This window comes from Pristiophorus japonicus, chromosome 1, assembly GCF_044704955.1.
Source record: "Pristiophorus japonicus isolate sPriJap1 chromosome 1, sPriJap1.hap1, whole genome shotgun sequence".
Taxonomy (NCBI): domain Eukaryota; kingdom Metazoa; phylum Chordata; class Chondrichthyes; family Pristiophoridae; genus Pristiophorus; species Pristiophorus japonicus.
Window position 1 is genome coordinate 63,480,039 of NC_091977.1, and position 288,358 is coordinate 63,768,396.

General features: G+C 45.9%; 1 protein-coding gene across 6 annotated transcripts; it reads left to right on the forward strand.

Moving 5' to 3' along the window:
- Positions 1-76,297: 76,297 nt before the first annotated feature.
- Positions 76,298-198,679, forward strand: slc20a2 (solute carrier family 20 member 2). Of its 6 annotated transcripts, none has more exons than XM_070880314.1 (11): positions 76,298-76,593; positions 141,334-141,906; positions 146,665-146,805; positions 149,412-149,497; positions 149,606-149,702; positions 151,393-151,512; positions 151,601-151,798; positions 156,979-157,567; positions 189,865-190,050; positions 193,040-193,124; positions 195,274-198,679. In XM_070880314.1, the coding sequence occupies exons 2-11, from the start codon at positions 141,618-141,620 to the stop codon at positions 195,436-195,438; spliced, it is 1,956 nt and encodes a 651-aa protein (XP_070736415.1). In that variant the 5' UTR covers positions 76,298-76,593; positions 141,334-141,617; the 3' UTR covers positions 195,439-198,679. The 6 variants fall into 6 exon arrangements, with proteins under 6 accessions (XP_070736415.1, XP_070736423.1, XP_070736379.1 ...); XM_070880278.1 differs by lacking the exon at positions 193,040-193,124 and adding an exon at positions 192,093-192,177 and having other exon boundaries at positions 76,300-76,593; XM_070880296.1 differs by lacking the exons at positions 76,298-76,593; positions 193,040-193,124 and adding exons at positions 77,249-77,419; positions 192,093-192,177.
- Positions 198,680-288,358: the final 89,679 nt, after the last annotated feature.

Consider the following 288,358-nt stretch of genomic DNA (forward strand, 5'->3'; position numbering starts at 1 on the left):
CTCAGTACCCCTTGATCCCCTTAGCCATAAGGGCCATATCTAACTCCCTCTTGAATATATCCAATGAACTGGCATCAACAACTCTCTGCGGCAGGGAATTCCACAGGTTAGCAACTCTCTGAGTGAAGAAGTTTCTCCTCATCTCAGTCCTAAATGGCCTATCCCTTATCCTAAGACTGTGTCCCCTGATTCTGAACTTCCCCAACATCGGGAGCATTCTAACCGCATCTAACCTGTCCCGTCCTGTCAGAATCTTGTAAGTTTATATGAGATCCCCTCTCATCCTTCTAAACTCCAATATATAAAGGCCCAGTTGATCCAGTCTCTCCTCATATGTCAGTCCAGCCATCCCAGGAATCAGTCTGGTGAATCTTCGCTGCACTCCCTCAATAGCAAGAACATCCTTCCTCAGATTAGGAGACCAAAACAGAACACAATATTCCAGGTGAGGCCTCACCAAGGCCCTGTACAACTGCAATAAGACATCCCTGCTCCTATACTCAAATCCCCTCCCTATCAAGACCAACATACCATTTGCCTTCTCCACCGCATGCTGTACCTGTATGCCAACTTTCAATGACTGATGAACCATGACACCCAGGTCTCGTTACACCTCCCCTTTTCCTAATCTGCCACCATTCAGATAATATTCTGTCTCCGCGTTTTTGCCCCCAAAGTGGATAACCTCACATTTATCCACATTATACTGCATCTGCCATGCATTTGCCCATTCACCTAACCTGTCCAAGTCACCCTGCAGCCTCTTAGCGTCCTCCTCACAGCTCACACCGCCACCCAGCTTAGTGTCATCTGCAAACTTGGAGATATTACACTCAATTCCTTCATCTAAATCATTGATGTATAGTGTAAAGAGCTGGGGTCCCAGCACTGAGCCCTGTGGCACTCCACTAGTCACTGCCTACCATTCTGAAAAGGACCCGTTTATCCTGACTCTCTGCTTCCTGTCTGCCAACCAGTTCTCTATCCACGTCAGTATATTACCCCCAATACCATGTGCTTTGATTTTGCACACCAATCTCTTGTGTGAAAACTTGTCAAAAGTCTTTTGAAAGTCCAAATACACTACATCCACTGGTTCTCCCTTGTCCACTCTACTAGTTACATCCTCAAAAAATTCCAGAAGATTTGTCAAGCATGATTTCCCCTTCATAAATCCATGCTGACTTGGACTGATCCTGTCACTGCTTTCCAAATGCATTGCTATTTTATCCTTAATAATTGATTCCAACATTTTCCCCACTACTGATGTCAGGCTAACCGGCTATAATTACCCGCTTTCTCTTTCCCTCCCTTTTTAAAAAGTAGTGTTACATTAGCTATCCTCCAGTCCACAGGAACTGATCCAGAGTCGATAGACTGGTGGAAAATGATCACCAATGCATCCACTATTTCTAGGGCCACTTCCTTAAGTACTCTGGGATGCAGACTATCAGGCCCCGGGGATTTATCGGCCTTCAATCCCATCAATTTCCCTAACACAATTTCTCACCTAATAAGGATATCCTTCAGTTCCTCCTTCTCACTAGACCCTCGGTCCCCCAGTACTTCCAGAAGGTTATTTGTGTCTTCCTTCCTGAAGACAGAACCAAAGTATTTGTTCAATTGGTCTGTCATTTCTTTGTTCCCTATTATAAATTCACCTGAATCCGACTGCAAGGGACCTATGTTTGTCTTCACTAATCTTTTTCTCTTCACATATCTATAGACGCTTTTGCAGTCAGTTTTTTTGTTCCTGGCAAGCATCTTCTCATACTTTATTTTCCCCCTCTTAATTAAAACCTTTGTCTTCCTCTGCTGAATTCTAAATTTCTCCCAGTCCTCAGGTTTGCTGCTTTTTCTGGCCAATTTATATGCTTCTTCCTTGGATCTAACACTATCCTTAATTTCCCTTGTTAGCCACAGTTGAGCCACCTTCCCCATTTTATTTTTACTCCAGACAGGGATGCACAATTGCTGAAGTTCATCCATGTGATTTTTAAATGTTTGCCATTGCCTATCCACCGTCAACCCTTTAAGTATCATTTGCCAGTCTATTCTAGCCTCAAACCATCAAAGTTACCTTTCCCCAAGTTCAGGACCCATTTTCTGAATTAACTATGTCACTCTCCATCTTAATAAAGAATTCTACCATATTATGGTCACTCTTCCCTAAGGGACCTCACACAACAAGATTGCTAATTAGTCCTTTCTCATTACACATCACCCAGTCTAGGATGGCCAGCTCCCAAGTTGGTTCCTCGACATATTGGTCTAAAAAACCATCCCTAATACACTCCAGGAAATCCTCCTCCACCGCATTGCTACCAGTTAGGTTAGCCCAATCAATATGTAGATTAAAGTCGCCCATGATAACTGCTGTACCTTTATTGCACACATCCCTAATTTCTTAGTTGATGCTGTTCCCAACCTCACTACTACTGTTTGCTGGTCTGTACACAACTCCCACCAGTGTTTTCTGCCCTTTGGTATTCCGTAGCTCCACCTATACCAATCCTACATCATCCAAGCTAATGCCCTTTCTTACTATTGCATTAATTTCCGCTTTAACCAGCAATGCCACCCCGCCTCCTTTTCCTTTCTGTCTATCCTTCCTAAATGTTGAATACCCCTGGATGTTGAGTTCCCAGCCTTGGTCACCCTGGAGCCATGTCTCCGTGATGCCAATTACATCATAACCATTAACTGCTATCTGCGCAGTTAATTCGTCCACCGTATTCCAAATACTCCTCGCATTGAGGCACAGAGCCTTCAGGTTTGTCTTTCGAACACACTTACTTTTATTTTTCTTCTTTATAACTTTTGCTTCTGCCCCCATTCTACTTCCCTCTGTCTCCCTGCATAGGTTCCCATCCCCCTGCCATATTAGTTTAAATCCTCTCCAACAGCACTAGCAAACACTCCCCCTAGTACATTGGTTCCGGTCCTGCCCAGGTGCAGACCGTCCGGTTTGTACTGGTCCCACCTCCCCCAGAACCGGTTCCAATGTCCCAGTAATTTGAATCCCTCCCTTCTGCACTTCGCCTCAAGCCACATATTCATCTGAGCTATCCTGCGATTCCTACTCTGACTAGCATGTGGCACTGGTAGCAATCCTGAGATTACTACTTTTGAGGTCCTACTTTTTAATTTGCTCCTAGCTCCCTAAATTCATCTCGTAGGACCTCATCCCATTTTTTACCTATATCGTTGGCACCTATATGCACCACGACAACTGGCTGTTCACCCTCCCTTTTCAGAATGCCCTGCACCCACTCCGAGACATCCTTGACCCTTGCACAAGGGAGGCAACATACTATCCTGGAGTCTTGGTTGTGGCCGCAGAAATGCCTATCTATTCCCCTTACAATTGAATCCCCTATCACTATTGCTCTCCTACTTTTTTTCCTGCCCTCCTGTGCAGTAAAGCCACCCACGGTACCATGAACTTGGCTGCTGCTGCCCTCCCCTGATGAGTCATCCCCCCAACAGTACTCAAAACGGTGTATCTGTTTTGCAGGGGCTGACGGCAGGGGACCCCTGCACTACCTTCCATGCATTGCTCCTTCTGTTGGTCACCCAATCCCTATCTGGCTGTGTACCCTTTACCTGCGGTAAGACCAACTCACTAAACGTGCTATTCACTTCAACCTCAGCATCGTGGATGCTCCAGAGTGAATCCACCCGCAGCTCCAGTGCCACAATGCGGTCCATCAGGAGCTGCAGGTGGATGCACTACCCGCACACATAGTCGTCATTGACACCGAAAGCGTCCCTGACTTCCCACATGGTACAGGAGGAGCATAACACGTGTTAGAGCTGTCCTGCCATGACTTAACTCTTAGATAAACTTAATTTGGCAACAACAATGCTAAAAGGATACTTACTGATAAAGAAAAGAAAAAGAAAAAAGAAAAACTACTTTCCAATCACCAGCCAATCACTTACCTCCTTGGCTGTGACGTCACCTTTCGATTTCTTTCTACTTCTTTTTTACCTTTTCTCCCCGCTGCAGCTGCACCGGCTGGGCCTCTCCTCCGAACTCCCGAGCCTCTCCTCGACGTTGCCGCTCCCCGACTGACTGATGGGCTTTTTATAGGCTTCTCCTCCTATAAAGTCCTTACTCTACAGCATGAAACCACATGAGGCACATTCCAGGGACAAGGCCACTCTGTGACCTTAGCTCTTTATTACAGGACTCCAGAAGTGATGACCCTGCGTGGGACCTCCCTTTATATACCTGTGTGGTCAGGTAATGAGTGTCTCCCACAAGTTCACCCCCTGTGGTCAAGGTGTGCATCTAGGTTGCGTGTATACAGTAATACAGTGGTGTTACATTGTAGTTACAAACATGACATCACCTTCCCCACCCCCCCCCCCCCCCCAAAGTCTTACTGGGATCATAGGTTTCGTTTTTCAGGTGGTCTACGCTCCCTCGTGGAGCGCCGCAGTTGGGGCTCTGGTTGTTGGACACTGATGTGAGTGTCTGTCACCTGTGGTGATTCCGGCCTGTCCGGACTAACTGCAGTGACTGTGTATTCTTCTGATTGCTCTTATTGCACGTTCGCTGGTGGTAGTGTGAGCTCCATCTTATGGTCTTCTTTAGGTTCATCCGTGTCCATGCTGAACCTTTTTTTTACTTGGTCCAGATGCTTACGGCATATCTGGCCATTGTTGAGTTTTACCACGATGACCCTATTCCCCTCTTTGTCAATTACAGTACCCTCAAGCCATTTGGGCCCCATGGCATGATTGAGGACGAATACAGGATTATTTATTTCTATACACCTCCCCCTTGAATTACGGTCATGGTACTCGTTTTGTGACTTGCGTTTGCCCTCAACTATGTCGGTCAGGACTGCGTGGATGAGGGACAACCGAGTTTTGAGTGTCTGTTTCATGAGTAGCTCTGCGGGCGGGACCCCCATGAGCGAGTGCGGGCGGGATCTATAGGCCAGCAGGAGGCGCGATAGGCGGCATTGTAGGGAGGGTCCTTGAATTCTGAGCATACCTTGCTTAATGATTTGGACTGCCCGTTCCATCTGGCCATTGGAAGCCGGCTTGAACGGCGCAGTCCTGACGTGGTTGATGCCATTGCCCGACATAAACTCCTGGAATTCATAGCTCGTGAAACATGGGTCATTATCACTAACCAGGATGTCCAGCAAGGCATGGGTTGCAAAGATCGCATGTAGGCTTTCCACGGTGGTGGATGACGTGCATGAATTCAGGATGATGTACTCGATTCATTTCGAGTACGCATCTACTATAATGAGGAACATCTTCTCCACGATGTCAATGTGAATGCGTGACCATGGCTTGGTGGGCCAGGGCCACAGGCTGAGAGGGGCCTCCCTGGGGTCATTGCCCAGCTGGGCACAGGTCGTGCACTTGCGAACACAGTGTTCCAGGTCTGACTCAAGTCCAGGCCACCAAACGTGTGACCAGAAAATGGCCTTCATCATCACAATGCCTGGGTGCTCGCTGTGGAGTTAAAATAAAAATGCAATTCTTTTGTTGCACAAAAGTATGAAGAATGCCTCCCTACCCTTCTGGGGCATGACTACCCGGCTGCCCCATAGTAGGCACTCGGCTTGGATGGAGAGCTCATCCATCTGCCTGTGGAATGGTCTGACCTCCTTAGGGCATGCTCCGTGTGCGGGCGCCCAATCCCCAGTCAGGACACATTTCTTAATCAGGGATAGGAGGGGATCTCTGTTGGTCCAGATTTTGATCTGGCAGGCTGCGATGGGGGAGCCTGCACTGTCAAAGGCATCGACAGCCATGACCATCTCAGCGCTTTGCTCAGCTGCCCCCTCGGTGGTGGCCAGTGGGAGCCTGCTGAGCACGTCAGCGCAGTTTTCAGTGCTGGGCTGGTGCCGGATGGAGTAGTCATAAGCAGCTAGCGTGAGAGCCCACCGCTGTATGCGAGCTGATGCGATGGCATTGACAGCCTTGCTGTATGACAACAGGGATGTGAGTGGCTTGTAGTCCGTCTCTAATTCAAACTTCCTACCGAAGAGATACTGATGCATTTTTTTTACACCATAGACACATGCAAGCGCTTCCTTCTCGACCATCCCATATCCCCGTTTTGCTTGAGAGAGCGACCTGGAGGCATAAGCCACAGGTTGTAGCTGACCCTCAACATTACCCTGCTGCAACACGCACCCAACCCCATAGGACGATGCATCACATGTCAGAACTAAATGTTTACAGGGGTCGTACAGGGTCAACAACTTGTTTGAACAAAGTAGGTTTCGCGCCCGATCAAAAGCCCGTTTCTGATATTCCCCCCAAAACCAATCGCAACCCTTACGCAGGAGCACGTGTAGCAGCTCCAACAACGTGCTCAAGTTCGGCAGAAAGTTCCCAAAATAGTTCAACAGTCCCAGGAATGAACGCAGCTCCGATGTGTTGCAGGGCCTGGGCGCCCGTCGAATCGCCTCTGTTTTGGATTCGTTGGGCCAAATCCCATCTGCAGTAACCCTCCTGCCCAGAAACTCAACTTCTGGAGCTAAAAACATGCATTTAGACTTCTTGAATCGCAGCTCTACCCAGTCCAGTTGGCGTAGCACCTCCTCCAGGTTGTGGAGGTGTTCCTCGGTGTCTTGCTCCGTGATGAGGATGTCGTCCTGGAATACGATCGTTCCCGGAATGGATTTAAGCAGGCTTTCCATGTTACGTTGAAAAATCGCGGCCGCTGATCGAATGCCAAACGGGCACCTGTTATACGCAAACAATCCCTTGTGCGTGGTGATGGTGGTCAGCAGTTTGGATTCGTTGCCCAGTTCCTGGGTCATATAGGCTGAAGTGAGGTCCAACTTGGTGAACAGCTTGCCGCCTGCCAGTGTGGCGAAGAGATCCTCCGCTCTTGGGAGTGGGTATTGGTCTTGTAGGGACACCCGATTGATGGTGGCCTTGTAGTCGCCACAGATCCTGACAGAGCCATCCGCTTTTAGAATGGGAACGATGGGGCTCGCCCAGTCGCTGAATTCAACAGGCGAGATGATACCCTCTCGCAACAGCCGGTCCAATTCACTCTCGATTTTTTCCTTCATCACATACGGCACCGCTTTGGCTTTGTGGTGCACTGGCCTGGCGTCCGGGGTGATGTGTATCACTACTTTAGTGCCTTTGAAAGTCCCAACGCCCGGTTGGAATAGTGGCTCGAATTGTTGTAGGACTTGTGAGCACGAACTTCACTCCACCGAGGACATTGCGTGAACATCCCCCCATTTCCAGTTCATCTCGGCTAACCAGCTCCTCTCCAACAGTGCGGGACCATTGCCCGGGACAATCCAGAGTGGCAGCCGGTTCACTAATCCATTGTGTGTGACAGCCATCATTGCACTGCCTAGCACCGGAATGATTTCTTTGGTGTAAGTCCGTAATTGTATCTCAATACTTTCTTATTTGGGTCTACTGGCTTTGAGTGGTCATAGCTTCTCAAATTGCTGAACACCCATGAGTGATTGGCTGCCCCCAGTGTCCAGCTCCATGCGTACTGGGATGTCGTTCAACAAAACCCTCCTCAACATTGGTGCTGTTTTGGTGTATGAACTGTGAATATTCGCCGCATGGACCCGCTGAACCTCGGCGTCCATCGATTTGCCCCAAAGGTCATCCTGCCTCACAGAACCCTCTTCTGGTCCCTCTGTCTCATATATCAGTCTGGTTGCAGGTTTTCTGCACATTCGAGCTAAATGGCCACTGAGATTGCAGTTTCTGCAGACAAACTGTTGGAATCTGCAGGATCTGGCTGAGTGTTTTCCTCCACACCTCCAGCATGAATTAAAGTTTCCATTGTTGGGGACAAAGGGACTATGGCCAGGAATTCTGCGCTAACTGTCCCTTTGACTGCTCTTAAGTACCCTATTAGTGGGTGTCAATGGCCCCATCCCGGGCCGCATTGTCCACTGTGATGGCGTGAACATCCGTTCAGCCTGCCACTGTCTCTGTTGAGGTCCTGCTCTGGGGTCTATTGCTGCCTGGTAAATGTCGGACTGCCCCTGCCTGCCTGCGGGGCTCTGAGCAGCATTGATGATGTTGATTCCCTGATCCATCACTGCGTTAGAGGCAGAATTGCGTGCGTAAATCATTTTCGTCTCTTCCTCCACCGCCATGAAAGTTTGAGCTGACAACGCTGCCGCTTCCAAGGTCAAATCCTTGGTCTCAATTAACTTGTGAAAAATTCCCGCATGACCGATACCCTCGATAAAGAAGTTCCTTAGCATCTCCCCCCTGCAGGCATCTGTGAACTTACAGAGGCTGGCCAAACGCTGGAGGTCCGCTACAAAGTCCGGTATGCTCTGTCCTTCACGACGTCGGTGGGTGTCGAATCTGTGTCGAGCCATGTGTATGCTGCTCGCCGGTTTGAGGTGCTCCCCGATTAATTTGCTGAGCTCTTCAAAGGTTTTGTCCGACGGCTTTTCGGGTGCCAGTAAGTCCTTCATGAGCGCATAAGTCTTTGGCCCGCAGCTGGTCAGGAGATGAGCCCTTCGCTTGTCGCCCGCTGCATCCCCTAGCCAGTCTCGTAACAAAGCTTTGCTGAAGCCTCTCAACAAAATCGTCTTAGTCTTCCCCAACACAGTACCGTTCCTCTGTGCTACCGGTGGCCATTCTCGTGGGTCGTAAATTCCCGTTTCTCGTCACCAATGTAAAGTCCTTACTCTACAATATGAAACCACACGAGGCACATTCCAGGGACAAGGCCACTCTGTGACCTTAACTCTTTATTACAGGACTCCAGAAGTGATGACCCTGCGTGGGACCGCCCTTTATATACCTGTGTGGTCAGGTAAGGAGTGTCTCCCACAAGTTCACCCCCTGTGGTCAAGGTGTGCATCTAAATTGAGTGTATACAGTAATACAGTAGTGTTACATTGTAGTTACCACATGACACCTCCCAACTCCTGAACCTCTCCTCGATGCTGCCGCTCCCCGACTGACTGATGGGCCTTTTATAGGCCTCTCCTCCGAACTCCCGAGCTTCTCCTCGGTCGCCCATTTAACACTGAGATGAGAAGGAATTTCTTCTCACAGAGGGTTGTAAATCTGTGGAATAGACAGATTTTTGAGCGACAAGGGATTGAAGGATTATGGGGAGCAGGCAGGGAAATGGAGCTGAGCCCAAGAACAGATCAGCCATGATCTTATTGAATGGCAGAACAGGCTCGAGGGACCAAATGGCTTACTCCTGCTCCTATTTGTTATGTTCTTATGATCTTATTGTTGAGTAATATAGAACCATAGATATTTATGGCACAGAAGCAGGTCATTCGGCCCATCGTGTCTGCATCGGTCAAGAAAGAGCAATCCTGCCTAATTGCACTTTCCAGCTCTTGGTCCATAGCCTTGCAGATTACGGCACTTCAAGTGTCTATCCAAGTACCTTTTAAATGTGATGAGGGTTTCTGCCTCTATCACTGTTTTAGGCAGTGCATGCCAGACCCTCAGTGCCCTCGGGGTGATAATATTTCTCCTCAACTCCCCTCTAATCCTTCTACCAATTACTTTAAATCTATGTCCCTTAATTATTGCCCTCTTTGTTAAGGGAAATAGGTGCTTCCTATCCACCCTATCTAGGCCCCTCATAATTTTATACACCACAATTAAGTCTCCCCTCAGCCTCCTCTGCTCCAAGGAAAACAACCCCAGCATATCCAATCTTTCCTCATAGATAAAATTCTCCAATCCAGGCAACATCCTCATAAATCTCCTCTATATCCTCTCTCGTGCAATCACGTCTTTACGTGTAACGTGGTGACCAGAACTGTATGCAGTACTCTAGCTGTGGCCTAACTAGTGTTTTATACAATTCAAGCATAACGTCCCTGCTCTTGTTTTCAATGCCTTGGCTAGTAAAGGAAAGTATCCCATATGCTTTTTATCCACCTGTCCTGGTACCTTCAGGGATCTGTGGACATGCACTTCAAGGTCCCTCTGTTCCTCTACATTTCTCAGTATCTTACCTATCATGTATTCCCTTGCCTTGTTAGCCCTCCCCAAATGCATTACATCACACCTCTCTGGATTGAATTCCATTTGGCACTTTTCTGCCCACCTGACCAGTCTTCCTGCAATCTACAGCTATCTTCCGCACTATCAACCACAAGGCCAATTTTTGTGTCAGCTGCAAACTTCAAATCATTTCCACTACATTTAAATCTAAATCATTGATATATACCATAAAAAGCAGGAGACCTAGTACTGAGCCCTGTGGAACCCCACGGGAAACAGCTTTCCAATCACAAAAACACCCATCAACTATTAACCTTTGCTTCCTGCCGCTGAGCCAATTTTGGATCCAACTTGCCACTTTTCCTTGAATTTCATGGCTTTTTACTTTTTTATGAACTGACCATGCAGGACCTTGTCGAAGGCCTTGTTAAAATCCAAGTAGACTACACCAAATGCACTACCCTCATTGACCCTCCTCGTTACCTCCTCAAAAAATTAAATCAAGTTAGTCAGACACAAACTTCCCTTAACAAACCCATGCTGACTGTCCTTGATTAATCCGTGACCTTCGAAATGATAATTTATCCTGTCGCTGAGAATTTTTTCCCAATAATTTTCCCACCACTGAGGTTAAGCTGATTGGCCTGTAATTACCCAGTCTATCTCTTTCTCTCTTTTTAAACAATGGCATGTTAGCAGTCCCCTCGCGCCATACCTGTAGCCAGAGAGGATTGGAAAATGATGGTCAGAGCCTCTGCTATTTCCATCCTTGCCTCTCATAACAGCCTGGGATACATTTCATCTGGGCCTGGCGATTTATTTATTTTCAAAGATGCTAAACCTCTTAATACTTCCTCTATCTCTAAGTTTAACCCATCGAATATTTCTCATTCCTCCTCATTAACTGCATTGTCCCTCTCTTTTGTAAAGACAGACAACAACAACTTTTATTTATATAGTGCCTTTAACGTAGTAAAGTGTTCTAAGGCACTTCACAGCTCTGTTATAAGACAACATAAATAAATTTGACACCGAGCCACATAAGAAGAAATTAGGGCAGATTTCCAAAAACTTGGTCAAAGAGGTAGGTTTTAAGGAGCATCTTAAAGGAGGAAAGAGAGGTAGAGAGACGGAGAGGTTTGGGGAGGGAGTTCCAGAGCTTAGGGCCCGGCAGTTGAAGGCATGGCTGAGCAATTATAATGGGCAGAATTTGAGGAGCACAGACATCTCGTGGGGTTGTGAGGCTGAAAGCGATTACAGAGATAGGGAAGGGTGAGGCCATGGAGGAATTATTCATTAAAATATTCATTAAGAACCATACCCACGTCTTCGGCCTCCACACACAGGTTACCTTTTTGGTTTATAATAGGTCTTACTCTTTCCTTGGTTATTCACTTGGGGGCCAAATTTGGTGCAGGCTGCGCCCGTAGCCACCGAGGATCAACTGGAAATGTATGTTTTCTGGTCGATTCCTCTGGAACCGCCCATCTGCCGTCCAGGTGCCGCCCGGCGGGAGATTGGTGGCGGAGGGTTCCGCCGGCGTGATGTCATGCCGCCCGCCCATGCCGGATGCTGCAAATCGCCCATTTTGATGAGGGATGCTTGCCTCAGATCGACCTGCTGCCCGCCAGAAGGACCGCTGGCTAAAAGCAGGTCTGGCCTGGCCGTGAGTCGGGCGGCAGGGAGAAGGGCTCCGAGTGCTGCAGTGCTGCACATCGCGGCTATGGTGCAGATACTGGACCATCATCAGTGGGACCGCTGGAAAAAAGTTATGTGGATGTTGCTTTACTTTATTGTTGATGGTCATGTTTAATTTGGATGTGATAAAAGCCACTGAACTGTGTCTAGGCTGATGGAAACTTCTTTCTTTGACCTTGCTGAAAGACTTTCATTGAGAAGCCCAATGTCGAAGGCAAAATAATTATGAATAAGTGAAAAGTCACATTTTTGCAGCCAAGCTGATTAATTAATTCTGTGACAGAGTCCTTCAAGAAGTTCTCAGGGAAGCACTACATATCACATAGAGGGTGAGAGGGTTAGGGTTAGAACGATCTATGGTAAGCCTGAGACAGCTGCAGACCCTGACAACATTTATATGAGAGGAAAAGGGTATAAAGTTACAGCTTTTCGACTTTAGGGACAGCACGATTACAGAGCAAACTGAGGAAGGACTACAGTCAATAGAGCACAGCAAGAGACAAGTGCCATGGTGACTCAGTGGCCTAGCGTTGAGGTTTCAATGACTAGACTGTCACTATCGCCTTGTTAATGTGTTTTTCTTTGTACTGCAAGGAAACTACTTCATAAAATCTGTTCTGATTCAGCACAAAAGACCTGTACCCAGCATGCCTTGTTGTGGTGACGGACATATTCTGAGAGATGTAATAAATCTGCCAGGTCGAATAACCTTCACAGCACATAAAGCATGTTGCGATGGCCTGATGACCGTACCCATTATATAGTGCAGTCATATATGGATGGAAGATATTCCTGATAAAGCAGATGACCTGAGGGACAGATGTGTGTTTCTCACAAGGCACCACATATGACGTTAAAATCAGACATTCACCAAGAGAGGGTCAACAATGTGCGTGTATTTACAAGTGCACAATAACAAAGGTTACCTAATATTATTACATTTACACCACCAACACCCACCCCTCTACCCGGCACCACCACCTCACTTCACCCCCTTGAAGCAATACCCAAACTCCTCTTTCTCGCCCCACCTACACCACGGCGGTCCCACTCCCCTACCCTTCTCTGCCTCTGGTTGACGAGTGTAATGTCTGTAAGCTTGTAATGTTTGTAGCGCTACACTGTGGATGTGGACGTATTGTGTACTGCAACTACAGAGTTAATCATAAACAGAAGCAGGAGGTTCTGGAGACTTCCGAGAGCTGCCTGCCATGTTAGAAAGCTGTGTGTGCTGTGCTCTGTGAATATATCACATTTGGCAGCAAGATGTGATTTTTCAGATGATTTAAAGCTGAAATTTTGTTGGTGAAGGATTCAGCCAGCTGACAGAGAGACTTTGGAAGTTTCTCTGTCTTTGGAAAAAGCTACAAAATCTGAGGTAAAAAAACAAGCACACTAGTTACTGCAGTGTTTAAAATGGTTGGCATCCGTAGCAGTAATGGGACACTTAGATGAATATAAATGTGACCAGGAAAGGTTTAAAGCATATGTGGATTGGCTTGAAATGTATTTCACTGAAAATAACATAATTGGAGTTCCAGAGAATGCAGATCAGAACCGGGTTGTGTTGGAATGGAAGCGAGCTGTCTTCTTATCGGAAGCGGGTCCTGAATTGTATGAAACCCTGGTAAATATGCTTGTGCCTGACGAGCCAAAGGACACAATGCTTAAAGAGATTTTTACGAAGCTGAAGCAGCATTATAACCCCAAAATGTTAGAAATTGCTGAAAGCTATCATTTTGGTATACAAAATCAAAACACTGATGGAAGTATCAGTGATTACATTGTTGCATTAAAAAATCTATCTTTTCACTGTAATTTCAGAAACTTTCAAAACTGAGTATTGTGGGACCGTTTTGTTTGTGGGGTGAAAAATGATGCGATCAGAAGAAAGTTATTGATGACGGATGACTTGACTTTTGAGATTGCTTGTCAGACAGCAAGTTCGATGGGCATGGCCAATCAATATTCCCGAGAATTTCATAATAAATACGGTCGTCAGGCAACCGAGGTGAATCACCTGTAGGTTCAAAGTAAAAGGCGTTGGGGGCCCAAAGTCTCAGAAACTGAAAATCCTAACAGAGCGTCGAAGTCATGCTATAGGTGCCTGGGACAACACATTGCTCAAAGTTGTCCATATGTGAAGGCAGAATGTTTCTTCTGCAGAAAGACTGGGCATCTTGCGAAGGCATGCCGACTGAAGTGCAAACCAGCTTTCAAAGCTATGAGTAGAAATCCCCAGAGACTACATAGCATGGAAGAACAACAGCAGGACGAGGAGATGTTAGAGTTACACATCATCAGGAGCACGAGGTTAATGGACAGCGATTCAAAAAGTATAAAAATCCACATAGATGTTGCGGGATTCAAGATACCAATGGAAATTGACACTGGTACATCCATGAGTATAGTACCAGAGTCGCTATACCTCGACAAATTGCGTGAAATCCAAGATGGAGCTGCGAGGCTACTCAGGAGAGAAATTTCCTGTGATAGGATCAATTTCAGAACTTGCCTCTAATAGTAGTGAAAGGAAACAAGCCTGCCTTACTAGGAAGAAATTGGTTGAGATTACTGAAGCTGGATTGGAGTGAGATTTTTCATGTTGAAACAAGATTTGCATCAACGGATGATGTCATCAAGAGTTATATGCAAAACGGGCAGTCCGATCCAAGGCATCAAGGCGAGTGTCAGGGTACAGAAGGACACTAGATCGGTTTACTGCAAGCCATGTTCCGTACCATATGCACTCAAGGAGAAAGTTGAGCAAGAATTCAAAAGACTAGAGACTGAGAACATTATTTCTAAGATAGATCGATGTAATTAGGCTACAGCCATTATTGTTGTACCTAAGTCCGATGGTAAGGTAAGATTGTGTGGTGATTATAAAGTAACCGTAAACCAGGTTCTATAGGGTAATGTCCCCAATACATTGCCAAATATAGAAGATTTGTTTACAACACTGACAGGTGGTCAGATTTTCTCAAAACGGGATCTTACGAATACCTACTTACAGCTTGAACTAAATGCGGAGTCCAAGTCATGTTTGACTATACATACTCATCTAGGCCTGTATCAATTTAATAGGCTACCATTTGGCGTGTCTTCCGCCCCTGCCAAATTCCAGGGGGTGATGAACCAGATTTTGCAAGGTATTGAAAGGGTAGTATGTTATTTGGATGACATACTAATTTCAGCACCAAATAGGCAAATTCATAATAACATATTGAACAAAGTCCTCAAACAGCTAGAGAAGCACAGAGTACGAGTGTCTGCTCGTGTGAGTTATTTCAAAACTCAGTGGAGTACTTAGGGTACAGAGTAGACAAAGATGGTTTACATCCAACCATGGAAAAATTGGATGCAATCAGAAATGCACCCACTCCCAGGAATGTCACTGAACTTCGTTCATTCTTGGGTCTTTTGAACTATTATGGGAAGTTCCTACCAAATTTGGCTACAGTATTACATCCACTGAATGAACTTTTGAAAAAACAGGTCCATTGGAAGTGGTCAAAAGAATGCGATACAGCATAAAAGCAAATTGGTCCAGAGCACCATGTTAGTTCACTATGACGTATCTAAGGAGATTAAACTAGCATGTGATGCCTCTCCATATGGAGTTGGGGCAGTAATCTCTCATGTATTACATAGCGGGGAGGAGAGACCAATTGTTTTTGTTTCACGCACTCTCAGTGCCAGTGAGAGTAATTATGCGCAAATCGAAAGCTTTGGCATTAATTTTTGGGGTCAAGAAGTTTCACAAATACTTGTATAGTCGTAAGTTTACCATCGGTATGGTCCATAAGCCCCTAACAGCAATACTCCATCCAAAGTCCCCAGTTCCAACATTAGCTGCAGCCTGAATGTAGAGATGGGGAATTGATTTTGTCAGCATATACATATGATATTGAATGCAGATGATCAGCTGATCACAGTAATGCTGATGCTATGTCTTGATTGCCTTCCCCATCACAAGTTGCACCCAATACATTAATGAACTGCCAGTCACAGCTGAAGAGATTGGTAGAGCAACCAAATGTAACCCAGTGATGTCAAAGTTGTATGATTATATTGCAAATGGATGGCCAAACCAGGTAATAGACAAAGATATTCATCCATTCTTCATTCGTAGGAATGAATTATCAGTCAATAAAGATTGTATCATGTGGGGTGCAAGAGTGGTTATACCAAATAAATTCAGGTCCAAATTATTAGGAGTCCTCCATGACCAGCACTTGGGAATGTGCTTGACCAAGAGTTTTGCATGCAGTTATTTACGGTGGCCAGGTCTTAAAGATATAGAGTACATCGTGAATCAGTGTACGACATGTCAATCGGTAAGCAAGCCACCACCACCTGTACCATTACAGCCATGGAAATGACCTCCCAGGGTGTGGCAAAGGCTACATATTGATTTTGCTGAGCTAGAAGGACAACAATTGTTCATTTTGATTGATAGCCATTCGAAGTGGGGTTGAGGTGTTTCCTGTTATGTATGAAGAAAGAGTCAGACTGAATACTGTGAGCTCAAAGTAAAGTGTGACCTTAGTCTTTTATTGCAGATCTCCAGAGTGCCACTCCAACCTGTGAGGCCTCCTTAAATACCTGTGCTCCCAAGGGATTATGGGATCCCTTGGGACTCCAGGGGATGAGACTTCTGGTGGCTGTACAGAGTAAATACAAGTTCACATATATAACAACACTCCCCCCCCCCAATGTCAATAGTGCAACTATTTACAAGGTGAGTCGATCTGGGGCCCTTCTTGCCCTGGTGGATCGTCTCAGGGCAAATGCTGCTATTGGTGAATTGTCTGTTGGGCCCTCGCTGGGCTGCTGTGCAGCTGGGCTGCCTGGTGTGGTGAGTCCTGCTGTGCTGCTGTGGATGATTGGTTCTGCTTCGTGGCCAATCGCGGTGTCAGTTGCCACTGGTATGTATGTTGGGGGGTCAAAGAAGGTAGGGTCCAAAGTGGGTTGCTCAGGACAGTCCGTGAATCTGAGTTTGATTTGGTCCAAGTGTTTCCGGTGAATGAGTCCATTTGAAAGTTTGATCTGAAACACCCTGCTTCCCTCTTTGGCCACAACATAACCAGGAAGCCACTTGGGACCTTGTCCATAATTCAATACAAATATAGGATCATTGATTTCAATCTCGCGTGACACATTTGCGCTATCATGATATTGACTTTGTTGTAGCCGCCTGCTCTCTACCTGTTTATGTTGATCAGGGTGAACTAACTAGAGCCTTGTCTTAAGTGCTCTTTTCATGAGCAGTTCAGCAGGTGGGATCCCAGTGAACGAATGGGGTCTCGTGCGGTAGCTAAGCAGGACTCAGGATAGGTGAGTCTGCAGTGAGCCTTCAGTTACCCTCTTCAAGCCCTGCTTGATGGTTTGCACTGCTCTCTCTGCCTGACCATTGGATGCTGGTTTAAATGGGGCAGATGTGACATGTTTGATCCCGTTACGGGTCATGAATTCCTTGAACTCAGCACTGGTAAAGCATGGCCCGTTGTCGCTCACCAGGACATTGGGCAGGCCGTGCGTGGCAAACATGGCCCGCAGGCTTTCAGTGATGGCAGCAGAAGTGCTTGCCGATATTATCTCACATTCAATCCATTTGGAGTACGCGTCTACAACCACAAGGAACATTTTACCCAAGAAAGGGCCTGCATAGTCGACACGGACCCTAGATCACGGTTTGGAGGGCCAAGACCATAAGCTTAGTGGCGCCTCCCTGGGTGTATTGCTTAGCTGCGAGCTTATGTTACATCTGTGCACACAGGACTCTAAGTCCGCATCGCTACCGGGACACCACACATGGGATCTGGCGACAGCTTTCATCATTACGATGCTTGGGTGGGTACTATGGAGGTCATTGATGAAGGTGTCTCTGCCCTTCTTGGGGACCACTACTCGATTGCCCCACAGAAGATATATATATATAGACATTTCACCTTTGCGCCGCTGGAACGGCTTTATCTCTTCCTGCATTTCCACTGGGACACTGGACCAGCTCCCGTGAAGCACACAGTTTTTGACTAGGGACAATAAGGGGTCCTGGCTCATCCAGGTTTTAATCTGCCGGGCAGTGATGGGTGATTGCTCACTCTCAAATACTTCCATAACCATGGCTAGATCTGCAGGCTGCGCCATTTCCACCCCTATGGTGAGCAATGGCAGCCTACTGAGAGCATCGGCGCAGTTTTCTGTGCCTGGCCTGTAGCGGATGGCATAGTTGTGTGCGGACAACATGAGTGCCATCTCTGGATGCGGGCTGATGCATTAGTATTTATCCCCTTACTATCGGAAAACAAGGCTATAAGTGCCGTATGGTCAGTTTCCAATTCGAATTTTAGCACAAACAGATATTGATGCATTTTCTTTACCCCATAGACACACGCTAACGCTTCTTTTTCAATCATGCTGTAGGATCTCTCAGTCTTAGACAGACTCCTGGATGCATAAGCAACCGGTCGCAATTTCCCAAAATCATTAGCTTGTTGCAATACACACCCGACGGCATATGACAACGCATCGCATGCTAGTACCAAACGCTTACATGGATCATGCAACACAAGCATTTTGTTTGAGCATAACAATTTTCTAGCTTTTACAAAGACATTTTCTTGGTTTTTTTCCCCATACCCATTCATCCTCTTTATGCAGTAAGGTGTGCAGTGGTTCCAACAGTGTGCTGAGACCCGGTAAGAAGGTACCAAAGTAGTTCAGGAGTCCTAGAAACGACCGCAACTCCGTCACGTTCTGTGGCCTCGGTGCGTTCTCGATTGCCTCAGTCTTTGAATAAGTGGGCCTAATGCCATCCGCCTTGATCCTCCTCCGCAGGAACTCCACTTCAGGTGCCAGGAAAACGCACTTTAAGCATTTTAACCTGAGCCCCACACGGTTGAGTCGAGTAAGAACCTCCTCCAGGTTCTGCAGATGCTCGACTGTGTCCCGACCTGTAATCACGATGTCGTCCTGGAAGACCACGGTGTGCGGGACCGACTTCAGTAAGCTTTCCACGATTCTCGGGAATATCGCTGCCGCTGATCGAATTCCAAACGGGCATCTGTTATAAATGAAGAGACCTTTGTGCTTGTTGATGCAGGTGAGGCCCTTCGATGATTCCTCCAACTCTTGCGTCATGTAGGCTGAGGTCAAATCCAGCTTCGTGAATGTCTTTCCTCCCGCCAGCATTGCAAAGAGGTCATCGGCCTTTGGTAGTGGATATTGGTCCTGCAGGGAGAAACGATTGATAGTTACGTTTGTAATCGCCACAGATTCTTACGGTGCCGTCTCCCTTGAAGACAGGGACAATTGGACTGGCCCACTCGTTGAATTCGATCGGTGAAATGATACCCTCTCTTTGCAGCCGGTCTAGCTCGATCTCTACCCTTTCTCTCATCATGTATGGTACTGCTCTCGCCTTGTGGTGGATGGGTTGCGCCCCCGGAATTAGGTGGATCTGCACTTTTGCTCCTTGGAATTTCCCGATGCCCGAACAGTGAAGGGAACTTGTTTAAGACCTCGGCACATGAAGTGTCGTCAGCGGGCGATAGCTCTCGGACGTTGTCCCAGTTCCAGCGTATCTTTCCCAGCCAGCTCCTGCCGAGCAGCGTGGGACCATCGCCCGGTACCACCCAGAGTGGTAGCTGCTGTAAAGGTCTCCATCATAGGAGACCTTTACAGCAGCACTGCCGATTACAGGAATCAGTTCCTTAGTATAAGTTCTTAGTTTCATGCGAATTGGAGTTAAGACTGGCCTTGAGGACTTGCTGCACCACAACCTTTCGAAAGTCTTTTTGCTCATGATGGACTAGCTCGCGCCTGTGTCCAGCTCCGTTGACACCAGGAGTCCATTTAGCTCAACGTTCAGCATTATTGGGAGACACTTTGTGATAAATGCGTGCACCCCATGTACCTCTGCCTCCTCGGTCTGAGGCTCTGGTTCGTCGTGATCCACTGTGGATTTGTCTTCCTCTGCAACGTGGTGGTTTGCAGGATTAACAAGATTTGCAGCTCGCCTGCACATACGTTGGAGCTGTCCCATTGTTCCACAGCCCTTGCAAACGTACCCTTTGAAGCGGCATGAATGGAAGCAATGATCACCTCCGCAGTGCCAACAAGGTTTTAATGGCCTTGCATTCATCACCCTTGATGGTGGACGCTGAGACATCTGTGGACGTGCAGCTGCAGGCATGTACAACTGCTTTGTATGTTGTGATTTGAAAACAACATCACTTTATTCACCGTACTTGTGGCAGCACTTGTGTGCTGAGAGATTTGCTTAGTATTGTCACTGGTGGCAATGAATGCCTGGGCTATCACTATGGCCTTACACAAGGTTGGGGTCTCTACAGTCAAAAGTTTGCAAAGTATAGTTTTGTGGCCAATAGCAAGTATGAAAAGTCTCTGAGCATGTGCTCCAAATGTCCTTCAAATTCGCAATGTCCTGCAAGGTGTCTTAGCTCGGCAACATAACTCGTTACTCCTGGCCTTCAGATCTTTTGTTGGTGTAGAACCGGTACCTCACCATCAGAACGCTTTCCTTCGGGTTCAAATGCTCCCAGACCAATGTGCACAGATCATTGTACGATTTCTCCGTGGGTTTCGCAGGAGCAAGCAGATTTTTCATGAGGCCATACGTTGGTGCCCCGCAGATGGTGAGGAGAATTGGCAACGTTCTCTTCTCCATCCAGCTCATTGTCTATGAAGTATTGGTCGAGTCGCTCCACAAATGTTTCCCAATCATCTCCCTCCAAGAATTTCTCCAGGATGCCCACTGTTCTCTGCATCTTTTGGTTTGCTATCTGTATCTCGTCACCAGTTGTTAAGTATGAAGAAAGAGTCAGACTGAATACTGTGAGCTCAAAGTAAAGTGTGACCTTTGTCTTTTATTGCAGGTCTCCAGAGTGCCTCTCCAACCTGTGAGGCCTCCTTAAATACCTGTGCTCCCAAGGGATTATGGGATCGCTTGGGACTCCAGGGGATGAGCCCTCTGGTGGCTGTACAGAGTATATACAAGTTTATATATATAACAGTTCCAATGTGGAAAATAACAACAAGTAAAACATTGGACATTTTGCAAAGGTTATTTTCTTCATTTGGTCTCCCAGAAGAAATTGTTTTGGGTAATGGATCACAATTTTGTTCAGAAGAATTTGCACAGTTCATGAGCAAAAATGATGTGAAACATACCAAGGTGCACCATACCACCCTGCTTCGAATGGTGCAGCAGAGCGCACTGTGCAAATTGTAAAACGTACCCTCATAAAACAAATGTTAGATCCAAATCCAAAGAAACAACATTTGTCATTGGATCACAAATTGGCTAATTTTCTAATTACATATTATAATACTCCTCACACAACTACTAGTAGAACACCAGCAGAGTTGTTTCTCAAATGACAGCCACGAACCAGATTCTCGTTGTTAAAACCAAATTTGGCACAGTCCTTAGAAGAGACACAATTAAGACAGAAAGAGAATCATGATAGAGGTAGAGTAAAAGAGAGAAGTGTGAAATTAAACCAGAAGGTGAGAGTGAAGAACCTTCTCCATAAATGGATAAAGTGGTTACTAGGAAGAGTGGTGAAGATATGTGGTCCTCGCACATATTTGGTCAAGATGTTTGATAATGGACAGGTTAGATTTGTTCATATTGATCATATTTTACCTACAGACATAGAAGGAGTTGAAGGTGGGAATGATTCAATTATTTCTGACTCATTAGATAGTTTTGATATACCAGTAGCACATCCTATATCCAATGTACTGGAAACAAGTCCAAGAAAAAATCAGAATGTAAGTCTGAGTCCGAGTGAGGAAAACAAACAGCCTGAAGTTAGAGTGAGTTCAAATGAAAATCAAGGAAATTCCATGGAGGAAAATGTTCCTTAGGATGAGCCTCGAATGAGTGTGAATTCGACACCATGTTTGGAAGGTTCTGTTCGAGAGCGAAGGTATCCTCTTTGAAACAGAAAACATGGTTAAGTTAAATTTGTGAATATGGAAAAAATAAGTCTATATCCTGTGTTATGTATAAACATGCAAGTTATGTATGATCTTGTTATAATAACTTCTTCATTAAGGAGGGAGAAATGTAATGTCTGTAAGCTTGTAATGTTTGTAGCTCCACACTGTGGATGTGGACGTATTGTGTACTGCAACTACAGAGTTAATCATAAACAGAAGCGGGAGGTTCCGGAGACTTCCGAGAGCGGCCTGCCATGTTAGAAAGCTGTGTGTGCTGTGTTCTGTGAATATATCACAACGAGGTTGTGCAGGAGGGCAGCAGGACCTCTGCAGATGTAAGCATCTTGGTGAGAAGGCAGGGGGCGCGGCCAATGGCACCGGGAACTCCTGTTCCTCCGGACCTGTCTGCCCTGAGGGTGTGGGGTCAGGGGCTTCAACTGCACGTCCAGAAGCCATCTCTTGCCATATCACCTCAACGGTCTCGGTTGTGCGCTCCAACAGTGATGAGCCGGTCCATCTTGTCATCATGCTGCTGGGTGAAGGTGGCCATGCTGGCAGTTATCCCAGTCATGGTCTGGAGCATATTGTGACCTATCTGCATGCTTGTCCGTAATAGCCGGACCATCTCCAGAATTGCAGAGAGCCATGGTGAATCCTCAGGTGGATGCTCGCTCCTGGTGGGTTCTAGCGCCTTGCTTGCCTTAGCGCCACGGCCTCTGTGCTTGTTTGAGCTTGCCAGTGTGGAGTTCTTTCCAAACCCCAGGCACTCAAAGGCCGATGCTGAAGTTCTGCTGACACCTGGCTCACATGGCAGGAAGCTGCTGTCATCCTGTTCCTGCTCATAGAGCTCAAGGGGCTCAAAGACAGGCCCTTCTCTCTCCCCTTCTTCATGGCTCAGGGTGGTGGAGGCTTGCCACGACCATCCCGGGTGAGGTCTTTGTACCTGCGCTCCACCTCCATCATGAGCTCCTCCAATTCTTGCTCATTAAACCATTGAGCTCTGGGCCTGGTTTTGCCAGTCTTCATTGCTGATTTCTGGCCACTCATCGTCAATGATGAAACGAATGGCTGCTCAACAGTTTGTGGGTCTCAATTTCTCTGACTGCGTGCTCTGCAACTCAGACTTCCCCTTTTGCAACTTCCAACTCTGTCCTCTCCAACCTCCAACTCTGTCCTCTCCAACCTCCAACTCTGTCCTCTCAAATACTAACTCTCTCCTCTCCCCTCTCACACTCACAGGTGGAATAAAGTGGTGTGCCTTTATGCATATGCAGGGTACAGCAATCAGCCTCAAACGGCCCCGAAATTACGACATATCAGAAGCCAAAAACTACACAAAAAAAATCACAGTCTCGCACATGTGCATTGGAGGCCCTCCGAAGATCCCCAGTGACGAGGCCTCCAACTGCTGCACACTGGTGATACCGGCCTCTCACTCCCGCTCCTGCCCGCTCACTCCCGCTGCTGCCCGCTCACTCCCGCTCCTGCCCGCTCACTCCCGCTGCCTGCCGCTGCCTGCCTCTGCCGCTGCCGCCCACACAACGGAGCTTAAAGTAGCTCCCGATGGGACCTGGCGGCAGCGGGTAGCAAAAAGATAGGAGCCGCCCGGGGGCCGCCAAGAAATGGGCGGTGACCAAATTCGGCCCCTTCTTCTTTATGAATTTGTAAAACATCTTTGGGTTTTCTTTGATTTTACTTGCCAATATTTTTTCTTGCCATCTCTTTGTTTTCCTAATTTCCTTTTTAAATTCACCCTGCACTTTTTATACTTAGGCTTTCTGTAGTATTGAGCTCTCGGATCTGACAAAAACTTCCCTTTTTTTCCTAATCCTATCCTTGACATCCAGCAGGCTCTAGATTTGGGAGTCCAACGTTTTTCTGTGTGGGCATAATCTATAGACCCCCTAACAGTAGCAACTCTGTTGGTCGGAGCATAAACCAGGAAATAGTGGGGGCTTGTAAAAAGGGAACAGCAATAATCATGGGTGATTTTAACCTCCATATTGATTGGACAAATCAAATTGGTCAGGATAGCCTTGAGGAGGAGTTCATAGAGTGCATAAGGGACGGGTTCCTTGAGCAGTATGTAACAGAACCAACCAGGGGGCAGGCTATCTTAGATCTGGTCCTGTGTAATGAGACAGGATTAATAAACAATCTCCCAGTAAAGGATCTCCTACTAAAGGATCCCCTCGGAATGAGTGATCAAAGCAGGATTGAATTTCAAATTCAGATGGAGGTGAGAAAATAAGATCTCTAACCAGTGTACTAAGTTTAAATAAAGGAGACTATGAAGGTATGAAGGCAGAGTTGGCTAAAGTGGACTGGGAAAATAGATTAAAGTTTAGGACGGTTGATGAACAGTGGTGTACTTTTAAGGAGATATTTCACAACTCTCAAGAAAAATATATTCCAGTGAAGAGGAAAAGGTGTAAGAGAAAAGATAGCCATCCGTGGTTAATTAAGGAAATTAAGGACGGTATCCAATTAAAAACAAGGGCATACAAAGTGGCCAAATCTAATGGGAGGACAGAAGATTGGGAAGCTTTTAAAAGCCAGCAAAGAATGACTAAAAAAATGATTAAGAAAGGGAAGATAGACTATGAAAGTAAACTAGCATGAAATATAAAAACAAATAGCAAGAGTTTCGATTGGTATATAAAAAGGAAAAGAGTGGCTAAAGTAAATGTTAGTCCCTTAGAGGACGAGACCAGGGAATTAGTAATGGGGAACATGGAGCTGGCAGAAACTCTGAACAGATAATTTGTATCAGTCTGTACGGTAGAGGATACTAACAATATTCCAACAGTGGATAGCCAAGGGGCTATAGCGGGAGGGGGAGGAACTTAACACAATCACAATCACTAAGGAGGTGATACTCAATAAGATAATGGGACTAAAGGCAGATAAATCCCTTGGACCTGATGGCTTGCATCCTAGGGCCTTAAGAGAAGTAGTGGCCGGGATAGTGGATGCATTGGTTGTAATTTACCAAAATTCCCTGGATTCTGCGGAGAACCCAGCAGATTGGAAAACTGCAAATGTAACACCCCTATTTAAAAAAGGAGGCAGACAAAAAGCAGGAAACTATAGACCAGTTAGCCTAACATCTGTGATTGGGAAAATGTTGGAGTCCATTATTAAAGAAGCAGGAACAGGACATTTGGAAAAGCAAAATTCGGTCAGGAAGAGTCAGCCTAGATTTATGAAGGGGAAGTCATGCTTAACAAATTTGCTGGAGTTCTTTGAGGATGTAACGAACAGGGTGGATAAAGGGGAACCAGTGGATGTGGTGTATTTGGACTTGACAAGATGCCACATAAAAGGTTACTGCACAAAATAAAAGGTCACAGGGTTGGGGGTAATATATTAGCATGGATAGAGGATTGGCTAACTAACAGAAAGCACAGAGTCGGGATAAATGGTTCATTCTCTGGTGGGCAACCAGTAACTAATGGGGTGCCGCAGGGATCAGTGCTGGGACCCCAACTACTTACAATCAATGACTTGGAAGAAGGGACTGAGTGTAACGTAGCCAAGTTTGCTGATGATACAAAGATGGGAGGCAAAGCAATGTGTGAGGAGGACAAGAAAAATCTGCAAAAGAACATAGACAGGCTGAGTGAGTGGGCAAAAATTTGGCAGATGGAGTACAATGTTGGAAAGTGTGAGGTCATGCACCTTGGCAGGAAAAAATCAAAGAGCAAATTATTATTTAAATGGAGAAAGATTGCAAAGTGCCGCAGTACAGCGGGACCTGGGTACTTGTGCATGAAACACAAAAGGATAGTATGCAGGTATAGCAAATGATCAGGAAGGCAAATGTTATCTTGGCCTCTATTGCAAAGGGGATGGAGTATAAAAGCAGGGAAGTCTTGCTACAGCTATATAAGGTACTGGTGAGGCCACACCTGGAATACTACATGCAGTTTTGGTTTCCATATTTACAAAAGGATATACTTGCTTTGGAGGCAGTTCAGAGAAGGTTCACTAGGTTGATTCCGGAGATGAGGGGGTTGACTTATGAGGAAAGGTTGAGTAGGTTGGGCCTCTACTCATTAGAATTCAGAAAAATGAGAGGTGATCTTATCGAAACGTATAAGATTATGAGGGAGCTTGACAAGGTGGATGCAGAGAGGATGTTTCCACTGATGGGGGAGTCTAGAACTAGAGGGCGTGATCTTAGAATAAGTGGCCGCCCATTTAAAACAGAGATGAGGAGAAATTTCTTCTCCCAGTGGGTTGTAAATCTGTGGATTTCACTGCCTCAGAGAGCTGTGGAAACTGGGATATTGAATAAATTTAAGACAGAAATAGACAGTTTCTTAAACGATGTGGGGATAAGGGGTTATGGGGAGCGGGCGGGGAAGTGGAGCTGAGTCCATGATCAGATCAGCCATGATCTTATTGAATGGTGGAGCAGGCTCGAAGGGCCGTATGGCCTACTCATGTTCCTATTTCTTATATTCTTATGTTCTTATATTTGCTCTGGATCCTCACAATAAACTCCTTGAATGTCTCCCACTGCTCTGACACTGATTTACCTCAAAGTAGCTGTTTCCTGTCCACTTTTGCTAAATCACATCTCAGCTTAGTACAATTGGCCTTTCCCCAATCGAGTACTTTTACACTTGGTCTATCTTTGTCTTTTTCCATAACAATGCTAAATCTAACTGAATTATGATCACTACTACCAAAATGCTCTCCCATTGATACCCCTTCCACCTGCCCAGCTTCATTCTCAAAAATTAAGTCCAGAACTACCATAAGCTTCCATAAATATTGGTGAGGACACCAAGAGGAACGCCTCTGCTCTTCCTCAAATAGTGCCATGCAATCTTTTACACCCACCTGAGCTATCTCTGACAGTGCAGCACTCCCCCAGCACTTCACTGAAGTGTCAGCCTAGATTTTGTGCTTGAGTCTCTGGAGTGGGGTTTGAACCCTTGACCTTTATACTCAGAGGCGAGAGTGCTACCACAGAACATGGCTGACATTGATGGCTAGTTGCCATTAGAAGGAGTTGGTGGGTCTTCTTGAAGCACTGCAGTCCTTGTGGTGATGGTACTCACAAAGTGGTGTTAAGTTGGGAGTTCCAGGATTTTGATCCAGGATGGTGTGTGACCTGGAGGGGAATTTGAAGGTGATGGTGTTCCCATTACTTTGCTGCTCTTGTTCTTGTTGATGTTGCTGCTGCTGTTGCTGCTGCTACTGTTCTTTGAGGATGAATGGCCCCATCTTGGAATTTCCAATTTCTTGACGGCTTTGTTCAGATTTCTTGAGAAGAAGTTGCAGTTAACCCCATAGAAATAGGTGTCTGTTCTTTATAATTAACAATATTCAGAGTTTAGGAGTCATTTTACAAACTTGTGCTCCCAGCTTGGAGCTTCGCCTGCTGGGAGCATGTATCAAGAATTCAGGTGTGGAGGTCAGGAGGTCCTGCCAGGTTTGCCGTCCATTAATTTTATCCTACTGGAAATTGTAATTGAATTTCTGATATGTGCTTCCAGTTAGGCAAAGCTCCACTCTGGGAACCCAGACTTGTAAAATCTCACCTAATGTGAAGTAAGGTGGGAGAATATTGTGAGAGGTAGCATAATGCTGAGAGACTTAATTCTCCTACTGTATTCACATATAATATAATCTTGATAGTGATCCAGACAGTGATTTTAATGTTCATTTACCTTATTGCATGTTCTAGTTTTATTGTATCATGGATAGAATCATGTTCCCTTTGCAGTGCAATGGTATACAGTGAGCTTCACAAAAGCTGTTTCATTGGCCTGCTAATAGAAACAATCTTCTATTCACTTCGATCAATGCTAGTTCAGAATGTATCTGTTCGGCAAAACTCTGGAGGGGATGGGGACACACAATCCCTCTTTGACACAGTGACAAAGAGATTCGAGTAGTATTTTTTTAAATTCACATTGTTACATGCTCCATAATTTATCAGCAACAAGAAGGTAGATTGGCCTTCTATTTCATTACTTAACATTAAAACAGGACACCAGCACAATAAAGGCAGTGACAAGCTTGTCAGATAAGTATTTAAATTACAAATGAAATATTAATCTAACCCAGCAAAAAAGAAACTTAGGAACAGAGAAACATTAGGTACAGGAGTAGACCATTCAGCCTCTCGAGTCTGCTCCACTATTCAATCAGATCATGGCTGTGTACCCCAACTCTATTTATCCATCATTGCTCCATTTCCCTTGATACCGTGACACAATAAAAATTGATTTATCTCAATCTTGAAAGCTCCAATTAGAAACATAGGGCTAAATTTTCCAAGTTTTTTTGAATGCTTAACACCCACTTAACGTCCATCTTATTGCTGAAATGATGTATAACGCCCAGATATCACCCATTTAGCCACAAAATGGAAATTGACGGTCATTTTTCGGAAACTTATCGCCAAGCATTACTTTCCCCATGTGCGTATCGCCGGGGAAAAATAATACCGCCCACCCACTTTTTTGGGGCGGAATCATCAGAATGGGCGAAATCAACACCCATAATATCGTCCAGCGTTACTTTCTGCATGGAATTAATGCCGAGATTCAATAATACCGCCTGCCCATTTTATTTTGTCGTAAAGAGCACATTTGGCAAAACTAACACCCAGGAGATCGCCCATCGTTACTTTCACCGCCTCGCAAATATATCGGCCACAATAGCGCTCGCCCAAAAAACTGCCTGGAAAAAGTGGAACTGTTCTGAACTAAAGCCAGCGGTGTGGCTGCCATTTTTAAAATCGCAGGTCGCTTCATTCAAAAGGCTGCTTCAACTTTGGGGGAGTTTGGATTAACTCTGGAGTTCTTCTCAGGTGAAGTGACCATCTCAACAGACTTATTTTCAGACTCTGGACTATTGGGGGTTTACTCTTGGTGTATTTTAGTGAGAAAATTATTGCTTCTGATCAATCGCTATTATACTTTCATTGCAATGGGGCCAGCCATTTCCCAGCCTGCATCGATTAATACACAGATGCTGCAGAATGCAGATGGCTCAATGTGTGATGCACATCATTATGTCCCCAATTTAAGACGTGCAAGAATGAGGAGGAGGGCCAGACCATACACACCCCGCACGTACAGGGAAAAGAGGTCTTACCTCGACATGTCCGACCACACCTGGTTTCGGAGACTGCGCTTCCACAAGGTGGTGATCAAAGAAATATGTGAGCTCATCAGGCCACATATGCGGCCTGCCATCAGGACATCAGTGTCGGTCGAGGTCTAGGTCACTGCGGCACTGACTTTCTACGCGTCCGGTTCCTTTCGGGCCTCCATGGTCGAGATTTTCCCTCTGTCTCACCATGCCATCCATCGCTGCATTAGACAGGTCACGAAGGCCCTGTACGCGCGAAGGATGGACTTTATCAGCTTCCCCATGACCACGGAGGTTCAGACTGACAGGGCTGGAGCATTCTACCGCATCGCTAAGTTCCCTAGGATGCAGGGAGCAATACAGTGCACTCACATCGCCATGAGGCCACCTTCTCAGGACACGGAGCTTTTTCGTAACAGAAAAGGATTTCATTCCCTGAAGGTCCAACTAGTTGTCGACCACAGCCAGATCATAATGGCAGTGATGAGGCTCACATCCTGCGTGAGAGTGTTGTCACTGACATCTTTAAGATTTAGCCACAAGGAAGATGCTGGATGCTTGGTGATAACCGATATGGCCTAGCCACCTGGCTGATCACCTCCCTGCATTACACCCATACCGAGGCTGAGAAGCGATACAACCAGAGCCACAGAGACATATGCAATGTGGTCCAGAAAACAATAACTGTGCTTAAGCAGCACTTCAGATGTCTGGACAACTCAGGAGGGGAGCTACAATACAACCCTGAGCAAGTAAGTAAATTTGTGGTCGTGTGCTCCATGCTGCACAACCTGGTTATCAGGAGTGGCCAAGAATTGCCAGAAGGGACTGATGGTCCACCTCAGGAGAGAGAGGAAGAGGACAACGAGGGGCTGGACGCTGACCTAGGGCCAGACAATCAGGCTGGCTATGCAACCATGCCCATGACCCCCTCCAGACCACAGGAAGGGCCTGTGGTGGCTACATAGCTGCAAGACTCTTACGTGAGGAGCTGATATCTGAACGATTTGCCTGAAAGAACGTTGCCGTGAGTGATAACCCTGACACACTGTTGTGTGTGTGCAGCTCAGGCATCAATGGTGCCCATCACCTTGGTGCCAGTTAAAGTTTACATTGATTGGAAGTTAAGTTTTATTTAACCCTTTCATGTTATGGAATCACCAGTGTGTAACGGTCCAGCTATCTGAGACAATGCGTATTAAGGTTATGTTCAATAAAAAAAAATTTAGACCAACATTGGCCTGAAATCATAAGTATCACAGGCAAAAACACCCAACCCCTGCCCACACCCCACTTTTTCCACCATTGACATCAATCAAATGTTCAACATGTCCAGCAGCACAGAATAAAAATGCAAAGCAAGAGGGTGGTCCCCTCCCCTCAAACACTACAACAAATTGCATACACCCAGATGGAGATATAACACAGCTATCATCTGCGGTCATGCACCTCACTTTCCTTCCTCCCTTCCCTTCTTCTCCCCACCTCTATCCCTTCCCCTCCTTGCTCCATGGCGGCTGGCCGAGGAGCTCCTCAGGCGGTGCCTCATTGGGGGGGGGATGAAGGCAGGGCCGGTGGTTGCACAGGTACGGGAGCGGGGGATGCCGATGGGGGCAACATTCTCTGATGCGGAAGCAGGATCTTGGTCCTTCGTCTCATCTGTCGTTCGCAGTGGTGGTGCGGAACCTAGGGATGGAGTGCCGCGCTCTGGGACCACTGGGAGGCCTGTGCCAGCAGTGTTCCTGGCTATCGCATCCAGGGCCTCCGCCATCCACGGAACGTGCTCAGTTATGGTGGCCAGCTGTCGGGATATGCTCCTCAATGCTTCGATGAGCTGGTCACCAATGTCTACAGTCCTCCTGGACAACTGTACCATCTATCCGCTCTCATGTGATGCTCGTGGACCAGACCTGCCATGTCATCGAGGCCTCCGTGGGGTCAGCGCCGTCCTGGGGACAAATGGGGTGCCCTGTGATGAGGTGCTTGGGGCCGGTACCTCCAGAGCGGAGGCGGGAATGACCAGAGGACCACTAGATGGCCTTGGGGTGGAATGGCTTCTGGAGTGTGGCAATGCAGGTTCCTCGAAGTCCGCGCTCTTATCCGTAGAGAACAGACCCAGCGGATTGACGGGCGAGAATCGGAACTCCTCAGCACCAGATGTAGGATCGTCCGGAGAGTCGGGCCCCGCATCCCCAACTTCTGGCCTCTGTGGTCTTGCCTGGGGCCGCACTGCTGGCTGAGCTGCAAAACACAAATGAGGTGATTAGAGGAGAAGTGGGTGCTAGGGTCACAAGGTGAGTACACACAGCAAATGCACGACAAAAGCACCACCGCTATCAAAATCATCACAGACATCACATTTCATGACCATCAACACATCTGCATTGCAATGATTTTCATTAGGCCAGCATTATTTCTAGGACAATTTTAGAAATCATCTAACATATATGATTGTTCGGATATGAGTGGGTGTGGCATCCATTGACTTTACATCACGCAATGGTGTAAGCTTTACTCACGTGGCATCACTTCAGGGTCTGCAGATGCTTCCGTGGCTGTCCGGGGGTGCTTCCCCATGAGTGCGAGCACCCGCTCCTCCATCTCAGTGATGTCGCTGGGGACTGGTGGCACCCCACCCGTTCGCCTCTGCGCGGACCTCATCGTCGAGAGCTACTTCTGTAAAAGGCGACAGGACGACATGGCATGAGATCATTGCGTGATATCCTTGCTAGGTACTGTCACAGAGACTGATACAACACATATTACACCGACAGATGTAATCATGATTATTATGATAATTATAATTCTTTACCTAAAGACATGCACCGTGACCGCAGGCTTTGAGTAAAACATTCCCGGTAAAAGTGAAAGACCTCACATCTGCTGATAGTCACTCATGACTGTTACAAATCAAATTATATAAATACATATGTGCACGTAAATAAATATAATACTTACGTTTACGGATCCCACAAGGTCGTTCCATCGGTTACGGCATTGGTGGCCCTCACGCATCTCGTTGGTCGCCGACGAGACCACCTCTGCTATCTCGATCCATATCTTCTGGTAGGCCTTTGGGGTAGGCTTCCCATGCCCTCCCTGTGTCAAGTCACCCCGGCTTAACTCGACCTCCTGCAGGAGGGAGGTATTTGCCTCATCCGAGAACCTCCTCGCTCTTTTGCGCCCTCCAATGTGCTTTTCTCCCACCTCACTGCTCTCTCCAGTGTCAGTCTCCACAGCGTGCTGTTGCGCCGAATTCACTAGATGTTCAAAAGATCGAACAAATAGGTTCACAATGTTCCCACAGTAAGTTTAACCTGAACAAAAGATTATAACACTAGATTCACAAGCCAACTTATCTTTAATAACTGCTTTAACAAACACTGCTCATTAGTTACTGCAGAATATAGAACTCACAACCTATATGGATTACAGAATATAGGACTCACAACCTATATGGATATTACCCGATTCAGTCCGAGGTGATCAATCTCCGTCCGACTTCAGCTTCGGGATTCTATCCCAGGTTCCTGCTGTCGAGTGTTGCTCCTCGGTTCTCGCTAACTTCCTCCAAATTTTGTGCCTAGTTATATCCTTTCTTCTCTCAGTTAAACACGTGTCAGTTTCGACAGATTCTGCTGACATTTCAGCTTTGTACATATACATTCTTCTGTTATCATAACCCTGTCTTGCCTCCATGAGTTATTACTAATGTCGTGCCTTCGTTCCGGGTGTGTGTCCCATATCTTGATCAGGTCTTTTTCATCCCTTCCCACCCTCTGCTGTTCCTACAGGGTGTTTCTGCTAAGGTAAACTTCCCCTCCCATTTGGCCACATCAGTTATTCCTGCAGCTGACCTTTTGTCCATTCACTAGCGTTTATAGGGATCCTGTTAACTGACATCCATTATTCACACGCTATCTTTTACACATGGTGACTCCTTTGAATTTGGCTTCACTATTCTGCAGCTTTTATCCTTATCTCCTTCACCCCGCAGTCAGTGCCTGCTGTTCTCAATGCAAGAGACACTGAGTCTACTGGTTTAACCTCAAGCATGAGCTAAATTCTTATTAATCATGAATTCTTTCTGATATTTCCACAGTGATGCCTCCTCCTCTCGCTTCATTATAGGCCAAATTCGGGCAAATATGTGGCTGGTAACAGCTAATTTTTGTTTCCCTATTTGCTCTAAACTCTAAACTCTCCCTCCTTCCTCCCAAAGCAGTTACACCACACCCACACACGCCTTCAGTCCCTCTCAGTTCCCTCTCTGTTTCCTCGTCTGCGCATTTCATGATGACCCTTCACCTCCTGAATCACGGGAATCGAGCGTTGCCATGCCATTGCGAAGGACGGAGACACTTTACGGCAGAAGGTCAGCGAGATTTAACGCTACCGCCCATTTCATATCGCTCACGGTAACGCCCAATTTCAAAAATAGAGACTAGGTGCTTTGAGAATGGGTGAGAAGCCGGCGATCTGAAAACCCATTTTTACCGCCCATGCCGGAAATAACGCCCATTTCTGGGCGATATGCACAAAAGTATAAAATCTAGCCCATAGAAACATAGAAATTTACAGTACAGAAAGAGGCCATTTCGGCCCATCATGTCCGCGCCGGCCAACAAAGAGCCACGCGGCCCTCGGCCAGCAGCCCTGCAGGTTGCATATAAACCTATGAACAATTAACAATGGTGGAAAGGTAAAGAGCACCTGGCCCAACCAGTCCGCCCCACACAACTGTGATACCCCATGTATCGCAACATTTTACACTCCACCCCACCCGGAGCTATGCGATCTCCTGGGAAAGGCAAAAAAACAGATAAAAACCCAGGCCAATTGGGGGAAAAAATCTGGGAAAATTCCTCTCCAACTCCAGCCGATCGAAACTAGTCCAGGAGATCACTATGGCCATATTAGATTCCATGATGTATTTACCATTGTGTCTGTGCCAGCCAAAAAGAGGTTATCCAGTCTAATCCCACTTACCAGCTCTAGGTCCGTAACCCTGCAGGTTATGGCTCTTTAAATGCCCATCCAAGCACCTTTTAAATGTGGTTTCTGCCTCCACCACCCTTCCAGGCAGTGAGTTCCAGACTCCCAAGACCCTCTGCGTGAAGAAGGTCCCCCCCCCCTCAAGTCCCCTCTAAACCTTCCACCAACCACCTTTAACCTATGCCCCCTCTTAATTGACCCTTCCACCAAGGGAAATAGGCCCTCGGTATCCACTATATCCAGGCCCCTCAAAATTTTATACACCTCAATGAGGTCTTCCCTCAGCCTCCTCTATTCCAAGGAAAACAAACCCAGCCTATACAATCTGTCCTCATAGCTAAGATTCTCCATTCCAGGCAGCATCCTAGTAAATCTCCTCTGCACCCTCTCCAGTGCAATCATGTCCTTCCTATAATACGGCGACCAGAACTGCACGCAGTATTCCAGCTGTGGCCTAACCAGTGTATTATACAATTAAAGCATAATCTCCCTGCTCTTGTATTCTACACCTTGGCCAATAAATGCAAGCATTCCGTATGCTTTCTTAACCACCTTATCCACCTGGCCTGCTACTTTCAGAGATCTGTGGACAAGCACTCCAACGTGTTCATCTACATTTCTAAGTGGCTGACCATTTAATGTGTATACCCTTTCCTATTAGCCCTCCCTAAGTGTATTACCTCACACTTCTCCAAATTAAATTCCATTTGCCACTGTTCTGCCCACCTGACCAGTAGATTGATATCCTCCTGCAGTCCATGACTTGCCTCTTCATTATTAACCACACAGCCAATTTTAGTGTCATCTGCAAATGCTTTAATCATACTCCCTATATTCAAATCTAGATCATTGATGTATACCACAGAAAATAAGGGATTCAGTACTGAGCCCTGTGGAACCCTGCTGAAAACATCCTTCCAGTCACAAAAACATCCATCAACCATTACCCTTTGCTTCCTACCTCGAAGCCAATTTTGGATCCAACTTGCCACTTTGGCCTGGATCCCATGGGCTTTAACCTTTGTGACCAGTCTACTATGTGGGACATTATCAAAAGCTTTGCTAAAGTCCATATACACTACATCGAATGCATTACCCTCATTGACCCTTCTGGTTACCTCCTCGAAAAATTCAATCAGGTTAGTCAAACACGATCTTCCTTTAACAAATCCATGCTGCCTGTCCCTGATTAATCCTTGCCTTTCTAAATGTAGATTTATCCTGTCCTTCAAGATTTTTTCAAATAATTTTTCCACCACTGAGGTTAGGCTGACAGGCCTGTAATTTCTCGGCTTATCCCTTTCTCCCTTCTTAAACAAGGGTACCACATTAGCAGTCCTCCAGTCCTCCAGCACCATGCCTGAATCCAAAGAGGACTGGAAAATGATTGTCAAAGCCTCTGCTATTTCCTCTCTTGCTTTGCTCAACAGTCTGGGATGCATTTCATCTGGGCTTGGGGACTTATTCACTTTCAAAGCTGCCAAACCCCCCAATACCTCCTTCTCACTATGTTTATTTCGTCCAGAATTCCACACTCCTCCTCATTAGCAGTATCAACATTGCCCCTTTCCTTTGTGAAAACAGATACAAAAGTATTCATTAAGAAGCATACCCACATCTTCCGCCTCCACACACAGATTACCCTCATGGCCTCTAATAGGTCCTACCCTTTCTTTAGTTATCCTCTTGCTCTTAATATATTTATAGAACATCTTTGGATTTTCCTTGATTTTACTTCCCAAGAATTTTTCATGCTGTCTTTTAGCATTCCTAATATCCTTTTTAATTTCACCTCTGAACTTCCTATATTCCTCCAGAGATTCTACAGTATTTAGCCATCAGTATATGACATAAGCTTTCCTTTTTTTCTTTATCCTCCCCTGTAAGTTCCTAGACATCCAGCGGGCTCTAGAATTGTTATTACCACCCTTTTTCTTTAAGGGCACATGTTTGGCCTGAGCCCTCCGGATCTCCTCCTTGAATGCCTCCCACTGTTGCGACGCTGATTTACCTACAAGTAGCTGTTTCCAGCCCATTGTGGCCAAATCACTTCTCAACTTAGCAAAGTTAGCTTTTCTCCAATTTGAGACTTTTATTCCAGGTCTATCCTTGTCCTTATCCATAACTAACTTGAATCTGACTTAATTATGGTCACTGGCACCCAAGTGCTCCCCCACTGATACCCCTTCCACCTGCCCAGCTTCATTCCCCAAAACTAAATCCAGAACCGCCCCCTCTCGTGTTGGGCTTGCTACATACTGACTAAAAAAGTCCTCTTGAATGCATTTTAGGAATTCCGCACCTTCTATACCCTTTGCACTATATTTGGCCCAATCAATATTAGGATAGTTATCCCAGAATTCACAGCCTTTTAGGGGAAAGAGCTCCAAATGTCAACTATCCTTTGTGTGAAAAAATGGTTTCGCTCCTGAATAGCCCAGCTTTAATTTTAAGAATTGTCCCCTTGTTCTTGATTTCCCCCACCAGTGGAAATAGATATTTCTGTATCTACCCTGTCGAACATTTTAACATTTTAAACATCTCGCCCTGACCATCCCTCAAACTCCAATACTCAAGGCAATACAAGCCAAGTTTATACAACCCATCCTCATATTTAACTCACACTGAAGTCGTGATTTTGCCACCCGGCGAGTCTGGTGCGACTGGCATAGACAGCCTTAAAATCCGCCCCTGTCTTCATCCCACCTCCTCCCGTGAGTGGGCTTGTTAAGCCCAGCCTATGAGTGTCATCAGCTGGTTTCCTTAAAGGGACCATGCCCACATTGATTTTGACAGTTATGCTCTCAGTGTCCTGCAACAGTGTCCTGCAGCATTGAGGTGCTACAAACATTGATAAGCACTGCACAAATGTGCACGAATGCACCTAGGCTCTCCCATTATTCCCTCCCTACATAAAAAGGAAAAGAGTGGCTAAAATAAATGTTGGTCCCCTAGAGAATGAGACTGGGGAATTAATAATGGAGAACAGGGAACGACGTTGAACAAATATTTTGCATTGATCTTCACGGTAGAAGACACTAAAAATATCCCAATAGTGGATAATCAAGGAGCTATAGGAAGGAATACAATCACTATCACTGATGAAGTAGTACTCAGTAAAATAATGGGACTAAAGGCAGACAAGTCCCCTGGACCTGATGCATTACATGCTAGGGTCTTAAAAGAATTGGCTGCAGAGATAGTGGATGCATTGGTTGTAATCTACCAAAATTCCCTGAATTCTGGGACAGTCCCAGCGGATTGCAAAAGTGCAAATGTAATGCCCCTATTTAAAAAAGGAGGCAGACCAAAAGCAGGAAGCTATAGACCAGTTAGCCTAACATGTCGTTGGGAAAATGCTGCAGTCCATTATTAAGGAAGCAGTAGCGGGACATTTGGAAAAGCATGATTCAATCAAGCAGAGTCAGCATAGTGTTATGAAAGGGAAATCATGTTTGACAAATTTACTGGAGTTCTTTGATGATGTAACGATCAGGGTGCATAAGGGGGAACCAGTGGATGTGGTGTATTTGGATTTCCAGAAGGTATGTGATAAGGTGCACATAACAGGTTACTGCACAAGATAAAAGGTCATGTAGTTGGGGGTAATATATTAGCGTGGATACAGGATTGGCTAACTGACAGAAAACAGAGAGTTGGGGCAAATATGTCATTTTCCGGTTGGCAAACAGTGACTAATGGGGTGCCGCAGGGATCGATGCTGGGTCCTCAACTATTTACAATCTATATTAATGAATTGGATGAAGGGACTGAAAGTAAGGTAGCCAAGTTTGCTGATGATACAAAGATGGGTGGGAAAGCAAATTGTGAGGAGGACACAAAAAATCTGCAAAGGGATAAAGATAGGCTAAGTGAATGGGCAAAAATTTGGCAGGTAGAGTATAATGTGGGAAAGTGTGAGGTTATTCATTTTGGCAGAAATAATAGAAAAGCAAATTATAATTTAAATGGATAAAAATTGCAAAGTGCTGCAGTACAAAGGGACCTGGGGGTCCTTGTGCATGAAACACCAAAAAGTTAGTATGCAGGTACTGCAAGTAATCAGGAAGGCAAATGGAATGTTGGCCTTTATTGCAAGGGGGATAGAGTATAAAAGCAGAGAAGTCCTGCTACAATGGTACAGAGTATTGGTGAGGCCACACCTGGAGTACTGCGTACAGTTTTGGTCTCTGTATTTAAGGAAGGATATACTTGCATCGGAGGCTGTTCAGAGAAGGTTCACTAGGTTGATTCCTGAGATGAGGGAGTTGACTTATGAAGAACAGATGAACAGGTTGGGCCTATACTCATTGTAATTTTGAAGAATGAGAGGGGATCTTATTGAAACATATAAGATACTGAGGGGGCTCGACAAGGTAGATGCAGAGAGGATGTTCCACTCGTGGGGGAATCTAGAACGGGGGGCATAGTTTAAGAATAAGGGGTGGTCCATTTTGAACTGAGGTGAGGAATAATTTCTTCTCTCAGAGAGTTGTAAATCTGTGGAATTGTCTGCCCCAGAGAGCAGTGGAGGCTGGGTCATTGAATATATTTAAGGCAGAGATAGACAGATTTCTGGGCAATAAGCAAGTGAAGGGTTATGGGGAGCAGGCAGGGAAGTGGAGCTGAGCTCAAGATCAGATCAGCCATGATCTTATTAAATGGCGGAGCAGGCTCGAGGGGCCGAATGACCTACTCCTGCTCCTATTTCTTATGTTCTTATGTAAACCCGCACTCGCAGCGCTAGTAAGATTCCGGCCTGACTCGGTACTGTATCCACTCCAGTGTCGTTATATCCTTCCTGAGGTTTGGTGCCCAGAACTGAACACAGTACTCCAGATGGGGTCTGACCAAGGTGCTATACAACTGAAACATAACCTCCACCCTTTGGTATTCCACCTACCTTGAGAAAAAGCCACACATTCTGTAGTGTATGGAGAAAGAGTCAGACTGAACACTGAGCTCAAAGTAATGTGTGACCTTAGTCTTTTATTGCAGGTCTCTAGAATGCCTCTCCAACCTGTGAAGCACTCTTAAATACCTGTGCTCCCAAGGGATTATGAGATCCCTTGGGACTCTGGGGAATGAGCCCTCTGGTGGCTGTACAGAGTATATACAAGTCCAGATACATAACAACATTCCCCCCTAAAGTCAATAGTGTAACTATTTACAATGTGAGTCGATCTGGGGCCCTTCTTGCCCTGGTTGATCGTCTCGGTGTGAAGGCTAGTGTTGTTGAATCATTTGTTGGGTCCGCGCTGGGCTGCTATGCAGCTGACCTTGCTGGGCTTCCTGGTGTATTGGACCCCGCAAGGCTGCTGTGGATGATGGGTTCTGTTTCGTGGTCAACCGTGGTGTCGGTTGCCACTGGTGTGTGTGCTGGGGGATCAAAAAAGGTAGGGTCCAAGGTAGGTTGCTCAGGGTAGTCCGTGAATCTGAGTTTGATTTGGTCCAAGTGTTTCTGGTGGATGAGTCCATTTGAAAGTTTGACCCGAAACACCCTGCTCCCCTCTATGGCCATGACAGTGCCGGGAAGCCACTTGGTACCTTGCCCATAATTTAATACAAATACAGGATCATTGACTTCAATCTCGGGTGACACATCAGAACCCAGGAGAGGGCTCTGAGCTAGTTAGAGTGGGTGAGAGCGCAGATGAACAGGACACCAAGAAGGAATGCAAAAGGCAGGAGGCAACAGAGCAGAGTAACACTGGGGTAAGTGTAAACTACAAGGTGATAGGAAGGGACAATATGTATGAATAGAAAGGGGCTGCAGGAGGGGTCAAAACTAAAAATCATGGTTTAAAAACTAGGATTAAAACACTCTACCTAAACGCACGCAGCATTCGAAATGAAGTAAATGAGTTGACGGCACAAATCATTACAAATGGGTATGATTTCGTGGCCATTGCAGAAATGTGGTTGCAGGGTGGCTGCGACATACAGGGGTATCTGACAATTTGGAAAGATAGACAAGAAGGGAAAGGAGGTGGGGTAGCTCTGTTAATAAAGGATGATATCAGGGCAGTTGTGAGAGATGATATTGGCTCTAATGAACAAAATGTTGAATCATTGTGGATGGAGATTAGAGATAGTAAGGGGAAGAAGTCACTGGTGGGCATAGTTTATAGGCCCCCACATAATAGCTTCACGGTGGGGCGGGCAATAATCAAGGGAATAAATGAGGTATGTGAAAAAGGAACGGCAGTAATCATGGGGGATTTTAACCTACATATCGATTGGTCAAATCAAATCGCACGGGGTAGCCTGGAGGAGGAATTCATAGAATGCATACGGGATTGTTTCTTAGAACAGTATATTACAGAACCTACAAGGGAGCAAGCTATCTTAGATCTGGTCCTGTGTAATGAGACAGGAATAATAAACGATCTCCAAGTAAAAGATCCTCTCAGAATGAGTGATCACAGTATGGTTGAATTTGTAATACAGATTGAGGGTGAGGAAGTAGTGTCTCAAACGAGCGTACTATGCTTAAACAAAGGGGACTACAGTGGGATGAGGGCAGAGTTAGCTAAAGTAGACTGGAAACACAGACTAAACGGTGGCACAATTGAGGAACAGGGAAGGACTTTTAAGGAGCTCTTTCATAGTGCTCAACAAAAATATATTCCAGTGAAAAAGTAGGGCGGTAAGAGAAGGGATAACCAGCCGTAGATAACCAAGGAAATAAAGGAGAGTATCAAATTAAAAACCAATGCGTATAAGGTGGCAAAGGTTAGTGGGAAACTAGAAAATTGGGAAAATTTTAAACGACAGCAAAGAATGACTAAGAAAGCAATAAAGAAAGGAAAGATAGATTACGAAAGTAAACTTGCGCAAAACATAAAAACAGATAGTAAAAGCTTTTACCGATATATAAAACGGAAGAGAGTGACTAAAGTAAATGTTGGTCCCTTAGAAGATGAGAAGGGGGATTTAATAATGGGAAATGTGGAAATGGCTGAGACCTTAAGCAATTATTTTGCTTCGGTTTTCACAGTGGAAGACACAAAAACCATGCCAAAGATTGCTGGTCACGGGAATGTGGGAAGAGAGGACCTTGAGACAATCACTATCACTAGGGAGGTAGTGCTGGACAGGCTAATGGGACTCAAGGTACACAAGTCCCCTGATCCTGATGAAATGCATCCAGGGTATTAAAAGAGATGGCGGAAGTTATAGTAGATGCATTTGTTATAATCTTCCAAAATTCTCTGGACTCTGGGGAGGTATCAGCGGATTGGAAAGCAGCTAATGTAACGCCTCTGTTTAAAAAAGGGGGCAGACAAAAGGCAGGTAATTAGAGGCATCTGTAATGGGGAAAATGCTTGAAACTATCATTAAGAAAGAAATAGCGGGACATCTAGATAGGAATAGTGCAATCAAGCAGACGCAACATGGATTCATGAAGGGGAAATCATGTTTAACTAATTTACTGGAATTCTTTGAGGATATAACGAGCATGGTGGATAGAGGTGTACTGATGGATGTGATGTATTTAGATTTCCAAAAGGCATTCGATAAGGTGCCACACAAAAGGTTACTGCAGAAGATAAAGGTACGCGGAGTCAGAGGAAATGTATTAGCATGGATCGAGAATTGGCTGGCTAACAGAAAGCAGAGAGTCAGGATAAATGGGTCCTTTTCGGGGTGGAAATCGGTGGTTAGTGGTGTGCCACAGGGATCAGTGCTGGGACCACAACTGTTTACAATATAAGTGTAGTGTAACAAAATTTGCAGATGACACAAAGATTAATGGGAAAGCGGGTTGTGTAGAGGACACAGAGAGGCTGCAAAGAGATTTAGATAGGTTAAGCGAATGGGCTAAGGTTTGGCAAATGGAATACAATGTCGGAAAATGTGAGGTCATCCACCTTGGGGGAAAAGAAACAGTAAAAGGGAATATTATTTGAATGGGGAGAAATTACAACATGCTGCGGTGCAGAGGGACCTTGTGCATGAAACTCTTTTAGAGTCTACCTGCAAAAACATAAAACATTAAATCGTGCCACCCGACCTGGGTGACACACCAGACATTTACAAGGCCCTTTTTTTCCTTTTTTTTGTTTTTTTTTTGAGTTTTTCTTTTTTCTTTGGGCACTAAAATCACAATTTTCCAGTGCCCCCTATAAAAGGGAAGGAGACACTAAAAGCACCGGCATTTAAAACAAATTAAACTTTAAAACGAAAAATCAAATTAAAATTTGGTTGCCGGGCGTGATGATGCACTCCAGTCCCTCCGGTGCCCACCTCTCGCGGAAGGCCGCGAGCGTACCGGTGGACACCGCGTGCTCCATCTCCAAGGACACCCTGGACCGGATGTAAGAGCGGAAGAGAGGCAGGCAGTCAGGTTGAACGACCCCCTCGACCGCCCGCTGCCTGGACCGGCTGATGGCACCCTTGGCCAGGAGTGCCGTGCCCAGGAGCAGTCCTACGAGGAGGCCTTCGGACCTACCCGCTCCCCTCCGCACAGGGTGCCCAAAGATCAGGAGAGTGGGACTGAAGTGCAGCCAGAATTTCAGGAGCAGCCCCTTCAAATAATAAAACAGGGGCTGCAACCTTGTACATTCCATAAAAACATGGAACACGGACTCTTCCAGACCGCAGAAATTGCAGGCGGCCTGGGAGTCCGTGAACCGGCTTAAAAATTTGTTGCACGGCACTGCTCCGTGCACCACCCTCCAGGCCAAGTCCCCGATGAATAGTGGAAGGACCCCTGCGTAGAGTGCCCTCCATCGGGGACCCCCGCCTCCTCCGGACGGCAAGATGGTAACCTTGTGCATGAATCCCAAAAAAGTTAATTTGCAGGTGCAGTAGGTAATCAGGAAGGCGAATGGAATGTTGGCCTTCATTGCGAGAGGGATGGAGTACAAAAGCAGGGAGGTCCTGCTGCAACTGTACAGGGTATTGGTAAGGCCGCATCTGGAGTACTGCATGCAGTTTTGGTCACCTTACTTAAGGAAGGATATACTAGCCTTGGAGGGGGTAAGAGACGATTCACTCGGCTGATTCCGGAGATGAGGGGTTTACCTTATGATGATAGATTGAGCAGACTGGGACTTTACTCGTTGGAATTCAGAAGGATGAGGGGTGATCTTATAGAAACATTTAAAATAATGAAAGGGATAGACAAGATAGAGGCAGAGAGGTTGTTTCCACTGGTCGGGGAGACTAGAACTAGGGGGCACAGCCTCAAAATACGGGGGAGCCAATTTAAAACTGAGTTGAGAAGGAATTTCTTCTCCCAGAGGGTTGTGAATCTGTAGGAATTCTCTGCCCAAGGAAGCAGTTGAGGCTAGCTCATTGAATGTATTCAAATCACAGATAGTTAGATTTTTAACCAATAAGGGAATTAAGGGTTATGGGGAGTGGGCGGGTAAGTGGAGCTGAGTCCACGGCCAGATCAACCATGATCTTTTTGAATGGCAGAGCAGGCTCGAGGGGCTAGATGGCCTACTTCTGTTCCTAATTTTTATGTTCCTATTATGTTCTTATGTATCATGGTATGCACTTTGCTGAAACCGCCTGCTCTCTACCTGTTCATGTAGATCAGGGTGAACTAACGAGAGCCTTGTCTTTAGTGCTCTTTTCATGAGCAGTTCAGCAGGTGGGATCCCAATGAGTGAGTCTGGTCTCATGCGGTAGCTAAGCAGGACTCGGGATAAGCGAGTCTGCAGTGAGCCTTCAGTTACCCTCTTCAAGCCTTGCTTGATGGTTTGCACTGCTCTCTCTGCCTGACAATTGGATGCTGGTTTAAACAGGGCAGATGTGACATGTTACGGGTCATAATTTCTTTGATCTCAGCACTGGTAAAACATGGCCCGTTGTCGCTCACCAGTACATCAGGTAAGCCATGTGTGGCAAACATGGCCCGCAGGCTTTCAGGGAGCGGACGTGCTGGCCTACATAATCTCACATTCAATCCACTTGGAGTACGCGTCTACAACCACAAGGAACATTTTACCCAAGAACGGGCCTGCATAGTCGATGTGTACCCTAGACTATGGATTGGAGGGCCAAGACCATATACTTAGCGGCTCCTTCCTGGGTACATTGCTCAACTGCGAGCATGTATTACATCTGTGAACGCAGGACTCTAAGTCCGCATCGATGCCGGGCCACCACACATGGGATCTGGCTATCGCTTTCATCATTACGATGCCTGGGTGGGTACTGTGGAGGTCATTGATGAAGGTGTCTCTGCCCTTCTTGGGGACCACTACTTGATTGACCCACAGAAGGCAGTCTGCCTGCATAGACATTTCATCTTTGCGCCGTTGGAACGGCTTTATCTCTTCCTGCATTTCCACTGGGACACTGGAACAGCTCCCGTGAAGCACACAGCTTTTGACTAGAGATAATAAGAGGTCCTGGCTTGTCCAGGTTTTGATCTGCCGGGCAGTGACTGGTGATTGCTCACTCTCAAATGCTTCCATAACCATGGCTAGATCTGCGGGCTGCGCTATTTCCACCCCCGTGGTGGGCAATGGCAGCCTACTGGGAACATCGGTGCAGTTTGCTGTGCCTGTCCTATGGCGGATGGCGTAGTTGTATGCGGACAATGTGAGCGCCCATCTTTGGATGCGGTTGATGCATTGGTATTTATCCCGTTGCTCTCGGAAAACAGGGATATTTATGGCTTATGGTCAGTTTCCAATTCGAATTTTAGCCCAAACAGGTATTGATGCATTTTCTTTACCTCATAGACATACTCTAATGCTTCTTTTTCAATCATGCTGAAGGCTCTCTCGGCCTTAGACAGACTCCTGAATGCATAAGCAACCGGTTGCAGTTTCCCGAAATCATTGGCTTGTTGCAATACACACCCGACGCCATATGACGACACATCACATGCTAGTACCAAACGCTTACATGGATCATACAACACAAGCAATTTGTTTGAGCATAACAACTTTCTCGCTTTTACAAAGGCATTTTCTTGGCTTTTGCCCCAAATCCATTCGCCCCTTTTTCGTAGTAAGATATGTAGTGGTTCTAGCAGGGTGCTGAGACCCGGTAAGAAGTTACCAAAGTTGTTCAAGAGTCCCAGGAACGACCGCAGCTCCGTCTCGTTCTGTGGCCTTGGTGCGTTCTCCATTTCCTCCGTCTTCACATTGGTGGGCCTGATGCCGTCCGCCGCAATACTCCTTCCCAAGAAATCCACTTCAGGCACCAAGAAAACGCACTACGAATGTTTTAACTTGAGCCCCAAGCGGTTGAGCCGACTAAGAATCTCCTCCAGGTTCTGCAGATGCTCGACTGTGTTCCGACCTGTGACCAAGACGTCATCCTGGAAGACCACAGTGTGCGGGACCGACTTCAGTAAACTTTCCATGTTTCTCTGGAATATTGCTGCCACTGATCGAATTCCAAACAGGCATCTGTTCTGAACAAAAAGATCTTTGTGCGTATTGATGCAGGCGAGGGCCTTCGATGATTCATCCAGTTCCTGCGTCATGCAGGCTGAAGTCAGATCCAGCTTCGTAAACATCTTTCCTCCCGCCAGCGTTGCAAAGAGGTCGTCGGCTTTTGGTAGTGGGTATTGGTCCTGCAGGGAGAAACGATTGATAGTTACTTTGTAATTGCCACAGATTCTGACAGTACCGTCTCCCTTGAGGACTGGGGCAATAGGACTGGCCCACTCGCTGAACTCGATCGGTGGGATGATGTCCTCTCTTTGTAGCCGGTCGAGCTCAATTTCTACCCTTTCTCTCATCATGTATGGTATTGCTCTCGCCTTCTGATGGATGGGTCGCACCCCAGAATTCGGTGGATCTGCACTTTTGATCCTTGGAATTTCCCGATGCCTGGTTCGAATAGCGAAGGAAATTTGTTTGAGACCTGTGCACACGAATTGTCGTCAGCGGGCGATAGCGCTCGGACGTCATCCCAGTTGCAGCGTATGTTTCCCAGCCAGCTCCTGCGGAGCAGCGTGGGACCATCGCCCGGTACCACCCAGAGTCGTACCTTGTGCATCGCTCCATCGTAGGAGACCTTTACGGCAGCACTGCCGATTACAGGAATCAGTTCTTTCATGTAAGTTCTATGTTTCTTGCGAATTGGAGTTAAGACTGGCCTTGAGGCCTTGTTGAACCACAACCTTTCGAAAGTCTTTTTGCCCATGATGGACTGGCTCGCGCCTGTGTTCAGCTCCATTGACACCGGGAGTCCATTTAGTTCAACCTTCAGCATTATCGGGGGACAATTCGTGGTGAATGTGTGCACCCCATGTACCTCTGCCGCGTCTATCAGAGGTTCTGTTTCATCATGATCTTCTGTGGATCTGTCCTCCTCTGCAACGTGGTGGTTTGCAGGTTTAGCAGGCCTAGCAGCTCGCCTGCACACTCGTTGGAGGTGTCCCATTGTTCCACAGCCCTTGCAAATTTATTCTTTCAATCGGCATGAATGGAAACGATGGGCTTGGAAGGTGCATTGGAGAGGCCTATAAAAAGGCCCAACGCGTCACTGAGGCTCGGGAGTTTGTGGTGAGTCGGGGAGGCTCGGGAGGTGCGTCAGAGAGGCCTATAAAAAGGTCCAACGCGTCGCTGAGGCTCGGGAGTTCATGGTGAGTCGGAGAGGCTCGGGTGGTGCGTCGGAGAGGCCTATAAAAAGGCCCAATGCGTCGCTGAGGCTCAGGAGTTCATGGTGAGTCGGAGAGGCGTGCTTGTGCAGCTACAGGGAGAAGGCAAAAAAGAAGTAGAAAGAAATTGAAATCGAAATCATAAAATAATGAAAGGGACAGACAAGATAGAGGCAGAGAGGTTGTTTCCACTGGTCGGGGAGACTAGAACTAGGGGGCACAGCCTCAAAATACGGAGCCAATTTAAAACCGAGTTGAGAAGGAATTTCTTCTCCCAGAGGGTTGTGAATTTGTGGAATTCTCTGCCCAAGGAAGCAGTTGAGGCTAGCTCATTGAATGTATTCAAGTCACAGATAGATAGATTTTTAACCAATAAGGGAATTAAGGGTTTTGGGGAGTGGGCGGGTAAGTGGAGCTGAGTCCATGGCCAGATCAGCCATGATCTTATTGAATGGCGGAGCAGGCTCGAGGGGCTAGATGGCCTACTCCTGTTCCTAATTCTTATTTTCTTATGTTCTTATGTGACGTCACAGCCAAGGAGGTAAGTGTTTGGCTGGTGATTGGTAAGTAGTTTTTCTTCTTCTTTCATTATCAGTAAGTAATCTTTTAACATTGTTGTTGCCCAATTAAGTTAATGCAAGGGTTAAGTCATGGCAGTAGAGCTCGGACACGTGTTATCGAAACATAGAAACATAGAAAATAGGTGCAGGAGCAGGCCATTCAGCCCTTCTAGCCTGCACCACCATTCAATGAGTTCATGGCTGAACATGAAACTTCAGTACCCCCTTCCTGCTTTCTCGCCATACCCCTTGATCCCCCGAGTAGTAAGGACTTCATCTAACTCCCTTTTGAATATATTTAGTGAATTGGCCTCAACAACTTTCTGTGGTAGAGAATTCCACAGGTTCACCACTCTCTGGGTGAAGAAGTTTCTCCTCATCTCAGTCCTAAATGGCTTACCCCTTATCCTTAGACTGTGACCCCTGGTTCTGGACTTCCCCAACATTGGGAATATTCTTCCTGCATCCAACCTGTCCAAACCCGTCAGAATTTTAAACGTTTCTATGAGGTCCCCTCTCATTCTTCTGAACTCCAGTGAATACAAGCCCAGTTGATCCAGTCTTTCTTGATAGGTCAGTCCCACCATCCCGGGAATCAGTCTGGTGAATCTTCGCTGCACTCCCTCAATAGCAAGAATGTCCTTCCTCAAGTTAGGAGACCAAAACTGTACACAATACTCCAGGTGTGGCCTCACCAAGGCCCTGTACAACTGTAGCAACACCTCCCTGCCCCTGTACTCAAATCCCCTCGCTATGAAGGCCAACATGCCATTTGCTTTCTTAACCGCCTGCTGTACCTGCATGCCAACCTTCAGTGACTGATGTACCATGACACCCAGGTCTCGTTGCACCTCCCCTTTTCCTAATCTGTCACCATTCAGATAATAGTCTGTCTCTCTGTTTTTACCACCAAAGTGGATAACCTCACATTTATCCACATTATACTTCATCTGCCACGCATTTGCCCACTCACCTAACCTATCCAAGTCACTCTGCAACCTCATAGCATCCTCCTCGCAGCTCACACTGCCACCCAACTTAGTGTCATCCGCAAATTTGGAGATACTACATTTAATCCCCTCGTCTAAATCATTAATGTACAATGTAAACAGCTGGGGCCCCAGCACAGAACCCTGCGGTACCCCACTAGTCACTGCCTGCCATTCTGAAAAGTACCCATTTACTCCTACTCTTTGCTTCCTGTCTGACAACCAGTTCTCAATCCACGTCAGCACACTACCCCCAATCCCATGTGCTCTAACTTTGCACATTAATCTCCTGTGTGGGACCTTGTCGAAAGCCTTCTGAAAGTCCAAATGTACCACATCAACTGGTTCTCCTTTGTCCACTTTACTGGAAACATCCTCAAAAAATTCCAGAAGATTTGTCAAGCATGATTTCCCTTTCACAAATCCATGCTGACTTGGAACTATCATGTCACCATTTTCCAAATGCGCTGCTATGACATCCTTAATAATTGATTCCATCATTTTACCCACTACTGAGGTCAGGCTGACCGGTCTATAATTCCCTGCTTTCTCTCTCCCTCCTTTTTTAAAAAGTGGGGTTACATTGGCTACCCTCCACTCGATAGGAACTGATCCAGAGTCAATGGAATGTTGGAAAATGACTGTCAATGCATCCGCTATTTCCAAGGCCACCTCCTTAAGTACTCTGGGATGCAGTCCATCAGGCCCTGGGGATTTATCGGCCTTCAATCCCATCAATTTCCCCAACACAATTTCCCGACTAATAAAGATTTCCCTCAGTTCCTCCTCCTTACCAGACCCTCTGACCCCTTTTATATCCGGAAGGTTGTTTGTGTCCTCCTTCGTGAATACCGAACCAAAGTACTTGTTCAATTGGTCTGCCATTTCTTTGTTCCCCGTTATGACTTCCCCTGATTCTGACTGCAGGGGACCTACGTTTGTCTTTACTAACCTTTTTCTCTTTACATACCAATAGAAACTTTTGCAATCCGCCTTAATGTTCCCTGCAAGCTTCTTCTCGTACTCCATTTTCCCTGCCCTAATCAAACCCTTTGTCCTCCTCTGCTGAGTTCTAAATTTCTCCCAGTCCCCAGGTTCGCTGCTATTTCTGGCCAATTTGTATGCCACTTCCTTGGCTTTAATACTATCCCTGATTTCCCTAGATAGCCACGGTTGAGCCACCTTCCCTTTTTTATTTTTACGCCAGACAGGAATGTACAATTGTTGTAATTCATCCATGCGGTCTCTAAATGTCTGCCATTGCCCATCCACAGTCAACCCCTTAAGTATCATTCGCCAATCTATCTTAGCCAATTCATGCCTCATACCTTCAAAGTTACCCTTCTTTAAGTTCTGGACCATGGTCTCTAAATTAACTGTTTCATTCTCCATCCTAATGCAGAATTCCACCATATTATGGTCACTCTTCCCCAAGGGGCCTCGCACAATGAGATTGCTAATTAATCCTCTCTGATTACACAACACCCAGTCTAAGATGGCCTCCCCCCTAGTTGGTTCCTCGACATATCCTCAACCATCCCTTATGCACTCCAGGAAATCCTCCTCCACCATATTGCTTCCAGTTTGGCTAGCCCAATCTATGTGCATATTAAAGTCACCCATTATAACTGCTGCATCTTTATTGCATGCACTCCTAATTTCCTGTTTGATGCCCTCCCCAACATCACTACTACTGTTTGGAAGTCTGTACACAACTCCCACTAACGTTTTTTGCCCTTTAGTGTTCTGCAGCTCTACCCATATAGATTCCACATCATCCAAGCTAATGTCTTTCCTAACTATTGCATTAATCTCCTCTTTAACCAGCAATGCTGCCCCACCTCCTTTTCCTTTTATTCTATCCTTCCTGAATGTTGAATACCCCTGGATGTTGAGTTCCCAGCCCTGATCATCCTGGAGCCACGTCTCCGTAATCCCAATCACATCATATTTGTTAACATCTATTTGCACAGTTAATTCATCCACCTTATTGCGGATACTCCTTGCATTAAGACACAAAGCCTTCAGGCTTGTTTTTTTAACACCCTTTGTCCTTTTATGCTCCTCCTGTACTATGTGGGAACTCAGGGTGACGACTACGTGTGCGGGAAGTGCATCCGCCTGCAGATCCTGACAGACCGCATTGCAGCACTGGAGCTGCGGGTGGATGAACTCTGGAGTATCCACGATGCTGAGAATGGTGCGAATAGCATGTTTAGCGAGTTGATCACACTGCAGGTAAAGGGTACACAGCCAGATAGGGAACGGGTGACCAACAGGAAGAGCAGTGCAAGGAAGGAAGTGCAGGGGTCCCCTGCGGTCATCACCCTGCAAAATAGATTCACCGCTTTGGGTACTGTTGAGGGGGATGACTCATCAGGGGAAGGTAGCAGCAGCCAAGTTCATGGCACCGTGGTGGCTCTGCTGCACAGGAGGGCAGGAAAAAGAGTGGGAGAGCGATAGTGATAGGGGATTCAATTGTAAGGGGAATAGATAAGCATTTCTGCAGCCGCAACTGAGACTCCAGGATGGTATGTTGCCTCCCTGGTGCAAGGGTCAAGGATCTCTCGGAGCGGGTGCAGGACATTCTGAAAAGGGAGGGTGAACAGCCAGTTGTCGTGGTGCATATAGGTACCAACGATATAGGCAAAAAACGGATGAGGTTCTACGAGATGAATGTAGGGAGCTAGGAGCTAAATTAAAAAGTAGGACCTCAAAAGTAGTAATCTCAGGATTGCTACCAGTGCCACGTGCTAGTCAGAGTAGGAATCGCAGGATAGCTCAGATAATTACGTGGCTTGAGGAGTGGTGCAGAAGGGAGGGATTCAAATTCCTGGGGCATTGGAACCGGTTCTGGGGGAGGTGGGACCAGTACAAACCGGATGGTCTGCACCTGGGCAGGGCCGGAACCAATGCCCTAGGGGGAGTGTTTACTAGTGCTGTTGGGGAGGAGTTAAACTAATATGGCAGGGAGATGGGAACCTATGCAGGGAGACTGAGGGAAATAAAAGGGAGATTGAGGTAAAAGATAGAAAGGAGAATAGTAAAAGTGGAGGGCAGAGAAACCCAAGGCAAAAAACAAAAAGGGCCACATTACAGCAAAATTCTAAAGAGGCAAAGTGTGTTAAAAAGACAAGCCTGAAGGCTCTGTGCCTCAATGCGAGGAGTATTCGGAATAAGATGGACGAATTAACTGCGCAGATAGCAGTTAATGATATGATGTCATTGGCATCACAGAGACATGGCTCCAGAGTGACCAAGGCTGGGAACTCAACATCCAGGGGTATTCAACATTTAGGAAGGATAGACAGAAAGGAAAAGGAGGTGGGGTGGCGGTGCTGGTTAAAGAGGAAATTAATGCAACAGTAAGGAAGGACATTGGCTTGGATGATGTGGAATCGGTATGGGTGGAGCTACGGAATACCAATGCTGGTGGGAGTTGTGTACAGACCACCATACAGTAGTAGTGAGGTTGGGGACAGCATCAAACAAGAAATAAGGGATGTGTGCAATAAAGGTACAGCTGTTATCATGGGCGACTTTAATTTACATATAGATTGGGCTAACCAAACTGGTAGCAATGCAGTGGAGGAGGATTTCCTGGAATGTATTGGGGATTGTTTTCTCGACCAATATGTCGAGGAACCTACTGGAGAGCTGGCCATCCTAGACTGGGTGATGTGTAATGAGAAAGGACTACTTAGCAATCTTGTTGTGTGAGGCCCCTTGGGGAAGAGTGACCATAATATGGTAGAATTCTTTGTTAAGATGGAGAGTGACACAGTTAATTCAGAAACTAGGGTCATGAACTTAAGGAAAGATAACTTCGACAGGATGAAGCGTGAATTGGCTAGAATAGACTGGCAAATGATACTTAAAGGGTTGACGGTGGATAGGCAATGGCAAACATTTAAAGATCACATGATGAACTTCAACAATTGTACATCCCTGTCTGGAGTAAAAATAAAACAGGGAAGGTGGCTCAACCGTGGCTAACAAGGGAAATTCAGGATAGTGTTAGATCCAAGAAAGAGGCATATTCATTGGCCAGAAAAAGCAGCAAACCTGAGGACTGGGAGAAATTTAGAATTCAGCAGAGGAGGACAAAGAGTTTAATTAGGAGAGGGAAAATAGAGCACGAGAGGAAGCTTGCCGGGAACATAAAAACTGACTGCAAAAGCTTCTATCGATATGTGAAGAGAAAAGGATTAGTGAAGACAAAGGTAGGTCCCTTGCAGTCAGACTCAGGTGAATTTATAATGGGGAACAAAGAAACGGCAGACCAACTGAACAAATACTTTGGTTTTGTCTTCACGAAGGAAGGCACAAATAACCTTCCGGATGTACTAGGGGACCAAAGATCTAATGAGAAGGAGGAACTGAAGGGTATCCTTATTAGGCGGGAAATTGTGTTGGGGAAATTGATGGGATTGAAGGCCGATAAATCCCTGGGGCCTGATTGTCTGCATCCTAGAGTACTTAAGGAGGTGGCCCTAGAAATAGTGGATGCATTAGTGATCATTTTCCAACAGTCTATCGACTCTGGATCAGTTCCTATGGACTGGAGGGTAGCTAATGTAACACCACTTTTTAGAAAAGGAGGGAGAGAGAAAACGGGTAATTATAGACCGGTTGGCCTGACATCAGTAGTGAGGAAAATGTTGGAATCAATTATTAAGGATGAAATAGCAGCGCATTTGGAAAGCAGTGACAGGATCGGTCCAAGTCAGCATGGATTTATGAAAGGGAAATCATGCTTGACAAATCTTCTGGAATTTTTTGAGGATGTAACTAGTAGAGTAGACAAGGGAGAACCAGTGGATGTGGTGTATTTGGACTGGAGGGTAGCTAATGTATTTGGACTTTCAAAAGGCCATTGACAAGGTCCCACATAAGAGATTGGTGTGCAAAATCAAAGCACATGGTATTGGGGGTAATGTATTGGCGTGGATAGAATTGGTTGGCAGACAGGAAGCAGAGAGTGGGGATAAATGGGTCCTTTTCGGAATCGGAGGCAGTGACTAGTGGAGTGCCTCAGGGCTCAGTGCTGGGACCCCAGCTCTTTACAATATACATTAATGATTTGGATGAAGAAACTGAGTGTAATATTTCAAAGTTTGCAGATGACACTGGCGGTGGCGGTGTGAGCTGTGAGGAGGATGCTAGAGGCTGCAAGGTGATTTGGATAGTTCGGTGAGTGGGCAAATGCATAGCAGATGCAGTATAATGTGGATAAATGTGAGGGTATCCACTTTGGTGGCAAAAACACGAAAGCAGATTATCTGAATGGCGGCAGATTAGGAAAAGGGGAGTTGCAACGAGACCTGGGTATCATGGTTCATCAGTCATTGAAAGTTGGCATACAGGTACAGCAGGCGGTGAAGATGGCAAATGGCATGTTGGCCTTCATAGCTAGGGGATTTGAGTATAGGAGCAGGGAAGTCTTACTGCAATTGTACAGGGCCTTGGTGAGGCCTCACCTGGAATATTGTGTTCGGTTTTGGTCTCCTAATCTGAGGAAGGACGTTCTTGCTATTGAGGGAGTGCAGCGAAGGTTCACCAGGCTGATTCCAGGGATGGCTGGACTGACATATGAGGAGAGACTGGATCAACTGGGCCTTTATACGCTGGAGTTTAGAAGGATGAGAGGGGATCTCATAGAAACGTATAAGATTCTGACGGCACGGGACAGGTTAGATGTGGGAAGAATATTCCCGATGTTGGGGAAGTCCAGAACCAGGGGACACAGTCTTCGGATAAGGGGTAGGCCATTTAGGACTGAGATGAGGAGAAACTTCTTCACTCAGAGAGTTGCTACCTGTGGAATTCCTTGCCGCAGAGAGTTGTTGATGCCAGTTCATTGGATATATTCAAGAGGGAGTTAGATATGGCCCTTACAGCTAAAGGGATCAAGGGGTATGGAGAGAAAGCAGGAAAGGGGTACTGAGGTGAATAATCACCATGATCTTATTGAATGGTGGTGCAGGCTCGAAGGGCTGAATGGCCTACTCCTGCACCTATTTTCTATGTTTCTATGACCCCTACAGCATCAACAAGGTGTTAATGGTTTTGCATTCATCACCCTTGATGGTGTAGCTGCAGGTATGTGTGACCCGCCCTGTATGTTACGATTCGAAAACAACATCACTTTGTTCACAGTACTTGTAGCAGCACTTGTGTGCTGAGAGATTTGCTTCGTATTGTCACTGGTGGCAATTAACGCTTGGGCTGTCGCTATGGCCTTACTTAAGGTTGGGGTCTCTACAGTCAAAAGTTTGCGAAGTATGGTTTCGTGGCCAATGCCAAGAACGAAAAAGTCTCTGAGCATGTGCTCCAAATGGCTTTCAAATTCGCAATGTCCTGCAAGGCGACTTAGCTCGGCGACATAACTCGCCACATCCTGGTCTTCAGATTTTTTGTAGGTGTAGAACCGGTACCTCGCCATCAGAACGCTTTCCTTCGGGTTCAAATGCTCTCGGAACCAGTATACACAAATCGTCGTACGATTTCTCTGTGGGTTCCGCTGGAGTGAGCAGATTCTTCATGAGGCCATAGGTTGGTGCCCGACAGACAGTGAGGAGGATCGCTCTATGTTTGGCAGCGCTCTCTTCCCCATCTAGCTCATTGGCCACGAAGTAATGGTTGAGTCGCTCCACAAAAGTTTCCCAATCATCTCCCTCCAGAATTTCTCCAGGATGCCCACTGTTCTCTGCATCTTTGGGTTCGCTATCTGTATCTCATCGCCAGTTGTAGTATATGGAGAAAGAGTCAGACTGAACACTGTGAGCTCAAAGTAATGTGTGACCTTAGTCTTTCATTGCAGGTCTCCAGAGTGCCTCTCCAACCTGTGAAGCACTCTTAAATACCTGTGCTCTCAGGGGATTATGAGATCCCTTGGGACTCTGGAGAATGAGCCCTCTGGTGGCTGTACAGAGTATATACAAGTCCAGATACATAACACATTCCATTTGCCTGTCTGATTTATTTTCTGTATCGGTCTACAACAACAACAACTTTTATTTATATAGCGCCTTTAACGTAATAAAACGTCACAAGGTGCTTCACAGCAGTGTTATAAGACAAAACAGATAAATTTGACACTGAGCCACATAAGAAATTATGGCAGATGACCAAAAGCTTGGTCAAAAAGGTAGGTTTTAAGAGGGAAAGAGAGGTAGAGAGGCATAGAGGTTAGCAAGGGAGTTCCAGAGCTTAGGGCCCAGGCAGCTGATGGTTGAGCAGTTATAATCAGTGATGCTCAATGGAGCAGAATTCGAGGAGTGCAGACATCTCGTGGGGTTGTAAGGTTGAAAACGATTATAGAGATAGGGAGGGACGTGTCCATGAAGGGATTTGTAAACAAGGATGAGAATTTTGAAATCGAGATGTTGCTTAACCGGGTGCCAATGTAGGTCAGCGAGCACAGGGGTGATAGGTGATTGGGACTTGGTGCGAGTTAGGACACGGGCTACTGAGTTTTGGATGACCTCAGATTTACGTAGGGTAGAATGTGGGAGGCTAGCCAGGAGTGCATTGGAGTAGTCAAGCCTAGAGGTAACAAAGGCATGGATGAGGGCTTCAGCAGCAGAAGAGCTGAGGCAGGGGCAGAGGCGGGCAAAGTTACAGAGGTGGAAATAGGCGGTTTTAGTTAAGCCGCAGATATGTGGTCGGAAGCTGGTTTCAGAGTCAAATATGATGCCTGAGGCTAAACCACAGGCTAAACAGTGTGGTTTAGCCTCAGACAGATGCTAGGGAGACTGATGGAGTCAGTGGCTAGGGAATGCAGTTTGTGGCATGGTTGAAAGACAATGGCTTCCCAATATTTAATTGGAGACAATTTCTGCTCACCCAGTACTGGATGTCAGACAAGCAGTCTGACAATTTAGAGACCATGGAGGGGTCGAGAGAAGTGGTGGAGAGGTAGAGCTGGATGTCATCAGCGTACATGTGGAAACTGATGCTGTGTTTTCAGATGATGTCACAGCATATAGATGAGAAATAGGAGGGGCCAAGGATAGATCCTTGGGGGACAACCAGAGGTAAAGATATGGGAGTGAGAAGAGAAGCCAGTGCAGGAGATTTTCTGGCTACGATTAAATAGTTGAGAATGGAACAGTCAAGTGCAGTCCCACCCAGCTGGACGATGGTAGAGAGGCGTTGGAGGAGGATGGAGTGTTCAACTGTGTCAAAGGCTGCAGACAGGTCCAGGAGGACGAGGAGGGATAGTTTACCTTTGTCACAGTCACAGAGGATGTCATTTATGACTTTGATGAGAGCCAGTTCGGTACTGTGGCAGGGGCAGAAACCAGATTGAAGGGATTCAAACATGGAGTTCCGGTAAAGATGGACGCAGATTTGGAAGGCGACAGCATGTTCAAGAACTTTGGAGAGGAAAGGGAGGTTGGAGATGGGGCGGTAGCTAGCAAGCACAGTGGGGTCAATGTTTGGTTTTTTCAGGAGAGGGGTGATGACACAGATTTCAAAGAGAGGAGGACAGTACCTGAGGAGAGAGAACCGTTAACAATGTTGGCTAACATGGGAGCCAAAAAAGGAAGTTGGATGGTCAGCAGTTTAGTGATCAAGGGAGCAGTAAGTGGGTCTCATTGACAAGATGAGTGTATTATTACTAACTTTTAATAATTTGTGCACTAGGATTCCCAAATCTCTTTACTACCCTACAATTCCTAGTTTCTCTCCATTTAGAAAATAATCTTGAGTTATCTTGCTTGGGTCCAAAGTCGATGATCGAAGTAATGCAGCAGCCATTTTGTGCATAAATGTCAAAGAGATAAATGAGCAGATATGACTCAGATATGAGATTAGAGTGTTACCCACTGAGCCAAAGATTACACATCATTGATTCCAATACTAACTTGTCACCATCGCTGGAAGAATTGGCATAAATGTAAAGATCAATGCCAAACATGAAAATATATTTTTACCCGGTATAAACTCAGTATATGTGGTTCTAAATCTACCCACTATTTAAGAAGCCTGTTGACAAAATTAGACAATGCACATTTTGGAGCAATTTCCTTTGTAGGAAATGGAATTTGAATTGTTTATTGACTGGAATCCCTCCCCGCAATACTGTAAATTATGGGATGTACAGGTTTGTCGAAGTCTGGTAAAGAAAGAACTTGCATTTATATCGCGCCTCTTGTTTTCAGACTGTCCCAAAATGCCTGGAGTGTAGAATCTCTTGTGCAACGTGCTCTTTCCAGCACTAACCTCAGCAGGAGGCTGAAGGTCAGGTCTAAAGGATCGGTTTAGCGCTCTCGGGTAATGTGCTGCTTGGGATAATTTGGTGACGGCCCCTGTGTTTTGCTGGGTCAGGAGGTATCGAGTCCACTGATGGTCCTTGTAGGGTTGGAGCATTGTGTGTTGTGGCACATTAGGAGCCATTTGTTTGTCCACGGATCTTACTTTCTCAGACATTTGTCTGGGTCTTGTGCGGTGTCCACAAATGGGCACCAGACTGCCTAGTACTCCCACCTTCGCTGGCTGCCAGATGTTTGCTGTGCGACGGTTTGTGCTCCACCATGGTGCTGGTGAAGGAGGGGTTTGGGGATGCACCATCGTGCAGTTATCACATACGGGATCCACTTCCTAGTGAGTGGTTCTGAAAGCACAGTCTCAGAGCTGGAGCGACTGTGACTTGAAACACCACATAAAGACTGTGGCATAGATGTCATTAAACTATTGCATGAGAAATCAATTCAAAATTTTTTTTAAAGGGAAACATAAACTCTTGGTCAGGAGTTTACTGGTGTAAATCTTGCAGAAGAGCGTTTTTAACAACAGCAGACTTTTCAAGAACTCTTAGTGAGAATATGGTGTTAAGCCTTTTAAAGACAGACTTTAAAGCTTTGCATATTATTTTATCAGTTCCTAAACTAGAAAACCCAATGTATAAAATTTAAGGAAATGCAACTTTGATTTTTTTTCCCCTGAGATTCTTACAACTATACCTCTATAGGATAGTTTATTTTGAAAGTATTTACTTCCTCTAATGTTTGACTGACCAGTGGGGAGATTTGATGCATCTCATTGGAAGCAGTTTTCACGCCAATTACATTGTCTGAGCTCTCTACAATTAGCAGTTATCTCAGCAGCTGTTTACTGTACGGTTTATAAATCACTGCCACTTTCCCCCTGCTCTCCGCGCTGTCAACAGCTGCACGTACAGACCTGCTTTGGAGAGGGCGGTAAGAGGAGTAGCCATGTCCAAAATCAATCAGTGAGCATCAATTCGGCATTGCACGCTGATTGGCGTAATGCTCTTGGTAAATAAAATACTTGCAGAGAGCGCAGGCAATGGCAGCGCTGCCGACCTGTCCAATATGGTGATCCTGCAAACCGGCCTTAATGGTCGTGCATCAGCATTGAATTTCTTGGCCAGGATTTTTTATACCAGCCTGAAGCAGTAAACGAGGCCTCAGTTTAATGAAATCGGGGCCTCAGTTTAACGAAAACGGGCTCAGGTTACTTTCTACCCCAATGAATTACACGGCAGTTTGTTGTATCAGATGTGTCTGAAAACACCATTAACTTGCAGATGGTTCGCACAGTTCATAACTCACAACAAAAATATATCCCAATGAGAAGCAAAGACTGTAAGAGAAGGGATAACCATCCGTGGCTAACTAAGGAAATAAGGAAGGGTATTAAATTGAAAACAAAGGCATACAATGTGGCCAAGACTAGTGGGAGGCCAGAGGATTGGGAAAAAAATTTAAGTCAGCAGAGAACGACTAAAAAAATGATTAACAGAGGGAAGATGGAATAGAATGTTGGAAGGTGGCAAAAAAAATCAAAGAGCAAGTTATTATTTAAATGGAGAAAGATTACAAAGTGCTGCAGTACAGTGGGACCTGGGGGTACTTGTGCATGAAACACAAAAGGATAGTATGCAGGTACAGCAAGTGATCAGGAAGGCCAATGGAATCTTGGCCTTTATTGCAAAGGGAATGGAGTATAAAAGCAGGGAAGTTATGCTACAGCTATACAGGGTATTGGTGAGGCCACACCTGGAATACTGCGTGCAGTTTTGGTTTCCATATTGCCGAAAGGATATACTTGCTCTGGAGGCAGTTCAGAGAAGGTTCACTAGGTTGATTCCAGAGATGAGGGGGTTGACTTATGAGGAAAGGTTGAGTAGGTTGGGCCTCTATTCAGAAGAATGAGAGGAGATCTAATCGAAACGTATAAGATTATGAGGGGGCTTGACAAGGTGGATGCAGAGAGGATGTTTCCATTGATGGGTGAGACTAGAACCAGGGGGCATAATCTTAGAATAAGGGGCTGACCATTTAAAACTGAGATGAGGAGGAATTTCTTCTCTCAGAGCGTTGTAAATCTGTGGAATTTTCTGCCTCAGAGAGCTGTTGAAGCTGGGACATTGAATAAATTTAAGACAGAAATAGACAGTTTCTTAAACGATAAAGGGATAAGGGATTATGGGGAGCGAGCAGGGAGGTGGAGCTGAGTCCATGATCTGATCAGCCACGATCTTATTGAATGGCGGAGCAGGCTCGAGGGGCCATATGGCCTACTCCTCTTCCTATTTCTTATGTTCTTATTAAGATAGATTATGAAAGTAAACTAACACGAAATATAAAAACAGATAGTAAGAGTTTCTACAGGTACATAAAAAGGAGAAGAGTGGCTAAAGTAAATACTGGTCCCTTGGAGGATGAGACTGGGGAATTAATAATGGGGAACAGGGAAATGGCAGAGACATTGAACAAATATTTTGTATCGGTCTTCACGGTAGAAGACACTAAAAACATCCCAATAGTGGATAATCAAGGGGCTATAAATAGGGAGGAACTTAATACAATCACTATCACTAATAAGAACATAAGAACATAAGAATTAGGAACAGGAGTTGGCCATCTAGCCCCTCCAGCCTGCTCTGCCATTCAATAAGATCATGGCTGATCTGGTCGTGGACTCAGCTCCACTTACCCGCCCTCTCCCCGTAACCCTTAATTCCCTTATTGCTTAAAAATCTATCTATCTTTGACTTGAAAACATTCAATGAGCCAGCCTCAACTGCTTCCTTGGGCAGAGAATTCCACAGATTCACAACCCTCTGGGAGAAGAAATTCGTTCTCAACTCGGTTTTAAATTGGCTCCTCCATATTTTGAGGCTGTGCCCCCTAGTTCTAGTCTCCCCCACCAATGGAAACAACCTCTCTGCCTCTATCTTGTCTATCCCTTTCATGATTTTAAATGTTTCTATAAGATCACCCCTCATCCTTCTGAACTCCAAGGAGTAAAGGCCCAGTCTACTCAATCTATCATCATAAGGTAACCCCCTCATTTCTCGAATCAGCCTAGTGAATCGTCTCTGTACCCCTTCCAAAGCTAGTATATCCTTCCTTAAGTAAGGTGACCAAAACTGCACGCAGTACTCCAGGTGCGGCCTTACCAATACCTTATACAGTTGCAGCAAGACCTCCCTGCTTTTGTACTCCATCCCTTTCGCAATGAAGGCCAACATTCCATTTGCCTTCCTGATTAACTGCTGCACCTGCAAACTAACCTTTTGGGATTCATGCACAAGGACCCCCAGGTCCCTCTGCACCACAGCATGTTGTAATTTCTCCCCATTCAAATAATATTCCCTTTTACTGTTTTTTTTCCCAAGGTGGATGACCTCACACTTTCCGACATTGTATGCCATCTGCCAAACCTTAGCCCATTCGCTTAACCTATCCAAATCTCCTTGCAGCCTCTCTGAGTCCTCTACACAACCCGCTTTCCCACTAATCTTAGTGTCATCTGCAAATTTTGTTGCACTACACTCTGTCCCCTCTTCTAGGTCATCTATGTATATTGTAAACAGTTGTGGTCCCAGTACTGATCCCTGTGGCACACCACTAACCATTGATTTCCAACCGGAAAAGGACCCATTTATCCCGACTCTCTGCTTTCTGTTCGCCAGCCAATTCTCTATCCATGCTAATACATTTCCTCTGACTCCGCGTACCTTTATCTTCTGCAGTAACCTTTTGTGTGGCACCTTATCTAATGCCTTTTGGAAATTTAAATACACCACATCCATCGGTACACCTCTATCCACCATGCTCGTTATAGCTTCAAAGAATTCCAGTAAGTTAGTTAAACAGATTTCCCTTTCATGAATCCATGCTGCGTCTGCTTGATTGCACTATTCCTATCCAGATGTCGCGCTATTTCTTCCTTAATGATATTTCAAGCATTTTCCCCACTACAGATGTTAAACTAACTGGCCTATAGTTACCTGCTTTTTGCCTGCCACCTTTTTTAAACAGAGGCGTTACATTAGCTGCTCTCCAATCCGCTGGTACCTCCCCAGAGTCCAGAGAATTTTAGTAGATTATAACAAATGCATCTGCTATAACTTCCGCCATCTCTTTTAATACCCTGGGATGCATTTCATCAGGGCGAGGGGACTTGTCTACCTTCAGTCCCATTAGTCTGTCCAGCACTACCTCCCTAGTGATAGTGATCATCTCAAGGTCATCCCTTCCCACATTCCTTTGAGCAGCAAATTTTGGCATGGTTTTTGTGTCTTCCACTGTGAAGACGGAAGCAAAATAATTGTTTAATGTCTCAGCCATTTCCACATTTCCCATTATTAAATCCCCCTTTTCATCTTCGAAGGGACCAACATTTACTTTAGTCACTCTTTTCCGTTTTATATATCTGTAAAAGCTTTTACTATCTGTTTTTATGTTTTGCGCAAGTTTACCTTGGTAATCTATCTTCCCTTTCTTTATTGCTTTTTTAGTCATTCTTTGCTGTTGCTTAAAATTTTCCCAATCCTTTAGTTTCCCACTAACCTTGGCCACCTTATATGCATTGGTCTTTGATTTGATACTTTCCTTTATTTCCTTGGTTATCCACGGCTGGTTATCTCTTCTCTTGCCGCCCTTCTTTTTCACTGGAATATATTTTTGTTGCGCATTATGAAAGAGCTCCTTAAAAGTCCTCCACTGTTCCTCAATTGTGCCACCGTTTAGTCCTTGTTTCCAGTCTACTTTAGCCAACTCTGCCCTCATCCCACTGTAGTCCCCTTTGTTTAAGCATAGTACGCTCGTTTCTGACATAACTTCCTCATCCTCAATCTGTATTACAAATTCAACCATATTGTGATCACTCATTCCGAGAGGATCTTTTACGAGGAGATCGTTTATTTTTCCTGTCTCGTTACACAGGACCAGATCCAAAATGACTTGCTCCCTTGTAGGCTCTGTTACATACTGTTCTAAGAAACAATCCCGTATGCATTCTATGAATTCCTCCTCCAAGCTACCCCCTGCGATTTGATTTGACCAATCGATATGTAGGTTAAAATCCCCCATAACTACTGCCGTTCCTTTTTCACATGCCTCTATTATTCCCTTGATTATTGCCCACCCCACCATGAAGTTATTATTAATGAAGTAGTACTAGGTAAAATAATGGGATTAAAGGCGGACAAGTCCCCTGGACCTGATGGCTTACATCCTAGGGTCTTAAGAGAAGTGGCTGCAGAGATAGTGGATGCATTGATTGTAATCTACCAAAGTTCCCTGGATTCTGGGGCGGTCCCAGCAGATTGGAAAACCGCAAATGTAACGCCCCTATTTAAAAAAGGAGGCAGACAAAAAGCAGGAAACTATAGACTAGTTAACCTAACATCTGTCATTGGGAAAATGCTGGAGTCTATTATTAAGGAAGCAGAAGCAAGACATTTGCAAAAGCATAATACAATCAAGCAGAGTTAGCATGGTTTTATGAAAGGGAAATCATGTTTGACAAATTTGCTGGAGTTCTTCAAGGATGTAATGATCAGGGTGGATAAGGGGGCATCAGTGGATGTGTATTTGAATTTCCAGAAGGCATTCGATAAGGTGCCATATAAGAGATTATTGCACAAGTTAAAAGTTCACGGGGTTGGCGGTAATATATTAGCATGGATAGAGGATTGGTTAACTAACAGAAAACAGAGAGTAGGAATAAATGGGTCATTTTCCAGTTGGCAAACAGTGACTAGTGGGGTGCCGCAGGGATCAGTGCTGGGTCCTCAACTATTTACAATCTATATTAATGACTTGGATGAAGGGACCGAGTATAATGTAGCCAAGTTTGCTGATGATACAAAGATTGGTGGGAAAGCAAATTGTGAGGCTGATACAAAAAATCTGCAAAGGGATATAGACAGGCTAAGTGGGTGGGCAAAAATTTGGCAGATGGAGTACAATGTGGGAAAATGTGAGGTTATCCACTTTGGCAGAAATAATAGAAAAGCAAATTATAATTTAAATGGAGAAAAATTGCAGTGCTGTAGTACAGAGAGACCTGGAGGTCATTGTGCATGAAACACAAAACATTAGTATGCAGGTATAGCAAGTAATCAGGAAGGCAAATGGAATTTTGGCCTTTATTGCAAGGGGGATAGAGTAAAGAGCAGAGAAGTCCTGCTACAACTGTACTGGATATTGGTGAGGCCACACCTGGAGTATTGCGCACAGTTTTGGTCTTCGTATTTAAGGAAGGATATACTTGCGTTGGAGGCTGTTCAGAGAAGGTTCACTAGGTTGATTCCTGAGATGAGGGGGTTGATTTATGAGGATAGGTTGGCCCTGTACACATTGGGGTTCAGAAGAATGAGACGTGATCTTATTGAAACTTATAAGATAATGAGGGGGCTCGACAAAGTGGATGCAAAGAAGATATTTCCACTCATAGGGGACATTTAAACTAGGGGACATAGAATAAGAGGCCGCCCATTTAAAACTGAGATGAGGAGACATTTCTTCTCTCAGAGGATTGTAAATCTATGGAATTCTCTGCCCCAGAGAGCTGTGGTGGCTGGTTCATTGAATATATTTAAGGCGGAGATAGACATATTTTTGAGCGATAAGGGAATAAAGGGTTATGGGGAGCGGACAGGGAAGTGGAGCTGAGTCCATGATCAGATTAGCCATGATCTTATTTGTGGTGTATCTAGCACACAAATCACTGACTCCACACGGTCTAGTGTAAGTCTAACTGCTGTGACCTTCGTCCTTTATTGTTCAGCTCCAGAGTGCCTCTCAGGTGTGGTGGTCAGCCTTTTATAGTGCCTGTTGCAGGCACTTCCAGGTTTCCCACCACAGCACCCTCTGTGTTGTAGCACTGTGCTTACATTACATTTAAGGTACCAGGACGATACACACATCAATACATAACATCACACTTCCCCCCCCCACCAGGACGCAGGACGACGATACACACATCAATACATAACATCACACTTGTCCAACGGAAGGCAGGTAGGCATAGACAGTGCGTTAGTATGGTACATGTTATCTGGTACATTAACTGGTACATTGACTGGTAACGGATCCCTGATTTCCTTGTTAGCCCTTATCATTAATTGTACTTCATATCCATTATTTTACACAAATACAGTGTCCATTCAGCATTAAAAAAATTAATTCTTGTTATAAATTCGCCATCTCACATTAACATAGCTCATTTTAGACTCGCTCTGCCTTACAGAAGTCCTTTGTGGGTCCACCTCATGGTAAGGCCCTTTTAAGACTCCCGGGTGCATTTCCTTTTTAAGGCGCCATCTTTGATGCAGGAGGATTCCATGAGGCTTCTCCTTGGGCGCCGCCATCTTTGAAGCTCTGCTGCTCTGAACACGATGCCGCCGACATCTTGCTCTCCGCCGCTCCGGATGCCCTCCGCCGTCGCAGCCTCCGCTCCCCTCCGCTGCCACCTGACTTGCTGCCTCCACCGCGGCCTCCACCGCGGCCTCCATAGCGGCCTCCCATGCGGCCGCCGACCTCCAGCTGCTGCCGCCGCCCGACGCTAACAGCTCCTCGGTGGGGCCCGCCCAACGGCACCTTCCTCTGTAGGGCCCGCCCGACGGCAACTTCCTCGGCGGGGCCCGCCCGACGGCTACTTCCTCGAGGGGGCTCTTCCGATCCGCCGGCCACCCTGGATCCCTCGCACCCCGCCCGCAGCGCCCCGCCGGCTCACCCCTCCCCCATTAGGCCCCTCTCTGCAGGGCTGCTTGCCTGCGGGGGCTGAGGCTGCAGGACCTCTGTGTGAGGTCCAGGCCTGGGTCTTGCCTGTGGGGGCTGAGGCTGCAGGGTCTCTGTGTGAGGTCCGGGCCTGGGGCTTGCCTGTGGGTGGATTGAGGCTGCTCTCTGGGGACCCGGGGCATGGCAGCACCCCGGGGAGCAGCAGCCTGTGGAGTGATGAAGTCTTCCCAGCTCCCATGGACCGTCCCCATCCACCTCCGGCCGAGGAGTGTCGGCCCATCGCCTGCAATGACCCACAAAGGTAAACCGTGCGTCTCGTCCCCGTGGGATACCTGCACCATCGCTCTGCCAAGAACAGGTATCAGTTCCCTGGTGTAGGTACGCAGCTTCGCCGTGACCGGGACCAGCTTAGGCCGTGCAGCTGGGTTAATCCACAGTTTATTAAAAGTTCTCCGACTCATTAATGACGGACCCGAGCCCATGTCCACTTCCATACTCACAGGGAGTCCGTTGATTTTTACTTCCCTTATCACTGGGGGCGAATCGTTGGTACACGTGTACAGTCCAAACACCTCATCATCTTCTGTCTGCTCCTCGCTGGATGATGGATCATCCCCCATCTCCTCAGCCACGTGGTGAGTCCGATTTCTTTTACACATACGCTGAAGGTGGCCTTTAACGTGGTAGGTATTGCACGTATACTCCGCAAACCTGCACCGGTGAGCCTCATGGCTTCCTCCACAACACCAGCATGATGCTGCTTGATTGGCCCGCACAGCGGACTCTGAGTTCCAGGACCCCGAGGTCCGTGCTCTCTGCCCCGGGCAGAGCCATGGTCTGCAGTTTTGTCCATGGTGGGCACTATCCTGTGGACAGTGCCTGCCGGGTTCGAGACTATTTGGATTATTTGCTTGGTGCTGCACGTCGAGGTCATATATGCTCGGCTGATGGCGATGGCCTTTGTCAGAGTGACTGTGGGTTCCGTGGCTAACAGCTTGTGAAGGAGACCCTCGTGGCCAATCCCCATAACGAAAACGTCCCACAAAGCCTCGTCAAGGTGTGCGCCAAAATCACACGGCGCCGCGAGTCTCCTGAGGTCCGCAGCATATTTGGTGATATCCTGGCCCTCGGGTCTGCAGTGATGGTAAAATTTGTATCTGGCCGTGAGGATGCTCTCCTTCGGTTTCAACTGGTCACGAATGAGTTCAGTCAGCTCCTCGTATGACTTGTCCCTGGCGCTCCCGGATGCCAGCAAATCCCTGATGAGACAGTAAACCTCATCTCCACAACTGGAGAGCAATATCGCCTTACGCTTATCTCTCAGTGCGTCCGTGTCCTCCGTCAGGTCGTTTGCTGTGAAGTAGTACTCAAACCTTTCCGTAAAGGCCTCCCAATCATTGCCCACGGTAAAATCCTTTAGCGAGCCCAGAGTAGCCATGGTTGCGTGGAGTTCGTCCGCTTCCTAGTCGCCAATGTGGTGTATGTAGTACACAAATCACTGACTCCACACGGTCTGGTGTTAATCTAACTGCTGTGACCTTCGTCCTTTATTGTTCAGCTCAAGAGTGCCTCTCAGCCTTTTATACTGCCTCATGCAGGCACTTCCAGGTTTCCCACCACAGCGCCCTCTGTGGTGTAGCATTGTGCTTACATTACTTTTAAGGTACCAGGATGATACACACATCAATACATAACATTATTGAATGACAGAGCAGGCTTGAAGGGCCAGGTGGCCTACTCATGCTCCTATTTCTTATGTTCTTACATGGAGATGAGCAGAATTACAGCCGTTTAAGTGAAAATTGTTGTGAAATACTGTGATTGGGAACTCTTGTGTTCATACTGACAGAGTTGAGTATTTTTCACACTAAAATATTTCTCATTGCTCTCAGCGGTTGTCCTGTGTATTCTATATTACAGTACAAACTAGAACTACAGATACAAGATACATGTTGAAGGATACAAAACCTAAAGTACGTTTTCAAAGTTACATTAAACCACAGAATGTCAGTCACAAATCTTTGATTTAATGTTTAATTTATGCAAAGTATATAGTTAGTGTACGCTGTTTAATTAACTGAGTTCACGGGGAAATATAATCACACTGGATGGTTAAAATTACTGTTGGTGATAATAGCAGATGAACACACGACACATTTATATGACATTCTTCGAACATAGTTAACCAATTTATTTTAAACCGCTTAACATTTCCATTAAAAGAGTAAAGGACTGTCGTACAATCACATTAGGAGTTTATCCTGCTATTTTTGGATACAGTAATTTCTAGCCTTAAATGTGATCATACAAGCAAAAACATGTTCTGCTGAAAATGCTGGTGAGTTACTCTCGCCTCGAGATCACAAGGCTATGAGCTCCATGACTTGGGCACATAATCCTGGCTGACGTTTCAGTGCAGTACTAAGGGAACACTGTTGGAGGTGCCATCTTTCAAATGAGACGTTAAACCAAGGCCCCTTCTGCCTACTCAGAGGGACACAACGGATCTCATGGGCTATTTGAGAAAGAGGAAGGAGGTTCTCCCAGTGTCCCGGCCAACATTTAATCCTACACCAACCTCACTAAAAACAGATTATCTGGTCATTTACCTCATTTGTTGTTTGTGGGACCTTGTTGTGTGAAAATTGGCTGTTGTGTTTGCCTACATAACAATAGTGATTGCACTTGGAAAGTAATTCATTGGCTGTGAAGTGCTTTGTGATGTTTGGGGGACCCAATGAGGTGCTGTATATGCACTCCCCACCTGTGTCATTTGGTCTCCCTGGCCTTGACAACAACATATTCCTCAGCCATGCCTTCACCCAGCCTTGACCTCAGCTTCCTCCCTCAAACCAGACACCCATCCCCCTCTTCTTTAGCCAGTTCCTTGTATTAAGCTTAAAATGGAACATTTGGTTGTAAAGCATTTATGGTGCTATTTATAATGCGGCAATTGCTTTAAGAATTGCTGGCTCCCAACTTGATGCTCAGAGCTAGTTTTGTAGTTAAGGTACTGTGAGGGGATGGGTGGATGAGGTTCAAAGATAAGCAGGTAAATGAGTTGACAAGCTATTGTGGCATCTCACAGTCCCTGCTGACTTCACTGATCATCACTCATCTGCTCCTGATCCTGCTAACTGCTCTATCTACTCTTGTGCTAACAATGTTCTCTACCTTCTTTGTGATCACCACCAGTGTTATCTCATAGCTTCAATCCTCCCGCTCCCACCTCCGGCTACCAGGTACCACCTGCAACTATAATCTTGGCCTCCAGCTGCAGCCCAAGCCCCAACCCTGTGCTTAATCTCTGCTGCATTTTCTCTTGCTTTCTCCTCCCATTTGACATTGTAATCTATCTCTGCCTGACCCCAACCCGTATCTATGGCACTCTCTCTTACTGCACCACCTCGTTAACTTCTATTTCATCGTCATCTCCAAGACACACTGGATTCTTCTTGCTAGTTCTCAACATGGAAATAGGAAATGGCAAATTCTTATGTCATGCCAAGTCAAGGCTAGCCAAACCAAGCCATGACACACCATTCACATCCCCATTCCAGTAATAATGAAAGGAAAGCAAAAAAATAGAGAAGTAGAGGAAAACAGAAACAACATTTAAAAAGAATGGGAGACAAAAGCAGAAGGTCAAAAGAAAGAATACCATCTAAGCAAAATAGGGTGAACACTGAAAGGACTGGCAACAAGACAACACAAACAGGTAACAGACTATTCGGCTCACTATCCATGAGCAATGCCAAGGGAAGGTCTACTGTACTATTTGGCACGGTCTATTCCATTACAAAAAAAAATTCAATTTTCTCTTCACCCTGCCTCACCCTCCATGAAGGCACTGAGTCACACTGGTTTCATGGATGTTAGCAACCCTCTGCTGCCTTATCCAAGTGACTGCACTCCATATGTGAGACCAAACATAGTGATTCTGAGTTGAACCTAATCAGCTGAAGTGGGTTTGGGTCGGATGCCCTTTTACACTCTGATTTCAATGGAGCGTAATATCGGACGGGGTGCAAACTGGGTGACCAATCCGAACCCGCCCTGCATTTTAGGTTAAAATCAGGGCTAGAATGTTAAGAGTAATCCTGGCCTCAACCAATGCATATGCATGTACACACACACACGCATGTACAGAGGCACACACATGCAGGCGCATACTCACACACTCGTACATGCACACAGGCAAACACACATGCACCCATGCACACAGACGCACATATGCACACACGTGCACTCATACACAAACCCTTCCAAGTCAGTGGACAGTGATCAGGAACATTGGCGATTCCTCTCCCTGACTTCCACCAGCTCAGGGACTCTTTGGCCAATTGTAGAATCCCCGGTACATTCCTGAGCTAAGTCGACCAACTCAGCACACAGTAGGGATCAGTCTTTCCCAGTCTTCATGACTCAGACCCACATCAAATGGTGCACTTAATTATATAGATTAGTGCAGCACTCTCATTATTTTGTCCCTCTCCAGATGCCCTATTTAGCAATTGGAGGATCGTTGTAACTAATTGCTTTCTAGATCTCTATTTTTTAAAATAAGTTCAATTCATTTTATTTGGTAGAATAAGTTAACATTCACTGTCAGGATATGGTTTGATACAAAACTTTGTGATAATTGCAGGTAACTGCAGCAAGGGTCATACATACTTATACATTTCTCTGATTAGGATGTGGGGTGCTCCGTGATAGTGCTGGAGTTTTCCCTTGGTCAGGGGTGCTAGGGATACAGTATCCTGGTACTCAACTGCCCAGCCAAAGCTAGTATAGTATTAGGGAGTCCCTCGTATCAAGGATGACCTGCTTCCACACCAAAAAGGATGAGTTCACAGGTGTTTCAATGAGGGACCTGACATTCTCGGTCCCGAACTACATATTGAAGGGTGGAAGTTGCCTGTGCGTGGATTCTTTTAACGTGGGGTGGCCATTGCACACCAGCCACCACACGGGCTTGGTCCTGAGGCGAGGCGTCTCAAGCTAGCGGGTTGCTAATTCGCATATTCAAATCAGAGTCCGATGACATCGTCGGGTCTTGATGGCTCCAAGTTCAGCCGAGCAGGGAAGCCAATATGGTGGATCAGGAAGCTGAAGAGGCCTCCAGCAAAGCTTTTCACTTCTCCTTCGGACACCATAAGGAATGCTTAGGTCTCTTCGGCACCTTTAATACCTTAATGGATTAAAACGTCCTGAGGTGCTTCACAGGAGCATAAGCAGTCAAAAATTGACACTTTGTGTGATCCAGTAACTGAAGCTGCTTTTACATTGTGCTGAGGCCTGTGCCGTTAACTTGCACTCACCATGCATGGATCTCGTGAAATTGGCTGCAATCTGAAGGTAAACGTTCCCAATTGTGCCAAGGAGTGTTGGTCTAGCTAGTTGGGGGACGGTGTTGGGGACATCCAATACATGGCCTGTGGGCTGAATCAGACCTGCAAGCTCCTTTTGTATAGCTGTGGTTCATTTTTGCATTTTGCTTGCTTGTGTGTAACACTGACTTTCATTTGTAGCCCTTTCAACTTCCCAGGTCCACTAGATTACAAAAGTTGGCTTTAGACGAATGAAGGAACAGCCTTTTTGCATCAGTAAGACAGCAGCCTGCACAAATTCTCCAAGCCCGGGCAGTTAAAAGAGCTGAGCTGAAGCTTCTAAATTTTTAAATATCAGGCAGCAGTGGATATGGAAAAAAGGAGATCACAGCAGGGATCAAACAGCAGACAGAGGAGCAGCAGACCGAGTCAAGCAGAAGATGATGACAGTGGGTGGCAGTGAAACAAAAGAAACACAGCCAAGAAATGAACAGGAAAAAGGTAGAGGTAGCTACACATACCTCGCAGGGAGGTCTGGGTTCTCTGTACATGGAGAATCACATTTTTGTATATGGGGGGAGGGAGTGGGGTTGCATTTTCTTGTATGGGGGTTCTCAGTCATATGTGGTCCAAATGCTGGTTGTGGCATATGTACCCACCTCCCACTTCAAAAAGTTCGAACCCCCTGGTCTGGCTCATTGAGTACTGTACATCCATCAGAAGGATTATACAAAAAAGGACAGTGAGTCTGAGAGAGTTTACAAGAGCATTGTGTGCGAGAGTGTAGTGAGTGTGAGAGGGAGAGGATGGTGAGTGTGAGAGAGGATTGTGAGTGTGAGAGGATTGTGAGTGTGAGAGGATTGTGAGTGTGAGTGTGAGAGAGGATTGTGAGTGTGAAAGAGTATCTGAGAGGATTGTGAGAGGATGGCGAATGTGAGTGAGCAGATTGTGAGCGTGTGAGAGGATTGCGAGTGTAAGAGAATGAGAGAATTATGAGAGAATATGTGAGAAGATTGTAAGTGTGAGAGCATATGTGAGAGGATTGTGAGCAGTCAAGAAAGTATGTGAGATAATTTTGTATGTGAGAGAAAGATAGGGCAGGGGCAGAGACCTTGCTGAATATGGGCAGGAGGGAGAGACAGACCCTGCTGAATTAAGGCAGGGGAGTGAGAAACCCTGCAGAGTGGAAACACAGAGAGAGATCCTGCTGAGTGAAGACATAGAGAGAGAGAGAGACCCTGTTGAGTGGGGGCAGGGGGAGAGAGACCCTGCTGTGGGGGCAGAGGGAGAGAGACCCTGTTGTGGGGGCAGGGGGAGAGCGACCCTGTTGTGGGGGCAGAGGGAGAGAGACCCTGTTGTGGGGGCAGGGGAGAGAGACCCTGTTGTGGGGGCAGAGGGAGAGAGACCCTGTTGTGGGGGCAGGGGGAGAGAGACCCTGTTGTGGGGGCAGGGGGAGAGAGACCCTGTTGTGGGGGCAGAGGGAGAGAGACCCTGTTGTGAGGGCAGAGGGAGAGAGACCCTGTTGAGTGGGGGCAGGGGGAGAGAGACCCTGTTGAGTGGGGCAGGGGAGAGAGACCCTGTTGAGTGGGGGCAGGGGAAGAGACGTGTTGAGAGGGGGCAGGGGGAGAGAAACCCTGTTGAGTGGGGGCAGGGGAGAGAGACCCTGTTGAGTGGGGGCAGGGGAGAGAGACCCTGTTGAGAGTGGGCAGGGGGAGAGAGACCCTGTTGAGTGTGGGCAGGGGGAGAGAGACCCTGTTTAGGGGTAGGGGGAGAGAGACCCTGTTGAGTGGGGGCAGGGGAGAGAGACCCTGTTGAGAGGGGGCAGGGGGAGAGAGACCCTGTTGAGTGGGGGCAGGGGGAGAGAGACCCTGTTGAGTAGGGGTAGGGGGAGAGAGACCCTGTTGAGTGGGGGCAGGGGGAGAGAGACCCTGTTGTGTGGGGGCAGGGGGAGAGAGACCCTGTTGAGTGGGGGCAGGGGGAGAGAGACCCTGTTGAGTGGAGGCAGGGGAGAGAGACCCTGTTGAGTAGGGGTAGGGGGAGAGAGACTCTGTTGAGGACAGGGGGAGAGAGACCCTGTTGAGTGTGGGCAGGGGGAGAGAGACCCTGTTGAGTAGGGGTAGGGGGAGAGAGACCCTGTTGAGTAGGGGTAGGGGGAGAGAGACCCTGTTGAGTGGGGGCAGGGGGAGAGAGACCCTGTTGAGTGGGGGCAGGGGGAGAGAGACCCTGTTGAGTGGAGGCAGGGGAGAGAGACCCTGTTGAGTAGGGGTAGGGGGAGAGAGACCCCGTTGAGTGGGGGCAGGGGGAGAGAGACCCTGTTGAGTGGAGGCAGGGGAGAGAGACCCTGTTGAGTAGGGGTAGGGGGAGAGAGACCCTTTGGAATGGGGGCAGGGGGAGAGAGACCATGTTGAGTGGGGGCAGGGGGAGAGAGACCCTGTTGAGGACAGGGGGAGAGAGATCCTGTTGAGCGGGGGCAGGGGGAGAGAGACCCTATTTAGGAAACTGGGTGAGACCTGTTGCAGTGAAGGGTGTGAACAGAGAATGAGAGACCCTTGGTACTGGGAAAGCGTCACTGGGTATTGACCCCCTAACAATGGTATCTTACAAGTTTGCAAGCAGCAAAAGTCTATTGAGAAAATTGCATGTTACAGCCAGATGGGAGATACCTTGGAAGAGGTGAGGAAAGACCTCATCAACAATGAGGTAAGTTGCTGATGCACTATCTCCCTCCCCCTCTTATTTTCACAAGGTCCTAACTTTGACCCCCACCAATGACTGACCATCTCAGGAAGAGTCAAATTTCTCAGCAGGACCACAGAATGTGAGGTAGTTGCAATCATGAGAATTAAAACCAAAATAGCAAAAGATCCTCAATGATATTATTGTCATACCTCAAAACAGAGGTTAAGTCTTGGGTCAAACGATAGGCTACTGGAGGCAGTGACGCACAATTTATTTCATTTAATTCTGAAGTAATTCTTGAAATAGCACAGACTTGAAAAAATCCAATTCTATTGAATTATCAAACTGTTGTCGTCGGACATTGATGTACTTGTTTAGCTGTGGAGTTGTTGGTCACCCTTGTGGGCATCAGAAGGATAGCAGGGTACCATCATACTTGGAGCTCATGGTGTTAGTCATGCCCATAAAGCTGCCTGATCAATCCATGGGTAAACAACAAAAACATCAGCTTTCCATGTTTGTAGCTCAGTAATTAAATACAATTAGAGGCTGGATTTTTTTAAAGTTTGGGCTATTTTGGAAAAGACTGCAGAATTAAATAAAGAAAGCTGTGGGGTTATGCAGCTTCCCATTTTAAACTTGAATCAGATGCTTAGCAAAGCTCCCAAAAAAAACCAGCAGACAGCAGTCCATAACATCAGGCTGAGAAGATGCAAACCACTGTCGTCACAAATGTATTTTAGACCAGTCACGGTCTTTGTGGAAAGTTGGTGAGCAAAAGTAGAATTAAGATAACACTCTCCTCACCAGCAACCTTCTTCTCAGAATATGTAACGGGACCATAAACTACACAGATGATAACACTGCTTCAAAAAACTTTGGAGTAAATTCTCACCTTTACAGTTCCCGGTGCATTGTCTCACATTTTAGAATCTCACCTTGTGAATATGGCCGTATACTGGAATTGGGATATGTGTATGAAAAATTGTAAAGGGGACAGAGGGTGTGTCGAATTCTGCATTTCCACAAGGACCTGACTATGATTTGAGCTCTGATGAAGACGCTCAGGGCTGATTATTCTCCACTTCATACCCAGTATACACTTATCCTCAGTTCTTTTTTGCTGGGCATTTGCTTCTGGTGGTTTCCCAAAGTGTAGACCTAGCATCTTTTATATCCTTAAGACGTCCCAAAGCACTTTACAGCCAATGCAGTACTTTTGAAGTGTAGTCACTGTTGTAATGTAGGCACACACAGCAGCCAATTTGCGCACAGAAAGGTCGCATAAACAGCAATGAGATAAATGACTAGTTAATCTGTTTTAGTGATGTTGGTTGCGGAATAACTATTAACAAAGGCACCAGGAGAACTCTTCGAATAGTGCTGTGAGGGCAGATGGGGGTCTTAGTTTTACACCTCACCCGAAGACAGCGCTTCCAACATTCCCTTAGTACTGCACTGAAGTGTCCACCTACATTATATGCTCAAGTCTCTGGAATGGAGCTTGAATACACAACCTTCTGACTTAGAGGCATTAGTGATGTCACCACACCTTTCACCTCATTTTCCTAGGTCTCTGCTTGCCAAATGCAACAGCACTGACAGCAATTGGGCCTCGGTGCTTGTTCCCAGCAGTCTTTGATTGGCGGATCTGAGGAAGTGCAGGTGGTGAGCACATAAGAGCTATTCTTGTCAGGTGCAGCGACTCAGGAGCTTTGGAGCTGTTTTTGGACAGCTGCCAGAAGACTCTGAAGCTGGCTTGGTCTTGTAAGAGCAATAGATTTCCCCACCACACACTTTTGGCTGGAAGCCCCTGCCAATGCAACAGACCTGAATCTGGAAACTTATGAGTACGTTCAGCTCAGCTCGGGGGGGAGAAGTAGAAGTGTGGCCCACTCATCTTGTGCTCAGACAAGAAAGTGGGGATAGAAAATTAGTCCTAGGAATTTTTTGTGATAGGCTTTTAGGTTAAAGATGTCTTGATCAGAGTTATGAGTGCATAGATGTGGAAAATTATTAATGGTATGTGCGATTTCATTTTTTTGCTATGGGGATATGGGGTTCAACGTTGACTGCCATTGAGAGGGAGATATTGGCAAGAAAAGACTGAGGGTATCGGTGATATAGAGGCAAGGGTAGATGTAAAGGAATACTGTAGACAATGCTGAATCCGAGACCTTTTAACAATGAGGATTAGCTGCTTTTCTAGTTACATAATGCAGTATAATGAAGGGATAGGTGATTTAAAAATGAATTTAAATGCAACGATTATGGGGAGAATCTCTTTAGAAGATTGAAGATTATAAATCTAAGCACAGACATAGATGATCAAATATTCAATGGAACAGAATAGTTCCTGTGTTGCTGGGGCCACAGAAATGCCATCTGTGAATCCAAACAGAGTTAAATAATGAAGACTGCAAGGTTAGACTGACATGAAATATTGGGTCGGTTTTTGTTAGAACAGAGGAGATTACGAGATGATTTGACAGAAATATTTAAGATTATGAAGAGATGGGACAGAGTAGATAGAGACAGGCTATATCCAGTAGTTGAAGGGTCTACAACAAGGGAACATAGATTTCAGATTGATAGATTTAGGACCAAGAGCAAGAGAAAGTTTTTTGTAGATGGTTATAAGGTTGTGTAATGCTCTACCAGAGTTAGTGATTGAAGCAGAGACTAGGTCAATACGTAAGAATTGGTTAGATAGTGGATTTAAGGAATGGGAATAAAGGCATATGGGAACAGAGCATGCAGATGAGATTAAGACTACTGCTCATGTAAAGGATAGATACCAACGTGGACTGGTTATACCAAATGGCCAGTACCTGTTTTGCAAATTCTGTGTAATTTTATGTAATCAGAAAATTCACAGCTTTATCTTTTTAGAACTGTTCTCATTATTTATTCACTTTATCATGAGGCTAATTAAATTGAGTGGAGTCCATGAAAGGGGTAAAATATTGACCATAGTTTATAGAAGGGAACTGGTTGAATGGCCTTTTATGGGCTCATAGGTTCTGTTTGTACCTTAAGTTTGAACTTTGATACACTTGGGGGAATGATCAATAAATGTTTCAGATGCAAACCCTTCACCAAAGTACAATTCACATTTATATAGCGCCTTTAACATAGTAAACTGTCCAAAGGCGCTGTTGGAGCTCGTGTTTATGGTATGATTGCTGGTATTAATGGTTCGGCTGGAACAGGTGGTGGAAGTGCTGGTGTTTATTGCATAGTTGGTGCTGGTATTTATGGTACTGTTGTTTTTTAAGGCACAGGTGGTGCTGGTATTTATGGTACCACTGGCGTTTATAGTCGGGGTAGTTGGTTCATTTCGGCGAGTAATGCGTGTGTGGGAGGTATCTGATTTCCCTTTTTCTCAGTAATAAGCAGTGTGTGACCCGGTGTCTCCCTCGTTTCCACCCACAGGGGACCCAGTGGCCGCTCCGCCTCCTCGCTCTCCCTCTCGCTGGTATAAAGAGACAGAGAGCCGCTCCCTCCGCTCACACTCGGGTTAACATGGCGGTTTAGACCCTCCCGGAGTCCGGTATCGTGAGTGCAAATTTGCCGAAAAGCAACTGCTCCCCCGGGACTCCAGTCAGCCTCCTTCCACGGGCCAGGGAACCGACACGTTTCTGACGGCTCGCTCGGCGCCGGCTTCTGACTGGGAAAGAGTGACTGGAGCGGCACATCCTGGTGAGTGACCCAGGCCCCGGCACTCCGGCACCGTGAAGTTGGTTAATGTAACTTATGTTTTCCGCTTGGTGTTAGGGTTAAATTCGCCCCGATTTAGGGATCCCCTTCATGGCGGCGGCATCCCGATGTCAGGCCCGCTGCGTCCCTCCTCTCTGCTTCACCTTCTCCTCACTTTTTTTTTGTGTAAAAGTGAGGTTCGGGACGGGGGTGGCCGAGACCCTTCTGGTTCCCTCCACGCCTCCCTTTTTTTAAGGCACGGGATTGGGGTGTATTCGTGTGGCGGCCGTTCGGTGTCGCACCGCCGCAGTAACCACATGGTAGGGGGGCGGCAGACTGTGGAGAGAGTCACCTGCGTGTGTGTTTGTGTATATATGCGCTGAGCCCACGCTGCGAAACCCGGTAGTGGCAACTCGGAACCACGCCACACGGGCCGGAGAACTCTGCGTGCAGGCTCGCGACACCAATGGAACCTCGGGCCACTGTTGTGGAACCCTGCGTGCAGGCTCGCGACACCAATAGAACCTCGGGCCACTGTTGTGGAACCCTGCGTGCAGGCTCGCGACACCAATGGAACCTCGGGCCACTGTTGTGGAACCCTGCGTGCAGGCTCGCGACACCAATGGAACCTCGGGCCACTGTGTGGAACCCTGCGTGCAGGCTCGCGACACCAATGGAACCTCGGGCCACTGTTGTGGAACCCTGCGTGCAGGCTCGCGACACCAATGGAACCTCGGGCCACTGTGTGGAAGCTCGCGACAGGCTGCTGACCGCGCGGCGCGGAGATTCTCCAGCAGACCGGTCACTGAGAGAAAGTGCGGGCAACCCGGTTAGCGCCCATTACTGGGAGTTTGACATTCATTCACAGCCCTCTCTCTCGCGCCTTCCCTCAAATCCAACCGGAGACCGTCTCTTTTTACCGCTCCCCTCTCCCCTTTGATGTGGCACCGGTTTCAGTGAGCCGGGCTCTTTATCCAGCTCACTGAAGGAGCGGGCCCGGCTGCTGTCGCAGATTTTGGGGTTTTTTTTGGGGGGGGGGGGGAAAGTCGGCAGACCCAGGAAAAGTTGGAGCTCAGTCAGGGAACCGAGGGGTGAGTAGTAAGACACGGCTCCAGCCGCACCTCTCCTCCCTCCCCGTGCTCTCTTTACATCCTGTCGCTCCTAACCTGCTGTATATCGACCCTCCACTATTCTGTATTGTGCCGAAGTGTAACATTCTCGGGAAACATGGTCGCTGATTCAGAAGACCTTAGTTTTGCTAGAATGATGAGTGTGAGGCAATGGGATCGTGCTGTGTACCTGCAGGTAGTCTGGTACCTGCTCACTGGGCACCTGCTGAGATTTGCATGGTCACCTTTAAGACCTTCTACCCATGAGGTACACCCGAGATGCCATCAATGAGAACTCAACGCAAACTTGTGTAGACTACAATTGTCATTTGGAGTTCTCTGGACTGAGTGTAAAGTGAAGACTTGCTGGTGTGTTCTATGCTTGTGAGCAGATCTGTAGCTTAGCTGTGGTAGAATTCTATCAATCAGATTAGTTGTCGACTCTTGTGCTGTGATCAAGTGCTTCTTTGAATACTTCCCACTGTACATTTGCCCATTAACTGCTCAGTCCATTTGACTGAAGTCAGTTTAGCTCTCATCCTGTCGCAGTTTCCCGTACTCGAATTTAAAAACCCTTGTTTTGATTCTCCCTCGTTCTCAAAACTGATATAAATCATATTATGGTCGCTGTTTGCAAGATCCATTACTGTCAGATTAACTAATTATAGTTTGGCACAGGTACTCACTAAATCCAGTATGGCCAGTTCCTTTGTCAGTTCTCAAACATATGGTTCCAGTATGCTGCCTGAATGTATTCTTGAAATTCATTTGCCTTTTACTATTTGAACAGTTCTCCTTCTCCTACTCTGAAAATGTAAATTCTCCCATTATAACCACTTTATTTCTGCTGTACAGGCTTTTTATCTGCCCTAATATCTCCTTCTGTAACTGTCAAATTTTGTTTGATGATGCTCCTTTTAGGGTGTTTTACTGTTAAAGATGCTATATAAATGAAAGTTGTCTGCCATTGGTACATCACTGATCTGTGTTTATACACCTCACCTGTTTCCACTACAGTACTACTATCAGAAGGTCTGTTGAGAATTCCTACCAGAGACTTACAACCTTTGCTGTTACTTCATTCTACTCATGCTGTTTCCACTGCCCAATCACCCTTGCTGAAATTCCATCTTTCCACAGTGGGGACTTGTGCCTTTTATCAATATTGCTGCTACTTTCCCAATTTCCCTGCCTTTTCTAAAAAAATATATATGCCATGAAATATTTAGCTCCCAATAACAAGAACAGCTTGTATTTATATAGCGCCTTTAACATAGTGCAACATCCCAAGGCACTTCACAGGAGTGAGATAAAAATTTTGAAATTAGCGCAGGAAGAGGTATGTTTTAAGGAGTGTCTTCAAGGAGGTCAGAGAGGTTTAGGCAAGTAGTTCCAGAGTTTGGGGCCTAGGCAACAGAACGCACGACCAACAATGGTTGAGCGATTTTTATAATCCGGGATGTTCGAGTGCAGAATTAGAGGAGGGGAGTGGGGCTTTGTGGGGCTGGAGGAGATTAGAGCTAGGGAGGGGCGAGGTAACAAAGGCATGGATGAGGGCTTTAACAGTGGATGAGCTGAGGCAAGGGCAGAGGATATTCCATAGGTGGAACTAGATGTCTTTTTTAGTTATGCTGATAACGCCCAATTTGTAGCCAGGTCTTTAAGCTGAATTTATGATTTCTTGTGCTTCATTTATTTATGCAGAACTCTTGTCTAGATATCTGCTCCCATATGTCCTGTTAGTCTTCACTACCTTTTTTGATTCTTTATCTAGAATTTAGCTCAATGTCCATTTGCAAACCTGCTCTGTTCTGTCTTTGGTTCCCACATGAATCAAGACCTCTCTTGCCCTCTGATTCCAGCATGTCTTTTATTTACTCCGTGATGTCCTGAGCCCTGGCATCTGGGAAGCAACATACCATTCAGGACTCTGGATGATATCTACAAGAGAAACTATCAATCTCCCACAATCATCACCTGCCTATTCTTACTATGTGTACTGTTTCCCATACAGATAACCACACTCTCCCCGGTGCCTTGTAGTTGCTCAGTGTCACTTTTTTGACTATCACTGGATCCTAAACAGATATACCTATTGGACAAAACCAGTTCCAAAGAAACCTCATCTGTTACTTCCTACTGTCAGCTGATAGTTACCTAGTCTCCCGTATGAATTTCTGTACAAGCTGTGGGGTGAGCACCCGCTGGAAGGCCTGCTCCAGAAAACTCCAGCACCCGAATGTTGCGGAGTGATGTCCGGTTGATTCTTGAGCTGGGCAACTTTTAATTGGTGTGCAACTGCTCACTTCATTCCTGGTACGTGAATCTAGGCAGGGCCGCATTGTGCATGCTCCACAATTACTCCAGACTCTGATCCTGCTAAACCAAGTTATTAAATTATTTCTATTTACTCCAATTTATTATTTTCACTTATATTTTGAAAGTCTTTATTCTACTCCCTGAAACTATAGTATAGTTTAAAAACTATAAATTAGAGTTCAGATGAACAATTTCTGAAATAAATGCTTGGCTCTTTCTTGCCACAATGTGCCTCGCTAGTAAGTTTTTTTTTGTGGATTGAAGGGAAGTGGGTGGGAAAAATAATGCAGTAATGAATTGTTGGAGCTTGTATAAGGAAACAGGAGGGAGGCTGACTCACCTGCTAACTCTCCCAAGTGGTGGTAACACTGCAAACGGCAGGAAAAAACTTCCTAACACTCAAAGTCCTGATCACCCATCACTCTCTGGTCGCTGACATACATTGACTCTTGGTCCACATTTTATTTAAATTTAAAAAAAATTCTCCATCATTGTGTTCAAATCCCTCCATGGCTCGCTCCATCCTACCTTCCCCACCTAGAAGTTTACGTGGTTTGTTTTGGGAGTTGGTGGGTGGTGGAAATGATGCTCCAGCCATCATGAGGTATGTGGTTTTGATTGATCAGCTGGGCTTTTCCTGCCCATCAATTTTGTACATTCATATACGGGTTGGCCCTGACCAGTGCCGAAACAGAATTTTCCAAACCAAGGGAGGTCAGTATATGACTCTAGCGATGCAACCTACATAAGCAGCATCATCATAGGCAGTCCCTCGATATCGAGGAAGACTTGCTTCCACTCTGAATTCTCAGGTGACTGAACAGTCCAATGCAGGAATTGCAGTCTCTGTCACAGGTGGGACAGACAGTAATTGAAGGAAAGGGTGGGTGGGGAGCCTGGTTTGCCGCATACTCCTTCCACTGTCTGCGTGTGGTTTCTGCATGCTCTTGGCGACAAGACTCGAGGTGCTCAGTGCCCTCCCGGATGCTCTTCCTCTGTCTTGGGTCAGGGATTCCCAGGTGCTGGTGGGGATGTTACACTTTATCAAGGAGGCTTTGAGGGTGTCCTTTGAAGCATTTCCTCTGCCCACCTACCTGGGGCTTGCTTGCCGTGTAGGAGTACCAGTAGAGCACTTGCTTTGGGAGTCTCATGTCGGGCATGCGGACGATGTGGCCTGCCTAATGGAACTGGTTGAGTGTGGTCAGTGCTTTGATGCTGGGGATGTTGGCTTGAGCGAGAACATTGACGTTGGTGTGACTATCCTTCCAGTGGATTTGCAGGATCTTGTGGAGGCAGTGCTGGTGGTACTTTAGCGCTTTGCGGTGCCTGCTGTATATAGTCCACGTCTCTGAGCCATATAGAAGGGCGGGTATCACTACTGCCCTATAGACCATAAGCTTGGTGCCAGATTTGAGGTCGTGGTCTTCAAACACTCTCTACCTTAGGCGACCGAAGGCTGCGCTGACACCGGAGGTAGTGTTGGACCTCCTCATCGATGTCTGCTCTTGCTGCCCGAGGTATGGAAAATGATCCACGTTGTCCAAGGCCGAATCGTGGATTTTGATGATTGGAGGTGGGGGCAGTGCTGTGTGGCAGGGTCAGGTTGGTGGAGGACCTTTGTCTCTCAGATGGTAGCATAAGGCCCATGCTTTCGTACGCCTCGGTGAAGGTGTTGACGGTGGCTTGGAGTTTGGCCTCTGAATGTGTGCCGACGCCAGCATACTGTAGTTTGATGACCGAGGATGGGAAGACCTCGGATCTAGCCTGGAGGCAACAAAGATTGAACAGGTTCGCATTGGTTCTGTAGTTTAGTTCCACTTCAGCGGGGAGCTTGTTGATAGTGAAATGGAGCATTGCAGCAAGGAAGATTGCGATGATGCAACCTACTTGACCCCAGTCCAGACGTGGATTGGGTTTGTGGTGGATCCGTTGGTCAGGAAACGTGACTTGCATGTTGTTGTGGAGCAGACAGTCGATGGTGACAAACTTTTGGGGGCAGCTGAAACTGAGGAGAACACTCCATAGTTCCTCACGGTTGTGAGTGCATACGCCTAGCCTAGACTTACTGGTACCTGTAAAGTGCTGTTCACTGTTTACCTGGGCTATCTGCTTGTGTTAAATAATAGCACAGAACACACTGCCAGCCGGATGTACACCAACTTTGCGGAAGCACGGGAAACCGGGAGATCACCCACACAAAGTGGCAGTTCCGCAAACTAATGCCGAACCACGGACCAGAGTCCCAGACCAGAGAGGTTCAACCTGTATCTGTAACCTCTTCCAGCCCTACAACCCTCTGGCTTCTTGTACATTCCCCACTTCCTTCGCACCACCATTGGTGGCCATGTCTGCAACCATCTAGGCCCTAATCTCTGGAATTCCCTCCATGAAGCCCTCAAGCCCTCTCCTTTTTAAGACACCCCTTAAAACCTACTGTAATGTATTTGCTTCATGGGTTGTTTGCTTAAAAATTCATAGCAACACATTGCTATTAAACCTTTAAGAACTAGTTGGTTTATTAACAATCACAGTACACATTACCAATTCATCCAATAGACTCACAGCTGCTCCTCGTGGATCCTCTAAACCCAACTGCGTAGGGTTTTATTGAGTCTTGTGAACATTACGTGACTGGCTAAGCCACTCCATCTCTTGTTGAGAACAAAAATAAACATTAAATCAAGTGCCCCGTGATTAAAGGAAGGGGGCACTCCAAACACTTTTCAAATGCCCTTTTTTGGGTTTTTTTGGGCACTAAATCAACAGCTCTACACACCTGTGAGCATACACACAGGTGCATACATTACACCTACCTCTTTGACCAAGTTTTTGGTTACCTGTTCTAATAATTCCTCTGTTGGTTTGGTAATTTTTATCTGAATATGCTCCTTGTGATGCACCTCGTGTTGTTTTATTACATCAATGTAAGTTGTGGGTTCAAGTCCCACGGCAGGGACTTCAGCACAAAAATCTAGGCTGACACTCCAGTGCAGTGTTCAGGAACACTGGTAAAAGATCCTATGGCACTATTTTGAAGAGCAGGGGATATCCCTGGTGTCCTGGCCAATATTTATCCCTCGAGCAACAATAACAAAAACAATGATTATCTGGTCATTGTCACATTGCTGTTTGTGGCAGCTTGCTTGTGTGCAAATTGCCTGCTGCGTTTCCTACATTACAACAGTGACTACACTCCAAGTACTTAATTGGCTGTAAAGTGCTTTGAGATGTCCAGTGGTTGTGAAAGGTGCTATATAAATCCAAGTCTTTCTTTCTATTAAGGAGCTATATAAATGCAAATTTTTGTTGCATTCTTCTTTGCTAAGCAGCACTGCTAGCTTGGTGATCCACGTTTTTAAACTAACATTAAAAATGTCTCGGCCACCACAGACCTGAAACGTTAACTCTGTTTCTCTCTCCACAGATGCTACCTGATCTGAGTATTTCCAGCATTTTCTGTTTGTTTCAGATTCCTAGCGTCCGCAGTATATTGCCTTTTTCGTATTTAAAAATGTGAAGGTAGTACAATGTCTGGGAATTTTTAATTTATAATTTAAGAAATAGCTGTCGTCCCAGGCTGTAACTGCAACTGATGTGAAGTTCGAGCAGCATAAGCACCTTGAGATGTTTTCTGTTACCAAATCCTCAAACTTGTGCTGGTTTGGCTCTAGCTGTGCTGTGTATTTTGAACAAGCTTGTTGCACCATTGCAGAGCTTGCATAGATTGTGCATTTATCTGGTCTTGTGGGAATAATATTTGTATGTCTGTTTTTGCTGCCTGCTTCACTCTTTGCTAACAAAGTTCCAACCAAATGGGTGCTTTAGAAATGAAATTGTAGCTTGCATTATTTAAGGATTGGGTTAAGGAGAGATGGCATCTTGAGTGATATCTTAACACATGGTGTCTATTAGGGTGTAAAAGACTGGCACAATTTTGGCATATCAATTTGTGTGATACAGAATCTGATATGCCTTTTGCAGAATGTGAAGTGTGCGTTTAATGACCATGGATACCAACCAGTTGAACTTGAACCTATTTGGCCAAATATTTGATCCCGAGACTAGGCTTAACATTTTGCTCTTCACTGTAAATAAGATACTTTCTCCAAATGACAGGCTTTCAAAAGGAATGACTTAAGGGAAAATTATTTAATCACTTGCGACTTTTTTCTGCATTTGAACTTCTGGGTACAAGGAATGTAATAAGAGGGCTCAACCAAACCGGAAAGGATGCATGAAGCTTGGCATCTGTGACTGACTAAACTGTGGTTGTGGAGTTCGCATGCCTCGAGACAGATTTGAGATCTATGCATGCAATGTCAAAAGTAGTGACACATGAAGATGTTACCTTTTTTCTGAATATTGGCATCTCTTGCTTACTGCCCATCCCTCCGCAGGTTATGTATGATGGGCCACTTCAGAGATCAGTTAAGAGTCAACTAGTTTGGTGAGGTCTGGAGCCACGTGTAGGCCAGACTGGGCAAGGACAGCCGGTTTCCTTCCCCAAAAGACATTATTAACCAGTTGGGTTTTATTATTTTTATTGCAGCCAGCTTTTTATTTCCAGATTTAAAAATTCAAATTCTCAAACTTCCATTGTGCATTAGAACTTTCCTTCTTTGGTTTATTAGTTCAGGCATCTGTATTACTAGTCCAGTAGCACAACCGGTATGTTACTGTACCCTCATAACTCATTTTAAAGGTAGATGGCACCAGGAAAGCATAACGTGTAAGCAAACTATTCTTTCTTAGGATTTTCCAAAGGATTGAGTGGGTAGAGGGTGGTCCTGGTTACTGTAGAGTTGTGGAAGGTTTTTCACTTCTTCCAATCCCAAATCCACCGTTGCACTTCGATGGCTTGTCTGAGATCTCAACACAGACCAGGATAGAACCTGGGAGCTTCCTGGTCAGTGTAATTTGGTGGCTCTGGATAGACTGCAGCATCGGATCAATATCTAAATTGACAACTTTTTTGTTTTCATATATAATGCTGCAATGCAAAAAAAATAAAATAAATTGGAATTTGCCTACAAAATCTACCTACTATAATCGTGAAATGTCTTGCTCTATAGTGTTGTCTCATAATGAAGGAGAAGTAATATTTGGCAAATTTGCTGGAATTCTTTTGAGGATGTAATGAACAGGCGGATAAAGGGGAACCAGTGGATGTAGTGTATTTGGACTTCCTGAAGGCATTTGACAAGGTGCCACATAAAAGGTTACTGCACAAGATAAAAGTTCACGGGGTTGGGGGTAATATATTAGCATGGATAGAGGATTGGCTAACGAACAGAGAGTCGGGATAAATGGTTCATTCTCTGGTTGGCAACCAGTAACTAGTGGGGTGCAGCAGGGATCCGTGCTGGGAGCCCAACTATTTACAATCTATATTAACGACTTGGAAGAAGGGACTGAGTGTAACATAGCCAAGTTTGCTGACGATACAAAGATGGGAGGAAAAGCAATGTGTGAGGAGGACACAAAAACTCTGCTAAAGGACATACAGACTAAGTGAGTGGGCAAAAATTTGGCAGATGGAGTATAATGTTGGAAAGTGTGAGGTCATGCACTTGGCAAAAAAAATCAAAGAGCAAGTCATTATTTAAATGGAGAGAGATTGCAAAGTGCTGCAGTACAGCAGGAACTGGGGGTACTTGTGCATGAAACACAAGATTAGTATGCAGGTACAGCAAGTGATCAGGAAGGCCAATGGTATCTTGGCCTTTTATTGCAAAGGGGATGGAGTGTAAAAGCAGGGAAGTGTTGCTACAGCTATACAGGGTATTGGTGAGGGACTGCCCATTTAAAACTGATGAGGATAAATTTCTTGAGGGTTGTGAATCTGTGGAATTTTCTGTCTGAGAGCTGTGGCAGCTGGGACATTGAATACATTTAAGACAGAAATAGACAGTGCCTTAAACGATAAGGGGTTATGGGGAGCGGGCAGGGAAGTGGAGCTGAGTCCATGATTGGATCGTCCATGATTGGATCAGCCATGATATTGAATGGCGGAACAGGCTCGAGTGGCTGTATGACCTACTCCTGCTCCTATTTCTTGTGTTATGTTATGTAGATTATCCCCATCTTAATGGCCTAATTCCTGATGTGTAGTACAGAGCTATAACCTGTAGTTGTACACCTTTACTGTCTGTCTTTGGGGGGTGGGGGGGCTTTGAGGGAAGGGATGGGAGCACATGTTTGTGTGGCAGAATGGCCTCCAGCGGGATGGGTAGAGGGGAAGTGGTTGCCTTGAGCTACTGACCATTTCCTGCTGCTTGTATCTCAGTGGCTGAATTAGAAGGGGGTATTCTGTAGATGTCTTTTTGTTGAACACAATTGGAAGAAAAAAACGAGTTTCCAAGAAATGGATAAAAGAAAAAAGACAGTGGTAGAGTCTACATAGCAACAGGCCCTTGAGTCTGTTCTGCCATTCAGTTAGATCATGGCTGATCTGTACCTTGGATCCATTTATCTGTGGTTTGTGTGTGTGTGTATTTATATTCTGGTGAACTTGCCTATTTAATATGGTTGGTGAGAATAATTGACCATTGCTCGAAGGGAATTTTTAAAATTGTGATGATATTTGGCAATGTTGTGATAGTTCTTAATGTGGGTGGAAAAGGCGATCAAGAGCTACGAGTCTGGCGAGACCCTAGGAGGCACAAGTCCCAGTAGTGGAAACCTGTAGGTCATTTGGAGATTCAATGGCATCTTTGTCTTGTCTTAAGAATAGAAAGCTGTGTAGGCAAATTTGCCCTACTCTAATCCACATTGGTAACAGCAGTTCTACTATCACATAATGCTACTATTCAGTGTGATGATGCAGTTCATGGTGTTTGTGCGTGTGTGTGCACGTGCGTGCGTGTGTGTGTGTGTCAGGTTGTAGTGCGAGGTAGCATCCGTGCTGACCATGCCAGACACTAAACCCCCAAAGCTCTCTACTCTGAACTACTTCACAGCAAACGAGCCAAAGGCGGGCAGAAGAAACATTACAATGGCACCCTCAAAGCCCCCCTGATCAAGTGCAACATCCCCGCTGATACCTGGGAGGGCGGTCTTTGGCCAGGGACTAAGTGGAGGAAGTGCATCCGGGAAGGCACTGAGCACCTTGTGTCGCAAACTTGTCTCACCCACCCTTTCCCTCAATGACTATCTGTCCCACCTTTGACGGACTGTGATTCTCGTGTTGGACTGTTCAGCCACCTAAGGGCTCATTTTTAAGAATGGAAGCAAGTCTTCCTTAATTCTGAGGGACTGCCTATGATGATGATGATGATGATGATAAACTGGAGACAGTGACCTGGTTCCTGCTGAGTGCAAGTTTGAGCAGCAGAATTTCTCCTGTATAATCCTTGGATGATTAAAAGTCCAGATGCGCAAGTACATCGAAAGGATTAGTGTGGTGAAGTAGTGTGGCAACCCCTGTTGCCTGGAGATTAGTGACTTGACATGGAAAAAGTGGATTCTAATCTTCTGATCCTATATTTATACCACCACTGTTCATAGTATGAAAACCAGATCCTTTTATTAGATATACGATTTAATACCTATTTCAAATTAAACTAAGCTCAGCTGCAGGATATACATTGGAGTCAATTTTAGGACTGATGGCTCTGGGGGTGGCACATTTGAAAATACAATTTTGCTACTTATTTCATTTTTCCTGCCTCGTGCTGTCACAGAATCGATCTGGTCCAAATCAGCAGTCCCTGCAGACTACATTCGCGTTTGGAATTTCTGATCCAGTGCAATATACAGAAACCAAAAGTAAGTTGTGTTTTTGTATGAGCTGAAATATCACTCCTGTATGGTACCATTTTGGTGATTTGAGTACATTAGCTTAATGGTACTAGACTTAATAACCCAGAGGTCAAGAGTTCAAATCCCACCATGACCAGTTTGTCAAATTGAATTCAATAAATCTGGTAATTTGTGTCTGGCACCGCACAAGTGACCACTTTTTTTTAGGTGTTTCATTAATGTCCTTCAGGATGGGGAACCTGCCACCCCTACCTGGTCTGGCCTGCACGTGACTCCAATCCTGTGCTAGGCACTAGGTGTCCTCTAAAGTGGCCTAGCAAGCCACTTGGTTATGAAATATTGGATGCGATCCAGACATTGGACTGACCCTGCAAATCACTTCTTGCCAATATATACAGGCTGTCCTAGTTGTACATCGTCACATCCATCTGCTTAAATTCATTACCATTCTTGGTTATGTCCTGCCCATAGGATAGACCCACCAGAAATCTGACACTGTTAGATAAGAAAGGCTTGGGAGCCCTCAACATTGACTCCAGACCCCAGGAAACCTCACTTCAGGTCAAACTGTGAAACTTCCTACTTATTACCACATATTACTTCCTTCTGTGTTGAACATAAGGGTTATAGTAACATCATGGCTATGTAACTGGACTAATGATCCAGAGACGTGAGTTCAAATCTCACCATGGCAGCTGGGGAATTTTAAATTCAGTTGATTAAATAAATCTGGAATAAAAAGCTAGTATCTGTGATGGTGACCATGAAACTATCGGATTTTTATTAAAAGCCCATCCTTTACCTGGTCTGGCCTATAAGTGACTCCAGACCCACAGCAATTTGGTTGACTCTCTTAACTGCCCTCTGAAATACCCTAGCAAGCAACTCCGAAGAAGTATACTAAGAATAAAACCAGGCGGACCACCCAGCATGACCAAGGCACCGGACACGACAAAGGCATACCTAGCCCAGTTAACTGAGCAAAGTCCTCACCACCATCTGGGGACTTGTGCCAAAATTGGGAGAGCTGTCCCACAGACGAGTTATGCAACAGCCTAATCTAGTCATACTCACAGAATCATACCTTTCAGCCAATGTCCCAGACTCCTCCACTGCCATCCCTGGGCATGTCCTGTCCCACAGGTAGGAGAGACTCACCAGAGATGATAAACAGTCGGGAGGGAATGGCCCTGGGAGTCCCAACATTGACTCCGGATCCCATGAAGTTTCATGGAATCAGGTCAAACATGGGCAAAGAAATCTCCTGCTGATTACTATCTACTGCCCTCCCTCTGTTGGAAGAATCACCTGAGGGTATCAAGGACACAGAATTTACTTTGGGTGAGGGACTTCAATGTAGATACCAAGTGGCTTGGCAGCACCACTACTGACCAAGCTGGCCAAGTCCTGAAGGTCATAGCTGGCAGACTAGGTTTGTGGCAGATGGTGAGAGAACCAACACAAGGGGAAAAACCTACTTGACCTGTCACAAATGCATCTGGCCATGACGCTATTAGTAGGAGTGACCACTGCACAGTCCTTGTGGAAACCAAGTCACGTCTTCACACTGAGGGCACTCTCCATCGTGTTGTGTGGCACTGCCACATATCTAGTAGTTCAAAACTGAGCATCCATGAGGCACTGTGGGACATCAGCAGCAGCAAAATTGTATTCCACTACAATCTAACCTCATGTCTCTGCATTACCCTCACTCTATCGTTGGCATCAAGCCAGGGGACCAACCCTGGTTCAATGAGTGTTGTAGAAGAAGAGCATGCCCTGAGCAGCACCAGGCATACCTAAAAATGAAGTGCCAACCTGGTGAAGTTACAAAACATGACTACATGCATGCTAAATAGCGGAAAGACCATGCTACAGCCAGAGCCAAGCGATCCCACAACCAATGGATCATATCCAAGCTCTGCAGACCTGTCGCATCCACTTGTGAATAGTGGTGGATAATTAACAACTAACTGGGGGGGGAGGCGGCTTCATGAAAATCCCCATCCTCAATGATGGCGGAGCACAGCACGCAAGTGCAAAAGACCAGGCTGAAGCGTTTGTAACCATCTTCAACTAGAAGTGCCGAGTGGATGATTTATCTCAGCCTCCTCCTGAGGTCCCCACTATCACAGAAGACAGTCTTCAACCAATTCGATTCACTCCATATGATTCAAGAATCGGCTGAACACACTGGATATAGCAAAGGCTGTGGGCCCTGAAAACATCCCAGCTGTTGTGATGAAGACTTGTGCTCCAGAACTACCAAGCTGCTCCAGTACAACTACAACACTGGCATTTATCCAACACTGGAAAACTGCCCAGGTATGTCCAGTCCACCAAAAGCAGGACAAATCCAATCTGGCCAATTACTGACCCATCAGTCTACTCTCCATCAGCAAAATGATGGAAGGTGTTGTCAACAATGATATCAAGCAGCACTTACCAATAACCTGCTCAGTTTGCGTTCCACCAGGAGCATTTGGATCCAGACCTCTTTACAGCCTTGATCCAGACATGAACAAAAGAGCTGAATTCCAAGGGTGAGGTGAGGGTGACTACGCTTGACATCAAAGCAGCATTTGACCGAGTGTGGCATCACGTAGCCTTAGTAAAATTGGAAGTCAGTGGGAAATGGTGGGAGGGAAACTCTGATGGCTGGAGTCATACCCAGCACAAAGGAAGATGATTGTGGTTATTGGAGGCCAATCACCTCAGCCACAGGACATTGCCCTGATGAACTCCTGCAGCAATGTCCTAGGCCCAACCATCTTCAGCTGCTTCATCAATGAACTTTCCTCCATTAATAAGGTTAGAAGTGGGGATGTTCGCTGATGATTGCAGTGTTCAGTTTCATTCGCATATCCTCAGATAATGAAGCAGTCCATGCATGCCTGTACCAAGACAGGACAACATTTGGGCTTGAGCTAATAACTGGCAAGTCACATTTGAGCCACACATGCCAGGCAATGACTATCTCCAACAAGAGAGCATCTAACCACTGCCCTTGACATTCAATGGCATTGCCATCATTGAATTCCCCCACCATCAACATCCTGGGGGGGGGGGGGGGGATCATTATTGACCAGAAATGTAATTGGACCAGCCACATAAATGCTGTGGCTACAAGAGTAGGTCAAAAGCTGGGTATTCTGCTGCGAGTGTCTCTCTTCCTGACTCCCCAAAGCCTGCTCCACTTGGCTAGATGAGTACAGCTCCAATAACACTCCAGAAGCTCAACACCATTCAGGCCAAAGTAGCCCACTTGATTGGCACCCCATCCACCACAAACATTCACTCCCTCCACCACCAGCACACCATGGCTGCAGTTTGTACCATCTACAAGATGCAATGCAGCAACTCGCCAAAACTGGTCCGACAGCTGCTCTCAAACCCGTGACCTCTACCTCATAGAAGGACCAGGGCAGCAAGTGCATGGGAACACCACCAGCTGCAAGTTCCCCTCCAAGTCTCTCACACTATCCTGATTTGGAAATATATTGCCGTTCCTTCAGTCGCTGAGTCAAAATCCTGGAACACCCTCCCTAACCGCATTGTGGGAGTATCTGCACCACAGCAGTTCAAGGAGGCGATTCACCACCGCCTTCTCTAGGTAATTGGGGATAGGCAATAAATACTGGCTGTTGGTGACTGCCACATGCCAGGAACGAATTATTTTTTTAAAAATCACTTGGAAATTTCCATGTTCACCAGAGTGGCTCAGAAGTACCACTACTGACTGAGCTGGCCAAGTTGTGAAGGACATAGCTGCCAGCCTGGACCTGTGCCTACTGGTGAGTGAATGAACAGGAAGTAATAATCTATGTGACGTTGTCCTCATCAACCTACCTGTCCCAGACAAGTCTGTTAATGGTGGCATTGATGAGACCAATCACAGCACAATCCTTGTGAAGGTGATCTCTACATTGTGTTGTGTGGAAATACTACCTTGCTAAGTGCGAAGGACCAACAATAGATCTAGTAGCCAAAACTGGCTATCCACAAGTCGCAGTTTGGATCATTTGCTTCACCCCATGTAACATTAAGTGACTGCGTGCACGGAATACAGTGAAGGTTATGGTCCCTGATAACTTCCTAGGTATACTGCTGAAGATCTGTCCATCAGAGCTAGCTGCATCCCTAACCAAGATATTCCAGTACAGCTATGACACTGGCATCGACCCAAAAATGTCAAGAACTGCTCAGGATGTCTTTTGTACAAAAAAGCTAAACCTAACAGAGCAAACAGTGGCTGGATCAGTCTCATCCCATTCATCAGCAGAGTGATGAAAGAAGTCCTCAATAGTGCCATTAAGTTGTGCCGACTCGCTGATGCTCCGCTTGGTTTCTGTTCGAAGCAGTAATCTCCAATGGAATGGTGAGGAAAACTTTGTGGCTGGGATCATATGCCACACACATGGAAGGTGGGTTGTGGTTGAGACAGTCACTATCACTAGTGGGGTAGTGCTGGACATGCTAATGGGACTCAAGGTAGACAAGTCCCCTGGTCCTGATGAAATGCATCCCAGGGTATTAAAAGAGATGGCGGAAGTTATAGCCGATGCATTCGTTATAATCTACCAAAATTCTCTGGACTCTGGGGAGGTACCAGCGGATTGGAAAGCAACTAATGTAACGCCTCTTTTTTAAAAAAAAAAAGGGGGCAGACAAAAGGCAGGTAACTATAGGCCGGTTAGTTTAACATCTGTAGTGGGGAAAATGCTTGAAGCTATGATTTAAGGAAGAAATAGCGGGACATCTAGATAGGAATAGTGCAATCAAGCAGACGCAACATGGATTCATGAAGGGGAAATCATGTTTAACTAATTTACTGGAATTCTTTGAGGATATAACGAGCATGGTGGATAGAGGTGTACCGATGGATGTGGTGTATTTAGATTTTCAAAAGGCATTCGATAAGGTGCCACAAAGGTTACTGCAAGTGAAACCCTTGTACATGGCCGCCTTTGACACTTAACCGCAAGGGACTATGGAGCCTCGTCCTCTGTTTCGGCTGTCCCCAAAAGTTTATCGCCATTCTCCGCCTACAACGACATTCAAGCCGTGATCCTGACCAACGGATCCACCACAGGCCCAATCCAGCGGGGTTAAGCAGGGCTGTATCATCAGCCAACGCTCTTCTCGATCTTCCTCGCTGCAATGCTCCATCTCGCGCTCAACAAGCTCCCCGCTGGGGTGGAACTAAACTACAGAACCAGTGGGAACTTGTTCAACCTCCATCGCCTCCAGGCCAGATTCAAGACCGTCCCATCCTGTCGTCGAACTACAGTACTCGGATGATGCTTGCGTCTGTGCACAGAGGCTGAACTCCAAGCCATCGTCAACCTCTTCACTGAGGCATACAAAAGCATGGACCTTACACTAAACATCCGTAAGACAAAGTTCCTCCACTAACCTGACCCCGCCACATAGCACTGCCTCCCCCGCCCCCCCCCCCCCCCCCCCCCCCCCCCGGCGCAGTCATCAAGATCCACGGCCCTAGACAGCGTGGACCACTTTCCATACCTCGGGAGCCTAATTATCAGCAAGAGCAGACATCAACGACAAGGTTTGGCTGCCTGAGGAAGAGAGTGTTCGAGGATCTGGCACCAAGCTTATGGTCTACAGGACTGTAGTGATGCCCACTCTCCTGTATGGCTTGGAGACATGGACCATATACAGTAGATACCTCATTGCTCGAGAAATACCCACCGACGATAGCTCCAAGATCTTACAAATCCCCAGGGAAGATAGACGCACCGATGTCTGTGTTCTCGACCAGGCCAACATCTCCCAACATCGACCACACTCGACCAGCTCCGTTGGGCGGGCCACGTTGTCCGCATGCCCCACACGAGACTCCCAAAGTAAGTGTTCTGCCATGTAGGAGTTCCAAGTAGATGATCCCCAGGTGGGCAGAGGGAATGTTTCAAGGACACCTTCAAAGCCTCCTTGATAAAGTGCAACATCCCCACCGACACCTGGGAATCCCTGGCCAAGGACCGCCCTAAGTGGAGGAAGAGCATCCGGGGGGGCGCTAAGCACCTCGAGTCTCTTCGCCGAGAGCATGCAGAAAGCTAGAACAGGCAGCGGAAGGAGCGTGCGGTAAACCAGACTCCCACCCACCCTTTCCTTCAACGGCTGTCTGTCCCACCTGTGACCGAGACTGTAATTCCCGTATTGGACTAAAAGAATTCCCTTTTTTAGAGTGGAAGCAAGTCTTCCTTGCTTTCGAGGGACAGCTTATGATAAGGGAAGGTCGTGTCTGACTTAATTTTAATTTTTTTGAGGAGGTAAAAGGAGGGTCGATGAGCGTAGTGCATATGATGTAGTGTATATGGATTTTAACAAGACCTTTGATAAGGTCCCACATGGCAGACTGGTCACGAACGTTAAAAACCCATGGGATCCAAGACAAAGTGGCAAGTTGGATCCAAAATTGACAGGAAGCAAAGGGTAATGATTGGGAGGTTTTTGTGACCGGAAGGCTGTTTCCAGTGGTGTGCTGCAGGGCTCCGTACTAGGTTCCTTGCTTTTTGTGGTATATACCAATGCTTTAGGGGGCCTGATTTAAGTTTGAAGATGATACAAAAATTGGCTGTGTGGTTGATGGAGAAGAACGCTATAGACTGCAGGGAGATATCAATGGACTGGTCAGGTGGGCAGAACAGTGGCAAATGGAATTCATTTGGGGAATAAACAATAAATGGTACAACACGAGAGGTGTAGAGGGACCTTGGAGTGCATGTCCACAGATCCCTGAAGCTAGCAGGACAGGTCGATAAGGTGGCTAAGAAAGCATATGGAATACTTGCCTTTATTAGCCGAGGCATAGAATACAAGAGCAGGGAGGTTATGCTTGAACTGTATAAAACACTCAGGCCACAGCTGTGTACAGTTCTGGTCACCATATTACAGGAAGGATGTGATCGCACTAGAAAGGATACAGAGGCAATTTACGAGTATGTTGCCTAGACTGTAGCATTTCAGCTCTAAGGAAAGGTTGGATAGGCTGTGGCTGTTTTCTTTGGGACAGAGTCGTCTGAGGGGAGACTTGTGAGGTGTATAAAATTGAGGGGGCTAGATAGAGTGGATAGGAAGGACCTATTTCCCTTAGCAGAGGTGTCAGTAACCAGGGGGTGTATATTTAAAGTAATTGGCAGGAGGTTTAAAGGGGATTGGAGGAGAATTATTTTCACCCAGAAGGTGGTGGGGATCTGGAACTCATTGTCTGAAAGGGTGGTAGAGGCAGAAACACTCATAGCATTTGAAAAGTACTTGGTGTCCGTAGCCTTGTAGGTTATGGCACTTCAAGTGCATATCCAAGAACTGAAAAGTGGGATTAGGCTGGAGAACACAATGAGCCGAAATGGCTTCCACCTGTGCAGTGAATTTCTGAGATTTAGAAGCGGCATTGGATGGTTGACCTCACTGAAGCTGCTGTTTGAGTGTGCTAAGTTGAGATGTTCAGAGTCATAACTATCTCTACAGTTACTGTGAAAGAAATGTGCATTTATAAAAGTGTCTTTCATATCCTCAACGTCCCAAAGCTTTGCTCAAGAGGTCACGTAGCTAGCTGATTGGTCTGGGAAATGACAATACTGGTGCAGAAAGGGTTGATGCATGTTTATTGTAAGCTGCACTTTGTTCTGTGTGACCTGTTTCTTTTAATGCGCGGTCCCTTTAAATTTCTGTGCCTGTGCAGTAAAAGCCGGTGAGTGAGGGACCTTTCCCATTACATGTGTGGCCGCATAGCTTGGAGGGAAACATCGAAAATAGGTGCAGGAGTAGGCCATTTGGCCCTTCGAGCCTGCACCACCATTCAATATTATCATGGCTGCTCATGCAACTTTAGTACCCCATTCCTGCTTTCTCTCCGTACCCCTTGATCCCTTTCTGTGGTAGAGAATTCTACAGGTTCACAATTCTCTGGGTGAAGAAGTTTCTCTTCATCTCGGTCCTAAATGGCTTACCCCTTTATTCTTAGACTATGACCCTGGTTCTGGACTTCCCCAACATTGAGAACATTCTTCCTGCATCTAACCTGACCAATCCCATCAGAATTTTATGTTTCTGAGATCCCCTCTCATTCGTCTAAATTCCAATGAATATAAGCCTAGACGATCCAGTCTTTCTTCATATGTCAGTCCTGCCATCCCAGGAATCAGTCTGGTGAACCTTCACTACACTCCCTCAACAGCAAGAATGTCCTTCCTCAGATTAGGAGACCAAAACTGAACACAATATTCCAGGTGAGGCTTCACTATGGCCCTGTACAACTGCAGTAAGACCTCCCTGCTCCTATACCCAAATCCCCTCGCTATGAAGGCCAACATGCCCTTTGGCGCCTTTGCCACCTTCACTGCCTGCTGTACCTGCATGCCAACTTTCAATGACTGACGTACCATGACACCCAGGCCTCGTTGCGTGCCCTGCCCCCCCCCCCCCCCCGGGACCACCACCACCTCCGACGTTGTTCCAGCTGCTCCACCCGATCCCCGACCCTCGACGGCGCTTGGCAAGCTAGCTGAGCATCCGGCCAGGCTTGCAGGCCCCCAGCAGTGCTCAGACCTCTTCAATGGCGACCAGGTGTTCCGGCCTCCAGCGGCTACACTGAGCCTCTCCTCCACGACGGCGTTTTGGCCTCCTCCACGACGGCGTTTTGGCCTTCCTCGTCGGCTGGCCTTTTTCCCCCTCCTTCAGAGACAACTGAGCCTCTACTTCCCCATGAGTCACCTGGCCTCATGACTGGTAAGCATCATGGCTGTGACCTCTCGCCCTGAACCCCAGTGGGCCACTGACCCTCGCAATGCCTGCCCCAGACCACCTACCATCAAGGGCGCTACTCAACGCCGAGCTTGCGGTCAACATCTTGCCCTAGGCCCCTATAGCAGTGCCTGGTTGCCAGTCGTCTAGGACCCCCTTGCCATTGGATCAAGACCTTGCTCAGCTAAGCCCGTGTGGCAGCTGGTGTGCAACGGCCACCCAACGTTAAAAGAACTCGTGCACAGGCATCTTCCACTCCGTTAACATGAAGTTCGGGACCATCATGGACAACACCAACAGCGACGGGCCGGAACACCGCACCGCCACAGTTGCCCGGGAATTTAAATGCTTTGATATCTACATTGCCACCCTAAGCGAGACCCAGCGGGCAGGGCAAGGCCAGCTCAAGCAACAAGGTGGAGATTACACCTTTTTTCTGGAAAGGGAAACCAGAAGAAGAACGCCGCCGTCATGGAGTCTGCTTCACCATCAAAAATGAGCTGGTCGACCACCTCCTAGACTCCCCCTGCAGGGTTAACGAATGCCTCATGACTCTTCGATTCACCCTATCCCGGAACCAATGCGCCACAGTCATCAGTGCATATGCCCCAACACGCGATGAGACTAAAGAGGGTTTTTATTGCAACCTCAATCCCTGTCCCGCGTGCGACATGCGGATCCTCCTCGGTGACTTCAACGCCAGGATCGGCAAGGACACAGCCCTTTGAGGAGGCTTAATTGGCAGAGAGGAGGTAGGGAAAACCAACTCCAGCGGTATTCTACTCCTGACAATGTCTAGAACATGACCTTGTCATCGTCCTCACCAACACCCTGTTCCACCAGAGGGACAAGTACAAGGCATCGTGGCAACACCCTCGCTCCAAACACTGTTACCTGCTTGACCATGTCATCGTTCAAGCCAGGGATCGCAATGATGTGTGCATCACCCGCGCCATGACCGGAGCCGACGACTGCTGGACGGACCACCGCCTAATCCGATCCATCATTGACATCAACATAGCCCCAAAGCAGAGGGGGCAGCAGAAGCAGTGCTGCAAAAAAGTCAATGCCGGAGCACTTAAGAACCCAGCTAAGAGAGCCCTATACAGCCAGCGCCTCACCGCTAACTTGGCGTGCCTTGATGACCCAGAGACGCAGAATGCCTACAGCGCTTGGTCTGCCCTCCAGGCCACCATAACCAGTGTCTGCAAAGAGACACTCGGTCACTCAACCAGGAAACACCAGGACTGGTTTGATGAGCATGATCAGGAGATCTAAGAGCTAATCGATCACAAGCGCAGGGCATTTCTGAGCCTTAAACAGCAACCCAACTCTGGAGCAGCAACGCAGCATTACAGGTGGCTCAAGGCTGAGTCCCAACAAAAAACCCTACTAAAGAACAGGTGGTGAATGGAGAAGGCATAGGAGATACAGCAGCTGGCTGACAGCCATGATGTGCGAGGATTCTTCATCACAGTCAAGGCCACCTACGGTCCAAACACCCAAGGCCCCACCCCACTGCTGCCAAGAACGGGGAAACACTCATCAAGGACACCGAGCCAGTCAGGGCCCGTTGGAAGGAGCACGTCAAAGATCTCCTCAGTCGAGACTCTGCCTTTGATCTGAATGTTCTCTACTCCATCCCGCAGCATGCTACCTGCCACCAACTCTGAGATCCCAACACTGCACAAGGTAGAAAAAGCCATAAGACCGCTTTTTAAAAACAACAAGGCCACGGGTGCGGATGGAATCCCTGCTGAGGCGCTGAAGTATGGCGGAGGGGTACTGTTGGCGCGAATACATCTCTCATCTCTCACCTCGTCTCTCTCATCTGGAGAGAGGAGAGCATGCCAGGGGATCTGAGATGCAGTGATCGTGACCATCTTTTTTTAAAAAAGGGGACAAGTCTGAGTGCGGCAACTGCAGAGGAATCTCCCTGCTATATCAGCCACTGGGAAAGTCATCGCTAGAGTCCTCCTCGACAGTCTTCTCCCTGTGGCCGAGGAGCTCCTCCCGGAGTCAGTGTGGATTTCGTCCCCTATGGGGCACAACGGACATGATTTTTGCAGCATGACAGCTGCAGAAAAAATGTAGGGAACAGCGGCAACCCTTTATACATAGCCGCCTTCGACCTTACAAAGGCCTTTGACACTGTCAACCGTGAGGGTCTATGGAGCGTCCTCCTCAGTTTCGGATATCCACAAATGTTCGTCACCATCCTCTGCCTGCTCCACAATGACATGCAGGCCGTGATCCTCACTAACGGATCCATCGCAGACCCAATCCACGTCCGGACCGGGGTCAAGCAGGGCTGCATCATTGCCCCAACCCTTTTCAATCTTCCTCGCTGCCATGCTCCATCTCGCAATCGACACGCTCCCCGCTAGAGTGGAACTAAACTACAGAATCAGTGGGAATGTGCTCAGCCTTCGCTGTCTCCAGGCCAGGTCCAAGACCACCCCAACCCCTGTCGTCGAGCTACAGTACGTGGACGACGCCTGCGTCTGCGCACGTTCGGAGGCTGAACTCTGGACAAATCGATGTATTTACTGAAGTACGAAAGCACGGGCCTTGCGCTAAACATCAGTAAGACAAAGGTCCTCCACCAGCCTGTCCTCGCCACATAGCACTGCCCCCCCCCCCCCCCCCCCCCCCCCCCAGTCATCAAGATCCATGGTGCGGCCCTGGACAACATGGACCACTTCCCTTATCTCTGGAGCCTCTATCAACAAGAGCAGGCATTGACAACGAGATCCAACACTGCCTCCAGTGCAGCCTTCGGCCGCCTGAGGAAAAGAGTGTCTGAAGACCAGGGCTCAAAACTGCCACCAAGCTCATGGTCTACAGGGCTGTAGTAATACCCGCCCTCCTGCGTGGCTCAAACATGGACCATGTACAGTAGACATCTCAAGTCGCTGGAGAAATACCACCAATGATGTCTCCGCAAGATCCCACAAATCCCCTGGGAGGACAGAGGCACAAACATTAGCCTCCTCGTCCAGGCCAACATCCCCAGCATTGAAGCACTGACCACACTTGATCAGCTCCGTTGGTCAGGCCACATAGTTTGCATGCCAGACACGAGACTCCCAAAGCAAGTGCTCTACTCGGAATTCCTTCACGGCAAACGAGCCAAAGGAGGGCGGAGGAAACGTTAAGGACACCCTCAAAGCCTCCCTGATAAAATGCAACATCCCCACTGACACCTGGGAGTCCCTGGCCATAGACCGCCCTAAGTGGAGGAAGTGCATCCGGGAGGGCGCTGAGCACCTCGAGTCTCCTCACCGAGCATGCAGAAATCAAGTGCAGGTAGCGGAAAGAGCGTGCGGCAAACCTTTCCCACCCACCCCTTTCCTTCAACGACTATCTGTCCCACCTGTGACCGAGACTGTGGTTCTCGTATTGGACTGAACATGGAGTTCTTAGGTGGCTGTAAAGTGTGGAAGCAAGTCTTCCTCGATTCCGAGGGACTGCCTATGATGATGATATAAATCCAAGTTTATTTTCATTTAGAAATCTAAAAATGAGCCAGTTTTAAGTTAGATACCAGTTTTGGCAATTTTACAGCGCCGTATTAAAACTCTGTACTTGCCGAGCGATTCAGTATTCCTCCTGAGGAAATCATTATTTTGATATTCACTTGAGTGATTTTAAGCTTTGCATGAAACCCAAATACTAACTCCACACAAGCGTTTTGCACATAACACTGACGTAAAGCCGCAAACCAGCTTTGGGCCGTGTTACACTTCCATTGACAGCCAATGTCCACAACAGGATTATTCCTCATTTATCTTCACCTCATTGAATATTTTAACTTTCTCTTGGTTAACACATTGAGCCACCGTACATGGAATTTTTTTTTTTAAATACAGTTTACATTAAGTGAATTTAATTTTTTTAAATAGACATTTTATGGTGCATCATTTCCATTTGAATTCAGTATCTTTTTGAATTAAGAGTAGACTTGAATGGTCTTGCTAATTAGAGCAACCTGTTTGTGGCTGCTAGGATATTGGTGTCTGTTTTTAAATAGCTCTCCACTGTTATCTTCCAACCAGCACCCAGATGTGATTGGACTTTCCACGGTTTTGCATTCCTTCTAGGAATTTCTCTCGTTGCATTTCATGCGACTGGTTATTTTTAAGCCTTTCCTGAAATACTCCTTCAAGCAAATGAGAAGATAGCTATCAATTTTGGAACCAGAGGTGTGAATGGGAGAGATAGCGATTTGTTGAGTCGACTGTCTAATGATTCAGTCTTCAGTTCCTGAAAGTTTGGGGCCTATTCCTTTTTAAATTCCTCTTCTGCCACCTTTAATCTGGAATTTCCTCCGGAGGAATACCGAATTGCTTGGCAAATACAAAGTTTTAATACTGCTACGTTTTTGCAATTTACAGGTCAATTAAAGCAGTCTCCTACGAAGTGAACCATTTACATTTATATAGCACCTTTTTTTTTAATATCGTAAAATATCTCTGCTTGTGTATCAGACAAAAATAAATTGATACGGAGCCAAAGAAGGAATCTTCAGCACAAATGACCATATATTTGTGTGGTGTGTGTATATATAGGAGGGAATTCCAGAAGTACCAGGGCTCCGCCACAGGGTGGTGCTGTTACCTACTCCTTCTAGGAGTCTCCTGTATCGCAGTGTTGGCCTGATTGGGTTTAACACCTTTTTTCCAAGCCTTCTCTTCTTGCAAGTATGCTTTTTGAGGTGCAGCTGTCGCTCAGCTGGAGAAAGAGATTTCAGTTTCAGCTTTCTATCTTTGACTCTGCACCAGCACAACACTTACTTGGGCAGTCATCACTTTCCCAACCAACTTGTTTGTGCTTTTTATTCCCAGCATTGCCATGTGTCAACAAACATTAGCCTGGCCCCAGTCCTCTGTTTTTAAGTGCCGGGGAAGGGGTGGCTGCAAGGCTGTTTGTAATGCTGAAATGTTTTTTTTTGGGTGGGAGGGGGAAGTATTGAATTGTGAGCAGGGGTAGGCCATTCAACCCCTTGCTCCTGATCAATCATTCAACTATATCATGGCTGATCTGTACCTCAATTCCATTTATCTATATCCCTTGATGCCCTTGCCTAACACACACACATCTGTCGATCTCAGTCTTAAGTTTCAGCTGACCTGGAATTCCTCAGCCTTTTGATGGAGAGTTCTAAATTTCTATTATCATATGTGGTATGGAAAAAGTGATTCCTGATTTCCCTCCTGAATAGACTAGCTCTAATTTTAATGATGTCCCCGTGTTCTGGATTCCCCTACTCGAGAAATAGTTTCTCCATATCTACCCTGTCGAATCCTTGGAACATTTTCAACAACTTGTGTTTATATAGCGCCTTTAATGTCATAAAACGTCCCAAGGCATTTCACAGGAGTGTTACAAGACACAAATTTGACACCGAGCCACATACAAGAAATTACTGCAGTCAAAGTGGTAGGTTTTAAGGAGCATCTTAAAGAAGGAAAGAAAGTTGGAGAGGTTTGGGGAGCGAGTTCCAGAGCATGAGGCCTAGGCAGCTGAAAGCATGGCCACCGATGGTTGAGTGATTATAATCCGGGATGCTCAGGAGGGCAGAATTAGAGGAGTGCAGCGATCTTGGGGATATCTGAGCAGATAACAACTACTTGCATTTATGTAGGTCCTGTTTCCCCCCCCCCCCCCCCCCCCCCCCCCACAACAGATCAGGTCACCCCATCAATCTTCTGAACACTTGGAACATTTAATAGTGAAATATGATGTAATTATTTTTTCCTTTTGATCTTTGTGCAAATGTTCCAGTTTTACATTTTTGGTTTTTAAACTCCGACCAAGGGCTTCATTTGTTGAGCTTCACCTGTTGCGACGGTCCCCTACACTCTTACCTGAAAACCGTACAAGTTTAGCACGTGCTGTATTTGGTTGGACTTCCACCAGAAAGGGTCTGCAATTGGCAGATCCTCATCGAGGACATTGTCAGGACTCTGACATTGTTCCTCAAGGGAACCAGTTGAGCAATAAGTTTTTGCATTGTGCGACAGTGAAATTTCTGCTAATTGAATCACCTGAATGCTGATGCATGGCCATGATGCTAAATCCACGTTCATTAGAAACTTTTAGAATTTTGGTTATTCACAGAAGTGTTGATCTGTTGGGTGTTCAATCAGGACCCTGCCTGATCAGATGGATATCAAAGATCCCACGGCAGGGGAAGGAGTTCTAGTGACCTGGTCAATATTTATCCCTCAATCAACATCACAAACAATATCTGAATATTTATCTCATTGCTGTTTGTGGGACCTTGCTGTGCACAAATTGGCTGCTGCATTTCGGGTATTGCAACAGTAACTACACTCCTTTCTTTTTCTCTTGCTGCCCTCCCCAGTAATCTGGAGTCTTCTGTGGCAGCACCTTGATGTTTTTCTACAGTAAAAGGCACTGTATAAATATAAAGTTGTGAAATCTCTTGCCTTGTGAACAGCCAGCGTGATATCTGCCCACCAATGATGAGCTAATCATTGACATTTGAAAAGTAACTTGATCCAGAAACGAAGACTGATTGTCTTCAGCACAATTTACAACATGATTGATTTGTAATGCTAATAAATGATAGACTGACATTCAGATAGATTGTGACACCATCTTGAAGGATAGACAACTCATCTGTCTGTACAAGAATACACAACCAAGTTTCTGACACCTCGTGTGTTGTAATAAAACCACTTTAGTGACTATAGTCTAGTAGTGATGTCGGGTACTGATTTACTAGGGAACTTCCACTTGCCTTTATGGCCTTTGAGTGTAACTTCTATAATTGGAAAAGTTCCTCTGTGTAGCTTTTTTTCTTATGATTTTGCTCGACAGACAGACCCTGGTAATCTCAAATTATGGGGCAGTTTTGTGCACTGGCTCGGTGCCCACATTGGAGCAGGGCTAAGGGTGCCTACAATTGCTTCATGTACAAGTAGCAGAAACTTCCATCCTCAAAGTCTGGGCTGCTTCAAGTCTAGGTTCCACTGCACTGCTTGGTCTCTTGTCCCCGTATTTTGGAAGTCGGGAGTGTTCTTTTCAAAGAAAGATGCATCTATCATTTGTGGGTTTTTTTTAAGCATTACAATGAGATTCTTGAGCCATTTACAAGTGAGGTGGTTTCCTGTTATCTTGAGGTGAGAAGAGTTTTGGTAGATGGAACATCCACCCCCAGTGTAGCCTCGTTCCACCCCTAAATTCTTGGTTTCCCTAAAGTGGGGGTGGGGGGTGGAAATGGGACTCTTCGCTCTCTTCAACCCTAGCAATTTCAGAGCCTTCAAATAGGCTGTTGTTACTAATCTAACTTTTGGGGGGAATTGTATATAACTGCCAACTACTACTTGAACCCATAACCAGCTGGCAGAATATAATTTTGACCCACAGTAGCATGGGTGGATTGTTCCAGATGGGGTTTGGCATCTTTGCTAATGGGAGCGGAAGCTGTGGTGGTCTTCACCTGTGTAAATGATAAATGTGCAATAATTGTTTCCTTTCCGTGCACTACATTTGGATGATGGCTACTTGACCGGTTTAAAATCTGACCCGAGAGATGTCACACCAAGAGTGTCAGCTGTGGCTCAGTGGGTAGCACACACTCCTGAGTCAGAAGGTTGTGGGTTCAAGTCCCACTCCAAGGACTTGAGCACATTAATTTAGGCTGACACTCCAGTGCAGTGCAGTGCTGAGGGAGTGCTGCACTGTCGAAGGTGCCATCTTTTGGATGAGACGTTAAACTAAGTTTGCTCTCTGGTGGACGTAAAAAATCCCATGGTACTATTTCGCAGAAGAACAGGGGAGTGGAGATATCCCCGATGTCCTGGCCAATATTTATCCCTCAATCAACATAATGACCAAATAATCTGTTTTTGTTATCACATTGCTGTTTATGGGACCTTGCTGTGCACAAATTGGCTGCCGCATTTCCCACAGTACATCAGTGACTACACTCCAAAAAGTACTTAATTGACTAAGGTGCTTTGAGACTTCCGGTGGTCGTGAAAGGTGCTATATAAAATGTAAGCCCTCCCCTCCTCCCCTCCTCCCCTCCTCCCCTCCTTCCCTCCTTCCCTCCTTCCCTCCTTCCCTCCTTCCCTCCTTCCCTCCTTCCCTCCTTCCCTCCTTCCCTCCTTCCCTCCTTCCCTCCTTCCCTCCTTTTACTCCTGAGAAGGAGCACCATCGGATGCAAGCCTCGCTCCCGGACGCTGTCTGAAGTGGGGCCTGAACCCAACCCTTCTGACTCGGGCAGGAATACTCTCCCTCAGCCAGTGGTTACTCTGTCCGGACTCCAGTTCCCTACTGGACGCCAACTCCGTATTGAGACCCTATTTTAGTCTCCACTCCACGGCTGTCTGGTGTGAGGCCTGGATCAACAAGAAAACTTATATTTATATAGTGCCTTTAATGTAGTAAAACGTCCCAAGGTGCTTCGAGTGCTGTAAATCACAATTTGACACCAAGCCACATAAGGAGAAATTAGGGCAGATGACCAAAATCTTGGTCAAAGAGGTTAAGGAGTGGCTTAAAGGAGGAAAGAGGTGTGGAGGGAATTCCAGAGCTTTGGGTCTAGGCAGCAGAAGGCACGAATTTGTGTCGCGGGGAAAGATTTCTGCTCAACCAGTACTGAATGTCGGACAAGCATTCTGACAATTTAGACACTATGGAGGAGTCGAGAGGTGGTGGTGGAAACTGGCACTGTTTTTGGACAATGTCACCGAGAGGCAACAAGTAGATGAGAAATAGGAGGCCAACGATCGATCCTTGGGGGACACCAGAGGTAATGATGCAGGAGTGGGAAAATAAGTCATTGCAGGTGATTCTCTGGCTACGATTAGATAGATAAGAATTGAACCAAGCGAGTGCATTCCCACCCAGCTGGATGACGGTGGAGGAGGATGTCATGGTCAACAGTGTCAAAGACTGCAGACCGGTCGAGAGGGACAAGGAGGAATAGTTTACATTTGTCACAGGATGTCATTTTTGAATTTGGTAAGAGCTGTTTCAGTACTGCGGCAGGGGCGGAAACTAGATCGGGGGGATTTAAACATGGGAGTTCCTGGAAAGACGGACACGGATTTGGGAGGCAACAACAACATTCGAGGAATTTGGAGATGGGGCAGTAGTTTGCAAGGACCAAGGGGTCAAGGGTTGTTTTTTTAAGGCAAGAGTTGATGACCGCAGATTTGAAGGAGAGGACAGTACCTGAGGAGAGACAACCGTTAACAATATCGGCTGAAATGGGAGCTGGTAAAGGAAGGAAGTTGAGTGGTCAGCAGTATCGTGGGAATAGGGTCGTGAACAGGAAGTGGGTCTCATGGAGAGGTCAAGAGGGGAGATTGGTGAGAAACTAGAGAGAGATGCGAGTTCAAGGCTTTTGGGGGGGGGGGTGGCGGGGATGGGGAAGGAACCCTTTGGAAGAAGTTTGGCCCAGTGGGCTAAGGAAGGACCGAGGAAGCTGATCTCCATTTTACAGACCGTCCATGAGCTATGCCCATTTTTGGTGTGGGTGGAGGCGACATGGGAGAGGGGTTTAAAGACCGTTTGCAGTGGAGAAAAGAAGCCGTGAGTTATCTTTGCATTTCAGAATGGTGAAATATTCTGGAATAGTGACCAGTTTTGACAGACGAGAGCAGGACCTGATCAAGCTTTGTCGTCCAGCCAGATCTGGCAGTGAATGGCTAAACCAGTTGTCCGCCATATCCGTTCAAGTCTGTGTTCCTTGGACTTGAGGGCGCGAAGGTGAGGGCCTCATCAGAGGGAATGGCCAGGTTGAGTGAGTAATGGTTTTAGGGGCTCGGACATCAAAGGTGGTGATGAAGCTGTGGTTGAGAAGATCAGCAGTTGCAGAAATATCTTGTTGACAGGCGGGTCAAAGGCTGGACAATTGGGATTTCATAGTGAGTTGGAAGAGTTTTTTTTTCTAGGGGCAGCACAGAAGGAAGTAAGATTGGGGGAGGTGGCGACGGGGGATGTGGGTGGAGAGTGATTTAAGGAAGTGATCAGAAATGGTCTTGTCTGTGATCGACACAAGCCTTCACCTTCTGACTCACTAGGTGTGCCACTGAGCCAAAGGTTCATTCCATTTTATGGATAGTAATCTAGATTCCGATAACAAGTGAGTGGGAGCAGTCTTGCGGAAAGAAGCAGTAACACATCTCGGACTATTCCACAATAACTCATGACTCATCGATGCAACAAGGAATAGTTTGGAGGCCACTATCCCTCGACAGCTACAGTTGATGGTAAAGGATTCACCCATGTCCGTTATGTCCGCTTCCGAACACATTCCATGCTCTCTCAGCAGGTACCACCAGATGTGGAGAGTCACAAATCTCTCAAGCTTGTAAACCTTTTTCTTTGGGTGTATATTCTGGAGTAAGAGTAGAGGCACAGAGTTTAAACCCACATTCTTGTTTGCATATATCAAGTTGCTGACCCTAAATGAGAATGCAAATTCTGTTGGTATTTTACCCACCAATGTTGCAGTAGCCGGTTTCCCATCTACAGACCCATGAATCTCATGCTGGGCTAACCCAAGTAGTTTTGTTTAAATGTTGCCTGGGCTTTATGGAACGGGATGGCCAGTACTTATGGGCCATTGTTTGGAGGTATTTCAAATGTTCTCCTCTGGCATGAGGGAAGAGTACTTTTGTTAGGACTGGCCAAAACACTTGCATGCCAATGAATGCCGAAATGCACTCTGTGGACATGCAGTCCTGGAGAAAGCCCAAGGATTGATCTTTCGGACCCAAGTATCTGAACTGCTCTGTAAACATGACTTTAGATTTGTTGCATTGTTCTGTAATAAGCTGACCTGCCTCCCTAAAGGAATTTTTAGATGCTCTCATGACTGCAGACGAGGGGCAAAAGCCAGTGAGTGGAGGAGCCATTTTGAGAAGTAGGATTCAAGGTGGGGATGGGATGGGGGGGTGACAACAGATCTGGCTGCAGACTTTCTTTATGAAACTGTAGAAGTTAGCAGCACAGACTGAGGCCATTCAGTCCACTGTTGGTGCCAACTCTTTGCCAGAGCAATCCAAATGTAATCCACTGCCCTGCTCTGTGTCACGCTGACTCTTCGTCTGCCTCAAATGCTTATCCACTCTTCCCTTATGCAATGGTGTCTCCCTCAACTCTCTCTCTGGCACAGCATTCCATGATCCAATAACCTGCTGCGTTTATTTTTTAAAAAGACTTTTCTTCCCTTCACTTTTAAGGACCACTTAAAATTAACTTCCCAACCAGATAAAATGATTTTTCCCGATTTCACCCTATCAAAAACCCTTCTACCCTTCTCTCTCTTTTTTTAAAAAAACCTGTATGGGTTGTGGGGGCCGATTAAGATCCCTATATAGATGGTTACAGCCATTGAAGGAGCGTTCGCATCATAGCCTGTGAATCGTTCTACTGCTTCACACCATTCTCCAAGGGAATACTGCTAAAGTGCGAAAAATGCATCAACACACAAACTGGGACCATACAAAAGTGGACCATATAAAGGAGTAGGAAATTTCTCCACCCCCACCCCGCGTCCACTTTTCCTTTGCCACTTCCTCCACACTATTGTTGAGCAGCAAGAAATTCTTCAATTCCGCAAATCATTTTGAACCTGAGTCAGGGCGCTATGTTGCAGAGTTACGTTACTTTCTCATGCCAGTGAATGGTACTTGTGTTATAAATTTATCACTGATGCAGTGCTGGGATAGGGTCCAAGGGTAACTTCTGGACCTGGAGGCCTGGTGACCGTAATGTTGAGAGGCAGGTATGGTGTCCAATGCTGCTCTTGCAGCACACACTTATAGTTCAGTATCTTGTGTCATACACAAAGGAAGAAGGTAACTTTGATCCCATGGTTCTGTTGTACAATGATCGATTGCCATGAGTAGTCGTCAACTCTTCTCATTTTATCATGTGATTACCAGGATGATCAAAGCTGAACTAGGTAGGTCGTGGTCTTTCTTTGTTTAACAATTCCCATGTTCCTACAGTAGAGGAAGGTGTCATAGTACTTTGCTATGTTCTGCAATTGGACAGGTAGCTGCCAACTGGGTTTCTGCTTCATAGTTTATGTATTGGTCAATTGCTGCTTAAATCCCTGTAGAGTTTTGCAGGGAGTTCTCTTTTTTTTTTTAATTATTTCTTTTCCCCAAGTATGCCATCTTGCCTTGTGTGTATATATACTCATTAACTAACTACACCTTGGAGAAATGGCAGAACTTTGTTTTGTTGCAACACCAGCCCACTGGAATAAGAATAGGTATGAGTGGCCTTGTAGAGTTCTCAGCATTCACTCTAGACACATGGTCTTGATCAGAAAAACCTCATGATCAGAAAATACTGTTTCCTCTGCCCCCCCCCCCCCCCCCAAAAAACCTCCCAGCCGGCTTCAGTTGATGAACCAGTACTCCATTTCCAAGTGATGTTCAACATGAAGCTTTGAGGGAAGCAAGGGCACAGAATGTAATCTGGCCAGGGGCTTTAATGTCCATCGCTAAGAATGGCTCAGTGCCAATACAGAGCCGGCAGTCCTCAGGACATAGGCGTTTGAGCCTGCATCGGATAATGAGTCAAACACCAAGAAGTAACCCACTTGACCACCTCCATCTACCTGCCACAGAAACAAATTATCTGTTATGGCATTAGTAGAAGTGATCACTGAAGCCCTGTTTGTCCAGTCAAAAATGGTGGTGGATAACTAACAGCAGGGGAAGGTTCCATGATCATCCTCGTCTCTTGTACTCAAGTTCTGGGCTTCTCCACGGTTGAGTATTAACCACTGCTGTTGACCATCAATATTGAATGGGTGATCCTACTCCTCTCTGCAGGTCCCCACAGATTCCGCTGTCAAAGGTACAGGAGTCGGCCATTTAGCCCCTCGAGCCTGTTCTGCCATTCAATGAGATCATGGCTTATATGTGACCTAACTCCATTTAACCACCATTGCCCCGTATCCCTCAGTACCTTTGGTTAACAGAAATCTATCAATCTCCTATTTACAATTAACAATTGACCCAGCATCAACTGCTATTGGCAGAAGAGTTCTAAAAAGCTACCACCCTTTGCGTGTAGAGGTGTCCTGGTGGTCCATGTGACACCAGAATGCATTTGGCGCAATGTTCTGACCAAAAACATTTACCCAGATATGTCCTCGCCTCTTTTCCCTAATAGGCTAATTACTGTCTTGCCAGCCTACGCACATTACTGAAGTGATGAAAGGAGTCGTCATCAAACAACACCACCTCACTAATAATCTGCTCGCTGCTCAGTTTTGGTTCCGCCAGAACTGCTTGGCTCCAGACCTCATCGCAGCCTTGATCCAGATATGGATGAAAGAGCTAAAGAGGACAGCTGAGAGTGGCTGCTACTGACATCAAGTCAGCATTTGGCTGATTATAGCTCCAAGGACCTCTTAAAAACTGAGCTCAAAAGGAAAAACTCCTGACCTGGCACAAAGGAAGATGGTTGTGATTGTTGTTGGAATGTGATCAGTCTTGGGATGTAACGGCAAGAGTTCCTCCCGGGAAGCACCCTTGGTGTAACCAACTTCAGCTGCTTCATTGGTGACCTTCATTGAGTGGGGCTGTTTGCTGCTCAATCCATAGTGATCAGCTTCATTCGCAACTCCTGATGATAAAGCAGCCAATGGGAGCCTACAGCAGAACTAGGCAACATCCAGGCCTATACTGACTAGTGGCAGCTAACATTCATGCCACCACACTGCCAGATAATGTCCATCTCGATCAAGAGAGAGTCCCAACCATCTCCTTGACTGTCAATGGCACCACTATTGAGTCTCCCACCAGAACGATCTTGAAGGGTGTGGGTGGTGGTGCCAGTTGCCACTGACTAGAAGTTTAACTGGACCAGCCATAGCAACACCGATGCTACAGGAGCAGAGCAGTGGCTGTGTATTCTGACAAGTGGCTTATCTCCTGACTCCTCAAAGCCCATCCACTAGTTACAAGGCTCAAGTTAGCATCTGAATGGGTGCAGCTGCAACAGCAGTCAAGCTCCACACCATCCAGGACCGTGTAGTTCTATTGACTGGCACCCCTGCCACTGCACAGAATATCCATTAATGGCACACTGTGGCTACTGCAACAACTCACCAAACTCACTGCAATAGCACCTTCCTCCTCTGCAACTTCTTCTACCACTAAAACAGCGAGCAGCAGTCATGCAAACACCATCGGCTCCAGGTACCCCTCCAAGTCTCACAACATTCTGACTTGGACAGACCGCTGGGTCAATATTGTATAATTACCTACTCAATGCCTGTTTGGCAGCACCTTCATCGAGCATTACAGCAGTTAAATAAGATAGGGCTGGGGTTTACCAACACCGCCACCTCCTGAGCAACTAGAGATTGGACGAACTGGGCTTGCTAGTACCTCCCACAGCCCGAGAACGAAAGTATATTTTCAATAGTGTGTACTGTGAGGAGTCGGAAGTTATGACAAATGTTCCTCAAAAGAAAGGGGTGACACATTGGTGGACGGGAAAATCATTATTCCAAGTAATTCTATAGATTTATTGGGCCCAAGTTTCAGGCCGCGCCTAAAACGGCGCAGCCCAGACCGGGACGCCCGTTTTTCGCGCAGCCCGGACCTGGACGCCCGTTTTTCGCACCAGAAAGTGCGCCTTAAAAAAAAAACGTACCTATTCTCCGGCTCCCTGGAGGCCCTCTGGAGCTGGGCGCGGCGCAGCACAAGCTGTAGGGGGCGGAGCCAGGTCCCTGCGCTGAAAACAGTGCCGGGACCTGTGCACATGCGCGCTACAGTGGGCGTGCATGTGCAGCAGCTCCAGGCGCCCAAAACTGTGGGAGGGGCCTGAAACACGCAGGCCCTGGCCGAATGGCCTCACTGGGGCTACATGCATCAGGCTCCTCTCACCCGACCCCCCGGACTCTCTCTCTCTCTCTCTCTCTCTCTCTCTCTCTCTCTCTCTCTCTCTCTCTCTCTCCTTCCCTCCCCTCGCTGTCAGAAACACAGACAGAGATAGACACACTGGGGAGCCGTCCCAGCACGTTGTTGGAGGACTCCCGGTGCTGCAGTCGGTAAGTAGAAAATGTTTTATTTATTGATTTTTTTTAAAACAAAATTTTTTTTTTTTTTTTTGTTGTTTTATTGATTGATGATGGCTCTTTATTTGTAAAACTGAAGTGTTTAATGTTTGTAAACTTCCATTTTAAACCCCCCCCCCCCCCCCCCATTCCCTACGCCTAATTTGTAACCTACGCCTGATTTTCTAAAGTGTAGACAAGGTTTTTTCGAACGTACAAAAATCTTCACTTACTCCATTCTAAGTTAGTTTGGAGTAAGTTTTCACTGCCTAAATTTAAAAACAGGTGTAAGTGGCCGGACACGCCCCCTTTTGGGAAAACAAATTCTGTTCCAAAGTGAAACTGTTCTAACTGACTAGAACTGGAGCAAATTAAATGCCGAGAATTCACATTTCTAAGATACTGTATTCTAAACCAGTTGCTTTTTTAAAAAAAAACAGGAGCAACTCAGGCCGAAACTTGGCCCCATTATGTAGGATGAAAGTGGAAATAGCAAAGCTATGTAAACCACAGCACACCGAATGTACTACAGAATGGGGACTGGGCGTAAAACTGTGTAGACCCTTCTGACAGAAACTGCACTGCATGAGCAGAATGGTCAATTTGGAAGTGAGGCTTTTGCAATGTCTGGATGTTTGATTTGACACCAGGCTGACTTGCCCTGTGTTTGAATTGTTGGCTTTAATTCTCAAAGTATAATTTTAAAAAAACTGTACTTGTCCTTTTCTTCACTCTTTTGCTGCCACAAACCCTGGTGGTGGTGGGGGAGGGGGAGGGATGAGGCAGTAAATCGAGGGCTCTATCTGCCCCTCTGGTGGTTGCAGATTCTCTATATACTGACACAGGATTTACACTGGGATCCTTTAAGATCTTTTTCCCCTTGTGAATGTCCAATAGTTTTGTCCGTTTGCTTAGATCACCTAGGCAGTGTGAACTGATGCCCTTTTGCAGTGGCCATGGGTGAAGTAGCTTGAGCAGGCAGTTGTGTGGTGCTACGGTGCAGTAGATGCTGCATTGAGCGAAGGTGGGCCGTGCAGGAGTGACACGCCACCCTGATTTAGGCGTACAGCGCCATGCCTTCCTCATTTCTGGGTCTATGGGCTCAATTTTCCCCAAAGCTTTTTTTTGGCGTACTTGAAAAGTTACGCCCGTTTTTTTGCGGCCCAAGTACTCCAAAAATAAATGTTCCAAGTTTCCCCATTGGATTTCTTCATTTTTGGCGTGGCCTAACCTGTCCTTTAGTTTTGGGGGTGGAGCCTTGATCTGCACCAAAAAGATGGGGCTGCCATGGTCACCAGGGACACAATGCGAGCTGAGGCTGCAAAGTGAAACATACAGCCAGCTCCCAACACATCAAACCATTACATCAATTTAAAAACACATTAAAATATATTGCAGCAACTTGCCTCCAATTAAAGCCAGTCCTGCTCCCCGCCCCTAGCCCTAGCCGAAGGACTTGCCGGTGCGCTCCCCTGCCCCTATCCCAGGCCGAATGGCCTCCACCCGGTCTCTGCACCTAACTACACTCAAGGCTTCCCTTCCCCCTCTCTCTCTCTCTCTCTCTCTCTCTCTCTCTCTCTCTCTCTCTCTCTCTCTCTCTCTTTTTTTTTCCTTTCCTGCTACTATCCGGGCATCTGCTGCACCTGCGCCGATTTCCTTACCTGCGGCGATTTCTTTAAATATCCGTAAGGTTTTTCTGCAGAGGCCACATACGCTGGAGTAACTCTCAGCTGGCCAAACTTGCCTAATTGGCGCAGGTGGCAGGTTCCGCCCCCTTTGGCTGAAAAAAATTTACCTAAAAAAAAATCGTAACTAACTGAGTTACACTTGGGGAAACTGTGGCTTTTAAACAGGCCAAAAAAAGCAGCCTGCTCCCAAAAAATGGTGCAAATCACTGGGGAAATTTGAGCCCTATATACTGCAGTTCCCAAAAATGTGATTTTGGCCCACCAATGCTATTCTAAGATGAATCAATATGCAGATGTTCACAACACTAGAAGGAATGCTTCAGCCAAATGCTTTAAACATGTTTGCAAAAATAAATTGTGTTCACTTTAAATATATCCTGTAGTCTGTGGGAAAACAAAAGTTTGTTATTCAGAACTACATCTTTTATAACAGCAGTGTAGCTAAAATGATCGTCTGGTTGAGATTTAAAAAAAAATCTAGCTAAAATCCAGGGGCGAAGCTTGTTCCAAGGAATGGGCGTTAGACTCCACCCGTGGCTGTCTGATGCTGAAGTTTATGGAGCTAGATGCATGATGCTGCAAAGCATTGGTGCCGCCTTAATGGAGTGATGTACAGACTGTCTCCTGTGATAGCCCCTGAGTAGTGGTGACCTTTGCGGTCAGTGGTCTCTCGGGCTGCGCAGCCTCCTTACTGATCCTCAATCTAGTCCTGCACTGTTGCTCCATTTTTGCTTGCATGGCTTACTCTAACAGTAGACTACCTTCGATCGAGCCTGCTGACGGTTGTGTGTGCCCTTCGCGTCTGTGCTCTCGTCGTCTTGTCCTGCCTGGCAGTGGCTTCAATGTCGAGTCCTCACACAGTAGGTACTTCTCTCACTGTTGCAGTGGTTGTTTGGAATTTTAGCCTGTGTAAACCTCCTAACTCGAGGTCTCACTTTTGGATTATCTTGCGCAACTACATTTTAGCTTTTCTTAAAGTTTAGCAAAATTGAAGCCTGTGGGATAAAGGGGGCTGCAGCAGCATATATAAACTACTGGTTCGACCCCAGATGAAGTATTGTGTCCAATTCTGGGCACCACACTTTGGGAGGGACATGAAGCCTTCGGAGAGGATACAGAAGATATCAGAATGGTTCTGGGGATGAGGAACTAGTTACGTAGGTAGACTAGAGAAGCTGGGGTTATTCTCCTTGAAGCAGAGAAGGCTAAGATGAGATTTGATAGAGGTGTTTTAAAATCTTGAAGGATTTAGATAAGTAAATACAGGGAAACTGTTTTGAATAGCTGAAGGATTGATAACGAGACAGTGATCGGTAAAAGAAATCAGTGGTGTCATAAGCAAAACCTTTTTTCTGCAATGAGTGATCAGGATTTGGAATGCACTACCTAATGGGGTGGTGAATACAGATTCAATAGTAGCCTTCAGAAGGGAATTGGATTAATACTTGCACAGAATAAATTGCAGGGATATGGGGAAAGAGCGGGGAGTGGGACTAACTGGATTGTTCTTCAAAAGAGCTAGCGAATACTCGATGGGCAGAATGGCCACTTTCATTTTGTACTATTCCATAATTCTATAAGATTCTGTTTCCCTTTTCACGAGCGTTTATTTCTTTTTAAGAGAGAAAGGATCTCTGCTCAGAAGATCAGGAAGTAGAATCAGTATGGGTGGAGATCGGGAACAACAAGGGGCAGAAAACACTGGTGGGAGCAGTTATATAGGCTCCTTAACAGTAGCTATACCGTTGGACAGAATATTAATCAAGAAATAGTACGAGCTTGTAACAAAGGTAAGGCAATAATCGTGAGTGACTTTAATCTTCACACAGACTGGACAAATCAAATTGGCAAAGGTAGCTGCGGGACGAGTTCATGCAATGCATTTGGGACAGTTTTCTAGAACAGTGTATCATGGAACCAACCAGAGAACAGGCTATTTTAGATCTTGTTTTGTGTAATGAGACTAGGTTAATTAGCAATCTCATAGTAAAGGGCAGAGTGATCAGAATATGATAGAATTTCACATTATGTTTGAGTGACTTGCCTAAATCCAAAACTAGAATCTTAGACTTGAATAAAGCCAATTACATAGATATGAAGGGTGAGTTGGCTAAGGTAGATTGGAAAAATAGATTAAAAGGTATGGCAGTAGATTAGCAGTGGCTAGCATTTAAAGAAATATTTCATAATTTTCAACAAAAATGCATTCCATAGAGAAACAAAAACTCCACAGGAAAAATGATCCATGGCTAACTAAAGAAGTTAAGGAGAGAATTAGATTGAAAGAAGCAGCTTATAATAGTGATATCAGAGCACTTAGAAAATCATAACATGATTAGGCAGAGTCAACATGGTTTTATGAAAGGGAAATCGCGTTTGAAAAATTAGTTTTTTGAGGATGGAACTAGCAAGATAGATAAAGGGGAACCAGTAGATGCAGTGTATTTTGTATTTTCAAAAGTCATTCGATAAGGTGCTACATACACAAGATAAGGGGTCATGGGATTGGAGGTAATATATTAGCATGGATAGAGGATTGGTTAACGGACAGGAAGTAGGGATAAATGGGTCTATTTCAGCTTGGCAGGCTGTAAGTAGTGGGTTGCCGCAAGGATCAGTGCTGGGGCCTCAGCTATTTACAATCTATATTAATGACCTAGATGAAGGGACCGAGTGTAATGTATCCAAGTTTGCTGACTATACAAAGCTAGGTGGGACAGTAAGCTGTGAGGAGAACACAGTCTGCAAAGGGATGCTGAGCGGTTGTTTCCCCATGCTGGAATGTCTAGAACTAGGGGGCACGGTCTCAGGATAAGTGGTAGGCGATTTAAGACCGAGATGTGGAGGAATTTCTTTCCTCTAAGTGTAGTGAATCTTTGTAATTCTCTGCCCCAGAGGGCTATGGATGCTGAGTCGCTGAGTATATTCAAGGCTGAGATAGATTTTTTTTGAGTCGAGGGGAATAGAGAGATATGGAGATCGGGCGGGAAAGTAGGAGTTGAGGTGGATGATTTTATTGAATGGCGGAGCAGACTCGAGGGACCTTGGGGCCGACTGCTCCTATTTATTATGGTTCTTGTATACTAAATGGACATTGTCCCTAATAGAAAAAACTGTTTCTGGCCTGTAATCAGCCTTGAGGTTCTGTGGATTGGATTGAAGAAAGAAATGTGCTTTTGTCTTTTGAGTCAAAGTCATGGGTTCAAGTCCCACTCTAGAGCCTTGAGCGCATAATCCAGGTTGACACTTCAGCGCAGTACTGAGGGAGTACTGCACTGTTGAGTTGCCATCTTGTGGATGAGACATTAAACTGAGGCCCCATCTGCTGTCTCGGGTGGATGGAAAAGATCCAGCACTATTCGAAGAAGAGCTGCGGAGTTCTCCCCAGTATCCTGACCAATTTTTAACCCTCAACTGACTCAAAACAAATTATCTGGTCATTTAGCTCATTGCTGTTTGTGTGACGCTGCTGTGAGAATTTGGCTTCTGCAATTCCTACATTACAACAGTGACTACACTTCAAAACTACTTCATGGCTGTGCAGTGCTTTGGACTGACCAGTTGTAAAAGGCACTTTTTATAAATGCAAGTCTTTCCCAATTCAAAGCCTTGCACACATTTATGGATACAGCTGTCACCAAGCATTTATGAATTTCTATACACCAGCCAAATCCTGCTACCATCATTTATTTTACAATCCATCAATATGAAATCCTCACTGCATGAAAGAATATTAAAAAAAAAACTTACACCACACACACTTTCAACTGTCCCAAAAGCCGCCTTGCTTCTATTATAAAGGGGCAGTGGTGTTGAGAAGATTTGAGCCAACAAACTGATTCATACGAAGAGTTGACTTGACGCCCGGGAGGTAGGCCTGTCTTATTTTTGGGATGTGTAGGGTTATTCCACTACTTCAACTGTCCCAGAAGCTGCATTTTGTAGAAAGGGGCAGTGGCATTGAGTTGAGGTTGGCAGATCTTTTTAGGGGGATGTGTAGCGTTAATCCATATATTTCTGGCCTGTTCTAATTCCCCATTTTTAAGTTATTGGAATCTGGCTGTGCTGCTCAAGCACCTTTTTTTGTAAACGAATGAACCAGTGATGAGCAGATGCTGTCTGGGCTTTCAATGGGAGTCATTCTGCACAGGACTTTGAGGTAAAACCATTAATGAGTTTAAAATCTTTTTTCCCTCCTATTTTTCATGTCTTAATATTGTTTAGCACCTGTTAATCATATCTTCAGAACTTTATAGCCAATGAATTACTTTGAAGTGATGTCACCTGTTATGTAGCGAATGCAGCAGCCAATGTGCTCACAGCAAGGGGTCTCAAACAGCAATGGTATAAATTCCCAGGTAATCTGTTTTTGGTGTCATTCGTTGAGGGAGGAATATCTCCCAGGACTCCGGGAGAGCTCCTCTGCTCGTCAATGAATATGGCCTGGCTCTTTTACCCTTCCTGAAAAGGCACAGGGGGCCGCGAATTAGCATTTCATGCAAAAAACGGCACCTCCAACCGTGCAAACTGAAGTGTCACCTTGGATTATGTGCTCACGTCTTGGCATCAGACTTGAAACCACGAATCTTCTAAGTCGGACAAGAAAGAAACCATTTTCATTTATATAGCCCCTGGGCAGGACTGGAACCAATGTCCTCGGGGGAGTGTTTGCTAGTGCTGTTTGGGAGGAGTTAAACTAATATGGCAGGGGGATGGGAACCTATGCAGGGAGACAGAGGGGAATAAAATAGAGACAGAAGCAAAAGATAGAAAGGAGAATAGTAAAAGTGGAGGGCAGAGAAACCCAAGGCAAAAAACAAAAAGCCACTTTACAGCAGAATTCTAAAGGGTCAAAGTGTGTTTAAAAAGTTAAGCCTAAAGGCTCTGTGCCTCAATGCGAGGAGTATTCGGAATAAGGTGGACGAATTAACTGCGCAGATAGCAGTTAACGGTATGATGTGATTGGCATCACGGAGACATGGCTCCAGGGTGACCAAGACTGGGAACTCAATATCCAGGGGTATTCAGCATTTGGGAAGGATATACAGAAAGGAAAAGGAGGCGGGGTGGTGTTGCTGGTTAAAGAGGAAATTAATGCAATTGTAAGGAAGGACATTAGCTTGGATGATGTGGAATCGGTATGGGTGAGCTATGGAATACCAAAGGGCAGAAAACACAAGGGGGAGTTGTGTATAGGCCACCACATAGTCGTAGTAGTAAGGTTGGGGACAGCATCAAACAAGAAATAAGGGATGTGTGCAATAAAGGTACAGCAGTAATCATGGGTGTCTTTAGTCTACATATTGATTGGGCTAACCTAACTGGTAGCAATGCGGTGGAGGAGGATTTCCTGGAGTGTATTAGGGATGGATTTCTAGACCAATATGTCGAGGAACCAACCAGAGAGCTGGCCATCCTAGACCGAGTGATGTGTAATGAGAAGGGACTAATTAGCAATCTTGTTGTGCGAGGCCCCTTAGCGAAGAGTGATCATAATATGGTAGAATTCTTTAAGGTGGAGAATGACGAAGTTAATTCAAAAACTATGGTCGTGAACTTAAGGAAAGGTAACTTTGATGGTATGAGGCGCGAATTGGCTAGATTAGACTGGCAAATGATACTTAAAGGGTTGACGGTGGATAGACAATGGCAAACCTTTAAAGATCATATGGACGAACTTGAACAATTGTACATCCCTGTCTGGAGTAAAAATAAAACTGGGAAGGTGGCTCAACTGTGGCTAACAAGGGAAATTAAGGATAGTGTTAAATCCAAGGAAGAGGCATACAAATTTGCCAGAAAAAGTAGCAAACTGGAGGACTGGGAGAAATTTAGAATACAGCAGAGGAGGACAAAGGGTTTAATTAAGAGGGGGAAAATAGAGTACGAGAGGAAGCTTGCCGGAAACACAAAATGACTGCAAAAGGTTCTATAGGTATGTGAAGAGAAAAAGATTAGTGAAGAGAAAAAGATTAGTGAAGACAAGTGTTGGTCCCTTGCAATCTGATTCAGGTGAATTTATAATGGGGAACAAAGAAATGGCAGACCAATTGAACAAGTACTTTGGTTCTGCCTTCACAAAGGAAGACACAAATAACCTTCCCGATGTACTAGGGGTCCGAAGGACTAGTGAGAAGGAGGAACTGAAGGATATCCTTATTAGGCGGGAAATTGTGTTCGGGTAATTGACGGGGTTGAAGGCCGATAAATCCCCAGGGCCTGATAGTCTACATCCCAGAGTACTTAAGGAAGTGGCCCTAGAAATAGTGGATGCATTGGTGATAATTTTCCAATAGTCTATTGACTCTGGATTAGTTCCTATTGACTGGAGGGTTGCTAATGTAACACCACTTTTTAAAGAGTGAGGGAGAGAGAAAACGGGTAATTATAGACCAGTTAGCCTGACATCAGTAGTGGGGAAAATGTTGGAATCAATCATTAAGGATGAAATAGCAGTGCATTTGGAGAGCAGTGATAGCATTGGTCCAAGTCAGCATGGATTTATGAAAGGGAAATCATGCTTGACAAATCTTCTGGAATTTTTTGAGGTGGTAACTGGTAGGGTGGACAAGGGAGAACCAGTGGATGTGGTGTATTTGGACTTTCAAAAGGCTTTGACAAGGTCCCCCACAAGAGATTGGTGTGCAAAATCAAAGCACATGGTATTGGGGGTAATGTACTGACGTGGATAGAGAACTGGTTGGCAGACATGAAGTAGAGTCGGGATTAACGGGTCCTTTTCAGAATGGCAGGCAGTGACTAGTGGAGTGCTGCAGGGTTCAGTGCTGGGACCCCAGCTCTTTACAATATACATTAATGATTTAGATGATGGAATTGAGTGTAATATCTCCAAGTTTGCAGATGACACTAAACTTGGTGGCGGTGTGATCTGTGAGGAGGACACGAAGAGGCTGCAGGGTGACTTGAACAGGTTTGGCGAGTGAGCAAATACATGGCAGATGCAGTATAATGTGGATAAATATGAGGTTATCCACTTTGGGGGCAAAAACACGCAGGCAGAATATTATCTGAATGGCGGAAAATTAGGAAAAGGGGAGGTGCAGCGAGACCTGGGTGTCATGGTTCATCAGTCATTTGAAAGTTGGCATGCAGGTTCAGCAGGCGGTGAAGAAGGCAAATGGCCTTCATAGCAAGGGGATTTGAGTATAAGAGCAGGGAAGTCTTGCTGCAGTTGTACAGGGCATTGGTGAGGCCCCAACTGGAATATTGTGTTCAGTTTTCGTCTCCTAATCTGAGGAAGGACATTCTGGCTATTGAGGGAGTGCAGCAAAGGTTCACCAAACTGATTCCAGGGATGGCTGGAATGACATATGAGAAGAGACTGGATCAACTGGGCCTTTATTCACTGGAGTTTAGAAGGATGAGCGGGGATCTCATAGAAACATATAATATTCTGACTGGACTATTCAGGCAAGTGTGGGAAGAATGTTCCCGATGTTTGGGAAGTCCAGAACCAGGGGACACAGTCTTGGGATAAGGGGCAGGCCGTTTAGGACTGAGATGAGGAGAAACTTCTTCACTCAGAGTTAACCTGTGGAATTCCCTGCCGCAGAGAGTTGTTGATGCCAGTTCATTGGATATATTCAAGAGGGAGTTAGATATGGCCCTTACGGTTAAGGGGATCAAGGGGTATGGAGAGAAAGCAGGAAAGGGGTACTGAAGGAATGATCAGCCATGATCTTATCGAATGGCAGTGCAGGCTCGAAGGGCCGAATGGCCTACTCCTGCACCTATTTTCTATGTTTCTATGTTTCACAACCGCAGGATGTCCCATACCAGTATAAAGGAATAGGGCATTTTCCCCCATCCCCCACTTTTTTCTTTTGCCACTACCTCCACACCCATCATTGTGCAACAAGAATTCTTCAATTCCACAAAATAATCTTTTTGGATCTGAGTCAGGGCGCTTTGGTGCAGAGTTGTGTTGCTTCCTCCTGGCAGTGTCGCAACAAATCTATCACTGCTGCAATGCTAGAAAATAGTCCAGGCATAGCTTCTGGACCTGCAGGCTTGGTGTTTGTAATGTTGAAAGGTAGATAAGGTGTTCGATGCTGCTCTTGCAGCACACACTTGTAGTTCAATATCTTTTCATACACAAAGGAAGAAGGTGATGTTGGACCTGTGGTTCTGTTGTAACTAATTGATAGCGATTGATTGCCATGATTAGCTACCAACTCTCATACTTGTGATTACCAGGATGATAGAAGTTGAACTGGGTGCACCATGGTCTGTCTTTGTCTAGAAATTCCCATGTTTCTACGGTGGAAGAAAATACTGTAGTACTTTGCTATGTAGTGCAATTGGACAGGTAGCTGTCAACTGGGTTTCAGCTTCATATTTTGTGTAATGGTCAATTGCTGCTTGGATCCGTGTGGAGCTTTCTTGGGTCCTAGTGTCTCTGAAGCTCCAAGTGTTGTAACTGGTGTGTTTTTAGAAGGAGCAAGCTAATTTGTTCTCATGAATATGCTTAACTTCTCTTTCCCAAATTCCTCCACCAACAGCAGTCAATCATCATGCAGCTGTAATACTAATCTTCCCTAGCAACTTCTCCATCTGTGAACTGCTATAAGGCATTCATCTAGCTATGGTGTACGGCTAATGATTTTGAAAATTGGCCAATTCGGGAATCTATTTTTCCAAGCTTGCCATCATACCTTGTCTGTAGTCATTAGCTAACTGCAACTTGGAGAAATGCAGAACTTTTTTTTTGGAGCACCAGCCCACAGGAATAAGAATAGGTGGGAGTGGCCTTGTAGAATCCTCAACAGTCATTACATTCATAAGAACATAAGAATTAGGAACAGGAATAGGCCATTTAGCCCCTCGAGCCTGCTCCGCCATTCAAAAAGATCATGGCTGATCTGGCCGTGGACTCGGCTCCACTTACCCGCCCGCTCCCCATAACCCTTAATTCCCTTATTGGTTAAAAATCTATATCTGTGATTTGAATACATTCAATGAGCTAGTCTCAACTGCTTCCTTTGCCAGAGAATTCCACAGATTCACAACCCTCTGGGAGAAGAAATTCCTTCTCAACTCGGTTTTAAATTGGCTCCCCCGTATTTTGAGGCTGTGCCCCCTAGTTCTAGTCACCCCGACCAGTGGAAACAACCTCTCTGCCTCTCTCTTGTCTATCCCTTTTCATTATTTTAAATGTTTCTATAAGATCACCCCTCATCCTTCTGAACTCCAACGAGTAAAGACCCAGTCTACTCAATCTATCATCATAAGGTAACCCCCTCATCTCCGGAATCAGCCTAGTGAATCGTCTCTGTACCCCCTCCAAGGCTAGAATATCCTTCCTTAAGTAAGGTGGCCAAAACTGCACGCAGTACTCCAGGTGCTGCCTCACCAATACCCTGTACAGTTGCAGCAGGACCTCCCTGCTTTTGTACTCCATCCCTCTCGCAATGAAGGCCAACATTCCATTCGCCTTCCTGATTACCTGCAAACTAACTTTTTGGGATTCATGCACAAGGACCCCCAGGTCCTTCTGCACTGCAGCATATTGTAATTTCTCCCCATTCAAATAATATTCCCTTTTACTGTGTTTTTTTTCCCAAGGTGGATGACCTCCCATTTTCCGACATTGTATTCCATCTGCCAAACCTTAGCCCATTCGCTTAACCTATCCAAATCTCTTTGCAGCCTCTCTGTGTCCTCTACACAACCCACTTTCCCACTAATCTTTGTGTCATCTGCAAATTTTATTACACTACACTCTGTCCCCTCTTCCAGGTCATCTATGTATATTGTAAACGGTTGTGGTCCCAGCACCGATCCCTGTGGCACACCACTAACCACCGATTTCCAACCCAAAAAGGACCCATTTATCCCGACTCACTGCTTTCTGTTAGCCAGCCAATTCTCTATCCATGCTAATACATTTCCTCTGACTCTGCGTACCTTTATCTTCTGCAGTAACCTTTTGTGTGGCACCTTATCGAATGCCTTTTGGAAATCAAAATACACCACATCCATCGGTACACCTCTATTCACCATGCTCGTTATATCCTCAAAGAATTCCAGTAAATTAGTTAAACATGATTTCCCCTTCATGAATCCATGTTGCGTCTGCTTGATTGCACTATTCCTATCTCGATGTCCCGCTATTTCTTCCTCAATGATAGCTTCAAGCATTTTCCCCACTACAGATGTTAAATTAACCGGCCTATAGTTACCTGCATTTTGTCTGCCCCCTTTTTTAAACAGGCGTTACATTAGCTGCTTTCCAATCCGCTGGTACCTCCCCAGAGTCCAGTGAATTTTGGTAGATTATAATGAATGCATCTGCTATAACTTCCGCCATCTCTTTTAATACCCTGGGATGCATTTCATCAGGACCAGGGGACTTGTCTACCTTGAGTCCCATTAGCCTGTCCAGCACTACCTCCCTAGTGATAGTGATTGTCTCGAGGTCCTCCCTTCCCACATTCCCGTGACCAGCAATTTTTGGCATGGTTTTTGTGTCTTCCACTGTGAAGACCGAAGCAAAATAATTGTTTACGGTCTCAGCCATTTCCACATATCCCATTATTAAATCCCCCTTCTCATCTTCTAAGGGACCAACATTTACTTTAGTCACTCTCTTCTGTTTTATATATCGGTAAAAGCTTTTACTATCTGTTTTTATGTTTTGCGCAAGTTTACTTTCGTAATCTATCTTTCCTTTCTTTATTGCATTCTTAGTCATTCTTTGCTGTCGTTTAAAATTTTCCCAATCTTCTCGTTTCCCACCTACCTTGGCCACCTTTTATATGCATTGGTTTTTAATTTGATACTCTCCTTTATTTCCTTGGTTATCCACGGCTGGTTATCCCTTCTCTTACCGCCCTTCTTTTTCACGAATATATTTTTGTTGAGCACTATGAAAGAGCTCCTTAAAAGTCCTCCACTGTTCCTCAATTCTAGTCTGTGTTCCCAGTCTACTTTAGCTAACTCTGCCCTCATCCCACTGTAGTCCCCTGTGTTTAAGCATAGTATGCTCGTTTGAGACACTACTTCCTCACCCTCAATCTGTATTACAAATTCAACCATACTGTGATCACTCGTTCCGAGAGGATCTTTTACTCGGAGATCGTTTATTATTCTTGTCTCATTACACAGGACCAGATCTAAGATAGCTTGCTCCCTGGTAGGTTCTGTAACCTACTGTTCTAAGAAACAATCCCGTATGCATTCAATGAATTCCTCCTCTAGGCTACCCCGTGCGATTTGATTTGACCAATCGATATGTAGGTTAAAATCCCCCATGATTACTGCCGTTCCTTTTTCACATGCCTCTATTATTCCCTTGATTATTGTCCGTCCCACCGTGAAGTTATTATTTGGGGGCCTATAAATTACGCCCACCAGTGACTTTTTCCCCTTACTATCTCTAATTTCCACCCACAATGATTCAACATTTTGCTCATTAGAGCCAATATCATCTCTCTCAACTGCCCTGATATCATCCTTTATTAACAGAGCTACCCCACCTCGTTTCCCTTCTTGTCTATCCTTCCGAATTGTCAGATACCCCTGTATGTTTAATTCCCAGTCTTGGCCACCCTGCAACCACGTTTCTGTAATGGCCACCAAATCATACCATTTTGTGGCTTCAGGTGAAACCTTCTGATCACCAGCTACTGTTTTTCTGTGTGCACTTCACCATGCCCCCCCCCCCAGGCTTCAGCTGATGAGTCAGTACTCCTCCATATTGAACATCACTTGGAGAAGGCTTTGAGGGAAGCAAAGGACACAGAATGTGCTCTGGGCAGGTGACTTTTTAAATGTCCATTGCTAGGCATAGCTTGGTATCAGCACTGACCTGGCAGTCCTGAAGGACCTAACCATTGATTGAACCTACGTCGGATGATGAGAGAATCAACACAAGGAAGTAAGTTGCTTGACCACCTCTATCTACCTGCCACAGATAATGACATTAGCAGAAGTCACCACTCCAGTCAAGAATGGTGATGGATAACCAGATAAAAGCAGGGGAAAATTCCATGATCATTCCCATCTTTGACTTCATCTCTTGTACTCGAAAGGTGGGCTCTTCCATAGTTGTGTATTGGCAAGTGCAGTTGTCTGTAAATATTGAATGGGTGACCTTACTCTTGCCTCCTCCTGAGCTCCTCTCAGATTCCGGTGTCAAAGGTACAGCAGTCTGCCATTTAGCCCTCGAGCCTGTTCCACTATTCAATTAGATCATGGCTGATTTGTGACTTAACTCCATTTACCCACCTTTGCCCCCGTATCCCTCAGATTTCTGTTAACCAAAAGGTACCATCAATCTCCGATTTAAAATTAATAATTGACCCAGCATCAACTGCCATTTGCGGAAGATAGTTCCAAACTTCTACCACACTTTGCATGTAGATCTATTCTGTCAATTTGGTTAAGTCCACGTGATAGTTTTTAGCTGTGTCAAATGCATTCTATGTACCTGGTGGCTGTAAAGCTGAAACGATCTGATCAACATAGACGACTGCCTAGATATGTCCTACCCACTTTTTCCTAATAGGCCAATTACTGTCATTCCATCCTACTCCCAAATATCAGTGAAGTGATGAGACGAGTCATCAATACTGTCATCAACAACACCTACTCATCAATAACCTGCTCACTACTCTGTTTTGGTTCAGCCAGATTGCTTGGCTCCAGACCTCACCTCAGTCTTGATCCAGACATGGATTAAAGAGCTAAAGAGGACAGGTGAGAGTGGCTGCTATTGACATCCAAGTCTGCATTTGGTTGAGTATGGGACCAAGGCCCTCTAACAAAACTGAGGTCAAAAGGGAACAATCCATACCTGGTGCAAAGGGAGATGGTTGTGATTGTCATTGGCCTGCGATCAGTGTCTCAACGATACTGCAAGAGGTCCTCTGGGAAGCATATTTAGCTGCTACTTTGGTGACCTTCACATTATCATAAGGTTAATAGTGGGGGTGTTTGTGGCTGATTCCATACTAATCAGCTTCATTCGCAACTTGTGATAATGAAGCATCGCATGGGAGCCTACTGCAGGTCCTGGACAACATCCAAGCCTGTGCTGACCACTGGCAGCTAACGTTCATGCCACCAAAGTGCCAGAAAATGTCCATCTCGATCAAAAGAAAGTCCTAGCAATCTCCTTGACCTTCAATGGCATCACCATTGAACCTCCCACCATAGACATCTTGAGGAGCAGGGTGGGGCAGTTGCCACGGACCAGAGACATATCAACACATAGGCTACAGGAGCAGAGCAGTGGCTGTGCACTCTTACAAGTGGCTCACCTCCTGACCCATCAAAGCCCATTCACTGAACACAATATTCCAGGTGAGGCCTCACCAAGGCCCTGTACAATTGCAGTAAGACCTCCCTGCTCCTATACTCAAATCCCCTAGCTATGAAGGCCAACATACCATTTGTTGCCTTCACCGCCTGCTATACCTGCATGCCAACTTTCAATGACTGATGTACCATGACACCCAGGTCTTGTTGCACCTCCCCTTTTCCTAATTTGCCACCTTTCAGATAATCTGCCTTTGTGTTTTTGCCACCAAAGTGGATAACCTCACATTTATCCACATTAAACTGCATCTGCCACGTGTTTGCCCACTCACCTAACCTGTCCAAGTCATCCTACAGCCTTTTAGTGTCCTCCTCCACAGCTCTCACCACCACTCAGCTTAGTGTCATCTGCAAATCTCTATTCTTTGACTCCCCCTAGAGTGCAATAACTCACCAAGCTTACTTCAATAGCACCTCCCTCCTGCGACGTCTACTACCAAGAAATACAGGAGCAGCAATGTCGTGGAAACACCATTGACTCCAGGTTCTCCTCCAAGTCCCACAACATTCTAACTTAGACATACAGTGCAATGCTTTCATGGTCACTGGGTCAATATCCTAGGTTTACCTACCCAATGCCTGTTTGCTAAGACCTTCATCACAAGCATTAAAACAGTGAAAGGAGATAGAACTGGGCCCCATCACCACCACCACCTCCGAGTAAGTAGAGATTGGACAAGCTGGACTTGCCAGTGACTCCCATGGCCCGAGAACAAAGCATATTTTCAAGTGTGTACGTGAGCTTGCACGATGAGGTAGAAGTTACGAGATCATTTATGAAAAAAAAGGCGAGAAATTGGTGTTTAGTTGCAGCACCAGGTGTGTAATGTGATGGACGGGAAAATCAAATCTAATGTAGGATGGAAGTGGAAATAAAAAAGCCATGTAAACCACAGCACACAGAATGCACTACAGAATGTGGCCTGTATGTAGAAGACCGGGTAGACCCTTCGAACAGAAACTGCACTGCATGAGAAGAATGATTAATTTGGAAGTGAGGCTTTTGGAATGGCTGGATGTTGGGCTCCTGCCCTGCATGACATGCTGCAGCTGTGCTGGACAAGAACATCTCTTTTGCCCCCACTTCATTGGGCAAGGAGACCCCAGTTATGGTCAAGAGGTACTGCAACATAAACTCGACCACCGTAAGTACATTGTGCGAGAACACGCCTGGGATGCCACCTGTTTTTTTTCGATGCTGCTCTTTCAACTGCAAAAGATGAAGCCAACCCACCCAAGTTCCAGCTCCAACCTCAGCAGCTGTGGTTAAGGGAAGGCAATTGTGGCTAAGGTAATCGCTATGCTCCGATATTCGGACAATCCACTTGTCTACGTTAAATCACATGATTAATCACATCTAGACTGACGCTCAGGGAGCACTGCACTATCGGAAATGACGCCTTTCAGATGAGACTGTAAACTGAGGTTGTCTATCTGCTCACTCGGGTGGACGCAAATGATTAATGGCACTATTTGAAGAAGAGCAGAGGCGTTCTCCTGATGTCTTGGCTAATATTTATCCCTCAACCAATATCACACAAACAGATTATCTAATAGTTTATCTCATTGCTCTTTGTGGGATCTTGATGTGTGTAAATTGCCTGATGCGTTTCCCAACATTAGAACAGTGACTACACTTTTTTTTTAATTATAAAATGATTTGGGATGTCCTGAGGTCATAAAAAACTTTCTCTGTGATCTAAGTGATTTTCGTACTTGTTCTATGTAAGCCGTTTCTCCAAGTCTTTGTTTTTTTTTTCTTCCATTTATTTCTTCCCACTCTCTAGTGAATTGGTTTTGACCAGATTCTCTACATGGCACTGGATCTACACTTGGATCTTTTGAGATCTTTTCCCCTTGTGAATGTCCAATTGTTTTGTCCGTTTGCTTAGATCACTAGGTAGTGTGAACTGATGCCCTTTTGCAGTAGCCATGGGTGAAGTGATGTCACCTGTTTTATATAAGGAATGCAGCAGTCACTTTGCTCACAGCAAGGTCTCACAAACAGCAATGACATAAATGCTCACTTAATCTGTTTTTGGCGGCATGGGTTGAGGGAGGAATATTTCCCAGGACTCGGAGAGCTTACCTGCCCTTAATTGAATATGCCCTGGGATCTTTTGCCCTTCCTGAACAGGCACACAGGACCACCAAATAACATTTCGTGCAAAAGACAGCACCTCCAACTGTGCAGCACTGAAATGTCACTTTGGATTATGTGCTCAATTCTTGGCATCAGACTTGAAACCACCAATCTTCTAACTCTGATAAGAAAGAAACAACTTTCATTTCTATAGCCTCTTTCACAACTGCAGAATGTCCCAAAGTGCATCACAGCCAAGCGCACAGCTTGATCTTTATGATGTATTTTGGGATCAGAGCAATTCTTTGTACAGTGCCCAATGCAGCAAGTAGCATACTTCCACTATGGCTTGCACATCTACTTCACTAGAATGACTAAACCAAGGAAACTACAACTCTCTTCCTATGTCTTTTGTTGTATGTTTTGGTGGCTTTTCATATGCCTGGTCCTGTAGTGGCTTTAAAATTAAACTCTGTTGACCTGTACTGTGTTCCAATTTATTGGGGGTGGAGAGGAGAACTATTGGAGTTTTGATTCAGTGGAGTAGTTGAATGGTTTCGTTTTTTTTCTTTTTTGAATTATCTGCAGAATGCTTTCTTTTCTATATTTTTTGCCAGTCTAACTTTTTTTTAAGTTGGCACATCTGTAGTCCATTTTATCTATGCTTGACAGTACGACCAATAGTAAATGAAGAGGCTATTGGAGATAAAAACAGAAAATGCTGGCAATCTCAGCAGGTCAAGTAGCATCTGTGGCGAGAAACAGAGTTAACGTTTCAAGTCTGTGACCCTTCGTCAGAACAGGAAGTTTGAGATGAGGCTATTAGAGACGAGCTAATCTCTTAATTTCCCATCAGTAAAGCATCTTTTCCCCAACTCATCCCTTCCTATAAATGGTTTTGATAATCTCCCAAGAGACATCCCACTGTATTACTGAGATTCTATATATGCCCAATGGCTGGATAATGGTCTTTTTATTAACTGAGTAATAGATCATGTGCAATTGGGAATTAAACCTACAGGAAAGATGACGACTGATGTCCAGATACAAAGCAACTTTGTTTTCTAAATACTTGCGTAACTTTTTAATCTTTTTTTTCTCTCTTCTTCCCCTCTTTCTTTTTGTTCACTCACTTGCTCCTGTGTTTTTTTTTTTCTTGCTCCTTTATTTCTTTCTCAATCTGATTTAGCTCCTCTTCTGCCTCCATCCAACAGGATTCATTCTAGCTCATAAGAATTGGAAGCAGGAGTAGGCCATTTGGCCCCTCAAGCCTGCTCCGCCATTCAATGAGATCATGGTTGATCTTCTACCTCAACTCCACTTTGCTACACTATCCCATATCCCTTGATTCCCTTAATATCCAATCATGGTCAGAAGAGTTTGAATTCTGACATTATCAGAATGGTGGCAGATTAGGAAAAGGGGAGGTGCAACGAGACCTGGGTGTCATGGTTCATCAGTCATTGAAAGTTGGCATGCAGGTACAGCAGGCGGTGAAGAAGGCAAATGGCATGTTAACCTTCATAGCTAGGGGATTTGAGTATAGGAGCAGGGAGGTCTTACTGGAATTGTACAGGGCCTTGGTGAGGCCTCACCTGGAGTATTGTGTTCAGTTTTAGTCTCCTAATCTGAGGAAGGGCGTTATTGCTATTGAGGGAGTGCAGCGAAGGTTCACCAGCTGATTCCAGGGATGGCTGGACAGACATATGAGGAGAGACTGGATCAACTGGGCCTTTATACACCTGGAGTTTAGAAGGATAAGAGGGGATCTCGTAGAAACGTATAAGATTCTGATGGGACGGGACAGGTTAGATGCGGGAAGAATGTTCCCGATGTTGGGGAAGTCCAGAACCAGGGGACACGGTCTTGGGATAAGGGGTAGGCCATTTAGGACGGAGATGAGGAGAAACTTCTTCACTCAGAGGGTTGTTAACCTGTGGAATTCCCTGCCGCAGAGAGTCATTGATGCCAGTTCATTGGATATATTCAAGAGGGAGTTCGATGTGGCCCTTACGGCTAAAGGGATCAAGGGGTATGGAGAGAAAGTGAGAAAGGGGTACTGAGGTGAATAATCAGCCATGATCATATTGAATGGTGGTGCAGGCTCGAAGGGCCGAATGGCCTACTCCTGCACCTATTTTCTATGTTTCTATGTCTATTCTGGAAAATAATGTTTTACATTTCTATAAACTCCAAAGAAGGTGACCTCTGTCCTCTTGGGAGAATCTTGGAATTCTAGCACTGGAGGAAGCCATTTGTGCCTGTATCAGCTCTTTGAAAGAGCTTTCCAATTAGTCCCACTCTTTCCCCATAGCTCTACAACTTTTTATGTTTCAACTATATATCCAATTCGTGTTTGCAAGTTGATATAGAATGTGCTTCCATCACCCTTTCAGGCAATGCATTTCAGATCATCTTAACATGCTGCGTTTTAAAAAAAAAAATTATTTTTTTAAAATCTCCTAATCTTTCCTCCCACCTGGTTCTTTTGACAATGATCTTGAATCTGTGTGTCCTCTGGTTATCAACACTCCTGCTATACATGCCTGCATGCTTAAATATCTATATATAGTTAAAAATGTGTACCACATCACACATTAAATGTATAGGGAGGCACATTAATTATTTTTTCTACTGAGAACAGGTTTAAACGGTTCACTTTTCTATTGGTTTAATAAGGATCTGAATCGTATTAATTTACTGAAATATAGGCGAGGCAAGGTCCTACTGAAAAGCAACTAATTCAGAATGGTCTTCTCATTTCTAGTTTCTGATGACCCAAGGACATGAGATTTGAGTTGTTAGACCTGCTACAGGACAAGTTGAAAACCTATTGTGAAGGTGTGGAGTGGAAAAGCCACAGCACAAGCAATTCTAGAAGGGATTTTCAAGTAGTGAATGTGTAACCGCTTATGTAGGTCATTTATAACAACAACAACTTGTATTTATATAGTGATTTTATATTTATATTTAATGTCCCAAGACGATTCACAGGTGTATTATGAGATGAAAAAATTTACAAAGGTAGAAATTAGTGCAGGTGACCAAAAGCATGGCTGAAGTGGTAGGTTTTAAGGAGTGTTTTGAAGGAGGAGAGATGTTTAGACCGGCAGTTCCAGAGCTTGGGGCCTAAGCAACAGAAGTCATGACCACCAATAGTTGAGCAATTTATAATCAGGGATGCTCAAGAGGACAGAACATCTCTGAGGCGGCCGGGGGTGGGGGGGGTGGCAGAGAGAGAATCAATGCGTTGCTTAACCGGAAGCCAATGTAGCACAGGGGTGATGGGTGAACGGGACTTGGTGCGAGTTAGGACGTGGGCAGATGAGTTTTGGAATCACTGCGTTTATATAGTTTAGAATGTGAGAGGCCAGCCAGGAGTGCATTGGAGGTAACTAAGGGATGGATGAGGATTTCAGCAGCGGATGAACTGAGGCAGGGGCAGAGGCGTGCAAAGTTACGGAGGTGGAAATAGGCAGTCTTAGTTATGCTGTGGATATGTGCTCGAAAGCTTATTTCAGGGTCAAATATGGCACCGAGGTTGCGAACAGTCTGGTTCAGCCTCAGACAGAAGTTGGGGTGAGGGATGGAGTCAGTGGCTGGGGAACAGAGTTTGTGATGAGGACTGAAAACAATGGCTTCGGTCTTCCCAGTATTCAATTGGAGAAAATTTCTGCTCATCCAGAACTGGATGTCGGACAAGCAGTCTGATAATGTAGAGACAGTGGAGGGGGCCGAGAGAAGTGTTAGTGAGGTGGAGCTGGGTGTTATCAGTGTACATGTGGAAACTGATGCTGTGCTTTTGAATGATGTCACCAAGGGGCAACATGTAGATGAGAAATAGGAGGGGGCCAAGAATAGATCCTTGGGGGACACCAGAGATAACGATGCGGGGGTGGGAATAGAAGCCTTTGCATGTGATTCTCTGGCAGATTTCTGGGTCTTTTTCAACTGCTGAAGTTAGCCAGAATTAATATTCCCAAAGCGTCTCTCTTGCCATCTCTCCTGGTCCCCCTCATGTGGAGGAGGGGTTTTGGGGTGTGTACTACAGATGTTTGCAGGACTAAACTATAACTGAAATTACATTTCAATCACTCCTGAAATTAACACAGCAGTTCCCCTCTGTCCTCCCTCGCTCTTTGTTATCTGCCCTCTCTCTTGGGTGTCTCTCTCTCTCTCTCTCTCTCTCTCTCCTTTTTCTGCTCTCTTCTTTTTCTGCTCTCTTTAAAACTTTTTTTTGTGCGAGTAGAAACGGGACCTGCCAGCCCATGATCTGTTCCATTTCAGATACTGATCAGCGGCATGCCGACAGCAGCTGGCTTGACCCTACGATTTGTTCGGGGGAGGGGTTTCTGTACAAGTTACAGTACCTATTTATAATAGTGCAGGCTTGTTCCTAGAAATGCAATTTTTTAATTTGGGCAATTGGTTATTTGTGATGGGGGGGAGAATCTTCCTTTTACTGGGTTTGCATTTAATGGGATTTCAAGCTTCAGATGCAAGCCCTTGATATACAAGAGGTGACTCAGTCACTCCTGTGTATAATCCCGAGCCTGGACCAGCGCCCGGCATTCCGGCTGGGCGAGTGGCAACTACATGTGCAGCACATGCCTGCTGGGGAAATGCCAAGGACCGCCCACCGATCGATCTCTCTCCTCCCGTTTTGCTGTCATGTGCCGTAGCACCGGGTGACAGTCCCGGTGTTTGGATTATAAAGAAAGTGCAGAGCTCTGCTCTCAGCTTCCCCGAGCAGCCGTGCTGTGAGGTTTAACATCCTGCCCAGGACAGCAGAGCGGGAGACACAGAGCTGGTGTATCTAGTCCTCAACATTGCTTGCTGAGCTCCACTCTGCATTGGTGTTTACAGTGAGGAGGTAAGGCAGACTATTTCAGTTTCTTTGCTGGAGGTTTGTTTACTTCTACCAATGCATAACAACATATATATGCGCGTTGGCTTCGCTGATTTTTTTTTTGTTGCCCTATTTGTAGATTGTACTTGGGCTTTTGAAGTTTCCTCCCCGCGTTTAGATGTTTTCTTGTGAACCTGCCGATATTTTTCAATCCATTACAGCTTGGTCTGTCTGCAAATTCGGTGCTAAGCGCGGGCAAAGGCATGGTTAATTTAATATGATCACATTATTTGCTCATTTTGAACTATGCTTGTAGGTGGATTTGTTGCAAGCTGCTTTATAAACAGCCCGCCCCCCACAGCATTGAGGATTTAAAACAAAAATACAAAATTGCAGCCCATTTTGAGCAGGAAGGAGAGGGATTCACGACTGGGCTGTGCTTGATCAAATGAAGGGACATTCCGAGGGGTTTGGGAGGGTGGAGATATGTTGGTGCAGTGACTCGGTGACTGAGCAAGCTATTTGCACCTTCCTGTACTTTGGGAGCAAGGGCTGCAGGTGTGAACTGTGATTTACAACCTGCACACTCCTTTAGCGGAATTTGGTGCAAGTGAGTCATTTCTTTTACATCTCAAATGCTTGGATGTGACTATTTATTTAAATTGATCGTATGTAAAGGGGTATGGGAGGAAATCCACAAATTCATCAGAATGTCAACATTCTTCCAGCTTGTTTATCTCAAACTAGATTTTGGATATAACTGGCACTCGCCTTTTGGCTCAGATCCAGTGTAGTATCCGTTAATCAGTTTAATATGATTTAAGAATTCTTGGGGCTCCTGGGCACAACTGACATTGTGGGCCCTTCTCTACACAATCCCCCCACCACACCATCCATTAACACTGAAACCTGTAGTAAAATGCATGAAGAAATAGGCCTGTAGAATGTTTACATGCTGCATTAATATTAAAGTGAATCACATACTATGCTCAAATGAAACCGACCGCAGTTGTATGATAGTTTTTGTGCATTATAGTGAGTTTGACCCAAAGACCATGGGCATGTAACCCATTGGCCCCATGCATTAATCCATCCTGGCATATGGTGCTGTGAGACAGTAATAGAATTTGAACGGTTTGGGTGCTGTAGAATTAACTCTGTTTATTGGTATTGAGCCTGTCCTATCCCTGCAAACAGGACAACAAATACCTGGAATCCACAAATATAATTTTTTTTGTTGATGTAATTTTTCAATGCCATTTACTAGAATCTGGAGCCAACATCTGTTACGTCGCACCTTGCTTTTATTTCCACTTAAAATATGACCTTTTGGTAATTTGTATTTGCGTTGTATAACTATTAATAGCTAAAAGCTCTGTGTGTGTGTGTGATATGACAAGTTTTATTTAACATCCAGCAAGCGCATGCAAACCATCATTGTGTTAAGTGTTCTCTTTTGCCATGGCTCAGCCTCTGAGTCTGAGTCTGATTAAGTCCCACTCCAGAGACTTGAGCACATAATCTAGGGTAACACTTTTTAGTGCCGTACTGGGGGAGTGCTGCATTGTTGGAGGTGCCGTCTTTCAGATAAGCTGTTAAACTGGGGCCTCGTCTGCCCTCTTGGGTGGATATAAGAGATCCCACGGCACTATATCCTAAGATCAGTGGAGTTCTCCCCAGTTTCCTGGCCAACAGTAATCGCCCTCAATCAATCACTAAAAAACATTATCTGATCATTATCTGATTGCTGTTTTTGGGATCGTGCTGTGTGCAAATTGGTTGCTGTGTTTCCCTATATTACAATAGTGACTGCAGTTCAAAAGTACATAATTGGCTGTAATGTGATCTAGGGCATCCTGAGGTTGTGAAAGGTGCTATATAAATGCAAATTTGTTCTTGTTCTTTTGTCAGCTGGATTGTGTCAGCACGTGTCAGAAGGCTATTATGTAATGAGCTGAAAACACCCTTTTAAGGGCTGTGACTGACTGTTATGCAGTGTACTCCAGAACCCGTCTCTCTCTCTCTCTCTCTCTCTCTCTCTCTCTCTCTCTCTCTCTCTCTCTCTCTCTCTCTCTCTCTCTCTCTCGAATAGAGCTCGATGACCTATGCAAGCAGATATTACACCAGCAAATCAATATACATGGTCTGTTCTGTCATTCCTGTGCGGGTGGTATTGCCAAACAATCTTTACAGCATCTCTTCACAGTTTGTCTTTTCGGTTCGCTTTATGACCAGAGCCCCTATTTCTAACATTGATTTTTATTTCTCTGTGCCTATTTGTCTCGCTCTCGCTCTTTTGCTCTATTGGATTGCAATGCTGGCAGCAGTTATTGTTGTAGAAGTTTGATGCACTGTTCGAAGTGTTTAGGTCACCGGTCACTTGTGAGTGATCCCAGTAAGTAATGTGTCTTTGGGCTCTTCCCAATTTTAAAACCAATTGCAAAGCTATTTTCAGAATGGTTCAGTTTTAGTGTGTTTAAGACCTGCTTGCAGTATATGTTGGTTCTCTAATTTTACTGTACAACTTCAAGCTAAATGTTGAGTCCTGTTTTGGTGGCATACTTTGCAGTCCATAGTTCACTTGCTGACTGGTCTGCTGGATTCTTGCTGTTTCTTGTAGACTGCTGATCTCATGATTTTAAGCGAAGCTACTTAATTTTTGGTGCCATTTTTGCATTTATTTGCTAACTACGGATTCCTCCTGCCCAAGGAGCTGATGAAATGCCCATAAGCTCTAGTCAGCGTTGTTCAGTCAATTGTTGCATTGTATAGACAACATCAACGTACATTGTGTAACCCTTCAATATGTAGTTTGGGACCTGGAATGTCAGGTCCATCATTGAAACACCTGTGAACTCATCCCTTTTTAGTGTGGAAGCAAGTCATCCTCGATACGAGGGACCACCTAAGAAGCAAGACATTTTTATAGCACCTTTAATGCCCCAAGGTGCTGCACAGGAGTGTTATCGAACAAAATTGGACACCAAGCCACATTAGGAGATAATAGGACCAATGAACAAAAGCTTGGTCAAAGAGGTAAGTTTTAAGGAGCCTCTTAAAGGAGGAGAGAGGTGATGGGAAGGAATTCCAAAGCTTTGGGCCCAGGCAGCTGAAGGCACGGCCACCAAATATGGAGCAATTAAAAATGGGATGTGCAAGAGCAGAGATCTCAAAGGCTTGTAGGGCTGGAGGAAATTGGAGATCGGGACATACAAACATAGAAAATAGGTGCAGGAATAGGCCATTCGGCCCTTCGAGCCTGCACTGCCACTCAATGAGTTCATGGCTGAACATGCAACTTCAGTACCCCATTCCTGCCTTCTCGCCATACCCCTTGAACCCCCCAGTAGTAAGGACTACATCTAACTCCTTTTTGAATATATTTTTAGTGAATTGGCCTCAACAACTTTCTGTGGTAGAGAATTCCACAGGTTCATCACTCCCTGGGTGAAGAAGTTTCTCCTCATCTTGGTCCTAAATGGCTTACCACTTATCCTTAGACTGTGACCCCTGGTTCTGGACTTCCCCAACATTGGGAACATTCTTCCTGCATCTAACCTGTCTAAACCTGTCAGAATTTTAAACGTTTCTATGAGATCCCCTCATTCTTCTGAACTCCAGTGAATACAAGCCCAGTTGATCCAATCTTTCTTGATATGTCATTCCCGCCATCCTGGGAATCAGTCTGGTGAATCTTCGCTGCACTCCCTCAATAGCAAGAATGTCCTTCCTCAAGTTAGGAGACCAAAACTGTACACAATACTCCAGGTGTGGCCTCACCAAGGCCCTGTACAACTGTAGTAACACCTCCCTGCCCCTGTACTCAAATCCCCTCGCTATGAAGGCCAACATGCCATTTGCTTTCTTAACTGCCTGCTGTACCTGCATGCCAACCTTCAATGACTGATGTACCATGACACCCAGGTCTCGTTGCACCTCCCCTTTTCCTAATCTGTCACCATTCAGATAATAGTCTCTCTTTTTGCCACCAAAGTGGATAACCTCACATTTATCCACATTATACTTCATCTGCCATGCATTTGCCCACTCACCTAACCTATCCAAGTCACTGCAGCCTCATAACATCCTCCTCGCAGCTCACACTGCCACCCAACTTGGTGTCATCTGCAAATTTGGACATACGACATGTAATCCCCTTGTCTAAATCATTAATGTACAATGTAAACAGCTGGGGTCCCAGCACAGAACCTTGCGGTACCCCACTAGTCACTGCCTGCCATTCTGAAAAGTACCCATTTACTCCTACTCTTTGCTTCCTGTCTGCCAACCAGTTCTCAATCCACGTCAGCACACTACCCCCAATCCCATGTGCTTTAACTTTGCACATTAATCTCTTGTGTGGGACCTTGTCGAAAGCCTTCTGAAAGTCCAAATACACCACATCAACTGGTTCTCCCTTGTTCATTCTACTGGAAACATCCTCAAAAAATTCCAGAAGATTTGTCAAGCATGATTTCCCTTTCACAAATCCATGCTGACTTGGACCTATCATGTCACCTCTTTCCAAATGCGCTGCTATGACATCCTTAATAATTGATTCCATCATTTTACCTGCTACCGATGTCGGGCTGACTGGTCTATAATTCCCTGTTTTTTCTCTCCCTTTTTTTTTTAAAAAGTGGGGTTACATTGGCTACCCTCCACTCCATAGGAACTGATCCAGAGTCTATGGAATGTTGGAAAATGACTGTGTCAATGCATCCGCTATTTCCAAGGCCACCTCCTTAAGTACTCTGGGATGCAGTCCATCAGGCCTTGGGGATTTATCGGCTTTCCACCCCATCAATTTCTCCAACACAACTTCCCAACTAATAAGGATTTCCCTCAGTTCCTCCTTCTTACTAGATCGTCTGACCCCTTTTATATCCGGAAGGTTGTTTGTGTCCTCCTTAGTGAATACCGAACCAAAGTACTTTTTCAGTCAGTCTGCCATTTCTTTGTTCCCTGTTATGACTTCCTCTGATTCTGACTGCAGGGGACCTACGTTTGTCTTTACTAACCTTTTTCTCTTTACATATCTATAGAAGCTTTTGCAGTCCGTCTTAATGTTCCCTGCAAGTTTCCTCTCGAACTCTATTTTCCCTGCCCTAATCAAACCTTTTGTCCTCCTGCTGAGTTCTAAATTTCTCCCAGTCCCCGGGTTCGCTGCTATTTCTGGCCAATGTGTATGCCACTTCCTTGGCTTTAATACTATCCCTGATTTCCCTTGATAGCCATGGTTGAGTCACCTTCCCTTTTATATTTTCACCAGACAGGGATGTACAATTGTTGTAGTTCATCCATGCGGTCTCAATGTCTGCCATTGTCCATCCACAGTCAACCCCTTAAGTATCATTCGCCAATCTATCCTAGCCAATTCACGCCTCCTACCTTCAAAGTTACCCTTCTTTAAGTTCTGGACCATGGTCTCTGAATTAACTGTTTGTTTCATTCTCCATCCTAATGTAGAATTCCACCATATTATGGTCGGGTGAGGCCATGGAGGGATTTGAAAACCAGGATAGGAATTTTAAATTGAGGAATGGCAAGACCAGGAACCAATGTAGGTTAGCGAGCACGGGCGGTGAGTGAATGGGACTTCGTACGAGTTAGGATACTGGCAGCAGAGTTTTGGATGAGCTCAAATTTATGTTGGGTAGAAGATAAACTTGTGTTGTATAGGCATGTGTTGTAGTGCACAGAAGGTTCCAGTTTTGTATCAGAAGGGCTAACTAGATTGGAATTTCTACTGTCTTTTCTCGGGCCTCCCCATCTCTCTCCCCCACTTATGCCAGTATTTAAACTTGATCATTCTCTTCAGAATTGTTAGCAAAGCAAAAAATATAACTGCAAGGTTTCTCTTTCTCGCCTCTTTTTTTTTTTAACTTGTCTTTCTCTTTTTTCTCTCTCTCTCTCTCTCTCTCTCTCTCTCTCTCTCTCTCTCTCCTTTTTTCCCCTCCCTTTCTCTCCCACCCTAGTTTATGAGCGAAGTCTGTTCACTTCTGCTCTGCCATCCAACAAGCAGCTCTGACCCACACATCAGCCAGATTGAGTGATCAGTTTCCATGGTAACTCGTCTTTTTGGATTCTGGAACAATTTCTCTCCGTGGCCAGTGCTTCTCAATGCCCACCGGTTATTAAAAGCAATTGCATGAGAAGTGCTTCTTTCTCGATCCTGTTACACAGCAAAGATGTGACATCAGCATGGAACTGACATCAAGTACCCCTTTTATTATCCTGTCAAATCCAAAAATATTTGTGTGAAATGAATGTGTTACAAAACCTGAAGGAGTAACAGTGATGGTTTTGTGTTTTGCAAAACCTATGCATTTTTGAATAACCAGAACAAATCCATATCCAAACCCAAAAAAAGCAGATTATATGCATGAGGTTTGGCAATCTTCCAGAAATGTCTGAAGTTGCTTCTCTGGCTTCGATGTAGATACAAACCACTGCAGAAATATAGCCATTTGTGATCCTAACTCTTGATCCTCCATCAAAGGCTGCCATGTGAAAAGCAGTTGGGTTAGGTGACTACAGTTCACCTCAATTTCAATGCCCGAGTTTAATTTTGTCATGGAGACTGCAGTAGAATATTGGAACTTGTGTATTCATTTGGGGCTTATCTTGAGGTGTAGATTATTGTTTATTCCTGATAAATTTATGTCATTTCCTACCCTAAAAGTAATGAATGGTCCAGTAATTTGAATTAAATGGAAATAACAGCAGCTAATGCGAATCTAGTGATGATAAAATGTTTTGAATTATCAGATAATGGTGAATGAATGAAGAGTAGAATGCAGATGTTGTCGCCCTTTGTGACTTATTTGTTTAAAGTCTGAATTCTGAAAAAGGGTTTCTGGAATGTTGCTTGCTTTCTGTTTTGTGTGAATGCAGCTTCAGTTAAGGTGGCGTTCATTGGCTGGATTTCACCTGCACTTTGCAGAAATTCTGAATCAGTCCCATCACTACTTTTTCTCTCAATCTACTAATTCGGCAGAAGTCATAATTGGTTTAAATCTGAATCTCCTTGAGCCTCTTTTTATCACCTTGATTTACATTTTAGTTTCCCGTGGGGTTGAGTTTCTGTGGGGATTTTATCTCTCTGCTGTTTTCGGGATCTTGCTGTGTGTAAATGGCTGCTGTGTTTCCCTAAAGTACAACAGTGATTGCATGTCAAAAAGTTCTTCTTTGGCTGTGAAGTGCTTTTGGGACAACATGAAAGGTGCTATCAAAATGCAAGATTATACTCTTTACTGAATTCAAACTATAGAAAGAAAAAACAATATTAAAAGCTTACAATTTTGCCAAGTGCATCCATGCCTAAACTACCAGTTCACATGTGAAATTGAAATGGCCAGTTGAGTTATTTGGTAGTAAATGTTGCAGTTTTCGATGCTTTGAAATGGGTTCGAGGGACTGAATTGCCTTTTCCTGTTCTTATGTACTTGGACTAACAAAGACTAAACAGTGGCCATTCTTGCTGGGTTTGGAGGGGTGGGGATGTGGGGGGAGAAGAAATGTACTACAATAACAACTTGTATTTATATAGCGCCTTTAACATAGTAAAACATCCAAAGCTTCACAGGAGTGTCATAAGCCGCTGCGTGTGGCTGGTTTTATTGTGGGTGAGTAAGTGTTCACCAGGTAGCTTGCTGCTTTGATGCAAAAGACGTGAGCTATTCTTTATCTTTCTTAATCCCAACTGTATAAAACATTTTGCTGATATTTTCTTTTTGTTGATGCTTTTACAGGAGTTGACCATCTCTGCCTGCCAAGCTGGATACTTAACGATGGAATGCACTCACTTGCTGATAATCCCAAGCCTAAGAAACTGTGTTAACACTACTCGGAGAAGCATTAGTTAGCAGTGCAACATCTCCGAACACTACCAAGCACTTTTTCGTAGAAGAAAGCTACAATTTACAGAAGATTGGCCTGGTGTGTGTGTGTGTGTGTGTGTGTGTGAGAGTCTGTCTGTCTGAGTGATTCTTCCAATTCTCTTCTGTGCACATACTTGAAAAAACCCAAAAACAAAATGGTGCTGGAGCATTACATGTGGATGGTGATAGTGGGCTTTATAATCGCCTTTATTCTTGCTTTTTCTGTGGGTGCGAATGATGTGGCCAATTCTTTTGGTACTGCTGTGGGCTCTGGCGTCGTGACACTACGCCAGGCCTGCATCCTGGCTTCCATTTTTGAAACGGCCGGGTCTGTACTGCTGGGCGCAAAGGTCGGAGAAACAATCCGGAAGGGGATCATAGATGTTAACCTGTACAACGGGAGTGAGGAAGTGCTCATGGCTGGTGAAGTCAGTGCAATGGTTGGTAAGTAGCCTGCTTTTTGAGATTGTAAATGCAAGTTGGATGTTTTCGGAGTTTGTAAAGAAAGCCGTTAATTTTGTGTGCAAGTGAGCAAAGAGTGAAAATTGCCTCCTTTTTAATTAAACATTAGCCTTCATCTGGGAATGTAGAGTAATCTGAACTGACATTGCAACGAATCTAAAGTTCTCTCATTTAAGGATCACTACTCTCGGCTCAAGTGTCCACATGTTCAGTTTAAGAATCTGTTATATATTATGGGACTGCACAAGTTCCTCTCTGCCCTTGTCTACTTAAATCAATGGGGCAAGAACAGGGCAATTGAGTTCCTACAAGCTGCTCCCTCTGACTGACGTTAACAAATTGCGTCTGTCACCAACTCAACCCAACGCCCTTCACATTACGAAGAAACAAACAGCTGCCACGAAGATAAAACGCTGACAATGTTTCCCAGACACATGAAGCAAATACGCACAAACTCCGAGGATGTTGGCCTGTATACATTCTCCATTGTTGATCCCTGCCCAGCCTCTGTTCAGATGGCATAGCAGGATGAGGGTAAATGTTCCAAGTGAGTGCTGCTGGTGAGGGGCCTCCCCCTTCACTAGCGCATGTCAGAACATCACAGGCAACGTGCCTCAATTTTCCAATCATCTCTCTCCTAATTAACCAAGCATTCATCCATCTTAAAGGAGTTGATTGGCATTTCATTAGCTGTTTCTGCTGAAAGTCTACTCCACATTGTTTAATTTCTAATGTGACGTTTTGCACTTGTAGAATTAGTCAGGCTGGTTACATCTCCTAGATTCACATTTTTTAGCATTTTATAAGACTTGCTTTGCATCTTCCCTTAACTCTCTCCTCTCTCCAATTGAAGCCATTCAGTGTAAATCTATCTAGCCTTAACCCTTAGTTCAACCGAAAGTGCTAGCTGGATACTGCTCCAGGAGCTTCGCTACCTTTAGAAATGACCGTGCGACCTAGAATGATGCTTGTGCCTCCTTGAGGATTAGCTGCGCATGTCTGTAATGTCAGCACGTAGTAAATGCCCAGCTTCAGACTGCATTATTCTTACTCTTGAGCATTTGTTGTGACTGCGGCAAGCTCCCCAGTGTAGACATCACTTAAACCTCCATCCCACCAGTGTGTACACCAAAAAAACAGGAGACTGCGATCTGGAACAGATTAATTGGATAATGGATTTAGGTTGATGGAACATCTTAACTTTGCTGTAGAAAGCAAGGTTTTAATATTTCACTCTGGTAACCAGCACAAAAATGTGCTTTTATTTATATTTGATCTGACTCAAGAAACTTGGAATCAAGGATAAGTGGAATGTGAATGGTGCCATTATAGTGCTTGCTTCATCTTTTAAATTATATTCTAAAATAAGTGGCACAAAAACATTATATTAGCATAATTATTCACTGAAATTTCTAGTATAGAAACTTCCTCAAAATGTCTTCTAGATAGTGGGTGTGACATTGGCCTTTCAGCTTTTGGGAGCTGGGTCCAAACCTGGCCTTGGTTGAAAGTTGTCTGTCAGTAAGGGTCTGATGTGAAATGAATTGGGCAGTTCAGAATGATGCCGAACATTATATGAAGACAGTTTGAGTAAACCTGGGCTGTATTCCCTTGAGTATAGAAGATTGAGGGATGATCTAATCAAGGGGTTTAAAGATAAACAATTTCCTCTACTGGAGGAAATTCAGAACAAGGGGGCGCATTCTTAAAATTAGAGCTAGGCTGTTCAGGGGTGCACTTTTTCACCAATTGGAAATATGGAACTCTTGCCCCCAGAAGTCTGTTGGTGCTGGGTCAATTGGAGCTTTGAAAACAGATGTTTTGTTGGATAAGGGTATGAAGGGATAAACATAAGAAATAGAAGCAGGAGTAGGCTCCTCGAGCCGCTCCGCCATTCAATAAGATCATGACGGATATTGAGCAAAGGCGGGTAAATTAAAGTTGAGTTACTGATCAGCCACGATCAAACTGAATGACAGATCAGGCTCGCGGTGCTGAATAACCTCTTCCCTTTTTCCTATCCAAGTCCTGATCCTGGTGGGTGGGAACTGCAGCACCAGCTGCCCCTACTTGGGATATCTCAGTCCGGCCACAGGGTGGCTGGTATGGGAAAGAAATGTCACACTGTGCAATAGGGGAAGCTCTTCTGAGGTTGGGAGTTGATGCACGTTGTTTGAGCAGAGAAGAGGGATCTTCACACTCGACCTGACCTGGGAGTACTTGTTGATGAGGCTAGGTGACTGCAGTCAGAGTTGCACTAACATCCCTCAGCTTGAGTGCACAAAGTAAAGTTTCTGCCTGGTTTTCTGTTGTCTTGGATGATTCAGAAACCGAATGCTAATTTTTTTTTCATTATTAGAAACAAATTCTACAACCTCCCTCTTTTTTTTTTTCTCCTCAATTTATTTTTATTTAAACGGTTTCATTGCTGATGTCAATGCCACCTAAAGCCAGTTGGAGTGCATTGATGGTTAGTGTTTGTGGACAGCTTCAGTGAGCATTAGATCTTTCATTTAGTCACTCTGACCTGGGTCAACGTTCGACCGAGCTGCATTGATTCACTCTTTAGCTATCTTATTCAGCATCTGTCATGTGCTCTTCCCCCCTGTTCACGGAGTCGCTTGTGAACCAGCTGCCCTGCGGTTAGTGACCAGGTGAAGTTCATCTCTCCGCTGTTTGTAGTGATGTCATCCACTGTGAACGTGTTTACAATTTCATTTCATATAGCAAGAGAAGTTTTTATTGAAGCTGTGCATCCCTCTTTTTCTTTACATTTTTTTTAATTACTGTTACATGTCTCGACTTACTGTCACTAGAAAGCATTTTTAAAAACTGAATTACTTATATTTTACTAAACGTGTGTGGGTGCTGACTTCAGTCCGTGGATGAACTGATTAGCAAGAGGAATCTGTTTGCTTTTTAAATGGAGACATTGTCCAATTTTCTCCGACAACAGTATCGCTATTTTAAGATGTGAGTAATTGCCATTGTTTTCTAGTGCATTTGATAAATGCTGATCCTCCTGTGTGGGTCTCCTTGTAGAGTTGGTCATTTTATGTGAGAGTTCCCTGTTGGGTTTTAATAATTTCTTCCGTATGACTCACTGGCAAGGGTTGGCAGGCTATTTAACTATCAGCATCGCAGCCAAGCCTGACTATTGTCCTAGCTGTGCACTTCCAACAGGGGCAATTAATAATTAAGACCAGAATTCTCTTTTTTTTTTTTAATCTTTTTTTTTTTCTCTTGCTCTCGCTTGCTCATCATCATTCTTGCACACTCAGATTGTAACTCCCTTACCGCTATCCTGGCTGAGATGAACTAATTTGGCACTGATCGAGGATCAAACAGAGTCTATGGGTTTCTGATTGTGTAACCAACATGGCGGTTCCTAAACTGCTGCTTTTAAAATTTTCAAACAATTGATTAACTACTAACTTCCTACAGGTGTCACTTTTAAATGTGGGTGGGTTGGGAAACTACCACTGTCCTTCTATCATCTTGCATCATGAGCACGTTTTCCCCCTCCCCACAAGCCGAAAGGGACTCCCTCGCGTTCCTCGTCCTTCTAACTGATTTCGCAGAGATAAGGAGTGTCCTGCACCAGCTAAACATGCCCTGCAGAGACAAGGGAGAAGTTTTCACACACGTTCAGTTATTATATAAAACCCATACATGTCACAACTGGTGGAGTGTCGGTTACAATTATAAAACCTGCTTGTTTTGTGGCTGCTGGATAACTGTTCAGATCTGTTTAGGTGCAGTGCATTGTCTGACTATACCTTTACACTCTGGATTTAGGCACCTGGTTTCAACTGGGGGCCAGTTTTCAATGTTTAGGTTTTGATGTCAGTTCAAAAATCATCCATTCCAGGGGTATGAGGAAGGGAGAAGCTAGTGTTATTTTTACTCCTGGGCTTCATTGAAATGTTGCCAGCAGACTCCCCCGTCCCATTCCAGGCACATTCGGGCAGCCTAGAGACTGCCTGCCGAGCAGGTAGGTCCGTGGGATTGGCTGTTGCCTCTTCTCTTCCTGACCCCACAAGGAAAATTGAAACTTAACCTTTCCGGTTGTGAAAATCCTGGCATGTCAGCTCCAGGACAAGTAAGTGACCTGGGGGATTTGAACTGTCCGATTTCTGTCGGTCGGTAGGGTTTAAAATCACCCGTTTATAGTTTCTGTGAAGTAAATTCTGGTTTGCACCAGCACTACCAGTGCAGTTGAAGTTCTTGTCACTAACCCTGCCTCAGTTTAAGCAAGAAATTTCTGCTCAACATTTTTTTTTAACATTTCTACCTGTTGAAAGAGAGCTACGTGTCCAAACATGGGCAGAGGTCTCTGCTGGTCAGGACAGTTAACATTCCAGGCAGCCAACAAGCCAAGTCATGTAAACTGCTCTGGGGCGGGAAACCCAGCTTCAGACAGTGGGTTCAGATCAGTGCTGCAGTGTAAATATACCATTCGTGATGGGAAAAAGAAAGAAAATACATTTTTATATAGTGCCTTTTACAAGCTCTGAACGCCACAAAGCACTTTTACAGCCAATAAAGTACTTTATTGAAGGATAGTCACTAATGCAGGAAACACAGTTGCCAATTTGCACCCAGCAAGGTCCCATAAACATCAGATTTTTAGTGACGTTGATTGAGCGATAAATATTAGCCAGAACAATGTATATTGAAATGAAACATGATTTAATGGCGCACATTAATTCCTCCCAAACATTTGTTGTTTTTATTCAGGTTCTGCTGTCTGGCAACTCATTGCTTCGTTTTTGAGGCTTCCGATATCGGGCACACATTGCATTGTTGGAGCCACCATCGGTTTCTCGCTCGTTTCAGTCGGTGCTCACAGTGTCCGATGGATTCAGCTCATCAAGATTGGTAACTGACCTTTCCTTTTGTGTGCACGAGCAATGACTGATAACGATTACGGACCACTTTCACTTCCTTACTTTAGTATTTTCTTTCTGGACATAGTTCAGTACAAACGTACAGTGTCTCCATTTCTCTGCTCATCAGGGAACTCCAATCTTTTCAAATCGGCAGGTACACTGAAGAGTTTTAGAAAATAGAAACATAAAAAATAGGTGCAGGAGTAGGCCATTCAGCCCTTCTAGCCTGCACCACCATTCAATAAGATCATGGCTGATCATTCCCTCAGTACCCCTTTCCTGCTTTCTCTCCATACCCCTTGATCTCCTTAGCTGTAAGGGCCGTATCTAACTCCCTCTTGAATATATCCAATGAACTGGCATCAACAACTCTGCGCAGGGAATTCCACAGGTGAACAACTCTGAGTGAAGTTTCTCCTCATCTCAGTCCTAAATGGTCTACCCCTTATCCTAAGACTATGTCCCCTGGTTCTGGGCTTCCCCAACATCGGGAACATTCTTCCCGCATCTAACCTGTCCAGTCCCGTCAGAATCTTGTACGTTTCTATGAGATCCCCTTTCATCCTTCTAAACTCCAGTGAATAAAGGCCCAGTTGATCCAGTCTCTCCTCATATGACAGTCCAGCCATCCCTGGAATCAGTCTGGTGAACCTTCGCTACACTCCCTCAATAGCAAGAACGACCTTCCTCAGATTAGGAGACCAAAACTGAACACAATATTCCAGGTGAGGCCTCACTAAGGCCCTGTACAACTGCAGTAAGACCTCCCTGCTCCTATACTCAAATCCCCTAGCTATGAAGGCCAACATACCATTTGCCGCCTTCACCGCCTGCTGTACCTGCATGTCAACTTTCAATGACTGATGAACCATGACACCTAAGTCTCGTTGCACCTCCCCTTTTCCTAATCATCTGCTACTCACATGATATTCTGCCTTTGTGTTTTTGCCCCCAAAATGGATAACCTCACACTATCCACATTTATACTGCATCTGCCATGCATTTGCCCACTCACCTAACCTGTCCAAGTCACCCTGCAGCCTCTTAGCGTCCTCCTCACAGCTCACACCGCCACCTAGTTTAGTGTCATCTGCAAACTTGAAGATATTACACTCAATTCCTTCATCTAAATCATTAATGTATATTGTAAATAGCTGGTGTCCCAGCACTGAGCTCTGTGGCACTCCACTAGTCACTGCCTGCCATTCTGAAAAGCATCCGTTTATCCCGACTCTCTGCTTCCTGTCTGCCAACCAGTTCTCTATCCACGTCAGTACATTACCCCCAATACCATGCGCTTTGATTTTACACACCAATCTCTTGTGCGGGACCTTGTCAAAAGCCTTTTGAAAGTCCAAATACACCACATCCACTGGTTCTCCCTTGTCCACTCTGCTAGTTACATCCTCAAAAAAATTCTAGAAGATTCGTCGAGCATGATTTCCCTTTCATAAATCCATGCTGACTTGGACCGATCCTGTCACTGCTTTCCAAATGTGCTGCTATTTCGTCTTTAATAATTGATTCCAACATTTTCCCCACTACTGATGTCTGGCTAACTTGTCTATAATTACCCGTTTTCTCTCTCCCTTTTTTAAACAGTGGTGTTACATTAGCTACCCTCCAGTCCAAAGGAACTGATCCAGAGTCGATAGACTGTTGGAAAATGAATTTGCACACTTCTCCAATATTACATAGAATTTCACAGTGCAGAAACAGGCTATTCGACCTAAAAGGTCCATGCTGGTGTTTATGCTCCCAAACTTATTTCATCTCTCTCTCTCTCTCTCTCTCTCTCTCTCTCTCTCTCTCTCCCCCTCGTGTACTTATGTAGCTTCCACTTAAATGCCATTTGCCTCAACTACTCCACGTGGTAGCGAGTTCTACATTCTTGCCACTCTGAGTAAAGAAGTTTCTCCTGAATTGCTTATTGGATTTATTAGTGACTAGCTTTTATTTATTGCCCCTAGTTTTGGACCCCCCTTTTCTCCCCCCCCCCCCAACAAGTGGAAACATTTTTGCTTTCTATCAAACCCGTCATAATTTTGAAGACCACGATCAGGTCATCTCTTGGTGTTTCTTTGTTAGAGAAAAGATCCACAGCCGGTTAACTCTCAGCCCCAGCTGGTTCAGTCCATCAATATATCTGTGTCCTATAAGTCCATTTAATGTTTTTATCGCCCATTTTGCTACACACATTGATTTTGAGTTTGCTGAACATTTAAATACCACTTGGTTTAAAAAAAAAGACATGCATGGTTTCAGGAACACTCTCAGGATTGTTAGTATACCAATTATAAGGAGAACTTTAAGGAAGAAAGGGAAGTGGAGAGGTGGAATGGTTTAGGCAAGGAATCCCAGAATGTCGGTCTTGGACAGCTGAAGACATGGTTGCCAATGGGGGTTTGGGGGGTGGAAATATACACACGGTCAGAGTTGGAGTAATGCTGAGGTGGGGGTAGGGCTGGAGGAGGTTACAGGTAGGTTTTCCAATTGAAATCTTTTTGGGGTGAATTGTGACTTTAAAAAAAAAAAAAGTCTTTCTAACACACTTTTTTGTTTTGCTTTGTCTTCTGGTGGGTTTTGTCTTTGCAGTTGCCTCCTGGTTCATTTCCCCAATTCTATCTGGGGCCATGTCTGGCGTGCTTTTCATCCTAATTCGATTATTCATCTTGAAAAAGGTGGGTGTTTTTTTTTAAGAAATTAAATCTTGTGAATTGCGTTGCCTTTTATTTTCCTCCTCCCACCCCCTGATTTTCTACCCACTAATTACATCGTCATTTCTGTAGGAAGATCCAGTGCCGAATGGCCTGCGTGCACTCCCGCTGTTTTATGCTGCTACTGTAGGGATAAATACCTTCTCAATCATGTACACGGGAGCTCCATGTAAGTACCTTTTGGACACTGGTTATGAACCTAATTGGGGGGTGAAATTGCTCTTCAACGATAGCGAATTGGCAGCTCTGTTTTACACCCCGCCCATCATTAAAGAAAAAGGACGATCGATTTACCATCGCACATTTTGCGCCAACGCCCAAGACTGATTTCACACCATCTACATTTCACCATTGTTAGCTAACTGGTGGAAACAGTAAATTAGTCAATGGTGACGTCCAAAGCTATAATCAACAGATGGTTTTATCCTCCTCAATCTTGTTGTGTTTGTAATAATTGGTTATTAAAAATAGGACCCAAAGTTAAGTCTTGCTTCATTCTGGCTGTGATCTACATTCTAATTCCAGGATAGCTTTGTAACTAAGCAATACATGTCAACAGAGAAACATTGTGCAAATTAATGACCTTGGATCTATCAAAAGTAACGAGTCTGTTGTCTAAAAGAAACTGCACTGCCTTTTAAATTATAACTGGAATGATGCAAATTTAGACTGATTCAACAAAAAAAAGTACCTTTTTCGGACCTGCTTGTCTCAAATAAATAAAAATTCTAGGCTTCATGATTTTTGTCATCCATTGCCAAAATAGGAATCTTTGCTACCAATTTGATAAAATATACTGTAATGTGCTGGGTTTCAGAAATACGGGTTGGGAAATTCCTCGGACCGGGAGCAGCTCAAAGAAATTTCCCGGCCATGAATTCTTTCAAACTACTATATCTGAGTGCCGATTTAGGTTAGTAACACTCTGTCCTTTCACTTTTGGGGTCTGAGTTGAAGTCCAGCCTGGACTTGATGGATGAAAGTCTTCCCTCCTGATGTCTAGGGTATAACTAGACAGTCGGTCACACTCAAACTGCAGTGGAGCGAGACCTCCTGTAAAGAGCAATTTCAAAATACGGAAGAGAAATACTGGTGGTTACAGGACCAACGGTGGTGGAGACAATTTGAGGTGGTTTGAATTAGGATTTCCATAAGTGTGCTGGCACTGGGAGTTTTCTCATGTCTGGGTCTGTTGGATTTATTAAAGATTTATTGATATGAAAAGACAACGATAATGAAGTGTTGTCTTTTCATATGTGACTACCAGGATGGTAGGAGGCAAACAAGATGGACCTTGGTCTTTTTTTCGTCTATGTTCTCAAAGATAAGTGTGAATGTGAGAGTAAAACAGCAGTTATACTAAAATTGCAAGCTTTCTTTCCCCTCCCACCCCAAGAAAAAAATCAATACCAAAAGGAAAATGAGGTTGCATGTTTTTATTCTTTAAAGAACATTGTGCAATTTTTTTTCTCTTGATTGACTATTGTACCAATTCCTATTTTGCAACTGAACAATACAAAAACCTCTTGGGAATTAGAACTCTCTCTTCCCCAAAAGACTGTGGTTGCTGGGGCAATTGAAATACTTAAGACTGAGATCGGTAATTTTTTTTGTTGTTGGTTATCAAGGGATGTGAATTGAAGGAGGGTAAATGGAGTTAAAGTGCAGATCAGCCCTGAATTTGATAGAATGGCGGAACAGGCCCGAGGGTCTGAATGGCTGCCTCCTGTTCCTATGGACTAGAATGCAAACTGTGTGCTTATGGAGTTTAATGTTGAATCGCTGAGTGCTGAGGCTCAATGAGCTCATACACTGGAAACTGAGCTCATTAACAGGGTTGCATTTTTTTCCTCCTGCAGTGCTAGGATTGGACACTCTCCCCATCTGGGCAATAATACTGATCACCCTTGGTGGAGCACTGGTGTGTGCACTCGTTGTGTGGCTGTTGGTATGCCCCTGGATGAAGAGGAAAATAGAAGGTAAGTCCTGCCGCTAAATAAGCTGAGAGCTGTAGATATTGGGAACTGAGCCATGGCCCGAGTTAGAACTGGCCTATCTGTCTTGCAGGTAAACTGAAGCAAAATGCACTGTCCAGGATATCAGATGAAAGCCTCAATAAAAGCCAAGATGAGGAGACGCCAGTGTTCAAAGAGCTTCCGGGTGCGGTGGACGAGTCTGTGCTTCCTCTCTCTAGCGGAGCTTGTGAGGCAGCTGGTGGAGTCCCAGACAGCCATGTCGTCGCTGGATCGACGGGATTTTCAAATGGTAAGTCCGGGTGCACTGTTGGCGTGCTGTGGCTCCTTTGGTCAATTGGCGACAACAACCTGGTAGTCTCCCTTAGTGACGCATTTTGCATTTAATGTACCATTTGGTGGTGTGGGTTCGAATCACCTATTTTGGTGGTGTGCGTTGCCTCTGCTCCTCGTCAGCTTGCTGCTGACTTGATGCTTGTGGTAAATTGGAAAGCTATAATCTGTACTGACTTGGCCCATGGTACCTTTACACTTGGGTGATTTTGAAACGATGACCTAGACTTGCTTTAGTTTTCTGTGATTCTAATGTTCCTTCTGACTTTGCGGCAGTTCAATTTTGAGGTTGTGCACAATGATGACAAAATCTCTTCATGGCATTGCCTTTCCCTATCCAACTATCTAGCGCGGCACCCTCTGATTCTGGCATTTCTCTGCATTTTCCTTCTCAGAATTGATGGCCGTGCCTTCAGCTTGATTCTACACTCTGGAATTCCCTCTGTAAACTCTTCTACTTCTCTAATTCATTCTTCCTCCTCCTTTTTAAGACTCTTTAAAAATCAAGCATTTGTTAACCCCCTCCTTCCCATCTCCTTTTGGCTAAGCATCCATTGACCTTGTGTCTCTGCCTTGGGGTATTTTTCTACTCGTAAAGCGCTATATAACGATGATGACTCTTGTGCAGCACTGTAAACCAGATACCTTCTCTCGACTCCTTAAAGTTCCTATGCAAAAATAAACCAGCACCCGCAGTCATGATTTATCAGACACAAGAAATCATCTAGTAGCTCATGCGCTTTGTTTAGATTGCAGAAGGAGGTCAGAATCTTGTGTACTCTTGGAATAATATGTCATGCGGCTTGGAAACTAATGCTTGTCCAAAATCCAACTCCTGATTTGCCCAGACTGACCTCGGGCCTGAACTGTGTCCAACCAATTCAGAGTCTTCGTGCACAAGCTCTGGTGAATCCATTGAACATTTTTATTCAAATAAATGAGTCCCAGTCCTTTGTGCGGAGGTCGATCCTACCCAGGTTGCCTGACTGTTGCATAGGGGCTATCCAAATAGATACCATATATATGATTTAAAATAGATGAGGTATATTAAAACTGGGGGAAACCGCATTATGTTTTTTGTTGTTTTATAAACTATGCCCTTGAGTCACTGTCCACTGGCCAAAGTAGTTGTGGAGGAAACCACTGTGTGGGAAGGTGGAACTGGCCAGACTGGCAGTGACTAATTTTACTTTCCTTCCTTCTGGTATAAATAAGTTGATTTCATCTGCTCGTTGGGCTGGCCCAAATTCCATCCAACAGAGTGCAACACCCCCTGCTTTTGGTTTGTGCCAAAGTTTGTATCTTAACGTGGAGGCTGTGCTGGAAAGAAGCTGCCGTTCTTCCCCTCGCCTTCTATCACGCATGTTGTTAACTTAATGGCTGCGCATGGAATTAATCCTTCCGAGCAGCATGGAAGACCCTGTATTGAGCACTGTCTAAAGAGATGGATGGCCGGGGCAATTTTAAGTCTTGTGCATTTGTGTACCAGTTGTTTATTTGAAATGCTCACTCCACATGCCCTTTTAATCAGTTTTGCAAGAAATTATTGAATTTCCTTTTACAAGTATTGTTGGACTCTGCTTCAACAGTTTGTGGCAGGAATTCCACATTCAAACCAACCTCTGTGTAAATAATTATTTTTCTTAAATATGTGCCCTCTCGTTACCATCTGACTGAAACAATATTTACCTTATCGGATCCCTCCAGAAACGTGAAGGCTTCTGTTGGGTCACCCTTCGCTATTCCAGTATGGGATTAGAAGCTCGAACTTCTCAATCTTCACCCCCTCATGCTAGCGGGGAATTTAACCTGCACCAGTCAGATTTATTAAAGCTATTTTGAAAGCGCACCAGTAATTGGTAGGTCCAAATACTTCTGAAACTTTCCCCTGAAGGGAAGCATGGTGCTTTGTGTTGGTCACTGAGCGAATCTTTCATGCAACTCACACACTTCAGAGGCTTTCCTTTTATAGAATCTGAAAAGCTTGCAGCACAGAAAGAGGGCATGCAGCGCATAGTGTGTGTGTCGGTCTGCCCACCCTGCCTCGGCCACCCTCTGCTACGCCTCACTTCTGATTTTTTTTTTTCCCTCCCCTCTCTCCTCCCGCCCCCCCCCCCCCCCCCCCCCACTTCCCCTCTCTCTCCTCCCGCGCCCCCCCCGCCTTCCTCCTTCCTCCCCCCCCCCTGGCCCCTGCATGCCAACCTCTCTTCCTAATCTGAGGAAGGATGTTCTTGCTATTGAGGGAGTGCAGCGAAGGTTCACCAGACTGATTCCCAGGATGGCAAGACTAACATATGAGGGGAGACTGGATCAACTGGGCATTTATACACTGGAGTTTAGAAGGATGAGGGGGGATTTCATAGAAACTTACAAGATTCTGACGGGACGGGACAAGTTCGATGCGGGTAGAATGTTCCCGATGATGGGGCAGTCCAGAACCAGGGGACACAGTCTTAGGATAAGGGGTAGGCCATTTAGGACTGAGATGAGGAGAAACTTCTTCACTGAGTTGTGAACCTGTGGAAGTCCCTACCGCAGAGTTGTTGATGCCAGTTCATTGGATATATTCAAAAGGGAGTTAGATATGGCTAAAGGGATCAAGGAATATGGAGAGAAAGCAGGAAAGGGGGACTGAGGGAATGATCAGCCATGATATTGAATGGTGGTGCAGACTCGAAGGGCCAAATGGCCTACTCCACCTATTTTCTATGTTCTATGTTTCACCAAGGCCCTGTACAGCTGCAGCAAGACCTCCCTGCTCCTATACTCAAATCCCCTAGCTATGAAGGCCAACATGCCATTTGCTGCCTTCACTGCCTGCTGTACCTGCATGCCAACCTTCAATGACTGATGTACCATGATACCCAGGTCTCGTTGCACCTCCCCTTTTCCTAATCTGCTGCCATTCGATAATATTCTGCCTTCCTGTTTTTGCCCCAAAATGGATAACCTCACATTTATCCACATTATACTGCATTTGCCCACTCACCTAACCTATCCAAGTCACCCTGCAGTCTATTAGCATCCCTCATAGCTTACACCGCCACCCAGCTTAGTGTCATCTGCAAACTTGGATATATTACTCTCCATTCCTTCATTAAATCATTGCTGTATATTGTAAATAGCTGGGGTCCCAGCACTCAGCCCTGCGGCACACCACTAGTCACTGCCATTCTGAAAAGGACCCGTTTATCCCGACTCTCTGCTTCCTGTCTGCCAACCAGTTCTCTATCCACATCAATACATTACCCCCAATACCATGTGCTTTGATTTTGCACACCAATCTCTTGAGGAGGACCTTGTCAAAAGCCTTTTGAAAGTCCAAATACACCACATCCACTGGTTCTCCCTTGTCCACTCTACTAGTTACATCCTCAAAAAATTCTAGAAGATTTGTCAAGCATGATTTCCTTTCATAAATCCGTGCTGACTTGGACTGATCCTTTCACTGCTTTCCAAATGTGCTGCTATTTCATCTTTAATAATTGATTCCAACATTTTCCCCACTACTGATGTCAGGCTAACCGGTCTATAATTACCCGTTTTCTCTCCCTTTTTTTAAAAAGGGGTGTTACATTAGCTACCTTCCAGTCCATAGGAACTGATCCAGAGTCAATAGACTGTTGGAAAATGATCAGCAATGCATCCACTATTTCTAGGGCCACTTCCTTAAGTACTCTGGGATGCAGACTATCAGGCCCTGTGGATTTTATCAGCCTTCAATCCCATCAATTTCCCTAACACAATTTCCTGACTAAAGGATTTCCTTCAGTTCCTCCTTCTCGCTAGACCCTCGGTCCCCTATTATTTCCGGAAGGTTATTTGTGTCTTCCTTGATGAATTCAGAACCTAAGTATTTGTTCAATTGGTCTGCCATTTCTTTCTTCATTATAAATTCACCTGATTCTGACTGCAAGGGACCTACGTTTGTTTTCACTAATCTTTTTCTCTTCACATCGCAAAAGCTTCTATCGATGTCAGTTTTTATGTTCCCAGCAAGCTTCCTCTCATACACTCTCTTCCCCTCCTAATTAAACCCTTTGTCCTCCTCTGCTGAATTCTAAATTTCTCCCAGTCCTCAGGTTTGCTGCTTTTTCTGACCAATTTATATGCCTCTTCCTTGGATTTAACACTATCCCTAATTTCTCTTGTTAGCCACGGTTGAGCCACCTTCCCCGTTTTATTTTTACTCCAGACAGGGATGTACAATTGTTGAAGTTGATCCATGTGCCCTTTAAATGTTTGCCATTACCTATCCATTGTCAACCCTTTAAGTATCATTTGCCAGTCTATTCTAGCCAATTCACGTCTCATACTATCAAAGTTACCTTTCCTTAAGTTCAGGACCCTAGTCTCTGAATTAACTGTCACTCTCCATCTTAATAAAGAATTCTACCATATTATGGTCACTTCCTTTTAAGGGGCTTCGCACAACAAGATTGCTAATTAGTCATTTCTCGTTGCACATCACCCAGTCTAGGATGGCCAGCCCTCTAGTTAGTTCCTCGACATATTGGTCTAGAAAACCAATACACTGCAGAAAATCCTCCTCCACTGTACTGCTACCAGTTTGGTTAGCCCAATCTATATGTAAATTAAAGTCGCCCATGATAACTGCTGTACCTTTTATTGCACGCATCCCTAATTTCTTGTTTGATGCTGTCCCCAACCTCACTACTACTGTTTGGTGGTCTGTACCCAACTCCCACTAGCGTTTTCTGCCCTTTGGTATTCCGCAGCTCTACCCATACAGATTCCACATCATCCAAGCTAATGTCCTTCCTTACTATGCCTGCCTCGCTCCCTCGCTCCCTCTGTATCTGCCGCTGGCGCTCGCTCCCTCTGTGACTGCCACTGGCACGGCCATTTACTAATTGTTCATCCCTGGTTGCCCTGAGAAAATGGTGATGGGCCCTTCTTGAACTGCAGCAGTTTTCTTTGTAGTGGTTTGGCTTGCTCGGGTTCTTCCACGGGTAATTCAGCGCCAACTAACGGCAAGCATTTATCCATCGGGGAAAAAATGGTACCATTTGTGGCATAGCTGATTTTTGTGAATTTGCTTTTGTTTTCCAGGATCTTGTGCCAAATCGAAGCTCACTTTTGCCCATCAACCTGAACTCTCCTGATTTATTTTTACAGGTAGAGCTGCGTCTCTCACAAATGGCACTCTCAAATCTCCATTTTCAAACGGTACATTTAATTTTGATGGGCACATGAGGAGTGATGGTCACGTGTACCACACAGTCCACAAAGACTCTGGGCTGTACAAAGATCTCTTGCACCGAATACACTTGGACAGGATCACCGACGATCGGATGCAGCCTGACAACTCGTACAGGCTTCTCCGCCGCAACAACAGCTACACGTGCTACACGGCCGCCATCTGCGGCATGCCTGTCCAGCCAGCCTTCAAGTCCTCGGACTTTGTGGGGGTGGAGGACAGCGAGAAGCTCGTGGGCGACGTGGCCTCCTACTCCAAGAAGCGACTGCGCTACGACAGCTACTCCAGCTACTGCAACGCGGTGGCCGAGGCAGAGATCGAGGCGGAGGAAGGAGGGGTGGAGCTGAAGCTGGCCAGTGAGCTGAGCGACCCCCCGCCACCGCCAGAGAATGCCGTAGACGAAGACAAGGAGGAGGAGGAGAGACCCCAGGTCCATCTGCTCTTTCACTTCCTGCAGATCCTCACTGCTTGCTTTGGATCATTTGCACACGGCGGGAATGATGTTAGGTAAGCTCACACACAATTGTGGCCCTGAATTGTTTTCACTGAATGGTATGTTCTTCGAAACAGCTACATGTGCCAAGGACACTGCCTTATCTTGCGTATCATCCGTGGCTCAGTCAGTAGCGCTCTCGCCTTGAGTCAGAAGGTCATTGGTTCAAAGTCCCACTCCAGGGACTTGAGCACTTGATCATGCTTCAGTGCAGTGCTGAGGGGAGGATGAGAGGGGGCGGTGGGGGGGATTGTTCTGTGTATGAGGTTGGAAGTTTGGCAGGGACTTGGTAAACGCTTCTGTTTTATTGTACTTCCGACTTATGTTTTGTACATCAAGAGTTCAAAGTTTAACTTTCCAAGATGCCTCTGGCAAAGGTCCACAAGAACTAACCATATATACTTGAGCATTCCTCCGCTGACCCCAAACTTTGTCCCATGGACTGGCCATGTAGATTGAGTTAATATTTTATAGGATCACAAACTTAACTTTTTGGTTGCGATCTCTCTTTGATCCAATATGTAATCTTTGGATAAAATCAGGTGCCAAGCCGTGTGGAGTGCCAAAGGTTTGCCAAGGATTGAGGAAGCAACAACACCTGGCTGTGAATCCTCCAGCACTTGTTAAACAAAATGGTCACTTACATTTTTTTTTTCTCTTTGCTTTGGCTAAAAAAGCTTCATGAATCAATGACTGACTCATTCCTTTTTCCTTACAAGAACCCATCTAATGAAAGCGTTCCTGTTTCCATGCCAAATTACATCAAATTTACAGCTGGTGTTTATCCTCCAGACCAGCCTCCTCCCACTTTACTTGCCTCTGCCCATCCTGTCCTTGTATTCCTGTTTCCTTCTCCCACATGTATACTTCATGCAGTGTGTTTTGAAGTGTACTCACTGTTGTAATGTAGGAAAACGCAGCAGCCAATTTATACACCCCGATATATACCACAAACAGCAATGAGATAAATGACCATATAGTGATTTTGGAGAAGAGAGAAATGTTGGGCAGGACATCTGGAGAACTCTTCTGTTCTTTGACTAGAGCCAGGGAATCTTTTACATCTTCCTGAGGGCCTCTGTTTAATACAAAAAGTCAGTATGCAGGTACAGCAATAATCAGGAAGGCAAATGGAATGTTGGCCTTTATTGCAAAGGGGATGGAGTATAAAAGCAGAGAAGTCCTGCTACAACTGTACAGGGTATTGGTGAGGCCACACCTAGAGTGTACTGCATACAGTTTTGGTCTCCGTATTTAAGGAGGGATATACTTGCATTGGAGGCAATTCAGAGGAGGTTCACTAGGTTGATTCCAGAGATGAGGGGGGTTGACTTATGAAGATAGGTTGAGTAGGTTGGGCCTATACACATTGGAGTTCAGAAGAATTGAGAGATGATCTTATCGAAGCATATAAGATAATGAGGGGGCTCGACAAGGTGGATGCAGAGAGAATATTTCCACTCATATATGGGAAAACTAAAACTAGGAGACAGTCTCAGTCTCAGGGGCCACCCATTTAAAACTGAGATGAGGAGGAATTTCTTCTGAGGGTTGTAAATCTATGGAATTCTCTGCCCCAGAGAGCTGTGGAGGCTGGGTCATTGAATATATTTAAGATGGAGATAGACAGATTTTTGAGGGAATAAAGGTTATGGGGAGCGGGCAGGGAAGTGGAGCTGAGTCCATGATCAGATCAGCCATGATCTTATTGAATGGCGGAGCAGGCTCAAGGGGCCAAGTGGCCTACTCCTATTTTCTTTGTTCTTAATATCCCATCCAAAAGACAGCACCTCTGATAATGCAGCACTATCGATCAGTATTTCGATAAACTGTCTGCCTTCTACATTTTGGACCCCATGTAGGCAATCAGCGGTCACATTACAACTGCAATTGTTATTCAGCTTGTTAATTTTGTACGCAGATTTGCGAGAGAAAAAAAAAATGATCAGTTTCAACATCTACAGAAGTTTTTTTTTCCCCCCCTCCCTTTACAATCCATTTACTCCCATCTGCTGAAGATGCGGAACCTAGATGGACATAATTCGTGTGTGAACCTGGATGGTGAGCTACCGGTGAGGTTATTTCAGAATACAGTTGGGGGACAACATTCCCCTAAGGTGCGCGGGCCACGGTCACACGATCGGGAGGTTCTGCGCAGATCGCTCACCGGCTGTTGCCATTGGAAAACATATCGCACATGAACGGCCACACAGAAAAAAAAAATTAAAGGGAGCATTGGTGGATCACAGCCAAGCCCCATCTAGTTCTCGGCTGACAACTGCACAAGCGAGACCGCCAAGGACCATTAGAAGACAATGGGGAGGGGGTCGTCTCTGGGGTTAAGAGTTGTTAGTTCGAGTCCACTGATTATAGACTCAAGCAAAAATGCTATATAAATGCAAGTTTATTTTTTTTTTCCTCCCTCTATCCAAAAGCTACTGAATTTCCCAGTGTTCAGGTGGCTTGGCATTTAAAATACCTGTCTTACATTTTGATAAGGATCTGGGCTGATTCCCTGGATTTTGTACATGTATGAAATGTCCGTAAATATACAGGTTGCTGTGGCAATAGTCATTTGGAGCTGCTACAACATAATACTGGCTACAAGTAACTTGTGAGAGAAAAGCCATGGGGCAAGTGTATAAAATAGTAACTCTAGACAAATTGGGAGTGTAGTGTGCTAATTATGGATTTATTCGTCATTTCAACCCCCGTTGTTCACACACAAGTTGTTTCTCAAGGTCATTGATGGCCAACTGACGATTTAAAAATAGTCCAAAACATGTGTGTCCCTGGCAGAGCTCGATGCTGACTTTTCTTGGACACTTCCCCCATAAATGTTTTATCCGCTTCCTCCGAGCGGGTCAGAAGCATGTGATTGTTTAAGAGGATTGTGCAAGTGAAGTTGCAGAAACTGCCAGCCACTTTCTCATTTATTGTCTCTTGGTAAGCACCCTTGCATTTTATCTTTGAATTAGGAGCTCAATGGACTTGCTGGGCAATGTTTTAATATAAGACCAGCTGCTTTAGTCATAGAATTACATGGAATCTGCTGCACAGAAACGGATAATTCGGCCCAACTGGTTTATGTTGGTGTTTATATCTCACACTGACCTCCCCTCATTCTATCCTCTTTACACCCTGGCCCCTTGTTCCTCTATTCCCTTCTCCCTCATGTATGCATCAAGCCTCCTCATAAATGTGTCAATGCCATCTACTTCAACCACTCCATGTGGCAGCGAGTTCCACATTCTCACCACTCTCTATGTAAAGAAATTCCTCCTAAATTCTTTACTTGATCTATTAATGGCTATCTTGTATTTAAGTCCCCTTGTTCTGGACTTGCTCACAGTCTCTCCACATCCACCCTATCGAACACGTTCATTATTTTAAAAACCTCTCGAGGCTCTTTTTTGCAGCAAAAGATTCCTAGCCGGCTCGATCTCTCTTTTAATTCTGATTAAACCCTTGTAAATCTTTGCTTCCCTTCCTTCAGCCATTCAATATCCTTTTTTGTAGTATGGAGATCAGAATTGTGGACAGCAATCCTTGCAGTTTAATCCACTTGGGAGGATCGATTTGACCCACTCTGAATCCTTTATTGCTGACTTTCTGAATGGAGTGGCTCGTAGCTGTAAAATGTATTTATTTATTTTGTTTGACGTTTGTATAACTGGGACTATTGTGGACATGTACAGAAACCTGATCGGAGGGGGAGATGGGATCTGCAGTAAGTTGACTAAATGTATCAAGTTGAGTGATTATATCATACACTGCCTGCAGTACATCGGGAATGAATTTGCGATAAATACACAGCACGTCAGTCAGCATCTGTTCATGTTTGGGGTCATGGCCCATCGTTAGAACTGAAGAATGAGATGAGCAGAAACGGCTATTTTAAATCTAGTGTTGTGCAATGAGACAGGGTTAATTAATAACCTTGCAGTAAAGGAGCCTCTGCGGAAGAGTGATCATATGATATAATTTTATATTCAGTTCAAGACTGATTTAGTTAAGTCCGAAACTAGGGTTTTAAATCTGAACAAAGCAAACTATATAGATATAAGGGGCGAGTTGGCTATGGTCGATTGGGAAACTAGATTAAAAGATACAAAGATGGTTAAGCAATAGAAAACATTTAAAGAATTAATTCATAAGAACATAAGGAGCAGGCCATATGGCCCTTCGAGCCTGCTCTGCCATTCAGTAAGACCATGGCTGCTGATCAACCTCAACTCCACTTTCTCTATATCCCTTGATTTCCCCTAGACTTCAAACATCTATCTATCTCGGCCTTGAATATACTCAGACTTGGCATCCACAGCCCTCTAGGGCAGAGAATTGCAAAGATTCACAACCCTCAGTGAAGAAATTCCTCCTCATCTCTGTCTTAAATGGCCTACCCCTTATCTTGAGACTGTGCCCCCGAGTTCTAAACACTCCAGCCAGGGGAAACAACCTGTCAGCATCTACCTTGTTAATCCCCTTTAGAATTTCTCTGTGCCAATGACATCACCTCTCATTCTTCTAAACTCCAGAGAGTACAGACCCATTCTATACAATCTCTCATCATAAGACAGCCCTCATCCCAGGTGTCATGTTTGTAACCTTCACATAACTGTAACCAATATGTAACAGCACTGTACACTGTATACAACTGTGAAATACACACCTTGACCACAGTGGGTGAACTTGTGGGAGACACTCCTCACCTGGTCAGCCAGGTACTTAAAGGGAGGTTACACGTAGGCGCAGCACTCCTTGGTCCTGGGAATAAAGGTGCAGGTCATGAGTGACCTTGTCTGCAGTATATGCCTCGTGTGACTTTATAATACAGATCAGAGACTCTACACCAGGAATCAATCTTGTGAACCTTCGGTGCACTGCCTCCAAGGCAAATTCACATTGAATATACATTCTCCATAGGAATTAAAAACCCCACGGAAAAAGTGGTCCAACCGTGGCTAACAAGGGAAATTAAAGATAGTATTAAATGAAATAGTGGCTGTGGTTCAGTGGCTAGCACACTCTCCTCTGAGCCAGAAGGTTGTAGGTTCATGTCCCACTCCAGGCACTTAAGCACAAAAAAATCTAGGCTGACATTCCAGTGCAGTGCTGAGGGAGTGCTGCACTGTCAGAGGTGCTATCCTTCAGATGAGACATTAAACCGGTCCTGTCTGCTCTCAAGTGGTCGCATCTTCCTTGGTGAAAACAGATGCAAAGTACTCAATTAGGGCTCAATTTTGGCCACTAGAGATTTCTGGCGTACGCACCAGAGGTGCGCCAGTTTTCCACGCATGGAAGTGTGCCCAAAATCTTCGGGCTGATTTTGGCCGCTGTCCTGGGTCTTCTAGCTGCTGGCATGGTGTGGTGACTGGGTCTGAGAGCGGAGCCAGCATCCTGCGCTGGAAACAGTGCCAGGACGCTGGACATGCGCAGTAGGATCGTGATTGCGCAGTAGAATCGGGTCAGTGGGTGAGTGAGCTGCAGTTTCAACTGACCACGCATGCGCAGTAGAATCGGGCAGCCGTTCGTGGAGAAGTTAGGAAAATCAATAAACACAACAACAATCGCGGCCCCCTCCCCCAGACAGAATCAAAAAGCAACATTGCAGATTATTGTTTCAGATCCAGCGGTATTCTGTTTTGTTTTAGAGAATTGAGTCATTCTTCCCCCCTCCCCTTCAGCCTCCCGATACTGTGCCACGTTTCCGCCCTGCCCAGTCCAGCTTCTCCTCCTTCCCCCCCCCCCCCCCCCCCCAAAACCTTCCCTTCAGCCTCCCGATGCGTCTTTGTCGGCTGCCCCTTTCCCAGGCCGAATGGCCTCCCGTTCAAGGCCCGCTGCCTTCCCCGGCCGAGTTCAATTCAAGGTAGGATTTACTATTATTTATTTGTTGTTCAATTATTTACCTGAGTTCTTTATTTTTATTGAGTTATTTCAACTTTTATTTGCAATGTTTGGTGCTTGGATGCAGGTCCTTACTTACTTACCTGCGCCGATTTCTTAACTGCCCGCAAGGTTTTTCAGAGCTGGCCACATACGCTGACCTAAGTGGATTTGGAGTAACTTTTAGCTGGCCAGAATTGCCTAAATGGCCAAAACTGGCGTAAGTGGCTGAGAATGCCCCTTATGAGGGAAAAAAAACCTGAACTAAAAAAAATCGTACCTAACTGAGTTACTCTGGAGCAAGTTGATTGAGGAAAATGCTGTTTTTTAACCTGTGCCAGAAAAACCGACTTACTCCAAAAAAAATTGGAGCAAGTCTTGGCCAAAATTGAGCCTCTAGTACCTCATCCATGCCCTCTGCCTCCATGAATAAGGTTCCTTTTGGTCCCTAATCGGTCCATCCTCTTACTACCCATTTATTATTTATATGCCTATAATAAAAGACTTTTGAATTCCCTTTTATGTTAGTAAGAGGGAGAGAGAAAACGGGGAACTATAGGCCAGGTAGCATCACATCAGTAGTAGGGAAGATATTATTAAGAATGTGATAGCAGGACACTTAGAAAATCGTAATATGATTGGGCAGAGTCAACATGGATTTATGAAAGGGAAATCATGTTTGTTAGTAGGGTGGATAAGGAGGGGACCAGTGGATGTGATGTATTTGGATTTTCAAAAAGCATTCAACAAGGTGTCACAAAGTTATTACACAAAAGTAGGGTTCATGGGATTGGGGTAATATATTAGCATGGATTGAGGATTGGTTAATGGACAGAAACAGTGTAGGAATAAACGGGTCATTTTTGGGTTGGCAGGTTGTAACTAGTGGGGTACCACAGATCACTTCGGGCCTCAGTATTTACATTCTATATCAATGACTTAGATGAGGGAACTGAGTGTAATGTATCCAAGTTTGGTGGAAAGTAATCTGAGGAGGACGCAAGAAGGTTGCAAAAGGATTTAGTCAGGTTAAGTGGGCAAGAACGTGCAGATGGAATTTAACGTACAGAAATGTTAAGTTATCCACTTTGGTAGGAAAAATAGAAAGGCAGAATATTTTTTAAATGGTGAGAGACTGGGAAATGTTTGTATTCAGAGGGACCAGGGTGTCCTTGTACGTGAATCACAAAGTTAACATGCAGGTACAGCAAGCAATTAGGAAGGCAAAATGGTATGTTAGTCTTTAGTACAAATGGGCTAGAGTACGTGAGAACATAAGAATTAGGAGCAGGGGTACGTCATGAGGCCCTTCGAGTCTGCTCCACCATTCAATAATACCATGCTTTTATTTTCCGAAGTCTGTTGTGTGGTAATTTATCAAATGCCTTTTGAAAGTCCATAACTATTGCAGTACCGTCATCAGCCCTCTGTTACTTCTTCAAAGAACTCAATCAGGTTATGCAGACGCTGTTTGTCTTTAACAAATCTGTGCTGGCTGTCTGTGCCTTATTAACCTATGCTTGACCAAGTGAGAATTAATTCTGCCCTCGACAATTAAATTGATTGGCGTGTAGTTACCAGGTTTATCCCCCTCCTCTTTTTAGAATAGGGTCGTAAAATTTGCAATCCTCCAGTCCTCTGACACCACTATCAGCTTCCCTCAGCAACCTAGGATGCATCCTAGCTGGACTGAGTGACTTACTAACTTTGAGTGATGCCAACCTATTTAGCACCTCCTTCCTATCTATTTTTATCCTATCCAATATCTCTCCTCTTTCCTCCTTTTCCCCCCCCCCCCCCCCCACCAACATTAACTTCCTCTAACTTATCGACCCATATCCACTATAAGCGCACTGACTCCCACAGCTACCTTGACTACACTTCCTCCCACCCCACTTCCTGTAAGGACTCTATTCCATTCTCCCAGTTTCTCCATCTCCGTCGCATCTGTTCCGACGATGCCATCTTCCATACCAGTGCTTCCGATATGAAGGATTCCCCTCCATCGTGGTAGACAGTCCTTGACTGTGCCTGTTCCATTTCCTGCACTTATGCTCCCACCTCTTCCCCCTCCCTCCCAGAACCATGATGGGGTTCTCTTGTCCTCATCTTCCACCCCACCAGCCTTCACATTCAACAGATCATTTTCCACCACCTCCAGTGTGATCCTACCACCAAACACATCTTTCCCTCCCCTCCCTTTTCAGCATTCCGAATTCCCTCCGTGATACCCTGGTCCACTCCTCAATTACCTCCAACACCCCCTCCCTTTCCCATTTTATAAAAGTAAAGAAGTCTAGTTGCAATTACATGGGGCATGGTAATATCACACCTGGAGTACAGCGTGCAGTTCTGGTCTCCTTGCCTAAAAATGATATACTTGCCTTAGAGGGAGTGCAGTGTAAGTTTACTAGACCAGTTCCAGGGATGAGGGGATTGTCCTATAAGGAGTGGTTGAGGAGACTAGGCCTATATTCCCTACAGTTTAGATGAATGAGATGATGTCAGTGAAACATATAACCTTTTTAAGGGCTTGACAGCTTAGATGCTGTGAGGATGTTTCGCCAGGCTGTGGAGTCTAGAACTAGTGGTCACAGTTCTAAAGGGCCAACCCTTTATTCTGAGACTGAGTAGAGGAGAAATTTCTTCACTCAAAGGGTTGTGAATCTTTGGAATTCTCTACCCTCGAGTGCTGTGGATGCTCAGGCGTTGAGTATATTCAAGACAGAGTTCGCTAGATTTTTTGGATACTAAGGAAATCAAGGGATATGGCGATTAGTGCGGGAAGGTCGAAGATCAGCATGGCAGATGCAGTATAGTGTGGATAAATGTGAGGTTATCCACTTTGGTGGCAAAAACACGAAGGCAGAATATTATCTGAATGGTGGCAGATTAGGAAAAGGGGAGGTGCAACGAGACCTGGGTGTCATGGTTCATCAATCATTGAAAGTTGGCATGCAGGTGCAGCAGGCGGTGAAGAAGGCAAATGGCATGTTTGCCTTCACAGCTAGGGGATTTGAGTATAGGAGCAGGGAGGTCTTACTGCAATTGTACAGGGCCTTGGTGAGGCCTCACCTGGAATATTGTGTTCAGTTTTGGTCTCCTAATCTTGAGGAAGGACGTTCTTGCTATAGAGGGAGTGCAGTGAAGGTTCACCAGACGGATTCCAGGGATGGCTGGACTGACATATGAGGAGAGATTGGATCAACTGGGCCTTTATACACTGGAGTTGAGAAGGATGAGAGGGGATCTCATAGAAACGTATAAGATTCTGATGGGACGGGACAGGTTAGATGCGGGAAGAATGTTCCCGATGTTTGGGAAGTCCAGAACCAGGGGACACAGTATTAGGATAAAGGGTAGGCCATTTAGGACTGAGATGAGGAGAAACTTCTTCACGCAAAGAGTTGTTAACCTGTGGAATTCCCTGCCGCAGAGAGTTGTTGATGCCAGTTCATTGGCTATATTCAAGAGGGAGTTAGATATGGCCCTTACGGCTAAAGGGATCAAGGGGCATGGAGAGAAAGTGGGAAAGGGGTACTGAGGTGAATGATCAGCCATAATCTTATTGAATGGTGGTGCAGGCTCGAAGGGCCGAATGGCCTACTCCTGCACCTATTTTCTATGTTTCTATATTTCTATGATATTGAATGGCGGAACAGGCATGAAGGGCTGTATGACCTACTCTTGCTCCTATTGTGTTCTTCCTTAAAGTCAGTTATCGTTGATCTGAAGTCTAGAAGCACCAAGCACGGCTGCTTTGCACCGCAGTCCACTGGGTTGCTAATGCTGTGTTTTATAAAATACGCCCTTCGCTTTGTGTTCTGTAACTTTATATACATAAACTAAATAGTGGGGGGAGGGGGGGGGGCAAGGGTTCAGATGAGGGGAAATTTAGAAAGTTTGAGAAATGACCAGGCAATAGTGCAGGGTAGCAATAGAGGTAATAACCAGAGTGTGACGGGAAGGGACAGAGTGCATCGGCAAATGGGTTCATAGTACAGAAAAATCGTAAAACGACAAAATTAAAGGCTCTTTCTGAATGCATGCAGCATTCATAGAAACATAGAAAATAGGTGCAGGAGTAGGCCATTCGGCCTGAACCACCATTCAATATGATCATGGCTGATCACTCCCTCAGTACCCCTTTCCTGCTTTCTCTCCATACCCCTTGATCCCTTTAGCCGTAAGGGCCATATCTAACTCCCTCTGGAATATATCCAGTGAACTGGCATCAACGACTCTCTGCGGTAGGGAATTCCACAGGTTAACAACTGAAGAAGTGAAGAAGTTTCTCCTCATCTCAGTCCTAAATGGCCTACCTCTTATCCTAAGACTGTGTCCCCTGGTTCTGGACTTCCCCATCACCGAGAACATTCTTCCCGCATCTAACCTGTCCAGTCCCGTCAGAATCTTGTAAATTTCTATGAAATCCCCTCTCATCATTCTAAACTCCAGTGTATAAAGGCCCAGTTGATCCAGTCTCTCCTCATATGACAGTCCCGCCATCCCAGGAATCAGTCTGGTGAACCTTCGCTGTCCTTCCTCAGATTAGGAGACCAAAACTGAACACACTATTCCAGGTGAGGCCTCACCAAGGCCCTGCACAACTGCAATAAGATCTCCCTGCTCCTATACTCACATCCCCTAGCTATGAAGGCCAACATACTATTTGCTGCCTTCACCGCCTGCTGTACCTGCATGCCAACTTTCAATGACTGATGTACCATGACACCCAGGTCTCGTTGCACCTCCCCTTTTCCTAATCTGCCGCCATTTAGATAATATTCTGCCTTTGTGTTTTAGCCCCCAAAGTGGATAACCTCACATTTATCCACATTATACTGCATCTGCCATGCATTTGCCCACTCGCCTAACCTGTCCAAGTCACCCTGCAGCCTTTTAGCGTCCTCCTCACTGCTCACACCACCACCCAGTTTAGTGTCATCTGCAAACTTGGAGATATTACACTCAATTCCTTCATCTAAATCATTAATGTATATTGTAAATAGCTGGGGTCCCAGCACTGATCCCTGCGGCACACCACTAGTCACTGCCTGCTATTCTGAAAATGACTCGTTTATCCCGACTCTCTGCTTCCTGTCTGCCAACCAGTTCTCTATCCACGTCAGTACATTACCCCCAATACCATGTGCTTTGATTTTGCACACCAATCTCTTGTGGGGGACCTTGTCAAAAGCCTTTTGAAAGTCCAAATACACCACATCCACTGGTTCTCCCTTGTCCACTCTACTAGTTACATCCTCACAAAATTCCAGAAGATTTGTCAAGCATGATTTCCCTTTCATAAATCCATGCTGACTTGGACCGATCCTGTCACTGCTTTCCAAATGCGCTGCTATTTCATCTTTAATAATTGATTCCAACATTTTCCCCACTACTGATGTCAGGCTAACCGGTCTATTATTACCCGTTTTCTCTCTCCTTTTTTAAACAGTGGTGCTACCCTCCAGTCCATAGGAACTGATCCAGACTCGATAGACTGCTGGAAAATGATCACCAATGCATCTACTATTTCTAGGGCCACTACCTTAAGTACTCTGGAATGTAGACTATCAGGCCCCGGGGATTTATCGGTCTTCAATCCCATCAATTTCCCTAAAACAATTTCTCGCTTTATAAGGATATCCTTCAGTTGCTCCTTCTCACTAGACCCTCGGTCCCCTAGTATTTCCGGAAGGTTATTTGTGTCTTCCTTCATGAAAACAGAACCAAAGTATTTGTTTAACTGGTGTGCCATTTTTTTGTTCCCCATTATACATTTACCTGAATCTGATTGCAAGGGACCTACGTTTGTTTTCACTAATCTTTTTCTCTTCACATATCTAGAAGCTTTTGCAGTCAGTTTTTAAGTTCCCAGCAAGCTTCCTCTCATACTCTATTTTCCCCCTCTTAATTAAATCCTTTGTCCTCCTCTCTTGTATTACAAAATTCTCCCAGTCCTCAGGTTTGCTGCTTTTTCTGGCCAATTTATATGCCTCTTCCTTGGATTTAACACTATCCTTAATTTCCCTTGTTAGCCACGGTTGACCCACCTTCCCTGTTTTATTTTTACTCCAGACAGCGATGTACAATTGTTGAGGTTCATCCATGTGATCTTTAAATGTCTGCCGTTGCCTAGCCACCGTCAACCCTTTAAGTATCACTCGCCAGTCTATTCTAGCCAATTCACGTCTCATACCATCGAAGTTATCTTTCCCCAAGTTCAGGACCCCAGTCTCTGAATTAACTGTCACACTCCATCTTAAAGAATTCTATCATATTATGGTCACTCTTCCCCAAGGGGCCTCGCACAACCAGATAGATTAAATTGACGGCACAAATAGAAATAAATGGGTATGATCTAATAGCCATTACAGAGTCTTGGTTGCAAGGTGACCAAGGTTGGGAACTAAATGTTCCAGGATACTTGACGTTTTGAAAAAACAGGCAGAACCGTAAAGGAGGGGGGTAGCCCTGATAGTAAAGGATGACATAAGGACAGTAGGGAGAAAGGATCTCTGCTCGGAGAATCAGGAAGTAGAATCCGTATGGGTGGAAATAAGGAATAACATGGGGCAGAAAACACTGGTGGGAGTAGTAGATCGGAGCTTTTACAAGCTCCTAACAGTAGCTATAACGTTAGACAGAATATTAATCAAGAAATAGTAGGAGCTTGTAGCAAAGGGAATGCAATAACCATGGGGGACTTTAATCTTCTTATAGACTGGACAAATCAAATTGATAAAGGTAGTCTGGAGGACGTGTTCATGGAATGCATTCGGGACAGTTTCCTAGAACAATACGTCATGGAACCAACCAGGGAACTTTCTATTTTAGATCTTGTATTGTGTAATGAGACGGAGTTAATTTGCAATTTCATCATAAAGGATCCTTTGGAGCAGAATGATATAATAACATTTTACATTACGTTTGAGAGTGACTTGTCTAAGTCCAAAACTAGAGTCTTAAACTTAAATAAAGCCAAATTACATAGGTATGAAGATAGATTGGAAAAATAGATGTAAAGATATGGCAGTGGCTAGCATTTAAAGAAATATTTCATAATTCTCAACAAAAATACATTCCATTTGAGAAACAAAAACTCCACAGGAAAAGTGATCCATCCGTGGCTAACTAAAGAAGTTAAGGATAGCATTAGATTGACACAAGCTTTTAATGTTGCGAAGAATAGTAGTAAGCCTGAGGATTGGGGGCGTTTCAGAAACCAGCAAAGGATGACCAAAAAAATTGATGAGGGGAAAAAATAGACCAGAGAAAACTAGCAAGAAATATAAAAATAGATTGTAAGAGCTTCTACAACAAAAAGGAAGAGAGTAGCAAAAGTAAACATTGGTCCCTTAAGAGGATCAGGCAGGAGAAATTATTATGGGGAATAAGGAAATGGCAGAAATGTTAAACAAATACTTTTATATCTGTCTTCACAGTAGAAGATACAAAAAGCATACCAAGAGTCTAATGAGGGTGAGGAACTTAATGTAATTGATGTAAGTAGAGAAACTAATGGGACTAAAAGCTGACAGGCCTACCTCCTAGGGTTCTAAAAGAGGTGGCGGCAGAGATAGTGGATGCATTGGTTTTGATCTTTCAAAATTCCCTAGATTCTGGAATGATCCCAGCAGATTTGAAGGTAGCAAATGTAACACTGCTATTCAAGAAAGGAGGGAGCAAGAAAACAGGACTACAGGCCTGTTAGCCTGACATCAGTCGTCGGGGAAAATGCTGGAGTCCATTGTAAGGGAAGTGGTATCAGGGCACTTAGAAAATCATAACTTAATTGTGGAAGACTCAACATGGTTTTATGAAAGGGAAATCGTGTTTGACAAATTGAGTTTTTTGAGGATGTAACTAGCAGGGTAGATAAAGGGGAAACAGTGGATGTAGTACATTTGGATTTCCAAAAGGCATTTGGTAAGTTGCCACATAAAAGGTAATTACACAAGATAAGGGATCATGGGATTAGAAGTAATATATTAGCATGGATAAAGGATTGGTTAACGGACAGAAAACAGAGTTGGGATAAACTGGTCTTTCAGGTTGTCAGGCTGTAACAAGTAGGGTGCCTCAAGGATCTGTGCTTGGGCCTCAGCTATTTACAATCTATATTAATGACCGAGATGAAGGGACTGAGTGTAATGTATCCAAGTTTGCTGATGATTCAAAGCTAGGTGGGACAGTAAGCTGTGATGAGAACATGAAGCATCTGCAAAGGTATATAGATAGACTGAGTGGACAGTAAGGTGGCAGATGGAGTATAATGTAGGGAAATGTGAGATTATTCACTTTGGTAGGAAGAAAAGAAAAATAGAATATTTTTTAAATGGAGAAACTTTTAAATGTTAGTGTTCAGAAAGATTTGGGTGTCCTTGTGCAAGAAACACGAAACTAGCATGCAGGTACAGCAAGCACTAAGGAAGGAAAATGTCATGTTGTCCTTTATTGCAAGGGGGTTGGAGTACTGTGCACAGTTTTGGTCTCTTATCTAAGGAAGGATACACTTTCCTTGGAGGTGGTGCAACAAAGGTTCACGAGATTGATTCCTGGGATGAGAGGGCTGTCTTATGTTGAGAGATTGTGTAGAATGGGCCTATACTCCCTGGAGTTTAGAAGAATGAGAGGTGATCTCATTGAACTATATAAGATTCTGAGGGGGATTGACAGGGTAGATGCTGAGAGGTTGTTTCCCCTGGCTGGAGTATCTGGAACTAGGGGCCAGTCTCAGGAGAAGGGGTAGGCCATTTAAGACCGAGGAGGAATTTCTTCACTCTGTTGTGAACCTTTGGAATTCTCTGCCCCAAAGGGCAGTGGATGCTGAGTCTCTGAATATATTCAAGGCTGAGATAGATAGATGTTTGGAATCTAGGGGAATCCAGGAATATGGAGATCGGGGGTGGGGGGGGAAGTGGAGTTGAGGTCGAAGATCAGCCATGATCGTATTAAATGGCGGAGCAGGCTCGAGGGGCTGTATGGCCTACTTCTCCTATTTCTTATATTTTTAAACTAATTCTTGCAGTTTAATCCTCAGGGGGGTGGGGGGATGGTGGAATGGAATCGCTTTGAATCCTTATCGATGATGACCACCTTCAAAATGTGGAGTTTGTGGCTTTAGAAAAGTGGGAATGGAATGGCGAGACAAACAATGCCTTCTCTCAATCACATGAGTGAGTTAACGGGTCAGAGTGACTGCCACTTACTTAATAGGAAACTATTAATCATAGGCAGTCCCTTTGAGTCAAGGATGACTTGTTTCCACACTAGAAATGAGTTCTCGGGTGACTGAAGAATCCAGTGCAGGACCTACAGTCTCTGTCACAGGTGTGACAAACAGAGGTTGAAGGAACAGGTGGCTGGGGTGCCTGGGTTGCCACGCACTCCTTCCACTGTCAATGCTTGGCTTCAGCTTGCTCTCGCCGAAGAGACTCGGTGTTCAGCGCCTTCCCGGATGCTTTTCGTCCATGTTGGGCAGTCTTGGGCCAGGGGCTCCCAGGTGTCGGGGTTGTTGCATTTTCACAAGGAGGCTTTGAGCGAGAACACAGACGTTGGCGTGCCTATCCTGCCAATGGATTTGTAGGATCTTGCGGAGGCAGCGTTGGTGGTACTTCAGTGTTTTGAGGTACCTGCTGCACATAGTCCATGTCTCTGAGCCATAATAGGAAGGCACGTATCACCACTGCTCTGTAGACCATAAGCTTGGTGCCAGGTTTGAGGTCCTGGTCTCCAAACACACTCTTCCTCAGGCGACCAAAGGCTGCACTGGCACACTGAAGGTGGTGTTGCACCTCTTCGTCAATGTCTGCCCTTGTTGACAGTAGGCTCCCGAGGTATGGAAAATGGTCCACGTTGTCCAAGGCCTCGTCGTGGATTTTGATGATTGGGCGGGCAGTGCTGTGTGGCGGGGGCAGGTTGATAGAGGATCTTTGTCTTACGGATGTTTAGTGTAAGGCCCATGCTCTCGTACACCTCGGTGAAGGTGTTGATGATGGCTTGGGAGTTCGGCCTCTGAGTGTGTACAGACGCAGGCGTCGTCTGTGTACTGTAGTTTGATGACGGAGAATGGGACGACCTTGGATCTGGCCTGGAGGCGGCGGAGGTTGAACAGATTCCTGTTTGTCTTGTAATTTAGCTCCACTCCAGCGGGGAGCTTGCCGAGGGTGAGCTGGAGCATTGCAACAAGAAAGATCGAGACACAGCCTTGCTTGACCCCGGTCCAAACGTGGAATGGGTCTCTGGTGGATCCATTGGTTAGGACCACGGCTTGCATGTCGTCATGGAGCAGGCGGAGAACGGTGACAAACTTTTCAGGGTAACCGAATCTGAGGAGGAAGCTCCATAATCCCTAATGGTTGACGGTGTCGAAGGTTTTTGTGAGGTCGAAGAAGGTCATGTACAAAGGTTGGTACTGTTCCCTGCATTTCTCTTGTATCTGCCGCGCGGTGAAGATCATATTCATTGTGCCCCTGAGTGGGCGGAATCCACATTGCGACTCTGGGAAGAGTTCTGCAGCCACTGGGAGAAGGCGATTCAGGAGGATTCTTGCGATGACTTTCCCGGTGGTCGACAGCAGGGAGATTCCTCTGCAGTTACCGCAGTCGGACTTGTCACCTTTCTTGAAGATGGTCACGATTACAGCGTCTCCTGGCATGATCTCCTCCTTCCATGCCAGTAGTGCATCTCCGCCATGTTTAGTGCTTCGGCAGGAATTCCATCTGCTCCTGATGACTTGTTCTTCAGTTGTCGAATGGCCTTATCATCCTCATGCCAGGCTGCGGTTGTGCTGAGATGGTGGCGGGTGGGATGGAGTCGAGGACACTCATGTCGAAGACAGCGTCTCGGTTGAAGAGATCCTGTAAGTGCTCCTTCCAGTGGGCACTGACTGCGCCTCTGTTCTTAATGAGCACCTCTCTGTTCTTGGCCAGTAGTGGGGTGGGGCCTTGGGTGCTTGGGCCGTAGGTCGTCTTGATTGCGCTGAAGAATCCTCTCGTCGTGGTTGTCGGAAGCTGCTGGATCTCCTGCGCTTTCTCCACCCACCATCTGTTCTTTAGGTCACGGGTTTTCTGTTGGACCTCGGCATTCAGACGCCTGTAGAGCTGCTTTCTTGTCCTCTAGTTGTGTTGCTGCTTCAAGTCCAAGAATGCCTTGCGCTTGCGGCATATTAGCTGCTGGTCGTTCTTGTTGAACCAGCCTTGGTGTTTTCTGGTCGAGTGCCTGAGCGTCTCTTTGCAGGTGCTGATTATGGAAGCCTTGAGGGTTGACCAGGCGCTGTGGGCACTCTGGGTCACTGGAAGTCGTCGGGTTGGTAGCGAGGTGCTGGCTGAATAGGGCTTTCTTTAGTAGGAGCTTTGAGTGTACTGCCGTTGATTTTCCTGTGGCATTGTTTCTGTTGCCGTCGCTGTTTTGGGGCAATGTTGATGGTGACAGAGCGAATTAAGTGGTGTTTGATCCAGTAGTCATCAGCTCCTGTGATGGCGCGGATGATGCCCACATCTTTGCGGTCCCTCACTCGGACGATGACGTAGTCTAGCAGATGCCAGTGATTATTAAATGTCAATGCTAACACTCGCCTCGGAGTCAGAAGGCTGTGTTGTTTAAGCAACTCAAGACTTGAGCACATAATCCAGGCTGATGCTCCAGTGCCGCACTGTTGGAGGAGCTGTCTATCGGATGAGCGGGCAGGGAAGTGGAGCTGAGTCCATGATCGGATCAGCCATGATCTTGTTAAATGGCGGAGCAGGCTCGAGGGGCCAAATGGCCTACTCCTGCTCCTATTTCTTAGGTTATGTTCTTTTGCTGTCACGTTTGTTCTCTGCTTTTGCAAGCTCTGAGAGTAGCAGCACTTTTTGTGACCTCTTTAAATCTGACGCATCATGACTAATGACGCTGAGCAAGATCTGCTTCTGCATTTCTAGGAAAGGCAGAGTGCAAGAAGTGCTCTAGTTGGTTAAATTTAAAATTGCACGCAGTCCATTTGTAGTATCTATTGCCAAATCGTAGCGTTCTTTTACTGGCGCAATGTAGCAGCTATGAAGTGTGTGCAGTATAAGGTCTCTCTGTCACTATGGTGACTGTGTGTGTGTGTGTCTCTCTCTTTCTCTCCTCCCCTCCCCCACAACCCCCCCCCCCCCACAACATTTTAACAGCTGCCCTCTCGTATGAATAGTAAAGATCACACAACACTATTTGAAAAAGAGCAAGGGAGTTCTCCCGACATGCTGGTCAACATTATCCCTCAACCAAGGTCACTTAAAAACAGATTGACTGGTTATTTACCTCCTTGTTTGTGGAACTTTTTGCTGTGAGCAAAATTGGCGGCTGCATTTATCATAGAATCATAGAACTTTACAGCAAGGAAGGAGGCCATTTTGGCCTATCGTGTCCTTGCCGGCCAACAAAGAGCTATCCAGCCTAATCCCACTTTCCAGCTCTTGGTCCATAGCCCTGTAAGTTACAACACTTCAAGTGCACATCCAAGTACTTTTTAAATGTGGTGAGGGTTTCTGCCTCTACCACCCTTTCAGGCACTGAGTTCAAGAACCCCTCTGGGTGAAGAAATTTCCCCTCACATCCACTCTATACCTCCTACCAATTACTTTTAAATCTGTGCCCCTGGATTCTTGATCCCTCTGCTAAAGGAAACAGGTTACAAGAACACAAGAAATAGGAACAGGAGTAGGCCATTTGACCCCTCAAGCCTGCTCCGTCATTTAATAAGATCATGACTGATCTGATCATGGACTCAGTTCCACTTCCCTGCCTGCTCCACATAACGCTTTATTCCCTTATTGCTCAAAAATCTGTCTATCTCCACCTTAAATATAGTCAATTACCCAGTCCTTCCTATTCACTCTATCTAGGCCCCTCATAATTTTATACACCTCAATAAGGTCTCCCCTCAGCCTTCTCTGTTCCAAAGAAAACAAATCCAGCCTATCCAATCTTTCCTCATAGCTAAAATTCTCCATTCCAGGCAACATCCTCGTAAATCTCTTCTGTACCTCTCTAATGCAATCACATCTTTCCTCTAATGTCGTGACCAGAACTGAACTACTCTAGCTGTGGCCTAACTAGTTCAAGCATAACCTCCCTGCTCTTGTATTCTATGCCTCGGCTAATCAAGGCAAGTATTCCGTATGCCTTCTTAACCACCTGCCTTGCTACCTTCAGGGATCTGTGGACATGCAACAAAGAGTTCTGTGGACATGCACTCCAAGGTCCCTTTGTTCCTCTACACTTCAGTGTCGTACCATTTAATGTGTAAGCCCTTACCTTGTTAACCCTCCCCAAATGCATTACCTCACACTTCTCCGGATTGAATTCTATTTGCCAGTGTTCTGCCCACCTGACCAGTACATTGATACCTTCTGGCTGTTTACAGCTTTCTTCTTCATTATCAACCACACATCCTATTTTAGTATCATCTGCAAACTTCTCTACACTTCAACTGTGACTACACTTCCAAAAGTACTTCATTGGCTGCAAAGTGCTTTGGGACGCCTGAGGTGGTGAAAGCCCCTATTTAAATGCAACTTCTTTCCTTGGTTTTATAGCGAGCATAGTTTCCCACTGCACATGCCAGCATGTCAGCAGCTGCACAAGGCAGCGTGGTTCTTGGGCCTTTAGCTGTGTACGCAACACTACTTTTGTCACTGTTCTGTGGAACTGTCTCCCTAATGGAGAGTCACTTGACATTCTGCTCCCTGGCCTGTGGTCCCGTCAGCTGCGTACCGTCAGAGTGAAATGAGAGCTGCCCTCTGACTTTCTCTTCCAAATGCAGTCTGCCAAGTCGCTTAATTCCAATGATCTGACATTATGTTGCATTGTGGTTATGTTACTGGACTAGTAATCCAGGGAACGGGAATGCCACTGAGAATTTGAATTTTTTTTTTTAAAGATTTGAAAATAAAAATCTGTTAATAAAAGTGGCCAGAAATAAAACAACTGGTTCACTTGCGTCCTTTTAGGAAAGGAAATCTGCCGTCTCTTTTCACTTGAAAAGAGAAGGCTAAGGGGTGACCTAGAAACATAGAAGAAACATTGAAATCTACAGCAAAGAAAGAGGCCATTTCAGCCCGTCATGTCCGCGCCAGCCGCCAAAGAGCCACACGGCCCTCGGTCAGCAGCCCTGAACGTTACATATAAACCTATGAACAATGGCAGAAAGGTAAAGAGCATCCGGCCCAACCAGTCCGCCCCACACAACTGCGACACCCCTTATACTGAAACATTCTACACGCCACCCAATTGGAGCCATGCGATCTCCTGGGAGAGGCAAAAAAACAGATTTTAAAAACCCAGGCTAATTGGGGGGGAAAAATCTGGGAAAATTCCTCTTTGATCCATCCAGGCAATCGAAACTAGTCCAGGAGATCACCCTGGCCATTTCAATTCGCTGTAGTACTTACCATCGTATCTGCGCCAGCCAACAAGAGATTATCCAGTCTAATCCCAATTACCAGCTCTAGGTCTGTAACCCTGCAGGTTACGGCACTTCAAGTGCCCATCCAAGCACCTTTTTAAATGTGGTGAGGGTTTCTGCATCCACCACCCTTCCAGGCAGTGAGTTCCAGACCCCCTCAACCCTCTGCGTGAAGAAGCTTCCCCTCAAATCCCCTCGGAACCTTCCACCAACTACCTTAACATTATGTCCCCTCGTAATTGAAAAGGGAAATAGGCCCTTGCTATCTACTTTATCCAGGTCCCTCAAAATTTTATACACCTCAATGAGGTCTCCTCTCTGCCTCCTCTGTTCCAATGAGAACAAACCCGGCCTATCTAATCTGTCCTCATAGCTAAGATTCTCCATTCCAGGCAACATCCTAGTAAATCTTCTCTGCATTCTCTCTAGTGCAATCACATCCTTCCTATAATACGGCAACCAGAACTGCACACAATACTCCAGCTGTGGCCTAACCAGAGTATTATACAATTTAAGCATAACCTCCCTGCTCTTGTATTCTATGCCTCGGCCAATAAAGGCAAGCATTCCATATGCTGCCTTAAACACCTTATCCACCTGGTCTGCTACTTTCAGGGATCTGTGGATAAGCACTCCAAGGGCCCTTTGTTCACCTACACTTCTAAGTGGTCGACTATTTAATGTGTATACCCTTTCCTTATTAGCCCTCCCCAAGTGCATTACTTCACACTTCTCCGAATTAAATTCCATTTGCCACTATTCTGCCCACCTGACCAGCAGATTGATATCCTCCTGCAGTCCATAACTTTCATTATCAACCACACAGCCAATTTTAGTGTCAGCTGCAAACTTCTTAATCATACTCCCTATATTCAAATCTAGATCATTGATGTATACCACAAAAAGCAAGGCACATAGAGGATGCGTATTAGCATGCACTGCCATTCAATATGATCATGGCTGATCATTCAACCTCAGTATCCCACCCCAGCCTTCTCTCCATTCCCCCTGATCCCTTTAGCTGTAAAGGCCACATCTAACTCCCTTTTGAATATGTCCAACGAACTGGACTCAACAACTTTCTGTGGCAGAGAATTCCACAGGCTCACAACTCTCTGGGTGAAGAAGTTTCTCCTCATCTTGGTCCTATATGGCTTACCCCTTATCGTTAGACTGTGTCCCCTGGTTCTGGACTTCCCCAATATCGGGAACATTCTTCCTGCATCTAACCTGTCCAGTCCCGTCATAATTTTATACGTTTCTATGAGATCCCCTCTCATTCATTTAAATTCCAGTGAGTATAAGCCTAGCCGATCCAGTCTTTCCTCATATGTCAGTCCTGCCATCCTGGAAATCAGTCTGGTGAACCTTCGCTGCACTCCCTCAATAGCAAGCATGTCCTTCCTCCGATTAGGCGACCAAAACTGCACACAATGCTCAAGGCGTAGTCTCGCCAAGGCCCTGTACAACTGCAGCAAGACCTCCCTGCTCCTATACTCAAATCCCCTTGCTATGAAGGCCAGTATGCCACTTGCTTTCTTTACTGCCTGCTGTACCTGCATGCCTACCTTCAATTACTGATGTACCATGACACCCAGGTCTTGTTGCACCTCCCCTTTTACTAATCTGTCACCATTCAGATAATCTGCCTTCCTGTTTTTGCCACCAGCCATCTCGCCCAGCATAGAATATGACTCACTACCAACAGGAAGGATGTTACTTTAACTACTACGAAAGCATTAAGAGGACAAATCAATCTCTACCTTTAACTAACAGCGACATGGAAAGAGGGAAATGAATGACCTTTAAACACCTGGTCCACTTGGCACTGAAGTGTCTGAAACTCATAATAGGAACTCCAGGGAAATAAAATACTGACAGATCTTAAATTGTTTTGTTGACAAAATAAATCTCAATTTAACTTTTAAAAAAAAAAAAAATTTAACAGGGGTTCACACAACCTCACCTGACAGGCCGACTCTGGATCCACCCCTCAAGCATTGCGATTGGTTGCAGAACACGCTGCTCCCTTGGCCAGCCTCTGAGCTCTCTTCCTTTTGGTTCCCAGGGCAATCAATCACCACTCGCCAACATTACGCTGCTAGATTAAGTTGAGGGGCTCAGAGGAAGAAATAAAATGAGGCTGTGAATCTGAGTTAAGAAATAAAATTAGAAAAGCATGATTAACTGAACAAGGAGAGGGACCTAGTACTGAGCCCTGCAGAACCTCACTGGAAACATCCTTCCAGTCACACCAACATCCATCAACCATTACCCTTTGTTTCTTACCTCTGGATCCAACTTGCCACTTTGCCCTGGATCCCATGGGCTTTAACCTTCGTGACCAGTCTACCATATACACTACATTGTACGCACTACCCTCATCGACCATCCTGGTTACCTCTCACAATTCAATCAGATTAGTCCAACATGATCTTCCCTTAACAAATCCGTGCTGACTGTCCCTAATTAATCCTTGCCTTTCCAAATGTAGATTTATCCTGTCTTTCAGGATTTTTCTCTAATTTTCCCACCACTGAGGTTAGGTTGACAGGCCTGTAATTACTCGGCCTATCCCTTTCTCCCTAATAGAGGTCTTTTAAAATTATGAACTTTTTTGATCAGAGAATGTTAGACACAGAGAATGTTTCCACTTGTGGGGAAGAGAGTGGTGAGAATGTGGAGCTTGCTATCACAGGGAATGGTTGAAGCGAATAGTATAGCTGGATTTAAGGGGAGGCTAGTTAAGCATTTGAGGGAGAAGGGAATAGAGGGTTACACTGATAGTTAGTTAGATGAGGCAAGACTGGAGGAGGCTCGAGTGGAACATGGACTGCCTGTGCCTGGTCTGGCCTATTTGTGATTCCAGTCCCACACCAAAGTGGTAGACTCTCAACTGCCCTCTGAAGTGGCCTGGCAAGCTCCTCCATTGTCAGGGCAACTAGGGATGGGCAAAAAATGCCGGCCTTGCCAGCAACACCCACATCCCGAGAAGGAATAAATAAAATTCAGTGCTGAATTTGCATTTTGTGGTTGCCTGTGTTGCTTCATTCAGATTATTGGATAATTCAGATTTTTTTTTTGAAAAACAACTTTGAATTATGTGGAACAGACTGATCATTTATCCAGTATTATTGTACCAAATGACAAGCTGTGGAGGGAGTTGGAAGTACTCATTCTCATTGGTACATTTATACTGACTTAGTAAAGAGCAAGACTCATTAGTTTTACATTCTCCTCTACAGGGGTTTTAAAAAACATAAATGACGTAAGTGCCTCCCTCCTCCCCTTCAAACCACTGCGATTGTAGTGCTGTTTTTTTTCTTTAAACTCTTGTGCAAAAGGGCGCCAACTTTTGATGACCTTAATCAGGATTTGTTTCCTGTTGAGTGTTAAAATTCCCCAAAGTTTTGACTAAAATGGATGTTACCTGAAAGAACTTATTTCAATCCTCCCACCTATCGAAGTAATGACATGTACAGGAGGGGTTGGTCCCCATTATTGCAGTACCTCAGTCTGTTAATACCCCCACCCTGTACCCACAAGTTCCCAGCACATACCTACGGTCTCTCTACGCAGCTAGTATTCAATCCTCTCACTAGGCCTGATTTTAAGAGTTCTTGGGAGGGAAACTAGATGGGCAAGTCCTACTCACTGGTGCTGGCAGGGATCATAACCTGTCCCGTTTTATAGCTGAGAAATGAACCTATTTTTATATATTTCAAAAAAAAAACTGGTGGTCTGGCAGCTGCAGTGAGCATTCTGTTAATGGCCCACAAGCCCCGTTGGTTACTGTGATGCTCGGCCTCCAATGGAATGCCCGTTAACTGTTGTCACTGCTGCAGTGACAGCTCGTTTTAAAAATAACTTGTGCCACAGCAATGACTTGAATGAACTGGTTTCTCACTGCGGCTTAACAAATACCAGCTATTTCCACGTGGAGCCCCTACTCCGACCGGCCAGACTCATCAATGGGTAAATTCGAAATCATAACACTGTCCACTGCTGGAAATGTGGATGGAGCACTTTAAGTGTTGCTCATCTCTGAGGCTCCCATTTTAACACAGAAGTGGGTGACTAAACTGACAAATTGTACAGCCTGATCTGGGCATATTTTAGTTACCAGAGAATTGTCTTGCCACATCTGCTGTGGTTTGTGGTACTGTGAAACAGCAACTACTGTACTGGTATTTACAGATTAAACGTAGTGTAGAAAAACATCCCAAGGCTCGTCACAGAAATGTAATTTGATGAGCAGCATGAAATTCTGGCCAAATTATGTTCTCTGGCCTCCCAACACACTCAGTTGTTTCAAATCATACAGCGGCAAATTTGCACATGTCACAAACTGAAATGAGATGAATGACCACATAATTTTTTTTAGTCGTGTGGATACATGTTGGCCAGAACACTGGGAGATCTCCCCTGCTCCTCTTTGAATAGGGATCTTTTTATGTTCTTCGGAGTAGGCAGACATTTCATCTGAAAGACGGGACTTCTGACAATGCAACACTCCCTCAGTACTGCATTGGAATGTCTGCCTAGATTATGTGCTCAAGATTTTGGACTGGGACTTGAATCTGGGACCTACTGACTCCGAGGCAAGATTGCTAACACTGACCTAAACTGACCCAGTGAAAAAGCTATTCGACCACTGTGAGACTGGCTGTGTCCTTATCGATCTGTCTGTTTCTGTCTCTATGGGCCCAAGTTTCCACAAGAAAAAAAACGGGCGCCCCTCCGAGCTGGGCGCCCGTTTTTCGTGCCTAAAATGGCGCCTAAAAAAATCCTCGGTATTCTCCATCTACCTGCAGGTCCTCTGGCCCTCGGCGCAGCCAGCACGAGCTGTGGGGGGGCGGAGCCAGGTCCCTGCGCTGAAAACAGTGCCGGGACCTCTGCACATGCGCGCTACAGTGGGCACGCAAGTGCAGTAGCTCCAGGCGCCGAACTGTGTGGGAGGGGCCCGAAGCACGCAGCCCCTAGCCCTGGCTGAATGGCCTCACTGGGGCTGCATGAATAAGGCTCCTCCCACGGCCAGCTCCTGCTTCCCCCCCCCAGCCCCCGACCAGACCCGACACCCGTTCCTCCCCCCGCCCCGACCCGACACCCGCTCCCCGCCCCCCGACTGGACCCAACACGACCCGCGCTCCCGACCCGACTCCCGCTCCCGGACTGGATCCGATCCGACCTGACCTTCCCCCCCCCCCCCCCCTCTTTCCCCCCCCCTCCATCCCCCTCTCTTCTCCCCCTCTCTCTCTCTCTCTCTCTCCCTCCCTCCCTCCCTCCCTCCCTCCCTCCCTCCCGCTCAGCGGCACGAACGGCTTTCTTACTCCCCCCCCCCCCCCCCCCCTCCCGCTCAGCGGCACGAACGGCTGCAGAATTCTCCCTGGCTGAAGCACTTTCACACAGGTAGGAAGATGGTTTATTTAATCTTTTCTTGGCTTATAAATGTTTATTCAGGTTGGATTTATTTGTATAATATTTGTAGAAGTATAAATAAGGATTTATTGTAGAATTTAATGAGTCCCCCCCCCACCTCGTTCTGGACGCCTAATTTGTAACCTGCGCCTGATTTTTTAATGTGTACAACAGGTTTTTTCAGTTCTACAAAAATCTTCACTGGCTCCATTCTACTTTAGTTTGGAATACGTTTTCACTGTGGAAACTTTCAAATCAGGCGTCAGTGGCCGGACACGCCCCTTTTTGAAGAAAAAATTCTGTTCCAAAGTAGAACTGTTCTACCTGACTAGAACTGCAGAAAAAAAAATGTGGGGAATTGCGATTTCTAAGATAGTCCGTTCTCCACCAGTTGCTCCAAAAAAAAAAAAAAATCAGGCGCAAATCATGTGGAAACTTGGGCCCTATGTCTTTGTCTCATAGAAACATGAGTAGACTATTTAGCCCTTCGAGCCTGTTCCACCATTCAATGAGATCATGGCTGATATGTGACCTAACTCCACGTACCCGCATTTGTATCATATCCCTTAATACCCTTGGTTAACAAAAATCTTATCAAGCTCTGATTTATAATTATCAATTGACCTAGCATTAATTGCCGTTTGTGAAAGAGAGTTCTAAACTTCTACCACCCTTTCCGTGTAGAAGTGTTTCCTAACTTCACTCTTGAAAGGCCTAGCTCTAATTTTTAGACTATGCTCCTCGGTTCCTCTTAATATCTTGAAGACTCCTTAATTATAGACTCTAGTAATTTCCCATAAACAGATGCTGTGCTAACTGATCCATAATTTTCTGGTTTCCCTCCTCGCCTTTTTTAAATAGCAAGTGACATAGACAAGTTTCTAATGTAAAGGAACAGTTCCTAAGTTGAGAGAGCTTTAGAAGATTATAGTTGTGGTATCTGCAATGTGCTCACCTACTTCCTTTTAAAACCCTGGGGTGGCAACCATCTGGCCCTGGGGATTTGTCATTATTTTCTTCATTACTGTTAATTTTCTCATTAATTTTGGTGACTCCTTGTCCCTGATTCAATATTAGTTTCCTTGGGATGTCTGGCATGCCAACCTCATCCTGCACAGATGTAAAATAATTATTCAACTTGTCCACCATTTCCTTATTTTCATTTAGAATATCAGTTATCAAGAGGTTCACATAGCTCCTGACCACACTTTTATTTTCCTAATATAATTGTAAAATAAGAATTGTGTTGATTTTGATATCCCTTGCAAGTTTATTTTCATACTCCCTTTTTGTAGCTCTCTCTATCTTTTTGTCACCTTTTTGTTTTTACATAGAAACATAGAAAATAGGTGCAGGAGTAGGCCATTTGGCCTTTCGAGCCTGCACCACTATTCAATAAGATCATGGCTGATCATTCACCTCAGTACCCCTTTCCTGCTTTCTCTCCATACCCCTTGATCCCTTTTAGCCATAAGGGCCATATCTAACTCCCTCTTGAATATATCCAATGAACTGGCATCAACAACTCTCTGCGGTAGGGAAGTCCACAGGTTAACAACTGAGTGAAGAAGTTTCTCCTCATCTCAGCCCTAAATGGCTTACCCCTTATCCTTAGACTATGTCCCCTGGTTCTGGACTTCCCCAACATCGGCAACATGCTTCCTGCATCTAACCTGTCCAGTCCTGTCAGAATTTTATATGTTTCTATGTGATCCCCTCTCATCCTTCTAAACTCCAGTGAGTACAGGCCCAGTCGATCCAGTCTCTCCTCATATGTCAGTCCTGCCATCCTGGGAATCAGTCTGGTGAACCTTTGCTGCACTCCTTCTATAGCAAGAATGTCCTTCCTCAGATTAGGAGACCAAAACTGAACACAATATTCCAATGAGGCCTCACTAAGGCCCTGTACAACTGCAGTAAGACCTCCCTGCTCCAATGCTCAAATCCCCTAGCTACGAAGGCCAACATACCCTTTACCGCCTGCTGTACCTGCATGCCAACTTTCAATGAGTGATGTACCATGACACCCAGGTCTCATTGCACCTCCCCTTTTCCTAATCTGCTGCCATTCAGATAATATTCTGCCTTGATATTTTTGCCACTAAAATGGATAACCTCACATTTATCCACATTATACTGCATCTGCCTTGCGTTTGCCCACTCACCTAACATGTCCAAGTCACCCTGCAGCCTCTTAGCGTCCTCCTCATAGCTCTCACCGCCACCCAGCTTTAGTGTCTTCTGCAAACGTGGAGATATTACACTCAATTCCTTCATCCAAATCATTAATATATATTGTAAATAGCTGGGGTCCCAGCACTGAGCCCTGTGGCACCCCATTAGTCACTGCCTGCCATTGTGAAATGGACCCGTTTATCCTGACTCTGTTTCCTATCTGCCAACGATTCCTCTCTCCACGTCAGTACATTACCCCCAATACCGTGCGCTTTAATTTTGCACACCAAACTCTTTTGTGTGGGACCTTGTCAAAAACCTTTTGAAAGTCCAAATACACCACTTCCACTGGTTCTCCCTTGTTCACTCTACCAGTTACATCCTCAAAAAATTCTAGAAGATTTGTCAAGCATGATTTCCCCTTCATAAATCCATGCTGACTAGGACCGATCCTGTCACTGCTTTCCAACTGGGCTGCTATTTCATCTTTAATAATTGATTCCAACATTTTCCCCACTACTGATGTCAGGCTAACCGGTCTATAATTACCCGTTTTCTCTCTTCCTCCTTTCTTAAAAAGTGGTGTCACATTAGCTACCCTCCATCCATAGGAACTGATCCAGAGTCAATAGACTGTTGGAAAATGATCATCAATGCATCCATTATTTCTAGGGCCACTTCTTTAAGTACTCTGGGATGCAGACTATCAGGCCCTGGGGATTTTATTGGCCTTCAATCCCATCAATTTCCCTAACACAATTTCCCGCCTAATAAAGATTTCCTTCAGTTCCTCCTTCTCACTAGACTCTCGGTCCCCTAGTATTTCCAGAAGGTTATTTGTGTCTTCCTTCGTGAAGACAGAACCAAAATATTTGTTTAACTGGTCCGTCATTTCTTTGTTCCCTGTTATAAATTCACCTGAATCTGACTGCAAGGGACCTACGTTTGTCTTCACTAATCTTTTTCTCTTCACATCTATAGAAGCATTTGCAGTCAGTTTTTATGTTCCCAGCAAGCTTCCTCTCCTACTCTATTTTCCCCCTCCTAATTAAACCCTTTGTCCTCCTCTGCTGTATTATAAAATTCTCCCAGTCCTCAGGTTTGCTGCTTTTTCTGACCAATTTATATGCCTCTTCCTTGGATTTAACACTATCCTTAATTTCCCTTGTTAGCCACGGTTGAGCCACCTTCCCCGTTTTATTTGTATCTCTCTCCCAGTAGCCAGAGTCTGTGCTAGTTCTTGTATTTCTGTATGCCTTTTCCTTTTTAATTTTATGTTGTCCCTTACCTCTAGTTGTCCATGGCTGTTTTTTGGGGCAAGTAGAGCATTCAATTCATTTTTGAGCATCTCTCTCTGATCTTTTTTGGTTTTACCCATTAACCGATTTGCCCAGTTTACTGTGGACAGTCTCTATCTCATTGCATTGAAGTCAGTCTCTCTAAATCTAGAATCTTAGTAGCTGTTTTGCGTTTCTCTCTTTCAAACGCTACGATGAACTCGATCGTATTATGATTGCTATTAAATAAATGTTCACGCACCGTTACATTGTTAATTAAATTTGACTTATTACTCATTACTAAATCTAATATGGCCTGACCCCTTGTTGGTTCTTGGACATATTGCAGCAAACTATCCTGAACAAGAAATTCTGACATGAGCTAGTCTGCTTAACCCAATCTGAGTTAAAATCCCCCATTAAACCCACTCTGGCTTTACTACATGCTTTTCTAATCTCTGCATTTATACATTCCACCACTTCACAGCTGCTACCAGGAGGCCTATACACTAGTCTCACTACAGTCTTAAATCTGTTTCAGTTTCTTAATTCTTTCCATAAGGTCTCAACTGCCTGCTTACCTCTCATTATATCCTGACTTACTGTTGTGATTTCATCCTTAATCACTAAGGCTACTCCCCCTCGAGCATTTCCCTACCTTTCATGTAGAGCTTATAACCTGATATATTTAGTTTCCAGTCCTGACTGTCACGCAGCCATGTCTCCGTAATGGCCACCATGTCATAAACCCCAAGTGGAATTTGTTCCTTATACGCCATACGTTTTTATAAAGAACACTTATTTAGGCCACACACCCTAACCCGTCATTCTGCTGTAATGTTTTACTTGCGCATTTCTTGTATCTCCTGGTTTAATTACTTTACATCTTTATTTTTCCCTTTTACCTGCTGTGCCTAAAACACAATTTCTGACTTACTCTACTCTCTTCCCTTTCGTTTGTTTTTGAACTTTTTTTTAAAAAAAATTGTTCTGGGATGTAGGTGTCGCTGGCAAGGTCAGCATTTATTGCCCTTGAGAAGTTGGCGGTGAGCTGATTTCTTGAACCGCTGCAGTCCATGTGGTGACCAACAACATAGGAAAGAGTAAGCAAGCGGTCCTGTTCAGAGAGAACTAGGAGTTGGGAGCTAAATTTAAAAACAGGACCTCAAAGGTCATCGCTGGATTATTACCCGAGCCACGTGCAAATTGGCGTAGGGATAAGCTGATTAGGGAAGTGAGCACGTGGCTGAAGGAATGGTGTGGGAAAGAGGGTTCCATTTCATGCAGTGCTATTATGGAGGCAGTTCAAGGATTTTGATTCCGCGACGCCAGAAGGCACCATGTCAGGATGGTGTTGTATTACAGTTTCCACCTGAGCCCACCCACATTTACTAGTTTAAAGTCCTTGTGATTGCCCTACTTATCCATTCTGCGACGACCCTGATCCCAGCCCGGTTCGGGTAGAGCCCGTCCTAACAGAACAGTCCCTTCCTGTCCCAGTACTGGTGCCAGTATCCCATGAAATGGAACCCTCTTTCCCACACCATTCCTTCAGCCATGTGCTCACTTCCCTAATCAGCTTATCCCTACGCCAATTTGCACGTGGCTCGGGTAATAATCCAGCGATGATGACCTTTGAGGTCCTGTTTTTAAATTTAGCTCCCAACTCGTAGTTCTCTCTGAACAGGACCGCTTGCTTACTCTTTCCTATGTTGTTGGTCCCAACATGGACCACAATGACTGGATCCACCCCCTCCCTCTCCAATATCCTTTCAAGCCAGTTCACGATGTCCCTCACCCAGGCAGGCAACATTCTATGTGGGATTCTCGATACCGCTTGCAAGGATACTATCTGTTCCCCTAATTATTTAATCCCCACACAACTACCACATTACGCTCCCGTCCTCCCCCTCCCTTTGGACAGTCTCCTGCTCCAAGGTGCCATGGTCAGCATTCTGGCTGTCCTTCTGACTGTCTTTATCCTTATCCTCACAGGTAGCAAGAACATTGTGCATGTTGGATCGGTTTCTGCGGATCCTCCATCTATATCTCATCTGGGTTCCCTTTACTCTGTACAGTACAATTGGTCACTCAAACCCCATTCTCATCCTGCTCTCCTGAGGTGTGACCGAGGTCTGGAGCAAACTGTCCAGATACTCCTCCCCCTCCTTTGTATCAGAGTGTCTTCAACTCTCCCTTCAGCTCAAGGACTCTGAGCCAGAGAAATTCAAGACGCAGGCGTGTTCGCTCGGGAAGTCTCTCTGTCCACAAACTCCCACATACTGCAGTCCATGCACTCGACCTGCTCTGCTGTTTTAGTCTATATTATTTATAACTACTTTTTAGTCTGTAGTATTACACACTAATTTGCACTAAGTTCTAAAATACTGAACAAAATGTTAAATACTACTTGCCTCAGGCTTGCACAAATCAGTGTATTGGAGGCAAAAAGCAGCACCTCCTTGCCCCTCTGCACTGAATCCTCTGTGTGTGTGTGTGTGTGTGTCTCTGAGTGTGTGTCTCTCCTCCATTAACCAACTTCCTCCCCCTCTGCCCAAATAATAGATGCATCCAAAAATTCCATCTCCAGATTCTCAGCTGAAAGCCCCATTGTTCCTTGTGCCTATAAAGTAATTTATTTGCTCATTGTCCAGCTGAGGAACTGATCCCAGCTGGACTGTGGGAGGGAGCAGAGTGGGGGTGGGGAGAAACAAATGCTACATTTTACAAGGCTGGTGGTTTTAAAAACTTGTTGAGTATTAAAATATACCACATAATTTTATTACCTACGTTTTCATCTGTGTGAGGATTGGTAGGAGAGAATGATTAGTCTATTGGAATAAATTGTTAAAGCAGTCCCATGTGAATGGTTGTGGACATTGCTGGTGAGTTGTGTGATGTTCTAACACCCACTCAATGACCTCACCAGCCTTGACCCTTCCTCTGCATGCAGCCCTGATGAAGTGTGTTTTCCCCCGTTGGGTGTGGGTTTGCTGAAATGCCTCTGAGAACTTTTATTTCTTGTTTTAATATGAGCATTGCAATATTTTCTTTTTTAATGCATGTGTTTGGTCCTTTGTTTCTCTCTGGTGTTGAGCTTCCCTTCTTTGTCTTTTTTAAGCAATGCGATTGGTCCCCTTGTTGCTCTTTGGCTGATCTACCAGGAAGGAGCTGTGCTGCAGAAAGCCTCCACGCCGATCTGGTTGCTGCTATATGGTGGTATGGGCATCTGTGCCGGTCTCTGGGTCTGGGGGAGGCGAGTCATTCAGACGCTGGGCAAAGATCTCACTCCCATCACCCCATCTAGGTGAGTATGGTCCAAGTGCATCTGGAACATTTGCACATTACGTCACATTTACTGTTGCACTGACTAACCTAGTAGGTAGCTAGGCTTGCCGCAATGCAAAAGTGCAGGTGGTATCATTGGATTAGATGTCTTGTTTGTGCCTTTCCAAATTGAAGCAATGAATTATTTTGTACTTATTTAGGTTTTTCTCCTCCTGCCTCGCTCAACCTTGTGTTTCCCCCCACCCCCACTCCATGCATCAAATGAACCACATGAACAAGTTTTGGCTAATTGCATTTATTGCGCATGCTGATGGTACTAACATTGAGAAGTGTACCTTGACACACGCTCTTCCAGCTTTTCTCGCTGTGTCCAAAATATCTCCCAGCTGTGAAGATGCCAACTCAGAAGTATAGTTCAGGTTGGTAAATCTAATGTTAGTTGCCATTTAAAGGCACCTCGAGCACTATTTCTAACCTCCACTATGCGAGGGCTCAGCCTCAAGGACCCAATGGCTCCTCCTGCGCCAAAGTAGCAAGCCACTACAAAGAATACCACACGGACTGCAGCATTTCTAGTAGGAGACCCACCACCACCTTAAGGCAATTAGGGATGGGCAATAAATGTCAGCCTTACCTGCGCTACCCACATAACAAAAAAGGAATCAACTGCCAAGCATCCAGTGCACAAGTGTGACAGGCCCTTCTGGTTAAAAAAATCTTGCAGTTGGTCCCTGAAGTCAGGATTGCAGAAGTCCTGTTCCCCTAAATTTATACTCCATTGTGCCACATTTTGTCTAGATGTTGTCTTGCCTACTGCTCCTGGGTTTTTGCAAACACAGTAAGGTAATTGCCCAGTTCAACATACAACTGAAGTGTGTCTTTATATTCTGCATAATAATAGATGTAGTAGATATGGCCAACCTTAAATGCTGCAGTGCTTTGCCTTGTGCTTACTTTATGGATACAGCTCGCAGACCTTGTTCCTGAGTCCTGATGGAATGAGCAGGCTGGTAAGATATCCAAGCAAACCTCCTAGGCTTACAAAGGCACGGAGGGCCTGTGGACGTGCTGGCCAGACCTTTGTGCCTCTATACTGTCACTTGTTCAGAGATGTGCGATAGCTCAGATCTCTATAACTGGCCCCTATCCCTCAAATGTTGCCTCTCCAGAGAGAGTAAAGGTCTACTCCCTCTTCCCACTGCCACCGAACACTTATTGGGGCTTATTTTAACTTTTATTGCCAGGCGGCAGACATCCCGAGTATGTGAGAAAGCATTCTCTGAACGTCAGTCCTTTACCTCCTGTGCTCCGTTGCTGATCCCAGATTTGCTCTTTTGAACCATTGCATTCCTCTGATGTGAATGAGTTTGACGTGAAAGCCTTCAAATGTGCCACCGTTGTACGATGTCTCGCACGCGTAGCGTTACACGTTCATGACTGAGCTTCATTACACGGGTAATTGGGGGAGAGAGGGAAGAACATAAGTAGCATTGATTTATCACAAGCGGCGACAATTCTAGCCTCTAAAAGCTGGAACCATTGGAGCACTATGGGGTTGTATGTTGCACCATCTGGGCAGTGCGACAGTATCTCTTGTATCAAAATGTACACTTTTTTTGTGTGTGTGGGGAGAAGAGCTGAGGGCCCCTTCCATATGGTGTGAGTCACATTCAGCCAGCCTTGTGTATGTTGCATGTCATCAATTTAGTGCTGTGTTTGTTAATGCTACTAGCCCACACTATGATGGGACCTGCAACATTCACATGAGCTAGACCGAATGCACGCAATGAATTTAGTCGACTGATACCAATGATAACTATTTCAGAGCCCACACGAATGTATTATACCTTGAATATTGATGTTGTAATTACTTAATTTTTTAAAAGATTAATTTTTTTGAAAACACACACATGGCTGCCAGATATATCACAAAGATTGCCCTGGATGCTTGTCCAGAGCTGCGGTAAGACTCTTGTATGCTGCCTGAGGCTTCATGGTATTAATCTTGAGACTCACTGGTGCAACAAATGATTGTGAAGTGTTGTTTTGTGCTTCCTGCAGTGGATTCACTATTGAGTTGGCTTCGGCGTTCACAGTTGTGGTTGCTTCCAATGTTGGACTTCCTGTCAGTACCACACACTGCAAGGTATGCGTATGCCCTGTGACTGCGACACAAGCAGTTCAGTCTGTTCTACTCTGAGGCTTGGCTCACATCAATTCCTGGTGGCATGACTCATCCTGAGGCAGGGAAACAGAGAGGCAAACTTAGTACTGTTCTGCACCCATCTCGGTGCCAGGCCTACTTGCAAAGAGCATTCTTTGTGGCAAAACAAAATGTGGACTTGAACCCACAAGGAACAGACTGAGATTCAACTGCTAACTTACCCAGACGGAACTGAACATGGTCAATCTACTTGTGCTTGACCACCTTTTTAAAGAAAGAACTTTCATTGATACAGCGCCTTTCATGACTTCAGGATGTTCCAAAGTGCTTTACAGCCAATGCAATACTTTTGAACTTTAGTCACTGTTGTAATGCAGGAAACACAGTAGCCAATTTGTACACAGCAAAGTCCCACAAACTGCAATGTGGTAATGGCCAGATCATCTGTTTAGAGAATTAATATTCACTAAGCTAGTTTTAAAAATCTTAGTGAAGCAGGCGATGCTCTCAACGAAACAAACTGACTAAATTTTTCGGGAAGCTATCTCTTGTGCATCCCTTGCACCATATCTTTTGGTACATCGGACAACTGCACTGAATCGCCCAAAAATGCATTTTGCAGCACTCGATGGCCTTAAGTTCTAGTTTAGCTGATGGTCGCACTGTTTCAGGTTGATGAGCTCTTCATGCCACTGTGGACTGATTTGCAGCACACTCCTTGGGGCAGGAGTTGGTGTTTAGTGGAACCTCTCATCACTCACTCACTGTTCCATATTGCATGTTTGTGGTGGGATGTCTTTCACGTGCTTTTCTTACTACAAACTTATTTTCTGTTTCTTCACAGTGGATTTTGCATTGAAGTAATGAGTGCGCTAACTGTACTTGTAGCCTCAAATGTGGGCATTCCAATAAGTTCCACTCATTGCAAGGTATTGGTGTGTCACGTTAATGCAGCGATCATCTTGCTACCACCTTTAGCAAACCAAACACTTGAACTAAAACCATGCTGGCTGTTGCATTCTGCCTTCTTGAGTGTAGCATGCAAGGAACCTCCCTACAAACTCAAAGTTAATTGGAGAAAGTGATTTTGAATTTTGTTTGTTTTAAGTATGTAGTTTTATAGCTAGACTAGTTGATCTTCATGACGCTGATCATTAACCAGGTGAAGGGGCGTTAGAGGATGAGGGATAATTGGACAAGGGCACACAGACATTATTTGACCCCTATTTTATATTCTGTCCTCGTTTTTATATATTTAAATGATCGATTCCCATGTCCACACTACAGTTGGAATTGCCACGGTGAACTTGTCACACAATTTCGCCCTCCCGCCAGCAGTTGTGCTGCAGCACCTTCACTGGCAGGAGGGTGGTGTTACAGTGTGACATGTTTACATGGGCAATTTGCATTATAAATGATAAATATAAATTTATCTTGGGGCTTGTTGATGGGACATAAGATTTTTAATATTCTAGATTGTAATGGGGGACTCTTGAGACGTTTGCCAGGGTGGGTTAATTTTCTGACTTTGTTTGGGCTAGGAGGAGTTGCGCACTGCCATTACATATCGGAAACTTCCTGCAATTTATTCTGTGGGCAGGATTCCCTGCAGCCAGTGATAATCCTGAAATAAAACTGCTCCCTTGGTTTGAGATCACATTGAATGGTGAGCATTGGCCATTGAGTTGAGGCCAGGCTTCTGTCGAGTGTTGCTACAAGTGGGCTGAGAGGGGTGCGGGAAGAGAAGGAGAGAGAGCAAGGGATTGAGTGGGTAAACTTTTTTTTTTACAATCTGAATTTTAGATTTCACTTTTTTTTAATAGTGTTCGAATAAAACTTTTGAGTTAGTTGAAGATACGCAAGACCCTGAAGATTTAAGCAAAGAGAAAATCATTTTTCCACATTAGATTTTTTATTCTTTGATCAGAATGATTTATTTTTCTGGCCATGTACATTTCTGCTTCCCAATTACGTAATTGCAGACTATCTGTAGAAAACAAGTTGCAGGGCAGCCTTGGCACAAGAGATTTCTGGAGTTCCAACTTTGGAGCTATCTGATCATTCTTGCAGATTTAGCTGTGTGGTACGATTTTCCCTCCCCTCCTCCCAGCTATCTGCAGGAATTTTAATTGGAGTCAGGCCCTGGACCCTGGGGAGAGTGGGCAAGGAGACTGGCAGCACTTGGGGTGCGAGACTTGGAATGCATAATTTATATAGTCTGATGGTGGATTTTTAGCTTGTACTTGGACTGCATAATCTCGTGGTTTTTTTTACATTATCTGTCAGGAAGAGAGGTAGGATCCCTTTAGAGGATAATCAGGCTTCTGTTGTGTTTTGAAGGCAAATTGCATCAGTTAGTTCATTTTGCTAGAAGTATTTCTAACATGCTCGCTCTCCAACCAACTTGTTAACACTACTTTTTCTACCTAATGCATCATTAAATGAATCTATTAGTTTATTAACTAACTTGTTTTGTTTTTGAAGAGTAGGCCGATAACCTCCCCAAATCTGAGATACGGATGCAAGTTCAAATAGGTAACTTCACTGATCCTGCATTCCGGGCAGACAGGCTACCTTGCTCGAAGGGAGCATGGGTTAGAGACTCTGAAAACTCTGACCGAGGAGCCTCACTCTAAGGGATCATGGATTTGAGGGAGAGGACTACCCATCTCTGACTTGGGCTCTTGTCCAGCACAGCTTCACTGTTGGCAGTGTGGGATCGGATAATTAGTGCCTTTTGAAAGCCACATACTTGGTACCTTTTTGCACTCTAAAACTGTGATTTGGTTCAATGCTCGTGGTTGGGTCAGAACTATTCTGAATGGTATCAGGATGCAGTGTTTGCATAACTAGTGTGTGGAATGCAATACCTGCACCGTTGACTACATAGGGTACCTGCCACCTGCATGGTTTTGGCACTTGACTTCTATTTTGACAAGGTTGTGGACATTTAGTATCGGTCTACTCTTCTATCATTTTTGTGTCTCTCTTTCCTTTCCACCCCTCTCCCCCCCCCCCCCCAACCCCTTCCTGCTGATTCCTACTAATATTTGTGTTGATTTTTACTTGCCTCCCTAGGTTGGATCTGTGGTGTCTGTGGGATGGATCCGATCACGCAAAGCCGTAGACTGGCACTTATTTCGTAATATCTTCCTGGCCTGGTTTGTGACTGTCCCGGTCTCTGGTCTCTTTAGTGCTGCTGTTATGGCACTGTTTGTATATGGAATACTGCCATATGTTTAAATTTTATTGTGATTTTTATTTTATTTTTTTTAAATATTTTTAACCAGCAGCGTGAGGTGTCCTTCACCCTGTCACCCACCCCAAGAACTGGTTTATTCCTTTTTCTTGCTCTCCCATTTCAAGAGGAATTAAACAGTATAAATTAATTTTACATTTCCATCTTTTCCGTTCTCTCCCACGCTGTAAATAACACTACATGTGCTCATTTTTGGGGACTTGGTAGTATGTAACAGCAAAGCTCTATTGTATGGTGCATCTGTGTACCAGTGAGTAATGCTGCCTAAGTCCTGGAATGGATGGTACTGCTTGGAAGATTTGCCCCCTTTGTAGTACTGATGTGTGTGAAGCTGCTGTACATATTGTATTATTACTCACTGGAAAGGTTTTTTTTTAGTATGGATCTGAAAAAAAAAGAGGGGAATTTAAAAAAAAAAATATATATATATATGCCGTGGTATAGTAAAATCATCCTTCTGATGCAAAACGAGGTACAAAAACCCCAGCTCTGTCATTCAGCATTGTTTTTTTGCAAGGCACTGTACCCTGTAACTGGGCCTAGTCCCATTCTACTCTGCATGCTACAAGCTACAAACACCATAACCAGAATCGGGAGTGATGGGTTTCTTGGAAACTTGATTTCTTTTATAAGCTTGACAGTTGTACTATATTGTAATTTCTATTGTAAATACTTTCTAAAGAAGAGATCTAGGTTTGTGTGGGTTTTTTTTTAATTGGGACACATTTTGCTCTCTCAAGACTTTCAAAACAATATCGAATGTACCAAAGATTCAAGAATAAAGATTTGACAGTATTTCCACTTTGGTTTATTGAAATGCCTGTTTGTAATTCAGGGTCTTTCTCCAGTTCTTTGCCATTTAAATGACATTTGATCTGTTTTTACTGGAAACAGATTTCTTCGGTTCCTTTCAACCAAAAAATATTCTTCTGTGTAGAAGATGACATCAAACCAAATATCGAGTTGGCATTGTGCTAATTGGCAGTCCCACTGGACGATGCCTTTCCATAATGTTAAATGTGCATATTTGGTCTGCAGCACTGTATACCCCAAGTACTAACACCATTCATTTCCACGGGAGAGATTGGGGGTTCTCTTGATTGTCTGTCTGCCATAACTTCGGGTGGAAGATCAGCGAAAATGCCGGAGAAACGACACGGACATGGTTTCCACGGAGCTTCCACCGAAATTACATTGGATGATCGAGAACCCCCTGCAGAAATTTAACCCCACAAAATGGGGAGTCAAAGCCTTTGTTATGGTTGACTTAAAGATAAAAGTTACCTCTAGGTGATGACCATTTTATTTTTGAACCAACGACGATTTGTATTTATATAGTGCCTTTAATGCAGTGAAACGTCCCAAAGCATTTCACAGGAGAGTTTTCAAACAAAATTTGACACCGAGTTACATAAGGAGATATTGGGGCAGATGATCAAAAGTTTGGTCAAAGAGGTAGATTTTAAGGAGTATCTTAAGAGGAAAGAGAGGTGAGGTTTAAGGAAGGAATTCCAGAGCTTAGGGCCATGGCAGTTGAACGCACGGCTGCCAAAAGTGGAGCGATTAAAATCGGGGATGCTCAAAAGGCCACCATTAGAGGAGCGCAGAGATCTGAGGGTTGTGGGGCTGGAGGAGATTACAGAATTAGGGAGGGGCAAGACCATGGGATTTGAAAACCGGGATGAGAATTTTAAAATCGAGGCATATTAAAATGCCACATTTAAAACTTAAGTTTACACTACATGCAGTTTGATCATAGTCCTTTTTTTGTTTTGTATTTCAAGAAGATTGTATCAATTTGAGAACTGTTTTAGGGGAAACGGAGGGGAAGAGAGGGAAATGAGATGGGACTTTTACTATCTAATCCACACCAAATACAAGAGGAGCAGTGCGATTCTTTTTTTTTTTTAAAGTTCATGACCCAGACCTTTAGTCAGCTGTTGATGTTTTCATTGCTCACTCGTTGCAGATCAACCCATTCCCGGGATATATGTTGTATTTTGTACATTCCCATCACATCTTTTTGTTTTGCAATGTTTACAAAGCTTGGCCCATCACCAGCAGTTTGCAAGTATGGGCTTGCAAGATGAGAGATGTGTTCCTTGACTCACTGTCATTGGATTTGTGGATTACAAGTACGTTTGCTAGAATGGATGAGCAAGCAGTTTCAAAGAAGTGATTGTGTGATACTTTCCCTTTGGAGCTCGCTAGTAGAAGTTCTGATGGACCAGTTCATGTATGACCACTTAACTGGCTGTTACTACGCTCCTGTGTGGGCTGTTTTTGATCGATTGTTAACACCGTATCTTTTAAATGCCTTTTATTAAAATTGGGTGCACTGAGGAATGTAGCACCGAGTGTGTTAAGTGTTTGTAAGTGAACTTTGCCAATTGTGGTCTCTACCCCGGCAATTTCCAAAACTTATGTAAAAATAGGTTATAAAAACTATAAAACTCTGTCCATGGCTATAACTAGGTGTTTTTTTTTTCTCTGATTCTGAAGATTGCTTGTACTTCAAATGCTGTATCTATCATGTTAGGAAACCTAACCCTCCAGCTGCAGACCCACCCATTTAAAAAAAATAAAAATAAATAAATAAATAAATAAAAGTAGAGAAGAGCTCTCCTTGGTTTCGGCCTTGGCTCAGTGGTGGTGAAGGTTGTGGGTTCGGTACTGAGGGAAAGTTGCACTGTTGGAGGTGCCGTCTTTCGGGTGAGACATTAAACAGAGATTCCGTCTGCCCTCGGGTTGATATAAAAGAAGCAGGGAGTTCTACCTGGTGTCCTGGCCAATATCTATCCCTCAAATCTACATCACTGGAACAGATCGCTGTGTGTGGGATCTTGCTGTGCGCAAATTAGCTGCCACATTTCCCTACTTTACACTTCAAAGTGCTTTGGGACATCTTGAAGTAGTGAAAGGCGCTATATAAATGCCAGTTAGTTTTTAGTACAATAGTTTGTCATTCCTTTCCCAGGGATATTGAATGGTTATACTGACCAGTGAACTAAAATCCCACTCGGAGTTCAGTTCCCCACGCTGCAGGTTGAAATCCTTCCATTGTGGTGCAATTTGGTGTCTTCCAGGAATCTATCCACTGTAAATGTATTGTTTTTGATTACTTGTATCATATTGCCAATAACTGACTTGTTTTCCCCTTCCAGTTGGGGGAAAGAAAATCATCATTCATTTGTACTCTGATGGGAAAATTAAAAAAAAATCATTTTAATGAACTTCATTAAAATCGTCTTACTAAAAAGTTTTGTTTTGACTGGTTATTTACCATGAGGCAGCAACAGCCGGTAACATCCTAACTGTGGAGCAGTAGAACATTGCCAGTTAATTTTAATAGTTAGGTTAATTGGTTGTAATTGTTCTGCTAACAAGCACTCATGTCTATGATGTTACTGGGTCAGGCTGGTATACCACCGAACCAACACACCCTTCTAAACCGGGTGATGCACTGGAGACCATGTAGACCCTCCACCCTGTTTTCTCCATTCCAAAAATTGGCATATGTTGCTGCCAGACTTGCATTCAGCCTTGAACTGATCATTGCACAGAAACAGAAAAGAAACACTGATGGTACAAAGACAGAGTTACTTCAACAGAGTTTAAATATAGAATTGCAAAGAATATACAACACAAACATGCCATTTGGCCCAAACAGTCTATAGTGGCAATTATGCCCCTCCTGTCTTTCCTCCTCTATCTATCAGCATAACCTTGCATTCCCTTCTCTATCATATGCTTATTTAGCTTCCCCTTAAGTGCATCTATACTATTCACACCACTCTCTGGGTAAAGAAGTTTCTTCTTCTGTATTCCCTATTTGATTTCTTGGTGACTATCTTATTGATGGCCTCTAGTTTTGCTCTGCCCCATAAGTGGAAACATTCTCTATCCACTCTCAAAATCTTTCATAATTTTAACGTCCTAGTAGGCCACCCATGAGCCTTTTCTTTTTAAGAGGAAAGAGACCCAGCCTGTTCTTCCTGATGGGTATGACCTCACAGTTATGTTTTCATCCTTGATGGGAAGAATAGAAAAACAGAATATTTTTTTAAATGGTGAGAAACTATTAAAAATGTTGTTCAGAGATTTAAGTGTCCTCATACAAGAAACAGAGAGGTAGCTTGCACATACAGTAAGCAATTAGAAAGTCAATGGTGCGTTGGCCTTGATTGCAAAGGTACAAGAGTAAGGACATCTTGCTACAATTTTACAGGGCTTTGGTAAGACCACACCAGGAGTAGTGTGCACAGTTTTGGTCTCCTTATCTGAGGAAGGATATACTTGTCTTAGAGGTGCTGCAACAAAGGTTCACTAGAGATTCCTGGGATGAGAGGGTTGTCCTATGAGGAGAGATTGAGTAGATTGGGCCTATACTCTGAAGTTTAGAAGAATGAGAGGTGATCTCATTGAAACATACAAGATTCTGAGGGTGATAGACAGGGTAGATGTTGAGGTTATTTCTCCTGACTGGAGAGTCTAGAACTAGGGGGCACAGTCTCGGTATAAGAAGTCGGCCATTTAGGACTGAAGAGGAGGAATTTCTTCACGGCTGTCTGGGGTAGAGAATTCCAAAAATTCACAAACCTCAGAGTGAAGGTTCAGTTGTTTGTATTCGAGACCAAGAAATAGATTAGATTTTTGGACTCTAGGGGAATCGAGGGATTATGTTGATTGGGTGGAAAAGTGGAGTTAAAGCCAAAGATCAGCCATGATACTAAATGGTAGAGCAGGCTCGAGGGGCCATATGGCCGACTCCTGTTCCCAATTCTTATGTTCTGCTACTTATCCCCTGACTCTGCATGCTCCGACCTTAAACATAGGCGAATATAGTAGACCAATCAGGAGACACGAAGAACATCCCAATAGGAACTTAATACAATCATTATCACTAATGAAGTACTCGGTAAAATAATGGGGCTAAAGATGGACAAGTCCCCTGGACCTGATGGCTTACATCCTAGGGTCTTGAGAGAAGTGGCTGCAGAGATAGTGGATGCATTGGTTGTAATCTACAAAAAATTCCCTGGATTCTGGAGCGGTCCCAGCGGCTTTGAAAATTGCAAATCTAATGCCTCTTTAAAAAGGAGGCAGACAAAAAGCAGGAAACTATAGACCAGTTAGCCTAACATCTGTCGTTGGGAAAATGCTGGGGTCCATTATTAAGGAAGCAGTAGCAGGCCATTTGGAAAAACATGATTCAATCAAGCCGAGTCAGCATAGTTTTATGAAAGGGAAATGTTTGACAAATTTGCTGGAGTTCTTTGAGGATGTAATGAGCAGGGTGGATAAGGGGGAACCAGTGGATGTGGTGTTTTTGGATTTCCAGAAGGCATTCGATAAAGTGCCATATCAGAGGTTACTGCACAAGATAAAATCTCACTGGGTTGGGGGTAATAGCATAGATAGAGGATTGGCTAACTAACAGAAAACAGAGTCGGGATAACTCATTTTCCAGTTGGCAAACAGTAACTAGTGGGGTTCCACAGGGATTGGTGCTGGGTCCTCAACTATTTACAATCTACACCAATAACTTAGATGGAGGGATCGAGTGTAATGTAGCCAAGTTTGCTGATGATAAAGATGAAAGCAAATTGTAAGGAGGACGCAAAAAATCTGCAAAGGGCTATAGACAGGCTGAGTGAGTGGGAAAAAATTTGGCAGATGGAGTATAATGTGGGAAAATGTGAGGTTATCCACTTTGACAGAAATAATAGAAAAGCAAATTATAATTTAAATGGAGAAAACTTGCAAAGTGCTGCAGTACAGAGAGACCTGGGGGTCCTTGTGCATGAAACACAAAACGTTAGTGTTACGCTCATTAATAAATGCAATGAGTAATTATGACCTTGGCTCCTTTAATTAAACTCCAGAGTATTGGTACAGCGTGTGAGGCCTGCTTATATACAGTGTTCCCAAGGGATGCTGGGATCTCTTGGGACTCCAACAGGTAGGCCCTCTGGTGGTGGTGTGATACAGGTTGCCAAGGGTTACATACACAACATCACTCCCTCCCAAAGTCAATAGTACACTTATTTATAGGGTGAGACGATCTGGGGCTTTTCGCTCCCTTGTCGATCGTCTCGGTACAAATGTGGGTGAGTTGGTTGGTTCTTCCCTGGGCAGCTGTGTGTGTGTGCTGGAGGATCGAAGTTGGTGGTGTCCTCTTCGGGCTGCTCGTAGCTGTTCATGAACTGCAGTTTGGTTTGGTCCAAATGTTTTCTGAAAGTTAGTCCATTGGCAAGTTTGACCTGAAACACCCTACTCCCTCTTTGGCTATGACTGTGCCAGCAAGCCATTTGGGACCATGTCCATAATTGAGTACAAATACAGGGTCATTGACCTCAATATCACATGACAAGTTTGCGTGATCACGGTACATACTTTGTTGATGCCGCCTGCCCTTGATGTGATCATGGAGATCAGGGTGGACAAGAGAGAGCCTTTTTTGAGTGCCCTTTTCATGAGCAACTCAGCTGGGGGAACCCCGGTGAGCGAGTGGGGTGTGGTGCGGCAGCTGAGCAGAACTCGGGACAGTCGGGTCTGCAGGGAGCTTTCCGACACAAGTTTCAAGCTTTGCTTGATGGTTTGAACTGCCCCTTCTGCCTGGCCATTGGATGCGTGCTTGAACGGGGCAGATGTGACGTGCTTGATCCCATTGCGGGTCATGAATTCCTTGAATTCAGCACTAGTGAAACACGGCCCATTGTCGCTGACAAGGACATCAGGCAGACCGTGTGTGCTAAACATGGCTCGTAGGCTTTCGATGGTGGCGGTGGACGTGCTTACAGACATCATTACACATTCAATCCATTTTGAATAAGCATCCACAACAACCAAGAACATTTTGCCTAGGAATGGGCCTGTAAAGTCACCGTGGATCCTAGACCACGGTTTGGAGGGCCACGACCACAAACTTAGCGGTGCCTCTCTGGGTGCATTGCTCAATTGAGAGCAAGTGTTGCACTGGCGCACGCATGACTAAATCTGAGTCGATGCCGGGCCACCACACATGGGATCTGGCTATAGTTTTCATCTTTACTATGCCTGGGTGGGTACTGTGTAGGTCGCGTATGAACGTTTCTCTGCCTTTCTTAGGCAAGACCACGCGATTATCCCACAAAAGACAGTCCACCTATAAGGATATTTCGTCTTTGCGCCTCTGGAATGACTTAATCTCTTCCTGCATCTCTGCTGGGACGCTGGACCAGCTCCCATGGAGGACACAGTTTTTTTAATCTGATCTGGCAGGCTGTAACGGGTGACTTTTCGTCTTCGAATGCATCCATCACCAAGAACAAGTCTGCAGGCTGTGCCATTTCCACCCCGGTGGTGGGCAATGGTAGCCGACTGAGAGCATCAGTGCAGTTCTCCATGCCTGGTCTGTGGCGGATTACATTGTTGTATGCCGACAGCGTGAGCCCCCATCTTTGGATGCAGGCAGAGGCATTGGTATTAATCCCTTTGCTCTCTGAGAATAGCGATATGAGCAGCTTATGGTCAGTTTCTAGCTCAAACTTGAGACCAAACAGATACTGGTGCATTTTTTTCACCCTGTAAACGCACGCCAGAGTTTCTTTTTCCATCATGCTGTAGACCCTTTCGGTCTTGGACAGACTCCTGGACGCATAGGCGACCGGTTGCAATATTCCCAATTCGTTAGCTTGTTGTAACACACACCCGACCCCGTTTGACGACGCATCGCAAGCTAGCACTAATCGTAATACATGGGTTATACAGAACAAGCAGTTTGTTTGAACATAACAGATTTCTGGCTTTCTGTGAATTCCCCCATACCCAGTCGTCTCCCTTGCGCAGTAGCACATGTACGGGTTCTAGCAAGGTGCTTAACCTGGGGTAGGAAATTACAGAAATAGTTGAGGAGTCCCAGGAACGACTGCAGCTCCGTCACATTCTGTGGTCTTGGTGCGTTCTTGATGGCCTCTATCTTGGTGTCGGTGGGTCTGATGCTGTCTGCTGCGATTCTTCTTCCTAAGAACTCGACCTCTGGCGCCAGGAAATCACACTTTGAGCGTTTCAATCCGAGTCCCACGCGATCCAACAGACTAAGAATCTCTTCCAGGCTCTGCAAGTGTTCAATGGTGTCCCGACCTGTAACCAGTTTTCGTCCTGGAAAACCACGGTACCTGGAACCGACTTTAGCATGCTCTCCATGTTCTGTTGGAAAATAGCCGCAGCCGAACGAATCCCAAATGGGCATCTGTTATAAATGAACAGACCTTTGTGCGTGTTGATGCAGGTGAGGTCTTTCGAAGATTCCTCCAGCTCCTGCATCATGTAGGCCGAAGTCAGGTCCAACTTGGTGAACGTCTTTCCTCCAGCCAGGGTCGTAAATAGGTCGTCTGCCTTGGGTAACGGGTACTGGTCCTGTAGCGAAAAACGGTTAATCGTTACTTTATAGTCCCCACAAATTCTGACCATGTCGTCATCTTTGAGTACCGGGACAATCAGACTGGCCCACTCGTTGAACTCCACCGGCGTGATGTTGCCTTCTCGCTGCAGCCTGTCCAGCTCAATTTCCACTTTCTCTTGCATCATATATGGTACCGCCCGTGCCTTGTGCTGGATGGGCCGTGTACCGGGAACCAAGTGGATCTGTACCTTCGCCCCTGATAAACTTCCAATACCTGGCTCAAACAACTATGGGAATCTGCTCAGAACCTGGGCACATGAGGCGTTGTCAACAGACGAAAGCACTTGGATGTCATCCTAGTTCCAGCGGATTTTTCCCAGCCAACTTCTGCCGAACAGTGTGGGGCCATCCCCTGGCACAATCCATAGTGGGAGTTTGTGCATTGCTCCATCATAGGAGACTTTTACTTCTGTGCTGCCAATTACAGGGATCAGCTCTTTGGTGTAAGTTCTTAGCTTGATGTGAATGGAGCTAGGCTTGGGGCTAAGTTTGGGCCTGTGTACCTTATTGCTCCACAGCCTGTCAAAGGCCTTTTTGCTCATTATAGACTGACTCGCACCCATGTCCAGTTCCATGGATACTGGAATTCCGTTCAGTTCAACTTTTAACATGATCAGTGGACATTTTGTGGTGAAAGTGTGTACCCCGTATACTTCTGCCTCCTAGGTTCGAGTCTCTAGTTCAGCCTGATCCACCATGGATCGATCTTCCTCTGCAACGTGGTGGTTTGCAGGGTTTGCAGCTCGTCTGCACATTCGCTGGAGGTATCCCATTTGTTCTGCAGCCTTTGCACGCATCGTGTTTGAAGCGGCATTGATGGGGCCGATGATCACCTCCACAACACCAACAAGGTGTTAATTGCCTCGCATTAACGATTGATGGCGGACTCTGGGTCATCTGAGGTCATGCAGCAGCCGGCGTGTACGTTCTGCCATGTACATTCCTGCTTGAAAACTACGTTACTTTGTGCACAGTACTAGCCAAAACCTCTTTATGCTGCAAAATTTGTTTGGTGTTATCGCTGATGGACATAAATGCCTGGGCTATTGTTATGGCTTTGCTCAGATTCGGTGTTTCAACAGTCAATAGTTTGCGAAGGATAACCTCATGGCCAATGCCAAGCGCAAAAAAGTCTCTTAGCATTTGTTCAAGGAATCCATCGAATTCACAATGTCCTGCAAGGCACCTTAGTTCGGCGACGTAGCTCACCACTTCCTGGCCCTCCGACCGTTGACACGTGTAGAACCGATACCTCGCCATCAAAACACTTTCCTTCGAATTTAGGTGCTCCCGGACCAGCATACACAATTCTTCATAGGATTTGGTTGTTGGTTTCACCGGAGCTAGAAGATTCTTCATAAGGCCATAGGTTGTTGCCCCACAGAAAGTAAGGAGGATCGCCCTTCATTTGGCAGCATTCTCATCCCCTTCCAGCCACGAAATATTGGTCGAGTCTCTCCATGAAGGCCTCCCAATCATCCCCTTCTGAGAATTTCTCCAGGACACCAACAGTCCTTTGCATTTTCGCATGGTTGTTCGTTACCTCGTCGCCAATTGTTATACTCATAATAAAGGATGAACGCTGAGTACTGTATGCAATGAGTAAGTGTGACCTTAGCTCCTTTAATTAAACTCGAGTGTTGATACAGCGTGGGAGGCCTACTTATATACAGTGCTCCCAAGGGATGCTGGGATCCCTTGGGACTCCAACAGGTAGGCCCTCTGGTGGTGGTGTGATACAGGTTGGCAAGGGTTACATACATAACAGTTAGTATGCAGGTACAGCAAGTAATCAGGAAGGCAAATGGAATGTTGGCCTTTATTGCAAGGGGGGTAGAGTATAAAAGCAGAGAAGTCCTGCTACAATTGTACCGGGTATTGGTGAGGCCACACCTGGAGTACTGCATACAGTTTTGGTCTCCGTATTTAAGGAAGGATATACTTGCATTGGAGGCTGTTCAGAGAAGGTTCATTAAGTTGATTCTGGAGATGAGGGGGTTGACATATGAGGGTAGTTTGGGCCTAGACACATCAGAGTTCAGAAGAATGAGAGGTGATCTTATTGAAACTTATAAGCTAATGAGGGGGCTCGACAAGGTGGATGCAGAGAGAATATTTCCACTCAGAGGAAACTAAAACTAGGGGACATAGTCTTAAAATAAGGGGCCACCCATTTAAAACAGATGAGAAATGCCTTCCCTGAGTGTTGTAATCTACGGAATTCTCTGCCCGAGAGCAATGGAGGCTGGGTCATTGAATATATTTAAGGCGGAGATAGACAGATTTTTGAGCGACAAGGGAGTAAATGGTTAAGGGGAGTGGGCAGGGAAGTGGAGCTAAGTCCATGATCAGATCAGCCATGATCTTATTGAATGGTGGAGCATGCTCGATGGGCCAAATGGCCTACTCCTGCTCCTATTTCTTATGTGCCACCTAATCGAAGGCCTTTTGGATATATAAATAAATTGTATATACTGCATTACCCTTATCTACTCTCTGTTACTAGTTCAAAGAATTCAATGAAGTTCAAAATCGATGCTGACTTTTCATTATATTTTTGGTTTCTAGATGTTTTTCTATATTCTCCTTTAGTAGGAATTACATTGTTTTTCCTATCACTGACGTTAAGTTGACTGGTCTATAGTTCCTTGGACATGTTCTATCTCCCTTCTTAAATATAGGTACAGCATTATCGATTTGCCAGTCCTCTGGCACTATACCCTTTTCTAACATTAAATATGTGTTCTAGTGCATCTGCTATCACTTCTCTAGATTCTCTCTCTCTCTCCCCTCATGTCCTCTCCGAGCTCATCTGGTCCATGAGACCCACCTCCTTTCCCTCGACTCTATTCCCACTAAACTGCTGACCACTCAACTGCCCTCCTTCAAATCTACCGTCATCACCCTTCTCAGAAAAACAACCCTTGAACCCTCCTTCCAAATTACCGCACCATCTCCAACCTCGCTTTCCTCTCAAGTACTTGAATGTGCTGTCGCCTCCCAAATCCATGCCCATCTTTCCTGGAACTCCATGTTTGAATCCCTCTAATCAGGTTTCTGCCCCGCCACAATACTGAAACGGCTCTTATCAAAGCCAGTAATTACATCCTGTGTCACTGAGACAAAGGTAAATTATCCCTCCTGTCCTTCTTGACCTGTCTACAGCCTTTGAATTAGTTGACCGCACCACCCTCCAACGCCTCTCCACCGTCGTTGAGTTTGGTGGGACTGTACTCCCCTAGTTCCATTCTTATCTATCCTGTCATAGCCAGAGAATCACCTGCAATGGCTTCTCTTCCCACTCCCCCACCTCTGGTGTTCCCTGAGGATCTATCCTTGGCCCACTCCTATTTCTCATCTATATGTTGTCCCGCGGCGACATCATCCAAAAACACAGTGTCAGTTTACGCCTGTACATAAGAACATAAGAATTAGGAACAGGAGTAGGCCATCTAGCCCCTCGAGCCTGCTCCGCCATTCAATAAGATCATGGCTGATCTGGCCGTGGACTCAACTCCACTTACCCGCCCTCTCCCCGTAACCCTTAATTCCCTTATTGGTTAAAAATCTATCTATCTGTGACTTGAATACATTCAATGAGCTAGCCTCAACTGCTTCCTTGGGCAGAGAATTCCACAGATTCACAACCCTCTGGGAGAAGAAATTCCTTCTCAACTTGGTTTTAAATTGGCTCCCCCGTATTTTGAGGCTGTGCCCCCTAGTTCTAGCCTCCCCTACCAGTGGAAACAACCTCTCTGCCTCTATCTTGTCTATCCCTTTCATGATTTTAAATGTTTCTATAAGATCACCCCTCATCCTTCTGAATTCCAACGAGTAAAGACCCAGTCTACTCAATCTATCATCATAAGGTAACCCCCTCATCTCCGGAATCAGCCTAGTGAATCGTCTCTGTACCCCCTCCAAAGCCAGTATATCCTTCCTTAAGTAAGGTGACCAAAACTGCACGCAGTACTCCAGGTGCGGCCTTACCAATACCCTATACAGTTGCAGAAGGACCTCCCTGCTTTTGTACTCCATCCCTCTCGCAATGTACGCTGATGACACCCAGCTATACCATACCACCAGCTCTCTTGACTCCTCCACTATCTCTAAATTGTCAGACTGCTTGACCTGCCTGGATGAGCAAAAATTTCCAACTAACTATTGGGAAGACCAAAGCCATTGTCTTAGGTCCCCGCCACAAAATCCATTCCCTAGCTACTGACTCCATCTCTCTAGCAACTGTCTGAGGCTGAATCAGAATGTTCACAACCTTAGTCATATTTCATCCCGAAATGAACTTCCAACCACATATCCCATGCCATCACTAAGTCCGCCTATTTCCACCACCGTAACATCATCCGACTCCATCCCAGCCTCAGTTCATCTGCTGTTGAAACCCTCATCCATACCTTTGTTGCCTCTAGACTTAATTATTCCATCATCATCATAGGCAGTCCCTTTAAATGGAGGAAGAATTGCTTCCACTCTAAAAGTGAGTTCTCAGGTGACTGAGGAGTCCAATGTGGGACTTACAATCTCTGTCACAGGTGGGGAAGACAGTAGTTGAAGGAAAGGGTGGTCGGGGAGCCTGGGTTTACGCACGTTCCTTCTGCTGTCTACGCTAGGTTTCTGCTTGTTCTCGGCGATGGGACTTGAGGTGCTCAGCACCCTCCATTTTGGGCGGTCGTGGGCCAGGGATCCCCAGGAATCGGTGTTGGCCTGATTGAGAATACTGAAGTTGATGTGTCTAATCCTCCCAAATTGCCCTCAACCTTAGTTGAACACCCATGAACAACACTGTTGAATCATGTAAATGTACACTCTTCCCAATCTTGTAAGGTTCTGGCTGCAGAAAACTTTTAACTCTGCCAGTTGGTGGGGCAGATGTGTTCAGTGTGTTTTACCCTAGTGCTTCCCCTTTGTGACTCCATATGGTGTGTGTCCACTACCCGTCTGTCTCTAAGTGCTGGGAGGAGGAAGAGAAATGGATGGCTGCAGTGTGTCAGTGGATACCTCTCAGGATTGGAAGTTACCCAGTGTTTCTGGCCTGCCATTTCAGACATCCCTTGCTATTCACGGGGTGGCTGCTTGGATCCCTATGCTATGTGACACATCATAGGAACAGGAGTAAACTATTCAACTCCTCAAGCCTGTTCCGCCATTGGCTGATCTGTACCTTAACTCCATGACCCGCCTTGGTTCCATTACCCTTAATACTATCAATCTCAGTTTTGAAATTTTCAATTGACCGAGCCTCCACAGCTTTTTGCGGGAGAGAGTTCCAGATTTCCAATACACTTTTGTGCGAAAAAGTGTTTTCTGATATCACTCCTGACCTAACTCTAATTGTAAGGTTATTCACCCTTGTTCTAGACTCCCCACCAAAGGAAATCGTTTCACTCTATCTACCCTATCAACTCCTTTAATCATCTTAACCACTTCAATTACATCACCCCTTAATCTATTAACAAGGCCTCATAATTTAGCCCTTTTAGCTCCGGTGTCATTCTGGTGAAACTACGCTGCACCCCTTCCAACGCCAATGCATCATTCCTGAGTTGCAGTGCCCAAAACTGAATGCAATACTTTAAATGGGGTCTAACCAGAGTTTTATACAAATGTAGCATAATTTACACTGCTTTGTATTCAAGCCCCCTTGAGATAAGAACATAAGAACATAATAGGAACAGGAGTAGGCCATTTGGTCCCTCGCGCCTGCTCCGCCAATCAATAAGATCATGTCTGATCTGATCCTGGGCTCAGCTCCACTTCCCTGCCCGCTCCCCATAACTCTTCACTCCCTTACTTTTCAAAAATCTTTCTATCTTCACCGTAAATAGAAACATAGAAAATAGATGCAGGAGTAGGCCATTCAGCCCTTCAAGCCTGCACCACCATTCAATAAGATCATGGCTGATCATTCCCTCAGTACCCCTTTCCTGCTTTCTCTCCATACCCCTTGATCCCCTTAGCCATAAGGGCCATATCTAACTCCCTTTTGAATATATCCAATGAACTGGCATCAACAACTCTCTGCGGCAGGGAATTCCACAGGTTAACAACTCTTTGCGTGAAGAAGTTTCTCCTCATTTCAGTCCTAAATGGCCTACCTCTTATTCTAAGCCTGTGTCCCCTGGTTCGGGACTTCCCCAATATCAGGAACATTTACCCACATCTAACCTGTCCCGTCCCGTCAGAATCTTATATGTTTCTATGAGATCTCCTCTCATCCTTCTAAACTTCAATGTATAAAGGCCCAGTCTATCCAGTCTCTCCTCATATGTCAGTCCTGCCATCCCGGGAATCAGTCTGGTGAACCTTCGCTGCACTCCCTCAATAGCAAGAACATCCTTCCACAGATTAGGAGACCAAAACTGAACACAATATTCCAGGTGAGGCCTCACCAAGGCCCTGTACAACTGCAGTAAGACCTCCCTGCTCCTATACTCAAATCCCCTAGCTTTGAAGGCCAACATACCATTTGTCTTCTTCACCACCCCTGCTGTACCTGTATGCCAACTATCAAAGACTGATGAACCATGATACCCAGGTCTCGTTGAATCTCCCCTTTTCCAAATCTGCCGCCATTCAGATAATATTCTGTCCTCCCGTTTTTGCCCCAAAGTGGATAACCTCACATTTATCCACATTATACTGCATCTGCCATGCATTTGCCCACTCACCTAACTTGTCCAAGTCACTCTGCAGCCTCTTAGCATCCCCCTCACAGCTCACACCGCCACCCAGTTTAGTGTCATCTGCAAACTTGGCGATATTACTCTCAATTCCTTCATCCAAATCATTGATATATATTGTAAAGAGCTGGGGTCCCAGCACTGAGCCCTGCGGCACTCCACTAGTCATTGCCTGCTATTCTTTAAAGGATCCGTTTATTCCGACTCTCTGCTTCCTGTCTTCCAACCAGTTCTCTATCCACGTCAATATATTACCCCCAATACCATGTGCTTTTTGCACACCAATCTCTTGTATGGGACCTTGTCAAAAGTTTTTTGAAAGTCCAAATACAGCACATCCACTGGTTCTCCCTTGTCCTCTCTACTAGTTACATTCTCAAAAAATTCAAGAAGATTTGTCAAGCATGATTTCCTCTTCATAAATCCATGCTGACTTGGACTGATCCTAATACTGTTTTCCAAATGCGCTGCTTTTTCATCCTTAATGATTGATTCCAACATTTTCCCCACTACTGATGTCAGGCTAACCGGTCTACAATTACCTGTTTTCTCTCCCTTTTTTAAAAACTAGTGTTACATTAGCTACCCTCCAGTCCATAGGAACTGATCCAGAGTTGATAGACTGTTGGAAAGTCATCAATGCATCCACTATTTAAGAAAGGATATACTTGCTTTGAAGGCAGTTCAGAGAAGGTTCACTAGGTTGATTCCGGAGATGAGGGGGTTGACTTATGAGGAAAGGTTGAGTAGGTTGGGCCTCTAATAACTGGAATTCAAAAGAATGAGAGGTGATCTTATCGAAACATAAGTTTATGAGGGGGCTTGACAAGGTGGATGCAGAGAGGATGTTTCCACTGATAGGGGAGACTAGAACTAGGGGGCATAATCTTAGAATAAGGGGCCGCCCATTTAAAACTGAGATGAGGAGGAATTTCTTCTCTCAGAGGGTTGTAAATCTGTGGAATTTGCTGCCTCAGAGAGCTGTTGAAGCTGGGACATTGAATAAATTTAAGACAGAGATAGACAGTTTCTTAACCGATAAGGGGTTATGGGGAGCAGGCAGGGAAGTGGACCCGAGTCCATGATCGGATCTGCCATGATTGTATTAAATGGCAGAGCAGGCTCAAGGAGCCGTATGGCCTACTCTTGCTCCTATTTCTTATGTTCTTATACGTTTCAATAAGATCACCTCTCATTCTTTTGAATTCCAGTTATTAGAGGCCCAACCTACTCAACCTTTCCTCGTAAGTCAACCCCCTCATCTCCGGAATCAACCTAGTGAACCGTTGAACTGCCTCCAAAGCAAGTATATCCTTTCGTAAATATGGAAACCAAAACTGTATGCAGTATTCTAGGTGTGGCCTCACCAATACCCTGTATGACTGCAGCAAGATTTCCCTGCTTTTATACTTTGCAATAATGGCCAAGATTCCATTGGCCTTCCTGATCACTTGCTGTACCTGCATACTAACCTTTTGTGTTTCATGCACTAGCACCCCCAAGTCCCACTGTATTGCAGCACTTTGAAATCTTTCCCCATTTAAATAACAACTTGCTGTTTGATTTTTTTTCTGCCAAAGTGCATAACCTCACACTTTCCAACATTATACCCCATCTGCCAAATTTTTGCCTATTCACTTAGCCTGTCTGTGACCAGGACATTTGAATAAGCAAAATTCGGTCAGGCAGAGTCAGCATGGATTTATGAAGGGGAAGTCAGGTTTGAAAAATTTGCTGGAGTTCTTTGAGGATGTAACGAACAGGGTGGATAAAGGGGAACCAGTGGATGTGGTGTATTTGGACTTCCAGAAGGCATTTGACAAGGTGCCACATAAATGGTTACTGCACAAGATAAAAGTTCATGGGGTTGAGGGTAATAGAAACATAGAAACATAGAAAATAGGTGCAGGAGTAGGCCATTCGGCCCTTCAAGTCTGCACCACCATTCAATAAGATCATGGCTGATCATTCAATTCAGTACCCCTTTCCTGCTTTCTCTCCATACCCCTTGATCCCTTTAGCCATAAGGGCCATATCTAACTCCCTCTTGAATATATCCAATGAACTGGCATCAACAACTCTCTGCGGCAGGGAATTCCACAGGTTAACAACTCTGAGTGAAGAAGTTTCTCCTCATCTCAGTCCTAAATAGCCTACCCCTTTGTCATGTATTCAACTATCATTGTAACCCATGTATAAGCTGACCTAAGTTGTACACCTTGAGAACATTGACCACAGGGGGACAAACTTGTGGGAGACACTCCTAACCTGGTCTTTCCGGTATAAAAGGGGAAGCTCCACCCACCTTCAGTCTCTTGAGGTCTTGGCAATCAAGGTGACTGGTCACAGAGTGACCTGCTCTCAAGTATTGGCCTCGTGTGCATTTATACTGTATAGTAAGGACACATCATTGGCGACGCGAAACTGGGATTTAAACTACGCGAGCATGGCCACTAGCAGCACAGAAGAGAGGTACTGTGTTGGTGATGATTGGGACGATTTTATTGAGACACTACAGCAAAGTTTTGTCACTAAGGAATGGTTGGGACAGGATTCAGCCGACAAACGCAGGGCTCATCTCTTGACGGTTTGTGGATCCAGAACGTACTCCGGATGAAGGACCTTCTAGCGCCAGAGAAGCCGGCGGACAAGACGTTCGAAGAGCTCTGTAAGTTGATCGGGGAACACCTTAAACCGGTGAGCAGCAGGCACATGGCGAGACACCGGTTTTACACGCACCGGCGGCGAGAAGGGCAAAGCGTTCCAGACTTCGTGGCAGATCTCCGGCAACTGGCGAGCCTATGTAAGTTCCCAGATGCATGCAGAGCAGAGATGCTGCGAGACTTTTTTTTATTGAGGGCATCGGGCACGCTGTGGTTTTCAGGAAACTGATTGAGACCAAAGACTTGACCTTGGAAGCGGCAGCTATGATAGCCCATACATTTATCTCAGTGGAGGAAGAGACCAGAATGATTTATGGCAAAAATCTTGGCTCAAATGCGGCAAATGACCAGGGAGTCAACATTGTTAACGCGGCACACAGTTCTCTAGGCAGACAAGGGCAATCGGACATGCCCCAGCATGCAGTCAAACACAAAGGGGGAATGCAACAGAGACAATGGCGAGCTGAATGGCGATTCATGCCATCACAATGGACAATGCGGCCAGTAATGGGGCCATCAACACCTGTTAATGGTGTGCTTAAGGACAGTTACAAAGACAGTCAGAGACGATCGACTGGTAATGGACCTTTTGTTTCCAACAATGAGGCCTCCAGCTCATGCTGGAGGTGTGGAGGCAAACACCCAGCCAGAGCTTGCAGGTATCAGCAATATACCTGCAGAAACTGCAACGTCAGTGGTCACTTGGCGCGTATGTGCAGGAAGCCTGCAGCCAGGTTGATGTACAAGGAGAACGGGCCCGATGTAAGCCCTACGAGGCCAAATGAATACTGGGGGAAATCGCTGGAAGCTGAAGTTCATGTGGAGCACATATACAGTTCATATACCAGGTCGCCACCGATAATGATGAAAGTGCTCCTCTATGGCATCCCAATATTAATGGAGCTAGACACGGGGGCCAGCCAGTCCCTGATGAGTATCAAACAGTTTGAAAGGTTGTGGGTATCCAAGGCCAGAAGGCCAAAATTATTGCTGATTGACGCACTGTTACGGACATATACAAAGGAGATCATTTGGGTGCTAGGCAACGCCACGGTCGTCGTGACCCACAAAGATTCAGAGAACAGGTTGCCACTCTGGATTGTCCCGGGGGACGGTCCCGCACTACTGGGGAGGAGTTGTCTTGCTGTCATGAATTGGAAATGGGGCGATGTCAATGCAATTTCTTCTGTGGAGCGAGTATCATGCTCATAGGTCCTGGACAAATTTGACTCATTATTTCAACCCAGCACCGGCACTTTCATGGGGACCAAGGTAGTGATTCAATAAACCCGGACGCCAGGCCAATACACCACAAGGCCAGAACGGTGCCGTACGTGATGCGGGAAAAGATAGAATGCGAATTGGATCGTTTGCTGAGGGAAGGCATCATCTCGCCAGTCGAATTCAGTGACTGGGCGAGCCTGATCGTGCCGATGCTCAAGGCGGATGGGTCGGTCAGGATATGTGGCGATTACAAGGCCACCATCAATCAGGTGTCACTCCAAGGCCAGTACCCGCTACCGAGAGCGGAGGACCTCTTTGTGACGCTATCCGGTGGGAAACTTTTTTCAAAATTGGACCTGACCTCAGCTTACATGACCCAGGAGCTGGCGAGTGAGTCGAAAAGCTGACCACCATCACGACACACAAGGGGTTGTTTGAGTACAACAGATGTCCGTTCGGGATTCGTTCGGCTGCCGCGATCTTTCAGCGAAATATGGAAAGCCTCCTCAAGTCGATTCCAAGTACGGTGGTTTTTCAAGACGACATCCTCATCACGGGTCGTGATACTGAAGAACGCCTCCACAACCTGGAGGAGGTGCTACGCAGGCTGGACCGGGTAGGGCTGCGACTGAAAAAGACGAAATGCATCTTCTTAGCTCCAGAGGTAAAATTCCTGGGGAGGAGGGTAGCAGCAGACGGGATCAAACCTACTGCGTCCAAAACGGAAGCAATCCAGAGAGCATCCAGACCCCGTAACATGATGGAGCTGCGTTCGTTCCTGGGGCTCCTGAACTATTTTGGTAACTTTCTTCCCAAATTGAGCACGCTGTTAGGGCCGCTACACGTGCTCCTACGCAAAGGTCATGATTGGGTCTGGGGGGACAGCCAGGAAAGGGCTTTTGATAGTTTGTTGGAGCATAACAAATTACATGCTCTGTTAACTAGTTTCTTACATGGGTCATATAACGATTTAATGTGCGATGCGTCGTCCTATGGGGTCGGGTGTGTGTTGCAGCATGTGAATGCCAATGGTCAGTTATAGTCGGTTGCTTATGCCTCCAGAAGTCTGTCCCAGGCAGAAAGGGGCTACGGGATGGTAGCAAAGGAAGCGCTAGCATGTGTATATGCAGTAAAAAAAATGCACCAGTACCTGTTTGGCAGGAAATGTGAGCTGGAGACAGATCACAAACCCGTAACGTCCCTTTTGGCCGACAACAAGGCCATAAATGCGAATGCATCGGCCCGAATGCACTTACGTTAGCCGCCTATGACTACACAATTCGGCACAGACCGGGCACTGAAAACTATGCCGATGCACTCAGCAGGCTCCCACTAGCCACCACTGAGGGGGCAACTGAGCATGATGCAGAGATGGTCATGGCTGTTGAAGCTTTCGAAAGCAAAGGCTCACCTGTGACAGCCCATCAGATTAAAGTCTGGACAAATAAAGACCTGCTACTGTCTTTAGTTAAGAAATGTGTCCTGAATGGGGACTGGGCAATCACATACGGGGCATGCCCCGAGGAGTTTAAACCGTTTCATAGGCGCAAGGATGAACTCTCGATTCAGGCCGATTGCCTACTGTGGAGAAACTGAGTAGTCATGCCCCAGAAGGGCAGAGAGGTGTTTATCAGAGAACTTCACAATGAGCACCCGGGTATTGTCATGATGAAGGCAATTGCCAGGTCACACGTTTGGTGGCCAGGGATAGATGTAGACCTGGAACTTTGTATTCGCAGGTGCAACACGTGTGCTCAGCTGGGCAACACACCCAGGGAAGCCCCCCTTAGCCCCTGGTCCTGGCCCGCCAAGCCATGGTCACGCATCCATGTGGACTACGCAGGTCCTTTCATGGGAAAAATGTTTTTGGTTGTAGTAGACGCCTACTCCAAATGGATTGTGTGCGCCATTTTAAATTCAAGCACATCTTCTGCCACGGTAGAAAGTCTACGGGTAATGTTCGCCGCCCATGGTCTACTGGACGTCTTGGTCAGCGACAATAGCCCGTGCTACACAAGCACTGAATTCCAGGACTTCATGGCAGGCAATGGAATCAACCATGTCAGAACGGCACCATTCAAGCCGGCCTCAAATGGCCAGGCGGAACGAGAAGTGCAGATAATCAAACGGGATGCTCAGAATCCAAGGGAGTTCCCTACAAAGACGCTAAACCGCCTCCTGTTGGCCAATAGATCCCGACCACACTCGCTCACAGGGGTTCTACCCGCAGAGCTGCTAATGAAAAGGACGCTCAAAACCAGGTTATCCCTTATACATCCCACTATGAAAGAAATTGTTGAGAGCAGGCGTCAGTCACAATGTGACTACCATGACAGGTATGTGAGGGCGCGATGTATTGATAATGATGACCCTGTTTTTGTCCTTAATTACGCTGCAGGGCCCAAATGGCTTGCAGGCACTGTGATTGCCAAAGAGGGGAATAGGGTTCTGGTCGTTAAACTTACCAATGGACAAATCTGCCGCAAACACGTGGATCAAACTAAAAGGAGGTTCAGCAACCTCATAGAAGAAGCAGAGGAAGAACACGATGTAGAGTCGACTCCACCACAGGTGACCGAACACCGGAACCAAGTGGAGGAGAGCCCAGTCACAGTGGGCAGTCTGGACAGGCCTGAGGCACCGCAAACAGCAGACACTCAGGCCAGCGCCCAACAACCGGAGCCCCAACTCAGGCGATCTACAAGGGAGCGTAAACCACCAAAGAGACTTAACCTGTGATCCCAATAAGACTTTTGGGGGGGGGTGGAGATGATGTCATGTATTCTATTATCATTATAACCCATGTATAAGCTGACCTAAGTTGTACACCTTGAGAACATTGACCACAGGGGGCGAACTTGTGGGAGACACTCCTAACCTGGACTTTCCGGTATAAACGGGGAAGCTCCAACCACCTTCAGTCTCTTGAGGTTTTCGCAATAAAGGTGACTGGTCACAGAGTGATCTTCTCTCAAGTATGGGCCTCGTGTGCATTTATACTGTATACCCTTATCCGAAGACGGTGTCCCCTGATTCTGAACTTCCCAACATCGGGAACATTCTTCCCGCATCTAACTGTCCCGTCCCATCAGAATCTTATACATTTCTATGAGATGCCCTCTCATCCTTCTCAACTCCAGTGTATAAAGGCCCAGGCCCAGTTGATCCAGTCTCTCCTCATATGTCAGTCCAGCCATCCCTGGAATCAGTCTGGTGAACCTTCGCTGCACTCCCTCAATAGCAAGATTGTCCTCCTTCAGATTAGGAGACCAAAACTGAATACAATATTCCAGGTGAGGCCCCACCAAGGTTCTGTACAACTGCAGTAAGACCTCCCTGCTCTTATACTCAAATCCCCTAGCTATGAAGGCCAACATGCCATTTGCCTTCTTCACCACCTGCTGTACCTGCATGCCAACTTTCAATGACTGATGAATCATGACACCCAGGTCTCGTTGCACCTCCCCTTTTCCTAATCTGCCACCATTCAGATAATATTCTGCCTTCATGTTTTTGCCACCAAAGTGGATAACCTCACATTTATCCACATTATACTGCATCTGCCATGCATTTACCCACTCACCCAACCTGTCCAAATCACTCTGCAGCCTCTTAGCGTCCTCCTCACAGCTCACACAACTACCCAGTATTAGCATGGATAGAGGATTGACTAACTAATAGAAAACAGAGAGTTGGGATAAATGGTTAATTCTCTGGTTGGTAACCAGTAACTAGTGGGGTGCCACAGGGATCAGTGCTGGGACCCCAACTATTTACAATCTATATTAATGACTTTGAAGAAGGGATCGAGTGTAACATAGCCAAGTTTGCTGACGATACAAAGATGGGAGGAAAAGCAATGTGTGAGGAGGACACAAAAAATCTGCAAAAGCTCATAGACAGGTTAAGTGAGTGGGCAAAAATTTGGCAGATGGAGTATAATGTTGGAAAGTGTGAAGTCATGCATTTGGCAGAAAAAATCAAAGAGTAAGTTATTATTTAAGTGGAGAAAGATTGCAAAGTGCCGCAGTACAGTGGGACCTGGGAGTACTTGTGCATGAACCACAAAAGGATATTAGCACGTACAGCAAGTGATCAGGGAGGCCAATGGTATCTTGGCCTTTATTGCAAAGGAGATGGAGTATAAAAGTAGGGAAGTCTTGCTACAGCTATACAAGGTATTGATGAGGACACACTCGGAATACTGTGTGCAATTTTGGTTTCCATATTTACGAAAGGATATACTTGCTTTGGAGGCAGTTCAGAGAAGGTTCACTAGGTTGATTCCGGAGATGAGGGGGTTGACTTATGAGGAAAGTTTGAGTAGGTTGGGCCTCTACTCATTGGAATTCAGAAGAATGAGAGGTGATCTTATCAAAACGTATAAGATTATGAGGGGGCTTGACAAGATGGATGCAGAGAGGATGTTTCCACTGATGGGGGAGACTAGAACTAGAGGGCATGATCTTAGAATAAGGGGCCACCCATTTGAAACAGAGATGAGGAGAAATTTCTTCTCTGAGGGTTGTAAATCTGTGGAATTTGCTGCCTCGGAGAGCTGTGGAAGCTGGGACATTGAATAAATTTAAGACAGAAAGAGACAGTTTCTTAAGCGCTAAGGGGATTAAGGGGTTATGGGGAGCGGGCGGGGAAGTGGAACTGAGTCCATGATCAGATCAGCCATTATTCTTATTGAATGGCGGAGCAGGCTCAAGGGGCCATATGCCAATCCTGTTCCTCTTTCTTATGTTCTTATTAAACAATAATAAAGTATGGTATTGGCCCTGATCTAGTTAAGGCCTTCAACCTCCCACCTCCCTCCCCCCACACCATCTATTACCTCCAAACCAGAATCTACAGGGTCTTTTCCTCATAAGGAGTCAAGAGTTGCAGCTTCAGAGTTCCTCCCGTCATTATTTGCTGGAACAGTTTATGTGCAGCTTTCTGCAAACACACGAAAAGGGACGTTTATCACAATGAGGAATATGAGAAAATGTGCGTCAGCCCAGGCCAGAAGCTGCCTTGTGTGAGTGTGTGTACATGCAGGATGAAAGTACCTTGAACAGGCAGCACCTCCATGTTTCTTAATACGTTTCATGGACTATAGCGTAAATGCCTCATGTTTGCAGAAGTACAGACTGCTCTATTTAAACATGAGCATTTAGTTAGTGCATGAACATTGCAAGTGTGCATTCTCTCTTTTTGATGCTACACAAGCCGGTGTGAAATGCTGTTAACATGCCTTGTAGGGCAACATTGTAAAATTAAACAAGATGTGAGGACAATTACTTTAGCAACCTTCCTGAGACCAGCATGTTCTTTTCCCACCTCCTCCTAGATTCGATCCACTGGTGACTCACCATTTTCTCTTTCTGCCATCCATCCCGGCTGGTCTGGATCTGATCTTCACTGGATGGTTGCCTTCAGTGCCAAAATATTCACCACCCAAATATTCACCACCCATCTTGCAGAACTTCCTTGGCCAAAGCTACTTTATTGAATGGAATAGTTCTTTGGGGAGTTTTTGCTCCAGCCATCTACAATAGCAGAACGGCTTTAAGGGCAGCCAGCAGCCCTTTAATCTGCCCCAATCTCTAAACTCTTGGTATCTCATTGGCTGCATTAGGAGAGCCAATTTATAGAAACAAACTGATAGTGCTTATAGCATGAGATCGTGATGCTGTGCTGGAGAGGGCATGAGGGTCTCCTATAGATGCTGTAGTGACAACTTCGAGGGTGGATACTGATATGTAAACAGTATTTGCGAGACCACATGTGGAGTACCTACATTTCAAGAAGAAAATATAGAAGAAAAGATGTAAAATGAAGAGTTTGATCACAATTTGGGTCAATTGAATAGATTGTGTAAATCTTTACATCATTCGAATAATTTAACACTTGATCCATTTTCTCCTACTGTGAAGCCTCCTCAATAACTTAGTTGTGTAATACAGATCATTCTTTATTTACATTCTAGGGATGTGTGTGTTGCTGGCAAGGCCGGCATTTATTGCCCACCCCTATTGCCCTGAGTTGACACAACTGAGTAGCTTGCTAGCCAATTTCAGAGGGCAGTTAAGAGTCAGAAGATTCCAGGAGTCACACAGCCTCCACAGGCCCATAATTGCAACTTTGACCTGTAGCAAAACAACAACTTATAACCATGCCATTCCTGAGGATCATTGTGCTCAGACCAACATACTTTTTGAAAAATGTATCAGCATTTGAATTTTTGAAGACAAGTTGGAATTAGAAAGGGCAAAGCATTTTGAATTTGGCTTTGAGGCAAAGCAGAGGAGGGAGTGAATAAAAAGGTTCTTTATTGTTGCCTGGCTGTTTCACTCCAGTCTCGAGAGAGCGACCTCTGCCTGTCACACTCCCTCTTATTTTTCAAACCGAACACTGGGATCTACTATGGAACCAGATCCATCTGGTGGAAACGCAGGTAATTGGATTCTCTCAATAACCACTGAAATTGGCTCCCCTAATCCAAAGGCACAACTGGTCAATGGTAGTGACAGCTCGCCGAGCAGTGGATCCGATGAATGAAAACCCACTTGTCTCCTATTGGGTGCAGTCCTATACTACAAAAGTGCCTTAATAGTGACATTGGGCATCTATTTTTAGTTACTCTTACCTGAAGAAATGCCTGAAAAAATTGCTTCTAATATTTAAAATCATGGCTCAGTTGGTAGCACACTCACCTGAGTCAGAAGGTTGTGGGTTCACGTCCCACCACAGAGACTTGAGTACAAAAATCTAGACTGACACTCCAGTGTAGTACTGAGGGAGTGCTGCACTGTCAGAGCTGCTGTCTTTTAGGTGAGATGTTAAACTGGCTCTCAGGTGGATGGAAAAGATATTATGGCAATATTTTGAAGAGGTCCTGGCCATTATATATCCCTCAAATAACATCACTAAAACAGATTATCTGATCTTTATCAGATTGCTGTTTGTGGGAGCTTGCTGTGCGCAATTTGACTGCTGCGTTTCCCATATTAAAACAGTGATTACACTTTAAAAAGTACTTCATTGGCTGTAAAGCACTTTGGGACATCCGATGGTCGTGACAGGCGCAATATAAATGCAAGTAACATAGAAACATAGAAACATAGAAAATAGGTGCAGGAGTAGGCCATTCGGCCCTTCGAGCCTGCACCGCCATTCAATGAGTTCATGGCTGAACATGCAACCTCAGTACCCCATTCCAGCTTTCTCGCCATACCCCTTGATCCCCCTAGTAGTAAGGACTATATCTAACTCCTTTTTGAATATATTTAGTGAATTGGCCTCAACAACTTTCTGTGGTAGAGAATTCCACAGGTTCAACACTCTCTGGGTGAAGAAGTTTCTCCTCATCTCAGTCCTAAATGGCTTACCCCTTATCCTTAGACTGTGACCCCTGGTTCTGGACTTCCCCAACATTGGGAACATTCTTCCTGCATCTAACCTGTCTAACCCCGTCAGAATTTTAAACGTTTCTATGAGATCCCCTTTCATTCTTCTGAACTCCAGGTGAATACAAGCCCAGTTGATCCAGTCTTTCTTGATATGTCAGTCCCGCCATCCCAGGAATCAGTCTGGTGAACCTTCGCTGCACTCCCTCAATAGCAAGAATGTCCTTCCTCAAGTTAGGAGACCAAAACTGTACACAATACTCCAGGTGTGGCCTCACCAAGGCCCTGTACAACTGTAGCAATACCTCCCTGCCCCTGTACTCAAATCCCCTCACTATAAAGGCCAACATGCCATTTGCTTTCTTAACCGCCTGCTGTACCTGCATGCCAACCTTCAATGACTGATGTACCATGACACCCGGGTCTCGTTGCACCTCCCCTTTTCCTAATCTGTCACCATTCAGATAATAGTCTGTCTCTCTGTTTTTACCACCAAAGTGGATAACCTCACATTTATCCACATTATACTTCATCTGCCCATGCATTTGCCCACTCACCTAACCAAGTCACTCTGCAGCCTCATAGCATCCTCCTCGCAGCTCACACTGCCACCCAACTTGGTGTCATCCGCAAATTTGGAGATACTACATTTAATCCCCTCGTCCAAATCATTAATGTACAATGTAAACAGCTGGGGCCCCAGCACAGAACCTTGCGGTACCCCAGTAGTCACTGCCTGCCATTCTGAAAAGTACCCATTTACTCCTACTCTTTGCTTCCTGTCTGCCAACCAGTTCTCAATCCATGTCAGCACACTACCCCCAATCCCATGTGCTTTAACTTTGCACATTAATCTCTTGTGTGGGACCTTGTCGAAAGCCTTCTGAAAGTCCAAATATACCACATCAACTGGTTCTCCCTTGTCCACTCTACTGGAAACATCCTCAAAAAATTCAACATTTGTCAAGCATGATTTCCCTTTCACAAATCCATGCTGACTTGGACCTATCTTTCTTTCTTCAAAATTGCACCATTTTGTTCATATTGCCTCTCCTTGTTCTTCCTACCAAAATGGATCACTTTGCACTTCTCTGCATTAAATTTCATGCACAAAGTATATAGAAAGTGGAAAAATGCTTACGTAATACAGTGCACTCTGTTAATTCATGGTATTTTTCACAAATTATTTCTGAATTGAGTAATATCAGTAAACTAGCACAGGAGGCATACTTCTTGCACAATTTGGAGGGAGGTGAATAGAAAAGTTAACAGAATTTTGTTGGTCTGCATGTCAAACTGAGCCGGCTGAATAAAATAGGCTTTGGATCTATTCAGTATTCTACTCCCCCTGCATTGTACCAATGTCATGACTGGTTCAGTATCTGTCAATGCCACTGTGGGAACACAGCCTTTGAACTCCCCCCTTTTCAAACATGGTAGCAGCTGGTAACTTGCGAGGTATGACCAGCATGTTACCAATGTGGGGGGGGAAAATCTCAATCCTGACCTCTGGATGGCTCAGATACCATTTATCTTGGACGAATATTTATGTCACAATTTCAAACTCAAGATTCTGTACATTTCATTCCAAATTAAGGATTTGCTCACTTACAGATTAAAGCAACTGCTCCTCCTGGATTTGTTTTTCACTTGGGTTTATTTTGTGGGTACTTCTGGGAGTTCCCTGAAGTCACTGAAAATCAAACTGTTTGCCAATTGATCGAACTACTGCTACTTTCGTATCATGGGAAAAGTTTATAATGGGATGTCTAGTTCGACTATCCATTTGATGGCCCCACCCCCCGACCCCCCGAGATGCCGAGTGAGAAAATGAGGTGCCTCCTGCAACAGATCTTAGTGGACAGGTTGATTTGATGTGTTCCATGGTCTGGGATTCATGGCCACAGTTATCTTTCACTTATGGAGTTGGTGGCCCCATCGCACATGCCCTGTGTGGATTTGGTTGAATGCTGCCCACTTCGAGGGAGGTCGAAGCCAGGGACCCTTGCTGTTGGGTGAGGAAATGGTGGTTCTTTATGCGTCCCATGACTCCGTCCATCTGGATAGTAGGTTGATACCAGCTGCATGAATATTGGCTGCTGTTTCCCAGAATGGCCTGCGTGATTTTAAGCGCTTTCGTGGTGGGTTTTTCAAGTCTTCGTGAATGGGACAGTCGATGTTGCTCATGATTTCTTTCCATCTCATGGAGCACGGTGGTATCATGGCAAATGACAGATGAAGCAATGTGGGACAGCAGCTGGAGCCATTCAGTCCTCATGGTGCCATTCAGCTGCACAAAATGATCTTTGTGTTGCAGCTGAAGGACCATGAGGCAGTGCAGTATTCTGCAGCAGAGTAGACTAGGGCCACTGTTATGATGCAAAGTGTTCTGGCTGTGCTCCCCCATGACGTTAGTGCGTTTCCGGACCAGATTCACCATTTTACTTTGAGCGGCGTTGATGAGATGAGGCCAATAGGTGAGGGTCTTGTCCAGGGCGACGGCCAGGTAAGTTGGGTAGGATTCATGGGTAAGTCACCTTCCGCAGAAGGAAACATTGAGTTCCTTCCTGGCGGCGTTGTTGTTCAGATGGACACTGACACAGCTGTCTTCTCTGGATTGGGGCAGAGGCGCCAGAAGGTCCAAGGCGCTTGTGAGCATTTTACTTGCTTCCTCTTGTGCTGATGCCTGCACGAACCAGCATAGGCAAACTGCCGGGATCTGGTGCAGACATGTCTGCTGTGTAAATGTTGAAAAAAGCCGCTGCAAGCTCCGATCCCTGTGGTACACCATTGTGGAACGTCCATGTTCGGCTGATCTTGTCAGCAAGATAGACACGGAACTTATTGTTGCTCGTTAGGGTGTTGATAAGCTTGATCGAACTGTTCCAAAATTTTACTTCATTGAGATTCATGGGATGTCTATAAGTTATTCGTCAAAGCTCTCCTTGCTTTGGCTTGGCCATCTCATAAAAATGGCTCAGTTGATAGTACTTTTGCTGGAGTCAGAAGGTCACAGGTTCAATCCCACTCCAGAGACTTGAGCACAAAATCTAGGCTGACACTCCAGGGCAGTACTGAGGGAGGGCTACAGTGTCGGGGCCGTCTTTCAGGTGAGACATTAAACCGAGCCCCCATCTTCCCTCTTAAAGTGGACGTAAAAGATCCTATAGCACTATTCAAAGAACAGTATGCGAGTTTTCTCTGATGTCCTGGCCAATATTTATCTGGTCATTATCTGGTCAAACTCACTGCAAGTTTGTGAGATCTTGCTGTGCACACATTTCCTGCATGTTGTACATAACAGTGACTACATTTCTAAAGCACTTTGGAACATCCTGAGGTCATAAAAGGTGCAATATAACTGCAAGTCCTTTCTTTTCTTGCTTTCTCTATTTAAAAAAGGAGCTTTTAAGAGTGATACATTGCTGTGTCCAATGGCTCTCCCTCAAATTGGTTTCAAATTGCTGCACTTCAGGCTGGAAGTTGGAGACTGCTGTACCCATGGGCCAGCACTCTGTCCCCTTTTGTTTATTTTAATAAACTCCGTCCTTGCTGTAAACTTTGCAGTCAGTGTATGTGTGGGAATAAGATTGACAGCAATTACCCTCTGCTGACCCCAGCCAGAGCTGCCATAGATGAGTGTCTGGGAGTTGACAGAAGGCTGTCAAAAATAGTCATCCGTCAAGGTTACTACCATTTCATTATGCAGTTTTTATTGTAAATTGAAGAGATGCTTTCCCACTATTAACACAATATTATTTATATCTACAGACTTTAAAAATCCTACAAACATCTGAATATAATTCATGGAGCCCAGTCTAATATTTATAGAACTCATTAGTGAAGAAACCGCTATGATTTCTGGTAAACCAACTCAGTTGCTGGGATGCCTACACACTCCACTGTGTCTGGCTTCCAGCCTCGGTACCTCTGGCGCACACTGCCCTGTGTCTTCCTGTGATGTCAGTGGCAACCGCTTTCATTGGTGTCAGTGTTTGCAGTGTAGCGGGACCTCCTCGTTTGCTGGCTGTCTCCCTCTTGCTGTGTTTCAGCTTCTCCTGCAACAGCAATGGAAATGGGTTAATGTATGCCCTGGGAAAGGTCTTTCAACATGTCTGAGACAGCATGGAAATAGGAAGATGCAGCAGGTGTTGCCAGGAGGAAACATAGAAACATAGAAACATAGAAACATAGAAAATAGGTGCAGGAGTAGGCCATTCGGCCCTTCTAGCCTGCACCGCCATTCAATGAGTTCATGGCTGAACATGCAACTTCAGTACCCCATTCCTGCTTTCTCGCCATACCCCTTGATCCCCCTAGTAGTAAGAACTTCATCTAACTCCTTTTTGAATATATTTAGTGAATTGGCCTCAACAACTTTCTGTGGTAGAGAATTCCACAGGTTCACCACTCTCTGGGTGAAGAAGTTTCTCCTCATCTTGGTCCTAAATGGCTTACGCCTTATCCTTAGACTGTGTCTCCTGGTTCTGGACTTCCCCAACATTGGGAACATTCTTTCTGTATCTAACCTGTCTAACCCTGTCAGAATTTTAAACGTTTCTATGAAGTCCCCTCTCATTCTTCTGAACTCCAGTGAATACAAGCCCAGTTGATCGAGTCTTTCTTGATAGGTCAGTCCCGCCAACCCAGGAATCAGTCTGGTGAACCTTCGCTGCACTCCCTCAATAGCAAGAATGTCCTTCTTCAGGTTAGGAGACCAAAACTGTACACAATACTCCAGGTGTGGCCTCACCAAGGCCCTGTACAACTGTAGCAACACCTCCCTGCCCCTGTACTCAAATCCCCTCGCTATGAAGGCCAACATGCCATTTGCTTTCGTAACCGCCTGCTGTACCTGCATGCCAACCTTCAATGACTGATGTACCATGACACTCAGGTCTCTTTGCACCTCCCCTTTTGATAGTATGATAGAGAGGCTGAAAGGGTTAAATTATGAGGACAGATTGCATAGATTGCATAGACCTCTGGTGAGGGGCATAATCTTAAAATTAGAGCGAAGCCATTCAGGGGTGATATCAGGAGGCACTTCTTCACACAAAGGGTAGAGGAAATCTGGAACTTTCTTCCTCATAAAAGCTGTTACGGCTAGGTCAATTGAAATTTCAAAAAGGAGATTGATAGATTTCTGTTCGGCAAGGGTATTAAGGGTTATGAAACCAAGGTGGGAAAATGGAGTTAAGATGCAGACCAGCCATGATCTAATGGAATGGTCGAACAGGCTAGCGGGTCTGAATTGCCCACTCCTGTTCCCATGGAGTTGTGGGGGCAGTCGCAGCTTTAGAGGATGTGTGTATAAGCAGAAAGGAGGCGTAGTGAAGTCTTCTCTGCTGACTTACGGTCATCCAAGTCAAACGGGGGAAGAGAAAGATCATTAGTGCTGAGGCAAAGGTAGGGTCCTTGATGGGCTGTGCAGAAAGTATGAGAGCTGAGAAGAGGAAACTTACTTTGGCAGCTCTGGTGAGATCATTAAATTTCTTACTCCACTGCAGCCAGTTTTTGCCTAACGACTATCCAGGAGTAGAAGACCTCCTTTCTGTTGTTCACTTACCCAACCAACATCCCCGCAGCAACATCCAAAAACCTTGGAACTCATGTTGCCTGCAGTACTCCGACATTACTTCTCTCTCTTGCCCAATAAAAATTCACCTCTCCTTTAAGTTGTTGCAGGCCCCTTAGGAATCTACAGCTGTGTCCAATTTCCAACCTCCTAATTTTCACACTGGCTGGCAGCTCACCTCAATTGTGGTATTGTGGGGCAATCCGGAAACTGGGACTGGTCCCTCAACGATTCCTACAGGCTACCTTTCTTCTCGCCCTATCCGCTGGGATATCAAATTCGCTTCCTCCCCCAGACATATCTATTTTTGATGAGTCTTCTTTACACTCCATTTCTTTTCCTTTATTGATACCAGTGTCCAATAGTGTATCAACTAGCACAGGTTAAGTGTCATGCATCTACTCATTCAGGAAATAAATTTGAAGAATTTCAACCAGTACATTATTGGGTTTTTAACTTACCACCAGTGGTCAGTTAAGACTTCTTGTCACATGATTCCCTAAAGGGCCAACTGTGGGCTGATCAAAAATAGCCCCTTCAATTCCTCATAACACATGATTTACTGAACACTGCATATACTATAGCTCACTGAGCCAGCTTGTCTGCAGTTGGAATTTGTCCATAGTCTTCATTAGCGAAAACCGATAAGACCTACTTTAAGACTCCACACATTCCCTGATCCCCTATAACTTCCTAATCTATCCCTTAAGGCACAGATATTGAAGCATCTGTCATCATAGCCCTGATAGGTGAAAACCACAGAGACTCAGGGGCCTTGTAAAACATTTAATTCTCTGTCCTTATTCATTTATAGATATCTCTCATTGTTCAGAAGTAGGATTTATCCACCTTTGAGGTAACAGCGCTAAGAACAGTCCGTTCCAAGCCTCCTGGTCCACAAAAGTCAATCTGATTTTTAAGTTTCATCTCTTCAGTCACAATAAAAAATCTTGCTGCCATTGGCAATTTGCTTTTAATACTGTCTTTTTGCCCTTCTGATACCCACCTTGGTTATCAACTGACTTTTGTGTGGCTTCCATTCCGCATTATTGTTTATATTTCCCGTCATTTAAACTCTAGTTCTCAAGAACACAAGGAAGACTGTGCTGACAGAATGCTGCATTGTCGGAGGTGCCGTCTTTCGGATGAGACATTAGCTCGAGGCCTGCTCTGCCTGTTCGACATAAAAGATCCTATGCCACTATTTTGAAGAAGAACAGGTAAATGTTGAGAAAGGGGTTTCAAGAGGGTCTCGCAGGGTGGGGTGGTAAGTGGGGAAATCCAGGTTAGGGGAGGCCTAAATCTTCCATGTGGGTCCTAGGGGAAGACACCTGCTACTCCTGGCTCCACAAAGGGAAGTAATAAACTTAAATATTTAGGTCCCTTTCATCTTCTGGGCAGTTCCTGATTCCCTTCAGCCTGGCAAGAAGTTGAAGAGGTCCAAACGGGTAGATTTTTATTTGGCTAGGGGTCCTGTAGTCATACAGCACACTTGGCTTTCCCGCTCAAGCCTGACTTAAAACTGCAGTCGGGGCCTGAGGACGTAATCGGGGCCCAAAACGCATATTTGAAGAAGGACCCTGCCAGTGTTGGGCGGAAGGCCCAGCCGCCCGTCCAGAAGCCTGCATAATAAAATTGCGGTCGGCTGCATCCAGGCAGCTCGAAGGCAGGTAAGTAACCTAAGCGATTTTAACTGCCCACCCGGTTGATTTCCGTGGGGCATGTAGGATTAAAATTGCCCCCGTAGGTGCAAACCAATAAAAGGTAACATCAGGACTGATATCGGGACGTTTTTCTTCACTCAGAGAGATCAATACTTGGCATGGAACCTGGGCAGAGTGGGGGAGAAAAATACGCTGGAATCGTTTAATAGATACAACAAAGAAAGGTGTGTCGGGAGTTTCTGGATGGAGGAGTTCAGATGGGCTGAATAACCCTCCTCATCAGTAAGTATCCTGTTATACTTATAAGACAGCACTAATGCAACACACTGAGCTTCTAAAGTTTATAACATATCACACAGGGCCGCAGTGTGACATGATGCACCAATGTGGGGTTAAAAAATATCTAGAGCTTGATTTCCCGTCCATTGTTGCCTCTGTTTTTGCCCCGGAGGGGCGGTAATGGTGGCAGAGAGCATTTCCGGGCAGGTGACCAGCTTCCAGTGCCCGCCAGGACATTCAGTGCCGGGTTTGCGGGGGCGCGGAGCAGTACCACCCGGGAGAGGCGAGCTGGTGTGCAACACCCCTGGTTATGACAACGACTCGAAATTCGAAACTTGCCCGACACGTAGCGCCCCACAGCGCGCCCTGGTGGGACCGCCTGTGAAAGCTGGCGATTCCAGCTATAGTGGCCGCAGTGAGGGAGAGAATATCTACCTAAGGTAAGTGTGATTGTTTATTACTTTTTCACTCCACACTCAGGCCCAGTTGGTGAATTTTGCAGCTGGAGACACAACTATTTTGTTGTATCTGTAAAACAAATGTAAATCATATGCCCCCTTATTAAAGGAGCACTAAAACCGACAACTTAAACAAATTAAACTTTAAACTTTAAACAGTCAAATTAAAATTTGGTTGCCGGGGGTGATGATGCACTCCAGTCCCTCCGGTGCCCAACTCTCACGGAAGGCCGCGAGTGTAAGAGTGGACACCGTGTGCTCCATCTCCAGGGACACCCTGGCTCGGACGTAACCGCGGAAGAGAGGCAGGCAGTCGGGCTGAACGACCCCCTTGACCGCCCACTGCCTGGACCGGTTGATGGCCACATTGGCCATGCCCAGGAGTAGTCCTACGAGAAGGCCTTCTGACCTGCCCGCTCCCCTCCGTACAGGGTGCCCAAAGATCAGGAGTGTGGGGCTGAAGTGCAACCAGAATTTGAGGAGCAGCCCCTTCAAATAATGAAATAGGGGCTGCAACCTCCCACATTCGACATATACATGGAACACGGACTCCTCCAGACCGCAGAAATTGCAGGCGGCCTGGGTGTCCGTGAACCGACTTAAAAACTTATTGCACGGGACTGCTCCGTGCAACACCCTCCAGGCCAAGTCTCCAATAAATAGAGGGAGCACTCCCGCATAGAGAGCACTCCATTGGGAACCCCCGCCTCCTCTGTACGGCAAGATGGTGTGCCATGCCATGTCCGGATGACAGACGAGGATGGTAATGTGGAGAGTGTGCAAGAGCAGCCGGTACAGGAATCCCCTCCACACAGAACTGAAAGGTGCAGCTGGAGACACAAACCATTTCCCTGCGCAAAATTTACCGCTCTGCCCGGGTTACCGCTGCAACAGAGACACGACCGAATTTCCACCCTATAGTTGTTTTTAAAAGAAAAATTTCATGGAATATTACAAAATCTCTGGGGAACTATTAATGGAAAAAACATTAGATAGTTGCGATAGCAGCACTGTTTGAGAAAGGCAGATCTTAGATTGAGTAATTCACGTGGGAAATGAACAGAGACTGGTCTGACCGACATGGACCTTCTTACAGAGAACAATCGAATGCTCATAATCTGCACTGAGCATTACCACTATTTTACTATAAAATACAATACTCCCTAAAAATAAATCTAATTGTAAATAATGCACAAATACTATATGCGGGGTAATTTTGGCCAAAGGGTGAAAACAGGTGCTAAATGGATACAGTGCTAATAAGACTAATCTGTTTGAAAGCCCGGTGTTAGCACACAATTTTGGTCAATTGCTGATTACCATAACTTGAATTTGCCTGGAGGTGCTAAACCAGAAACCTGCAGGTTTAGCACTCAAGTGCTGATTAGCTGCAATTTTCATGGAGCAGTACAACTGGGCTTCTAGCACCCACTTCCACTGAAGTTGTGAAGAGCTCTGGCTGGCACAGTGTCACGTTGTAGGATGGCTCAGGGACCGAGGGAGAGGGTGCATAGGTTTTTGGATGTTACACTAGAGGTCCTGGTGGAGGAGATCCAGAGGAGCTGTGATGTCCTGTACCTGCAGGGGGGGAAGAACACCACCTCGCCCTCTCTCCTGCAGCAGCTGGTGCTGCTCTGCTTGGCCTCATAACTTACTTCCATTCCTCAGCCAGATCAACGAGGATCTTAGCAAGATGCCCATCACTGAGCACTCCCTTTCTCCTGGTGACTCCTACAAGGTGTCCAATAAGGTGGAGTAGCATGGCATTTACTCTTTTTAGGTGAAGTCCTCAGAGAATTTCCAGAATAAATGTTGCTCGTGTGTTGGTGAAGTCTTGAAAAAGTGTCCCAGAAAGTCTTGCGATGCGTTTCAGAGGTCCTTTTCACAGCTCCAGCAGCAATGAATATGAAATGATGAGTATCCCTTTAAGTAGCATGTGCAATTGAGGTCATCACCATGCTTACTCCTAAGCAGCTGTTAGGAAAGAGTGTTGGTTGAAGTGCTCGTCACCAAAATTTCATGCAGTCTCTTTAATGAGTGCGATCAGACAATTTAAGTGGCAATGAGCTGTTAAACGAGCCTCTGGGCGGCCGTTCCTAGTGCTGGCTTCAACCCCTTTACCAAGATGGTGTCTTGCACTAAATGCGGGCTAAGCTGACGTTTCAGTTCAAGACCCCATCATGGCCAACTCTGAAGATCCTTAGCTGCGCTGCCTAAAATCGCCCTGCATTCTCTTACATAGTTGGGTTTCCTAAATATTTTCATCACCACAACCTGTCAACATCTGCAGTAATAATTTAAAAATGTTGGCCGGGAGCGATGGAAATGGGCTTCTGCGCCGCCCATGTTGCCGCCTCGTCGGGCATGCACTAATCCCCTTCCGACCAGAGTAAACCCCTTTCCATCGCGAGGGAATTTTGCCCCGCGGGAGCAGATCAGCTGAAGTCGGTGTCCCTGACTGCTTTGCCCTGTGGAAAGCTTCCACTGGCTGGGTGGCGTGTCCGTCCTTAAAGGGGAGAGCGCTCTGCCGCGGCCGCCATTTTATTTTAATTGTCGGCCGACTCTGAGGTTGGCATGACAGTCGTGGCCACGGGTTCGGCCGAACTGCCAACAGGCAGCCTGACACCCCCTCTTGGGTACCGGCCGCTGGCCCGGCCGAAACCCTCCCTCATGGCACAGTGGGCACCACTGAAGTTAATGCAGAACTCGCAGTAGCCCTTCCCTTTAACTGAAGGGGAGGGACCTTGTGACGCATCAGCGTGATGCAGCACATCCGCTTCGCGTTGACATCATCAGTGCGCACTGATCACAGATACCGGTGTCCGTCCCCCTCCTCGCACACTTCAGCCCCGCAGTCGACCCGAACACCGCCTGGAGACGACATTTTTTTTTTTAAGTCCTCAATATCGCTCTACTCTCCGCCCCATGGTTTGGGGCAGAGAAAAATCTTCAGAAACGGTAGGAGCGTCTACTTTCAGTCGGAGGACGATTTTGGCTCCTAAAGTGTTGTATTTTGTGGTTTGTAAGGTCAGGATTTTGCCCTGAAGCGTGATTGTTGTTGGGACTGTGGCAGGGTGATATTCCGCACACCCGATCACGCTGTTCCTGGGACAGCTTCATTTCCCTGCAGTGGGGTAGCTCTCGGTGCCTCTGACTGGGGGTTCATAGGTTTGGGGTTTAGGTTTGAAAATCACACCGTGCTGCAGCAGCTTAAAGGGCCTGGCATCAGCGAAACACGTTTTTATTCAACTTTGAACCATGAGGATAAACCTTCAGAAAATGCCAGACAGGTCCCCCAAGCAGCAGGGGGAATGTTGCTGGACCAGGGAAAGGGGGAGATGGGCGGTCCTGCTTGGAATTGAGAAGTGAAGGCCCCTAAGGGATGCTGAAAGAAGGGCAGGTATGGCAGCTCAACATTCCTGGTTACAGGGTGCTCAGACGGGATAGAGAGGGGGATTAAAAAAGAGGTGGGGTCGCAGTATTGATTAAAGAAACAATTACAGCTGTGAGGAGGGATGATATGTTAGAAGGATCATCAAAAGATGGGTTGAATTGAAGAACAAAAAAGGGGCAATCATTCTGCTGGGTGTGTACTATAGACTCCTAAAGAGTCCGAGGGAGATAGAAGAGCAAATATGTGGCAAATTTCAGAGAAGTGCAACAACTATAGGGCAGTAAAAGTAGGGGTTTTCAACTACCCTAATATTGAGCTCAATTTTGCCCAAGCCCGTTTTCTGGCATATTGCCAGAGTTCCGCCAGGTTTTTAGGTCCAGAAATGCGCCAGAAATAATTGTACAAACTTTCCCTGTTCTTTAAACTGCAATCCAGAGCTGTGCAGCGTGTCCAATCGCCTCGGGGGGTGGAGCCTGCTGTCTGCGTCGAAAAACGCAGCCGGACCTTCTGCGCATGCGCGGGAAAAAAACTTATGTTTTTGACGTTGCTACAATGGACACGCATACACAGTACAGCTCCGTGTTTAGCACAGCTTTAAAAATCCATGGAATCAGTCTGCTGGAACTGAGGAGTTGTATCCACTGTTAGACTGAATGCTGATTCGTCCCAGCACGCTGCAGGCTGTCTGTGAGTCTGTGTCCCGATTTTATAAGTTTGCTAATTTATACTTTTGTAAACTATATTTAAATTGTTTGGGGGAAGAAGTTGATTTAATGCAGCTTTTAAAATTGGTGGAGATCGGGTCCGCTGCTTAGTTACTGCCGTTGAATCAACTATTTGTCTGCCGCTGCTTGTTGGAGCCTGGCTGTATACGGCCGAAACTGCCGGTTATAATTTTTATATGGCTCCACCATGTTGTGGATCAAAGGTTTGGTCGGATGGGACGACCCCTTAATTATTATGGGCTAGAACCTTCACATTTTTTGTATGCTTAACGCCCATTTAATGCCCATTTTACCGCTGAAATGACATATAACGCCCATATATCACTCATTTTGGCACAAAATAGAAACTGACGGGCATTTTTAGGAAACTTATCACCGAGTGTTACTTTCCCCATGTGCTTAACGCCGGGAAAAATATTACTGCCCACCCACTTTTTTTGGGCAGAATCAGCAGATTGGGTGAAATTAATGGCCATATTATCGACCAGTGTTACTTTCTGCACGGAATTAATGCCGAGATTCAATATTAATGCCCAGCGACTGTTTTTTATCGTAAAGAGCATATTTACTCAAACTAGCGGCCATGGAGATCGCCCATCGTCAATTTCACCACCTCACACACATATCGCCCACAATATCGCTCGCTCAAAAAAACGCCCACAAAAAGTGGAATTAACCGGAACGAATGCCAGCGGTGTGGCTGGCATTTGTTAAATCCCACTCTTACCTGAGGAACTGATATCGGAAAGATTTGCCTGAAAGAGCGCAGATGTGAGTGACAATGCTGACACACTGTGTGCAGCTTTGACATCAAAGGTGCCCATCACCTTGGTGCCAGTTAACATTTACGTTGATTGATGTTAAGTTCTATTTAACTCTTTCATGGTAAGGAATCACCAGTGTGTAACGGTTCACCTATCTGAGACAACGTGCTACAAGGTTATGTTCAATAACAAAAATGTAATACCAACATTGGTCTGAAATCATAAGTATCACAGCCAATAACACCCAACACCACGGCGCCTGGCCAAGGAGCTCCTCAGGCGGTGCCTCATTGGGGGGATGAAGGCGGATGCGATCATTGCCCAGGTACGGGAGTGTGGGGTGCCAAGGGAGAAACATTCTCTGATGCAGAAGCAGGATCTTGGTCCTTGCTCTCATCTGTCATTTGCAGTGGTGGTGCGGAACCCAGGGGTGGAGTGCCGCGCTCTGGGAACGCTGGGAGGCCTGTGCCAGCAGTGTTCCTGGCTATCGCATCCAGGGACTCTGCCCTGCGTGGAATGCACTTGGTCATGGTGGCCAGCTGTCAGGATATAACCCCCAATGCTTCGATGAGCTGGTCACCAATGTCTACAGTCCTCCTGGACAACTGTACCATCTCTCCGCTGTCATATCGCACTCGTGGAACAGACTTGCCATGTCCATGAGGCCTCCGCAGGGTTGGTGCGGTCCTGGGGACAAATGGGGTGCCCTGTGGAAAGGTGCTTTGGGCCGGTACCTCCAGAGTGGAGGCGGGAAAGACTGGAGGACCACTAGATGGCTTTGGGGTGGAATGGGTTCTGGAGCGTGGCGATGCAGGTTCTTCAAAGCATAACATAGAAACATAGAAAATAGGTGCAGGAGTAGGCCATTCGGCCCTTCGAGCCTGCACCGCCATTCAATGAGTTCATGGCTGAACATGCAACTTCAGTACCCCCTTGCTGCTTTCTTGCCATATTCCTTGATCCCCCTAGTAGTAAGGACTACATCTAACGCCTTTTTGAATATATTTAGTGAATTGGCCGCAACAATTTTCTGTGGTAGAGAATTTCACAGGTTCACCACTCTCTGGGTGAAGAAGTTTCTCCTCATCTCGGTCCTAAATGGCTTACCCCTTATCCTTAGACTGTGACCCCTGGTTCTGGACTTCCCCAACATTGGGAACATTCTTCCTGCATCTAACCTGTCTAAACCCGTCAGAATTTTAAACGTTTCTGTGAGATCCCCTCTCATTCTTCTGAACTCCAGTGAATACAAGCCCAGTTGATCCAGTCTTTCTTGATATGTCAGTCCAGCCATCTCGAGAATCAGTCTGGTGAACCTTCGCTGCACTCCCTCAATAGCAAGAATGTCCTTCCTCAAGTTAGGAGACCAAAACTGTACACAATACTCCAGGTGTGGCCTCACCAAGGCCCTGTACAACTGTAGTAACACCTCCCTGCCCCTGTACTCAAATCCCCTCGCTATGAAGGCCAACATGCCATTTGCTTTCCTAACTGCCTGCTGTACCTGCATGCCAACCTTCAATGACTGATGTACCACGACACCCAGGTCTCGTTGCACCTCCCCTTTTCCTAATCTGTCACCATTCAGATAATAGTCTGTCTCTCTGTTTTTACCACTGAAGTGGGAAGGGAGGACCTTGAGACAATCACTATCACTAGGGGGGTAGTGCTGGACAGGCTAATGGGACTCAAGGTAGACAAGTCCCCTGGTCCTGATGAAATGCATCCCAGGGTATTAAAAGAGATGGCGGAAGTTATAGCAGATGCATTCGTTATAATCTACCAAAATTCTCTGGACTCTGGGGAGGTACCAGTGGATTTATCCACATTATACTTCATCTGCCATGCATTTGCCCACTCACGTAACCTATCCAAGTCACTCTGCAGCCTCATAGCATTCTCCTCGCAGCTCACACTGCCACCCAACTTAGTGTCATCCGCAAATTTGGAGATACTACATTTAATCCCCTCGTTTAAATCATGAATGTACAATGTAAACAGCTGGGGCCCCATTTGTGGAGAACAGACCCAGCGGATTGACGGGCAAGAATTGGAGCTCCTCAGCACCAGATGTAGTAGGATTGTCCGCCAACTCCGGCCCCGCGCCCCCACCTTCTGGCCTCTGTGGTCTTGCCTGGGGCCACACTGCTGGCTGAGCTGCAAAACACAAGTGAGGTTGTTAGAGGAGAAGTGGGTGCTAGGGTCACAAGGTGAGTCCAGCGCTACACACAGAATATGCACAACAAAAGCACCACCGCTCTCAAAATCATCACAGACATCACATTTCATGACCATCAACACATTGTGCATTGTAATGATTTTCATTAGGCCAGCATTATTTCTATGACACTTTTAGAAATGATCTATCATATATGATTGTTCTGATATGAGTGGCTGTGGCATCTATAGACTTTACATGATACAATGTTGTAAGCTTTACTCACATGGCATCACTTCAGGATCTGCAGATGCATCCGTGGTTGTCCGGGGGTGCTTCCCCACGAGTACGAGCACCCGCGCCTCCATCTCTGTGATGTCGCTGGGGACTGGTGGCCCCCCACCCATTCACCTCTGCACAAGCCCCATTGTCGATGACTTCTTGTGTAAAAGGTGACAGGACGACATGGCATGAGATCATTGCATGATATCATTGCTAGGTACTGTCACAGACACTGATACAACACATAACTGACAGATGTAATCATGATTATTATGATTATTATCATTCTTTACCTAAAGACGTACACCTTAACCGCAGGCTTTGAGTAAAACATTCCCAGTAAAAGTGCAAGACCTCACATCTGCTGATAGTCACTCATGACTCTTACAAATCAAATTATATAAATACATAAGTTCACGTAAATCAATGTAATACTTACTTTTGCAGATCCCACAAGGTTGTTCCATCGTTTGCAGCATTGGTTGCCCTCACGTACCTCATTGGTCGCCGACGAGACCACCTCTGCTATCTCGGTCCATATCCTCTGGTAGGCCCTCCCTATGTCAAATCACCCCAGCGTAACTCGACCTCCTCCAGGAGGGAGGCATTTGCCTCATCCGAGAACCTCCTGGCCCTTTTGCGCCCTCTAATGTGCTCCTCTCCCACCTCACTGCTCTCTCCAGCATCAGTCTCCACAGTGTGCTGTGATGCCTCCTCCTCTCTCTCCATTATAGGCCAAATTCGGTCAAATATGTGGCTGGTAACACCTCCTTTTTGTTTGCCTACTTGCTGTGAAGCTCTAAAATCTCCCTCTTTCCTCCCAAAGCAGCCACACCACACCCAGCCACACCTTCAGTCCCTCTGAGCTCCCTCTCTCTGTGTCTCCTCTTCTGCGCATGTCATGGTGACCCTTGACCTTCAGAATCGTGGGAATCGAGCATTACCATGCCGTTGCTAAGAACGGCCACACTTTACGGCAGAAGGTCAAAAAAATTTAACGCTACCGCCCATTTTATATTGTTCGTGGTAACTCCTATTTTCAAAAGTGGAGACTAGGTGGTTTGAGAATGGGCGAGAAGCCGGCGATCTGAAAACCCTTTTTTACTGCCCACGCTGGAAATATTACCCATTTTTGGGCGATAACCACAAAAGTGGAGGTTCTAGCCCTATAACTTTTAGGACAATCCGATCGGACTATTTCCTCTTTTGTTTCTCTTAACAGCCTGGAATACATTTCTTTCATTCATCCATCCACTTTCAAAGCTGCTAAACTCCTTAATACTTCCTCTCTCACTAAGTTTATTTAATCTAAGATTTCACACTGCTCCCCGATTGCAATGTACAAGAACCCACAGATCCCTCTGTACTACAGTATTTTTGTAATCGCTCCCCATTTAAATAATAATTTTCTTTTTTATTTTTCCTACCAAAGTGGATAACCTCACATTTTCCCACATTATAGTCCATCTGCCAAATTTTTGCCCGCTCACTGAGCCTATCTATAGCCCTTTGTAGATTCTTTGCGCCTTCCTCACAACTTACTTTCCCACCTATCTTTGTATAATCAGCAAATTTGGCTACATCACAATCGGTCCCTTCATCCAAGTCATTGATATAAATTGTATCCCCAGCACTGATCCCTGTGGCACTCCACTAGTTACAGTTTGCCAACCTGAAAATGACCCATTTATCCCAACTCTCTGTTTTCTGTTAGTTCGCCAATCCTCTGTCCACGCTAATATATTACCCCTAACTCCATAAGCTCTTATCTTGTGCAGTAACCTTTTGAGTGGCACGTTATCGAATGCTTTTTGGAAATCCAAATACACGACATGAACTGGTTCCCCTTTTTGCACTCTGCTCATTACATTCTCAAAGAACTCCAGCAAATTTGTCAAACATGATTTCCCTTTCATAAAACCATGTTGACTCTGCTTGATTCAATTATGTTTTTCCAAATGTCCTGCTACGACTTCCTTAATAATGTACTCCAGCATTTTCCCAATGACAGATGTTAGGCTAATTGGTCTATAGTTTCCTGCTTTCTGTGTCCCTCCTTTCTTAAATAAGGATGTTACATTTGCGGTTTTCCAGTCTGCTGAGACCTCTCCGGAATCCAGGGAATTTTGGTAGATTACAACCAATGCATCCACTATCTGTGCAGCCATTTCTTTTAAGACCCTAGGACGCAAGCCATCAGGTCCAGGGGACTTGTCCACCTTTAGTCCCATTAGTTTGCCCAGTACTTTATCTCTAGTGATAATGATTGTTTTAAGTCCCCTCCCACCCCCCAATAGTTCCTTGATTATCAATTATTGGGATGTTTTTAGTGTTCTCTACCGTGAAGACCGATACAAAATATTTGTTCAAAGTCTCTGCCATTTTCCTGTTTCCCATTATTAATTCCCCAGTCTCATCCTCTAAGGGACCAATGTTTACTTTAGCTACTTGCTTCCTTTTTATATACATGTGCTCTTACTGTCTGTTTTTATATTTCATGCTAATTTACTCTCATATGCTATCTTCTCTGTCTTTAGCATTTTTTTAGTCATCCTTTGCTGGTTTCTAAAAATTTCTCAATCCTCTGGCTTACCACTGTCCTTCACAACACTGTATGCCTTTGATTTCAATAGGGAAGACCTTATTGAGGTGTATAAAATTATGAAGAGCCTAGATAGAGTGGATAAGAAGGACCTATTTTTCTTAGCAGAGGGGTCAACAACCAGGGGGCATCGATTTAAAGTAATTGGTAGAAGGTTTAGAGGGGATTTGAAGGGAAATGTTTTCACCCAATGGGTGGTGGGGGTCTGGAACTCACTGCCTGAAAGGATGGTAAAGGCAGAAACCCTCACCTTATTTTAAAAGTGCTTGGATGTGCACTTGAAGTGCTGTAACCTACAAAGCTACAGACCACGAGTTGGAAAGTGGGATTAGGCCGGATTGCTCTTTGTCGGCCGGCACAGACACGATGGGCCGAAATGTCTTCCTTCCATGCTGTAAATTTCTATGATTCTATGTGATCATGAGCAGAGGGAGGATTTGTCCAGGTTATTGAAAGCCAACTCTACAATCCCATGCACAGCAACTCAGTATCACAAAAGGTTTAATGACCATATCATATCAAGCAAGGTGAAAGGAGCCAGCCAGACTTTCCAACAATGCACCGCTCTGAACATGTCTGCCACTCCCAGCCAGCTCCTTTCATTTTGTGAAGGTGCCTGAATTAATAACCATCATTGCCCAGGAGGTAGTGCAGGCCCCCGTACACAACCAGCTTTCGCCTGCAAGTATAGCTTCACTAATGGCCTTACATGCATTCACCCTACTGAAAGCCTTACATTGTACATTGCTGCTTGATCCATGCACCGTGTCATCATCCCCACTATATTCTTTCTGCTGGTACCTGGGTTTGACGGCATCTGATGGCAACCAATGGACAACTTCTATTTTGTATTTTTTTTAAAGGGGAAGCCGTCAAGAACAACAAACAACAACAACCTGCATTTATATAGCGTCTTTGACATCGTAAAAAGTCGCAAGGTGAGTCACAGGAGTGTAATCAGACAAAATTTGACTTGTTGACTGTAAAGTGCTTTAGGATGTTCTGAGGTCTTGGAAAGTATTAGCACGAATCTTTTCCTGCAAGAATCACTCGACACTCTGGGTCGGTTCCAACGGCAAAACAGCTTTTATTACACCGGCGGGGAGAGAGCCTCTGGTCCAACTCCAGGCACTCCACTCCAATGAACAAAGAAATTCATCGATATTTATATGTTTTACAATAGTTCATTACAGTTACTCAGCCCACTTCGGCTGGACACAATCCAATCATAATGATTATAGATTACATATAGGTTTCTTTAACCCAATAGAATTCCCCTGATACCTCAGGGGCTGTATGTTCGGTTTTTGTCAGCTCGGGCTGATTAATGACCTCGTTATGTGAGGTAGGCCTCCCCTTATCTCTGTTCCTCGGGGCTCTGCTGTGTGAAGTCCTTAATCAAGGATATTCCATACCAGGTACTATAATGGTTCGTTATAGTTATCTTGACTCAAGCGGATGATCCAAGGCATTCCCGGTAGTGGGCCTCACTAGGTCATTGCTCGGTCAGCCTCAGTCAACAGTTCATTGCTTGACTAACTGAGTTCCCATCATGCTTGGGCAGCCATTTTATATGTGGCCACTTTAAACCTATATGAGTTTAGATATATTCAGCAGGTGCCTAATGCCTACAACAGAAAGCGCTATAGAAATGCAAGTCTTCTTTTCATTTTTAAAACTATTCACATTCAAGTGCTGTCCTGGAAGCTGTTAACAAGAAATCTGGTGATATGTCTCGTTCCCATCAAAGAAGGATAGGTTCCTGTTTTGAACAGACAACTGTCTCGAAGTAAGCATCCCTCCATTTCTTTTTAAAAATTCCTCCCACTGGTATAATGAGACTGCTAAATGTATCGCTTGGGCAAAGGTGTTCCTAGAAACATAGAAAATAGGAACAGTAGTTGGCCATTCGGCCCTTCGAGTCTGCACCACCATTAATATGATCATGGCTGATCCTCTATCTCAACATCATATTCCCGTTTTTTTCCCATACCCCTTGATGTCTTTTGTTTCTAGAAATCTATCTATCTCCCTCTTAAATATATTCAGTGATTTAGCCTCCAAGCCTTCTGTGGTAGAGAATTCCACAGGTTCACCACCCTCTGAGTGAAAACATTTCTCCTCATTTCGGTCCTAAATTTCCTATCCGGTATCCTGAGACTGTGACCCCTTGTTCTAGACTTCCCAGCCAGTGGAAACATCCTCCCCGCAACCAGTCTGTCCAACCCAGTCAGAATTTTATACGTTTCAATGAGATCCCCTCTCATTCTTCTAAACTCTAGTGAATACAGGCCTAGTCGACCCAATCTCTCCTCATACGACAGTCCTTGGTGAGGCCACACCTTGAATATTGTGTAGTTTTGGTCTCCTACTCTGAGGAAGGACATTCTTGCTATTGAAGGAGTGCAGCGAAGGTTCACCAGACTGATTCCTGGGATGGCAGCACTGACATATGAAGGAAGACTGGATCGACTAGGCTTATATTCACTGGAATTTAGAAGAATGAGAGGGGATCTCATAGAAACATATAAAGTTCTGACGGGATTGGTCAGGTTAGATGCAGGAAGAATGTTCCCGATGTTGGGGAAGTCCAGAACCAGTTGTCACAGTCTAAGGATAAAGGGTAAGCCATTTAGGACCGAGATGAGAAGAAACTTCTTCACTCAGAGAATTGTGAACTTGTGGAATTCTCTACCACAGAAAGTTGTTGAGGCCAGTTCGTTAGATATATTTAAAAGGGAATTAGATGTGGACCTTAGGCTAAAGGGATCAAGGGTTATGGAGAGAAAGCAGGAATGGGGTACTGAAGTTGCATAATCAGCCATGATCATATTGAATGGTGGTGCAGGCTCGAAGGGCCGAATGGCCTACTCCTGCACCTATTTTCTATGTTTCTATGTTTCCTGCCATCCCTGGAATCAGTCTGTTGAACCTTTGCTGCACTCTCTCTATGGCAAGTATATTCTTTCTTAGGTAAGGAGACAAACTGCAGACAATACTCCAGGTGCGGTCTCACCAAGGCCCTGTATAACTGTAGTAAGACATCCTTACTCCTGTATTCAAATCCTCTTGCAATGAAGGCCAACATACCATTTGCCTTCCTAACTGCTTGCTGCACCTGCACCTGTAGGTCCCTCTGTACATCGACACTTCCCAAGCCATCACCATTTAAATAATACTTTGTCCTTATGTTTTTCCTACCAAAGTGGATAACTTCACATTTATCCACATTATAGTGCATCTGCCATGTGTTTGCCCACTCACTCAACCTATCTAAATCGCCTTTGCATCCTCCTCACAATTCACAATCGCACCTAGTTTTGTGGAAATATTACATTTGGTTCCCTCATCCAAATCATTTATATATATTGTGAATAGCTGGGGCCCAAGCACTGATCTCTATGGTACCCCACTAGTCACTGCCCGCCACCCCAAAAAAGGCCCATTTATTCCTATTCTCTGTTTCCTGTCAGTTATCCAATTTTCAATCCATGTCTATACATTAACCCCAATCCTATGTACTTTAATTTTGCACACTAACCTCTTAGGCCTTCTGAAAATCCAAATTTACTACATCCACTGGTTCTCCCTTATCTATTCTATCAGTTACATCCTCAAAAAAACTCCAGTAGGTTTGTCAAAGATGATTTTCCTTTCATAAATTCATGTTGACTTTCTTTAATCCCGTTGATATTATCTAAGTGTGCCGGTATCACATTCTTTAAAATAGACTCTAGCATTTTCCCTACTACTGATGTCAGGCTAACCGGCCTGTAGTTCCCTATTTTCTCTCTCCCTCCTTTTTTAAATAGTGGGGTTACATTTGCTACCCTCCAATCTGCAGGAACTGTTCCATAATCTATAGAATTTTGGAAGATGACAACCAATGCATTTACTATTTCAATGGCTATCTCTTTATTACTCTGGGATGCAGATCGTCAGGCCCTGGGGATTTATCGGCCTTCACTCCCATTAGTTTCTCCAGCACTATTTTCTTACTAATAATAATTTCCTTTAATTTCTCTTGCTCATTAGACCCTTGGTTCCCTAGTATTTCTGGGACGTTATTTGTGTCCTCTTCCGTGAAGACCGAACCGAAGTATTTATTTAATTGTTCTGCCATTTCCTTGTTCCCCATTACAAATTCTCCCGTTTCTGTCTGTAAAGGACCTACATTTGTCTTCACTAATCTTTTTCTTTTTACGTACTTGTAGAAACTTTTGCAGTCGGTTTTTAAGTTCCTTGCAAGTTTACTCTCGTACTCTATTTTTCCCCTCTTAATCAATCTCTTGGTCCTGTTTTTGCTGAATTCTAAACTGCTACCAATCCTCAGGCTTGCTACATTTTCTGGCAACTTTGTACAACTTCTCTTTGAATCTAATACTATCGTTAATTTATTTTGTTAGCCATGGTTGGGCCACTATTCCTTTTGTGTTTTTACGCCAGAAAGGAATGTATAACTGTTGCAATTCATGCATTTGTTCTTTAAATGTTATCCATTGCCTATCCACCGTCATGCCTTTTAATGAATCTTCCCAATTCATTCCTCATACTTTCGTAGTTTCCTTCGTTTAGATTTAGGATCCTAGTTTCGTATTGGACTACTTCACTTTCCATCTTAATAAAGAATTCAATCATGTTATGGTAATTCTTCCCTTAAGGACCCCACACAACAAGATTGTTAATTAAGCCCTTCTCATTGCACAATATCAAATCTAAGATAGCCTGTTCCCTAGTAGGCTCCTCAACATATTGGTCTAAAAAAAACATCTCGTACACACTCCAGGAATTCATCTGCCACAGTATTATTACTAATTTGGTTTGGCCAGTTTATATGTAGATTAAAGTCACCTACGATTACTGTAGTACCCTTGTTACATGCATCTCTAATTTCCTGTTTGATGCCTCCTTGTGGTTAGAGTTTGTGCATGTGTCAGAGACTTTACAGGGCATCAGCTCTTATATTCTAATTACTGTTTGATCGTTACTTTTGACCATCTCAATGTGCTCGGCCATTAGCTGGGCCTTAAGTCTGTATATGTTATATGCGTGGGTCTGTGCAGGAAGCTACCCGATCATAGGGGAAGCACAGTTGAGCCTTATGGAAGCCTCAGCAAGCATCCAAACAAGTCTTTGCTCCAGCAAGGGGTCCAGCTGTTGTTCTTACTGGAAGCTCCCTAATTATTCAATGTTAGAATGCATGGTCCATATTTAAAACAGTTTAATAAATGAGTGCCATGGAAATCACTGAGAGTAGCAGTATAATTTTGTAAGGCAAGGGTTAATCAAGCTATCATGAACTCTGCTAATGTTACACTACTATTGATTTATCTTTATATTATAGTAATGTTAACCTTTAGCTGTTGCTTATTAAGTCAATTTAAAGTACAACTGGGCTGCTGGCCAGGGCAGACACTGCAGCAATGGTCAGTTTCAGGATGAAGTAATAAGAAAGTTAATTAAAGACGTACTGTTACATACTGAATCATTCATATCAGTGTGGAAGAACAGTTAATTCTGCAAAGGAAAACATCTTGCTTTTTTATTGATACGAATGTTACAGAAACAAAAACAGATTGACAATTAAAGGTTTGACTTTGTAGAATAGCAATTATATGGAACAAGAGTGCAACTATCTTTAAGGTAACAAAGTAAGGGAGAAATACTTGTTAGTTCAATGTAAAATTGAAGTTATTGGTAAGGGTCAATTACATTCTCCTTACATGGAGTTGTATTTTAACTTTTATATAATGATGCAATGCAGAATTGTGTGGATTGTCATGTAGAGGGAGTAAGAGAAATATATAAAAATTTGTAATGAGTATCTGAATTCGTAAAGGCAGAAGATACTGAGCTCAGAACTGTAACATGTTTGAATCTGCAACCAACCATCATTAGGTGTGGTTGTAATATAAATTTTAGATTTAGGTTTAAGTAATTAGGCTGCATAATTAATAAATCTGTCAAAAGTGATTTTCAATGTTTAATAGCCTTATTGATTTGAGAGGTACATTATAAATAAAAATCTCTCCTCTAACAGTCTAAATGCTTAGTGTCGCATTTCTCTTTCATTACCTTAATGTAGGCAACAACGACAACTTGTATTTATATAACACCTTTATTGTAGTGAAACGTCCCAAGGTGCATCACAGGAGTGTTATGAGATGAAAAATTTGACACCGAGCCACATGAAGAGAAAATAGGGCAGGTGACCAAAAGCTTGGTCAAAGTGGTAGGTTTTAAGGAGTGCCTTAAAGGAGGAAGCGAGGTAGAGAAGTGGAGAGGTTAGGCAGAGAATTCCAGAGCTTGGGGGCATGGCCATCAATGGTTGAGCGATTATAATCAGGGATGCTCAAGGGAACAGAATTTGAGGAGTGCAGACATCTCGGGGGGTTGCGTGGCTGGAGGAGATTACAGAGATAGAGAGGGGTGAGGCCGAGGAGTGTTTTGAAAACAAGGATGAGAATTTTGAAATCGAGGCGTTGCTTAATCGGGAGCAAGCACAGGGGTCATGGGTGCAGTAAAGGCTAGAGTGAAGGATGGCAGCAGATGGCCAGGGGGATGCTTGTTCGGGGAGAGTTCCCTAGGAAATTGCCATCCCAGCTGCGATCTTGGAGACGACTGTTTAAGACACCTCTGGCCCTAATAGTGGGTGCATTTCCCTTCCAACTGGACCTTCACTTTTCGTTCCCCACCGGACATGGCCGAATCAGCTGCTCCATCCGATTCCCGATGGCGGTGAGCCTCCAACCAGCTCCAACCACTGGTTTAGGCCCTGCCTTCACTCTTCGCCCTCATGCTTGGGCCTTCCTCCCCCAGCGACATTTGGGCCTCCACTCCACCGGCGACGTTCAGGCCTCCATTCCACCGGCGACGTTCAGGCCTCCACTCTACCGGCGACGTTCAGGCCTCCATTCCACCGGCGACGTTCAGGCCTCCACTCTACCGGCGACGTTCAGGCCTCCACTCTACCGGCGACGTTCAGGCCTCCACTCCACCGGCGACGTTCAGGCCTCCACTCCACCGACGACGTTCAGGCCTCCACTCTACCGGCGACGTTCAGGCCTCCACTCCACCGGCGACGTTCAGGCCTCCACTCTACCGGCGACGTTCAGGCCTCCACTCTACCGGCGACGTTCAGGCCTCCACTCTACCGGCGACGTTCAGGCCTCCACTCTACCGGCGACGTTCAGGCCTCCACTCTACCGGCGACGTTCAGGCCTCCACTCTACCGGCGACGTTCAGGCCTCCACTCTACCGGCGACGTTCAGGCCTCCACTCCACCGGCGACGTTCAGGCCTCCACTCTACCGGCGACGTTCAGGCCTCCACTCTACCGGCGATGTTCAGGCCTCCACTCTACCGGCGATGTTCAGGCCTCCATTCCACCGGCGATGTTCAGGCCTCCACTCTACCGGCGACGTTCAGACCTCCACTCTACCGGCGATGTTCAGGCCTCCACTCTACCGGCGATGTTCAGGCCTCCACTCTACCGGCGACGTTCAGGCCTCCACTCTACCGGCGATGTTCAGGCCTCCATTCCACCAGCGATGTTCAGGCCTCCATTCCACCGGCGATGTTCAGGCCTCCACTCTACCGGCGACGTTCAGGCCTCCACTCTACCGGCGATGTTCAGGCCTCCATTCTACCGGCGACGTTCAGGCCTCCACTCTACCGGCGATGTTCAGGCCTCCACTCTACCGGCGATGTTCAGGCCTCCACTCTACCGGCGACGTTCAGGCCTCCATTCTACCGGCGACGTTCAGGCCTCCACTCTACCGGCGACGTTCAGGCCTCCACTCTACCGGCGACGTTCAGGCCTCCACTCTACCGGCGACGTTCAGGCCTCCACTCTACCGGCGATGTTCAGGCCTCCACTCTACCGGCGATGTTCAGGCCTCCACTCTACCGGCGACGTTCAGGCCTCCACTCTACCGGCGATGTTCAGGCCTCCACTCTACCGGCGACGTTCAGGCCTCCACTCTACCGGCGATGTTCAGGCCTCCATTCCACCGGCGATGTTCAGGCCTCCATTCCACCGGCGATGTTCAGGCCTCCACTCTACCGGCGACGTTCAGACCTCCACTCCACCGGCGACGTTCAGGCCTCCACTCTACCGGCGATGTTCAGGCCTCCACTCTACCGGCGATGTTCAGGCCTCCATTCCACCGGCGACGTTCAGGCCTCCACTCTACCGGCGACGTTCAGGCCTCCATTCCACCGGCGACGTTCAGGCCTCCACTCTACCGGCGACGTTCAGGCCTCCACTCTACCGGCGACGTTCAGGCCTCCACTCCACCGGCGACGTTCAGGCCTCCACTCCACCGACGATGTTCAGGCCTCCACTCTACCGGCGACGTTCAGGCCTCCACTCTACCGGCGACGTTCAGGCCTCCACTCTACCGGCGACGTTCAGGCCTCCACTCTACCGGCGACGTTCAGGCCTCCACTCTACCGGCGACGTTCAGGCCTCCACTCTACCGGCGACGTTCAGGCCTCCACTCTACCGGCGACGTTCAGGCCTCCACTCTACCGGCGACGTTCAGGCCTCCACTCCACCGGCGACGTTCAGGCCTCCACTCTACCGGCGACGTTCAGGCCTCCACTCTACCGGCGATGTTCAGGCCTCCACTCTACCGGCGATGTTCATGCCTCCATTCCACCGGCGATGTTCAGGCCTCCACTCTACCGGCGACGTTCAGACCTCCACTCTACCGGCGATGTTCAGGCCTCCACTCTACCGGCGATGTTCAGGCCTCCACTCTACCGGCGATGTTCAGGCCTCCACTCTACTGGCGACGTTCAGGCCTCCACTCTACCGGCGATGTTCAGGCCTCCATTCCACCGGCGATGTTCAGGCCTCCATTCCACCGGCGATGTTCAGGCCTCCACTCTACCGGCGACGTTCAGGCCTCCACTCTACCGGCGATGTTCAGGCCTCCATTCTACCGGCGACGTTCAGGCCTCCACTCTACCGGCGATGTTCAGGCCTCCACTCTACCGGCGATGTTCAGGCCTCCACTCTACCGGCGACGTTCAGGCCTCCATTCTACCGGCGACGTTCAGGCCTCCACTCTACCGGCGATGTTCAGGCCTCCACTCTACCGGCGATGTTCAGGCCTCCACTCTACCGGCGACGTTCAGGCCTCCACTCTACCGGCGATGTTCAGGCCTCCACTCTACCGGCGACGTTCAGGCCTCCACTCTACCGGCGATGTTCAGGCCTCCATTCCACCGGCGATGTTCAGGCCTCCATTCCACCGGCGATGTTCAGGCCTCCACTCTACCGGCGACGTTCAGGCCTCCACTCTACCGGCGATGTTCAGGCCTCCATTCTACCGGCGACGTTCAGGCCTCCACTCTACCGGCAACGTTCAGACCTCCACTCTACCGGCGATGTTCAGGCCTCCACTCTACCGGCGATGTTCAGGCCTCCACTCTACCGGCGATGTTCAGGCCTCCACTCTACCGGCGACGTTCAGGCCTCCACTCTACCGGCGACGTTCAGGCCTCCACTCTACCGGCGACGTTCAGGCCTCCACTCTACCGGCGACGTTCAGGCCTCCATTCTACCGGCGACGTTCAGGCCTCCACTCTACCGGCGACGTTCAGGCCTCCACTCTACCGGCGACGTTCAGGCCTCCACTCTACCGGCGACGTTCAGGCCTCCACTCTACCGGCGACGTTCAGGCCTCCACTCTACCGGCGACGTTCAGGCCTCCACTCCACCTGCGACGTTCAGGCCTCCACTCTACCGGCGATGTTCAGGCCTCCACTCTACCGGCGATGTTCAGGCCTCCACTCTACCGGCGATGTTCAGGCCTCCACTCTACCGGCGACGTTCAGGCCTCCACTCTACCGGCGACGTTCAGGCCTCCACTCTACCGGCGACGTTCAGGCCTCCACTCTACCGGCGATGTTCAGGCCTCCACTCTACCGGCGATGTTCAGGCCTCCACTCTACCGGCGATGTTCAGGCCTCCACTCTACCGGCGATGTTCAGGCCTCCACTCTACCGGCGATGTTCAGTCCTCCACTCTACCGGCGACGTTCAGGCCTCCACTCTACCGGCGATGTTCAGGCCTCCATTCCACCGGCAACGTTCAGGCCTCCACTCTACCGGCGACGTTCAGGCCTCCACTCTACCGGCGATGTTCAGGCCTCCATTCCACCGGCAACGTTCAGGCCTCCACTCCACCGGCGATGTTCAGGCCTCCACTCCACCGGCGATGTTCAGGCCTCCATTCCACCGGCGATGTTCAGGCCTCCACTTCACCGGCGATGTTCAGGCCTCCACTCCACCGGCGATGTTCAGGCCTCCACTCCACCGGCGATGTTCAGGCCTCCACTCCACCGGCGATGTTCAGGCCTCCACTCCACCGGCGATGTTCAGGCCTCCACTCCACCGGCGACGTTCAGGCCTCCATTCCACCTGCGATGTTCAGGCCTCCACTCTACCGGCGATGTTCAGGCCTCCACTCTACCGGCGATGTTCAGGCCTCCACTCCACCGGCGATGTTCAGGCCTCCACTCTACCGGCGATGTTCAGGCCTCCACTCCACCGGCGATGTTCAGGCCTCCATTCCACCGGCAACGTTCAGGCCTCCACTCTACCGGCGATGTTCAGGCCTCCACTACACCGGCGATGTTCAGGCCTCCATTCCACCTGCGACGTTCAGGCCTCCACTCTACCGGCGATGTTCAGGCCTCCACTACACCGGCGATGTTCAGGCCTCCATTCCACCGGCGATGTTCAGGCCTCCATTCCACCTGCGACGTTCAGGCCTCCATTCCACCTGCGACGTTCAGGCCTCCATTCCACCGGCAACGTTCAGGCCTCCACTCTACCGGCGATGTTTAGGCCTCCATTTCACTGGCGACATTCAGGCGCCCACTCCAGCGACGTTCAGGCCTCCACTCCACCGGCGACATTCAGGCCTCCACTCCACCGGCAATGTTCAGGCCTCCACTCCACCGGTGACATTCAGGCCCCCACTCCACCGGCAACGTTCAGACCTCCACTCCACCGGCGACATTCAGGCCTCCACTCCACCGGCAACGTTCGGGCCTCCACTCCACCGGCAACATTCAGGCCTCCACTCCACCGGCAACATTCAGGCCTCCACTCCACCGGCAACGTTTAGACCTCCACTCCACCGGCGATGTTCAGGCCTCCACTCCACCGGCGACGTTCAGGCCTCCATTCCACCTGCGATGTTCAGGCCTCCACTCTACCGGCGATGTTCAGGCCTCCACTCTACCGGCGATGTTCAGGCCTCCACTCCACCGGCGATGTTCAGGCCTCCACTCTACCGGCGATGTTCAGGCCTCCACTCCACCGGCGATGTTCAGGCCTCCATTCCACCGGCAACGTTCAGGCCTCCACTCTACCGGCGATGTTCAGGCCTCCACTACACCGGCGATGTTCAGCCCTCCATTCCACCTGCGACGTTCAGGCCTCCACTCTACCGGCGATATTCAGGCCTCCACTACACCGGCGATGTTCAGGCCTCCATTCCACCGGCGATGTTCAGGCCTCCATTCCACCTGCGACGTTCAGGCCTCCATTCCACCTGCGACGTTCAGGCCTCCATTCCACCGGCAACGTTCAGGCCTCCACTCTACCGGCGATGTTTAGGCCTCCATTTCACTGGCGACATTCAGGCGCCCACTTCAGCGACGTTCAGGCCTCCACTCCACCGGCGACATTCAGGCCTCCACTCCACCGGCAATGTTCAGGCCTCCACTCCACCGGTGACATTCAGGCCCCCACTCCACCGGCAACGTTCAGACCTCCACTCCACCGGCGACATTCAGGCCTCCACTCCACCGGCAACGTTCGGGCCTCCACTCCACCGGCAACATTCAGGCCTCCACTCCACCGGCAACATTCAGGCCTCCACTCCACCGGCAACGTTTAGACCTCCACTCCACCGGCAACGTTCAGGCCTCCACTCCGCCGGCAACGTTCAGGCCTCCACTCCACCGGCGACGTTCAGGCCTCCATTCCACCGGCAACGTTTAGGCCTCCACTCCACCGGCAATGTTCAGGCCTCCACTCCACCGGCGACATTCAGGCCTCCATTCCACCGGCAACGTTCAGGCCTCCATTCCACCGGCAACGTTTAGGCCTCCACTCCACCGGCAACGTTCGGGCCTCCACTCCACCGGCGACGTTCAGGCCTCCACTCCACCGGCGACGTTCAGGCCTCCATTCCACCTGCGACGTTCAGGCCTCCATTCCACCGGCGATGTTCAGGCCTCCACTCTACCGGCGATGTTCAGGCCTCCACTCCACCGGCAATGTTCAGGCCTCCATTCCACCGGCGACATTCAGGCCTCCATTCCACCGGCAACGTTCATGCCTCCATTCCACCGGCAACGTTCAGGCCTCCACTACACTGGCGATGTTCGGGCCTCCACTCCACCGGCGATGTTCGGGCCCCCACTCCTCCGGTGATGTTTGGGCCTCCATTCCTCCGGCGACGTCCTAGCCTTCCTCCCTCCGGCGATGTCCTGGCCTCCCCTCGGCCACTGGCCCCACTCAACTGCGGAGTCTCTGTCGAGCACGTGGTGTGCACAATGGCTGTGGCCCTCTGACCTCTCTGACCTCTTCTCCTTCCACGTAGTGGACCTTTGGCCATCCCAATGCCTGCCCTCAGTCAGGAGCTGATCCTGTGAAAGGGAAGCATTACCTCAAATCTCTCACCCCCACTCTCCATGCCTCGGATCTCTTACCATCTGACCGAAGGGTGCTTCTCAGCGCCGAGCTTATGGCTCGCATTCTGCGGTAGGCAACTAGGCCCATACAGTGGAGCCTGGTCTCCAGTCACCTTGGACCCCCATGCCACTGGACCAAGACCGTGCTCAGCTAAGCCCGTGTGGTAGCTGGTGTGCAACGGCCACCCCATGTTAAAAGAACTCAAGCACAGGCATCTTCCACCCTTCAAAATGAAGTTCAAGACCTGGAACATCAGGACCCTCATGGACAACCACAACAGCGACAGACCGGAATGCCGCACCGCTATCGTTGCCCGGGAACTCAGAAACGTTGTTGTCGACTTCGTCGCCCTAAGCGAGACCCGGCGGGCAGGGGAAGGCCAAGTCAAAGAACAAGGTGGAGGTTACAGCTTCTTCTGGAAAGGCAAATCAGAAGAAGAACGCCGCCTCCATAGAGTTGGCTTCGCCATCAAGAACGAGCTGGTCAGCCGCCTCTGAGACTCCCCTTGCGGGATTAGTGGACATCTCATGACTCTCCGGTTCACCTATCCCGGAACCAGTGCGCCACAGTTATCAGTGCATATGCCCCAAAACTCGATGCAACAGACAAGGTAAAAGAGGAATTTTACTCCAGCCTCGAACAATCCCTGTCCCGAGTCCCTACGGACGACTAACTGATTCTCCTCGGTGACTTCAATGCCAGAGTCGGTAAGGACACAGACCTCTGGGGAGACATTTTTGGCAGAGAGGGGGTAGGGAAAATCAATTCCAGCGGTACCCTGCTCCTGACAAAATGTCTAGAACATGAACTTGTCATCACCAACACCTTGATCCGCCAGATTAAAATCGGAATTGGGTGGGTGGTTGGAGGCGGGTTTAGGTTAGGATTCCAATTTTTAACAATTTAACTACCCCATGCTCCAAACCCCCTGTTTTTTTAGGTTAAAATTCCCCACAGTTAGTCAATAATAAGTACTGTTAAGAATAAATTATGATTGGAAAATACCAGTTTTAGCAACTTGATGTGTGTTGGCTATGATGGGGCATTGAGGATTCGTAAATGTCAGCATCAATTATTTCAGTCTGTCTGAAAGCTGACATGTCTCGAGTCAAAAATCAAACACATTTACATCTTTGAGTGACCACTATCCACACAGAATGCAGGCTTTAAAAATATTGATTGCATTCCTCTGGGCAAGAGTCAGGCAGCAGGAAGAATAAGTGCTCAGATCTTTCAAAAATATTAATTGCAGAGAATGAATGAAAATTCTGTGGATACACACCAGCAGATTACATGGTTAGGAAGAGTTTCTCCAGGGTTGTCATCCTCTATTTAAAAGTATCAAGATCAACTCTGAAGAGCTACAAGTAAAAAAGTTTACTTGAAGCAGTGTCCATAACAGCATGGCCCACCATTAAACCAATTGATTGTAAAATTTGTCTTTATATTTTATGTTTTGGTAATTTCCAAAAGGGACTGACCTGATGTTGCTTTGTTATTCACCAGTGGAGATGACATTGACGGGTGTGATACTCCATTCAGTTGATGTTCGATGTGATGTTGACAAGTATGATACTCCACAGTTGATACCAACCCTCAAGTGAAAGATTACATTTGTTACATAAATACTGTAAGATTGAGGTGAATGGAATTCTTGGGTATGGGTACCTCGCCATGCGACAATTTGACCGTGTATCACACCGGCACAGATCTTCCCACAATGGGACTGGATATCTAGTATTTGAATCCATGACATGTCTAATATTAATTGCCACACATTTTCAAGGAACTGTCAAGAAACATGGCGATGTGAAACACTATCAGTGTGAACTTTAAAGTGGAATGTTGCAGTGTGAGCCTGAACCATTCACTGACACTACCGTCAGGTCACATCACATAACTGGCTGCTTGCTACTGCTAATCCGTTCAGCACTCAGTGAATGACAACCTCCTAGCACACCGCGTTACCGCTGAAAAATCTGATTAACTAAAAACATCAAACTGTTAGAAACATGGTGGCACAGCTGGAGATTTCAGCTGCTGGGGTAATGTGATCTTGTGACATATGCTTTAGTGTCTGGCTGCACCAGTTCTGTGGCTATAGCACCAAACTTTTCTCATGCACAATGGCTGACTTGTTGAGAACTTACTTTCAAAAAATCGTACAGCTCAGAAGGAGGTCATTCAGCCCATCATGCCTGTGACAGCTTTTTGAAAGAACTATCCAATTAATACCACTGCTCTGCTCTTTCCCTGTAGCCCTGCAAATTTTTACTTTTACGTTACTATTGAATCTGCTGCCACCAGCCTTTCAGCAGTGCATTCCAGACAACAAGAGGGGTGTCTTCTTAGGCAGTTCTTTGGAGTCAAGGATGACTTGCTTCCACACTAACAGTGAGTTCTCAGGTGACTGAAGAGTCCAATGCAGGACCAACAGTCTCTGTCACAGGCGGGGCAGACGATGATTGAAGGGGCGGGTGGGTGGAGTGCTTGGGTTGCCGTGTACTCCTTCCGATGTTTGTGCTTGGCTTCCGCTTGCTCCCAAAGAAGAGACTCGAGGTGTTCGGTGCCTTCCCGAATGCTTCTCCTTCACTTTGAGCGGTCTTGGGTCAGGGATTCCCAGGTGTCGGTGGGGATGTTACATTTTTTCAAGGGTGTCCTTGAAGCATTTCTTCTGCTCACCTGGGGCTTGCTTGCCGTGTTGGAGCTCTGAGTAGTATGCTTGCTTTGGGAGTCTAGTATCGGGCATGCGGATGATGTGGCCTGCCCAACAGAGCTGATCGAACGTGGTCAATGCTTCAATGCTGGGGATGTTGGCCTGAGCGAGAACACTGACGTTGGTGTGCCTATCTTGCCAATGGATTTGCAGGATCTTGCGGAGGCAGTGTTGGTGGTACTTCTCCAGTGCTTTGATATGCCTGCTGTACATTGTCCATGTCTCTGAAGCATATAGGAGGGCAGGTATCATTACTGCTCTGTAGACTATGAGCTTAGTGCCAGGTTTGAGGCACTGGTCTTCAAACACCCTCTTCCTCAAGTGACCAAAGGCTGCACTGGCATGCCCTTGTTGACAGTAGGCACCCGAGGTGTAGAAAATGGTTCATGTTGTCCAAGGCCTCATCATGGATTTTGATAATTGGGGGGAAATACTGTGTGGCGGGGGCAGGTTGGTCGAGGACCTTTGCCTTACGGATGTTTAGTGTAAGGCCCATGCTCTCGTCCACTTCGGTGAAGGTGTTGACGATGGCCTGGAGTTCAACCTCTGAATGTGCGCAAACGCAAGCGACATCTGCAAACTGTAATTCAATGACAGAGGGTGGGCCGACTTTGTATCTGGACTGGAGGCAGCAGAGGTTGAACAGTTTCCCGATTAGCTCCACTCCAGTGGGGAGCTTATTGAGGGTGAGATGGAGCATTGCAGCAAGGAAGATCGAGAAGAGCGTTGGTGCGATGACTCAGCCTTGCTTGACCCCGATCCATATGTGAATTGGGTGTGTGGTGGATCTGTTGATTAGGATCACGGCTTGCATGTCATCATGGAGCAGGCGGAGGATGGTGACAAACTTTTGAGGGCAGCCGAATTTGAGGAGGAAACTCCATAATCCCTCACGGATTATATAGCAATTGATGCAATGCATATTAAAAGTTGTTAAAGCATACAGGGAGTTCAGTAATTGCTGCTGGACATTTTCAAGGCTTTGGCTGTTAAAGGAAGGTCTCTGAGAAGAACACTTGCTCCCAGTCTTGGTGGCTCTAGTTGCTGTTCCCCTTGGGTGGTCCATCACATGGAAATGAAGCAGAGGCAGCAAAGGGAACAAGCTGTTCGCAGAGGGAGGAGGAAGTAGAAGAGGAGGAAGTAGAAGGATGGAGGCAACCCAAACAGCCCCTTTCTGGCCAGGATATCCAGGATCAAATCATCCACCTACGGTACCAGTGAACACAATCCCAATTCCCCGTTCAACATTTGTCTCACACTTTACCTTACCTTTGTTACTGACCGTCACAGCGTCCTCTTGGCTGAAATAAAAGCCACCACAAAGAAAACTTTCCTATCCAACTTTATCCACATATGCATCCAATATTACATCAAAAAATCAACTAATCACCTGTGTGTATTCCCTTAGTGATTGTCTTGCGTGTTGCATTTCGTCGCCCGGATCTGACTTTTGTATGCCGCCGCGGAGTGTCTGATTAAGGTTAACGGGTCCTTGACGGCGCCCCTTCGCTTTGGGAAAGGGGTGCGCCAGGGATGCCCCATGTCCGGCCAGTTATATGCCATTTGCGTGGAGCCTTTCCTGCGCCTCCTGCGGACGAGGTTGACGGGACTGGCTCTGCAAGGGCCGGGCGTGGAGGTCGTCCTCTCGGCTTACGCCGGTGACGTGCTCCTCACGGTAGAGGATCCCGCTGACCTGCGGAGGATGCGTGAGTGCCAGGACATTTACTCGGCCGCATCCTCCACCAGGATCAACTGGGAGAAATGTTCCGGACTCCTGGTGGGTCAGTGGCGGGTGGACTCCCTGCCGGAGGAGCTCAGGCCTTTTGCCTGGAGCACGACCCATCTCCTCTATCTGGGAGTCTACCTTAGCCCCGACGAGGAAGCCTGGCCGGCGAACTGGCAAGAGCTGGAGGCCAAGGTCGCCGCTCGCCTAGGGCGCTGGACAGGACTGCTCTGAGTGCTGTCCTCCAGGGGTCGAGCGCTAGTCATAAACCAGCTGGTGGCCGCTATGCTGTGGTACCGGCTGGTCACTTTGACCCCTCCCCCTGCGTTTGTCGCCAAGATACAGAAGAAGCTGGTGGACTTTTTCTGGAACAACAGGAAGCACTGGGTCTCTGCCGCGGTCTTGAGTCTCCCGCTTGGGGAGGGCGGTCAGTCGTTGGTGTGCGTCAGCACCCAGCTCGCGACTTTCCGTCTTCAGACCCTGCAGAGATACCTTTACGTCGAGCCCCCTCCTAGGTGGCGTGCGCTGGCAACGTATTTCTTCCGCCAGCAGCACGGCCTCAACTATGACACTCAGCTCCTGTTTGTGAGTGTGGGGGGCGTCAGGACCGCCCTCCGGGAGCTGCCTGTCTTTTACAAGGAACTCACCAGAGTCTGGAACAAAGTCTCCACCAAGCGGAGCTCTCCACCGGCTGGAGTGGCGGCTGTCTTGCAGGAGCCGCTGCTCGGGAATCCGTACCTCCACGACCGTTGTTTTATGTGGCGGTCGGACGAGAGGGCTGTGGCTGGTGAGGTGACCAGGGTCAGGGACTTGCTTGATGGCGGAGGAGCGGGCTGGATGGCGCCAGACACGCTGGCATGGCGCCTAAATTCGGCCGCCATGCGGCCGATGCCATCAAGTCGCTAAAAACAGCACTGGGCCCTGACTCCGTTAGGTGTATTGAGGAGGCTCAAGCACGTGGGGAGATCCCGTCCGAACTGACCCCCGTCTGGACGGAACCTCCCTCGGGAGCCAGCGCCTCACAACTTGAGCCGCCTCGGGGAAATCCCCTCCGTGCCTTTCAGTTCCGCGCGGAGGGGTTTCCTGTACGGGCTGCTCCTGCACACTCTCAACTTTGCCATCCTCGCCTGCTGTCCGGACACGCCATGGCGTACCATCTTGCCGTCCGGAGGAGGCGGGGGTCCCCGATGGAGGGCACTCTACGCGGGAGTCCTCCCACTATTTATAGGGGACTTGGCCTGGAGGGTGGTGCATGGAGCAGTGCTGTGCAATAAATTTTTAAGCCGGTTCACGGGCTCCCAGGCCGCCTGCAATTTCTGCGGTCTGGAAGAGTCCGTGTTCCATGTTTTTATCGAATGCACGAGGTTGCAGCCCCTGTTTTATTATTTAAAGGGGCTGCTCTTGAAATTCTGGCTGCACTTCAGTCCCACATTCCTGATCTTTGGGCACCTTGTGCGGAGGGGAGTGGGTAGGTCCGAGGGCCTCCTCGTAGGACTGCTCCTGTGCACGGCCAAGGGTGCCATCAGCCGGTCCAGGCAGCGGGCAGTCGAGGGGGTCGTTCAGCCTGACTGCCTGCCTCTCTTCCGCGCGTACATCCGCGCCAGGGTGTCCTTGGAGATGGAGCACGCGGTGTCCACCGGTACGCTCGCGGCGTTCCGTGAGAGGTGGGCGCCGGAGGGACTGGAGTGCATTGTCACCCCCGGCAACCAAATTTTAATTTGATTTTATGTTTTAAAGTTTCATTTGTTTTAATTGCCGGTGTTTTTAGTGTCCCCCTCCCCTTTTATAGGGGGCACTTGGAGAAGAAAATGTTTTTGATTTTAGTGCCCAAAAAAAACAAAAATAAAACAAAAACAAAATACAAAAAAAAAACAAAAAAAGGAAAAAAGAGGGCAGTTATATGTGTCTGGAGTGTCCCCCAGATCGGGGGGGCACTTGATTTAACTGTTTAATTTTGTTCTCCAATCAAAAGAGTTGTCTTGCGTGTGCCTTTGCCTATCCAAGTGATGTTATGCAGTGCTATCCCAATGGCTGCAGCATGGCTGATGAAAGGCTGCTGAATTATAGTGGGGGAGACTGCAGGTGGCCTTGTATGATGACCTCGCGTTGCTGGTGGCTGGGAATGTGAAATCGAGTGGCAGTGTTTCTTCTTCTTCACTCTCCTCTCCCTCTTCCTGTTTAACTACTGGGCAGGCTAGATTTCCTGTGTGTCTGAAATGAGGAAGGCACAAGGGTAGAGTTGTGGTGAGGGGAGGGGGATGCTTACACCTTGTGCAGCTTGAAAATCAGAAGAGATTGTGGGATGAGGAGAAAGTGGGATGTGAGAAGGAGGATAATGTATGAGGATACCGGCATCTTGTATTCTTTCATCTCTGCCACTGGCCATGGGCTCAGGCATGCCCCTCCCAAGAATGGCCAGCACCGTCTCCTCCAAGGGAGTGATGTAAGCTAGGAATGTGAAGTGTGCCTCGTGTTGGGTAGAAATTGTTGGCAGGTGAGTGATGGCGGGGGGAGGGTTGTGCATTGAACAGTATGTGAGGCTAATGATGCAGTTGGTAGGAGACAGCTTTTGAATGTGCATTCACTGACCTTAACTACTCATCTGAGATCATGTGTTAGGGAGCCAGGTGTTGGGGACAACATTGCTGGCAGTGTCCACCTCAAAGATCTGGTGCCACATCCTTCTTTCTGGAAGGCCTCCTGGCCCCCTGTGGGTAGAGGACCTCTCTTTGAGTGTTCACCCCCTGCACAAAGGCCTCAAGTGCTACATCCAAGACTCTGGATGCACTTTCCTTAGCATGTTTAGCCATTTGGGTTTGTGCTGAAACACCTAATATTTTTTCATCACCAGAGGCAGTTCACCTTTAAGAGATGCAGACTGCCTTTAAGAGACTAGCTTTAAGAAAAGTTAGCCTCACACGACATCACAAAATTCGGCCCCTGCTGAGCTCACAGCCTGTCTGCAGTGCGCTCATCGCTGAGCTGTGCGTTGCAATCATGTAAATTTGCAGGCAGCATAAATTTTGTGTTATGCTGCCTGCAAATTTACATGATTGCAACGCACAGCTCAGTGATGAGCGCACTGCAGACAGGCTGTGAGCTCAGCAGGGGCCGAATTTTGTGATGTCGTGTGAGGCTAACTTCGGCCTCCCCAAGTGCATTTTTGAACTTAAAATTGAATTTCACACCTTATGTACCAGAATTGTGTTCAGTAACCAAATGTTTTTCAAAAGGCAAGTTTGTTTATCTCTCTTTCTCATTCTCTCACTGTCTCTGTGTCAGGTATGGGATTCAGCTGGGTGTGATTAAAACAATTGTTATATTGGAAAATTGTATTTACTCTGTACAGCTACCAGAGGGCTCATCCCCTGGAGTCCCAAGGGATCCCATAATCCATTGGGAGCACAGGTATTTAAGGAGGCCTTACAGGTTGGAGAGGCATTGTGGAGACCTGCAATAAAAGACTAAGGTCATACTTTACTTTGAGTTCACAGCGTTCAGTATGACTCTTTCTCCATACATAACAACTAGCGACGAGATACAGATAGCGAACCTAAAGATGCAGTGAACAGTGGGCATCCTGGAGAAATTCTCGGAGGGAGATGATTGGGAAACTTTTGTGGAGCAACTCGATCAATACTTCGTGGCCAACGGGCAAGAGAGCGCTGCCAAATGAAGGGCGATCCTCCCCACCGTCTGTGGGGCACCAACTTATGGCCAAATGAAGAATCTGCTCATTCCAGCGAAACCCACGGAGAAATCGTACGATGATTTGTGCACACTGGTCCGAGAGCATTTCAACCCGAAGGAAAGCGTTCTGATGGCGAGGTACCGGTTCTACACCTACAAAAGGTCTGAAGGCCAGGAAGTGGCAAGTTATGTCGCTGAGCTAAGACGCCTTGCAGGACATTGTGAATTTGAAGGACATTTGGAGCACATGGTCAGAGACTTTTTCGTACTTGGCATTGGCCACGAAACCATACTTCGCAAACTTTTGACTGTAGCGACCCCAACCTTGAGTCATCATCATCATAGGCAGTCCCTCGAAACGAGGATGACTTGCTTCCATGCCAAAAAGAGAAGAGTTCACACGTGTTTCAATGAAGGACCTAATATTCCAGGTCCCGAATTACATCCTGAAGGGTGGAAGATGCCTATGCGTTGATTTTTTTAACATGTGGTGGCCGTTGCACACCAGCCACCACATAGGCTTGACAGAGCGAGGTCTTGGTCCAGTGGCAAGGATTACCCAGGACGACTGGAGACCTGCTCTGCTGCATGGACCTAGTGCGTACACATATCGCAGTGTGGGCTGGCCTATGCAGCCCCTGGGCCCGTGGTGGAAGGTATATCTTAGGTTGAATGATGAGAGCCAGCATCATTCATTATTACATTCTCGCTGCTGTGTCAGTTATTGACCATCTCAAACAATAATTTCAATGTAATGTTCTGTGAAAATTTTACCTAGAATATACAGCACACAAACATTCTGACCAAACCTCCAGCCTAAACAAGTAAAGACCTGTCCAGATCAGTTAACATAATAAAGTGGTTTCAATTGGTGTCAATTAGTGTCTCCAGCCAAGAACAAAAAAGGCTTTTAACTCCTAATTTTTTTTTCACATGTAACTTGGCCTTGTGGTTTTATAATGAATATATGTTGTGGAGGTTGGAGTCTGTTTCAAATAAATACTTTCTTCCTCATCAGTCCCTGCCGAACACCTTCATGTTAGTTTACTGTAAATGAGTATGTTTTCCTGCTTAAGTCCTATAAATGAAAAGCATTGCAAGATCAAGATCAAACATTTACAGTAGTCTACCATGAGGATCACTACCTTCAAATTATGAACATTGTTATTGTAAATAGCTGGGTTTCCAAGTTCCTACTTGTGAACGTTCATCCTTTCAACAGTCATTTTTTTTGTTGCAGTACCTCAGTGATTCTGCTCGAAATTAGACATCTGCTGTTGTATTATAAATCTTCAGGATGACTTAAACATTCCAAAAACAGCCTGAAAGCTAAAGCTCATCACTGGCCTGCTCCACCAAACAGCCCCTGATCCTCAGGAATCCTCTCACAACCCTCTCCTCCTCTACTCTGATCACAAGCGTTTCCACAAGAGGTGCCGCTTAACCTTTGCAGTGGTGAATTACTTCAGCATTTTGCTGAATACAAATGATTTATGCCTTTTAACAGGTAGAAAATACATTTTGAGATTTGTTTCTGTTCAATCATTTTTTTTCAAACAACCTGAATAGTTATTCTTGTCGCTCCATCGATGGTGTCACAAAAACATCAACCTGGAATATTGTCAATGTAAGGGAAAATTAACCTTGTTTACCACAATTTTATGCATATTTACCTGGGATGTATGTCTACGATGAACAGGTATTCTGTAATGAGAAAAAAGTGTGCTGTTATATTTTCATATTTATGGTGGAGTTTAGAGGAAAGTTAAATGCTCAGACCTGTTTCATTCAGAGACTTGTGATCTTTAGAGGGCTGATTTCCTTCTGTTGGGGGGCCAGACATGTATAGTGCAACTGGGCTGTGCTGCACTAATTGAGGAAGAAGAATGGCCAATTTTCCTGACCTGGGCCGTTAGTATAGCTCGGTGCCCTCCATGGTCACAACCTCCCTGGTCAGCATGAGCCTCCTCAGGAATACCTTGTCTGTTATGATCAGGCAGCTGATTGATTTGCAATGTACCCGCTGCTGCAGTCACATCACCGGTGAGTCATGTACATCTTATTCATTTTGCACACCCACTGCGCACTCTCTTCCTTCACCGTGATATACCCACTAATAGCATCTACATCTGTGCTGGTGGACAGAAAACTACCTCGGTACTACTCCTGTCCTTGACTAAGAGCGGGTTAGTGAGTTTAATAACGGGAAGTATTGCCAACCTTGAGTAAGGCCATAGCGATAGCCCAGGCGTTCATTGCCACCAGTGACAATACTAAGCAAATCTCTAAGCACACAAGTGCTGCTACAAGTACTGTGAACAAAGTGATGTTGCTTCCGAGTCATAACGTACAGGGCAGATCACACATGCCTGCAGCTTCATGTCCACAGATGTCTCAGAGTTCACCATCAAGGGAGATGATTGCAAGGCCATTAACACCTTGTTGGCGCTGCAGGGGTGATCATCGTTTCCATTCATGTCGATTCAAAGGGTATGTTTGCAAGGGCTGTGGAACAATGGGACACCTCCAGCATATGTGCAGGAGAGCTGCTAATCCTGTTAAACCTGCAAACCACTGTGTTGCAGAGGAGGACAGATCCATGGAGGATCACGACGAACCAGAACCTCAGACCGAGGAGGCAGAGGTACATGGGCTGCACACATTCACGACGAATAGTTCCCCGATAATGTTGAATGTTGAACTAAATAGACTCACGGTGTCAATGGAACTGGACATGGGCCACCATGGGCAAAAAGACTTTCAAAAGATTGTGGTGCAACAAGGCCTCAAGGCCAGTCTTAACTCCAATTCATACAAAACTAAGAATTTATACTAAAGAACTGATTCCTGTAATCGGCAGTGCTATTGTAAAGGTCTCCTATGATGGAGCGGTGCACAAGCTACCACTCTGGGTGGTACCGGGCGATGGTCCCACACCGCTTGGCAGCAGCTGGCTGGGAAAGATACGCTGGAACTGAGACGACGTCCGAGCGCCATCGCCCGCGTGGATTCAGAACTTTCATTCAGAACTTTCTCCCAAAACTTGAATAAAGGTTCAGTCCTTCCAGAATGAATTGAGTTATATTATCCCTTTAATGCTAGCTTATTTTTGCTCCATCAAATGCATATATGTAAAGAAATGTGGCCAATCTAGCCATTTATGATACATTATAAGATGTATAAGCAGAGCTGAAAAAATGAAAACACAAAACTTAAGCACTTGGGGGCCTTTAGGGAACATTTATGGGGCAGATTTTCAAGAGGACATGGACAATTTTTATAGATGAGTTTAAAGATGATTTTTTGGTAAATTAATTAAGATTTTATTTTGGAAAGATATTTTGAATAATTTAGTTGGTTTCCATTCTCCTACTTGCTGGTTGTTTTATTTGTAGCTGATTGATAGGTTCTGTACCTGCTTGTTAATTATTCATTGATAGAGACTTGCTGTTAAGTCATGATATGTTGCTTTAAAAAAATCTATTTGAGCTAATCAAGTGTGAGCTTGACATACCATTTCAATGTGATACTGAAAAGTTATGCTTTCAATGTGATTGTGTGGCAGATTTGTGTTAGATGCAAAACATCTGTACATGCACACACACTGTTAAATGTTGTCCAGGACATTGGAAGAACTCCCCTGCTCTTTTTATTAGAATAGTGTAAAGGAATCTTTTACATCCATTTCAGAGATCAGTTTAAGGTCTCATCTGAAAGTCATAGAAACATAGAAACATAGAAAATAGGTGCAGGAGTAGGCCATTCGACCCTTCTAGCCTGCACCGCCATTCAATGAGTTCATGGCTGAACATGCAACTTCAGTACCCCATTCCTGCTTTCTCGCCATACCCCTTGATCCCCCTAGTAGTAAGGACTTCATCTAACTCCTTTTTGAATATATTTAGTGAATTGGCCTCAACAACTTTCTGTGGTAGAGAATTCCACAGGTTCACCATTCTCTGGGTGAAGAAGTTTCTCCTCATCTCGGTCCTAAATGGCTTACCCCTTATCCTTAGACTGTGACCCCTGGTTCTGGACTTCTCCAACATTGGGAACATTCTTCCTGCATCTAACCTGTCTAAACCCGTCAGAATTTTAAACGTTTCTATGAGGTCCCCTCTCATTCTTCTGAACTCCAGTGAATACAAGCCCAGTTGATCCAGTCTTTCTTGATAGGTCATCATCTGCAACAGTGCAGCGCTCCCCAGTACTGCACTGAACTGCCATTCATTCTCGGGATGTGGGCACAGCTGGCAAGGCCAGCATTTATTGCCCATCTCAAAGTGCCCTTGAGAAGGTGGTGGTGAGCTGCCTTCTTGAACTGCTGCAGTCCATGTGATGAAGGTACTCCCATAGTGCTGTTAGGTAGGGAGTTCCAGGATATTGACCCAGCGACGATGAAGGAACGGCGATATAGTTCCAAGTCAGAATGGTGTGTGACTTGGAGGGCATCTTGCAGATGGTTCCCATGCGCCTACTGCCCTTGTCCTTCTAGGTGGTAGAGCTCACGGGTTTGGGAGGAACTGTCGAAGAAGCCTTGGCGAGTTGCTGTAGTGCATCTTGTAGATGGTACACACTGCAGCCATGGTGCACCGATGGTGGAGGGAGTGAATGTTTAAGGTGGTAGATAGGGTGGCAATCAAGCGGGCTGCTTTGTCCTGGATGGTGTCAAGCTTCTTGAGTGTTATTGGCACTGCACTCATCCAGGCAAATGGAGTGTATTCCATCACACTCCTGACTTGTGCCTTGTAGATGGTGGAAACACTTTGGGGAGTTAGGAGGTGAGACACTCACCACACATTATCCAGTCTCTGACCTGCTCTTGTAGCCACATTATTTATATGGTACAGTTATGTTTCATGTTCAATGCTAACCCCAGGATGATGATGGTGGGGAATTCAGTAATCCCGGTGAATGTCAAGGGGAGGTGGTTAGACTCTCTCTTGTTGGAGTTGGTCATTGCCTGGCACTTGTGTAGGGCGAATGTTACTTGCCACTCATCAGCCCAAACCCGAATCTTGTTCAGGTCTTGCTGCATGCTGGCACGGACTGCTTCATTATCTGAGGAGTTGCGAATGGAACTGAATACTGTGTAATCATCAGCAACATCCCCACTTCTGACTTTGTGATGGAGGGAAGGTCATTGATGAAGCAGGTGAAGATGGTTGAGCCTAAGACACTGTCCTGTGGAACACCTGCAGCGATGTCCCGGAGCTGTGATGATTGACCTCCAACCACCACAACCATCTTCCTTTGTGCTAGGTATGACTGCAGCCAGTGGAGAGTTTTCCCCCTGATTTCCATTGACTTCAATTTTACCTTTGATGCCATACTTGGTCAAATGCTAACTTGATGTCAAGGGCAGTCACTCTCACCTCATCTGTGGAATTCAGCTCTTTGTCCATGTTTGGATCAGGACTGTAATGAGGTCTGGAGCTGAGTGGTCCTGGTGGAAGCAAAACTGAGCATCAGTGAGCAGGTTATTGATGAATAAGTGCTGGTTGATAGCACTGTTGATGACACCTTCCATCACTTTTCTGATGATTGGGAGTAGATTGATGAGGTGGGTGAAGAGACTCGAAATGTTCGGTACCTTCTCGGATGCTTCTCCTATACTTTGAGCGGTCTTGGGTCAGGGATTCCCAAGAGTCGGTTGGGATGTTACTTTTTTTCAAGGAGGCTTTGAGGGTGTCTTCGAAGCATTTTCTCTGCCCTCTTGGGGCTCGCCTGCCGTGACGTATCTCGGAGTAGAGTGCCTGTTTCAGGAGTCTAGTACCTGGCATGCGGATAATGCGGCCTGTCCACAAAGCTGATCAAGCATGGTCAATACCTTGATGCTGGGGATGTTGGCCTGAGAGAGATCACAGACATTGATGCACCTATCCTGCCAATGAATTTGCAGGATTTTGCGGAGGACTATGTACAGTAGGCACCTCAAAGCACTGGAGAAGTAAATAAAATACAATAGAGATGGCAGGGCAGGCGATGTGTTGCAGCTGCAGCATGTGGGAGCTGGTGGACACCAGTGTGATCCACGCCAACCACATCTCCAGTAAATGTTGGCAGCTCGAGGAACTTCAGCTCCGTGATGATGAGCTGCAGTCCGAGCTTCAGACACTGCGATACACCAGGGAGAGGGAGCGTTACCTGGACGCTGTGTTCCAGTAGGCAGTCACATCCCTTAGGTTAAATACTTCAAATTTGGTCCGTAGTCAGGGACAAGAGGGTGTGACTGAGAGTGAGGCAGGTATGGGGATCCAGAAGGTAGCATTGGAAGAGCCTCGGCCCTTGCACTTGTCCAACAGGTACAAGGTTTTTACTCCTGTGTGGATGAGAGCAGGGACTGCAGGGAGGATGAGCAAACTGACCACAGCACTGTGGTACAGGGGGCCATTCAAGTTGGGGGAGCAAAAAAGAAATGTAGTAATGGTAGGGGACAGTATAGTTAGGGGGATAGATACAGTTCTCTGCAGCTGAGAGCGTGAGTCCCAAAGGCTGCGCAGTGCCAGGGTTAAGGACATCTCCTCTGGGCTGGAGAGGAACTTGGAGTGGGAGGGGAAAAATTCAGTTGTCGTGGTCCATGGACATAGGTAGGACAAAGAAAGAGGTTCTGGTGAGGGAGTATGAGCAGCTAGGGACTAAATTGAAAAGCAGAACCACAAAGGTAATAATCTCTGGATTACCACCTGAGCCACGAGAAAATTTGCATAGGGTAAATAAGATCAGAGAGATGAATATATGGCTCAAAGACTGGTGTGCGAGAAATGGATTTTGATTCATGGGGCACTGGCACCAGTACTGCGATAAGAGGGAGCTGTTCCGTTGGGATGGGCTTGAACCATGCTGGGACCAGTGCCCTGGCGAATCAAATAACTAGGGCTATAGATAGGGCTCTGAACTAAATAGTGTGGTGGGGGGGTGGGGGGAATGTAAAAAGTCAAAGAAAAAGGAGAAGTGCGGGGTAGCGATAAGCGTAATGATAACCAGAGGGTGACAGGAAGGGACAGAGCGTATAAACATAAGAGTGTACCAGAAAGTATAGTCAGAGTAAGGAAAAATGGTAAAAAGACAAAATTAAAAACTCTTTATCTGAAGGCACGCAACATTCGTAACAAGATAAAGGAGTTTGACGGCACAAATAGAAATAATTGGGCATGATCTGATAGCCATTACAGAGACGTGGTTGCAAGGTGACCAAGGCTGGGAACTGAATATTCAGAGTTATTTGACAATTTGGAAGGATAGACAGAAAGGAAAAGGAGGTGGGGCAGCTCTGTTAATAAAGGATGAGATCAGTGCAGTAGTGAGAAATGATATTGGCTCAGAAAATCAGGATGTAGAATCAGTTTGGGTGGAGATAAGAAATAATAAGGGAAAGAAGTCACTGGTGAGAGTAGTCTATAGACTCCCTAACAGTAGCTACACTGTAGTACAGAGTATAAATCAAGAAATAATGGAGGATTGTAAGAAGGGTACGGCAATAATCATGGGCAATTTTAATCTTTATATAGATTGGAGAAATCAAATTTGCAAAGGTAGCCCTCAGGACAAAGTCATAGAGTGTATTCGGGATGGTTTCTTAGAACAATCCATTGTGGAACCAACCAGGGCGCAAGCTATGTTAGATCTGGTAATGTGTAATGAGATAGGATTAATTAATGATCTCATAGTAAAGGATCCTCTAGGGAAGAGGGATCATAGCATGGTAGAATTTCAAATTCAGTTTGAGGGTGAGAAACTTGGGTCTCAAACTAGTGTCCTGAGCTTTAATAAAGGCAATTACAAAGGTATGAAGACAGAGTTGGCTAAAATGGACTGGGAAACTAGATTAAAGGGTAAGACAGTAGATAAGCAGTGGCAGACATTTAAGTAGATATTTCATAACTCTCAGCAAATATATATTCCAGTGAGAAAGAAATATTCTAAGACAAGGATGAACCATCTGTGGCTAACTAAGGAAGTAAAGGATGGTAGCAAATTAAAAACAAAGGCATACAATGTTGCAAAGATTAATGGTAGGCCAGATGATTGGGAATTTTTTAGAAATCAGCAAAGAATGATTAAAAAACTGATAAAGAGAGAGGATAGTTTATGAGAGTAAACTAGTAAGAAATATAAAAACAGACAGTAAGAGCTTCTACAGGTATATAAAAAGGAAGAGAGTAGCTAAAGTAAACGTTGGTCCATTAGAGGAATTAATAATGGGAAACAGGGAAATGGCAAAGACATTGAACAAATATTTTTTAGCAGTCTTAATGGTAGAAGACACTAAAAGCATCCCAATAATAATAGATAATCAATGCGCTATAGAGGGAGGGGAACTTAAAAAAATCATTATCACTAGAGAAAAAGTACTAAGCAAACTAATGGTACTAAAGGTGGACATGTCCCCTAGACCTGATGACCTGCATCCTAGAGTTTTAAAAGAATTGGCTGCAGAGAAAGTCAAGGCATTGATTGTAATCTACCAAAATTCCCTGAATTCAGGAGAGGTCCCAGCGATTGGAAAACCGCAAATGTAATGCCCCTATTCAAGAAAGAAGAGAAACAGAAAGCAGGAAACTATAGCATTAGGAAAATGCTGGAGTCCATTATTAAGGAAGTAGTAGCAGGACATTTAGAAAATCATAATACAATCAAGCAGAGTCAGCATGGTTTTATGAAAGGGAAATCATGCTTCACAAATTTACTAGAGGTCTTTGAGGATGTAACGAGCATGGTGGATAAAGGAGAACTAGTAGATGTAGTGTATTTGTATTTCCAGGATAAGGTGCCACATAAAAGGTTACTGCACAATATAAGAGCTCACAGAGTTGGGGGTAATATAATAGCATGGCTAGAGAATTGGCTAACAGAAAACAGAGAGTCAGGATAAATGGGTCATTTCCGGTTGGCAAACAGTAACTAGTGGGTGCCACAGGGATCGATGTTGGGGCTTCAACTATTTACAATCTATATCAATCATTTGGATGAAGGGACCAAGTGTAACGTAGCCAAATTTGCTGACGATACAAAGATAAGTGAGAAAGAAAGTTGTGAAGAGGATGCAAAGAATCTGCAAAGGGATATAGATAGGTTAAGTAAGTGGGCAAAAATTAGGCAGATGGAATATAATTTGGGTAAATGTGAGGTTATCCACTTTGATGGGATGAATCAAAAAGCAAATTCTTATTTAAATGGAGAGAGACTATAAAATGCTGCAGTACAGAGGGATCTGGGGATCCTTGTACATGAAACACAAAAAGTTAGCATGCAGGTACAGCAAGTAATTAGGAAGGCCAATGGAATGTTGGCCTTTATTGCAAAGGGGATGGAGTTCAAAAGTAGGGAAGTCTTGCTACAACTGTACAGGACATTCACCTGGAGTACTGCATACGGTTTTGGTCTCCTTATTTAAGGAGGGATATACTTGCATTGGAGGCTGTTCAGAGAAGGTTCACTAGGTTGATTCCTGAAATGAAGGGGTTGTCTTATGAAGAAAGGTTGAGCAGGTTGGGCCTATACTCATTGCAGTTTAGTGGAATGAGAGGTGATCTTATTGAAATATATAACATTCTGAGAAGGCTTGACATGGTACATGCAGAGAAGATGTTTCCTCTCATGGGGAATCGAGAACAAGGGGGCATAGTTTCAGTATAAGGGGTCACACATTTAAAATGGCGATGAGGAGGAATTTCTTCTCTCAGAGTCGAGAATCTTTAGAATTCTCTACCCCAGAGAGCTGTGGAGGCTGGGATATTGAATATATTTAAGGTGGAAAGATACATATTTTTGAATGATAAGGGAGTCAAGGGTTATGACAGGAAAGTGGAATTGAGGCCAAGATCAGATCAGCCATGATCTTATTGAATGGCGGAGCAGGCTGAGGGGTCAAATGACCTACTCTTATTTCTTATGTTCTTATGTTCTTATGCTGAAACCCTCATCCACGCCTTTGTTACCTCTAGACTCAACTATTCCAATACTGTCCTGGCTAGCTAGCCTCCCACCTTGCACCCTCTGTAAACTTGAGTTCATCCAAAACTCTGTTGCCCATATCCTAACTCTCATCTAGTCCCATTCACCTATCACATTTGTGCATGCTAACCTACATTGGCTCCCGGTCTGGCAACACCTCAATTTTAAAATTCTCATTCTTGTTTTCAAATTGCTCCATGGCCTCATCCCTCCCTATCCCTGTCACCTCCTCCACCCCTAAAATGCTCTGAGTTCTCTGCACTTTTCATTTTCAGCTGCCTAGGCTCTAAGTTCTGGAATTCCCTCCCGAAACCTTCCCACTTCTCTATCCTTCTCCCTGTCTCCTCCACCCTCACCTCTAACAACAAGTGCGAGGAGCTCATGGTCTTATTTGTCACTAAGATTGAGACTATTCGATCAGCTGCCTCTGCCACTTCCCTTCCTTCCTCTAGTCCACTGGGCTAAACTTCCTCTAAGGTTCCCCCCTGTCCTAGCCCTGAACTCACATCTTTCTCCAGTTTCTCTCCTATCTCCCCTCAATCCCTCTCTGAGCTCACCTTGTGCATGAAATCCACGTCCTGCTCCCTTGTCGCTATTCCCACTAAACTGCTCACCACCCAACTTCCTTTTCTGGCTCCATGTTAGTTGATATTGTTATCGGTTCTCCCTCCTCAGGTACTGTCCCCCCCTCCTTCAAATATGCCGTCACACTCCTCTCCTCAAAATACCAATGCTTGGCCCCTCTGTTCTTGCAAACTACTGCCCCGTCTGCAACCTCCCTATCCTCTGCAACATTTTTGAACGTGTTGCCGTATTCCAAAACCGTGTCCACCTTTCCCAGAACTCTATGTTTCAATCCCTCCAGGTTACCGCGCCTGCCACAGTACCGAAACGGCTCTTATCAAAGTCACAAATTACACCCTATGTGACTGTGACAAAGGTAAACTATCCTTCCACATCCATATCGACCTGTCTGCAGCCTTTGTCATGGTTGACCACACCATCATCCTCCAACGTCTCTTCACCATCTTCCAGGTGGGTGGGACTGCACTTGCCTGGTTCCATTCTTATGTATCTAATCATAGACAGAGAATCTGCTGCATTGGCTTCTCTTCCCACTTCCGCACTGTTACCTCTGGTGTCCCCCAAGGATCTATCCTTGGCCCATTCCTATTTCTCATCTATATGCTGCCCCTCGGCGACATCATTTGAAAATACAGCGTCAGTTTCCACATATACACTGATGACACTGAGTATACCACGCCTATATTCTCTAGAGTTTAGAAGAATGAGAGGTGATCTCATTGAAACCCACAACATTTTTACAGGGCTTGACAGGGTAGATGCAGTGAGGATGTTTTCCCTGGCTGGTGAGTCTAGAACCAGGGGTCAATTTCAGAATGGGGTCGGTCATTTATGACTGAGATGAGGAGAAATTTCTTCACTCAGAGAGTGGTAAATCTTTGGAATCTTTTACCCCAGAGGGCTGTAGCTGCTCGGTCGTTGAGTATATTCGAGGCAGAGATCGATAGACTTTTGGATAATAGGAGAATCAAGGGATATGGGGATAGTGGAATTGAGGTAGAAGATCAGCCATGTCATTGAATGGTGGAGCAGGCTTGAAGGGTCGAATGGCCTACTCCTGCTCCTATTTCTTATGTTCTATGTTCTTATGACACGAGCTCTCCCTTACCACCACTTCTCTAAACCCCTCCACTGTATGTAAATTGTCAGACTGCTTGTCCAACATCCAGTACTAGATGAGCAGAACTTTCCTCCAACTAAATATTTCATTCCCTAGCCACTGACTCCATCCCTTTCCTTTGCAACTGTCTGAGGCTGAACCACTCTGTTCGCAACCTTGGTGTCATATTTGACCACAAGATGAGCATGGCATAATTAAGACCACCTATTTCTACCTCTGGAACAACGCCCAACTCTGTCCCTGCCTTGGCTAATCTCTGCTGAAACTGTCATCCGTGCCTTTGTTACATAGAAACTTGAAAATAGGTGCAGGAGTAGGCCATTTGGCCCTTCGAGCCTGCACCACCATTCAATAAGATCATGGCTGATCATTCACCTCAGTACCCTTTCCTGCTTTCTCTCCTTACCCCTTGATCCCTTTAGCCTTCAGGGCCATATCTAACCCCCTCTTGAATATATCTAACGAACTGGCATCAACAACTCTCTGCGGTAGAGAATTTCACAGGTTAACAACTTTCTGGGTGAAGAAGTTTCTCCTCATCTCGGTCCTAAATGGCTTACCCCTTATCCTTAGACTATGACCCCTGGTTCTGGACTTCCCCAACATCGGGAACATTCTTCCTGCATCTAACCTGTCCAGTCCCGTCAGAATTTTATATGTTTCTATGAGTTTCCCTCTCATTCTTCTAAACTCCAGTGAATACAGGTCCAGTCGATCCAGTCTCTCCTCATATGTCAGTCCCGCTAATACGGGAATCATTCTGGTGAACCTTCGTTGCACTCCCTCAATAGCAAGAATGTCCTTCCTCAGATTAGGAGACCAAAACTGAACACAATATTCCAGGTGAGGCCTCATCAAGGCCCTGTGCAACTGCAGTAAGACCTCCCTGCTCCTATACTCAACTCTCCTAGCTATGAAGGCCAACATGTCATTTGCCTTATTCACCGCCTGCTGTACCTGCATGTCAACTTTCAATGACTGATGTACCATGACACCCAGGTCTCGTTGCACCTCCCATTTTCCTAATCTGCCGCCATTCAGATAATATTCTGCCTTCCTGTTTTTGCCCCAAAATGGATAACCTCACATTTATCCACGTTATACTGCATCTGCCGTGCATTTGCCAATTCACCTAACCTGTCCAAGTCACCCTGCAGCCTCTTAGCGTCCTCCTCACAGCTTATGCCACCACCCAGCTTAGTGTCGTCTGCAAACTTGGAGATATCACACTCAATTCCTTCATCTAAATCATTGATGTATATTGTAAATAGCTGGGGTCCCAGCACTGAGCCCTGTGGCACCCCACTAGTCACTGCCTGTCAATCTGAGAAGGACCCGTTTATCCCGACTCTCTGCTACCTGTCTGCCAACCAGTTCTCTATCCACGTCAATACATTACCCCCAGTACCATGTGCTTTAATTTTGCACACTAATCTCTTGTATGGGACCCTGTCAAAAGCCTTTTGAATGTCCAAATACACCACATCCACTGTTTCTCCATTGTCCACTCTACTAGTTACATCCTCAAAAAATTCTAGAAGATTTGTCAAGCAGGATTTCCCTTTCATAAATCCATGCTGACTTGGACCGATCCTGTCACTGCTTTCCAAATGCACTGCTATTTTATCTTTAATAATTGATTCCAACATTTTCCCCACCCGTGATGTCAGGCTAACCGGTCTATTTTCTCTCTCCCTCCTTTTTTAAAAAGTGGTGTTACATTAGCTACCCTCCAGTCCATAGGAACTGATCCAGAGTCAATAGACTGTTGGAAAATGATCACCAATGCATCCATTATTTCTAGGGCCATTTCTTTAAGTACTCTGGGATTCAGACTATCAGGCCCTGGGAATTTATCGGCCTTCACTCCCATCAATTTCCCTAACACAATTTGCTGACTAATAAGGATTTCCTTCAGTTCCTCCTTCTCGCTAGACCCTCAGTCTACTAGTATTTCCGGAAAGTTATATGTGTCTTCCTTCGTGAAGACAGAACCAAAGTATTTGTTCAATTGGTCTGCCATTTCTTTGTTCCCCATTGTTGTCTCTAGACTTGACTATTCCAATGCACTCCTGGTCGACCTCCCATGTTCTACCCTCTGTAAACTTGAGGTCATCCAAAACTCAGCTGCCCATGTCCTAACTCGCACCAAGTCCTGTTCACCCATCATGTCTGTGGTTGCTGAACCCACATTGTCTATTGGTTAAGCAACACTTTGATTTTAAAATTATCATCCTTGTTTTAAAATCCCTCCATGCCTAGCCCCTCCGTATTTCTGAAATCTCCACCAGTCCCATAACTCTCTGAGATATCTATGCTCCTCTAATTCTGTCCTCTTGAACATCCCTGATTTCAATGGCTCCACCATTAGTGTCCGTGTCATCAGCTGTCAAGGCTTTCAGCTCTGGAATTACCTCCCTAAGACTCTCCGTCTCTCTACCTCTCCTTCCTCCTTTGAGACGCTCCTTAAAATTTACCTCTTTGACCAAGATTTCTGCCCTAATATCTGCTTATTTGGCTCAGTACCAAATTTTGTTTTAAAACGCTCCTGTGAAGCGCTTTGGAACTTTTTGCTACATTAAATGTGCTATATAAATACAAGCTGTTGTTGTTATTGTTCCACAGGTATCAATGCTGGAACCACTGCTGTTTCTGAGTGAAAATAAGACATGATTTACGAGTGAAATAAAGCTTCTCTTACGACTTTGTGATGGAACTATAAATAGTGGGATTTGTGGGGGGGGGAGGGAGGTGGGGGAGAAATAACGTCCATTGGATTCTTCCTCACTCCGCCAAATCCGAGTCCACAGGCTCCGCTTGGCCCGTCTGCCCCTTTTTATAAACACGCACAGGTGAGGGCTGGGATCAGACAGGATTAACCAGGGTGAACAATTGACCAAGCAAGCCATCTCCTCCTTTTCCCTCCCACACATCTGAGGAAGTAAATTGAACGACAATAAAAATGTATACTAGAGGAAAAATGATGGATTGCCATACTTTGCTTCTCAAATATTTGGAGAAAAACTACTTTAGGAAAATGGCAACAAAAGCAAAAGAATGATAAATCTTTGACCTAATTGGATATCCCTGCAACATTCTGCAGTGTTGCACACTAAATATTATTTAAATTACGATTTAGCTGTGCTCTGCCAGGTTACCTCCACATATTATTTTTTACACATGTCACTTGATACAAATTCTGCTCTTGCCTGGGAAAGACACCAGTCACATTTCTCAAAGGGCCTCTTTGAGTTAAGACTCAGCATTAATGTGGTTTCACAAGAAGATTGGGATTCTTTTATTACCCAGGATGCCAGGAAATTTTCATTTTACTTCCTCAGATGTGTGGGATGAAGGTGGGATAGCAAATGAAAAAAATTCCCTTTGCTGGCTTGGATTTCTTCGCATCAATCAATTATTGTGTGGCTTAAAAATGTCCGATTTTGCGTGGTTTTATTTTTAGCTTAGCTGTTGCTCCCCCACCTCGTGCTCCAGCTGCTATGTGCTGCCTCTCCGTTACCACAGAACCCTGCAGGAGGCGCAAGATATCGCAAGGTCTCTTGGCATTCAATAGAAGGAGAAAGAAGGGGTCCAAGACCACAGGACCAATCAACGCAGCAGGGACCACGTTGCTATCGTCAGCTGGAGCCGGAGAAGAGGAAGCTGAGCGTGGCTCCCTCGCTCGGAGGGAGGAGGAGGTGGCTCGTTCAGTCGATTGTTCACCCTTGTTAATCCTGTCCCTCACCTCTGCATGTTTATATATGAAGGTGGCTGGGCCGAGCTGAGCCCGTGGACTTGGATACAGCAGAATGATGAGGAAGCCAATGGATGTTAGGGAAAGCCCTCCGAATCTGGTGGGATGTTGTTGCGCCTGTGCAAATGACTCACTTTTTCGCACATTCTCAAATCGATGTATTCCCAACCCCCCCATAATCCCAGGATTTAGGTGTTTCATAGCAAGATTGCGAGTAAAGCTTTATTTCACTTGGAAATCATGTGTCTCGTGATGGCAATACTGTACTTATCAGGAAAGGCTGGATGGGCTGGGGCTCTTTTCTCTAGAAAAAGAAAACTAAGGGGTGACATGATAAAGGTCTTTAAGATTATGAAAGGGTTTGGTAGGGTAGATGTGGAGAACATGTTTCCACATGTGGAGGAGTGCAAAACTAGAGGTCATAAATATAAGATAGTCACGACTAAGTCCATTAGGAAATTCAGGAGAAACTTATTTGAAACTTTCCTCCCTTTCTGAGCAGCATGTGTAATATAGAGCTCCCCCTAGTGCACTATTGCTCCACCTAGTAGACTACTGTGTAATGCAACTACTGATGTAACTACAATGATGTCACATGATGACAAGTTCCTGTAAAGCCATCTTGTGTGTAGTGTGCTCCATGATGTTGTAAAGAATATACTAAATATTATTTAAGTTAAGAATTAGCTGTGCTCTGTCACGTTACCTGGCGAATGAGGATAGGATTTCTGGATCCCCTAGCTGAAATTTTTGTTGGTGGATAGTCCAGCCAATCAACAGAGAAACTTTGAGAGGTTCTTTGTTTTGCAGCACAGCTAAAAATCCAAGGTAAATTACAAACACACTTGGCTGAATTGAAGAGTTCAGATGGCTGCGCAATGGGAATAATAGGGTGCTTGGCTGAGTTCCGTCATGAACGAGAGACTTTTGGAGCGTATGTGGAGTGGCTAGAAATGTTTTTCACCACAAATAATATTGTTGAAGTCCCCAATGATGAAAACCATAAACAGATGGTGTTAGAAAGAAAATAGGCTATTTTCCCTGATTGAAGCAGGCCCTGAGGTGTATAAGAACATAAGAACATAAGGAATAGGAACAGGAGTAGGCCATACGGCCCCTCGTGCCTACTCCACCATTCAATAAGATCATGGCTGATCTGATCATGGACTCCGCTCCACTTCCCCGCCTGCTTCCCATAACCCCTTATCCCCTTATCATTTAAGAAACTGTCTATTTCTGTCTTGAATTTATTCAATGTCCCAGCTTCCACAGCTCTCTGAGGCAGTGAATTCCACAGATTTACAACCCTCTGAGAGAAGAAATTTCTTCTCATCTCTGTTTTAAATGGGCAGCCCTTATTCTAAGATCATGCCCTCTAGTTCTAGTCTCCCCCATCAGTGGAAACATCCTCGCTGCATCCACCTTGTCAAGCCCCCTCATAATCTTATACGTTTCGATAAGATCACCTCTCATTCTTCTGAATTCCAATGAGTAGAGGCCCAACCTACTCAACCTTTCCTCATAAGTCAACCCCCTCATCCCTGGAATCAACCTAGTGAACCTTCTCTAAACTGCCACCAAAACAAAGTATATCCTTTCGTAAATATGGAAACCAAAACTGCACGCAATATTCCAGTTGTGGTCTCACCAATACCTTATATAGCTGTAGTAAGACTTCCCTGCTTTTATACTCCATCCCCTTTGCAATAAAGGCCAAGATACCATTGGCCTTCCTGATCACTTGCTGTACCTGCATACTATCCTTTTGTGTTTTATGCACAAGTATGAAACCCTGAAAAATCTGCTTGCTCCTGTCAAGCCAAAGAGCACGCCACTGACGGAGATTCTAACCAAGTTAGAACAGCACTACAGTCCTGAGCCCCTGCAAATGGCTGAAAGTTATCGTTTTGGAATACAAAATCAATTAACTGACGAGAGTATCAGTCAGTACATTATAGCATTAAAAAAGCTATCCATTCACTGTCATTTCGGAAAATTTCAGGATCAAGCATTGAGCAAACGCTTTGGTTGTGGGGTGAAAAATGAAGCAATCAGAAGAAAGTTATTGAAAACCCCGAACTTGACTTTTGATTTAGCTTGTCAGACTGCTATGTCGATGGATATGGCCGAACAATACCCCCGAGAATTTCATGCCCTTTCAAGTCGTCAGCCGACCGAGGTGAATCACCTGCAGGTTAAAAGTAAAAGACAGTTGGAGCTCCAAGGCCTCAGCAACTGGCAAAGGTAATAGTGCATTGAAGTCGTTCTATCGGTGTCTGGGACAACACATTGCTCAAACCAACAAAACTCGGTATCTTGCAAAGGCATGCCGACTGAAGAGTAAACCAACTTTCAAGGCTATAAGTCAAAATCGCCAGAGACTACATAGCATTGAAGAGAAGCAACAGGGTGAGGAGGTTCTGGAGATACACCTCATCAGGAGCACGAGAGTATCTAACAGCGATTCACGATGTATTGTCATCCAAGTAGACGTTGCAGGAACCAGGATATCCATGGAAATCGATACTGGTATATCTGTGATCGTAGTACTATATCTTGACAAGTTGAGTGATTTTCTACTGGTAATGTTGAAGATAGAGCTGCGAAGCTACTCAGGAGAACAAATTCCTGTGGTAGGATTTATCACCGGTGAAATAAAAGGATCAGTTTCGGAGCTTGCCTCTCTTAGTAGTGTCAGGAGACAAGCCTGCTTTGATAGGTAGAAATTGGTTGGGATCACTGAAGCTGGATTGGAATTAGATTTTTCGTGTTGAAATGAGATTTGCATCGAAGGATGATGTCATCAAGCAGTATCCAAAGGTGTTCCATGAAACAGGCAGTCTGATTCAAGGCTTCAAGGCGAGTGGCAGAGTACAGAAAGACACAAGAGCAGTTTACTGCAAGCCACGTCCCGTACCCAAGGAGAAAGTTGAGCAAGAACTCAAAAGACTAGAAACTGAGAACATTATCTCCAAGATAGATCTAATAATTGGGCTACACCCGTTGTTGTTGTTGTGTATCTGTAAAGCATGCATCCCCTGAAGTCCCAAGGGATCCCAGCATCCCTTAGGAGCACTGTATATAAGCCGGCCCCTAAGGCCTGTTACTCACTCTGGAGTGTCTTAATAAAGACTGAGGTCACTGTTACTTTAACCTCCCTGTGTGCAGTCTCATCTGTGTTAGGAACACAATAACTGGCGATGAGAATACGAATCCAACGCAAAGATGCAGCAAACTGTGGGCATCCTGGAAATGTTCTCGGAGGGTGAGGACTGGGAAGCCTATGTCGAATGGTTAGACCAGTACTTTGTAGCCAACGAGCTGGACGGAGAAGGAAGCGCTGCAAAAAGGAGAGCGGTCCTCCTCACGGTCTGCAGGGCACCGACCTACAGCCTCAATCTTCTGATTCCGGTGAAACCCACAGATAAGTCGTATGAGGTGCTTTGTACACTGGTTTGGGAGCATCTTAACCCGAGGGAGAGTGTGTTGATGGCGGGGTATCGGCTCTACACGTGCCAGCGATCTGAAGGTCAGGAAGTGCCGAGCTACGTCGCCAAGCTAAGGCGACTTGCAGGACAATGTGAGTTTGATGGCTACCTGGAGCAGATGCTCAGAGACTTTTTTGTACTGGGCATTGGCCACGAGACTATCCTACGAAAACTTTTGACTGCAGAGACACCGACCCTCGGTAAAGCCATTGCGATAGCACAGGCGTTTATGTCCACCAGTGATAACACCAAACAAATCTCTCAGCACACAAGTGCTAGCAATGTTCATAAATTAACTGGAACTGTGTTTGCGAGCAGAAACGTACAGGGCAGAAACCACGAGTCTGCAACTGCCACCAGGCCTCAGGTGACCCAGATGACTCAGACCGCAACAAAGGATGAATGCAAGGAAATTCACACCTTGTTGGCGTTGTGGAGGCTTCCATTCAGCCTATTCATGCTGCTTTAAAGGGTATGTTTGCAAGAGCTGTGGAACAATGGGGCACCTCCAACGGGCTTGTAGACGAGCTGCAAGCTCTGCAAAGCCTGCAAACCACCACGTGACAGAGGAAGATTGGTCCATGGTGGACCAAAGCAATTTCGAGCCTCAGAGAGAGGAGGCAGATGCTGAAGTACACGGGGTGCACACATTTTCGATGAAATGTCCACCTATAATGCTAAACGTAAAATTGAATGGCTTACCCATAGCCATGGAACTGGACACTGGCGCTAGCCAATCCATCATGAGTAAAAAGATGTTTGAGAGACTGTGGTGCAACAAAGCACTCAGACCAGCCCTGAGCCCCATCCACACAAAACTGAGAACGTACACCAAAGAGCTTATCACTGTCCTGGGCAGTGCCATGGTCAAGGTCACCTACGAGGGCACAGTGCATGAACTGCCACTCTGGATTGTCCCAGGCGATGGCCCCACACTCCATGGAAGGAGCTGGCTAGGCAAAATCCGCTGGAACGGGGATGACATCCGAGCGCTATCACATGTCGATGAGGGCTCATGTACCCAGGTTCTTAACAAATTTCCTTCCCTTTTTGAGCCAGGCATTGGAAACTTTTCCGGGGTGAAGGTGCAGATCCAGTTGGTCCCTGAGGCACGACCCATTCATCACAAGGCACGAGCGGTACCTCACATGATGAGGGAGAGAGTGGAAATCGAGCTGGACAGGCTGCAACGCGAGGGCATCATCTCCCCAGTGGAACTCAGCAAGTGGGCCAGCCCGATTGTTCCAGTACTCAAAAGTGATGGCACGGTCAGGATTTGCAGCAATTATAAAGTAACTATTAATCGTTTCTCGCTACAGGACCAATAACCGTTACCTAAGGCAGACGACCTATTTGCGGCACTGGCAGGAGGCAAGAATATAAAAAGGCGCAACGCGTCGGAGGAGGCTCGGGAGTTCCAAGTCCATGGAGAGAGTCAGGAGGTGCGTCGCTGAGGCCTATAAAAAGGCCCAACGCGTCGGAGAGGCTCGGGAGTTCCAGGTACGTCAAAAGAGTCGGGAGGTGCGTCGCTGAGGCGTGCTTGTGCAGCTACAGGGAGAAGGCAAAAAGAAGTAGAAAGAAATAGAAAGGTGACGTCACAGCCAAGGGGGTAAGTGATTGGCTGGTGACTGGAAAGTAGTTTATCTTTTTTCTCTTCTATATCAGTGAGTAACTTGTAGCCAATTTAAGTTAATCTAAGGGTTAAGTCATGGCAGAAGAGCTCGGACACGTGTTATGCTCCTTCTGTACTTTGTGGGAAATCAGGGACGCCTCCGGTGTCCCTGACGACTACATGTGCGGGAAGTGTATCTGCCTCCAGCTCCTGACGGACCGCGTTGCGGAATTGGAGCTGAAGGTGGATTCATTCTGGAGCATCCACGATGCTGAGAATGACGTGAATAGCACGTTTAGTGAGTTGGGCTTACCGCAGGTAAAGGGTCCACAGCCAGATAGGGAATGGAAGGCCAACAGGAAGAGCAATGCAAGGAAGGATCCCCTGCGGTCATCCCCCTGCAAAACAGATACATCGCTTTGCGTACTGTTGAAGGGGATGACTCATCAGGGGAGAGCAGCAGCAGCCAGGTTCATGGCACTGTGGCTGGCTCTGCTGCACAGGAGGGCAGGAAAAAGAGTGGGAGAGCGATAGTGATAGGGAATTCAATTGTAAGGGGAATAGATAGGCGTTTCTCCGGCCGCAACCGAGACTCCAGGATGGTATGTTGCCTCCCTGGTGCAAGGGTCAAGGATGTCTCGGAGCGGGTGCAGGACATTCTGAAAAGGGAGGGAGAACAGCCAGTTGTCGTGGTGCACATTGGTACCAATGCTATAGGTAAAAAACCGGATGAGGTCCTACGAGATGAATTTAAGGAGCTAGGAGCTAAATTAAAAAGTAGGACCTCAAAAGTAGTAATCTCGGGATTGCTACCAGTGTCACGTGCTAGTCAGAGTAGGAATCGCAGGATAGCTCAGATGAATATGTGGCTTGAGCAGTGGTGCAGCAGGGAGGGATTCAAATTCCTGGGACATTGGAACCGGTTCTGGGGGAGGTGGGACTAGTACAAACCAGACGGTCTGCACCTAGGCAGGACCGGAACCAATGTCCTAGGAGAAGTGTTTGCTAGTGCTGTTGGGGAGGAGTTAAACTAATATGGCAGGGGGATGGGAACCAATGCAGGGAGACAGAGGGAAACAAAATGGAGACAGAAGCAAAAGACAGAAAGGAGATGAGTAAAAGTGGAGGGCAGAGAAACCCAAGGCAAAAAACAAAAAGGGCCACTTTGCAGCAAAATTCTAAAGGGTCTAAGTGTGTTAAAAAGACAAGCCTGAAGGCTCTGTGCCTCAATGTGAGGAGTATTCGGAATAAGGTGGACGAAGTAACTGCGCAGATAGCAGTTAACGGATACGATGTGGTTGGCATCACGGAGACATGGCTCCAGGGTGACCAAGGCTGGGAACTCAACATCCAGAGGTATTCAACGTTTAGGAAGGATAGACAGAAAGGAAAAGGAGGTGGGGTGGCATTGCTGGTTAAAGAGGAAATTAATGCAATTGTAAGGAAGGACATTAGCTTGGATGATGTGGAATCGGTATGGGTGCAGCTACGGAATACCAAGGGGCAGAAAACGCCAGTGGGAGTTGTGTACAGACCTCCAAACAGTAGTAGTGATGTTGGGGAGGGCATCAAACAGGAAATTAGGGGTGCATGCAATAAAGGTGCAGCAGTTATCATGGGTGACATTAATATGCATATAGATTGGGCTAACCAAACGGGAAACAATACGGTGGAGGAGGATTTCCTGGAGTGCATAAGGGATGGTTTTCTAGACCAATATGTCAAGGAACCAACTAGGGGGGAGGCCATCTTAGACTGGGTGTTGTGTAATGAGAGAGGATTAATTAGCAATCTCGTTGTGAGAGGCCCCTTGGGGAAGAGTGACCATAATATGGTGGAATTCTACATTCGGATGGAGAATGAAACAGTGAATTCAGAGACCGTGGTCCAGAACTTAAAGAAGGGTAACTTTGAAGGTAGGAGGCGTGAATTGGCTAGGATAGATTGGCGAATGATATTTAAGGGGTTGACAGTGGATGGGCAATGGCAGACATTTAGAGACCGCATGGATGAACTATAACAATTGTACATCCCTGTCTGGCGTAAAAATAAAAAAGGGAAGGTGGCTCAACCGTGGCTATCAAGGGAAATCAGGGATAGTATTAAAGCCAAGGAAGTGGCATACAAATTGGCCAGAAATAGCAGCGAACCTAGGGACTGGGAGAAATTTAGAACTCAGCAGAGGAGGACAAAGGGTTTGATTAGGGCAGGGAAAATAGAATACGAGAGGAAGCTTGCAGGGAACATTAAAACGGACTGCAAAAGCTTCTATAGATATGTAAAGAGAAAAAGGTTAGTAAAGACAAACGTAGGTCCCCTGCAGTCAGAATCAGGGGAAGTCATAACTGGGAACAAAGAAATGGCAGACCAATTGAATAAGTACTTTGGTTCGGTATTCACTAAGGAGGACACAAACAACCTTCCGGATATAAAAGGGGTCAGACGGTGTCGTAAGAAGGAGGAACTGAGGGAAATCCTTAATAGTTGGGAAATTGTGTTGGGGAAATTGATGGGATTGAAGGCCGATAAATCCACCAGGCCTGGGACTGCATCCCAGAGTACTTAAGGAGGTGGCCTTCGAAATAGCGGATGCATTGACAGTCATTTTCCAACATTCCTTTGACTCTGGAACACTTCCTATGGAGTGGAGGGTAGCCAATGTAACCCCACTTTTAAAAAAAAGGAGGAAGAGAGAAAACAGGGAATTTTTGACCTAGACTGGCAGTTCAGTGCAGTACTGGGGAGCGCTGCACTGTTGCAGATGATGACCTATCAAGAAAGACTGGATCAACTGGGCTTGTATTCACTGGAGTTCAGAAGAATGAGAGGGGACCTCATAGAAACGTTTAAAATTCTGACGGGTTTAGACAGGTTAGATGCAGGAAGAATGTTCCCAATGTTGGGGAAGTCCAGAACCAGGGGTCACAGTCTAAGGATAAGGAGTAAGCCATTTAGGACCGAGATGAGGAGAAACTTCTTCACCCAGAGAGTGGTAAACCTGTGGAATTCTCTACCACAGAAAGTTGTTGAGGCCAATTCACTAAATATATTCAAAAGGAGTTAGATGTAGTCCTTACTACTCGGGGGATCAAGGGGTATGGCGAGAAAGCAGGAATGGGGTACTGAAGTTGCATGTTCAGCCATGAACTCATTGAATGGCGGTGCTATCGAAGGGCCGAATGGCCTACTCCTGCACCTATTTTCTATGTTTCTATTTTTCACCAAGCTCGACCTGACTTCGGCCTACATGACGGAGGAGCTGGAGGAGTCTTTGAAGGGCCTCACCTGCATCAACATGCACAATGGACTGTTCATCTACAACAGATGCCCGTTTGGAATTCGGTTGGCTGCAGCGATCTTCCATAGAAACATGGAGAGCCTACTCAAGTTGTTACCATGCACGGTGGTTTTTCAGGACGACATATTGGTCACGGGTCGGGACACCGTCCAGCACCTACAAAAGCTGGAGGAGGTCCTCCAGCGACTGGATCGCGTAGGGCAGCGGCTGAAGAGGTCGAAATGCGTCTTCATGGCAACAGAAGTGGAGTTTTTGGGGAGAAAGATCACGGCGGACGGCATTCGGGCCACAGACGCCAAGACAGAGGCTATCAGGAACGCACCCAGGCCACAGGATGTCACGGAGCTGCGGTCATTCCTGGCACTCTTCAACTATTTTTGTAACTTCCTACCGGGGTTAAGCACCCTCTTAGAGCCCCTATTGTGTTATTGCGTAAAGGTGAGAACTGGATATGGGGAAAAAACAAGTAATTGCTTCCAGGTGCTTGCCTAAGGCCGAGAGGGCCTACAGCATGATTGAGAAAGAGGCATTAGCGTGTGTGTTCGGGGTAAAGAAAATGCATCAGTACCTGTTTGGCCTCAAATTTGAACTGGAAACTGATCACAAGCCCCTCATATCCCTGTTCGCTAAAAACAAGGGGATAAATACTAATGCTTCAGCTCGCATAAAAAGGTCGGCACTCGCGTTATCAGCATATAACTATACCATCTGCCACAAGCCAGGCATTGAGAAATGTGCGGATGCTCTCAGTCGGCTACCATTGCTCACCACGGGGGTGGAAATGGCGCAGCCTGCAAACTTGTTGATGGTGGCGCAGCCCGCAGACTTGTTGATGGTCATGGAAGCATTTGAAAATGATAAATCACCTGTCACGGCCCGCCAGCTTAGGACTTGGACCAGCCAAGATCCTCTGCTGTCCCGAGTAAAAAAACTGTGTACTGCATGGGAGCTGGGCCACCATCCCCGTTGAAATGCAAGAGCTAATCAAGCCGTTCCAGCGGCGGAAGGATGAGCTGTCCATTCAGCAGGTTGCCTGTTGTGGGGTAACCGCGTAGTGCTACCCAAAAAGAGCAGGGAGACATTCAGCATATACCCAGTATAGTAATGATGAAAGCGATAGCCAGATCCCACGTGTGGGGCCCGGTATCGACTCTGACTTAGAGTCCTGTATACGGCAATGCAGCGTGTGTGCTCAGTTGAGCAACGCGCCCGGAGAGGCACCACTAAGTTTATGGTCCTGGCCCTCCAGACCATGGTCGAGGATCCATGTCGACTATGCGGGCCCGTTTCTCGGTAAAATGTTCCTGGTGGTGGTGGATGCTTTTTCAAAATGGATTGAATGTGAAATAATGTCGGCAAGCACCGCCACCGCCACCATTGAAAGCCTGAGGGCCATGTTTGCCACCCACGGCCTGCCTGACATATTGATCAGTGACAACGGGCCATGTTTTACCAGTGCCGAATTTAAAGAATTCATGACCCGCAATGGGATCAAACATGTCACCTCGGCCCCGTTTAAACCAGCCTCCAATAGGCAGGCAGAGCAGGCAGTACAAACAATCAAACAGAGCCTTAAACGAGTCACAGAAGGCTCATGTTCCGAGTACTGCTCAGCTACCGCACGAGACCCCACTTGTTCACAGGGGTGCCCCCAGCTGAGCTACTCATGAAAAGGACACTTAAAACCAGACTCTCGCTGGTTCACCCCAACCTGCATGATCAGGTAGAGAGCAGGCGGCAGCAACAAAATGTAAACAATGGTCGCGACACTGTGTCACGGGAAATTGATCTGAATGACCCTGTGCATGTGCTAAACTATGGACATGGTCCCAAGTGGATCGCAGGCACAGTGATAGCTAAAGAAGGGAGTAGGGTGTTTGCAGTCAAACTAGACAATGGACAAATTTGCAGAAAGCACCTGGACCAAATGAGGCTGCGGTTCACAGACTGCCCTAAACAACCCACAGCAGACACCACCTTTTTCGAGTCCATAACACACACCCAAAGGATCAACGACACCACGCCGGACCAGGAAATCGAACCCATCACGTCCAACAGCCCAGCAAGGCCAGGCTCACCCAGCAGCCCTGCAGAGCCAACAACACGCCATCCCAGCGAGGTCACAGCCAACACACCAGAACAGACATTTGTACCGAGGCGATCCACCAGGGAAAGAAAGGCTCCCGACCGCCTCACCTTGTAAGTAGTTTTCACTTTGATGAACTGCCAGTCACAGCTGAAGAGATTGATAGGGCAACCAAACGTGACCCAGTTATGTCAAAGGTATATGATTACATAGCAAATGGCTGGCCAAACCAGGTATCAGAGAAAGATATTCATCCGTACTTCGTTCGTAAGAATGAATTATCAGTGGATAAAGATTGTATCATGTGGAGTGAATAAGTAATTATTTCTAATAAGTTAAGGTCCAAATTGTTCGGAGATCTTCATGACCAGCACCTGGACATGTGCTTGACCACGAGTTTGTCACACAGTTACTTATGGTGGCCAGGTTTAGATAAAGATTAGGGGCTAGAACCTCCACATTTTTGCCTGCTTAACGGCCACTTAATGCCCATTTTACTGCTGAAATGACGTATAACGCCCAGATATCACCCATTCTGGCACAAAATGGAAACTGATGGGCTCTTTTAGAAGACTTATCGGCGAGCGTTATTTTCCCAATGGGCTTAACGCGAGAAAAAATATCACCACCGCCCACTTTTTTGGGGCAGAATTAGTAGAATGGGCGAATTCAATGCAATAATATCGTCCAGCGTTACTTTCCGAACGGAATTAACGCCGAGATTCAATATTAACGCCCGGCGACTGTTTTTGTCGCAAAGAGCATATTTACCCAAACTAGCGGCCATGGAGATCGCCCATCTTCAATTTCACCACCTTGCACACATATCACCCACAATATCACTCGCTCAAAAAAACGCCCACAAAAAGTGGAACTAACCGGAACGAATGCCAGCGGTGTGGCTGGCATTTGTTAAATCCCACTCTTACGTGAGGAGCTGATATCTGAAAGATTTGCCTGAAAGAGCACAGATGTAAGTGACAACGCTGACACATTGCTGTGTGTGTGCAGCTCAGACATCAATGATGCCCATCACCTGGGTGTCAGTTAGAGTTTATGTTGATTGATGTTAAGTTGTATTTAACCCTTTCATGGTAAGGAATCACCAGTGTGTAACAGTCCAGCTATCTGAGACAATATGCAACAAGGTTATGTTCAATAATAAAAGTTTAATAGCAACATTGGTCTGAAATCATAAGTATCACAGCCAATAACACCCAACCCCCGCCCACACCCTGCTTTTTCCACCACTGACATCAATCACATGTTCAACATGTCCAGCAGCCCCCATACATTGCAACAAATTGCATACACCCAGATGGAGATATAACACAGCCTTCACCTGCGCACATGCACCTCACTTTCCTTCCCTCCTCTCCTTCTCCCCACCTCTACCCCTTCCCATCCTCACTCCATAGTGCCTGGCCGAGGAGCTCCTCAGCCTGTGCCTCATTGGGGGGGATGAAGGCAGATGAGTTGGGTGCATGGGTACGGGAGCGGGGGGTGCCGAGGGGGCAACATTCTCTGATGCAGAAGCAGGATCTTGATCCTTGCTCACATCTGTCATTTGCGGTGGTGCGGAACCTAGGGGTGAAGTGCCGCGCTCTGGGACCACTGGGAGGGCTGTGGCAGCAGTGTTCCTGGCTATCGCATCCAGGGACTCTGCCATGCGTGGAATGTACACGGTCATGCTGGCCAGGTGTCAGGATATGCCCCCCAAAGCTTCGATGAGTTGGTCACCAATGTCTACAGTCCTCCTGGCTGGACAACTGAACCATCTCTCTGCTGTCATGTCGCGCTCGTGGAACAGACCTGCCACATCCA

Coding starts and splice junctions, on each gene's coding strand:
- slc20a2 (XM_070880314.1), top strand. CDS start 141,618: ATGGTGCTGGAGCATTACATGTGGATGGTGATAGTGGGCTTTATAATC. Junction 149,703..151,392: donor CATGTACACGGGAGCTCCAT/GTAAGTACCTTT, acceptor TTCCTCCTGCAG/TGCTAGGATTGGACACTCTC. Junction 151,513..151,600: donor GATGAAGAGGAAAATAGAAG/GTAAGTCCTGCC, acceptor TCTGTCTTGCAG/GTAAACTGAAGCAAAATGCA.